The sequence below is a fragment of the Aristolochia californica genome, unplaced genomic scaffold, assembly GCF_029961685.1.
Source record: "Aristolochia californica isolate CCGP_79_NKW_82.1479 unplaced genomic scaffold, dmAriCali1.0.hap1 SCAF_14, whole genome shotgun sequence".
NCBI classification, from domain to species: domain Eukaryota; kingdom Viridiplantae; phylum Streptophyta; class Magnoliopsida; order Piperales; family Aristolochiaceae; genus Aristolochia; species Aristolochia californica.
Genome location: NW_027181815.1, coordinates 4,210,284 through 4,460,843, shown reverse-complemented (window position 1 = coordinate 4,460,843; position 250,560 = coordinate 4,210,284). Strand labels below are relative to the sequence as shown.

Here is a 250,560-nt window from a genome sequence, read left to right as displayed (position 1 = left end):
CAGCTCAAACTTGGCTCAGTTCAATTCGGTTTTATTTGGATCTTGAATTGAACTCGGTTCGAGATCCATATGAGGCTCATTTAAGTTAACGAGCCCTCCACCGAATCATGGTTTGATTTGAAAGCTTGCGAGTTGGTTCATTAACTTAACAAGGGCTCAGGAGGCGGGAGCTAGGAGCAGGAGTCGTCTTCGACTTCGACCCTTCAAGTTCGGTATTAAGTTATCAACTCTTCATCTTTCGTTTGGGCTTCTCGGGAATCAAGGGGAAGAGGGAAACGACGTTCGGCAAATGGCGATTGAGCGAAAATGGGGGAAATTTCATGTTTAAAATTTTCATTCTCCCTCTTTGATTTCCTACTCTCAATCTCAGTCTCTGATTTTTTCCTCTTCGATTTCTTCCTCTAAACTTCTTCCTCGCCGATGAAAGTGACGAAACAGAGGTAAGTTATTCTATTGTTAATCTTTTGGGTTTTTTTTCGTCGCCAACGTAACACAAATTTTTTTTTCATTTTTATCTTTTGTATTCCATTATTTATCTTCGATCGGATGAATGTCTCATGCTGTTTTAGGAACTTCTTCCTACTCATTTCCCAAAGGTAATGCCTCTCACCCTATTGTTGATTTTTATGTTTTTAAAACCAGAGGAAAAGAGGTTATGGACTTGATTTCTTAACCCTCCCCCTAAAGCTCTATTTATAGATTAATAAATTATTGTATTACAATAATACCCCTGAACTTTGGGTTTAGGGTTTAGGGTTTTAACCCTATAACTTTAACCTAATTACATCAATGTCATCTCTATGAGATTACCTTTTATTTACCATCCTACCATCATTTTATGTGGGCCTATGGGCTTTCTCCTTGATATGTGGGCCTTGAGCCCATCTTCTATATCTCTTGGATGTATGGGTCTTCCTTTATCTTATGGGTTTAAACCCATCTTCCAACATACTTGGATATGTAGGTATTCCTTGGTCGTGTGGGTTTGGGCCCTATCTTCCAACACTCCCCCTCAAGTTGGGGGTGAGAGAACATCATGAACTCCCGGGTGAGAGAACATCATGAACTCCCAACTTGCTGCAAATGGTATATAAATTTTTTTTGTATAAAATGGCAATCCTCCCATCTTCCAACATTCCTCCTCATGTTAGTACTCTCTTCCATGAGGCCCAACTGGCCAATTTAGGGGGGTATAACATAAATGTAATAATAAGTTCCTCCGTCATGGTATCCCAACCGTTGACATTTGATATTTTTGACGGAGTATTAAGTTTCTCCATCATGGAATCCCAACCATTAACATTTTATGTTTTTTACGGGGGTATTAAGTTCTTCCGTCATGGAATCCCAACCATTGATATTTGATATTTTTTACGGGGGTATTAAGTTCATCTGTCATGGAATCCTAAAAATCAATGCTCTGATACCATGTTGATTTTCAGAATTTCATGCATTTAGCTCATGGAGAGAAAAAAAAGACGCATTGGGAGAAAACCAGAGGAAGAAGAGGTTATGAACTTGATTTCCTAACCCTCCCCTTGAAGTTCTATTTATAGATTAATGAAACTACTGTATCACAATAATACCCCTGAACTTAGGGTTTAAGGTTTTAACCCGAGAACTTTAACTTAATTACATCAATATCATCTCTATGAGATTACCTTTTATTTACCATCCTACCATCATTTTGTGGGTCTATGTGCTTTCTCCTTGACCTGTGGGCCTTGAGCCCTTCTTCTATATCTCTTGGATGTATGGGTCATCCTTGGTCTTATAGGTTTGATCCCATCTTCCAACACACTTGGATATGTGGGTCCTTAGTCGTGTGGGCTTGGGCACTATCCTCCAACATCGTTCTATTGTGTTTGATAAAAGGGGTTTTAGTATTTGATTTTTAGCAACATGATGAGTAGTAGGGCTTCATCAGGCCTGGTATAAAAACCTCTCATGTTTCATCTGCTCTTAGTGCACATTTGCTTTGATGGGTTACTTTTCCGAGTCTTACATTTTTGTTCCTTTTGTACTTCTTTTTAAAGATCATGCTAGGCTTTTGGGATCTTCCTATGTGACACTTCAATATTGTTCACACTAAATAAGAAGCTCTTTCTGTGAGTGGAGGGAACATTTTGATTCATGGATTGGTCCTGCCTTATTTGTCATTGGCTTTCTGATTGTTGTGTATATTTTTCAATTATGCTTTAGTAGGTTTGAAAGATTGGGAAATCGAAAATAAAGTATTTAGTATCTCAGTTGATAATGCTGCATATAATGATGTTTGCATGAGAGTTTAAAAGAAGATTTTTCGAGAAAAAAAATTGGTTTGTGGTGGGAAGTTATTTCATGTGTGTTATTGTGCTTATATTCTGAACTTATTAGTCTAACATGGTCTTGTTCAAATTAAGGAACTCATTGAGAATGATTGTGAGAGTGTCAAATTCATAAATCTGTTTCAGGCTAAATTTCACGTTTTTTTTTTAAATTGTACAACAACTACAACTAGGTGGAAAGAGGTTGTTATTGATTGTCCAATTCGTTGAAACTCCACTTATGACATATTGTCTTCTGCATTAAAATTCAAATATGCATCCCCTAGATTGCAAGATAGATAACCAACTTATGATTGTTTGCCAAGTCTTGATGAATGGGAAAATGTTTAAATGGTACGTGAGATTCTACAAGTTTTTAATGTAGTCACTAGTATAATTTTTGGGAGTGACTACCCTACTTTTAATTTGTACCTTAGTGAGGTATTCAGGGTAAAATAAGTTTTGAATTTTTATTTTACAAATAAAAATATTTTCATTAGGACAATGTTTAGTAGAATGAAAGAGAAATTTGAGAAGTATTGGGGTAAATGCAATTTGTTGATGGTTGTTGCTTCAGTTTTGGATCCAAGGGTCAAATTAAGGTTAATCAAAATGTGTTTTCTAGAGATATATTATGAGGATGAAGTTACGATGAATATAAACTTAGTTCGACGGATGTTATATGAGATTTACAATGAATATGTATCCATATATAACGTGGAGATTAGTAATGAAGGGATTACTTCAAGTATTAGCTCTATGGGTGTTTCCACAAGTCTTATGTCATATTCTTCATCAAGTTTAGGTTTGTCAAAGTTAATGACTTGTGTGAAACAAGCAGTAGTAGTGAATTCACTAAGGTCAGAATTGGAAATTTATCTTGAGAAAGGTGTGTATATTTGTGAGGAAACTCTACAATATGATTTTGATGTGTTTAGAATGGTGGAAAGGGAATCATATGAAATTTTGGGTATCATTTAAGATGGCAGCAGACATCCTTATAATTCTCACATCCATAGTAGTTTCAGAGTCTATATTTAGTGTTGGCGGTAGAATAATAGACCCATATCGTTTTTCCTTAGCTCCAAATACAATTAAAGCTTTGATTTATGGCAGTGATTGGGTTCAAACTCTTCACAGGGTCAAGAAAAATCAAAAGACGAACTTTTTTTGAATAATTATTTATTATGATATTTTTAGTATATTTTTTAGTTTTATTTATTAAAATTTTGTGTTATGATTACAGTCTGAGAAAAAAATTGTGGAGAAAATGCTACTAATTACTTGATTTTTCATGTTTTTCTCATCTTAGTAATTTTAATATTTTTAACTACAATAAGTAATTTATAGTGGAAGAGTATTTTATTATTAGACAATAATAAATTTTATTCTTTTATTTTTGTCATAGGTGGAGATTTTGTTCATGCAAAGGGGACTTAGTATATTGTTTCCTTAGTACGACAAAAAAGAGTTAGAGTTTATAAATTTATACCGGGTGTAAAGTTTTTATTTGGGTGATTACAAATTGATATTGATATTTTAATAATATTTTTGTGTTTGATTATTGAATAAAGTTTATACAGTTTTTATGAATAATATTATGCAAAAAGTATAAATAATTGTATATATAATTTATTTGATATATATTTTATGTAAAATTTTAAATATAGGTAGAAGCTCTAACTCAAGCTCGAACTTAAACTCGAACTCAAACTTGGTTAAAATTATTAGTCCCAAATTCAATTATAATTTTAGGTCTTTAGGTGTCGAGTTGAGCCACAAGTAACTTGTTTTATATAACTTTTATGTTTTACCACAAGTAACATTTTTTTTCTGGTGTAACTGCTATAAATATCTCGCACCATAGCAAAGGAATAAAAGGGAAACGAAATTCGTCGTTCGCTGCGAGAGCTGAGACTTGCGAAAGAGAATGGAGTCTCGCCTGGCTTTTCAGATCTTCATCAGGTCTCCTTTTCCCGAGACACCATACCGCGCTTTCACGGTGAGTCCTTGCATCAACCTCCATCACCTCAAACTGGCCTTCTTCTTCCCTTTGGGTTTACCTTCCTGCACCCTAGATTCCTTCTTCTTCTCTCTAGCGGGCAAGCCATTACGTGACTCGTCTACCCTATTCAGTTCCGGAATTGGTCCTTTGTCGACCCTAATCCTCGAACCTAAACTCCTCGGTGGAGGCGGCGATGGTGGAGCAACCGGTGCCGAGTCTCGGGACTGTTATCTCAATATGTACGCCGAGAAGAAACCCGACAAGGTGGATCCTAATGAAACCCGCCTGTCCAAGTGGACTACCTGTGCCCTCACTTCGGAACCCCTTAACCCACCTTGCGTCCTCGACAAACTGGGCAATATCTTTAATAAGCAGCCGTTGGTGGAAGCCCTAATTGCCAAAAAGCTCCCCAAGGAGTTCGGTCACATTAAAGGCCTTAAGGACATGATCTCGATTCAGCTCGCCGTCATTCCTGGCAAAGAATCTGATGATAGTGTTAATTACGGTACCCGGTTCCATTGTCCAATCACTGGGTTGGAATTCAACGGGAAGTACAAGTTTTTCTCTTTGAAGGGATGCGGACATGTCTTGAGTGCCAAAGCATTGAAGGAGGTGAAATCATCCGCTTGCCTAGTTTGTCATCAGGAGTTCTCCGATTCGGATAAGATGGTGATTAATGGTGATACGGATGAAGTTGCTGCATTGAGTACTAAAATGGAGGAAGAGAGAGGAAAATTACGTGAGAAAAAAGAAAAGAAGTTGAAAAGTAGCCTCGCTGAAAGGATGGCTCTGAGCAGCGATAGGCGTAATGAGAAGAACGGGTTAACAGATGGGGCAGAAGCGGCCAGTGCAAAACGGTTTAAAGCAGCAGACATGGCTCCTGCAAATGCGACAAAAGCAGTGTATGCTTCGATTTTTACATCGTCAAAGAAATCGAATTTCAAAGAGACTTTTTCTTGCAGATCTCTTCCACTTGGCAGAAACTGAAGGAGAAGCAGGTTTACTGTAGGGAATTTCCTTTCTGGAAGGTTATTCAATGTTACATTGATTTGGTTGTAATGTAACCACTGTTAATATATTTCTCATGTTGTAAACATTGTTTCATCTAGTGGTCGTTCTTTAATGGTTCTATTCAATAATAATATTGTGTTTGTGCTTCTCAGGGTCAGATTGAACTCATTCAAAATCTATGGGTGCATTTGTTATTTGAGAATGCCCACATGCTTATGTGCCCATGTTTTTAATTGGAATGTAAACTGGTATTTTAAGAATGAATACCATTTGTGCCTCATGAATTGATCATAGATGCATAAGACTCAGTCTGGATCCTCCAATTTCTTGGAACTAAAGCCCACGTACTTCTGACTGCTTCAGATCATATGGAGTATTTGCTCTGAAACATAATTGTTTTAGAGTACTTGCTCAGAAACATAATTGTTTGAGCGTACTTTCTCTCCAACATAATTGTTGAGTGTATTTGCTCTCAGTTACACTTTTTTTTTTAAATATGCTTCCAGGTACACTTCATTGAACATCAAATATACACATTTGAGACTTGAGAGTACCTGCTCACAGTTACACTTCATTGAACATCAAATATAGTTGTTGCAAATGCTGGTATTGACAGAGATGGCTCTGGGTAAAATGTTTGCAGTTTATTATGGGTAATGAAACTACAGAATGTTTCTGAAAGATCACATCATAACATGTCTACTCTGAATCTTTCGGCTATTCAAAAACATGAAAGCACATGTTTTCTTTGTATTTTGCATAATGAGTTGTTTCTTCTTTCAATATGTGCCGTACAAGCTTACACGGTGCTGCTATAGTAAAACATTTTGAAAGCTTGTCAGTTATCCATAAGGAATATGTACTGGAGCATTTGGTTGAATTTGCTAAACACTTTTGACAGCATCAGTTGCATTTTTCTTCATGAAGAATACAAGTTTTTATGTTGCTAAACTCCCTCGCATTATAAGTATGCGCAAAGACATTTAAGAAAGTTCGTAAAATAACTTGTTTCTTTGTTTTTTTCTTTCTGGAATTGGTTATTCAAATGCAAACGGTTCACCTGTGGGAGTTGGATCCTAGACTTTACATTAGATTGGGCCATGTAGTCTTAGCATTCTTGAAGACAAAGCAGTTAGAGCCTAGGTGGCATCATGTGATAATACTGTGGAGTTTTTGGAGGTTGCTACTTGGTTTTGCATGTGCCAGGAATATACCCCTTCAAATTATAGTAATTGAAATTGAAACAATATATGCAGATTCAGGAATGATTTTGTCTGTGTTGTTTTCTGCTTATATATAAAGCATATTAACATTTTGCCAAGCTTAACTGCAAGGATGGGTTGATACAAAAAGTCATAAATGGTGTTAGAACCCACGGTGGATTTGTAAGGGCAAGCAACTAATTAATCTGTTTGGACTTGTAAAAGATGGTTGAGAAATTGTCTTCTAAGTTGTTATAAATTTATCTTATATTTAAAGTAATATCAGGTACTGAAACTCCTTGAGATTGGAGCTGAAATTTTTCGATGATCATCTCTTTCTCTAAGGCTTTATTTCCTTATATGCTTAGCACCGTAGTGACAAAGTGACTGCATCCTGTTAAGGGTAAGTCTTCTCAAAGAGTAATAAGAAGACAACTGTTCAAGTTTCATTTGCATGCTCTCTGGTTTTTTGTAAAGGTTTTGATGGATATCTTTGAAGTAGAAGTTTTTGCATATCAGATTCTCTCGCTGAAGAAAGTACCAGTAGTCAACACCTTGTAGGGCATGACTTGCCTCTCTACTTTGCATCTCTTTTCTCATCTCTCTTTTTGTTTTCATTCCCTCATTTCAAAAGAAAAAAAAACAGCAGCGGTGGCAAATTTCATAGATGCCAACATGCATAGTGCCAATGGCCTGAAGGGCAAAAGTGAGGTTCTAACATATAAGGTGTGATTGATGAATAGTAAAGCTCCTGGTTATCAAGATCCAGTGGACAGTCTGACCCAAGGCATTTGGGGATTGAGAGCACATACCACCAACCCCGTGAACCAGAGTAGCAGTTCCTGCGGAGGCTTTTTAGAAAGAATACAATTCCAATCCTATATATTCTCTTTTAAATCCACCATGGCTCAATCCAGGTACAGAGCTACAAGGTGATGAGACTTGCAATTGTGTCTAAGAACAGTCGTACAGCTGAAGAAGTCAGAATGGCCGTGAAATGCCATCAACACTTACATCCACTCTGGTGAGAGAAAGAAAATAGAAGTTAATGTTGTCTCATTATCAGGCAGGTGGAAAGACCTTTTTAAGTTATTACTGTTGTCACCAGTTGAATACACCATGGCCATATCCAGATACAGTAAAAGAAAATATAACTTTTTTCATCAGATCGAAGTGCAGCTCACTGGGGACTACTTCCTTGAGTTCTTACTAGCACAAGCCTAGAAAACAACTAATTAGCAAAATGCTGTAAAATATTTCTATTAAGCTTGCCTTCATATATCACACTATATTCGTCCTTATCTTTTTTTTTTATTATTAAATTAGCTTATAACAATGGCAGCATGAGAATTGTAGTATGAGGTCTTGGATTCAAGTCTCACCAGGGGATGGATTGTAGTGTGTACATGTAGTAAACATTCAAAAAAAAAAAAAAAAAAAAAAAACAGAAGAAAAAGAAGAAGAAGAAGAAGAAGAAGAAGAAGCTATAACATGAACATCTAATTCAGTTCTGGAAGCCACAGAGGCATCAAACCAAGGTTTACACTGAAAGGTAGCTGCAAGTACTAATGTCATTACGCTTTGTTTTTATCAATTTTGAGGTTTGTGAAAGATTTTGTGTGCTTAAGAATATTGAAGACAACCGGTTCGCTGCAAGAATCAGAATCTTCAAGTTTTGGAGGAGGGGAATTTGTAAATTTCAGGGTATGTCTTTTTTCACCTAGTAAAATCTTATGAAAATTTAATCTCAGCTGACAGTGGATTGAACAAGGACATCTTAATGACTGTTCATGCCTTAGTCTACATTGTTGCTCTTTTACTTCAAACTTGGCCTAAAATTCCCTCTGAAAGACATTTCTCATCCACATTGAAGATAAACATTTACCTGCTTTTTTTCTTTTTTACAAGCAATGAGAAGAACCTGCTTCTTTCCAATGAACCTTCTTGGTTCTTGCTACTACTTTTTTCTTTGTGCTCCTTTGCTTACCTATCTTTCCCCGCTTTATCGTAGTGCTGAGCTATATATGCTGGATAAAGAACCTCTGATGTTACATAGACATCCGTCTTACATTTCCTGTTGCCTATAGTGATGATGTAAGCGGCAGCTCTTCTTCTCTCGCATTACATTATATCGTGCATATTATCTTTTCTTTTTTTTTTAATCTCCAAAAGCCTATGATGGGAGAGTTTGTTCTATGAGATTCATCATTTTCACCGGGTAACAAAATTTGTATAAGAAGTCAATAAATATGAAAAGATAACAAGCTTCACTTTTTTTAATATTTATTCAACAGAAATCTTAGCTCCACTTATTTCAAGTCAAATTTATTATTTGCATAATATGTTAAAGTCGGGTTGGCAGTTTAATTTCCACTAGGGGCACTTGCTGCCCTTGTAGCCAGAGGGCCATAGGGATCTCCTTAAATTTCTCTGTTTTCCAGTTTTTCTACTCCACTTTAACCTGGATACTCCATCTGGATTGTGATGTGATCCTTGCTAGAATTTCCATTATTAAATGACAAAAGCTACTGTAAGAGGGTGGGGATTCATGTTGAAGTGTAATGCTTCCTTGTTGTAACTCCCATTAATAAGTAACAAAAGCTTGAGGGGGATGGGAGAGAGAGAGATCCATATTTGAAGTATAATTCTTGTAGTTGTACAGTAATCACTTGTTGTTTCTCGTTTTTTTTTTTAACATGCTCGTTTAATCCGGCAATTTGAGAAGGATACTAATAGAAATCACTTGCGTGCACAAGTTTCTTATAGAGGAAAAGTTAAAAAAGAAACAACATGAAAGATCTACAAAGAGAAACTTAACTGTGTCAGGAGGGTGGTTATTTTCTTCTTGGGTTTTGCACCTGTTTTCCATGTACAGTTTTTGTCAATTCTACAACTTCATCTACATTATTTTTGCAATTAAAAATACCTATCCTTTCACTTCGATTCATTCTCTTGCCACGAGTTGAACTGTCTCCAGTGAATCGGCATAATGCCCTTTCTTTTTGTGTTTGAAAGCACTGCCACTTGTCTTCTCCGGATGATCTGCTAGGTGCAAAACTAAGTAGTATTTTTGCTGCAATACTTTCACATGCTTCCTCTGAAAGGGGTTGTTTTTCCAAATTCTCATTCTCATTTCTGAAACTCTCCTCTTGATTTAATTCACCTCCTGTGAGGTTTTCAGGACTCTTTGTTTTTGAAGCATTTTTCTCATGTGTATTTGAATGTGATTCTCTCTTCAGAAGAGAATTGAAATCTGAAGTGGGTGGAGTTGGCCTGCTACCATGACTCCCTGAGAATGGGGGGTTACCTGGGACTTGATCCCCTTCAACCAGCTCACATACAGTGCCATATTTTCCTGAAAGTGGGTTGTTTCCTGGTGAAGCCAAGCCGTTACTAAAGAGATTGTCTGGGCTTTCTTTTATGAATTTACAGTGTAAAGGCAACTGAACTGAAACTCCAAGGATTGAAATGGATTTGGATGCATCTTGTGACAATCTGTCCAATATACTTGTACCATCTGCAACTTGCTTCGGTGTCTTTAGCTGCTTAAGAGTGAAAGAAATTTATAATTTCAGTCACTTGGCAGTACAAATAAAAAGGTCATTATTTTTTTTAAAATAGAAGGGGAGAGAGAGAGAGAGAGAGAGAGAGAGAGAGAGCGAGAGAAGTCATTACAAATGCACAGAATGTAAAAAGCCATGGAAAATCAAGCGAAAACTTGAGGAGTGCAGTGAGGTGATTACCTTAGGCGAGGCTTGGTGTGGCCATGCGGGGGGAGAGAAGTGCCTCTTGTTGCCATTCAACACATGCAAGATTATCTTTTCATATCAGTACTTCTTCAAGAAGAAACTCTTGATTCATTTAAAGAGAAGTGGTCCCCCATTTTGGTTTCATATCCAAATCAGGAGATTTTTCGTGAAACTTATCAGCATTATACTGAGGAAATTTAAAATAATAGATTTATGGTTTATAGAGAAAACTCTAGAGGAAACGGAGATGCCTCCAACTTTATGAAACTGAGACATAAACTGATCTATATCTAAGAAAGTGTTGTAAATAGTGTAAATTACCATGATTACTTCTTCTACAATTACTAAAAAAACATATAGAGATGAAAACAACAAAAGCAACATGATGATATAGGTCCAACCTGGGGTGATTGTGATAACTTTTCTGAAAGGGAGTCAATTGTGGTTTTGGATTGCTTGGAGGCAGAGTTGGGACCCAGTGAAGGTAGATTTTTCTGCTGGAAGTCTTGCAAAGGATCTGCTTCAAGATCATTTGCCACAGTCTGGTAATCTGATTCACTCATATATTCTTCTGGGAATCTTTCAAGATCGATTCTTTTCCTCAAGTTATTCTGGGAATTTGATAAATTCTTTCTTTCTACAGTTTTGAGAAAGAAAGAATTTTTCGTTTTGCTTCCAGTGAATTCATTACAGGCACATGGAGATTGTGTGTGAATAACAGGTGAATCTGCTTCACTCTCTTGAGCATTAAATTTAACCACCTCAGAGGATTTCCTTTCCAAAACAGGATTGTAATTCTGATTCTCATTACCGACACTCCAATAGTGAAACTGCTCCTGTAATTCCTTCATTGCTAATTTCTGGACATTGTACAGCTTGTGAAGTGCCTGAACCTGACACAGTGAACTGTCTGGTCAGAATATTAGATGATCCAAGCAGATTGCTGAAAAATAAAATGGAGGTACAGCATTCATTACAGATTTTGTTTGGTAACAATTTTCACCAAGGAAGCATCTCCTAGTTGATCCTACACAATATTACGTCCAACATTGAGCTGCAGAGCAAGATTTTTGCTACAGTAGAGGGAGGTGAGAAGATAGCTGAAGCCCCATTCCCCTCAGCACTAGATCTGTTTGTGGTCAGGACAGAAGTTTTTGAAACTCAATCTGGCAGGAAACATTTAGCACGTAATGTCTTTTAGGCAATTGTCCTTTTTCAACTACCATTTTTCTGTAGAGGCCTACAGCTTATGAACGAAATGTTGTATGCTTCGGATGAGCCAATGCAGATTGATGGGCATCAGACCTATGCCTGATTTATGATTTACTGAGCTGGTCTTGACTTGAATAAACATACTAGTGTAAATGCCAGCAATCGGAGAGTTCTGTGCTGCTACTGGAAAGGAACTAAAGAGTGTCTAGCAATTGCAGACCACTTTCAGCTATTCGTTGGAATTCTTAAAATAGTGATTTGCTGGAACTAGGCAAGACCATTGTGCCTTTAGAATGAAGGTTAGAACTACTTTTGTCTTTCACCTTCCAACCATAGCTGACCTGGACCCAGTGCTTGCTCATAACAAGAAGGAACAAGGAACATGAAACAGAAGGTACAGTTAGTCTTATTATGATATCAGTTTTTGGATTGGAAATAAGTACGATTCTCTAACAGGTCGGACCAGGCCTGCCATCTAGAGGCAAAACTCAAGAACTTAGAAAGTATTATTGAATCTAGACTGTCACTTTCATATGGTTAAAGTCCATTCTGTAATTACGTAGTACTAGCCAATAGCTGCTCATAGTAATGAGAAGAAATAACCCACGGGTTTACAATTAAAAGAGATGTTTGTAACTTATTTAAAAGAGATATCAAATTTACATGCGCAGGTTAAGTTCAAAATAGAAGTTTTATCAAGTTAACTAATTAAATTGGCGTGACTAGAAACTGTAGAGGCTGATCATACTAATTACAATAGACCTTCTTTGCAAAAATAATCAGTTGACAAGCAATCAAATACATTTTCATTCTAGTAATAATGACAAGTAAATAATAACAAATCCAGATAGGTAATAATAGCTGTTGTAGTTATAAATAAAAGTAATAATAGATGTTATAGTTATAATAAAGGGTAAGGAGGCTGAACTCAAAACTACCTTAAGGCTGGATGTATTTTACTTTTCACTTTTTAACAGCTTATGATATTCACTAGAAATCACTCCATTATGTCTATCTGTTTTGTCTTGTAAAAATCTAAACAATTAGTATTATCTGAAATGAACATCAACAATAGACCTCTAGAAAGAAAAAAGAATAAAATGAAGTTTAAAATTTTAAAAGCAAAGTTAACTATTAAATTAAAAAGCAGGTACAATTAACTAATACCATCTTAAATTGACATTCCTTATTCCTTTGTTACAATAAGATTCATATTAGTGGTGCTACTTGAAATAATAGTAAGGAGGTCGGAAAGAAGGAAGAAAAAGATTCCAAACCTGTTCCTTGAATAATTCCTCGTGTTGCATAACAATGTTTCTGATCTGATCGATATTTTCCCTTGAGAAATTTTGCAATATACTCTCAGAAGTAAAACCACCTGTGTTTTTGCCAGCTCTTTCCATGTCAGCAGTTTGTTGCGCCCAGAGACAGTAAACATGTTGGAGTCATCTCTGAAAATGAGATAGCCCACGGAGATTCGAAGCCTGAAATTTTTTTTGGAATACCAACAATTTAGGAAGATGCCGCGCGAACTAATCTGTAATCAAATACTCATGGAGTAAAACGGAAGGAGAGAAACATATCCTCAAGCTTCCAACTAAATCGACTATGTATCATCCGGGCTACAGCCTCTAAAACTATGAATATACAAGGTATTCCAAAAAAAGTAGAAGTAACGAACCCAATTTTCCAAGTAGCTCCATGACCTAACAAAGATGCACCAAAGCTCAAGAGAAGTCAGCAACCGCAAGTTTCTACTCAAAAATATCTTCCCCAGATGTTTTTTCTTTAATATCGGAACTTGAGCATTCAGCAACAATGAAAACCACGAAAAGAAAAACTCCTATATTTTCAATCGAGGCCCGCTCCAAAGTTAGCAGGATACTCATTAACCAAAGCGCCCGCCCAAATATGAAACTAATGATAGCTAGTAGACTGTAGCAAAATTAATGGGGATAGGACATAAAAATCACGGATAAATACGTAAGATAGCTCAAATGCACTTCTTTTTAAGATTCGGATGGTTCGTGCAGCGGAAGGAACCACAGACGACATGAATAGCTCACTGAAGAAAACTTCCTTCTCAAATGGGTTAGGAACAACAGAAAACTAAAACCAGAATAAAAAAAACAGAGATAAAGATTTGTAACGTGAGAAGAAATTTTCCATGGAGAATCATCGAAGCTAAAACAGAGATCAATCCTGTATTAATTTCAATCATGTACTTTCCGGATAAACAGTATTAAGCGAGACAGAAAGCAGTTATAATTTCAATGCAACAGATCATAATTATAATTACATGAAACATAGAGTTGCAGCGGTAAAAGCCAGAATCGTACCTTGCATCTTCGGCACAGAAGCATCTTCCACACAGAGAGACAAACGGACAAGAGAGACGATCAGCTGGATTGTCTGAGTTGTATCGAGGAATGTCACGTTTTTTCCATTTTAAAACGATATTACTCGAATTTTTATAATACCACAATGTTTAGTTACGAAGGAGGCCGACGTGGCCATTGGAAGATCAAAGACAGAGATTTGATTGGAGAAGAAAAAGTCCTTTTACGCCTGAGATATTTTCGGTAGAGGGGCCTCGGGTCCGACTCGAATTTGATTCGGTGGAGCGGGCAGGATTCGGTGTTGTTAACGGACAATCCTGCCTCGCACGCAGGGCAGAGTAATCTGCCTATATTCGAGCCGAATCTTGTCTCGAGCCTAAAATTGCTATCGAGCTCAAACCCAAAAATTTTAACCAACTTCGAGCCGAGTTCGAGCTTCAACATACTTTTAAAACTTTTCAAAAAAAATATATATAATAAATTATATATAAAATTATGCATACATTTTACATAAAATTGGGCATAACCTCTACTTAAATTTGAGCATAATCTATATATATAATACTTATATAAAATTCGGCATTGGGAATAATCAATATACATAATACCTACATAAACACTCTATAAATACTCCATAAAATTGTCTATACATTTCACAAACACTCCATGAAATTGTTTACACACTCCATACACTCCATAAAATAGTCTAAATACTCCATACATTGCATAACATTATGAATAAACTCCATACAATAACCAAACACAACAAAATTAAATGAAATATCACTATTAATTTACAATCACCCAAATAAAAATTATAAATCCTTTAAATAAAATCTTATTACTATTAGAGACTTACTAGAAAATTATAAAAAATATTTTAAATTTTTCTTAGGAAAGTTAAATGGACCTCTTATTGCCTCTTCTAAGGAAATAAATAAATAATAATTAATAATTAATCTAATGTATTACTATACTTATCGATAAATTTTTAATCAAATAAAATGTCAAACACAAAATTGTTATGAAAATTGCCTCATGCTAAAAGTATTATATCATCAACTGTCAAATACTTATTCAAAATTTTTCTATACGGTTTTCTAGCCCATCTTGGCAAGTAAATTTTACTTAGAAAATTATATGATTTTTTAACAAGAATTTATAATTAGAAAAATATTTTCAAAAAACATGAGGCACTAATGGTCCCTATATTTCTACTAAAAATGTCTTTTCAACATTTATTGAAAAAACCACGAATAGTCTCTAGAAACGTATTTCTATTAAAATATCTTTTCAATTTCTTCAAGAGCCATGAGGAAGGGACGAAAACTTTTTTTTTTCCTTGTCGTCGGCGAAGAAATCAGAGGAAGGGGAAGAAATCGGAGGTGATGTAGCAGCCGGCAAGGAGCTGTCGACGGCGACCAGAACGGCAGACGGGAGGGGCTCGGCGCTCCCAATCCCACGATTTGCCCTTTAACAAGCCAGCTCGCAAGCTTTCGAGTCGAACCTTAATTTGGTCGAGCTCGTCTCGTTAACTCAAATAAGCCGATTTCGGATCTCGAACTCGACTCGAGCTCGAGAGATACCAAATCGAACCAAGCCGGCTCGATTCAAAGCCACCCCTACACGTAGCTTGTCTAACCTTACTCGAATTTTGGTGAGTGACTCGGTTCCCGAGTCTGAGTTGGAAAACCATGGTTACTCTTAAAATTGGATATAATTGTGCATTAATGATACATTTATTAAAGCTGGGTTCATATAGACGAGACATAAATTGCATGGAACAAAGTAGAATTCTGAATTTGATATTATGTTAACACTAAATATCAATCCTGAAAACTTAATAATTATATGATTTATTTCTAATATTATTGCCATTTACAGTCAGGGTCGGACGAGTCACGTCTTCCCAAACTAAACAGAAATTGGAATAATTCAGAATTTCGACTATTCGTTTGTTTCGATCAAATCCGGTAACGGCCAAAACATTCCTTTAATTGTCTAAATCAAATGTCAGTTTATGCCCGTTTCGGTAAGACTCATTGTTATTGTAAAGAATCGAGGAAAAAGAAAAACCAAGGTGAATTCTTGTTGCATCTGTATTTATTTGCCGCTGAGTAAACGGCTCACCGGTGCCGGCTTCAACTCCCCATTCTGCCTAGTGCCGACATCTCGCCCGCTCACTTGTGAAAGGCGAACGGTTACGTGGCTAACCTCAAGCCTGGAATTTGCAAACCTGATACCGTATACTCCTGGTGAATATCGTGTCTTAACATCCTGTCCACAGAAATTCTTCGTAGACCTCCGAGAGGGTCCAAAATTTTGTCCTCGATCCATCAGGTAGGCCGTCGATCGACTCCACACATTGGATTCCAAAGAAACTGCCCCATAACCCCTTAATTGTGAACTCGTGGTAGTCCACAACGACGCTTTGGGGTGGGACCAAGAAGATACCGGCTACATGACATTATGTGACTAATCCTATTACAAAATGACACCTCTATCGCTTTCCTATCCCTAACGTTACGTAATCACTGAGTCACCGGGTTGACCTCAAAAGCTTTCGGCCTTGGTGCAATTTATACATTTGATTATGACAAATTACGATCGAATAAAAGCTTAACATTATTAAATCAGGTATGCATGAAAAAATAATAAGGATGATAGAAGCCACGATCTTGTCACTTGCACTTGCAAGTTGCATGGTTCATTTTATGTGCGTTTGTTTAACCCAACCAAGGGCTCTGTCTAACGTAATAGAGAAAGCTAAGGCGATAAGATTAACAGCTCTTCGAGTGTCAACTCCATAAAAATATTCTCGTTTCCGGTGTCGATAATGAGATGTGGACCATTTCCTGCTTTTCGTGACTTTTCGATTGCTTGTTCCAATTAGAAGAAGGCTCCATGAGGTCGCTGTGGATGGTTTGAGGATGCAATGTATGGGCCAACATTAAATTCCGTTGTACCATATCGTAAATTCCGTTGGATTGCGATCTTCGCCAGCCGAGACGCTCCAATTATGACTTAGCCAACGATTCACCGACGCAGCCCTCATCCATTGGAGACCAACCAAACGGGACCTACTACTAATGGTTTTCTTGCAGACCGTGTTCTCACATTATTGATGCTCAGAGTGAGAATCGTGTGAGACTCCTTTTTTTACGTCTTCCTAGAGACGGTCATTATGGATTTATTAGTACGTAATAAATTTGAACCTGTGACCTTATATAAAGAGGTTACTACTGACTAAGGCGGTTCCGGTTCAGACCGCAAGGCAGGTTGAAAAGATTGTCGCGAACTTCTCATATTAAAACAGTCTTACGGCAGTGAGCCTATTTTACATTTTCTTTTCTGTCGTCTTTAATTTTTCTCAATTTTATGCTTTTTCATTTTCCCCTTCCTCTCTCTCTCTCTCTTTCACACAGCCGTTTTGATTATTTGGTTTTTAAATATTGTCTGCGGCTTTTCTCGAAGCCTTCTTATGTTGACCTAAAAAGCCATTTCTGCTCGATACTTTCTTGCCTACGTTATAAACACAGCCCTAACCCTAGAGAGAACCTCTTTTCCTCTTGTTAAACGTCAGGGGATATCCCTGTGCTTCCAGGTCTGATCTCAAATCTTCCTTTCCTCTCTGGCATCCAGTTTTCTTCCGTCTTTGTTTCGGTTTTTGTTGTTTACGGATAAGATCTGTTCTTTTCCTTTGTTTTTTTTTTTTTTTCTCTTTTCGGGCGTGTTCGTTTTGATGCAGATCTGGTTGGTTTCGGCGCGGTGTTAGCAGATCTGGTCGTGGGTTGGATTATCTTTCGCTTATGTTTTGTTTCTACGATTACTGGTGAAGCTAGGGTTGAGATCACTCTGCTTGGCTTACGAAAATGTCGATTTTGCCTAAAGGGGATTCGATTCACATCAGGGAGGTATGGAATAGCAATCTTGAGGAGGAATTCTCTTTGATCCGCGAGATCGTGGACGATTACCCTTACATCGCGATGGACACCGAGTTTCCGGGCATTGTTCTTCGCCCTGTTGGGAGTTTCAAGTACAGCTCTGATTACCACTACCAGACCCTCAAGGCAAATGTAGATTTGCTGAAACTGATTCAGCTGGGGCTTACTTTCTCCGACGAGCAAGGGAACCTCCCTACCTGTGGGACCGACAAGTACTGTATCTGGCAGTTCAACTTTCGAGAGTTTAACGTGGGCGAGGACGTCTTCGCTAATGATTCCATCGAGCTCTTGCGTCAGTGCGGTATAGATTTCAAGAAAAACAATGAAGAGGGGATTGACGCAACCAGATTTGGAGAGCTTTTGATGTCTTCAGGGATTGTTTTGAATGACGGGGTCTACTGGGTAACTTTCCACAGCGGCTACGACTTTGGCTACTTGCTTAAACTTTTGACCTGCCAGAATCTCCCGGATACACAGGCCGTCTTCTTTGATCTGATCAAAATGTATTTCCCGATTGTGTACGATATAAAACATCTGATGAAGTTCTGCAACAGTCTTCATGGAGGACTGAACAAACTCGCGGAGCTGTTGGATGTGGAAAGAATTGGGATTTGCCACCAGGCTGGCTCCGATAGCCTGCTTACATCTTGTACATTCAGGAAATTGAAAGAGTCTTTCTTCAATGGCCAAACCGAGAGATATTCAGGTGTCTTGTATGGTTTAGGTGTTGAGAATGGACAGAATACTCATTGAGAATAAAAATTTGGAAGAAAAGAAGTGTTTGTTTCACTACATGTGGGTTTGAATTCCCCATCTGGCTATGTACACCTTTGGTAAAAAGTTCGTGTTGTAAGTTATGGATTTTCTCTTTGTTTGGTTTCTCTTTTTCCGAATTCTTCTTTGCAGATTCACAAGATAGCAGGTGTTCGCCGTCATAAGTTCGATGAAACTTAATATGGAGAGCTTCTTTAACACTTTTGAGTTGAGATTGCTGAAACAAAAGAATTTAGATGCTGAAAAGAAAATAAAAATGTAGAGCCGCTATAACACTTTTGAGTGGAAGTCATTCGCATCATCTAAATGGGTCCTATTTTGGAACGAAATAATTTTTTGTTTCTGCAAATTCCAATCCAGAAGATACAGCGTCATCGTTCTTATGAAATCTGAAGGTGCTTCAGTGTTTGCTTTTTATCGACGGACGTTTGTTGATGTTAATCAATAAAATATCTTTTAGAGACATTGCTTAGTTCTAGTATCCAGGGGGTCATGGTATTAGAGAACTACAAACTTGAGCACTGTTAGCTGTAAAATCTGGGTCATATTTGTCTCGAGCACGGGGTTTGATGAGCCTCTATAGTACTGCAAAACTATTGGGTGAACAGACTGAAACTGATTCATTTGATTGCTGTCAAGGTACGTTGTAATCTTTTTCCTTTTCCAATTTCTTTATTGTTTGTTTTGTTTAACTTGGTTTTTACTCTTTCCTGGGTTGTTTGCAGGCTTCGTGGATATGTTTCCCTTTCCTTCTATATTTTCTTGCTGAATTCCTTCTGCTAATTTTTTTTCTTTTATTGACTTTCAGAGTATTGCAAAGGGGTCTTTAATCTTGCTCGGCTAAGATATTAGTTCTTCATAGTGTTGTGCCTATGAGATGTAACAGCTTGAAATTTCTTACATGTTTGTTTTATATTGTTGTCTTTCCCCTTTTTTCCTTCTAGAAACGTGATCTACTGCAAGAAAAAAACCTGAAAAATTATTGTGTTGAGATTCTCTATTAGTTCGGTTAAATCGTTTATGGTATAAAAGAGCCAGTGTGGGTTTGATTCTTCCCAAACTCATATTATGATAGCTATTTCAATCTAATTTTATGTTGCTATGTGGGAAAGTTGGTTTGTAATTGTACTTGTCTGAGACTATAAGATGCAAATATTGTAACATGTTGATTAATGATGCTATGTGGGAAAGTTGGTCCATGATTAAACTTGTGTGAATTAGAGAATCTGGAGAATCTATTTGCCATTATGAGAGCTATGTCATTACTTGCATATTGGATTTCTCCATGTAACTGAAGCACAAACTGTTGGTTTTTGGTGTTTCATAAGTGGAGGGAATGTATATCAGTTGTGAAGTCTTGAAACACATTCTGTTGTTGATGGGCTACAAGGTATAGTAGAGGCTTTTTGTGAAACCCAGTTCTTTTGCTCACTTTGTCCGTATTACTTACCGGTTTCTTTCACCCTTAACTAAAACCTTAATTATATAGCTCATTGAGTTTTTCTTGGGAATCTGTACAAATTGCAGCTTTTCATGAGTATTAGCAATAGATAAGCAGGAAGTTTCTGAACTCTGCTGTTTCACAAAAAAAGTTCCATCATTGGTAGCAAAAAGTTCAGGAAGATGATGGCAGTTGCTAGAGGTGCTTCTCTACCTGTTCATTTACTCTGACCATAATCTGGAAATTTCTCAGCTTCTATGGGTTTCTTTTCCTTGTAGCAGGACATTATAGTGTTAACCAACGAATCTGGGGGCAGAGTGGGTGTGCGAAGATGATTTGATGTCTTTGAAGTTGCATAGTTAGTTGACTAGGGTGGTGTTATCTGTAGTGCACAAATGAAAATGATTTTAACTGAGGAAAAGTTGCCTCTCGAAAAAAAAAATTTATTTTTATTTTTTGTTATTGTTGTTATCATTATTATTATTTTTGTATGGACTCTATTCTCGAATTGTTTGGAGGGTGTGTGAGAAATGTCAGTTGCTAGATGTCTAGTTGGGATAAGCATATTGACAAAGCTGTTAGACTGGCTTCTTTTACTTATCAAAATGTTGATGATAAAGAAATGTTGAGTTTAATGTATAGCCAAACTAGAATAGACACAACTGGAACTGCATATATATACTGGAGAACTTTGAGAATAGCATGGAAGTACGACTGAGCAGGGTATTGACAAATGTTGATTTGTGGATCAATCAACACTGGAGGAAGAATTTTTACACAGATAAAAAAAAAAAAAAAAGAAAAAAAAAAAGAGGAAGCACAGATTGGAAAAACTCGACTGTTGAACAGTTTCAGCAACAGAGCTTATTAACAAGTGTTGTATGGAAGAAGAGCACGGGTTGCAGGGATACTAAACTCTCTTGTCACAGCTCTTGGTGTCAAGGGAGCTCATGTGGGTGTTGACTTGAGTTGGTTGATTGAGCATCTGGTGGGTGAGTAGAGGCATACCAGTTTGGGCTTGGTAAAATAATTTGATATTAATTGGGAAGTAGCCTCCTATTAACTTGGGCTAGCCATTGTGGCAGGTTCATGGCCTTATTTCAACCTGGTTTTAAAGTATATCCAAGTTTTTGTGTATTAGTTTGTTCCCCATGTTTCAAGCTGGGTTATTTGTATTGAACTGGATGCTAGGTGATGCTTAAGGGTCTGCTGTGTAAGCGGGACTATATGTGGGTATGGTTTAATTTTGGCACTGAGACTCTCTTAAGAGAGGAAATGGGGAGAGAATAAAAGAACTGTAGAATGCAAGAGTTCAGCGAACGGTAATGTTGTGCAAGTTTTTCTTTCATTGGAGAATGTTACTCATCCACTGACATGAAATAAAAAAGAGGAGTGAAGGACCGAGGAGGTGACATAATTTCTTTCCCACCTTTGTTCATTATAATAACTTTTAATAACTTCTCTTCATTATGTCAAACAATAGATTATTTTATAATATCAAACTTCTCTCTCTTAAGTTATTAGTCAGATATAGTATTGAAATCATGAAATTGTATAAATACAAAAATATAAAGTTTTATTATATAAGTTTACAATTCAGATTCAATGGTTTATTGAAACAATGGTTGGAAGTCTCCTACTATACAAAACACACTCACAAGATTTGTTCCAAACAGCTAATCCTAACCATCACAGACTTTCTTTCGCCGATGTTAGTCAACTTGAACTGAACATTAATTTATTTAATGAGTTCAACTGAATCCAATTCAATTAAGTTCAATCACTGATTGAAGAAAAGAAAAGAACGCATCAGGGGAAAGACTTAAAAATGGCCCTTCTGTTTACCAATGATGGAGAAGCTCCACTTACCTGGTCACTTTCTCCTCTGCCCTTAAGAGGGCAACCCCCTTCCCTTGTTCTGACAAACTTCAGCCGATCGTCTAACTAAATTTGATTCGAACGAGATAAAATAAATGAAAATGGTCGTAATAAATTTGACAAATTATAAATTAACTACGTGTCAAAAATATAACATCGAAAAGGTGAATTTAACAAACTTCACCAAATAGAACATCAAAGATGAGCTTGTAAATCCAATCCAAGTGAACCCGTCTCTTCTCAGACCGGGTCAGATCCGAGACAAATCTGCTAACATGCAAGTCATTTTACCAAGCCCGTAAACTTTTCCTTGGTCAACTCCAAAAGTTATTGGAGCAATTATGGAAATTCATATATTGGCATGAAATTGTTGTATATATGTATCCACAAATTGATTCAGATCGCGAGAGACTACACATCAAAAAGCGTCAAACTAAAACGGTCATCAGGCAAAAACGCAGTCCCCCCCATAATTTTTCTTACCCGTACTCAAATTTACTTGTAGCTTACTTGGTCAAATAGTATATCAGAAGGAAGAGGACAACAAACGATGTGACTAGCATGGCCATTCTTCGACTTGATTTGGTCTCAAACACCTGGAAAGTAATGAAAATTTTGGTTGAAAACAATGGCAGCAACAGAACAAAGAATTGTAGGATCCACCCTTACGGTTTGGCAGTAATCAGAGAAAAAAGCACCAAACTAAAGAGTGGGATAGTCTCCGGCCTACCATCTTGAATCGATCCATAGTTCCTGAAAGAATTCCTCTTGAAGCATCCATATCATTGCCCTTATTCGTTAGAAGCAAGTCAGTAAGAGATGACAAAGAAGATATCAAATCACACAACAAGACAGAATGATAAAGAATAGGAAAGCGCAGCTTTCATCAGGGAGCTTTAACAACACATACCATGCGGTCTAGAACACGATTGTGACTCTCAACTTCTTCATGTATATCACCTGTCAACTGTTCAAAAGCAGCCACCGGCATGGCCAAAAGCATAGTTGGTTTTCATCATAAATAAAATAGTAGGAGACGATCACAATTGGTAGTAAAAAAAATTCTGTTGGACAAATCTTATTTAATTTTTAAGGTGCAAATTTAATTAAAAAATGACAAGTCTGATCAATAGAAAGGCCACCATACGGACTCAAAGAATCGCCTCCAAGAAGTAACATCTCAGATAAACAAAGAAAACCTCAATGTCAATGATGCTTAAAAATAAAACTTCAATGTTTCCTATGCTTTCAAATTTCTGTTGCTTCTTTTTTAAGACAATAAATAAATCAAAAGGTGATATATGTAAAGCAGTTTGGATTTTAGGCTGTCAGTTGAGATGAAAGAATCACTTCTTAAGTAACCAATTAACAGCTTAGTGACAGAGAATCCCTACCCGTGCCACTACAGAAACATGGTAATACCAATATTGATATAAGCACAATTCATTCAAATTTTCTTATTGTTGAATTTCTGAAAAAGAGAAATACTTCACTAACTTGTTATAATTTGAGTACAATGAGTCTCAATTTATAAAAGAGGAAACAAGTAGAACCCAATTACGATTAAACTACTCTTGTCCCAGTTGCACCCACAGTTAAACACTAAAAGATAAGTCTTAGAATAATTAAATAAATGAACATAAATAAAAGACTAACATAACTAAAACGCCTTTAACTGAGACTCCACTGTGAGACTTCATCTTGTGAGACTCCTATAAAACTCCACCATATTAATTATGGCGTTGTGAGACTTCTTGCTGTGAGAATCATGTAAGACTCTTCAACACTCCCCCTCAAGTTGAAATTTATAATTTCAGCTTGCAATGAAAAAAAAATTTGGTCTTCAATCTTCATTGGTTAAAAATTTGTTCATAGATGTAAAACATTCATCTTTTATTTTCCCCTTTTCTTGAATATTTTTCTCACATAAAAATTACCATAACATGTGGAACAAAATACCTATTTCTTGTATTTCTCCCCTCAAGCTAAGGATAAAAAGGACATAGAGACCCAGCTTGGATAAAACACAATAAGGGAGAAGAAAATCACTCCTAGCCCTACGACAAAGCTCCATATACCATTCAAAACGGTCATAGTCTGAAACACACTCCACTCAATTTTAAAGGCGAAAAAACAACTCAACTTTATAGTACAAGAAAGAGACTACTCACTTTTAAGGGTAGCCCAAATACAAATCACTTTTTGGGTGAAAAATAAAAGACTTGACTTGAACTGAATGTTTGGCACACGCCTCTATGTTGTAGGTAGTGGGTCCCGACATTGCTCTGAAGTGATGAAAACATAAGATGATAAACTGATGAAATACTAGAGGAAAACAACTTTAATAGGAAGGAGGCAATTATGCAACACACATACTTCCAAACGAATCTAGAATGTGATTTTTTTTTTTTTTTTGAAAAAACTAGAAGAGACTATAACGATAGAAGTTAACAAATTTGACCAAATATAACTTTTGGGGGGTAACCACAATTTTCCGGAGTTGATGATGTGAAAGATACATAACCAATTAAAAAACGCAAAACTTGAAAATAACATCAAAGCAAGATATAGCATACCTTGAATGAGCACATCATGGAGTGATTGAATCTGACAAAAAATCTCTAATTAAAAGAGATATTTGGCTAAAAAACTAGGTTTCTAGAAGAAAAAGAAATTCAATTCATGTTAATGCATGGAGAGATAATAGGAGAGAAAATAGGAAAAAGAGATATTTTTAGCAAAACTGACTTTTGGCACTTTTGATATCTGTATCTTTCAAAATATAACTCAAAATCACAAACGGTTTGTTTATTAAGAAACTAGACTCAAAGAGCTTTAATTTGATACCTAATTTGACATAAAAAATTTTGTTCTTGAATCTTTTATGACCTTTTGATTTGCTTTGTTCTGTAGCTTGACTCTTGCCGACTCCAATACGAATATCTCCTTATACAAAGATCATATTGACAAGAAATTTGCTCCTTCTAAAACTAGACTTCGATACCTTTCATTCAGGTATAATGTTTCTTCACATAATATACTTCTTCTGAGAAAAAGAATCTGACATATTTTGGACTTTGGAATCTGGCCAAACTGAGTACTCTTTTTTCTTTGGCCAATATGACCATTGACCTCGCGAAATTGATATCTCCCTCTAAAAAATTCAGATTGAGAATTGATTTGATAAGGTAGAAAATAGTGTCACAAATCTTTCTTTTGACATGTAAATCTCTATATAAAGTCTCGTTCTTGATATTATAAAACGGCTAAAAAATTAAAGCTTTATGTTGCCGCTTGAACCTCTCTTGCTGCCTGACCTTTGCTGCTTCAAATATCGATTTATCTTTGTAGAAAACTCTGATTGCCGAAATTCTTTTTGATGTAGAAAATAGATTTACATATCTTTTCGTCAATATATAATTTGCAATATGAAAGCTTCAGTGTGCAAGTGCGAACGCCAAAGAATCCACAAGTATTATGATAGGAAATGAAGAAAAAAGGTAGAATACGAACCTAAACTACTGGAAATGATAAAATAGAAAAGGATCACATTATCTATGTGGGTTGATTGAGTCACAAAACCTGCTTTAATACTATGTTGAATTTGTTGAAAAGATAAAACTTCACTAACTTAATGTAATTTGAGTACAATGAGCCTCTATTTATAATAGAAGAACCAAGTAGAATCCAATTACAATTAAACTACCCTTGTCCTAGTTACACCCAAAGTTAAACACTAAAAGATAAGTCCTAGAGCAATTGAACAACTGAACATAAATAGAAGACTAACATAACTAAAACACCTTTAATTGAGACTCTTTTGTAAGACCTCATTTTATGAGAGTCCTGTAAAACTCCACTATATTAATTACGGTTCCGTGAGACTTCTTGTTGTGAAAGTCACATAAGACTCTTTCATACTTACTCTTCAACACTCCCCCCTGAAGCTGGAGTTTATAACTTCAGCTTGCAATGGAAATGATTCTTAGTCTTCAAGAAGAAATTCTTCATAATTTATTCCCTCTAACATTGATATTCTGGTCACATAATTTTTTTATTACCACAACATGTGAAACAAAATACCTCTTTCAAGTACTTCTTGTATTTTTTTTTTCAAGCAAAGATCGGTTGAGTTTAGGATCATTTACCAAGCTAGGGGAAAATAAAAAGTTGTATCCTTATTGCTTAACCGAGGCCAATAAACGAATCGAGCATCACCAGCGTAAAGTAAAAGACAAACAGAGCTCATGCTTTGACTGTTAGATCAGACAAAGATGAGACAAACTAACTACTACCTAGGCGGATTCAATAAGCAAAGTCTCCTTGACAATCATAAACATGATGTCGATAAAAAGGAAAAGAAATAAAGATCTTATGAAAAAACACAATGTTAACTGATTTTCATGCCTCGTTCTCCTTATTCAAGATCAGAAATGATTGATGCTGATTTAGAAGGTAGCTGAAGAATTAGTAAGAGTAAAATCAGTATTTTGAATCCTTACTCATTATCAATATTGACAAATGTCAGCAGCTATCATTTGGTCACATCTGACACTAATATATTCCCAATGTTCTCTTGACAGAGCATGGAACACATCAATATCATTTGGAAAGAAAAAAAGATACACATAGCCTGTAAAGAAAATAAAAGAAAACCTTTAGAACAGATTAGGCCAATCACCACAACTCCCCATCCAAAATTTGGCCAAGTAGACAACAATAGCCTCACTCTTAATTTTTTTCTTGTTCTTTTTTCAAAAAAGTATAAGTAAAAAGTGTTTGTCTGGAAGGGAAAATCACAATACAAAAGGGTGTTGCACTGATTTTGATGCAGTAAATAGTTTCTAAGGGATAAAGTGGTTCCTAATAGTGGGTAAGAAGTGTTTCTTCTCAAATGGTTAATGGAATTAAATAGTTTATGGGTTCTCAGATATGATCTTCTTCTCTCTTCTTTTTTTTTAAGGAACGGGATAACTATAATCCTACCATGCATGTTCAAGATATTTTCTCCAATTACAAGGGTTCTTTACCGCAGTCTGACAGCTCAACAGTCCCTTCCTAATATTCTTATTCCAACAAGTTTTTTTATACACTTCTTCAACAAGAATTCATAATTGTGAAGCTGGTTGGTTACCTACCCTTTACAGTTTTTCCATGTTCATGCATGGTGGAAATAGCTCAAGCACTGACACCAGAAAATCCCAATTAACACGAAAACATTGACTGTTGCTTAAATGAAGCTCCAATCCAAATCTTAGACCAGGGAAACATATCTTTAGATGATAGATAATAAGTAAAAAAATATATCCTCATGCATGCAGGTATGCAAGTTATCTAGATGCTTCAAATGTTGGAAGTAAAAAGTGAAGAAGATGACAAAGAAAGATAACCTTTCTTGCCAACATATTATTTGCCACAGTTAGCATTTGTAGAAGCGCTTACTCTTTTTAGTATAATGACTCTATCTTGCAGTCCATCCATTGCTCTATCATTATCAAGCTCATCAATCTCATGGGAGTAGGATGAGGTAGCCCTTATCCCTCCTTCTTCAATACCATCAAAAAGTGCAGCTCTATTGCCAAGGTACTCCCTGCACATGACAATGACTACCAAGTTAAGTAAGCAAATCGGATTAGATCAAATTAAGGAACAGTTATTACAACTTTTAGTTTTAATGACCTTTATCCGCAAGCATTCACGAGCTTAATTCAAAAGAAACTGGGAAAGACCATTAAGAATGAAAAACTAGTGCCCCTCAAGCGAATTCTTTGTTCCAGTATTTCATAGAAGAATCCAATACAGGAGAGTAATATTTTTGTTAGCTTGGATTAAGAGTGTAAGCACAAAAAGCAGCTAAAGTTAAATCAGTACAACTAAGTCCATTTTGGATATGAAAAAACAGTTACCATAAGGCTTACATGGTCTTATTTAAAATAGACTTATGCATAACTTGCAATAGTTTTGTTATCAACACCCCAATGTTTAGTTGTAGCTGAAACCTTTGCTGAGTTCAAGCAGGACCAATACTATTTATCATGTAGAATTTCATTAAAATTCTTCTCCCATTTTCTTCTCCTGAAAACGTTTTGAACGCAAATCCAATTTTCACATCAAAGGCATAAAGTTTTTTTCTCAACTTAAGCTCTCCACAACGGCAAAGGTATCTCAACCAAGACCAACATTTACCAGATAACTTCCTTGTCGACCCCTAAAACTTGAAAAGAAGGGACAATAAACTGCGCTCGCAAAAGAATTCTCTTATCCGATCTGAAGCCACATCTCCAAATCCCACTATTAACTTCAGACTCTCACCCACGATCTCAACGAAAAGAATCCACCAATACACTAATTCATCATGTTCAACACTATTTTTTTATGCACTACACAGATACTCATCCCAAAGACAGATCGGAAACCAAAATCGTCTGCATCTTGTTCACAATCCTAAGTAAATAATGCTTGGGCGAAAACTAAAAGATTATTCGGGAGACGGAAAAGGCACTGGCTACGTAGAGAAACCAGAAATGGGTACAAAAATAAAGGAAACAAGATCACCGTACGATCTATACGTACGAAAAGGAGAAAATGATGGTCCATGAACAAGTACACATATCTCACACACCTTCTGGCTGGGCTCTCGATTCCATGGCGGTTGCCGAGGAACGACATGAGACCGAGGTTCCCCTCCCCGAAGCTGATCGACACAAACTTCCCTTGCCATATTTCTCATTCGGGATCATATTAAAGAGACCACACGGACACGGGAATCGGATCGGAGCCTCCTGGAGCCGACAACCTGAATCCAGACGAGTCAAAAATTCCACGGATTGGCTCGGTTGAGTTCCGTTACGGATTTAGAACAGCCAAGGGCAGTCACACCTTTGAGAGTTGAAGCACTACAGTGACGCCAACCGTAGTCGAATGAGTTGACACAGTAGAGAAGAGCCAACTCCTAAGGGTCGTTTTGGCACTCAAAAAAAAAAAAAAAAAAAGAATTTTATCATTATTATTCCAAAACATCGTTAATAAGAATGACATAACGCCTTGTAACTAACAATTTTTTAAATAATAATGATTAAATTATCATTTTTTTATTTTTCTTTTAAAAAGGTAAAAATTAATATTGCACCATATAATATAGGAAAAAGGTGATCATTACTGCACCATATAATATAAGAAAAAGGTAAAGGAATGCACCCTTCCTCTTAGGAGCCGTGGCATGTGCATACTCGAGGCCTCTTCCCACATTGCTCTTGCATTTGAGCTGTCTAGGTGCTGCAAGCCAATTAATGGGCTGCTTAAATCTAATCAATTCAGGGGGGGTTAGTCCACAATAAAGTGAAAATGAAGTGAAAAATTGAATTGAAGTGAGATGAATTGCTTCCACTTCAACTGATGTTTGGGTATTAGTCCAGGGCAGTTGAAGTGGCTGGAAAACAGATTCCAGTGTTAGTGCTTGGAAAACAGATTTCAGTGTCTTTTTCTAAATAAATTATTATAGTTTATTATAAATTAAAACAATAATTACGTGTGACTACAATAAATTATATAAAATTAATAAAAAATTTAAAAATAACATAAGGAAATATAATAAATAAACATAATGCTTTAATTAATTATAACAATTGGATAGTTAAACCAATTAATGATTATAGTTTATTATAAATTAAACACAATAATTATGTGTGACATGAATAAATTATATAAAATTAATAAAAATTAAAAAATAACATAAGGGAATATAATAAATAAACCTAATGGTTTAATTAATTATAGCAATTGGATAATTAACCAATTAATGATTACAATTCATTATAAATTAATATACTAATTATGTGACTAGAATATATTATATAAAATTATTAAAAATTAAAAAATAGCATAAGGGAATATAATAAATAAACATAATCGTTTAATTAATTTTAGAAATTGGATAATTAACCAATTAATGATTACAGTTAATATAAAATCTGCAACAGGTTGGGAGGGAGAATTTTGATAGAGGGTGAACGAGTGGCTCTTTTGGGCTATGGAACAACAGTGCAAAATTGTTTGGTTGCGGCATCTCTTGTTAAACAACATGGTTTACAAATCACAGTTGCAGACGCACGTTTCTGCAAGCCATTAGATCAAGCTCTTGTTTGCAACTTAGCTAAATCACATGAGGTTTTGATTACTGTAGAAGAAGAAGGATCCGTTGGTGGGTTTGGTTCCCATGTTGTTCAGTTCATGGCTCTTGACGGACTTCTTGATGGTTCTGCAAAGGTAACATGCCCATATTCTTCCTATGCAATGCAATATTTCTCTTTGTACTTGATGTCTACTAACAATGTGGCTTCCCCATGCAGTGGAGACCATTGGTTTTACCTGATAAGTACATCGACCATGGATCACCGGGTGATCAGATGGCAGAGGCCGGCCTAACACCATCTAATATAGCTGCAACCGTGTTCAATATTTTGGGACAAACAAGAGAGGCCCTTGCAATCATGACCTAGGGAAAGAAAGAATACATGAGGCAAAAACCGCCCTCAAAAGTGTAAAATACAAGTTCAACAGGAAGATATCAAACTTTTTTTACTTTACTTATGATGTGTACAATTTAGTTGGCAATGAACCTTTGTTGAAGAAAGTTAATGCACCAAAACCATTTCACTCGATCCAATGCACAATGGGCTTTGAGTTTTCAAAATACCTTCTCCAAATTTCTAATATAAATTCTACAATCTTCATTGGTTTTATTTAATCCTCAAAGTAGATTGTGTATAAAAACCAAACATTTAACTAAAAACATGAATAAATACCCAAATTGACAGATACATCTGTAATGCCCCCTTGCAACCATCAGACAAATTTAATCTCTTCTCCACCACTGCGAGAGAGGGTGAATGAAATTTCTGTAATCCAGTCCCATCAAAACAAGACAGTTATAGAAATCCACTCGTAGGAAGTATTGGCCAGTGATTCAATTAAGAGTTGGTATCCCTCTGGAACAGGAGTTTGAACTTGCACACACTCCGCCAATGCAGGTACATCAGAATTGACATCCAGAAACTTAGCCAACAACAACAGCAAATGGAAATCAGAAATTCTTTTTACAAATGGAAGGCTTTTTGCACGGTCTAAGTGGGTCTTTAGTGCCCTCATGGTGACTGGATTTATTCAGTTCTCAATTGGAAAAGAGGGCCCTGCATCCAACATCAACATTGTGGGTGAAACATATTATGATAATGGACCTAAAGATAAGTAAGAGTGGAACCAGAAATGAAAGATCAGCTACCACTAGATTAAATATCCATCGTGGCATCCAGATTCCAGAAACCTGCCTCGTATAAAACTGGCCAACAGAATAATAAGCTTCCAAAGTTGTCTAACGTTTTAAAATTAGGCACAATCAAGATAAATTATGCACAAAAATTAAAATTAACTCAAACACAAAACTAAATTAGTTGAAAAAAAATTAGGGTTTCGGATTACCTTCTGAAATTTGGGGGAAATGTAAGCCCAATGGAAGAAATCGACGCCTAACTGTCGAAAATCGAAGAAGATCGAAGGAAATCGAAGGATATCGAAACTGGAATAGGTTAAATCAAAGGAAATCGGGGGAGGAGGAAAGAGAAGAGCGAGAATGAGAAGGAAGAGGGAGGCCGAGAGTGAAAAGAGATGGACGCCTAGAGGGAAAAGAGAGAGGGAGACGAGAGAGGTAGAGGGAAGAGAAAGGCTGAGAGAGAAAGAGACAAGAGAGGGAGATGGGGCAAAAACGAGAGATAACAAGAGAGAGGGAGCAGATACAGCAGAGGGAGCAGATAACGAAGACGAGCAGACGAGAGCCGAGCGAGAAGAGCAGAGCGAGCAGAGACAGCGAAAAAGAGAGAAGAAGTCGGGCAAAAAAAATCATCCAGAGACGAAGGCTGAGCGAGAGGAGAGGAGAAGAGAAAAGGAGCGTACGCTGTCGCTCGCGGTAACTGGATGACTTGAAAAAAAGGGTGGAAACAGATTTCCGTCAATTTTGCCTGAGGAGATGAAATGGTGTTATCTCACTTCAATTCAAGTCATTCTGGACTAACGCAATAAATGGGATAAACTACCAACCCCCCCCCCCCCCCCCGCGTCGTATGGACTCCCGTCTTCCAACCCAAACGATCCCAGAGGAGAAAATCTGAGCTCTGTCGAGATCGCTGCAGTTCTCTTCCGTTCCGTTCAAGAGCAGACGAATCGTTCCGTGATCAGGTGCAGGATCCTCCGCCGCTCTCCGATCATTAACCTACCGCTGTAAGTGATCTTCTGAAGTGAAGTCTGTCCAAGTTTCTCAATTTCGATAATTAGAACAAAGTCTCTTAAGATCATGGCTTCGATTTTTTTTCCAACTTCAATAGTGCTTTGACTTATGCAAGTCTTCAATTTCATCCCTCGTTGCCATAAAACTCGAAATGTACACCATTGTTCTTACTGGAGTGAGAATTATGCTTGGTTTTGGAACTATAAGTCTTGGTTTGCAACGTGTTAGAGAATCCAAAATTCTTGGCAAACCTAACAGAACCGGTAGGTTGCATTAACACTTTCATACCTCAGTTTTGCGGCTACGCATCGAAGGTTGAATTATTAATGATGCATTAAGAAGGTTACTTAATTCTTTAGAGTCTGTTAACCGGTAAGACCTTTCCATGCGAAGCTGGTTACGTGCGGACAACTTGCAGGTAAACTGACCACTAGTCACTAAATAAGTCTCCTTTGCACTCGTGAAAAAATTTAGAGCTCTTATGTTGAACGATCATTTTATGCTGTGGTATGTGTTGCTAAGAGGGTGTTTAGGGTGAGGACTATTTTCATTTTATGTGGTATGTATGCCATATTTTGGGTGTTGAGACGTGGAGCATCAGGGTATTATATTTGGTTTACATGAGTTACTTGACTGTTTTGCATCAAATTTAGTGCCAGTATGGTGTTTGTATGGTCTGTTGCTTTAATTTTTTCTTCAATGCTTGTATTTCACTGCACTTTTTTGCCGGACTGTTTCACATTTTCTGAAAATTTTAAAAGTTCTGGTGACGCTAAAATGGTCTCTGAAAAGATATTTTCCATGGTTTTGCATACCACCATCTAAAAGGCCTAAAAGTTTGGGCATCAGGCAAGCTTTTACAACTGACAATGCTGGCATTACTTTCTTGACTCGGAGGTTTTCATTCCAACTCACTTTAACAGAGCTCAGTTGATGACCTTGTAAGATTAACTCATTTATGGATTTAAGGAACTGTCACAGTCATTTCTCAGCTGTTTTGTAGTGATAGAGAATGATTGGAGTTGGGAAGATAAAGCAGTACACAAATGTCCTTGACAAACCCGTCAGCAGAGGAAAACAGGAGGTAGTACTTCCACTCTCTCTCTCTCTCTCTCTCTAAATTAATGGAGAAAACTCATACTGCCTTAGAAGTTCTTGTACTTTTTCTTTGAATTCATTCCCCGATCTGATGTTATAGATTTTTTCCCTTCAAGTGTGTTAGGAAGAAAGGATACGGTAGATGTTGAATGTAGTCTTTCCAAGTTTATACTCATAATTGGTTTTTTGTTTTAAATGCGTTCACATGATGACTTTTATGATCCCCTACTATAGTAAATGATTCAGAAATTCTATTGCACATGTTCTGAAGTCATCACAATGGAAATGGAAATGTACAGTTTCATGCTTGCCATATTTCATTGCAGGTTAGTTTGAGTGCATTTGCCTTCTTGTTTTCCGAGCTTGTGCAGTACAATCAGTCTCAGGTAGACAACATTGCTGAGTTGGAGCGCAGGTGTGAATTTGAGGCTTTCATTAACATTTAATTATGTCTATACAAGTTGCTATTTATTGTTTTTAATTGATCAAAGGCAAGATTTTTCAGTTTCATGAAGTTGTGTCATAATGAAGAGGCAATCTATGTTATTGAGATCAATATATGACTTTAATTTTAAAAATTCTATGTGCTATCCTCTCCTTCTCCTTGCCAATAGCTCAGAAAAGATGGAAGTAGGTGGTGCATTAGGTTATTCAAAGGCATTTAATGTCTAATTTTGAATTTCTGCATGGCAAGGTCCTTGCAACCTTCACGTTTGTTGGGTTAAGAAGTCTTATCTCTTCCGTGCCTTAGTTTTGTCATGCTAGTTAATTGATTGTGGTTGCTGGTATCCTGGAATATTTGATTTGATGCCACATGGAATGTGAGGAAGTTGTAACTCAGGTGCCTCTTGAAAGTTTTGAAATGTTCAATAAATGGTGTATTTTGTTTCTGAAAGACTTGGTCCTAGGAGGTGTGGCTGCTGCTTGAAACAAACACTTGAATCATTGACTGTCTAGTTGAGTATAAGAGCCATGATCTGTAGAAAAGGTGAAAGAGGTAGCTTTTCTATAGAACTTGCAAAGGATTCTTATTGCATTGGATCTTTCTGGTGATGACAAATTTGATTGGTAACCATGATCCTTAGAAATGATTTATTTATTTATTTTTTCATTTCCATATCATAATGGTGTCAAATATACACCAGTATTTCACATAATCATTTAGGGTGATTTGATACTTTGAAGTTGAAATTTGTTCTGGATACCTTACTGGAGACTGTCAGGTTTTCTACTGATAGTGATCAAAGTCAGCTAAATCCTTGCCTGTGGGTACCGTGATCACATCAAAGTCTTGGTTAGCAACTTTCTCGCTTTCACCATGGACCTAATTAGACATGTCCTGTCCATTTATTTTTAAAAAAATGCTTAGTGGGGGGTTTTGATTTTAGGAGGTTCAATCTTTCTTTCCTTCTTATGATTTAGAGAATTTCTTCCATTCAGATTTTTGTAAAGTAGGTAGATTGAAGAAGAATTAAAGAGAAAAGAGAAGAAATAAGAGGAATAATGAAGAAGAGAGGTTTGCAATGTGCAGCCTACTTGATAGGGGTCAGAAGTTGACCCCTGAATCTCTTTATTAATCTCACTTAAGTGATAAATTACAACTCAACAGAAATGTCCCTCATAATTGGACTTATACGCCAATGAATAGAAAGGTTTAAATCAACCAGAGAATGACAATTTAAACCACACCAACCATAGACCACCATTATCTGCACAGCCTTAACTACAGTATGACCGAACCACCCACATGTGAAATTACTGAAATACCTCTACTTCCAACAATTTTTTTATTTTTATTTCTCTTGTGGCATGGAATTTGTATCCTTTTGATAATTTATCATATGCAGTAGAGTTTAACTATATTGGAGATGGAGCAGGCTTGAAGATGCAGGCTATGCTGTTGGTGCAAGAGTTCTTGAACTTCTTTGTTACAGAGATAAGGTACTGTTTTTTAGAGAAGTTCCATTGAGTGATGACTTGTGTCCTTTTTTTTTTTGTACGTATAAAACAAGTCAGGCTGCCATAGGCCTATTTGACCTGTAATATGGGCCATGATTAATCTTATAAGTCTGCAGTTCGGTGCACAAATAGGCCCTGTGGTAAAACTTCATCCTATACTGATAAGCTTGAGCTTTTACAATAAGATTGGGTCCTTAAAGATGGATCTGTTGTGGTCAGTGATTCTTTAAGTATTATGCCGCAGGGAAATCGAAGAGAGACAAGAGTGCTGGGAATTTTATCCTTTGTGCACAGCACTGTCTGGAAAGTGCTATTTGGGAAGGTTATCAGTTCTTTTCTTTTGTTTGACAGAAACTCCCACCACAACTTAAGTTTTTGGTCAAATTTTCATATTTGTGGTAGAGGTGACTAAATTGAATTTCTGCTTTCAAATGCACTCATCAATTGGCTCTCTCACTTTACCAGACTGGACCTCTTGCTTGAATAAATTTCTCAAAGAAGCAAGAATTATCATGCTGAAAATTTTGCAAACAAGGAATTGAATGGATTGGACTTATGAATTAAAGGTTAACTCATAAAAGTTTTATAGTTAACTAATATGTTGTAATTCAAAATTACCTTGTTGCAGGCCACTTCTCTCTTTCAGTAAATTTCATCTATTTCTCAAAAAAGAACAAAAAAGGAAGTGTGAATCTTACTAGTGATCTCCTTCTGTTTTTTACCATAAAAAGTCCTGCTTTTATTTTCTTTAATCTGAATTGGATGCTTTTGCCTGGATCTAATTGCAACTAAGAAATTTGTCTTCCTGAAAATAGATGTTTTTGAAATGGCATGGATATTTACAACCACCTTTGAAATTGGAGCGAATAGATTAGAGAAGGCTGTGTTATGGTCCTGGGGTTAAGTACCTATGTCTTCCGCTCCTTATAGGCCGGTCTTTTGGGTAGTATTGGCTAGGTGCTTAACATTTGGTATCAGAGCTAGCGCTACGTCCCGACTTCGAATCCCGGCGCCCCCAAGGCGGATGCAGGTGGTCACGCGCCTGGACTAACCCGGGTTCGACCTGGCTCCGATTGCTCTGTTGTGGTAGCCTCCGCGGTCGTCGGCTCGGGGAAGGGTGGGGTACTGTTATGGTCCTGGGGTTAAGTACCTATGTCTTCTGCTCCTTATAGGCCGATTTTTTGAGTAGTATTGGCTAGGTGCTTAACAGGCTGACCTCTTTTTTTTTTTTTTGAAAAAGATGTATATATTAACAAAGAGAATTACAAAGAATTGAGGAATGAATCCCTTACAACAAGAGATTGAAGGGTTGCTCCTAACTTGGCTAACAAATAGAGAAGGCTGACCTAACAATAGAGTTTTAGCAAATGGTAGAACAAAATGATGGAATCATGGAGCTGGACCTGAACTAGTTTGGAAAAGGGTTGATGATGTCTAACAGAGTTAACTTCAGGTAGTAACAGTTGGAAAAAGTGGGCTTGAATCATGCAAAACTGAACGTTCATTAGGTGCATATTCTAAATCAAGTATATGTGTCTGGAGCCTTTTGGTACTGTTGGACTTCAATTCGTTGAAGCTATGTAATATTGAATTTTTTCAAATAATAATTTAACCGTCAATCTTTCATTTGCTGACTACATTCTTCATTTTTCAGCTCTTCTAAATCTTTGGATGCCAAATTTGAGCCCTATTTCTCATTTCCCTGAGTTCCCACTTTTGTCACTCTTAGGTGCGGTATCATGGATATATTTCCGAACACCAGCCTGTGAGTTGGATGATAACACAAAAAAAATGTTGTACTAATGCTTCAGCTTTCTTCTTTTTGCTGTTATGTTACGGCTGCAGTCCAAAATTGCAACATGTAGGGCTACAATTCCTCTTCATATACCTTGACAAGTGTTTGTTGCCATTGAAGCACAAAGCTTCAAGCTGGGCTTTGGTACTATATTTCAGTCTAGAAGCTAGAGTAAGGTTCTTTAATAGATTTACTAAAAGAAACAGTGAAGAAAAAGAAATAATATAAGCAAAGATTTTATGAAATCTGATTAATGTGACTATAAACCAAAGTTGAACTTTATGAACAAGCACACTTGCCACAAATGAAGCCATGCCTTTTCTTTTTTTCTTATAATTATGAGATAGATCTCCAAGGAACATGAGCAAAGAAAAACCTACAAAAAGATCAAGGAGAAAAACTAAAAGGGTGAAGGCCTGGAGAATAATAATATATTAATTCAGCTGTAAAGTTATTTGCGCAGGATGGTCAGATTCTCTCACAACAAGTTGTTGAAGATTCCATTTTTTTGCAATAGAGTCAGCCCAGTTGTTGGCTTTTTTAGGAGTGTGCCCCAAATTATTAATTTATGAGCTCCAGTATCTGAAATTTTGTCCAAGTACTGGTGGGCATGCTAAGGTGGGTGAACAATGAGTAACCCAGGTATAGAGAACCGTGATGCCCCTCTCCACTGTCTCCGAGAACTAATTGCTACATGTTTGAGACCACAAAATAGGCAAAGTTAGACCCTGACACCATTGTCCATGATAGTGCTCCCACCTTCCTCTAAGCTGGAGGAAGAAATGTGGAAGAGAAATAGGCAGACAGCAATGTCAGCCTAATTCCTAATGATTGCACCACAGTTGTAATGAACGAAATGGCCAGTGGATAGAAAGGAGGTCCATACACTCCTTCTCACTGCTACGCTTGTACTGTTGATTATCAATCTGCATCTCCCTTTAAATAGCTGGTCCATTGAATTTCAAGAGTGGGAAATCTTGGGAGGAAGATGGATTTTTCATGCTAGGGATCTAGGAGAGTGGTTGGACTCACCTTATCAAGTGGGCACATGATAGAGAAAGTACATGTTGAAATCCCCACACACGATCTAATTTCAATCTCTATTTCGAGTTGAAATGTAGTTGCTTTGCCACTTATGGCATGAACACTGATCTTTTGACTAAGCTTGGGCTTGAGTATGCTGATGGCTTTTGAGAGGCTTGAGGTGTGGCTAGCTATGAGATCTGGAGGAATCCCATCATCCTCATGCTATCTATGTTTTAAGCTGTTGATTTTCTTCTACTTGGCCAACTTTTAAGCCTCATCTCCAAGCCATTTAATCTGCAAAGGTTGATGTAGTTTGATCCTTCCGAATTGTGTGGCTCCTCTCCCCAACAGGTTTTCTGGTGGCTTCAATTCTAGAGGCAACAGAGTGTGTAGGGGAGGAAATAAATGAAATGGTTGGTGAGCCATCAGAAGTATATTTTGTCAAAGTTGTTCCATTAGCCAGATTGATGAGGTGCTTTGCCAGGTCTAAGGTGGCATGCTCAAATCTGTCAAGAATGGGCTGGTTTGGGCCTTTGGCTCTGTAGCCACCTGAGGAGATTTCTAGCATGGGGAAGAACTGGGTGGATCGGGCCTTTTGCTGAATTGTCACATGAAGGGGTTTTTAGTATGAGGGCTCCAAAAAAGTTTTTGGGAGCAGCTGATGAAGAGGAGGACCAAAGATATGTAGAAGGATGGAGACCATATGGGAGACCATTTGAGGAACATTTACATCATTAAAAGAAAGACTTGGTCTGATTAATCCTTTAGCAAGATATCATGAATTACATCAGCTAGCTAAGGAAAGGACTTGCTCATCATAGATCTTACTAATTTCAGACTTTCTCAAGATGAATGGATATGACTGAAAAGAAGATATAAGATTTACTGACTAGAGAATTTCTAAGCTTGAACTCTCCTACCAAAATACTTTTAACTGACTTGTAAAATAAAGTGCTACTAAAGGAGGATATTTACTGGCATCTCAAAAGTGGACAGATACTAAAAATACAATAATTTGACCTGCTTTCTTTTCCTTGAATGTGCCTATTCTTAGCATCTGTCTTCTATATGCTTTGCTTCAATTGTGTGGATTAGAATAAAGTTGATTGTGCGATTTAATGTTCTTGTATCTTTGATTTTTCTTTCATGGAGCTATTATGTTTGATCTTCCACATTTATCCATCTCTGGTCATTTCTTCTTTATTTTTTTTACTAGTAGGTGGCAGACTCACTTGAGAAAGGGACTGAACATGAAGATGAATACATGATCAGTGAGAAGGAACTTTTGGTGAACCGGTATACTTGAATTGCGTTACTGAAGTGCATTCTTCTTCTTCTGGTGGCTTCCAATGCATATCACCCTCATACAAATTAAGAAATTACAGCACTTTTTCATGTCGTGTACTGTCACTTGCTTTCTGGACTTTGATTTACCAACAGTGAACCCTATTTGGCATGTGTCGATAAACTTGTTGTTTATGAAGACTATGATAAAGATTCTAGTTTGCTAGATAGCAGTGGTACCACAGAAGTGAGTCTACCTGATTAGGCTAGGCAAGCCAAGAAAGCAACTATTCTATGCATACTCATTTCATATTTTTTTTGTGAGATATGTACTTAACTCTCCTAGACTACAGCCATCAATTTTTGCTATTTATGAAATACAACAATTACATACACAATCAGTGGAAAGCTACTTGAAAATCACGCCCATTGATGACTACTTGTCAGATTAATACGCACTTCTTTTCTTATTTGTATGCAGATTTATTTCTATACCAAAAGACATGGGTACATTTAATTGTGGGGCATTTGTGGCTGGGATTGTGAGGGTTAGTGTGACAAGTTATTGGTTGTCTTGCAATTGAATTCCAGTGCCTGCTGAAACTGAAACTTTTTCTTGATTGTTGTGAAGGGTGTGTTAGACAGTGCTGGTTTTCCTGCTGTTGTGACAGCTCATTTCGTGCCCATGGAGGGCCAGCAAAGACCTCGGACAACCATCTTGATTAAGTTTGCTGAAGAGGTTACATCTTTCTCTCTTTTTTCTCTATTTTGAAGCTTAATTAGAACTGCCTATTTATTTCTTTGTTAAATGTTTCCCAAACTTTTTGGAAATGATCCTCTTTCCTCTACATTTAGTGTCTTGAAGCTCTATAAAGCTTGAATGACATTCTTGACCTAGTTAGATGGGGAGGACAGAGGATAGCCAGATGGGCATTCAATTATGTTGTTCAGTGAACTTAAAGATGTAAAGAATCATGCTTGTACATACATAATACCTCATTGTTATCACATGCTTGATGTTTACTAGTTCAGTATTAACCATATGAAAACTGTTTATCTGGATATAATTAGACACTTGCATAAATAGTTAGAAATTTGTTATCTCTGAGTGCAGAGAATTTTGAGCCTACAAACCATTTTTTATGGATCCAGGACTTTGAGTTCTCATTCTTCTATGCCTTTCCATATTGCTACATCTATATTCTGCAACCCTCGTCTTTCTCTTTGTAGTCGTTTATGAAGGTAAATTGAGGTTTTAACGTGGTGCATATTTCAGGTGCTCCGCAGGGAAGCAAGGTTAGGTTGACGCTATAATAAAATAAGAGTTATTTGTAACCCTTAGCACCTTCTCATTTCTAGCAGGTGCTTTGTCTAATCTTGTTTCCATGCCACACAAACTGATGGAATGGAGTCTGTTTTACCTACTTCTCTTCATTGATGGTGAGAAATTTGAAATTCTAACTCGTGAAGCATTTCCTGCTTTGCTGTGAGGAAAGAAGTAATTCAACAATCTCATGAGATTGTTGAATTACTTCTTGCGAACCCAGTGACCAACAGATTTTAGTAGTGGTTATCAATGTGAGATTGTTGAATTACTTCTTTCGAACCCAGTGACCTACAGATTTTAGCAGTGGTTATCAATGTACTGTGCATTCACCATCTACCAGGGGTGGTTAAGTGCGAGGGCCTGTGTCCAGGCTTTGTATGTAGGTATTAGCTGTTATCTTAGTTGGTGTTTAAAAGTCAGTTTAATACAGTGGTTAATCAGACTGGAAGGGTGGACACTTATGCTTTGGTCGTAGGATGGAACCTGTGACTAAAGGTAAGGGAGGGGCTCTTCTTCGGGAAGCTTTCTAATATTTGTAAGAGACGTGGGTTTTCATTGTAACTGAGATTCCTAATGCCTATATTCTACCATCAATTGTCATCTGGAGAGACGACGACCTTGAATGGCATTTTCCGTTTAATACCCTATAAACGTTGAGAAGTACGACTGAATTTTTAGTTTGGGTTGTTTTCTTCTTGAGTTTGTGGTCTAAGAGCTACATTTATTCACAAGAATGTTATTTATTTTATTATGATTATGATAATATTATTATTTATATGCTATGAACAAAATTTTAAAATAAAAATAAAAATTCAATTAATTAGATAAAAATATATGAAAAATAAGAAAAAAATGAGTTTTAAATTATTTAATTAAAATTTTATGGTAAAATAAAAGATTGGTGTTGTACTTATGTTCTTACTTATTGATTGTGTTGAGAACAATGATAGCATTTTTTGACAATAACACCGTAAAGTAATTATTAGTTAAACTGAAATAAAACCATTAAAATTGTATTAAAGCCATTGTGTGGTCAGAGGGAATGAGAACCTATCGTGTTCACGTGAGAAGTTCTGCAACTTTAAATGTTCCTACTTCAGTTAATATTTTAACACTAAACATCATCCACAAAGGAGCGGAGATGGATCACAGCCATGTGAGAAGCTTAGGAGCTTCCTTCTTTTATGCCCAATGGATGGTATATTAAGAACCAGACATCATTTCAGTAACAATGGAGTGCACAAGATGCTGGGAATATGGTCAGATCATTTTCACAAAATGACAGGTTCTTCTATCTTGCACTAATTTGTTGACCCCATTGGTTAGGATTAAATTGCCAGTCAAATTGCTGGCACTGAACTTTTTCAGGTTGGGTCAGCATCCAGTGAAAACATATCTCCTTTAACACTCATGAAACTATTGGAAGATAAAAGAAAATCACTCTTGCGTTTAGAATTATTGAAATTCTTACTGATCAATATATTATAGATCTGGCATCTCTAATTGAGAGCCCAAAACATCCTTTTTTCTACATAAAATTAGTTTCTGAAACTAATTTTAATTCCTAAACATATTAACAATACAACTAAATCATATGTGTATGTTATTGTTGAATATAATTCATACATGTATGTACCAAGATTGATTAAAACTCACTAATCTTAGTCCAATTTATACTGAAGAGCTCTAGGCAGAGTTGCTATGTGGGGTAAATTTGGATTCATATATTTAAACCCGTTTGTTCTTCAAATCATCTTTCATTAAAATTGAGTAGTTTTAATGTTATGGTCGTCGCGTTTCCTAGAATTGTGCGAAGCCAAGCTAGTGGAGGTTAGCAACTGACAAGAAAACTATGGGTCATGTCTCAAAGTAAAGGTGCTTTGGAAATCCCAAGAAGCAATATTTTCTCCAGAGAGAAGCCCCTCCAGTCGTTCTCTAATTCCCTGTTTCTCATGTCCAGTTTCTTCTCCTTCTTGATATTTTTAACTCAAAAAGGCTCCACAGGCAGCTACTATATAAGCCCATCAGCGTCAGATAACAAGACAAACAGAGAAAATTTTGAGCCGCATTCCTGTTCAGTCTCCTTTTCTGTAGTGTAAGAGAGCTTTGAGTTTTGAGCTTCTTGGCGCCTATTTGGAAACTTTTGCTGCTCATCATGCCGGACACTCCTCCTCTTGCTGCGCTCAAACCAAATAGAACTATATCATGGTCGCCGGAGGCAGGGGGCTCTCTTGCCAGAAAGGTAAGCGGCCCTACATTCCTCTTCCGTCCATTTTCACAGATAAAAACATTCTAAGAACTGGTTCATCTTCAGTCATGTTGACATTCATTTGATATCCTGATCAATGAGGTCTTTGTTCGAAAACTACAGTTTTGATCGCTTACCATGACATTAGGTAGGAGCAGAATTCATAGGCACACTGATCCTCATGTTCGCTGGGATTGCAGCAGCAATTGTCAATCAGAAGAAACAAGGAACACTGACGCAACTGGGAGTAGCAGTCACAACTGGCCAAGCTGTGATGATAGTCATACTATCAACAGGTCACATTTCAGGGGCCCATGTCAACCCTGGTGTCACCATTGCCTTTGCTGCCCTCAACCACTTCCCATGGAGACAGGTAAACGAATCAATCTCCATAGCTACTGCTTCTTCCTAAATGGCTTGAGAATGACGAGAGAAACCATTCATTTTGCAGGTTCCCATTTACGTAGGAACACAGATTGTGGCCTCTATTTGTGCAAGCTTTGCCTTGAAAGCCATATTTGATCCTTTCATGGGGGGCGGATTAACTGTCCCTGCTGGGAGTTGCTTACAAGCCTTTGCCTTGGAGTTCATCATCTCTTTCAACTTGATGTTCGTTGTGACAGCAGTTGCAACTGATTCCAGAGCTGTGAGTCGCTTACCTCTGAAGGGCACTGCTTGACAATTACATCACAAGCTTGAACGAGTGGCTTATATCGTTTCCATTGTTTCAGGTGGGGGAGCTCGGAGGAATTGCAGTGGGGGCTACAGTCATGCTCAACATACTTATAGCAGGGTTTGCTGAAATACCTTCTTGGCCTTTCACCTTTCAATGAAATTCACCAGAGTAATCTCATGGCATCTTTCTTCACGGGTTTTACAGGGAAAGTAGTGGAGCTTCCATGAATCCAGTCAGAACTTTGGGGCCGGCTGTTGCTACAAACAACTATAAGGCCATCTGGGTTTACTTGACTGCCCCCATCTTAGGCACACTTTGTGGTGCTGGTGCCTATTCAGCTGTGAAGCTGCCTGAAGAGGAGTCGGTAGAAAGTCTCCGGAGTTTCAGAAGGGGTTGACGCACCCAGAGCAGTTCTCATCACAAAATAAACATTCTGAGTTGTGTATTAAAAATTGCAGCAGTCCCGCTAACAGCTTAACTAGATTCTGTTAGGAATTAGAAGTCTTAATTCAATACTAATGAAAGTCATAATAATCATAGAAGAAGAAATAATCAAGCATAAAAAACACAAGATTTATACATGTTCGACTCAAGGTGAAGCTAAATCTTGTCTTCTGCCGTTGTAATATTTCACTATGATGATGAAGTAGTTTACAAGAGAAATCACACACTCGTATTTTTCTCTAACCTCCGATAATAAACCCTAATAACGACGCTCCCAAAAAAAAAGTAAACTAGGGCAATCGCAATACAAGCGTGAAATTTTTAAATTACTCTTAATGAAACAACAATCAATAGTTCGTGGACCTTCTGGGGGTTCTACCTACTTTTCAACCCCCACGACGACATTACCGCGATCCACGTACACTGGATAAGGGGACCTGCACATGAGAGGTTTGTTTTGTTTGGTTTGGATTTACGATTATGTTCTTTAATTTAAATCAAGGACTTCACCAAATTCTGTTTTGTTTGATTTGGATTTACAATTATGTTCTTGTGTAAACTAGCATCCATTAGAGGGCAAGAGATGTGGGTGTTTATGGAAATGGCGACACCCGTGAGTATCCGCACTTCTTAGACTGCCCAAATAAATGAAAGAGACTGGTGGGAAGTGATGAAAGACCTTACAAAAGAGTTAGGATCGCACGAGGTCTTAATCGGTGCCTTTCAAATATAAGACACTTGTGTTCGTATTATGAAAAGGAATCCTATATTATCACATAAATAAGTCTTAATCAAGGGACAAATGCGCCTCGATGTAATAATGCTGGTTGATAAAGAGCTAACAATTACAAAATTGATAAGAAAGGGAATATTCATTATCGAACGTTTCGTTCGTCTATGGGCAATTTCTTATGCATCAAACCATTGGTATTTCATTGGCCCATAAGACAGAAAAACTATTGGAATGGAGACGAATATTGTCTTTTAGCCCTAAATAATGTGCTTAAGGAGAAGAGATTGATTAATCCTTAATCTTCTTCTTTTCTTCTGATGAAAGTGATGGGATTTCTCCCTAATTTCTTCTATTTTCTTCTTCAAGATTTTAGTTTTTACCACTTGCCAAAACTAATAAAATTGCTTACGAACTCAGGTTCATAAGAAATTGGTCTCAATGTAGAATGATCCTAAGGCCCCTCTTGCCAAACCACCATCAATCTAACCAAGGTTTGAGTTTAAATTAGAAGCTCAGATCATCTCTCTCTCTCTCTCTCTCTCACTGTGACAAAAAAAATGACCTATAGTTGTTCCTCTGTTATTCTTATAGATTGTTCTATTGTTAGTTTTTTTTAGATTAGCTCTGTTGTGAGTCTTCATGAATACAATAATAGAGGAATCTTCACTCCTCTGCATTTCAGCTACTTTATCAGCTGCAAAGGATTAATTACTGTAGTCAATAAAGCAAACGGACTTAGTCTACCCAAACCTTAGGTTAACAAACTGTCCTCTGCACTGTTAGGATAAGCCATTTCCACCAAACCATGTGTGAAACAAAATGTAGAATTCAAATCAAGGTAAAAATTGTGCAGACCTGGGATTTGTACTTAAAAGAAAAGTCATATATTCTCTATAAGCAGACAGTCTCAGAACAAAGTTGGATTTCAGATAAAAAGTACTGACGAGAAAAGAAAAAATCTGAATTCTGTAGTAAAGTTTCAATAGACCTGCAAGATGAAAAAGGCTCACACCAGGGGGTCACAAAAGTTCCAAGCTGCTCCCACTTAAAACTTAAGCTCTTATTATATCCTTGAAGGTAAAATATCATACAAGAAATTAAATTAAATTGACAGTAACTACCGTTTCACTTGCGACAGAGAACTCACATCAATTGAATGACTCCAGTTAATGAACATAATGAAGAGTGACTAAGATATTATCAGAAGCAAAAAATTAACATGAAGTCCAAAACAATCTGCCCTGGCCTTTGATTCGTAACCTTGCCCTATAAATCCAATCATAAGCAGCTATCCTTTGAACTTATCTATAAAAAATGTCCTTCCATATACCACAAGCATACTTATATATCCAGAACTTAGATTAGAGTCCCAGCCATTTCATCAGCAACTTTTTCAGCACAACAATAATTTTCTTCATTTGTTATTAATATGCAGTAGGTTGCTGAACTAAAGAAAACCAACCACAAGCAGAATTAAAAATTGTTCCAATTAAAAGAAATGCAAATTTACAAGACTGGTTTTTCCACCTTGCTTTGGCAATATTTTTCTGAGGGTGGGCATGTATTTTACAGACAGCAGTATCCAACTTCACTGAAAACTGACTGTCAAGCTTTCTGTTTGTTATAAGCGGTTCGGTATGCATGAAGAAATTTCAAACAAAAGGATAGGAACTCGCTGATAGGAAAGGAGAGAAAAACAAAGCAATGCCAACAGAAAAAAACAAATTATTTAAATAGTAAGGGTTTCTTACAAGATCAACTGATTGTACCAAAACTTCCAGTATCATGTTTCCTCTCTAGAAAGGAGGAAATACATAGAAAGATTAAACCATCAACACGCCATGAAAATGATCTGGAACTGCTTTTACACAGAAAATTTTCCAGATAGAAAGAACTAGTGATGCAATTAAGACACCCATTAAATCAGCAATAGCATCTTTAAAAGATGCACCTGAGGACTTCCACAACCCAATCTCATCACCCACTTCTTTTGCAGCACCAGCTGCTAGAGAGATCAAATTTCCAATCCAAATGCTCCATCGGCGAAGAAAAGGGTATCGAGATTGATTTGAGAGAGCTGCAGCAGAGACAGAGATGAAGAAGCAAAAAAGGATATGATAGAGCTTATCTAGGGCAAACCACTCGTCTCCGTGATCCATTGAGAGGAATTCTAATGTTACAAGGAAGCTGTTTGAATTTGCACTGATAAAGGAGGGAAAGGAAACAGATGCTCATTTTTGAATGTGGATGTTAATCCTTGAAAGGATGAATTGAAGAAGCACATCCATGGTCCACGCTGATAGGAAAATACTTTTCTACATCTGGTTCTGTCTGTCATCAGCATGACTGGTGACTGAAAGTAGATATGGGAAACAACATATTAAAATAGTACAAAAAATGACTTTGTGGACCAATCTGTCACCTTTTCTATCCAATAATGAATATATTTAAGGCTGAAAACATGGAATCCTGAAAAAAGAGTGGACTGGAAGTTTAGTAAGTAATTTGAGGGTGATTTCATAAGAATGACATGAAGAATATGATTGCAGAAAAGCAGTTCCATATGTCTTGACGATTTAGACTATGAATGTAGTTCCATATATATCCATAAGTTGGAATGCAGGATAATAAATTAAGTAAAAGTCCTCGAAATAAAGTGCAAAGTGGTATTTTCATAAATATATGAAAAACCCTGTTGAAAGTTCTGTCAATGGAATCTGTGGTATAGGGCTGGTGATCTAAGAGTGCTAGCATATTGTCAGGCACTATCTTAGTTAGTAGGTAATTATGTCTTTTATAAGGGTATTGACGTAATCTGGGAGTAAACGGGAGTAAACGTGGTTGAGTAAGACAGCCAAGAAAAAACCTACTATTTCTTTTGTTTACTACTGTGTCTTATTGCAAAAGCTCAAGCACAAGTTTTAACTAGCCTATCTTTTCTTTTTTCTTTATTAAACTCATATTCCCTCTGTTGAGCACTCTCTTCCCTCTCCATTGTAAACCTACAAAAGTTCCTAACACATGGCTCTACAAGAAAACATGTGTTAGTACATGTCTGAGAAAGCAAATCAGGGTAAATTTGCATTGGTCATACTAGGACTTGGTCCCTTGCAGTCATATTGGTTACGTTTGCACCCCTTCTAGTCAGTTCTCAAAGTATTTCTGGAATTCCAAGTCTATATATCTCTTTGTGATTGAATGGCGGAAACCTGTCTTCTCTGTCTTCTGCCTCTCCGCTGTGATGAGATGATGCATCTGTCTCCCCTTTCCTGCACATCTGCCAGAGGCATTGGTTTGGTTTAAATTGATCATATTTTTAGAATTTCCTCTGTTTTTTTTTCAGATTATCTCTTGATAGTTTATTACTTTATCACTAGAGATAGTGAGTTTGCATGTTATCACTCATCCCCAACCACCAAATCCACTCTATCTTCTGGAACCTTTAGCAGTCTTCTCCAAGTCATAGGAAAAATTCTTGTAAGATGGATCAAAAGAGGAAGTAATGAAGAGAAGTTCAGAAGTTTGTTATATTGATGCTCATTTTGTCTTTGAGTCTGTCCCCTGCTGTATCTAGTCCAATTGATAATACCCATTTACAACATGGTTTAGAAAGAAACACCATAATTCCTGGTTAAATCCCAGATCAAGCCAGAAGCTTTTGTTATAGATTCTCAACTCCTTTGAAATGCTCTCCGTAGGATTATGATCTGACATATTTCTTTGAGATTATTTTGGAAACATGCATATATCATTAACCAGGTAAGGTAAATCAAACAATCTTACTCCAAATTACATATCAAATAAGCAGGCAGCTAGGATTATGATCTGACATATTTTTTTGAGATTATTTTGGAAACATGCATATATCATTAACCAGGCAAGGTAAATCAAGCAATCTTACTCCAAATTACATATCAAATAAGCAGGCAGCATTTGATTTGTGTTTCCAACAAATATTGTAGGTATTTTCTCAAGCAACAGAAGATTTTAACATGAAGGATATATGCACCGTCTTCACCCAACTCCCAACCTAGGATTTTAAAACTGGGAATTTACTATTTTTCTACTATTACTAGACACTCCAGTTTATGAGAACAAAGTTCTTACAATGTCCATAATTCCGGGTCTGGAGGATTAAGCAATCTATTCGGAAGAAATTTAAGGTTTTACTCATATTCCAAAAGAGGATTAATGCGTTGCGCCAATACTACTTGTTTGATGTGTTGCGCCAATACTGGTTTGATAGCGTAGATATAAAGCTTTCCACACTCTTGCAGGATAGGATTAATAAGGACCCAAGCTCCCAACCAATTTTTTAATCTAATATATATAGAACATTTCTTGAGCTTCTTATAAAACTTCTTTCCATTATTTCTCTCACATAAATTTCCACGAAAATAAACTTATTAATTGCAGTTAAAATAATAACAAGAAAAGTAGAGGTTACTGACCTAGAAAGAAAGAATAACGTCAAACTTTGTTGAGGAAGACCATGGTGGAGAACATCGTGTTTTGAGAAGAATCCCAATGGAGAGGTCTGGTGTCAAGTGTGAACAGAGAAGCGCGGAAAATGAGGAGGATCTTCGAATTAGCAGGAGACGACCGGCTTTTAATAGTTAAAGGGATGGCATCAAATGAAGTTTGCCATATAACTTAGGGTATACTTGTCCAAATGAAAATACCAACCCCTTCCCCGAGAGTCCCACGACGAAAGATTTCCAAACGACGGCGGCAACGATCACCAGTTTTTCTGCGTCTGCGTCCGGGATCGTGCCGAACCCCCTAGCTCAGATCGAGTCTATGTGTTCCTTCAAATCCTTAACAGGATCCATGCCATGTAAGATTTTTTCGTTGCAGCGTTAGATCCGCTCTTCAGTCTCTAGCCTCCATGGTTATTCTTTCGTGCAGCTGTAGATCGGTGTCTCAGTCTCCCGCTTCCATGGACAGAAGATCAGGTAGGAGGTTTTTGCTCAATCTTGTTGCGTTTTTTTGTCTTCTTTTCTCTTTATGCGACGGGCTTTCCCCTCAGAACTGTTCAAGGAACAGTTTTTGGGTCGATTTCGAGTCCGATTTCGTCATGGTTCAGCACCAACTGCGGGGCACGATCCGTGTGATCGACGATTGCTCGTTTCGAGTATCGGAGTTCGACATGATCGAGGGAGACGACGTACACTGGTGGGGCGCACTAGGTGACGATTTTGAGAATTTGACGCTAGGCTTCGAAATCTCCGAGCAGAAACTGAATCGAACTTATAGAAACGATAGCTTTGTTGTCCGATTGAAGAAAAACCTTACGTGGGAGCAGATCAGAGTCGTCGGTGTGTGGGACAAACCTACTTATTCTGATTTTGGACATGTGATTCTTGCTGGTTTAGCAAATGAAACTTCTGATTTACTTCCGACTCCAAGCCCAGATTCTGCTCCCTCTCATGCACCCTCCTCTCAAAATTCCGCGGCTCTGAAAAAGCGAGTTCATGAACAACCCACAATATTCCGAAACTGCAAAGTTCTCTCACCTGAATACCGTCTCAGATGGACGTTTGACCCTAATCGCGAAGTTTTAGATATTGGACTTGAGGCTGTTGTTGCATCACTATATTACATGGCCTTCGGGTGGGCACAGCCTCTGTCTGCCGCCTCGCTTATGCTTCATGCAGATGTTTGTGTAACCGGATTCACAGAGGAAGGAATACCTTTTGCCGATGATTACTTTATTACAAAGTACAGCGAGTGCTTACTGAGCAAAGATGGGACAGTCCAAGGAGTATGCCCTGATACTATCTATGAAGGGTCTGATCCTGTTGGACTAGTGAACAACACAAGATTAGTTTATGGTCATAGAAAAGATGGGGTTTCTTTTGTTCGGTTTCAGAGACCCCTGGATACCATAGACCAGAAGTATGATGTTGTTGTGGACAAAAATGCTAACATGACAGTTATATGGGCTTTGGGGTTGATAAGGCCTCCAGATGCTCTTCGACCATATTATCTTCCCCAAAATCATGGAGGACCTCGGCAGGTGACTTATGGGCATTTGACTCTTAATGTCTCAGAAGTAGTGGATGAATGTGTGGGGCCTTTGGAGGCAAAGGAAACAGAAGATCAAGATATTATTTTTGCAGACGGGAAGACTGCACTGGTTGTTTTGGCAGAACCTGCATTGCATTATCCAGACCCTCCTAACCCTCCTAAAGTTCTATACATCAATAAGAAAGAGGCTCCAGTTTTGCGAGTCGAGAGGGGGGTCCCTGTGACATTTTCTGTTCAAGCCGGACATGATGTGGCACTTTACATTACTTCAGACCCAATTGGTGGGAATGCAACTTCCAGAAATGTATCTGAAACTATCTATGCAGGTGGACCAGAATCTGAAGGAGTTCCAGCCAGTCCGACGGAGTTGGTGTGGTTGCCTGATCGCAATACACCAGACCAAGTTTATTACCATTCTGTTTACAGCCAGAAAATGGGCTGGAAAGTTCAAGTCGTAGATGGAGGTCTCTCAGATATGTACAATAACAGTGTTGTTCTTGATGATCAGCAAGTTACTTTCTTTTGGACTTTGTCTGGTGATTCAATCTCAATTGCAGCTCGAGGTGAGAAAAAAAGTGGTTACCTTGCCATTGCATTTGGTGGTGGAATGGTAAATAGCTTTGCCTATGTGGGCTGGGTTGACAACACTGGCATGGGTCGTGTGAGCACTTACTGGATTGATGGACAGGATGCACTCAGTATTCATCCAACAGCCGAGAACCTTACACATGTAAGATGCAAGTCAGAAAATGGGATCATAACATTCGAGTTTTCCCGTTCCTTGGAGCCTTCTTGTAGAGGTGGGAATCCCCTTTGCAACAATAAGATTGATCCAACTACCTTTCTCAGGGTGGTATGGGCTATGGGTGCACAATGGTCAGAGGGTCATTTGAGCGAAAGAAATATGCATTCAGTCACAAGTGGTAGGCCCATCCGTGTGCTGCTAATGCGCGGCTCTGCTGAGGCAGAGCAAGATCTACGCCCAGTTCTTGCTGTTCATGGGTTCATGATGTTTGTGGCTTGGGGCATCCTGCTTCCAGGTGGAATATTGGCAGCCAGGTATTTAAAACATGTCAAAGGTGATTTGTGGTTCCAAACTCATGTTTATCTACAGTACTCAGGATTATCGATTGTCCTGCTTGGTGTCCTTTTTGCTGCTGCAGAGCTTCGTGGATTTTCAATCACCTCCACGCATGTAAAGTTTGGTACCATTGCTATAATATTGGTATGTATGCAGGCCATAAATGCATATATACGGCCTAAAAGACTGGCCCATGGGGAGGAGAGTTCCCCAAGGAGGGTGCTTTGGGAATATTTGCATGTTATTTCTGGGAGATGTGCCATTGCAGTGGGGATTGCAGCGCTATTTACTGGCATGAAACATTTAGGAGAAAGATATGGGGGTGAAAATGTCCGTGGACTGAACTGGGCTTTGATTGTATGGTTTGTGATGGGTGCATTTCTTGTTGCCTACTTGGAACACCAAGAAATAACACAAAAAAAGAGGGAAAGAGGCCTAGGAAAAGGGAATTGGGTGTTGGGAAACACTGAGGAAGATGACTCTGTTGATCTACTGCATCCTCACAGAGAACGAGGGTCTCAACCATCAGACCGGATGGAAGTGCAGCTTGAACCCCTGGGTGATAGATAAGTTCAATTTTACCATCTGCAGAAATTACAAAGTGATTTGACTTGACCTGTGTTGATCTTTTCCACATCTTGAGGATTTGGGTCCCATATGTGGTCCTTGAAAACTTCCTGGGAAGAGGAGTTTTTTTTGTCATAGCATTTATGAGGGAGAGTTTTGGTTTATTTACCTCCAAACAGGACAATTGTAACTTGTATACGATGTACATTTTTGGTATAGAAGGTTCCATTTTTTGGACTTGCAACTCAGCTGAGATTGTCTTTGGCTATAGTTGTTTCCCTTGACATGTGCCGTACTGCAGAAATTTCTAATAGGGTGGGTCGCTAATTGGCTCTGAAGCACCATGTGGTGTTATGTTCGTAAGTCCCTCATCCAAATGATGTTATTTTGATAATGTATACACTGAAGTTCCCATTATGAGATGGTTTTGTAGCTTACTAAATTTGTTGCTTATTGTCATATCAATTTTCTGAAATATACGGAACTGCACTTTTTTAATTCTTTATTTTGATATTGAATCATTGTCAAGAAGACTATGTCTCCATGGGTTCCTCACAATGTTAGCATCTTTGAGTATTTATATGTTTTTCATTCTACAACTTATCTTTTGTTCCGTCTTATATGTTAAATATGTGTTTTAGCTATATTCCTATCACATACTTGCTAGGACCTATTGCTACCATATATATGTATAGATTTGAGAAAGAAAGAAGACTAAAATACCCTTTCCAAGTAGTACATTGTTCAACACTCCTCCTCAAACTGGGTTATAAATATCTAGCCAAGATATAAACTTTATTGGCGAAAGAAGGGGTTCCCCTCCAATCCCTCATTGTAAGGTGGCCCTCCTCTTAGGTCTTTTTGTTTTCTAGGATTAATAAAAAAAACATTCTCAAAAAACAAAAAACAAAAATTAAACAAACAGACACAGGATCTTACCAAACCCAAACTATGGAGATTATTTTGTTTACTACTTTCTCACTCTTAGACAACTAGTCTGAGATGTGGAGTATACTCCCACAGAACAATGGAACTTTATACCCCCCAACAGAACACAAATATATGACTCCCTAAAATTTTATTCTTATCCGTTGATACAGTTGTATGTTGTACAGGTGTTGCAGTGTTGCATTTGACAGCCTCATAACAATGGGCAAGAGAGGTGATGCTCTGGTCCTCTGCACAGTAGTTTGTTGATACTTCTGCTGGTCTTGCTATGCCTGTAACAAAATTCTGTTTCTACTCTAGGCTGATTTTGTGGATGACTGTATGAGCTTAAAGATTGCCAGGCATGTCTGATAATGTGAATGTTGACCTGTAATTTTTAGACGTTTTTCAAGGAACCTATCTTCATGCACCATATCCAACTAATTTATCCTACAAACTCAATGTAATTGGATCATGTCATGTGAAAATTTTAATTCTCCTTTACTCAAATGGCCATGTTTGGGATTTTCTTAGTGTGAAGTCTTTGTTTTACTCACATAGGGGGGGTTAGTGCCCCAAACTGGATTCTTGAAGATCAAGTCATGTCCAACATGAAGATCATGTCATGTCATGTACATGAAAATCAGGTAAGAATTTGTGTTAGTGTTGACGCCTTCATGTACAGGAAAACAGTTTCCAGTGAATAGTGCCCACTAATTAGAAAAACATAAAAAATAAGAGAATCCCTAACCCTGTACAGTACACTTATAATTACAACATAATCCTTGAACCCTAAATTGGGTAAAACCATCATTATTACTACACGAGTAACTTATTTAATGTATAATTAAAATATATTAATATATTTATTAATTGAATTAGATATGTTATTGTGCATTAATACAGTAATTATGTGAAGCAATGAAATACGTACATGATTAATTATAATATAGTCTAAAAATAAATGTTTTAAGAGGAAAAATTGATTTAATCATAATTTTAATAAACTATATATTTGTACGTAATATTACCACTATTAAATCACTAATATAATACAATAAATAAAAAATAAATATAATGAATAAATAAAGAATTATTATATTAAAAACGAAATATGCGTAGTATTAATTGATAATATATTTCCAAAAAATTAAATTAATCAATTGATCAAATACATATTGTAATTATATTTTATTTATCAGACTTAAATATCTAGTTTAATATAGTAATAAAATTTAATAAATATAATATATAAATAAATATACAACTTTATTACTAATTTAATAGAGTTTTATTGTAATAAGCAGTTCGTGATTAGCATTAAAATCATCAAATTACAAGTTTAGTACATAAGAACAACACATGTTCAAATACAATAAAAGATACACTCATCAGTTATCATTCCACATGCAAGTCGCTATGTCATCTCGAAATTGTGCGGCTCTTGTGGATTCTAATGCACGCTGCCTCCGAAAGCTTGTTACTTGGGTATCCTCTTCCACAAGACCATCGCTATCATCGCTGTCTGTATCGTCCGTTGCACGTAATTGAACCCCATCACCTCCTCCACCAAACTCATCATCCGAATCATCATCTTCCAAATTAAATATATCATTGTAATCCTTTGTACGTATATAATTGTGCAATATGCAACAAGCAACGACAATTTTTGTCTGCACCTTAAAAGAAAATGGAGGAGCACCTTTCAATATTTGAAATCGAGCTTTTAAAGCACCAAAAGTTCTCTCAATAGTATTCCGCAAAGACGAGTGTCTTCGATTGAATAATTCTTTTTCATTCTTAGGAATATTATCTCCAAATTCTTGCAAATGATATCGAGTTCCTCGATATGGAGCCAAAAATCCTCGTACATTTGCATAACTAGCATCGACTAGATAATATTTACCTACAATACCAAATATTTTCTACATTAAATGATTAAAGATAAAATAGATAAAATATTACTGCATAAAATATATTATTTACCTTCAGGTACAAATAGTCTATTTCGGCGAGTCAATGCGTCCTTCAGTACACGAGAATCAGCTGCTGATCCCTCCCATCCAGCTAGTACATAAGTGAATTGCATGTCGAATGTACATGCTGCCATCACATTTTGTGAGAGATAACCCTTTCTGTTCCAGAACCTTGGTTGTTCTTCAAGCGGGATGTTTGCTTTGATATGCGTTCCATCAATAGCCCCAATACAATCCTAATTATATAAGCGGGACCATTAGTATTAACTAAATTTGTATAGTAATCTAAATAGAGGGCAAGTGATGTTACCTTGAAGTATGGATAAAACATTGAATTGTTTAAAATCTTCGAGTGTGTGCGTTCTGAAGGCTGTTTGATATAATCAGAATGAAATTTGAGGATAGCATCCAACACCTTGTTGAAATATTTACTTATGGACCAATTCGATCTATCAAACATCTCTGCTGTGACACTATATGCTTGTTGTTGACCAACAGTTAGGAGGAAATAGGCAAGTTGTTCTTCCACTGAGATGGTCTTTGTCGCTGATAAAAACCCTCTGGTATTAAGTATTGTTGCCAATTTGTGAAATACAGTTTGATTCATCCTGTAAACTTTTCGAAATTTAACAGGAGATTTATCTAAGGCCTTTTGCAAATACAACGGACCATTCATCCCATAAGAACGTGGTACACCTCTGTTACTAGGGCATAGATAGTATTTTACTATGACGACAATCATACATGCCAATCCAATCATAATTACATCCATATCTTCTTCTGTCATAATATCCATGAGAATCTGCAAATTTAAACTTCTAAATAGTCATAAACAAAAATAATAGCTAATCTTTAATCATAACCTATTTATCCAAACTCAATAATCATATTCACATCAATACTCATCCACCATATTATCCACATAATATATTAAGACAACAAACATATAAAATAGAAACTTTAACCGTACTGATAAGTCTAACAACGTTATAATTCAAACATCGTCTTTAATACATAACAATCTTCTCAAAAAAGATATTGTACTTAAAACGCATTACAATTACTTGTTTGCACAATAATTAAGCCACCTAACCCGCTCCGCCACTGTCATTTTTAAAAACAGGGTCCTCTTACCTGGCGTATTTATCCATTCAGGAGCGCCATACTTCAGTGCCTCTGACAGGTCCGGAATTTCCATGAGGGCATTGACCCAAGGTTCTTCGACATCGCGTTCCTTATACTCCATAACAGATTTCATAGCATCAGCGATCTTGCCAACTACATCAATTAATTGTCTATTGTCTTCAGTGGGCAATTCGCTTCTCTTTCTACGACGACGTGAAGATGGCCCTTTAGTTCCACAAGATTGATCCGCTGTCGAATCATTTCCACTATTGAATTGCGGTGGAGTTCCCATAACTATGTCAACATTGTCGAGCTCATCCATCGGGATAGGAGCCGACTCATCATGGATAATTTCATCACATAGATCTATAGGAGTTGTACTACCATTCCCTACGGCTATTGTGTTTCCGACTACAATAGCCAATTTGTCGTAAAGGGGGCAACCTTGTTGTCTATACTTCTCAGCCTCTTTATGCTCCTACAAGAATAAAACATCATTCTTAGTAATGCGAAACAATACAAACCGTTTTACAATATATCATGATTTATTGACCTTAATGTAGTCTTGCCATACAGAATGACATGCAGTAACTCGTTGTGTGGTTGCATCCCAACCGAACCCACTAGTGTTGAGACAGTTCGTTACCGTTTGGTATGTTTTCTTCCATGATCTTGTTCGATTCTTAAGCTGCTCAATAGTTTTTTTATTGACAGCGTCTTCATTGAACTTACTGACACATTCCGTATATACCTCGTGCTTCCAAACACCATTGGGCAACTTGTTCCCCATATATACCTGCTCGACTAAAAGATCGAGCATTTTGTTGTCTTCTTCAAAGCTCCAAAAGTCATATGGTCGACCACTTGGTTGTTTTCTTGCAGCCATTTTCAATCTAAATCCGAGATTGTCCTCATGGAAAAAACTTTATCAGACTACCATTACCCGTCACGAAACAAAAACCACAAATAAGAAAATACCACGTGGTGGATATTTATAACACCCGAATCTCCTCACCACATGGCAAAAACATTCCATAGCACTTCAAAATTTGTAAACAACATTCTAAAACATTTCAAAACTAATCAACTATTTCCACTTGAGATGCAAAACAATGCAAACACACACACACACACACACATCAAGTCCAAATTAACCGAACACCCCTGGTAGAGCCCCACATGACTTCACAGTCACTACGAACTGTACCTCGTCAGTGATGGGGGTCGGGTTTCGTTGGCTAATGGATGCCCGTGTAGGCGACTCAACCTTGTTTGAATTGGACTAAACACCGTAAACCGTAATTGAGAACCTTAAAAACCCTAGACCCTAAACCCTAACCCTAGACCCCATAGCTCCAAAACCTCCTAAACCCTAACCCTAGACCCCATAGCTCCAAAACCTCCTAAACCCTAACCCTAGACCCATAGCTCCAAAACCTCCTAAACCCTAACCCCATACCTCCAAAACCTCCTAAACCCTAACCCTAGACCCCATACCTCCCAAACCTACTAAAGCCTAACCCTAGACCCCATAACTCCAAAACCTCCTAAACCCTATACCCCAAACCCTAATTCCAGAAGTTAAACAAAAAACCCTAGATCTTAACAACCCTAAAAGCCCCAAACCCTAAACCCTAAACCCTATCACCCATTAAACCTTAGCTGAAAAAAATTGAAAAAAAAACCTAAACCCTAATTCCAGAACCTAAACCCTAACAATACCATAAATCCTTAACCCTAAAAAACTTAACCCCTAAATACAAAGCACCAGACCCTAAAAACACTAAACCCTAACCCTAATAAAAATTTTAGACCCTAATCTGTAACACTAAATCCCACAATTATGTACAAATAACCCCAAATTAGACACTGGAACTAAAATTAAATCAAATACAACACTCATTTAATCAGAAAAAATAATTACGGTTTAGTCATACCTTCTGAAATTTGGGGAAAATCGAAGCCGACGACTGAAATCAAAGCCGAACCGGGAAAATCGATGCTGAATCGAAGTGGAAATTTAGAAATCGAAGCCCAATGTCAAAATCGAAGAAAACCAAAACTGAATTAGGGGAAATCGCAGGAAATCGGAGGGAATTTTGGGGGAAAAGATATGAGCGAGAGGGAGAAGGGCGTGAGATGCCGCAAAGGGGAAAAGAGGGAGAAGAGACAGAGCGGGAGGCCGAGAGGGATAAGAGAGAGGGAGAAACGAGCGAGAGGTTCAGAGGGAGAACGAGCGAGAGAGGGGGAAGGGTGTCGGAAGGACGCTCGCAGCGAGAGACGGAGGTAGTAGAGAGGGAGACCGGAGAGAGACGGCGGAGACGAGAGAACGAGCAGAGAGCTCGGGCTTCACAGAGACGACAGAGGCTGCGGGAACGAGAGTCGCTGTGTGCGGGAATGAAACGATCGAAATGAAAAAAAAAACAGAGACGGTTGAGCCAGAGAGAGCCCGCGCGAGAGAATCAAGTGGATGATTCTCAAAATCGGGCGGAAAGCACTTTCCGCCCGTTACTCTTTACACATGAACTCTTGGTTCATGTATATTCATGTACATGACATGAATTTTGGCGTCCCCTAACGACATCAGGACATGAACTGCGTAATGCGCTTGAATATCATGTCCTGAGTCATGTGCACTAACCCCCCCATAGGTGTATAAACTGTAGAGCATCTTAATGTGTATAATCAATATCCAGGAAAATGGAGGTAAAGAATCAAATTGAAAAGGATGAAATGATGGATGGGCCAATATAGTGAGATTCCAATATCTTCCTGCCCTCCGGAATTGGATTCAATCTTGTGTCAAAAAGGAGTATCTTGTATTGGTAACGTTCTTAAAAGTGATTGTTTGTGTGCTTCCATGTCAAGTATGCCTAAAATAAACATATATTGATGTTCTTTGGGTTTACATCAAATATATACATGTTGATGCTTTTGTTGTGTTCGACCGAGTAGCCATAGGCTTGAAGAGCAATCTTGGTCTTTCGGGTGTAATGGAAAAATAGAATGTTTTGATATTGCACTTCTACTCAAACAGAAACGAAGAACCTTTCTTCAATCACAGGCAAATGCACACCCAAAAGACAAAGATTGCTCTTCAGATTTATATGGAAGCAGAAATCCAGCAAGTTTGTGCTTTAATTGGAATCTAACCTAGAAAGAATCGAAATTATTATGTCCTACGGTTTTTTAATCCATCTTAAACTCACTAGTTGAGATTGAAGATGCAAACACAGTCAATGTCGGCAAGGTGCTACAATGGCAAGGGTATACATCCCTGACTTCCTTCGGCTTTGGATGGAAAACCTTCATGGGTTTGCCTTCATAACGTCTCCACCCCTAACTCCTCCAAAAACCACCTCATGAAAGACCCTGCTTCTACTTTTCCAGTTTTGAAACCCAACACCCAATCAACAACGCCTGTCTTCAACTTGCACCCCTCTTGTGTCCTCCACCACCCCAAAAAATCAACAACCCTCCAGCTGCTTCATTTTCACCCTAACTGTCTGAAGCTTTACTTGATGGTTGTGTGTTACTTTCATCCTCCCTGATTGCCACCACCTATTGTTGTTCAGCCTCACCACGACAAGCAACTCTTTAGTAGCCGCTGGACTCACACTCAACCAGGATGCCAGTGTCAAGCATATCAAAGTTTGGACTCTTGATGATGTTGACCTCTCGTTCATGTTGAGCATGGTGGAGTCTGGTCCATACGCGAGCAGGACATGAAGGGCATTCATGATTTTAATTTGCCCTTTGGCGTAAGCTACAATCAAAGGAAAATTAAAATCTCCCTTGGTTCAATTTCATATTTTTTACTGCCTCTTCGTGGTGTGTCTTCGGGAAACAGAGAGCGGAAGAGAAAGGGCTTTTGACGCTGTTGCTGGAAATACAGCAACGCGGTACTCAGGTTGCCGCTGGAAGAACCAGGTTGTCACCGGAAGAGCGAAGTTGTCGCCGGAGGAGCAAGGTCGTCACTATTTCTGTCCAGAAACAACAACTTGGGACGTTGTCACTGTTTCTGTCCAGAAACAGCAGCTCTGTTTGGTCGACGCTGCAGAGAAGGGTCTCTACTGGCTATGTAAAAGGTGAAAAGAAAAGATACTGGTCCCACTTGTATTGTGATTCCTTTGATTGAAGAAATAAAAATCCTCTGCAACTCCCGTGGATGTAGGCAATTTGCCGAACCACGTAAAAATTTGTGTCGTGTGATTACCTATCTCTTTATTGTCATCGTTTTGTTGTAACAACTGGTATCAGAGCAGAGGTTCGGCTGAGGAAAAGATGGAGGAAGACGATTGGAATCAGTTGGATCAACAGGTTTTGGGGATTATTCGACTAACCCTGTCGAGGTCCGTTGCACACAACGTCGGTAAGGTGAAGACGACTATGGGTCTCTTAGAGGTCTTGTCAGGTATGTACGAAAAGCTTTCAGCGAATAACAAAGTTTATTTGATGAAAAAGTTATTCAATTTGAAGATGGTAGAAGGTACATCTGTTGCACAACATCTGAATGCTTTTAATACTATCACAAATCAATTGTCATCTGTTGAAATTGAATTTGATGATGAGATACGTGCACTGATACTATTGGCTTCATTGCCAAATAGTTGGGAAGCCATGAGAATGGCTATGAGTAATTTTGTCGGCAAATCAAAGTTGAAATATGATGATATTCGTGATTTGATTTTGGTTGAGGAGGTACGCAGGAGGGATTCAGGCGAGACTTCGGGTTCGAGTTCCGCATTGAATGTTGATTCTCGGGGGAGATCACATGACAGGAACTCAAACAGAAATAGATCAAAGTCAAAGTACAGGAGCAAGAGTAAGTCAAGGCCTGGTCAACAGGCAACTTGCTGGAACTGTGGCAAAGCTGGCTACTTGAAGAGAAACTGTAAAAGCCCTAAGAAAACGAAAATGATAGTGCAAATGCAGTAACTGAAGAAATACAAGATGCACTATTGCTTGCAGTTCACAGTCCAGTTGATGATTGGATATTGGACTCAGGGGCCTCATTCCATACATCCTACCATCAAGAGATAATGTAAAACTATGTTGCAGGTGACTCTGGGAAGGTATATCTGGCTGATGGAGAAGCCTTGAATGTGGTGGGGATGAGAGACATTGACATTGCACTCCCTAACAAGAACAAATGGACCTGGCAAAAGGTCAGGCACATTCCTGAATTGAAGAAGAACCTCGTTTCTGTTGGGCAGCTTGATGATTATGGCCATTCAGTGGTGTTCTCAGATAACACCTGGAAGGTCACCAAAGGAGCATTGGTACTGGCTCGGGGTAAGAAAATCGGTACACTCTATTCAACTACTGGTTTGATTAATACTATTGCTACTACCGTTGCAGAAAACACAACAGATTTATGGCATTGCAGGCTTGGCCATATGAGTCAGAGGGGTATGACAGAACTGTTGTCCAGAGGCAAGCTACCGGAACTGAAATCAGTTGATCTCAGTATGTGTGAGAGTTGCATTATGGGGAAACAGAAAAAGGTCAGTTTTTTAAAGGGTGGTAGAACACTGAAGAAAGAAAAACTGGACCTTGTGCACACAGATGAGTGGGGACCTTCCCCAGTGGCATCCCTTGGAGGTTCTCGTTACTATGTCACGTTCATTGATGATCATAGTAGGAAGGTATGGGTTTATTTTTTGAAGCATAAATCTGAGGTATTCAATGTGTTCAAAATTTGGAAGGCCATGGTTGAAACAGAGACAAACTTGAAACTGAAATTTTTGAGGTCTGATAATGGCGGTGAGTATATTGATGGCGGATTCAAATAATATTGTGCAACTCAAGGTATCAGAATGGAGAAGACCATTCCTGGGACACCACAGCAAAATGGAGTTGCTGAACGGATGAACAGAACCATCAATGAGCGTGCTAGAAGCTGAGGTTGCACGCTGGATTACCACCTACTTTCTGGGCAGATGCAGTCAGTACTGCAGTTTACTTGATCAACAGAGGACCATCAGTTCCGTTGGATTGTGGATTGCCAGAGGAGGCCTGGAGCGGGAAAGAGGTCAAATTTTCTCATCTTAAACTTTTTGGTTGTCTTTCTTATGTTCTTGTTGATTCTAATGCTCGTAGTAAACTTGAGGCCAAGTCAAGAAAATGTTATTTTATTGGCTATGGAGACGAGGCATTTGGTTATCGTTTCTGGGATGATTAGGGTCGAAAGATTATAAGAAGCAGGAATGTGATTTTCAATGAGAAGATTGTATACAAGGACAAGTCTAGTACAGTTGCTAAAGCAGCTCCTTAGGAGTCCGAGTTTGTGAGATTGGATGACCTACCAGAGGCCACAGTGCAGTGCAAAGATGCGAGTGACGGGGAGAGTGGGTCTAGTGCACCCACTCCTATTATTCCTCAGTCAGATCCAGAGTCGTCCACTCCTGTAGCTGTAGTTTGCAGGTCAGTTAGGACTATTCGGCCTCCACAACGTTTCTCACCTATTTTGAATTATATTCTACTGACAAATGGTGGAGAACCGCAGAGTTATGAAGAAACCTTGCAAGATGAAAATTCTAGCAAGTGGGAGTTGGAAATTACGGAAGAGATGGATTCCTTGTTAGAAAATCGGACATGGGAGTTGACTGAACTTCCACCAGGGAAGAAGGCATTACACAACAAGTGGGTGTACCGGGTGAAAACTGAGCATGATGGCAGTAAGAGGTACAAGGCTAGACTTGTTGTAAAGGGCTTTCAGCGGAAGCAGGGTATTGATTACTCTGAGATTTTCTCTCTTGTGGTGAAGATCACAACCATCAGGTTAGTACTGTCCATGGTTGCTACTGAAGATTTATTTCTTAAGTAATTAGATGTGAAAACAGCTTTTCTTCATGGAGACCTTGAAGAAAACATCTACATGCACCAACCTGAGGGGTTTGCAATACAAGGAAAGGAAGGTTCAGTTTGCAGATTGAAGAAGAGCTTGAATGGCCTGAAGCAAGCTCCCAGACAGTGGTACAAGAAATTTGACAGCTTTATGTCCAGTGTAGGTTACATCAGATGTCAGGCAGATCATTGTTGCTATGTTAGGTATTTTGACAATTCTTACATCATTCTGTTACTGTATGTGGATGACATGCTTATTGCAGGGGCTAGTATTGATGAGGTCAATAATCTGAAGAAGCAGATGTCAGAGCACTTTGCAATGAAGGATTTGGGAGCTGCGAAGGAAATCCTTGGTATGAGAATTGTCAGGGACAGAGTCAAAGGCACGTTGAGACTCTCGCAGGCTGAGTATGTAAAAAAGGTACTCAGCAGGTTCAATATGGATAAGGCCAAACCAGTTGGCACACCCTTGGGCAGTCACTTCAGACTCAGCAAGGATCAGTCACCTAAGTCAGAGGAGGAACTAGATTACATGAGTAAGGTTCCTTATGCCTCAGCTATTGGTTCACTTATGTATGCTATGGTTTGCACTAGACCGGATATTGCCCATGCAGTGGGAGTTGTGAGTAGATATATGAGTAACCAGGAAAACAACATTGGGAAGCTGTGAAGTGGATTATGAGGTACTTAAAAGGCTTCTCAGATACGTGCTTGTGTTTCTCAAGAAAGAGCTTAGAGGTGAGGGGCTATGTTGATGCTGATCTAGCTGGAGATATTGATAGCAGGAAAAGTACAATAGGGTTTGTTTACACTCTGGGTGGTATTGCAGTTTCATGGGGTTCAAATCTACAGAAAACAGTTTCTTTGTCTACCACAGAGGCTGAGTATATTGCAGTATCATAAGCTGCAAAGGAGATGATCTGGCTACAGGGCTTCTTGGAGGAATTGGGCAAGAAAAATTAGAAGGGGACTCTCTATAGCGATAGTCAGAGTGCCATATTCCTTGCCAAAAACCTAGCACTTCATTCCAGGACAAAACACATTCAGATCAGGTATCATTTTATACGATCATTGTTAGATGATGGACAGTTGGTACTTGAGAAAATTTGTGGAAGTAAGAACCCTGCTGATATGTTGACAAAGGGTGTTACACTTGAGAAACTGAAGTTGTGCGCAACTTCAGTTGGTCTTCTAGCATGAAGACAAGAGCAGTGAGTTGCAGAGGTAGTAGATATCATGTTTGAGGAAGAGGGTGATACAGTGGGTGTACCAGTCTCCAAGTGGGAGAATTATTGAGCACGGTGGAGTCTGGTCCATACGTGTGAGCAGGACATGAAGGGCATTCATGATTTTAATTTGCCCTTTGGCATAAACTACAATCAAAGGAAAATTAAAATCTCCCTTGGTTCGATTTAATATTTTTTACTTCCTCTTCGTGGTGTGTCTTCGGGAAACAGAGAGCGGAAGAGAAAGGGCTTTTGACGCTGTTGCTGGAAATACAACAATGCGGTACTTAGGTTGCCGCCGAAAGAACCAGGTTGTCGCCGGAAGAGCGAGGTTGTCGCCGAAAGAGCGAGGCCGTTGCCGGAGGAGCAAGGTCGTCACTGTTTCTGTCCAGAAATAGCAACTCGGGACGTCGTCACTGTTTCTGTCCAGAAACATCAGCTCTGTTTGGTTGACGCTGCAGAGAAGGGTCTCTGCTGGTCGACGCTGCAGAGAAGGGTCTCTGTTGGCTGTGTAAAAGGTGAAAAGAAAAGATACTGGTCCCACTTGTATTGTGATTCCTTTGATTGAAGAAATAAAAATCCTCTACAGCTCCCGTGGATGTAGGCAATTTGCCAAACCACGTAAAAAATTGTGTCGTGTGATTACCTGTCTCTTTATTGTCATCGTTTTGTCGTAACAGTTCAGGCAATGGATCTGCATCAAAGGCCTCTCGCCCGAACTCTGGCATGGTTCCACAATCACTACCATTGCCAATGTGATTAAACTTGATACTGAAGAGGGGTGAAACGATAGAATCCTAAAATTATCCTCAAAGAACCAAGTAAAGAAGAGAAAAGATGAACAATAGAAAGATAAGAAGGTGGCGCCACAAAATAGAAAGTGGAGGTGGTGCGACCTTCAAGAAACAAGGGGTGTGGGACATGAGGGTAAAAAGGTAAAAATGCCCCCTCAAGGAGCTGGACAAAGACAAGTCATACTTGTCTTTTCGTCATAAGATAAGATCTTACTAGATTAGAAAAGATTTATCCTTAATTGATGTAATTTTTTAATTTTTTATAATCTCTCCTAGATTGATGTAATCTTTTCAATTTCCATGAATCACTCCTAGATTGATGTAATTAGATAATCTTAATTGACTAAAGAGATTCACAACTAATGCAATGAAAAATGTACAAATAAGGGTGTTGGCTGAAAGAATAATCATTCAAACTTTTTCCAAAATCTTTCGTCTCTTTTTCCCCTCTCAAATTGGTGCCTTGGCACCTCTCCTCTCTTTTTTCTTCTTCTCTTTTCTCTTTTCCTTCTAACTCTCTCTTTATCTCTCTTCTTCTTCTTCTCTTCTCTCTTCTTCCTATCTCTATTACAATAACCCTTTAACATATTTTTTTCAACTCTTCCTTGTGCTTTTAAGAAAAGATAAGGACCTTCCACAAGTGGAGTTATTATCAAATTTACACAAAAAGACGATAGTCATGTCACTTTTGGAGATACTAGCTAAGGTACCATAAAAAGAATTGGCAAAACAAGTACCTCTAACTCATTTAATATCCGATATATATATTATGTTGAAGGGCTCATGTATGATTTATTTAAAGGGTTAATGCGTAATTTAATAAGTATAAGTCAACTTTGTGACAAAGGAAACAAGTTTCATTTAAAAAGACAATTGCAGAAAAACAAAAGTGATGAAATTTCGTAGAGGGGCAATAGGAAAAAAAATTATATATTGTAAATATCATTGATTTACCCTCTACTAGTGCTATTTGTTTGAGTGTTAGCATTGACGAATCCTGGTTATAAAACAAACGATTAGGAAATATAGGACTGGATTTGTTGAACAAATTAGCAAAGAAAAGTTTAGTGAGGGTACTACCAAACTAGAAAGTCTTGAGGGAAAAGCCTTGTGATACTTGCTAGCTTGGAAGCTACACAAGATATCATTTAAATCTACAAATATAGTCTCAATCACAAGAACACTTTGGCTAATTCACATAGATTTAGTTGAACCTACCTTAAGCTTAAATAGTAAGCGCAACCACACCTTAGTGGTTTTAGATGATTACTCAAGGTTCACATGGGTAGATTTTCTAGCAAAAGTTGATGTTTTTCTTGCCTTTGATGAACTATGTGGAAAAGTACCTAAAGAAAAAGGATGCGGCATAAACACAATTAGGAGTGATCAGGAGAATTTGAAAACTCATACTTCGAAGAATATTTCAATCACCTTAGATCCTTGAACTTCTCAACAAAATGGAGTTGTTGAGTGGAAAAATTGAACATTAATTAAAATGGCAAAGGTTATACTCCATGCATACGATTTGCCTCATAAATTTGGGTCAAGTTTGTAAATACGGTTTGCTACATTATAAATCAAGTAAGCATTAGGTGTGTGCTCAACAAAATTCCTTATGAGTTGTACAGGGTACCAAGAGTAAGCATTAGGCCCCTTCTCGCATTAACCCCCTTCTCAACCGAGTAAGCATTAAACTCTTTTCTCAATTGAGTGAGCATTAAGCTTATATCATGCTTAGAATTAATTTTTGCACATTGGAGGTAGGCATGATCGATCAGCCTGTATAGGCTTGATTGGTCATTCAGAACGCAGTCTAGTAGACTCTATAAAACATTATTGATCATCATACATAGGCATGATCATACAGAACATTGCCTAGTCAATTCTATTAAGCATGATTAATCAATCAATGAAGCATGATCGATCAATGAGTTTTGTAAAAAAATTGAAAAATTGTTGATTGATGTCTTGATTGATGATTAAGCTTAGGAAACTCAAAAATATAGTCATTATACATGGTTGGTCGATCAATACTTTTTATAGTTTTTTGAAAATGATAAAAAATATCTATTTTGGTTAGGAATCTTATAAATAGGCAGCCAAACTCGTTGAGGAGATATAATAGATCATTTATTGGCATACAAATGCATTTACAAAAGGTTTTTACACTTGAAATTCTAAATCTACCCTTTGAGACATAAAATGTTGAATCTACCCAAATCCTTCATTTTCTCTTAAATCTCTTGACTTTCCTTGTTGAATCAAAGCTCCACCACATACTCTATTCCTGAGCTCGATGGATTGGAAGGTTGGATCTCTTAGGAGAAAGTTGTCTCTCCTAAAAGAAAGTGTAAGCTTATCTTTTCTCTTTTGAATTCTCACTTTCTTTTGAAAAAAGTTTTCTAGGACCATAATCCAGAAGGGGAGTGTCCACTAGAACTATAATCTACTTGTAAAAAAATCTCTTGGGAGAGATTTAATTTGTGTAATTGGGAATTATACTTGGCTTAAAGAGGGTTGGAATATCTTTACATGTAAATTTCAACCAATAGAGCATATTAGATGAATTTTCCCGACCACGGGTTCTTGAGCGGTGATACCACTAGGGGAATATCGAAAACAAAAAAAAATTGATCTCCTTCAGGTGTGTACTTTCTCCCTTAAATATTTAATTAATTAATTTTGTTGCATATTAAGCACTCAATTTTTATTTCACATTTTCAATTCAACCAATAAAGATAGAAATAAAATGACCACAATTTTGGGTATTCACTTAAATCTTAATAAGCCACATGAGCCAAAACATACATCACAAAGTTCACATGAAATAGAAGTCTAGATACTCAAACATTAACTAATTATAGTGAAAACTCCATGAACCTCTCTCAGTGTACAAGAAAATCATTAGGAGGTGGTTTTGTAGGCTTTTTAAATTGTAATGAAAGAAAATCAAGAGTGAAAGAGAAGATAAATAGAATCTAGAATTCTAGAAGTCTGAATTTTAATATTTTGTTATTATTTGAAGGTATAAATGAAATTGACGATGCAATTCCCAATAGTATTAGCTTGATAGTATTTATTAATATAGGTGTAATGGTTGATAGTTAGGACGGCTCAAGGGTATTTCATTACCTATTCTGTTTACTCTAATACTTATTTTATTACCCATTTTGACTAAAATAGAAGAAAATATTAAATAATTCATTTTCACCTAATTACTCATGGAAAAATAGGTAAATAAAATGGACAAAAATTAGAAAAAAAATATATTCATAAAACAAAATTAATTAAAATTATGTATATATGAAATTAGAAAAAAATGGATTAGGCCATCGTATTTTTTCCCACATAACTATGTTTTTCTTCTAATCTTTGTAAGAGAGTGGTGAAAGGGAGGTGGGGTTTTCTCCAAAGCATTGATTTAATGATACAATTAAGCATGTAGAGAAAGTGCTTCCTTTTTTCTCTTGATTTAAACTTCACAAACCCATAAAGATAAATTAAAAAAAATTATTGCTTAAATTTGCTAAGTCGTAGAATGATAGTTAACAAGGAGGATGGAAGATTAGGTTACAGGGTTAGGGAGAGAATGTTGTGATTTTGTAAGCTTTCATATTACTAAATTAAAAATTGAAAAATTATCTTCAAATACTTTCTGATGATCGAATACATAATAACTATTAATGTTATGCACTTAGCCAATACTACCCAAAAGATCGGCCTGTTAGGAGCGGAAGACATAAGTACTTAACCCGTGTTAGGTCTGATACCAAATGTTATGCACCTAGCCAATACTACCCAAAAGACTGGCCTGTTAGGAGAAGAAGACATAGGTACTTAACCCCATGACCAGTGGGTTATGAGCCCATAACACATCCATATCCTTTTCATTTAATAAATGGTAAATGGGTCAACACAAAAAATTACCCAAAATTTTAATTGATAAATATTTTTATTTGATATCTATTTATAAGCAGACAAAATAGGTAGGTAATTAGGTAAATGCCACTCTATCTGTTTTAGGTTATAAACGTGTATTTAACTATTTATTACTTCGGTTATGAAATTTTTATTTTCTTTGGAGTTTGGATGTCTAATTTGATTTTGGAAATATATAAAATATATTAAAAGTATGTTTTATATCTCTTTTAAAAAAAATTACATTTTAAACACTAAAAATTGAAATTTTTATTTATGACATCATCCTCATTCGACCATGTTAAACCGGTTAAGTTTTTATAATAAGTGGGGGAGGTTCGACCATCTGCCAAACTATGGGAGGTCTCTCCCTTTGGTGTTGGCAACAAGCACACGATCTCCACCGTCCAGAGGGGCTTCTACCTCAGGATAGCCCCAAGTTTCACGCTCGGAGATTCGGCCGAGAGGGCAGAGGGGAGAGATAGGTGCGTCTGTAAAGACCAGTTGCGATTGTACTCCGAAGAAACGCCACAGCTGTAGAAGGCGATGGAGGACGAAGATGAATTCGGCGATCTCTACACAGATGTTCTTCGACCGCCATCTTCCGCCACTCCGCCTCACCGGCCTCCTCTATTTCTCTCTTCCTCTTCCACCTCGGCCTTACCCTCTGCCGGTTCTCTCTTCCAATCTCACGAAGACGATGGCGATGAGGACGACGATTTTCTTTCTAGCTCTGCTCCTGCGAGCGGTTACAAGCCCCCGTCCCAAACCCTAGCACCGCTGCCCAATCGCTTCGTGAAGGAGGATTCTGCCCGAGAGCGAAGACCCGATGTGTCTACTACCTCTCCTTATCGGAAAGAAACAAATTGGGACGGAAACGCGATATTTGACGCGAGGGAGCCTGAAACGGCAGAAGTGCCTGTTCGGAACGAGGACTTGGCCGGGGTTTCTGATGAGCGAGGTAGGGTTTTGGAATCTCGCGACGGGGAAGACAGGACTAGGGGTTTGGACGACATGGGGAGAGGCGAAATTCCGGAGGCCCAAGGCGAGAATGCGGTTCTTTCGGGGGAGAAGATGGGGATTAATGTTGGGGTAGGGGATTTGGATGCGGAGCTAGTGATCCCTGGCTTGTTCACTGATACATTTGTGTCCCTTCATGGTCCGGACGAAGTGAACTCGCATAGGGGGAACCAAAGTGTTGGTGTAGCGGCTGCGGCTGCGGCTGGGGATGATTCGGATAGTGATAGTGAGGACGATCTGCAGATTGTTCTGAATGATAATACAGCCTCAGTTGGAGCAGAGAGGAACGAAGGTGTGGGTATTGACGATGACGATGATGAAGACGGTGAAGATTTGGTGATTGTTGCAGACGATGGAGCTCTCCTCAGCCAGCCAATGGAGGACCGAGACTGGGGAGAGGAGTCTGCTCCAGCAGCAGCGGACGGGGAGAGGAAAGATGGGGCAGAGGTGGCAAAAATAAATGGAGGACAAGGCGGAGCTGTTGGTGCGAGGATTGGGTTTAGCAATCATGGGTATCATCCACATCATTCTCAGTTCAAGGTTAGTTTTGTGATATCTAAGAAAGACAAAAGAACGAACATTTGGTGTTGTTTATTGTCCCTTTCAGTTGGGAGCATAAGTTGTACCTTGTAATTTGCTTAATGTAAGTTTCTTTTGGCATATTGGAAGTCTTTTGGTTGCTTGTACTTACTCCGGAAATGTTCCAGGGCACGTATAATGTTCATACTCCGTTAAGATTTCTGTTTTTCATCGAGAATGTTGGGTAACAGACAATCGCGCTATGGGAACTCTGTACAAATATGCCCGGAAAGTGAGAACCTCTGAACTATTCACTCACCTGGACGTCCTTAAAAGGAGGGAGGGGTTTAATATTCTATAATGATGAGTAGAAGTTTCTTAATTCTAGCCTTAAATCTCAATAAATGCTGTCTGATCCAATCCTGGAGTAATATGGTTTCTAGTGTATAGCTTGAGATTTCAGTGACCATAAATCCGTGTGGAAGTCAAGTGCATGCAATGATACTATTGGATGTCGGTTGTAGTCCTCCCATTTAGAACTGCATCCATTTGTCTATTTCTTGTTTTTCTTTTGTAACTTATTATTTAGTTCTGCAAAAATAAATTTGTGAAAAAAAAAGAAAGTGAATGGAATAAGGAGGCCGAGTACCCTATCAAAAAATAAATTGTCGCTGTAACGTAACTTGGATTAGTGCATTTGAGATTTCTTATTTGGTGTGTTTATTTTTTTGGTTGATCCATATATTATGCCCCATGTTCATGATTTCCTATAGGTGACCTGTGAAGTCCATTATGTAGGTTAAAATGCTCCCCTTAGTCTTGGATTAGTGCATTTGAGATTTCTTATCTGGCGTGTTTTTTTTTTATTTTTTGGTTGATCAATATATTATGCCCCATGTTCATAATTTCCTATAGGTGACCTGTAAAGTCCATTATGTAGGTTAAAATACTCCCCTTAGTCTTTCTCATTGAGTAGATCAGAAAAAAAAAGTGATTTTAATGATTAAAAAGGTGTAACATTGGATTAAATGGAGCAATATCTTAGTTCCATATGAATGCTTCGATTCCTACACATAGAGTTCAGGAAATAAATCATAGCACTTGTAACCTGTCTATGGTTTTTACTAAAAAAATGTGCGATCTTATGTCATTGTATCTGTGAACAAGTATTGATGTCAGTGCTAAACATTGTTGAATATTGATGTACTTTCATTTCTTCTCCTAGACAGTATAATGTGTGTGCAAGTGCCTTTCAATTAACATTTCTTGGGTTTTTTAAGTTGCACTTTTCTATTTTATTGGTCAAGTGAATAGCTGTTGCTCACAAGGGCAGACCTTTTGGTTGAGGTATTTTTAAACTTTAGTTCTTTTCAGTAAATGTTAAATGTCTTGATTGGCATGTGCTCTTGTATGCAGTATGTGAGACCAGGGGCATCTGTTCCCCCCCCAGGGACTGTTGCAGCTAGTAATGGTGCCTCAGGACTGGTCCGTCCTCCTCTTACCATGGGCCCAGTGGCTGGTCGTGGGCGAGGTGATTGGAGACCAATGGGGATGAAAAGCATGCCTACGATGCAGAAAAGTTTTCAATATGGTTCATCTGTTTGGGCTAACAGTTCATCTGGGCGTCCTTTTGGTGGTGGAATGGAATTCACTCTGCCATCTCACAAGTAAGTTTAGTGTGTTTTCATGACATATCGAAGTGTTCTCTGACCTTCATTTTTCATTTTTTTGTGTGGTTTATTTAATCATAAAACTATACTTTAAAGCTTATGGAAAATTTCAACAATGTTGTGAAAACAGAACTTGCAATAACTGGTGAGGTGACTATGTCTGCTTGAATTCGGTTTGACTTGTTTTGACCAAGGTGAACTGGGGACAATGTTATATGACACCTTATTGAAAAAAAAGAGAGAAAATATCACAGTAAAACTTTTTGGATGGAGGAGAGGCGGAGCCCTTCCCCTTCCCTACTAGCAGAAAGGAAGGGGGAGGGCAGGGTAGAGGCCTCTTCTCCCTTGCCTCTTTGTTAGTAAACAGAGAAGCTGGGAGGAGGGACTAACATAGACCCTGGGGAGAAGGGAGGACTCTACTCCACCTCCCCCTTCTTTCTGCTCGCGAGGATGGTATCCCCTGGTGGAAAGAAGGGGGAGGGTGAGCCATCCCTCTTCCTTTCTTCTGGTGGGGGGTTGATGCTTACCTTCCACACCGGCTGAACGAAAGGGAAAGGGTGGGGTGGAACCCCCTCCCCGAACTCTCTGTTCCAAAACAGGAAGGTCAAGGAGGAGGGGTGCTCTGTCTGTCTTCCCCCCTCTTTCAGCTGATATGGAGGGCTTCCCCCAATTGTGTAGTTCAGAAGAGGGGGGGGGGGGGGGGGGGGGGGTGCTAGGGAACGATTTGGTCTGCAATTAAGAAAAGGCTTGAATAACATTGTTCCCTGTGAAACTGCAAAAAACTGGTCATGCCAGATGATCTTTCCCCCCTCCCCTATGTTTGTGCTCTATCAAACCCGTACAGGGGAGCCAGGTTTGGTTGCACCTGGTTCAACTGGCCAGTCTGGTCAGGGTTTGATAACATTGGTTTCACCTATAAATCCTCTCACATTTAAAACAAAACACCTTCCCTTGTGCACCTTCCTGAAAATAGAACTCATAGAGAAGCCTTTTAATATTTTGATGAAAGGACCAGATTATGTGGTCAGGAGAAGATACTTTTCTAGCTAAGAATGTGATGGGATCTCTACTGGGGTGGACAAGTTCGATACAGAAGTACTTGGGAGTATAGAATTGGAGAAGTTTTTGTTGGGTGGAGAGGATTCTAGCTTTCTCCACTTTGGTTCAAGTTAGGATGTTGAAAAGAAGCATATAACTGCTTTTATGAGTTTAAGCATTCTTAAGCTTGAAGTCTATGAGCATGAGAAAGTTTTCTCCAGGGAATTGTACAACATGCCAGGTACTTTAGAAGGCTTTTGTGACAGGAATTTCTGATTGGATTTCCAAGAGAATCTGAGCTGAAACAAACAAGGAAATCTTTTTGTATCAACATTCCAGTTGAATTTTGCTATTTGTGAATCCATTTAGTTGGGCTGTAGTCAAAGAACTAGAACGCATGTATGATCTGTGAAATTCATCATGGATTTTTTTTTTCAAATTTTGTGACACAAAGGAATTTACTCTGCAGATCTGTAAGGAGAAATGTACAAGAAGAGACACATTGCACTTAAAAGAAGAAGAAGAAGAAGAAGAAGAGATACCCAAAAACAAAAAACAAACTAATCTAAAGGAATAGAGCCGCAGCACCGTCGCAAGTGCTTCTGCAACTGTGATGCCAGTATTCAATGAGAGAACCAGAAATGTCCATGATTCTATTAAAAAACTTGCAGGCTTAGTCTACAACCTATCAGTGATGAGAACTAGGCTCATCAAGACACTGCCCCTTGTTCTTGCACATGCATCTTCAAATTGAATAATGAAATTTGCTTGGCTGGGTTGGAGCTGATCACATGTATCTTACATGCATGGTTGTCCTTGATAAGGTTCTTTCTACTAGATTTAATTTGTTATGATGCAAGTTAGTGGTTTGAAGTGGACCTATAGGGAAACTTGTGAAAACCTTCCTTTCGTCTTCTCTTTTACTTTTGTATCTATCAACATTCATGCATGTCCATATACATACAAATATGTATTGAAAGAGGTTCGTTAAGCAAACAAGTCTATTTCTTGCATTGCATATTGCATGACTTCACTTTTATGATCTACTTTTGTGGTTCTACACACACAAGTGCATGCACTATGCACACAACGTTTGATTCAAAAACCAAATACATTTAATAACACCTTTTGTTCTTTGAATCTTTTTTCAGGACAGTATTTGATGTCGACATTGATAGTTTTGAGGAGAAGCCATGGAAGTATCCTGGTGTAGATATATCAAACTATTTCAACTTTGGATTAGATGAGGACCACTGGAAGGAGTACTGCAAGCAGCTGGCAAGTTGCTGTAGTGTTATTGAAAAATCAAATCATGCCAAAACTAGTTACATTTCTTTCAACTTTGAGGCATTGTTTTTCATAAATCCGTTGACCTAATTATGGATTTGTGCAGGGCCAACTTCGTTTAGAAGCCACCATGCAAAGCAAAATTCGGGTTTATGAAAGCGGGCGATCTGAGCAAGTAATGAAGCTTTTGGGCATACAGGAGTTTGTTTGCTGATCTATTGCATTGAGTTTCACTCATTTGCTGGTTTGTGTGTCAGGATTACGATCCAGATTTACCCCCAGAACTCGCAGCTGCAACAGGTCTTCATGATGCTTCTGTTGATAATGCAAACCAGGGGAAGACAGAAGTTGGACAAGGTGATTTTATGGGACAGGGGAGGTCTACTACTCGCATCCGTCCACCTTTGGTATATCCTTTTTGTCTATGTATTGTTCATTCCAGTTTCCTTCTTTATTTGGGTGAATAATTTTACCAGCTGGTACTTTTACTCGTTGATGAGGAGCCATTCAAGTTCCATTTCTAGTTAGTTGAGACAATGGGAAAGAGGGAAAGATGTAAATTCGAACAGCCTCAGGCATAACTAATTTTTTGGTCAATACCTGATTCTTTCCGTTTATGCGGGCAGAAGTAATTGTTTCCCTTGATGCTCTCATGGGCCAATGCTTTTAGGTGATCTCTTCTTATCCAAGTTCATCTATTAGCAGGAATCGTTCTGATTCTGTCAGATTTCTTGCCTCTTTCCCTCCTATTGGTCAGTTTGGATCCTCCCCCAGTTGGATATAACAAGTTATATTTTTATGGGAGGTCATTAGTAATCCCAGGTCACCTGGTATTGATGGGGCAATTCGGGTCTTAATGGAGTTGTCAAGTTTGCTTTCTTGGGTCTTGTTGGTAGGTGTGATGTGGTTGACGCTAAAATTAGAGCTCTTATAAAAGGCATTCAGATATATGTTCAGCATTTTTTTGGCCTTCATCTAGTTGAAGGAGACTCTTTTATGGTCATCTTTTGGCTTTCTGATTCTTCTTTTCTTGCTCGGTGCCTTCAGCGTCATTATGATGACATAATTCAACTGTGCTTGAATATTACTGTAACATGTACTCATATTTTAAGATCAGCTTATCATTTGACTGGTGAATTAGCTAGATCAGTGGGGATTCTATTCCCCCTGGGGCTTGAGGTTTTTCCTTTTGCCCTCCTTTTGTTATATCTGTGCGCGTATCAATGAATCATTACCTTGGATGTTTTCCTTTCTGGGCATGTGAAGAGTTCTACTTGTCTGTTTGATCCTGGCTAATTATTCTTTTGCAGTGCTGGTTTGCTTACTTGTTGTTTTTGCCTGTTATGGGGCTGGCTTTTTTACTGGGACCTAATTTTCTTGTAATCTCTTTTTTTCTCCTTGATGCAATTCTCATTATTCTCAAGAAAAAAAGAATATTTGTTTCCCCTTCTGTAAACGTCATTTTTACTGTTTTTTGCTGATGAAATGTTTTCCTCGTCTTAATCAAATTCCTCACTTTTCTGTGACACACTTTTGTTTGTACCAGCCAACAGGGAGGGCAATACAGGTTGAGGGTGGGTATAGTGAACGTCTTCCATCCATTGATACAAGACCTCCTCGAAACCGTGATTCCGACTCAATCATAGAGGTAAAGGTACTGTTGTTAAAAAAATGTATCAATTTCTTCATCTATATGCTTCTCGGTCTCAACTCCACCAAAGAGAAAAAAGCATATCGAGTCAGCATATTGCTTAAGCCTTTTCTGTGGTCTTTAGGATCCTTAGTTCGTGATTGATCTGGAACTGGATCCTACTTATTCATATTTGGACCGGACCTAGATTCCTGCCTTAAATAGTTCACAGCCCTATTGCTCAAACACCCCTCCCCACTTCCCCTCAGTGCATATGTCTATCCAGCCAATCATGTGCTATAAATTGCTGACAACTTACCTATTGAAGGAATTTGTTTGTACAGATTATTTGCCAAGATACTATAAATGATGATGCCGTCACGTCTAATGGTACATCTGAGCCAGAGAATGAGACCCAAGTAGAAGAATCCAAAGGAAGCGATGAAATTGAAGAAGATGAATGTGGGAGCTGCCTCCCCTCAACATATGACAATAGGAAGAGGGAAAAGATGGAAAGTAGAACACCTGATATGGGTCGTGGTCGTGATGACGTAATTGCTGGTGGTGGGCTACCTTCCTGCCCATCTGAGGCACCTGTTTCATGTAATCATATTTCTGATAGCCAAGGTCAGGTGTACACTAGTGGAGAATCTGGCCCATCCCTGGGAGGAAGGTACTTCATAGTTATGACAACAGCATACAAATTGGATTCATTGCTTGCATAAAATCTTCATTTTTTTACTACTCGTCTCTATTTTGTTTCAGTGGCTGGTAGTGCAGTAGCTTGAATTTATCTGTACTAATTTCATCCTGCAACAAACAGGTTGCCACAAGAGGCACCGGCAGTGAAGTTCTCTGAGGCAAGTGGTGATAATGCATGTGATGTCAAATCACACCACTGTTCTCACATGATCAAGGCTGATATTGAACAAAATGAAAAATCTAAAGTTGACTTTGAGGGAAAGCAAGTACCAGAAGGGTCATCCCCTGAAGAAGTAGAGGCTGTCAAGGAACTAAGTCTAGAACGGAGAGATGATGTTCCTGACGATCAGCTTGCTTTAGCTGATAGTACAGAGTATGAAGGAGATGAAGTTGCATCAGATTTGAGAGTCCCAGGTGAGACCCAGGAAGAGAGTAGCTTGGATCATTCAAAGAAACAAACACTAAGTTCTCGAGTTGAATCTGCAACTCAACAGATTGAGAATGGGGATCAAATGAGGCCAGCTCATAGTGATAGTAGCAAGGCAAGATCTGGGAGTAGCAGGGATTATCAGAGAAGAAAAGAAGGTGGAGAAGATGAAGTTGTTCAAGGTGGACGATCAAGATGCGTCGGAGAGGCAAGAAGGGTCCAAGATGGAGATGAGCCAATTTATCGAAGGAGAGTTGATTATGGTCGAGATGGGAGACAAGAGGCGGAAAGAAACCACTTGGTCCTGAGAGGGAGGGATGACACTGTGCTCTCTTATCTGCATAGAGACTGGGATTCAAGTTTGGGTCATTACTCACGAGTCAAAGGAGAGGGACTTGAACGACAGAAGGAAAGGGACAGTTCAGTGGGAACTTGGCAAAGGAGGGATGAGGATGTGCAACGGAGAAGGACAAAAGATGAAGAGATCATCAAGAGGCGTGACCGTGTAGAGGAAACAGGATCAAGGCATCGGAGTCGTGTTCGTGAAAGTGAAAGGACTGAAAAGGATGACCATGTCTTCTCTCGGAAACGTGTAGAGGATGGGGATTGGCGAGGCCGATATGAGAAAGAAATCAGATCAACCAAGCAAAGGGAGCGGGAAGACATTGCAATGGGTCGGCATGAAAGTTTAGATGACTCGCATCTTAAAAAAAGGAAGGAGGATGGTCCACAGAAAAGAGGAGTTGACAAAGAAGAAATGTTGCATGGATATAGAGCAAGGGAAGAGACAAGGAAAAGAGAAAGAGATGATTTAGTGGACTCCAGAAGGAGGGATGACCCAGCAAGGCAGAGAGATAAGCCTGATGAACATCATCAATCTGTGAGACACAGAGAAGAAAATTGGCGGCAGAGGGAGAGGGAAGACCGGCAAAGGGTAAAACAAGTAGTTGAAGAAAACAAGTGGGTTGGGAGTGGGAGGACTAAAGATGAGTCAAAGGGATTAGGCTCTGAAAAGGATTATTCACATAGAGACAAAAGGCGGCATATAGAGCTGCCAAAGAGACGAGAAAGATTAGAAGAAGATATTTCTTTACAACATAGGGGCCGTGAGGATGTTTACCCTCGTGATAATCCGTATAATTATGAGGAGAAAAATTCAAGACATGATAGGTCAACTGGTCAGAATGATCGTCTTGTAGGGCCATATAAGGAAAAACGCAAAGAGAATCCAAGGAAGATCAAAGAGTCTGAAGTGAGTGATCAAAATGTTGTAGGGCATGGCAGGAGACAGCATGATGACCATGGTACCCACAAAAACGAGAAGGTATGAGGGATTTTTCTTTTTACCAAAAGTTACTAAAGCTCAAAAGCAGCTAACTTTCCATGTATGGAATCTGTTGTAGTGGATTGTCATGTTCACAAGGTAGACAGGAGGTGTCTATATTGTTTATATCCTGTGGCAAGGGAACCAAAGGTTCTTCCCTGTGTGTCAAGTGTTCACAAAGCTACTAAGGTTAGAAATAAAGTTGAGGGATGAGGCTGGAATTTGAGTAACCCAGCCACTCCTGTATCAACTCTAAAAAGTTCTTCATGTTCAAAAAGTTGTTAAGTTCAACAGAAAGTAGTCGTAGAGTAGAGAAAAGATAAACAAGATTGCCGCCACAGTAATTAAAGAAAACAATTGTATTACCTCAAGAGAGACCCAAATTACAAGAGATCCCCTATATTTGTAGACTCTAAATTTGGGTTTTGTATTCAAAATTCAACTAAAATTTTGCTGAATTTACATCATCATAGGACATTCTTAGAATTAAACTTTTTTGTGGCGTTTAAGCTTAACTTTGTGTTGGAATTGCTGAGATATGGAAAGGAATTCCTCAAGAAGTTAACAAGGAGACCTAATTAACCTTAGATTAATTAATTTTGGATATTTTAATTATAAATGACTACTGTTACTTACCAACTAATGACTTTTCCTAAATTAAAAAGCCTCCAAATGGGGGGATTTTTGACAAACAAAGAAACTAGTAAAAGTGGACATTTGCTAAAAATTAATGAAAATAAGATACTTTCTAAAATCAGGCTGTTGGAATTTCAGTTATTTTCTTTCCTGTCCTTCTTCTTCATACTCTCAAATATTTTGCATGACATTGTCTTTTCTCATATGCTTCAGCAATTTTTTTACATTTTTTTAAATAGGCAATTTCTTCTACATTTAACCCATGCACTACCACAGTTTGTTAGCTATGTACAAAAAAGTTCATCTTTATTTGAGATTTATTAAAAATGATGGGTAATATGAGTAAATGAACTTTTGATGTGCCAACTATTTGCTTGATGCAACTGGTGAATCTTAGAAGGTTGGCCCAGTTTTAGATTTGTCCTTTCTTATGTCTTTTTTATCATTTAATTTCTTAATTTACTTTTATGTTAAAGTAATTTAAGTAAGGTTAAAAAATAGAGGAACTAATAATTTGTTATATAGAACCTAGGGGGTGATGGAAAAGGATTTAGTTCACAATGTAGGTGGACATTAGTTGTGAGGTTTGTAGATAAACAACTAATCAACAGAGTTACCTCTCCATAGCAATAATTGTTATTGAGAAATTGTTTGTGTTGTTCAGGTTTCCATGAGAAGCACTAGTGTTCAAGAAAGCAATATAGTTTCACCATCAGATCCCATTGATTCTCAGGACTATGTTCCCTCCAGATCATCTACTGCCACAGTTTCTAAGAAAGGCCATCATCATCATCATCATCATCATGAGCAGACACAGCACCCTTCTAGAAAACGTGAAGAAGATGGTACAAATGATGAGGTCCAGCACAGCTCCCAAAGGGGTCGCACCAAATTGGAACGTTGGACAAGCCAGAAAGAGAGAGATATAAACCCTAATTCCAATTCCCATAGTTCTTCTGTTGCTAAGTCAGCTAAGGAGAGTGGCAACATTGATGGTAGATTCATAGGTACTGAACAACCAGTTGAGAGGGATGAGACAGCTGCTGCTGTTAACAATGAAAAGAATGGAGATTTGAATAAGGATTCTGATGTGGGACACTCATCTGAGAACAAAAAGGTTGATTTAGATAAAGTTGATGATGATCGGCACATGGATGCTGTTGCAAAACTGAAGAAACGAAGTGAACGATTTAAGCTTCCTATGCCTAGTGAAAAAGACTCATCTACAAATAGAAGGGTGGAGAATGAAGCAGTGGCATCCCAGAGTGAGAATCCTACCACTCTGGAGATCAAACAAGAACGACCAACCCGGAAGCGTAGGTGGGTCGCTAGCTGAGTTTCAATGGTGGTGATCTTGTATGAATTTTTTTTTGGGCATTTTGAAATCATCGGTGCTCATGCAGTTGCCATCAGTCCCATACGGGTCCCGTCTGTTTTCTGCATTCCAGCATGCATATGCAGATAGTGGACTTGGGAATTTCACCGAGCACTCAAAGATCCCCCCCAGAACCCACAGCTATCCTTGTTTCTTTCAGTCCCACTTGCTTCCAGCCAATTATGTTATCTCTGTTTCCTGTTTTAGTGAATGTCTGTACAATGCAGTGTAACATTAAACTGGTCCTTTGCAGTGACCTAAAAAAGAAATTTCAGCTTTAGGAAGCAGACGCAATATTACACATAATTGCAGGGTTGCGGCGGGCATGAAAATTTCCTCAAGAGGTGCGCAGTTCAGCAGATAGCCATTGTTGCCATGGGTGTAAGGCCATGGGTGTAAGGTGGGTTAGCTGAAGAAACGAAGCTTATGGCGGAAGATTGGCTCCTGGACAGTGCAGCACTGCAAGCATAGAGTGATGGGTTATTGGGGTCTTGATTGTAAATGCAGCAAGGTGTCGGAATTTTTTGTTCTTTGACCTTTACTATATGACGCATCATGGGGACAATCCCCCACAAGACCAAAGGAATAATTTGTTAAGCGAAATGGAAGGAAAGCATCAGGGGAAATTAACTACAGTTTGATGTTTTTAGCAGTACAGTTAGGGACTGTGAAAATGTACGAGATTTATGCCTCATCTTCCCCTAAAAAGATGAATATTGATAATTCCATCGGCTATCAAATAATACTATCAAGATTTCCTTTTATTGTTTTTTTAATCTTATTTCAATAAATTGATCATAATAAAAATTCAAATCAATATCACCCATGAATGCAAGAAATACGAAATAAATATGAAGCAAAAAATCAAGTTTTAAATCATATATATGTAAGAGAAAAAGTATGAACACGGTAATACTAGATTAATTATTTTTGTTGTTTAAGCATGTCAAAGGTAACATAACCTATTATAATCGATTGCAATTCGTATTTTTTACATACTGCAGTAAAGTCCGGTTTCATCTTTCCTGGCATACTACCCTGCCGGAGAGTCTCCCTACTGTAAGTCTGCAAGCAAGAAGCCGAAGGTAAGTTCAGGTAAGTTCTCTTCTAGCCCGGGAGATTCAATTATGTATTCATTTTTTTTTATTCTCTCCACTTTGACCAAATAACTCTGCGTAGGCTCGAATCAGGAGTCAGCTAGATTGCCTCATTTCTTAGCAACAAATTTCTTAGAGGTTCACTTCCATCTTCTGGAAGATGCTTTGAAAGAGTTTAGCGTGAAAAGAAAGAAGAGGGGAATTTGAATATAATTAGTTCGTTTGGTTTCCCTACTAACGTGGTTTGAGACGAATGTAGTTACTTATGCGATCAATTGCGATGAATAAGTTAAATGAAACGAACAGGGTGGAAATGAAGTGCTTCAATCGTTGTAACCGAACGGTGCATCGAAGTAGTTGCAATTGTTTAGTTATTTTTCTCCTTTCTGTTTCAGGAGAATATCAGAATTAAATATTTCACGGTAGTTTTTTCCTTGATATCATTCTTGTGGTCACATAAATAGCATTTTTGGGCTTCTACGAGCAGGAATAGTTATACTGATCTGTAGGTGGGACGTGGAAAAATTCGGATTTCTTATTTCCATAGTTACCAAATTAGCGTTTGTGGATTATAAAACTAGAACTGTGCAATCTCTTACTGTCGTATGTGACTGGGCGTAGGACATAAAAAATGTATTCATGTGCAAACATACGAGAATCCTTGCTCTTCCAGCCGTATAGTGAATATACCCATTTTACACAATGATTTTGGAGGGAAAGTATTGAATGTTTGGTCTCTGTCATTTCGAGCTGATCATGTCATTTAAACAGGGCATTTTTCCCTGACTTATGTGAAAGAATGAATGATCTTTGGTCTAACCGGGAAGTAGGAACCAAACTGTAACATTAGTGCATTTTTCTTTAACTACCATATGAAGTGCTTCCTGCTTTTGACCTCTGAAGAGGGTAAAAACTTGGAATTGACCTTTAAAAAAAAAACCTTTTTTGCATGGAGTCTGAAAAAGGCTGGTAGAGCAGACACTCATAGAAAGTTGGGTAGGACTACTTTAGGAAGTTGTTCATGTGGTATATTTATGCTACTAAGAATATGTTCTTCTTGTGGATTTAGCCTTTAGCTCAATGCCCACATGGGGGTTTCTTAAGTCTCATTGGTTGTCGGGTATCACGGATAGTTTTGTGCAAATCTTTTTTCTTTTTCAAGCACAAGTTCTTCTTGCCAAAGTAAGCCAGGGCATTCGAAAATAATTTATGTCTTGTGATTGGTGATGACCATGAGAGAACATACATTTTGCCTCCCATTTTTGGAATTAATAAGGATCAAATGTGGTGTATTTGAAGAACTTTGGACGTAAAGAAAAAATTATATCTATAACACAATTGTTACGATATGTTAAAATGTATATTCAATGTAATTTATATTTATAATTGTTGTATAATTTGGGATATGTATATAGGGTTATTTGATTAGGCTTAATGGGATGAGGGGGTATTGTCTTGGGCCCATGGGCCATTTTGTAACAGGAAAACCTAAAGGATATATACTTAATGAAAGGGGGAAAATCTCCAACGGACAGAATTCTGGATTTCGTCGTGTGTTTCGTTTCGCTGTGAAACCAGAGAGCTACGCTCTCTCTTGTGGATGTTTGGACTGTTCCGTCAGTCCCTTGATCTTGTTTTGTCAACAATAAGTCCTAAAAATAACCAGCAAGTATACTGTTGTGCGGTGCAACTTTTTTGTGGATACACAATATTTTTTTATAATTTTGATTCAAAAAATTCTTTATTATATCTTTATACTGCTAATGCTGATGAAAACCTTTTGCTTGCCCTATCATTCCCAGGTGTCCTTATGAAAATAAGAAAGAAATTTACACTCTTCTTTTCTCTCTTTTGTAGGTATGAGTAGTCTGGTCAAGAGACTCCGTACAAGATCTGAGCGGAAACCCTTATATAACGACGATGAATTTGATGACGATTTAGAACTTGTACATGGAGGAAGAGGAACTGGTCAGACTAAAACTGAGCAGATCAGTAGGGCAGATGCGGTAATACTTTTTTTTTTTAAATTGTGTGTATGTGCTTTCTAAATTGTTGTTCAATGATGTTAATTCTCTCATTTCTTTTTGATAACTGTAAGAAATTTTATAAGAGAACAGGGACAGTACGTGGCTAGATCAAGATAGAAATGCTTTTTTTTTTCTCCAAAAATTAGAATTATAGAAAAGTAATGAAAAATTCCAAAAAAAAAAATAAAACCAACTAGCTTAAACTATGTAAGTAATTTACAACTAGAATAAATTTGTTTGCTATATTTTCTTCTTTTGGTAAATAATGATTTTTTTACTATAATGCTTTTTTGCGTCGTGAAGTTCTTGGTTCCATTTATTTGTATGTAGTGAATAGTATTACATATTTCTCATTTTAATCTTCTTATTTCAAAATTTTATCATTATGTCCTTGGAAGCTTATATATATATATAATGTGTCTAGTATTCCAAGACCTTTTGCTTAAATATTGTTGTTGTTGCTTCCTTGTTTCATTGAACTTTCGTACCACAAGAAACATTGGTCAAATGTGTTGGAAGATAGACCCAAGGCCACATGACCAAGGAAGGCCCAAAAGATGGGCCCAAGCACATAAGAAGTAGGACCCACCATAATTACTACAAGCTGACATCCTTATCACATAAATTGGAAGATCAAGAAGGACTCACAAAGGCATCTTTATCTTATGGTCACGTCTTAGAAGAGTTCTAGTTTGAGTTATGTTTATCTTTTATCTATATTGAGTTATTTAATTATGTTAGGATTTATCTTTAAGTGTTAGAGTTTGGGTGTAATTGGGACAAAAGAAGTTTTATTGTAATTGGACTCTACTACTTTCCTCTATTATAAATAGAGGTTCATGTACTCTAATTATAATAAGTTAATGAAGTCAATGAATTATTTCTCTTTTCTATAAATTCAACATGGTTCGGAGTAGGTTCTGTGAGTTGACTTGGCCAACCCACAAAGATAATGAGATCTTTTTCTCTAAACCCTAAATCCTAAGTCTAGGTTTGTAGTTTTTTTTTTCCAGTCCCTACACCTGTAGTTTGCTTTGCATTTTTCACCTCTATTCTAAGCTTTTCATATTGTAAATTATATATTGATGGAAAGATTTTTGAGTCTACTTTCCAACGAAAAACGATTTTTTCCAATCGGAGTTATCTATAGAGAGATATCGATATTTGAATGAGCAAAAGTCAGATTGCAAAAAGGTTCGAGCAGCAACAACTAACTTCCTCTTCTGAGGTATTTTATGCTATCAAGAACTAGACTTTATATGGAGAAATATATATCCAAAGAAAGATTTGTAAGTATATTCTTTTACCTATTAAACCAATTTTTGATATGAGTTATCTACAAAGAGAAATTGATATTTGAAGAAGCAAAGGTCAAATTGCAAAAGATGTTCGAGCAGCAACAGAAAGCTTCAACTTTCGAGGTATTTTATGCTATCAAGAAAGAGACTTTATATGGAGAATTATATATCAAAATAAAGATATGTAAGTCTATTTTCTTACCTATTCAACCAATTCTCAGTATGATTTTTATATAAGGAGATATTGATCTTGGAAGAGTCAATGGTCATTCTGGAAAAAAAAGGAGACAATACTTAGTTCGGCCAGATCACAGAGACCGAAATCTATCATATTATTTATCTTCCGATAATTATATTTTATGAAGAGAAGTTATACTTGGACGAAAGGTATTTAAGTCTAGTTTCAGATGAAAAAAAAATTCATGTCAATCTGATCTATATTTAAAGATATATTCGCATTGAAAGAATAAAAAATCATGCTGGTATTCTGTTGCATTGAAAAATCCGAATTTAAGCCCATTGTTTTGCTTCACTTTTTGAGTTGATATATCACGAAAATATCTTACTTCTCCCTGGTTTGAGGGCTTATCTATACATCTCTGTTATTTGGGCTTATGACTACATTTATAATATTTGGTTCAAGCTGGGATAACTGGCATTACCTCTCAGCTTGAGGGGGAGAAGTAGAAGAAGTACAAGGAAGAGGTATTTTATTCCATATGTATTGGATAAGTTTTATGTGACCAAGATATTCAAGAAAGGGGGAGCACAAAAGATGAAGCTGATATATCTAAGAAAAAATATTTATATCGGATTATGATTATTTCATGGGTCTTTCTACAAGGTTTATTATTTTGGTTCGTGTTATATGTGTTGGAAGATGGTTGTGTTACATTATAGCTGTTGCTATTATGTCTATTTAGATGAGACATTATTATTAAAGAAAAAGTGATCTCAGTACCTTTTCTCATACCATAATTTATTTGACTCTCAAAAATATCATGGTTGAGACACCATGAGAGTCAGTGCCCCGGATTGGGACACCATGATAAATTTAACTCTAAAAAATATCACGATTGGGATACCATGAGAGTCGGTGTCCAGATTGGGACACCATTATAAATAAACCTAGTACCCCCCTATAATGGCTTTTATTACTCCTACCACTTGAGAGTCGTTGTCCTGTGGAGGGACACTGTGGTGGATACTTCAGCGCAATGCCGATGGACACACTACCTACAGAAGAAAGAGTGTGGCATACATCCAGCATTAAGACTGAAGTATGGATCAATGTCTTATCGGCTAGGAGTATTTTTACTTTCACTTATATTATGCCAGCAGGGCCTCATGGAAGGACGCAACAGCGTGAGGGGGAGTGTTGGAAGATGAAGATATATTGGAAGATGTTCCATTTTATACAAAAAGATTCCATACATCATTTGCAGCAAGCTGGGAGTTCATGTTGTTCCCCAACTTAAGGGGGAGTGTTGGAAGATAGGCCCAAGGCCACATGACCAAGGAAGGCCCACATATCTAAGAGTATTATAAGATGGGCCACACGACCAAGGAAGGCCCACAAGATGGGCCCAAGCACATAAGAAGTAGGACCTACCATGATTACCACAAGCTGACATCCTTATCACATAAGTTGGAAGATCAAGAAATACTCACAAAGATATCTTTATCTTATGGTCACGTCCTAAAAGAGTTCTAGTTTGAGTTATGTTTGTCTTTATCTATATTGAGTTATTTAATTATGTTTATCTTTAAGTGTTAGAGTTTGGGTGTAATTGGGACAAAGGTAGTTTTATTGTAATTGGACTCTACTACCTTCTTCTGTTATAAATAGAGGTTCATGTACTCTGATTATAATAAGTTAATGAAGTCAGTGAAGTATTTCTCTTTTCCAAAAATTCAACAAAATGATTTTTTTTAAGAATAAATTCGTTTCACTTGTTTATTAGTACATTTTCAGTGATAACTACTTCTGGTTCACCCCTTGTTTACCATCTCTTGTCCTGTTTGAAAATCTTTATTCATCTGCTGTTACATCATCATTCTGAAACTTTAACATAACACTTTTCATTGATGCAGAAAGATGGCCTATGTCAAGCATGTGGAGAATCTGGGAGTCTTCTCAGTTGTGAAACATGCACGTATGCGTACCATATGAAGTGTTTATTGCCACCCTTAAAAGTTCCTCCTGTTGGTAGTTGGAGTTGCCCTGAATGTGTAGGTCCCCTGATGCTGCTACTGTTTGAGTTTTTTTAACTTTGTTTATTTTACATCCCTTTTTGTTTATCTTCAATGTATACTCAGTATGTTCAAAAGTGACATATAATTGCTCTAGGCTTACTCAAAAGAGTTGCTCATGATTTTGTCTGATTTACATTTATCGCCTTTTTTTTTTTTTTTTTTGTTGTATGTAATGTATTTCTCTCACTGGTTGGGAGACCTTTTCTTGTCACAGGTTAGTCCCCTGAATGAAATTGATAAAATCTTGGATTGTGAAATGAGGCCTACTGGAGCTGATGAGAATGAAGCCTCAAAGCTTGGCTCTAAACAAAAATTTGTTAAACAATATCTTGTCAAATGGAAGGGGCTGTCATATCTTCATTGCACATGGTAGTTGCAACTTCCGTGCCCCCTCCTCTCTCTTTCCTTCTCCCTCTCTCTTTCTCTGTGTATGTGTGTTTTGTGCCTGTGTGGGTGCGTGTCTAGAAACCATTTAGACACTTCTGTTTAACCTTCAAAACTTCAGTGTTTTTTTTTTTTTTTTTAAACTTCAGTGATGCTTCATAGTCTTTATAACCTTTCTTTGATTGATATTTCTATTGTTTGCTAGGTAAAGAAATAAACAAGATTGATAAAAGTTGATTTCCTTTATTAAGTTCCCTGTATATTGTTCTTCTCCATTACAAGCTTTATATTTGAGCATCCCTAGCAGAGTCCTATTGCTCCTTGATTTGGCATTTGGTACATAATTGTTTTACCTGTTTATTAATTTTTCAGGGTGCCAGAGAAGAAGTTTCTAAAGGCATTCAAGGCAAATCCACGTCTCAGGTCTAAAGTGAACAATTTTCATAAGCAAATGGATTCAACTAGTAGCTCTGGAGATGACTGGGTCTCAATTAGGCCTGAATGGACAACAGTGGATCGAATTATAGCCACCAGGTTAAGATATTATGTTAAGAGTTGTGTTTATTGCTTATAGTTAAGCTTCGATGACCTATAGGTTGTTGAAATGCAGTCTTTTTGTTCCTTGGAGAGAAGGGAGGTATTTTTGCTTGAAGGAACCTCTGTTTTTTTGCATAAAAAAGTAAAATGCTCTCTTTTAAGGCAGCCATAGTGTTTTTCAATGTTCATACTTGACGGAGACATCCTTTATTTCTTTTCAGCACTCTTGAAGCTTGGGGTGCTTGGATTTATTATCCAGACCTTTGTTAACTTTGAACTGATGCATGCTATTTTTGAATGACCTTAGTGAAATTTTTTAATTTTTTAAAATCAGTTACATACAGGATACTTCATACCCATTTGAGATTTGACCCAAGACCCCACATTAATAAACTTCACATGTGACTGTTGAGCCATCTGACAAATTTGAATATTTTAGTTTGTCTTTAATTTGAATGTTTGCTGACCATGTACCTTCTATCTTATGAGCCTTTTTGATCTCTTGTATTTGTATATCAAGAGAATCATATGAAACCTGTCATGTCTTTGTCTTTGCATAAGGAGAGTAGTTTAGATGTTGGTGATTACAAGTATAAGATATCTTTGCAGGAGTGGCGATGATGAGTGAGAGTATCTTGTCAAATGGAAAGACCTCTCATATGATGAGTGTTACTGGGAAGTTAAGTCAGATATTTCTGCTTTTCAACCTCAGATTGATAGATTTAATGAAATTCAATCTAGAGCCCGGAAATCTTCCAGACAGAAGAACTTCATTCGTGATGGGAAAGAGTCAAAACAAAAGCACAAGGAATTTCAACACTATGACCACAGCCCAAAATTTCTATCTGGAGGTATATGTATTTTGTTTATGACTGTTTTCACTTGTTGAAGGTTTTGTGGATATTTTCAAATGGTTGTTAGCCTGTTTAGAGAACCCCTTCCAAGGTGCCAGGATTGATTTCTTTCTCCCAGAATCCTTTGAACAAAGGGTTCCCAAAAAGTGTGTTGTCGATGTTTAACCTTCAGAACTATTTAGTGAGCAAGGCGGCATTTGTATCTGTGATTTTCCGGATCATCAGTCCTCCTCAGGCCTTTGGCCAACAGATATGCTTTCACCTTACTAAATGATGCTTGAACCGTCAGAAGCACCCTTCTATAAGAAGCTCCTCATAAGTTCCTAAATGGAAATGGTCGTGCTTACTGGACAATGAAGAAGTAAGAGATAATAGGCGGGAATTCCAACTAGGCTAGATTGAATTAGAGTTAACCTTCCAGCTTTTGATATCAACCTCTGATGGGGACATCTCTCGTGTGCCACAAATTACACAAGTCTATACTCGGAGACACCAGACTATGACAAGACCCACCATATTGTGGTTGGGGAGTGAAGCGTTTAGAACAGATTAATTGTTATTTTATTTTGTATTACCCTTAGAAGTAATTATTTTATTTGGTTAGAGGTATTTTGGTCTTTAGGGGCAATTTTACTATCAGGGGTATTTTGGTCATTTTGAAATGTTTTAGGGTTTCAGGTAGCTATTTAAACCCATTACGCGTGTAATTGAGTATTATTGATTGAATTAAGACTTTTCTTCCTCTCCCGCTGATTTTCTACTTCCTTTCTTCTTCTTCTTCTTTATTTTCTCCAAACCTTTTCGTTGCAACAATCCCACGCTCATACCGCATCAAATTTGGTATCAGAGCCGAAGAATCCTTTGGCACGCAGCTCCTTGTCTCGGCAACCAACACCGAAGCCTGTTGCGTCTCCGGGAACTCTTCGGGATAGATCGCCGAACCTCCATGTATGGGAAATCTCCCTCTTCTTTCCCTTTTCTTCTTTCCGTTGCCGATGTCCCCTTTCTCCGTCGTTGATGATACCCAGAACCTTCCAGTCGTCGTCGTGCAAAAGAAAAAAAACCTCTTGGCTGCCTCTGACGAGTTCGCTGCCACTATCACTAGAAGCCGCCGCCGTTGCCATTGCCATCACAGGAAACTTCTCTCCTCTCCAGCACATCCCTTCTCCCCTTGCTATTGAGCTTCTGATTAAACAAAAGCTCGGGAAGGAGAAACACCCACATGTGCAAATTTCGCACATGTGAGTGAAATTTAGTGATGCACGTGCAACAAAAAAGAGTTTAAAAAAAACTGACTGCTTGTTGTTCAACTCCAGCTCACTGCCTATTTTACATTTGATGACTCAGCTAGTTCCAAATCGACCTACAAGGTGATGTCATTCCTACTCCTTGGTATTTCACCGTTTGTCTTATTTTGTGCTGGTAGTTAGCTTTTTCATTATTAGGGTCCACTTGAGTTGAATTTGACCTCAAGACCCGTGAAAAAAAAAACTCATTCAAGTAATTGTAGCATCTGTGTGATCAGTCTTTAGTATTAATTTTAGTGCCTGGGATGTGCGTTAACTCAGCCCAAGGAGTTTTACGATTGGCGTCAGACTGCTATCTTTCCACTTACATCAAGTATAGAGATAAGGGCTGCAAGGTCATCATTGATAGCGGTAGTTGCATCAATGCCATTTCATCTCGCACCGTTGCCGACCTCGGCCTAAAGACAGTTCCACATCCCAGGCTCTATCGAGTTTCGTGGGTCGATGACACTTCCATTTCAGTCGAGGGTAGGGGTCTGGTCCCCATTCAATTCCTCAAATACAAGAAAGACATTTGGTGTGATGTAATTACTATGGATGTGGGTCACATCATCTTGGGCTGACCTTGGTTGTATGACCGAGATGCTACCATTTATGGGCGTTCAAATATTTGCTCCTTGTTTAATGGAAAAATCATCCACCTCAAACCCATTGCCTACCACCCCCAATCCATTGGTCAAACCGGAGTTGTTAATTGGAGCTTAGGAAACCTCCTTTGGTGCTTCGTAGGAGACTACCACCGTACTTGGGATCTGGTTCTCTCAATAGCACAATTTGCTTATAATCACTCAGTCAACAGGTCCATTAGCATGAGCCCATTCCAGGTTGGCCACGGTTATCAGCTTATGAAACCATTAGATCTCATACCTGTATCACCTCATGCTAGGGTTTCGGATTCCTCTACATAATTTGCACTTTGAATTGTATACTTGCATGTTGAAATCGCTAAACGACTCCAAACAAGTAATTCCCAATACAAACTTCAGGCGATATGCATAAACATCATAAACAATTTAAAGTGGGTGACTATGTCGTGATTCGGATTAGGATTTCTCAATATGAGACTTCACTCAAGAACCAGCATTACCACCAGCACGTCAGCCTGTGCAAGGTGATATAGATTGTGCTCCCACACTTAATGCCCCTCCATCATCGTTCGATCCTTCTCTAGATCTTCCTTAGGTCAGTTATTTACATTTAAATATTCCTATCACAAATCCCAAGGGTGTTCAGTTCTGAACATGACATCCTATCACTAAATTTGTTTCCTTTGAAAATTTGCCCTATAGATTTCATAATTTTGCGTCTTCCTTATTCTCTTGTGTTGTTTCTAACACATATGAGGAAGCTAAAGGTGTGGGTGTATGCAATAGAAGAGGAGATGCAGGTTCTCTAGTCTAGAGCTGCATGGAATTTGTGTGAGGCTCCACCTGGTGTGACTACTGTGGGATGTAGATGGTTATTTACCATAAAGTATAATGCTGATGGGATGATTCACAAATAGAAGACCAGTTTAGTGGCAGAAGGATATACCTAGATATATGTGGTAGACTACTTTGACATTGTCTCACCAATGGATAGGAGTTATGCACATTTTAATATTTGCTGCTGTCAATTGTGGCTGGACTTTATATTAGTTAGATATTAAAAGTTTATTTCTTTACGGCGACTTTCAAGAAGTGGTTTTGTTACTCAAGGGGGGGGGGGGGGGGGGGGGGGGGTGGGGAAGGGGAATCTATAGGTTGAGGCTATTTATGATCAGAAGTAGAGTCCACGAGCTTGGTTTCAAAAATTCAGTGAGGTTGTAATTGAGCTTTGGTTTTAAATGAAGTCAATTAGACCATCCAGTCTTTGTGCGCAATAGGCTGTCAAGTGTTGTAATATTGATTATTTATGTGGATGGCATTGTCATCTTAGGCAGTGACACAACTGTAATTGGCAAAACCAAAGTAACAATGCTTTCAGACCAAAAATTTGGGTGGACTGAAATATTTTTTGAGGATTGAAGTGGCTCACAACAAAGAGAGTATTGTATTCTCTAAAAAGTATATTACCGATTTTTTTATGCAAACAGGATTGCCTGGAGCAAAACTAAGATAGATATGAGCATTGATTTATGTGATGAAGGGAGCCCAAAGTTAAAAGAATAAGTGGAGTATTGCAGGCTCGTCTTGATATAGCCTATGCCATTGGAGTTATTAGTTAGTTTATGGAGGAACCAAGGAAAGTTCATCATGAAGTAATTGTTGGAATCTTAAAATATCTTATAGGAGCTTCAAGGAAAGGTTCAAGTTTTTGTCCATAACTGGCTATTCTGATGTTGACTATGTTGGTTTTAGAGTGGACAGAAGATCCACAACAGGAGCTTGTATGTTTGAAGGTGGCAACTTGGTGACTTGGAAGAGCAAGAAATAGACAATGGTGGCCCGATCTAGTGTTGAAGCAAAGTATAGAGCAATGGCCTATTGTTTGTGAATTGATGTGGCTTAAAGGACTTATGAAGCCCAAATGTTTTATGACAATAAAGCAACAATCTTCATTGTAAGTAACCCAATCTTCAATGGGAAAATCAAAGACATAGAGGTTGATTGCCATTTTAAAAGACAAGTATAGTTGTCTAGAAAGATTTCTACCCCTTACGTAAGGTCTTCCGAACAATGGGAAGATGTCTTCAACTAGCCTTCACCTAGAAATGAGTTCCTTCTGTCATGTACCAAGATGAGCTTATTAGACATATATGCTCTAGCTCGAGGGGGAGTGTTGAGCAATGAGAGGTTAAGAAAAGGCAGTTCTGTAAATTCTGATTTAGTTAATTCTGTATTTTGTTTTGTGTTAAATCAAGGTTAGTTTAGGTAGATGACATTAAGTGGTCTTATTCACTTTGTGTAGAAGGCTATTTATGACTTCTATGATAACTGTGTACTTAAGATGGATGAGGGTCAATTAATATCGTAGTCCAGCGACTAAAGAAACTGACGCAGGTTCATTTCCTGCTTCACTGTCTCAACTTGTTCTCTTCAAGGTATAAAATCTCAATTCTACATTAAAAAAAAAAAAAAACAAGAAGAGGAATGGTAAGTGTCCAAACTTGTCTGTTGTTGATCTCTAAACTTCTTTAAATAGACACCTTCAATAGAAGTCTCAGTAGCAAAAGGAAATGCTAAAATATTCAGAAACAGAGAGTAAATTGAAAACATAAAGGCTCAAAGAAAAAATGAAACTGAAAGCTATCTGATTTTGATTCCCTAACAAATGATTGTTAGAAGTAGGAAATCCCTCTAGATCATGCACCATCTTCTTTATGATCTGTTAGGGAAGCCCCTCTAGAATATGCAGCATCTCCTCTGATTGTGTTCTCTTGATTGTCTTGGACTTGAATACTCGGCCACATGGAGTTATGGAGTAGTGTCTCTATATGATCAAATGAGTGCACCATGATAGGAAGGAGTTACACTACTTGTTACAGATTGAGGGTCTCATTTTGATGAGTACGAAGAAAAAACCCAGGATGCTGAGAGAAAGAGAGAAGTCAAAGAATTTGAGAGAGGGGGGGGGGAGACGGAGAGCAGAATAGTAATCAAATAAGACGCAGTTACAATGGACAAAATTACCTATCACTAACTAAGTTAACAGTAGGGGCAAAATAGTACTCTGATAAAGAAATACAGAGACTAAACAAATAACACAACCTTACCTCTGTTTGTTCAGCTTAATGTTCCAACACTAATCATCGTTGCTCTCTTGACTATCATATGGAGGCATGCGCCTAGAAGTGCGAACTCTATTTCTGATTCCCTAGCTACGATTGGTGCCTCCTGTAGGCACCTTTTTGTGGTCATCACTTTACCAATTAACTAGGCCTTTTTTTGTTTTCTTTTGTCTTCCTAATCATGGCAATTGACTCTTCTCTTTGGAAACTTTGAATTCTACCCGTGTGATGTATGGAATCTCTTCCTCATTTGTTCTATGGAAAGAAGGAATTCCTAATGACATAGAAACAATATACCAATCACAAAATGTAGTCTACAACTCTCAATACTTATATCCCTTCTTTATCTTGAAGAGATACAGTGTGTCAGAGTTAGGTGGTTCCGTCCACCACTGATGGGTTAGGTACTTGGCTTTCCACACTTAACAGACCGGTCTTTTGGGTTGTATTGGCTAGGCGTTTGACTTGGTATTAGAGCTGGGCATGACGTTCCGCGTTAGAATTCCAGGTGAAGCGGTAGGGAACGGGAACGGGAACGGGAATGGTGGGTGTCAGGGTTAGGTGGTTCCGTCTACCACTGATGGGTTAGGTACTTGGCTTTCCGCATTTAATAGACCGGTTTTTTGGGTTGTATTGGCTAAGGGTTTGACATGGTATAAGAGTTGGGCACCATGTTCCGCGTTCGAATCCCGGGTGAAGTGGTAGGGAATGGGAATGGTGGATGTCAGAGCTAGGTGGTTCCGTCCACCACTGATGGGTTAGGTACTTGGCTTTCCGCACTTAACAGATCAGTCTTTTGGGTTGTATTGGCTATGCGTTTGACATTGTCAGAGCTAGGTGGTTCTGTCCACCACTAATGGGTTAGGTACTTGGCTTTTCGCATTTAACAGACCGGTCTTTTGGGTTGTATTGGTTAGGCGTTTGACATGGTATAAGAGCTGGGCACCATGTTCCGCGTTCGAATCTCGGGTGAAGCGGTAGGGAACGGGAACGGTGGATGTCAGAGCTAGGTGGTTCCATCCACCACTGATGGGTTAGGTACTTGGCTTTCCGCACTTAACAGACCGGTCTTTTGGGTTGTATTGGCTAGGCGTTTGACATGGTATCAGAGCTGGGCACCACGTTCCGCATTCGAATCCCCGCGGAAGCGGTAGGGAACGGGAACGGTGGGTGTCAGAGCTAGGTGGTTCCGTCCACCTAGGTGGTTTCGTCCATCACTGATGGGTTAGGTACTTGGTTTTCCGCACTTAACAGACCGGTCTTTTGGGTTGTATAGGCTAGGCGTTTAACACAATGTCCTCTATGTCTATGAAATTAAAGGACAGATATTTCTACAGGCTTGAACTTGAGAAAGATGTTTGAGATGTAGGCTTAGCTAGTCTAGGCTTCATGTGCTAGATAGTGACCAATCTTGGCTGCTAAAGGGTCACCATAAAGGTGACTCCAGTTATGACAATTAGAAATTTGACCTGAAATCAACAAGCCCATATGCTTTCCTACATTGACAACTTATATTAGGTTGTATAAGGCAATAGTCGTGAGAGAAAAACTAGGTAAGATACTTGTTGAGTGGGAAAAAGTTTCACATTGAAAAATAAGGAGAAATTTAATTGGTTATAAGGTTGAGCAATAGGTCTCCTAAGTGGTTAGTCATTTTGGGATAAAATTGGGCTCAATCCAAAAATCTAACATGGTGTTAGAGCAAGTTTTATGTTTGGGCTAAGGCCCAGTTTGTGTTCCTCGAGTTATCAGTGTTGTGGGCTCCATAAGGCAGGAGTCTGTGTTGTGGGCTCCATGAAGGAGTCTATGTGCCCTATTAGAAGGTTTGTGCCTACCTTTCAGGCCTGTTATGTGTTAGTCTAGATGTGGGGGGAGTGTTGAGTGGGAAAATGTCCCATATTGAAAAATGAGAAGAAAAATTAATGAGTTATAAGGTTGAGCAATAGGTCCCCTAAGTGGTTAGTCATTCTAGGATAGAACCAGACTTAACCCAAAAATTCAACAATATTGTTTAAAACCTTACAGATATATTGATAAGTTACCAATTCCTATGAGAGGCCATAATTCACAGTTTGAACTTGATCTGTAGGAAGAGTTGGATGATATTATAAGGTATGGTTCAAAGGAACTGTTTGTTGATGAGAGTGATGAGGCTGGAAAGGCTCGCCAAATCCACTATGATGATACTGCAATTGATAGGTAAGATGCGTGCTATTTGTGTCTCATTTGATCTTTTTGGTTGAGGTAGTGAAAAAAGAGAAAAAAAAAAAAAGTCTCTGGCTTTGTAAAATCTCATTTCTTTCAAGATTTGTAATTTTCTTTTCTTTTTTTAATTTTTTTTTCAATCAAAGAGGGTCTTAATGATCTTAATGATAGTTTCAAAACAAAAGGGTCTTACATTATGAATTGCTAGAATTTGTTGAAAGTATCCACAAATCTGGTATTATTTTTGTTTTAATTTTGAATTTTTTACTTCCTAATAGATTGCTTGATCGGGGTCAAGTAGGCAATGAAGAAGCTTCAAATGATGATGAAGCGGAGGATGGTTTTCTAAAGGCTTTTAAGGTGATGGTCTCTTTCATCACTTTAAGTGTCGTTATTTCTTAGCATGTAATATAGTAGATTGATGCATTACTCTATTAAGAGGAAAATGACCCTGTAGGTTTCTCAATGAAATGATCAGTTGCCATTCAGGAAACAACCTACTGATTGGGAATCTTGTGATAGCCTAACAAATCAGAACATGTTGGTGAACTCAATTGTAATCAGTTAAATATGTTGAGTCTCTTATGTTTGTAGTTTGCCTTTTTTATATGCTCTCTCCAAAGTTGTTCTGTCTAGTACTGGCACAGATGTATGTTTTTCAAAATGTTTGAAGGAGGAATTGCTCCTTCAGCAAGATCTGAAATGTATGCCATCTATGAAGTGTTGAATAGTAATTAACTTTTATTCGATATTAAAACTTCTTATCTTTAAAAAAAAAGAACATAGGAGTAGCTGCAACAAGGTGTTTTCAGTCAGCTCCCTCTTTCACAAACAAATGAGCCATGAAGATAACTGATAATGGTATTCTTCTTTGTATAGTTTCAACATGAAAAGGCATGTGGGGGCTTAAAAAGGAAAATTCCAAAGATATCATTTTGTGCCCTTGTTTATGCTTAGTTTCACTTCTGCCTTGCTTAAAAATTAGGAACTTGTACATTTGCAGGTGGCAAATTTTGAATATATAGATGAAGTAGAGGCTGAGGCGGTGGCGGCGGCTGCTGCTGCTGCTGCTGAAGAAGAGGAGGCAAAGAAACAGTCCGTTGCTACTAGACCTAATGCAGAAAGAGCAGCTTACTGGGAGGAGTTGTTGAGGCATGGATACGATTTGCATCACATTGAAGAAGCATCTTCTCTTGGCAAGCGGAGACGGAATCAAAAGCAGGTGTATTTCATTTTACTCTTCTTTTGGTTAAAGTCTTCGATCCATGTGGGTTTTACTGGAGTCTTCCACATTAAACCAGATTTTCATTCTATTCTGATTTTTAGATAAGGTATTCTGGTCTGGTTCATTTGGAAATTGCAGTCTGTTCTTACCAATTCACTGAGGAGTTCAGTTTGAACAACCATTCAAAATATATTTATTCTCTTGGTCTAATTGTCTGAGCTGTAAACAAAAACTTAGACTTAGAGCTTGTAAAGGAAAATGATTGTTGAAAGGGAAAAAGTTCCACATTAAAAAATGAGAAGAAAAGAAAATGGATTATAAAGTTGAGTAATAGGTCTCCTAAGTGGCTAGTCATTTTGGTATGGAACCGGACTCAACCCTGAGCTTAACGGTGGTATCAAAGCAGGTTGTATGTGTGATCCAAGGCCCAGTTTGTGCTCCCCAAGTTATTTGTGTATTGTGGTCATCATGAGGTAGGATTCTGCATGTAGTGGGCTCCATGAAATAGGATTCTATGTGTTGTAGGCTTCATAATTAGGAATCTGTGTGCCCCGTTGGAGTGTTTGTGCCTATGTCTTAGGCCCATTATGTGTAAACCTGGATGTGAGGGGGTGTCGAGTGATGAAAGATCCTACATTGAAAAATGAGAAGTAATGGGTTATAAGGTTGAGTAATGGGCCTCCCGAGTGGCTAGTCATTTTGGGATGAAACTGGGCTCAACCTAAAACCCAACAATACACTTTGATGATGAGAGGAGTGGTGATTTAGTTCAATCATGCAAGGAGAATGAAACAGGATAGTGATTATTTTTCGGTTTCTTCCAGCCTACTTGCTTATTTATATAAGGTGTCTTCATTCTTCAATGGTAGGTGATGGTCAGTTTTCCATATATATTTTTCCATTCCCTGTGTTCAGAAAAGGATTTTATGCTCTTGCTGAAACCCCTTGTTTTAATGTAGAAAATTGGTCTTTTATATTTCCTTGACAATGATTTCAGAAGATGCATATTATGTTTTATGACTTTCTCAGGTTGTGTCTGCTGAGGAAGACGATCTTGTTGGTTTGAAAGATGTCAGCTCAGAAGATGGCAAAGCTGACTGGATTGATGCTGACATACTGTCATCAGGCAATGCTTCAGGGAGGAAAACCCAAGTTTCCAGAAAGAGAGGCAGAGGTATCATTTTCCCCATCTTCGTTGGCCTAAACTTGAGAAAGACGGGATATCCTTATGCCATATCAAATTTTGCAGCTGATAATGGTGAATCAGTTCCTTTGATGGAAGGAGAAGGGAAGTCATTTAAAGTTCTCAGATTCAATAATCAGCAAAGAGCTCAATTTGTCATACTCTTGATGAGGTTTTTCACTTGGTCTTTATCTTTCATTGCATCTCACCTCTCTCTCTCTCTCTCTCTCTCTCTCTCTCTCCCCTTTGTTGTAGTATTCTGGATTGGCCTCTGAATTTCAGGATGATTAATCGTTGTGTTGTCCTTGAACTTAGTAATTATGTCTTGTTTCCTGTGTAACCATGCCAATTCTTGAAAAAAATTAAATCCTCATGAAAATTGTACTCGGGAGGATGTCATTCTGCTGCTTATTCTGGAAGAGAAAGAAAATGATTACAATTTTTTTTTTTTTTTAAGTATTCTGTTAAACTATGTACTAGATACGGCATGAGAGTACTTTTACGCCAGAGTTAGTTAATATCTAGAGTGTTTGACCCTTTTAACCCCATTTTATTAGGTATAAGTTTGGAACTTATATTAATAAAAGCCTAAAGGGTGGATCTGGTGTAAAATCTACTTGATGGTCCCACTCATTCTTTCTCCTTTCTATTAATGTGTCTCTACTAAAAAAATTCTCCTTCTCTTCTCTTTCTATCTCTTCTGCATCACTTCACATTACCAAATCCTAACGAGCAATTTCTCTTCTTTGTGCTAGTCGTTTAGAGGTGAAACCCTAAGATTTCAGAACTGGTATAAATTTTTTAATATTATCTATTGAAGATCTGAAGTTACAAAGTTATTGTAGAGCAGCAAAAGGACAATAGACCATCGCATCTTTTCATTAACTACCTAGATTAGGGTATGAAAATTTACCTGTCTCTAATAGATCAACTTACAAGATAACGACCTTATTACCCTCTTAACTAAGCCCACTAATTACACAAAGTAAAATGACTAAGTTTCTCTTCAATTAGGGAGCTCTAACATAGAATCCTAATTACAAGTTTGCCCTTATTCTGTACTCTCAACACCTCCTTCAAGCTGAAGTATAGATAGATATCATCCATTCTTAGCCTGTTTCACGTAATTGTAAACTTCTCCTTTGGAAGAGCCTTGGTAAATAGATTTCAAAGTTGCTGAGATGACTGCAAATAGGGAGTTTCAATTTTGATTGATACAATCCACCTCTATAAAATATTAGTAGTTATATATATATATATATATATATATATATATATATAGCAACCTAATTATCATAAAATATCTTTATAAGCTTTTCAGTCTGAAAACCAAACTCAGCAATAAGAGTTTTCACCCACAACAGCTCACATGCAATGTATCCCATAATGCAGTATTCGACTTTTGCACTTGACCTAGCTACAACATTTTATATCTTTGTTTTCCCAAAGAACTAGATTGCCAGCCAAAAAGGTTTAATATCCACTAGTTGACCTTCTATCAAGTTTAGGTCTCGCATGATCCATATCTGAGTACCCAAGTATGTCAATATGCTCATGAGCTACATAGTGCAATCCTCTACCTGGAGAACCCTTGAGACACTTCAAAATATGCACTTCTGCATCATAATAAACTCATCTAGGTTCTTCTATGAACTGGCCATCAACTCCAACTACAAAAGATATGTTTGAGAAGTGTGGCAGAGATCTGGAACTAACTATATTTCTACCACAGATGACTTAAGAATAAAAAAAAGATAAGAGAATAAGAGGGAAGAAAAATTTAAATGACACCTGTTTTGATTCATTGAAGAGTTGAAGATCTGAAGCCAAAAAGTTATCATAGAGCAGCAAAAGGAGAATAGACCATCACCTCTTTTTATTAACTACCCAGATTAGGGTCTAAAAATCGACCCGTCTCTGATGGATCAACTTACAAGATAATGACCTTCTTACCCTTTAACTAAGACCACTGATTATACAAGGTAAAGTGACTAAGTTACTCTTCAAGTAGGGAGCTCTAATACAGAATTCTAACTACAAGTTTGCCCTTATTTACTCTCAACATCAATAATATTTAACTTGACATATGTAATGAAAAAGTGCTAAAGACATATTCTTGCATGGTTTTGCAATTGAGTTTGTTTGACAAATTGCAAGGATTTGTATGTTTTCCCAGTGGTATGATAAAAAAAGAAAGAAAGCTTTCCCCTAGAAGTAGATTTACATGTGAACTCTAGGGATTAAATTTACCATGATGATTTGTTTTTATCCAGGAGTTTAAGTATTTGGTTCAGAACTCCCACTTCTCATCCTTCATGGTGTTAGTATATCTCACTATTGATGTTGTTTTGCAGATTTGGTTTTGGAAATTATGATTGGTGTGACTTCGTTTCTCAGATGAAGCAAAAAACACCAGAAGAGATTAATGCGTAAGCTTTAAATATCTATTAAATTTGAATCTGAAATATAGTTTATTCTTAATCTCTTTACACTAAATTCATTCTTTTGCTTGTTATGGTTTTAGAGATTAATATGATTGTATGGTATGGGTTTCGTGAGTGTTTCTTTATGATTATAAACTCAATGTTGATGAACTTGATACTAACCTTCATTAAGTTTCTTAGTAAAAATAGAACTGTATATGGAGGAAATAACCCTTTGTATTGAGATGAAATGTGACATGCAGATTTCTGCACAGAATCAGTTTCGGGTCCTGAATTTTTATTGTAGAGTTTGATGGATGTAGTCTCCTTCTTCCTGGTGGGCTTAGACCCATTATTAATGATTTATCAAGGTTGACCTATTGGTTTCCATGACAATTAGTATTTTTAGTTTGTTTTTGATTGTTTGTTAGAAATCTTAGCCATTTCTGCTCTTATCTATACTAAATATTTATTCTGCAACAGTGTTTACACACTTTAGTGTTCATTCTGAACTGCTGTACTGTTGTTATACTGCAAAAAATTGTCCACAGTTGGATTTATTTTTGTTTTCATTTTCTCTCTTTCTTTTCGAATGGTGTATATATAATATAATGCTTGACTTATGATTAATTATTTAGTATTTACTGATTTGACTTGTTTTATATTGCTTTCTTCTGTGAAAAATTTAAACCATTAGTAAATCATGTTCTCTATTTCTTCTTGTAGGTATGGCTTCCTTATGATGAATCATGTTATGGAAGAAGTAAATGATGATCCATGCTTTTCAGGTGATTTCTCTATATATAATAGAATTCCTTGTCATTGTTTTCCTTTTGTTAAATTTCCAACTAAAATTATTTTATTTTGTTATAATTTCAATAGCTGGTGTGCCAAAAGAAGGTCTAAGAGTTGTGGATGTTCATATTAGAAATGCTACCTTGCCATTGATAAGGGAAAAGGTATGATATTTGTTATATTCTAAGTTTTTCAGATTTTTCCTCACGTTTGCTTTCTCTGAATTATGGTAAGTGTATGCCTTGAAATGTCAGGTTCTCTTATATACATTTGATTATCTAAAGTTCTAAAAATCTCATGTCTGTTTCCACTAAAGTTTTTACTTTTAAGTAATCTCTCATTAACTGGTCAAAGTTTCACATCCTTCTTTGGTATGTTGCTGTTTTAGTTGTAATTATTTTAACGTACTATTTTTTTAAAATAGTGAGTTAACACTCTTATTATACACCTAGTCAAGCATAGGCTGTGTAGAAATTAGGTAATAACTAAACCTAAACCTTAGTCCTCTCTTTGTTTCTCTTTCTTTCTCAATGGCGTAGGGATGCAAAGCAGAGTTTTCAAGGGAAGACAAGGGAAAAGAAAAAAAGAAAAAAAAATCAAGCTGACTATAGATTGCTGTCCAAAGGTTATAAAAGATGACAGAACCCTTGGCAACGACTGCTTTGGGTTTAAGAAAGGAGAGAAAAATGGATGGGTCAAGGGGATGAACCAACCTTTAGAGATCCTCAGTTAAAAGAAAAAAAAGAAAAGCCAACTGCAACAATTTGATTTTTGTTGGATACCAAGTTTGGAAAGGGGTTGAAATCCAAAAAAGTTGAATGACTGAAACATTAGAAAGTTTCTTCAAGGATTGGGTAAACTCTATGAAACTTGCTTTCTGATGTCAAAATAAATAAAAAATCATCTTCCCCATGTCTAGAGTGGCTTATATCAGAGTTTTCTGACTCAAGAGTCCAAAACTGACTCGGGGTACGAATTTCCTAGTGGGATTGAGACTTCGTGTCTGGTGGCCAGATTTAGGGTGAGTTGGAGGTGCTTCATTCAGAATCGAAGGGTCGAGTCTAACCCCACAACCAATCTGCCCCTCCAGATCTGCATGACCTGGTCGAGTTGTGGGTCAACTTGGTGTGTTGGAAAAAGTAAATTTAACAACTTGGTGTTTTGGAAAAAGTAAATAAAAACAATCCACGTAACCTGGTAGACCTGTGTAGAATAAGAGTCCAAGTGCAACACTAATTTGGATGTGACTAACTCAAAACCATTAAAACAGGAAACTAAAGTTCTACAGTAAATAAAAACAATCCTAGTGCCACATGGGTCGGTCAAAATATCATGCCCTTACGTCTCATTACATTCAACATTATAGTAAACTAAAAATTGTTCCTATAATCAATTTGCACCTGAAAAAGTAGTTGAGTAACAAAGAGTAGTAATCAAAAATTAAAAAGGCTCTAGTGTGGAAGTTTATTTTCCAAGGCATTTCTTTAACTAATATAGGGAGGGTTAAAAAACTGACACACAAGAGGAGAGGACATTTGGAGTTGTCTGCTTTTGGATGTCTGCAACATCTAGAACTGATGACAACTGTCTATTTGTCATAGGTGGCACTTCTTGCAGAAAAACCTGGAATGCATCTGTTTGAAGATGATATTGTTTGTCGGTATCCGGCTTTGAGAGGTGGGAGAGTTTGGAAGGAAGAGCATGACAAAGCATTACTATGTGCACTGTTAAGGTATGTGTAGGCCTGAAAGCTACATAAATGAATATTCATTTTCTTTACAACACATATCAAGGATACAGTTATCAGGTGTGCCTGTATTTAGAAACTCTTGACTGGTCATTTATATAATGTCTCGATGAATGAATGGTGCCTTTCTAGATAAACTATTGCTTGGTAATTTTTTGGTTGGATGTCTATGCTGTCCAACCAGTACAGTAATTAGAATGGTCATGAAGGAACTCTTCAAATGTCATGTCCTTGATAGTGCGATAACAGAAGAACATTCTGGATGTGCTGTGGCATAGATGGCTTGTAAATGTTCCTGCTCTAAAAATTTTGGTGCCTTTTCATACTATTTTATCAACTTCCAGTTATTATTGTTTTCTTTTCTAGGTATTAGCCTGTGGAATACCACTGAAGATAAGAGGCACATTGAATAAATACTGCATGTAGTTAAGAAGTGTATTTCCTTTGTTAAGCCTTCATTATTCTAGTTCTCAATATTTCCTATATGATGCTAATTTTGATTGGCTTGAATCTAGACATGGATATGGAAAATGGCAGTCCATTCTTGAAGACAAGGAATTTGGATTCCTAGATATTATTCGGGTTGAACAAAAACTCTATTCCACGAATGATGTTGGTGCTCAAATTCATGATGGTACGAATTATGGATATGGTCAGAATGGTGTTGCACAGGGTTCCATGTATCAGGAGTCATCTGTTATGTATAGTTTTAGTAGAGATGCACAGAGAAAGTTGGTGGAGTATATTAAGAAGAGAGTATATCTTTTGGAGAAGGGACTGAATGCAGAATATGCAAAAATATACTTTGTGAGTGATCTGAAATCTACTTTCTGATTTGTATGTCTAACATAGTAACAATTGCTGGTTATTGCCAACATTCAAATGATACTTTTTTTCACATGTATGCACATATTTTGTGTCTATCATTTTTGTATATCTATTTTGGCCTAATTTCAAGAGATCGTTAACATTGCCCTGCACCTCTCTGTCACTTGGAACCTCACTCCAAGATCTGCTAATGGGAAGCCGACTCACTAGCGAGGGAAGGGACCTTGCTAACTGATCTCGTCATTAGAAGCTGATCCATTTTCATGGTCCCTTGTTTCGAACAGCATTGTTACCACCAGTTAATGTATATTGTGTTTTAGCTTTTGATTATCATTCTTTTTTAATCTCTAGTCTCCCAGGCTTGTTGGGGAGCTAGCTTGTACTCCCCTTAGTCTTCAATAAAATCTCTCATTTCAACTCTTCAAAAAAAATTTGGAGTCAATCAAATTTTTTCAGAAGCTTCAGAATTTTGCAATGTTTGATTCATCTTGGTTCCGTTAGTTTTCTTTTTGAATAATGGTGATCTTTAATTAAAATGTGGTGCAAAAATATTGACATGGACAAGAGAATCAAACAATTTCTGTGCTGCACCTTAAGCCCATGAGGCTTCAGAACTAGAACTGCATCTGCATTCTCAACTGTTTTGAACTCATGGATAAATGCAGGCTGAACTTGAAGCAAATGATCGCGTGCATGAAGAACCAGATGTTGAGCCAAAGGTTCCTGATATAGCTAGTCCTGCCTCCTCCGAGATTGAACTAGAAATAAATGAGCCATCATCTCCTTTGGATGATATTGGTATGTTTGTCTTTTTCTCTTAACTTTCAGAATTATTAGATTGTCAAGACTTCTCATTCTTTTATTGTCTATCAGTTCATGGAAAGTTGGCTTTAGGTCAATCTCAAAATCACTAAACTAAGTAGGAAGCCTCTTCCTAAGCAATAAGCATGAGATATTTCTATTCTTAAATCAATGTGAGACTCTTCCTAATATTCTTCCTCATACGTGGGCACTCTTTATTGGTCCTAGAGGTGGACAGTTTTGGTGGAGGCCCACATAGAAGTGCTTATTTTGATACCATGTCAAAGTTGGTCTAGCTCAAGCTAGTGACCTCTTCCCTAGTAATGAGCATGGGATCTTTCTAATCCAGGATTCATGCGGGACTAGTCTTGATCAGTCCCTCCCATGTGAACACTCTTTATGGCTCCTACAGGTGGATAAATTTGGATAGAGACTCATGTGCAATTGCTTGCTCTAATACCATGTTCAAGTGGGCTAGAGGTGAATCCCAAAATGGCTAGCTCAAGTTAGGTGGTTTCTTCCTTAAGTAATGAACATGTAATCTTTCTAATCTTGGATCCATGTGCAACTATTCTTAATATCTCCTTCACAAGCGGATCATCTTTATGATTTCTACTGTTATATAATTTTGGGTGGAGGGCCATGTGCAAGTGTTGCTTTGATACTGTGTTTTGGAGTCAATCTTAAACTGATTAGCCCGAATTTGGTGGCCCATTTCCTAGAATTAAGCATATGATCTTTCTAAACTTGGGTCTATATGAAAGTGTTCTAAATAGTTAACATTCTTTACAAAAAATTTAGAAATTCTAAGCCTGTTTCTTTCTACTTTCTGTTCTTCTGTTTTCAGTTTCTCTTTCTCCCTTTTTTTATGTGATAGCCACCAAGTCAGATGCTGAGACACCATTCAAGTGAAACTTCTTGCATGTTAGTATGAGTGGACTAGCAATCATTAAGCTATCATTAAAAAAAAAAAAAAGGTTTTCACACAACAAAGTAACATGGTTTTCCTACTTGCTGAGTCGACTCGCGACTCAGGCAAGTCAGATCAGATTTTGAATTGGGCGAGTTGAGTCGTTGGGAGGGACTCGACTCTTCTGTTCGTGCCGAATCCCTTCTGACTCACCCTGAGTTCGGTCACTGGATTGGCGAGTCCAAATCCGACTTGCATTTTCATGTGTCCGAGTGGGGTCCCGAGTCCAAGTCAGAAAACCCTGCAACATGTCAGTTTTTTTACGTTGTATCTAATTGGAACAACTTTTATTTTTTTGCTCGACTCCAAAGGTTACCTTAATTCTTGTTGAAGCATCTGAATTTTGTTTTGGCAATCTGTTAAATTAGGTGGTTCTGAGTTGATGAGTATTTCTTGGTAATGTTTATATATCAAGCTGTTGAGAACCCCTACCTAAAGGGATAAAAACAGACAAGAAAAGGAAAGAATTGCTTGAGAAACACAATTTGATTTAACTGCAGGTGGTGGTTATACCAGAGATTGCATGATTCTCGTTCACTAAGAACCAAAATCCTCTTGAGCTGATAGGGTGTTGTGTGCAGCTGTAGATGAAGATTCTTCTGTTACCAACTCTATCTGTGGAGAGATAGCCAAACTTTATAATAAGGTAGCTTCCAAGTCTCAAAGTCACTTTTGACTATCTTAGAGCACCTACATGCAGCCAACTAAACTGGCTCTTTGCTACTTGCAGATGAGCAACTTGATAGCTGATAACATCAAAGACTCTGTTCGGGCACATGCTGGCAATGAGCTAGCAGCTTGTCGGTTGGGAAAGAACATATTTGCACTTGACGGAATTAATGAAGATGTTAAACGGATTCTCAGTGTACAGCAGGAGACTTCCGTAAGCGTTGAAGAGCTCAATCTAAATCAGCCTGCACAGTGCGCTGGAGGCTTAGTGTTTGCAGAAGTTCCTACTTTGTTGAATAGTGATAGTGGACCTAAAACTGAGCCAGTCACACGTTCCCCCACAAATTCACTATTCTCCAATAGTGGACGCAAAGGAGCAAATGGAGGCAAATGCCATTGTTTTGGATGACTGAGTATGCTCAATTACTAGGACCGTTGAAACAATGGAAAGCCCCAAAAGTCATGTTGTTTTCCGTTGCATGCATTGCCGTATGGATTCAGTCCCCTTTAAACCGTTTGCAATTCATATCCTTTCCTACGGATTCTTTCTCGTAAAGCTGGTCTGGATGGATAAAAAATATTTCTTTTCGATTCCATTCGGGAACAATGAAAGAAAAAAAAGTCGCTTTGGTTTTGTTATTATTAATGAAAAAGGCTTGCTTCTGTTTACTCTTTCTCACTGTTAGAAAAGAGGATTTGTTTAGTATTTTATTCGGTTTATCCAATCTTGTTATGATTTTATTGAAGAAGATGATTTTGATCCTGTCGTTGTAGGCGAAATTGGCAGTGTGAGCAGGAAGGACCCTGGAAAGGAAACTTAATTTGAGACTCTTAACAAAATTGATTCTTTCCGAAACTACGATGGAATCACCGCGTTAAAATTATAATTTCACCGAAGAGATTTAGCGAGGTGCGACTATAAAAGCTTCAAAGAACAGCAGTTTTCAGAAAATTTCCTCCTGCAACCTATAAGCAATGGTATTAGAAAACATCAAAGAGCAGTTTCTGCTGATAATGATAAGAAACAGCATAAAGTTACGTGTTAGAGCTGATGGCATCAATGATTCCTCACTGAAACTAAACTCAGCACCAACATCCCAAGACAGAAACCAAGTTGATCGAATTTGCTGATTGTCAGCTAGGAACAGCAACAGGGACTGACTTCTTGGCAGCAACGTCCGCCACTTTTAGCAATGGTGAATCGATTATGTCTGCTTCAGTGGATGCCGGTGCTGGAGGCTGAGCAGGCGGCAATAATTCCGGTGGAATCAAGCACAGTAGCCCCCTGGCTCTGCAGGTAGAATCGCATAAGCAGTATTCGCGTCATTTTTTGGTCGCCGATACATAAGGAATGTATCGGCCAAATGGAATAGCGGCGTTTCGGTAATTTTATCGGGCTATCTGGTTCGATGACGGGTCGTAGATACTATAAATAGAGGTTTTATGTCCTCTTTTTTTCTCAACTCATTAGTTTAAGAATGAGGCATCGGTTGCAGAGAGAAGGAAGGTTTCTAAGGGTGGTTGCCCCTCTCTTCTGCGCCGAGTCGATGATTAGCAAATTCCATCCAAGTCCGAACTTCAACAGCCCTTCTTTCTTTCTCTCTCTCTCTCTCTTTCTCTGAATGTTACAATGGGCAGTGATGAGCAACTAGCATTTTATGCTTTTGATTTCAGACACGATAAGCCTCTCTTTCTGCTGTTCTTAACTTGATGGCATGGCAACTTGGAAGGCCTGGCTGTTCTCAGGCAACCGTTGCAGCCATAGCAGAAGGGCGTCGCTAAAATGTCTGAGAAAAGGCGAAGCTGAGCCTGGTTTCATAATTTTTTTCATTTTTGTTTGGTTTTAGGAGAGCTAGGTAGAGAAGATCAGATTTAAACTGATTTTAGGTTTTATCGCCAAATAGCCAGCGAAGCAAAGCTGGTCGGGAATTTGTTTCATCTTCTTCTTTTCTTGCTTTTGTTGATGATGGCTTTAGGGTTTTGGTTTTTAACGTCACTGAACAGAAATGGCTAAAGATTGTCTGGCTTTCTGGTTCGACTTTTGCTTGGGGGGCTTCTGGTCCCTAAGGTTGCAAAAATGTACGAGAAGCTAAACCAAAGAAATTATCGACGGATGATGTAGCAACTAGGTTGCAGGCTGGAAGGTGGACTCTGTTGATGAACAAATAACGATTTTCTACTGTAATTTTAAGGCCAGTATTATTATCTTAAATGAAAGGAATTCAATGTGAGCTTTTTAATGGGATTTTTTGACAATCAGGGTCAATATCAGAAAATTGAGTTGAGCTAATATCTGATTGCAATCTGTGTTTAAATTTTATTGCCTCTCATATGAAAGTTAATCTATTAGTGTATCTGTGTTATGAAACCCTAGGAGAAAAAAGTGCAAATGAAAAACTCTTGTTTTGGTGCCTCATTATGAGTGAATTTTTTCACCCTAATCCCTCTTGCCCCAAAAAATCAAAAGAAAGATGGGAAATAAATTCCTTCTGTAACAATCGGAAACAATAGAAATGAAGAAGGTAATTTTATTTTCAAGTGACAGCACAAATGGTTCCATAATATCCTTCTTATATAATGCAGCTTTCCTACTCTGTTTGCTTTAGATAGAGACACAAACACATTTTTTTATTGCAAGACAAACACCACGCCCAGAGAGAACAGCTTAAACATAACCACTTTCCTCCCTTCTCTTTCTTCAATACATACAGTCACATAACACCTTAATATGACTTCAGGTTACTAGGATTCTGGGGCCAGACACTATGGGTATTTCAAACTTTATCTGCCCAGAATGGATTTGATCCACCAGATGCCCTTGGTGTCCTGAGGGGTCTCTTCGCTATCTGGTGGAGGGTCTGCTTGAGGGGTTTTGTGGAGTTTCTTCACGTCGTAGCCTTCATCTATTGCTCTCTGCACCAGTTCATTGTAGATTTCTTCGTCTAGATGGGTCTGTCTGCACAAGACCTGATAAAAAGTATATGTTAAAACTTGAAAAGCTTCGTCTGGTAAATTATTCTCGAAAAGTTAGTAAAGTAAGCAGCAAAAATAAAGCACAATCATGAACAGGAAAAAGTTCTGTGGCTTGATTAAATATCTCAATTCTTATCCTGTCTGCTAGGCTAATTCTAATTGAGGATAGCGAAACAAATAAAAAAAAGACACAGCTGTGGACCGCTCTGTTAAGCATGTTTGCCCCCCCCCCATTACCGCAACTGCTACCCTCTTCTGTCATCATGCAACAGACAGTTGGAAAGGCCCAGAAAATTCTAACATACACAGTTTCTACAGTGTATTCGCCATCTACCTATCCTTGATTCTTCTCCTTCTTCGTCTTCCCAAGTTCCTTCTAGGTTCTGAGAAAAGACCTAAAGAGTGCAAAACCTAAAATCTACCACACAACATATCACTGTTCTCTGAGAAAAAATCACAAACAGGCGGCACATAAAAAAATGCCATTGAATAATGAATATATTAAACTTAGAAAACACTCAAACTCGAAAGGACTAATCAAACGATAATATTGTATAAAGAAAACAGAAAGCCCCCGTGAAGCATGGGCAGAAGCAGAGAAGACATTTGACGCTTACCCATAGATACTTCCTACTGGGCTGCCCAATCAGCGCATACTGATAATCTTCGTCAATGAACAAAACCCAGTAATCTCCCACAACGGGGATTAGAGGAAAGAAAGGTGGCAAATAAAACTTCACTTTCAATTTCGCTTCGTCGCTCTTGGGGTCCGCCTTATAAGCTGAGCCTTGGATGTAACCCCTCTTCCCGTCCGTCCACGTTTCGTTGAGAACGTGCACTGTCCCGTCTTCGTTGAGGTTGTAGGTGGCTCTAGTGTTGACGCCATTTTTGGGCTGAAACAGAGAAGGAAAAGAAGCAATTTCGTACCATCGTCCCATGTACCGTTGCAGGTCCAGGCCTTTGACGACTTCCATTTCCTTGGGTGCCATTTTCTTTCGTGTTGTTTGTGCTATGGAGAGGGGAAGGTGGGGAATTTATCAGAGCTCGCAGATGTGAACTTCTGCCTTGGGAGGGAGAAGGAACCAGGAAGACGAGCAGACGAGGCGGTGAATCGGTGATATTGACACCGTACATTTGATAAGGTACAGCGTGGAGGTTCATGGGTCCCTTGAGAATCTGGTAGAGGATTCTAGATGGTATTTGGGTAGGCTGAGGAAGCACCCGAGGAAATTGAAATGTGAAATCCTTGGATTGTAGCAACCGGCCTTCTCTCATTAGCAATTCAGCACCTTCCCTTCTCCCTCAATCAATTCTCAGAATAAATGGAAACACCATTTCAATCGAATTACTCGATAGTGATATTATAGAAATTCATTGCAAGGAAAAGTATCAGTTGTTTGGATTAGAGAGGAGCAACCTGACAAATGAACACTATGCTTTAAAGGCACAACCTTGTATGGCAAGCAATTCGAGTCTATCCTCTGTAAACAGTCGGTCTGTATCCCTGGCGTAGAGACAAGTGGATTGTCTATAGTTGCTTATGAAAAAGAACCTATATTCATCTACCTTGTCTTCTTTATCTCATCTCCTCTTTCTCCCCATGAAATGGTAAAAGAGAGAAAAAAAAAATTCTCCATGCACTAACAGATGAAAATAATACAACCGGGAAACCAATTCCTCAAAAATGAGTCAAAATCTAGATGGGCTAGAGTGGTTTGGATTGGGCCGGAGGACACAATGGGCTAGCGTACCTTTGGTTGTTCATACGGGCATCTCTTCCCGTCCTTACCCAACGAGTCTGACATCTGACCAGGTGTCTGCAGTATTTTCAAATATCAACGGCTATATTTCCGAAGAGAGCACGCTCTCATGGAGATCATCCAAGAAACACTGTCCCAAAGTTCAACTATTCTTTCTGGTGTACGGGATAAATCTAGACAGACACAACCAACAAAGGTTATGCAGCCTTACCGAAAAAAAAAGAATGCGAACGAGATTAATTTCGGCGTTTTTTTTGTTCACGGACCTGTTTCCAAAAATCTGCAGTTACGTTGACAGGAATGCAGCTCCAAATGGATCAACTTTCGATATTGCCAAAGGAAAAAATAAAAAAATGCTAAAAAATTGTTGGAGTTTTCTTTGTTTAGACTGGACGAGTGGATATTTTGGTTTCGCTCGTGAGCTCGGTTTCTGGGTGATGCTGTACAGCTTTCTGCTTTTGCCTCATCTTCAACGGAAAACGACATGACCTGAATCAGTTCATCAGGATTCGTATCCTACTTCTTCGCATTATTCTTTAACCCAGACACGGATTAAGCTACGAACTAAAATAATCTAGCTTTGATTGCAGATTCTTTCAAATGGAGGTTGTTTTGTATTTTAGTCTCTGAAACTGCCACCGCTATTGTTTGGAAATGCGTTTTATGAAAAGTCACATGTGTTCTTCAAGTGATCGCTTACTGTAACGGACAAAAAGATGAGATTCATCGTCGGTCTACTCTTTCGGTGTCAAGCTTTCAAAACGTTGGGCACCCTGTAATGAACAAAAACCTGCGAAGGCACGATAATCTTTTAGTCTGTAAGCGACACAGAAAGTTTAGAAGAAAAATGGCTCCGAGTTCTCTGTTTTTGTTTTTCTTCTTCTTTCTTGTCTCCCCTATCTTGGCAGTAAAGAATCCAACTATATCGTCTGGTCTCAACACCTTTCCGACGGGAGTTCATCAGTCTCTAGTCCGTAATGGATTCAACAAAACAAAACCAAAGATACCGTATGAGACCCACTACTTCCCTCAGCTCCGAGACCACTTTACATTCCGCCCTCAGAGCTCAAAAATCTTCTATCAGAAGTACCTCATCAACTCAACTTACTGGGATAGTGGATCTCACCGCAGAGCTCCCATCTTCATCTACACGGGCAATGAAGGGGACATTGAATGGTTTGCTGCTAACACCGGTTTCATGCTCGACATCGCACCCAAGTTTCATGCCTTGGTCGTTTTTATTGAAGTAACGTGAAGTTTACGACTTTCTTAAAAAAATGTTTTTCTCTTCGATATTCTTTGTTTACAGCTTAGTTTTCATTAGCAGAAACACAGGGCTCGGAAATAAGCTACCATAACAGGATGCTCACTGCGAGAGTTAAACCTATCTAGATTTCCCGGTTCTTGGTGTTTTAACTGTTCCTTTTGTCTGCCTGAATATTGCAGCATAGATTCTATGGTGAATCACTGCCGTTTGGCGAGGAGTCTTACAAGTCCGCGAAGAACTTGGGCTACCTGAACTCTCAACAGGCTCTTGCGGATTTTGCTGTTCTTATCAGGAGTTTGAAACAGAACATATCGGCTGAAGCGTCTCCAGTTGTGGTTTTTGGTGGTTCTTACGGAGGGAGTAAGTTTACACTATCGCCAGTTCAAACGTTCAATTTCTCTGTTTGTTGTAGCTGAAGCTTTGATGGTCCCAATTGGGAAGATTTGGATCAGTCGATACCTGTTGAGTCTTCTTGCGTAGCTAATCGAGAATATTTATCTGTTTATTAATTCCTATAGCATTTGTTGCTCCTCTGCCAGAAGTTTGTTCAGACATTTGAACAGTTTCAGTATCAGTGAAGTTATGTTCAATTGTACACGTCTCAATTTCATTTACAGTCCCTTTTTTCACTTTCATTTAGATGTTGTTCTCTTTGTGGTGAGATGCAGGTAACTGCAACTGAATGCCCTCTGAACAAGAATACTTATTCTATCCAAACTTGTTTTTAAAATTTTTGTGATAAATTTCATGTACTACTCTTTCCTTTTTTAGTAAACATTTTCTCTTTTAATAATTCGATATATTGTCAACATGTTAGTGCTTGCTGCCTGGTTCAGACTAAAATACCCTCATATTGCTATTGGAGCTTTGGCATCTTCAGCACCTATTCTGCAATTCGATGAGATAACTCCTTGGACCAGCTTCTATGATGCAGTCTCCAAAGACTTCAAGGTAATTTGAGAAGAAATCGAAATATGAGAAAATTGTTAGTTGTTTCTATAACATACGTTGGTATTTTTTATTCTCTTTCTTCTACACCTTTCTTTATATTTTCTTTCGATCCATTTGTTGAAGTTGATGAAATTTAAGAGAGCTATCTGCAGGATGCAAGCCCGAATTGTTTTAATGTAATCAAAGGGAGCTGGGACGAGCTTCAAGCGGTGACAGCTCAGACTGATGGATTGGTAGAACTTAGCAGAGCTTTTAGGACTTGCAAGTAAGGTTCAAAGTCTCAAATCTCTCTTTTCTGGCTATGTAGTTCTTTAGAATTTTAGTCTGGCTTTCAGAAGCCTTAAAAGTAGTCAGATCATCAAAGACAGTCTCTAAAATTTTTTAAATCCTTTGAGAGAAAGCAAAATTAATACATCTGAGTCCAAACAGATTCTTTTACGAAATCTTATTGATGATTGATTCCCATCATGTATAGTTATTGGTCGTGACAGAATCACATAACAACTTCTCTTGCTTGCAGGAGCCTTCAGTCTGTGTACTCAGCTCGAAATTGGTTGTGGTCAGCTTTTGTTTATACGGCGATGGTAGATTACCCTACAAAAGCAAAGTTCATGATGCCCTTGCCTGCTTACCCTATCCAAGAGGTATGACTATGCTTTTATTTTGAAATGACACTTTGGTTAATGTTGTTTGAATACGATTGAATTGCTTGATGAATCTGAATGTAGCAGAAATTTGAAAGCTAGAAATATGGAATTGGCCTTTACAAACCAAGGTTTCAAAGTTAGATGATCTAAAGTTGATGAGCAGGAACTTTTCTAATTTTTAATTATTTTAAAGAATGAACTGCAACTCCTGCAGGGAAGTTCAAGAGAATGTAAGTCCTGTAAAAATTGAGAGCCAAGCCATACCCAGAAAAGACACTTTTATTTCATGGACTGCTGAACAGCTATTCAGTATACACTAAGATTGAAGATGGCTTAAGTGGAAACTAGCTCTGGACTGCTATTTACTAGATGCATTCCAGAAAAGGTGAAGGCAAAATTCTGAAAGAAACAAGAAGCCTGGCCATTGTGGATCAGGTGTTGGGTGGTGAACATGTTAAGGTCAGTGCAAGCAAAACCAGGAAATACAAATTTAGAAATAAACATAGAGGAGAACAAGTGAGAGTAGCACCATCAGATGAGAAAATAACAGAAAGTTGTTTGAGATGGTATTGGCACATTCATAAATTGTGCACCAGAGAAAAGGATCTTGTGGATGTCAATGGTAACCTAAATGATAGGAAGAGATGAAAATGGTATGTTGAATGTGGCAAAAAAGAACTTGATAACAATGGAATTAGCATACAACAAAATTGAATGGGGAACTTAATAGATTGGGCAAGATTCTAAAAATGACAATTATGATGTTGGATCTATTCATCTAAGTTTCCAGGGTTGTTTTTTAGTCAAATTGCCTCCTTTAAGGAGGAACACTTGGAGAGCCTAATAGCATTTTTATGGGAATATGTTCTTAAAATGTTGACCAAGAAAATTTTGTACTTAGATAGACTCGGGCTTATCACTTTCTTAAAAATTGAATTTGCCTAATTAGGTGTTAAATTTATGGAGATGTCTTAAATGTTAGTTATCTCCAGCATAAAATTCCAAATTTTCAAATTTTAGAACATACTCTCTGACATAACTGTAGTTGAAAATTATGCAGTTTGCTTTAATCATTCATAAAAAAAACATCTCTCTCTCTCTCTCTCTCTCTCTCTCTCTCTTTCTTTCTGTTTCTTATCTTTTTTCCTTTCTGCTGTCAAGATGTGCAAGATCATTGACGAATCATCTCCTGAGGTCAACAACCTTACTAAGGTATTTTCAGCTGCAAGTTTGTATTACAACTTCTCTCAATCTGAAAAATGCTTTAACATAGAAGATGGAACCAGTGGACATGGCCTCGAGGGTTGGGATTGGCAGGTCAGTGTCTTTTTTTTTTTTTTTTTTTTTTTTTTTCTTCTTTGCCTCTGGAGAGGTTAGGATCTTATCATACCAAAGAGTGCAATGTTTAGAGGACTATTTTAATTATAATTTCTTAGTATGTGTTTTAGGGGTAAATATGTTTTTGCAGGCATGCACAGAGATGATAATGCCAATGAGTTGCTCTCATGAAAGTATGTTCCCCACTTCAACTTTTGATTACAAGTATTTTGCAAAAGATTGCATGAGAAGATATGGTGTAAAGCCCAGACCACATTGGATTACAACTGAATTTGGTGGCAATGTAAGTAACCTGCTTATTCCAAAATGGCACTGATGAACAAGGCATTTGAGCTGTCTTCAAGCCTCCTCACTTAATTAATCATGTACTTTCTGATGTGGTGATGTTTTTTTCAGAGGATTAGGCAAGTACTGAAGAAGTTTGGAAGCAACATCATCTTCTCCAATGGTTTGAGGGACCCTTGGAGTAGAGGAAGGTAATAAAACTTCCTTGCAATTTGTAATTCAAGAGCGTTGATAGGTCACACAAACACAGACTTTTGTATGGTAAGTGACAGCTAGTGATGCCAAAGAAGCCTATTTCAAATATCATTCAATATCTCTATCGTTGTTTAGTTGAAGGTTTTAGATTAGGGGGATCAGATGATAACAAGCAAAAAGTCTTATAATTTCAGCCTGATTTAACCCACTCATTTGAGAATGTGAGTATATGATAGCTTTTTCTGATATTCTTTATATATTTGTAGACCTTTGTTCCTCTTTACTGTCTCTAGATAAAAATTTCTTTTATTTTGTAGCAATATGATTGAATCTTAAATTGAAATTAGCTTTCTTAACTATTTCACATAGGATATGAAATGAAAATACTATGTCCTTACTTCGTTAGATTCCTACCAGTTCATAAATAGCTAGAAATTGAAAGACGAGAAAAGAAAAAAGAGTTGCATGAGTAGTGTATTTTGACATGAGTTGCACCAAACTGCATCATGAAAATCCTTAATAGGATAGAAAGAATGATATTTTGTAGTCCATTGTTGGAGAGGAATTTAGCCATGTAAACCTTGACTAATATTCATGTTGGACTAAATTGCAGTGTCTTGAGGAGTATATCTCCTAGTATCGTGGCACTCGTCACAGAGAAAGGTCAGTCGAAAATAAAAATTTTACCTCATTCCCTTTAAATGAAAAACAGTGGAAGCTAAAGTAGTGAGTTGTTTCTCTGATAGGTGCTCACCACCTTGACTTGCGGCATGCTACAAAAGAAGACCCAAATTGGCTTATTAAACAGAGACAGCAAGAGGTAGAGATCATCCAAAGATGGATAGACGAATATAATATGGATTTTGAATGAGATTAATTTATGCATCAAAAGTCTGCAGCAATTAGATCATGTGAATGGGATTTGATTTGGTGAATACAAGGGTTCTCTTCTTTTGCCTTAATTTTGACATAGAGATATTAGGAAAACGACTTCCACTATTTTTGCAAAAACATTCGACTTTGTTTTGTTTTATTGAACTCTCACAATATAAGTTGCAATATTTATTGTTTTTTTGTTTGCACTTGGAACGAAACTATCAAGAAGAAACAAACAATAAATAAATAAATAAATAAATAAATAAAAGTTTTATTTTTGTACTTCAAACAACATTACCAAGAAATAGCAAAAACAAAAGTATAATAATATTTATCATTTTTTTGTTTGCACTTAAAACGAGAGTACCAAGAAGAAACAAAAAAAATACATTAATAATTATTGTTTTTCTGTTTGTATTTGGAGAGAAAGTACCAACAAAAGCAAAAACCAAAGTACAACTTTGTTTTGCCTACGCAATGCAAAGGGTAATATTTATTATTTTTTTTAACACTTACAATGAAAGTACCAAGAAGAAGCTATATATATATATATATATGATAATATTTATGGTTTTTTTTTTGCACTTAGAGAGAAAGTACCAATAGAAAGTAAATAAAAAATATAACTTCGTTTTGTTTTATTAAGCTCTCACGATGCACTAGGTATTTTTTTTATTTTTGCACTTGAAACGAAAATACCAAGAAGAAGTAAAAAAATATCAATATTTATTGTTTTTCGTTTTGCACTTGGAGAGAAAGTTTCAACAAAAGCAAAAACAAAAAAGTACGACTTTGTTTTGTTTTATCAAGCTCTCACAATGCATTGGGTAATATTTATTATTTTTCTTTTTGCACTTGGAACGAAAGTACCAAGAAGAAGCAATATATATATATATATATATATATACCGATATTTATTGGTTTTCTTATTACACTTAGAGTAAAAATACCAACAAAAGCAAAAAAAAAAAGTACATCTTTGTTTTGCTTTATTAATCTCTGGCAATGAAAGGGCAATATTTATTATTTTTGTGTTTATATTTGGAATGAAAGTACCAAGAAGAAGCAAAAAATAAATAAAAGTACGATAATATTTATTGATTTTCTATTTGCATTTGGAATGAAATAACCAACATACGACTTTGTTTTGCTTTATTAAGATCTTGTAATGCAAGGGGCAATATTTATTATTTTTCTTTTTCACTTTGAACGAAAATACCAAAAGGAAGAAAAAATGATAATATTTACTATTTTTATTTTTTCTCTTGGGGAGAAAGTACTAACATAAGCAAAAAAAAAAGTACAACTTTGTTTTGCTTTATTAAATTCTCACAATGTCATGGGCAATATTTATTATTTTTCAGTTTGCACTTGGAATGAAAGTACCAAGAAGATGCAAAAAAAAAAAAAATACAATAATATTTATTATTTTTCTTTTTGCACTTGGAGAGAAATAACCAATAGAAGCAAAAAAAGTACGACTTTGTTTTGTTTTATTAAACTCTAGCATTGCAAGAGACAATATTTATTATTTTTCTTTTTGGACTTGGAATGAAAGTACCAAGAATAAGCAAAAAAAAAAAAAAAAAAAGACAATTTTTATTGGCAAGAAGATGCAAAAAAAAAAAATATACCCATTTTTATTGGTTTTCTTTTTGCACTTGGAACGAAAGAACCAAGAAGAAGCAAAAAAAATCTAACATTTTTTTTCTTTATGCGCATGGAGAGAAAAAACGAATAAAATATAAAAAAGTACGATTTTTTTTTGCTTTATTAAGCTCTCAGAATGCAAAGAGCAATATTTATTATTTTTTTGTTTGCACTTGGAATGAAAATACCAAGAAAAAATAAAAATAAAAATAAAAAATACAACTCTGTTTTGCTTTATTAAGTTCTCACAATGCAATGGAGCATATTTATTATTTTTCTTTTTGCACTTACAACTTTGTTTTGCTTTATTAAGTTCTCACAATGCAATGGAGCATATTTATTATTTTTCTTTTTGCACTTGGAATGAAAGTACCAAGTAGAAGCAAAAAAAAGTACGATAATATTTTATTGTTTTTATTTTTGCACCTAGAACGAAAGTACTGAGAAGAAGCAAAAAAAAAAAAAAAAGGTATGATAATATTTATTAATTTTCTTTTTAAACTTGGAGAGAAAGTATCAATAGATGAAAAAACAAATACGATTTTATTTTGCTTTATTAAGTTCTCGCAATGCAAGAGGCAATATTTATTATTTATTATTTTTTTACACTTGGAGATAAAGTACAAACAGAGGAAAAAAAAGATACAATTTGTTTCGTTTTATTGAACTCTGACAATGCAAGGGGTAATATATATTTTTTGCACTTGTAATGAAAGTACAAAAAATAAGCAAAATAAATAAATAAATACCTTATTCCCTTTTAATGAAAAATAGTGGAAGCTAAACTAGTGAGTTGTTTAGGTGTGCATCACCTTGACTTGCGTCATGCTACAAAAAAAGACCCAAATTGGCTTATTAAACAGATACAAGAAGAGGTAAAAATCATTCAAAGATGAATAAATGAATATAATATGGATTTTGAAAGTGATTAATTGATGCATCCAAAGTCTGCATGGGATTTGATTCGGTGAATACAATGGTTCCATTTTTTTTTACTTTATTATGAAAGAGAAATATTTGCAGTTGTTTTTTCCTCCTCTTTGTCTACTCATCGGTTCCAAACCTCACAGCGATTGAACTCACCAATTTATATTGTTGGATTCTTCTCCTATGAATAGTAATGTTTAAAGTTGAATAAGATCACAATGCTCCCTTCTAATGTGAATGGAGTAGCTCCAATGACACAATTAAGATTTTCTTATCCCTCATCATGTTGGTTCTACTTTAGTTGGATGCCCCTGGGTATATAGATAATTATTTCATATTAAAGAAAATGATCTCATTTCAGCTCTGTCTTCTGTCTAAGAAGGTAATAAGAAGAAAGAATCCTGATTAATTTCCGGGGAAAAAAAAGAAAAAAAAAAGGAAGATCGGGTTCGGATCCACGCGGATTTTGATTGGACCCACGTCGTTTTTCCAGCCGTGTATCACTCGTGGTGGTGTGTGTCTTCTGCCACCGGCGTCGGTGGCGCTTTAATGGTTGCATCTTTTATTTTATTCAACTGCCAACATCACAGACATAAGAACCCTGTTGCTAAAGTCAAATAACTGAGTGATTCGACTGTCATCAATTCCAGCTTAATGTTTATCTTCATGGAATGTTGCGAAGTAAGCAATAATTAAAACAGGGTTCCTTTGTTGGATCCTGATTTGAATCCACCCTCCTTCAAGAACTTGAGCCATTTCGCCTTCATTCAGTGGAGAGAGAGAAACTAGAGTCAGAGAGTCAGAGGCTGGAGGAAGGAGCGTTTCATGGTTTTGCTTAAATGGGTGTGTGATTTTTGTTGTTCAAAGATCAGATCTAGGACCGAGAGGCAGAGATTGGGAAAGAAATGTCATCTTCTCGTCGTGCAGGACTGTTTCTCAGGTGTTGCTTGGTGGTGTTCGCCGTCGCGTCAGCTCTATACGTATCGGGGCCGGCTTTGTTTTCGAAATTCAAGAAAGGATTTAGATTTGACGGTAGCGCTCCTTCGTGTGGACCTTGTGTGTGTGACTGCCCTGCTCCGTTGTCTCTGCTCACTATAGCACCTGGTATTTTATCTGTTTCATTTTTTTCCTTTACCTTGCTCCCATGTGTTTTACGGAGGAACTTATTTGAGGAGTGCGTATCTCTGTTTCATTTCATAATTTGATGTTTGATTTGATTGGCTAACGGGTTTCTAGTTTCCTTATATAATGGATTTGTAGTACGGCCAATGGGAGTAAAATTGTGGTGATTCGTTGAATTCTCCTCGTCTCCTTCTTTTCCTTTTTCATTCTATCTGCTTTCTTTATTTGATTTTGTTATGTTCTCAGATAAGCTGGATTTGACTAAACATTAATATAACCTTTTGCTAATGTTTATTGTCTGTTCTCTATTTACAAAACTCTACACAATTTTATTGGAGTTGTCCGGGATAAATGTTCAAGAAACTGGGGGTCCTATTTCCGGTTAAGATTTAAATTTCCCTCTCCATATTGTCCTAGAATTTTGATTTAGATCTGTCCACAGTTTGTGAAAATTGTTTGGTATTTTGGGATTTCTCCAACTTCTAACTTGCTGTGCTATGATGTTGTTAAGCATTTTTCAGTGGACAACACTTCTTAGTTTTCTGTAAATGATCATTCTTCTGAAAGCATCCTCTTGCAGCTAAGCTAATTATATTAACTCAGAGTTGTGTAGATTTCAACGTATTATTCACAATTCCTGAAAGAGAACCCCAGTTTTAGTTGTGTGAAATATAAACTTGATATTAGCAATTGCCAGAAAGGGAATGTCCATTTTTGGTTGAGTGACATATTGTTTTGATATAAAATTATCACAGTTCTATATAAAATTTATGTTATGTGATTTTCTTTTCTTGTTGGTTTGGGGGGTAAAAGTTGTATGCGTTGTGGTTTAACCTTTGTGTGTATGTTAACATGTATACATGGTTAATCACTCTTACCTTTTCTCTCTATCTGTGTTAATTTTATTCTTTACTACAATCTTTGCAAAAATATTTCTGCTTCTTAAATTTGTTACAGTATCCCTGGATTCATGTGGGAGATTGCTTCCCTTCTTCATGATAATTATAGATAACACTCTGTCATACTTAATAAAAAGATCTGGTTCATCATTGTATTAGACCCTGAAAGATGATAATTAATGTGGTACAAAAAGCTAAGATCAGCGCAAATTCTAAAGTTGTGTCAATAGGCCATGTATTTCATTAAGAATATTGGGATAAATTGGCAGAAGTATTAGTACAAGGCTCGGCATAAAAGTAAAGCATGTAATTCCCAATTGATGTGGTGTTTACTGTTAGCGTGGGGAGTAGGAGGGGGTGAAACTGAAGAGAAAAAAATTAATTGCACCAGTTCAATTGGTTTACAACTTATTCTGCTTGTGTTGTCTCTGACATTCATCTTGTACCTGTTTTTGAATTAAGAACTCTGTCTGTTAGCTAGCCAGAAATTTTATCATCAAACAGGTAAGATGTCAAAATAAGCCACTTCTAATTAAATCTGCTGAGTTTGGTCATACAAGAAAATGGGAGTGCACTCGTGTATTATTTATTGAAAAGTTGAACAAAAAAACAATTTTAAAATCTTAATACTTACTGATCACTTGTTAGTGATTCTATTGATTGAACTATATGATTATACCAATAAGACAGAAAAGTAAACTAATTTTTTTATCTAATAACTATTATCTATTGTATTTATAATACAAATAGGGAGCAGGGGGGACTCTGTAGAAATTGGTGGTTGAACTCGGTATTGTTTTTGACAATGATTCAGAGCACTGACACAGGTTAAGTCAATCATTTCCAGTGGACTCCTACTGGAAATACCAGTGGAAGTAAAAACTCTTCTGTAATCTGAGAAGGGGCTTTCCTAATTTTATGTTTTCTATCTAATTATGATGCAAATTCTGTTATATTAGAAATTTGAGATCTTCTTCGGAGATGGGGTTTACAATGCTCCTGGAAGGTTTCGATTGCTTCTGCTCCCACGATGAAAATATTCTCTTGTTTGGTGCTTGGAAATGGTGCATTCATCACACTTTGAGCAATTTCAACAAATTCAACTGTGGCAATCGGAAGGCATTTTATAATTGCAGAGGGACCATTTCACACGAAACTTCTCTTGCTGGAGCAGGAGGAGACATATCTGAAATGGAAACATAAACTCTGGATAAATTAAATATATTTTGAAATTTAAAAATAACTAGCCTCCTCCTATAAGTTACTAAAGCTGTTTTGGAAACCTAAAAGCTTCCAGCAGTCATTAAGAATTCCAGCCTTAATATTATAGTGAACTGCTTCACTAACAGTACAAATTCTAATTTAAGGGAACCACTATGATCCATTAATGTGCTGAAATTGCTCCTCCCTTGTTTTTTTTTTTAAAAGGACAAGGAAAAAAAACAAGGGAGGAGAAATTTCAGCACATTAATGGACCTATGTATATTTCAAAGACTTTTTAAGTGGAGTAACTATGGCTGTTGCCGGAATTCTATTATTTTTTCAAAGCCATTTTATTTCACAGTTTTTTCTAACTTTGCTATTTTGGTTCTTCATTACTTTTGCAGGTTTGGTCAACCTCTCCATTGCAGGTTAGATATTACTCTTATGCTACTCTGTAAAGATTATCTGTGTAAGTTTTGTGTTGCTACTAGAAAACTGAAAAAAGGTAAAACTTATAATCACAAAATGTTACCATACATCATTCAAGGTAGGATTGGGGGAAGATATACTTTAAAAAGTCTAAATGGTGTTCTCATGGAGTTTAGGTATGTTTTTTATTGTAAGAGTTGTTTTTAAGAAAAAAAGAGATGTATTACCATGCTAAATCTTCTTGGTTTAAAGGAAGTTTTTTTTTTTTTAGTTTATGTTATGGCATTTTACATTGCAACTAGCTCTTTAAGGTAATTGCTATCAGATCCTAATTTGTTTCCTATACCTGATTTCCCATGGCTGACCTGTTTGGGATAATTATTACCATTTAGATGAAATAAACCATTGTGAATTTTCTTATTTCAATATCAATGCATGCTTCAAAACATTTTATTGAGATCTTCTAATTGATTGCAAAGAAATGGTCCTACCTTCTTTTGTAACGGCGTAGCTATATTTAGATAATCTAGTCAACAAAATTTCCACATGCTTGGAATCTAGGGAGACTCTTCAAGCAACCGTAGTCATAATGACAATGTTGTAACATATATTGGAGAAGATGGCACTTCTGTAAATGTTACAACTTGTTACAAACTGTTGAATCCAGATGCCTCCATCCGTTAGCAGGACCTTTTTTTATCTGGATTTGATTCCCTACTCCATGCCTTGTTCATGTAATTACCTCTGACTAAACATTCCAATTATGGACCCTCTCTAATTCTTTTAATCAATGACCTATAAAATAATTGGTCTTTCTTTCTCTTAACTATTCATTGACTACATTGAATGAGCAACCTTGTAGAAGGGATTCAAGGATACCCTTCACCATATTAGTTATACATAATACTTACCAGAAAGAGTATCCAAAAAAAGTTGCTTCAACATACTGTGAATTGTTCATTTCTGAGGAAGTCGTAAGGTAAACTTAGTTGTAAACAGGCAAAACAAGACCTAGCTAAAGTGATTTATAGGGAGTTAAGAGGTCTTTATTCTTAAGCTTGATATATATTTCTTCTGTGAAGAAGCAGGTGAGGTTACTAGTTAAAACACTGTCTAGGAGTAGAAACCGTAAGGAAAGTTTTCATTAATGAGAAGAAAAAAGAACTTGACTCTCTCGTTTGGGAGTTGTTAGGGAGCTGAGTAAAGTAGTTGGTGAAGGCTGAGAAGAGTTCAAGAATTAGTTTGCACAGGTTTCCATTCTTACAAATTTATTGCTGTGCTTTCTGATGGAGACTTGACAACTATTTGCTGTCCAGAAATATCCTATTTAATGCTATTATGACTTTTGAACATACTCAATTCTTTGCTCCAAAATTTTCAAAAATAAAAAATAAAAATAATCTTTGCTCCGCCTCTAGAGTTTAACTTGGTTTATATTCTGAATTGGAACTGCGTTTGCCTTTTGACTGCCTAGCCAACTTTCAAACTGTCAACAAGTTTCAGTTGCATGTTACAGACTAAAGTTACTTCCATGGTACAACCACTGTGCAGTTCTCTACAGAATAGCGTTACTTGCAAGGTACAATAGTACTGAAAATGGCCGTAGGTTCACAAATAAAATGAAGCTACCTGTAAAAAAACCAAAGAACTGGAATTGCTTGATCTTCTTGCTTCTTTGTTTTCTTGGTGTCGAGTCTGATGCCCACTCTGACGAGTTGTTTGGTGACAGATTGTGAAAAGAATGATCCTGACCTCAATGAGGAGATGGGAAAGCAGTTTGTTGATCTTTTAACTGAAGAGCTGAAACTGCAGGAGACTGTTGCAGAAGGGAACAGTCGTCACGTGAATCTCACGTTTGTTGAAGCAAGAAGGATAGCATCTGAATACCAAAAGGAGGCTGAGAAATGTAATGCAGCAACAGAGATTTGCGAGGAGGCAAGGGAGCGAGCCGAGGCACTCTTAATTGGGGAGAGGAAGGTGACGGCACTATGGGAGCGACGGGCCCGGCAACTGGGCTGGGAGTGAAATCGATCTATGGTGTTTCTAGAATCAGCAGTTTTTCCCAGTTCAGGCAGCTATAGAGATTGGTGATCTCAGATGAATTATTGCGAGCAAGCCTGCTTCATCCATCCGCAATCTTGCTTTTAGGAAACTAGATTATGTGTTGTTAACTGGCGTATATCATCCCCACGAAGCTGTGCTAAATTATATGGCTAGTTGAGGAAAATCACTCAATAGTTCCAAACATCTGGCTCATCATAATTTTACTTTTACTTTTTCATGAAGTGTGTATTCTCTAATGTTTCCAAACATCTGAATCCAAAGATATTCCAGATTGGTCAATTATTGATTAAAATTTGAAGTAGGTCACAAGGGTTTCATCACACATCCACTTAGCTTTCATAGATGATAAATTTTAAGAAGACAACAATTAGTATCAAATATTTTTGTGTTAGGTCTCAAACAGATATGGGGTGGTGGCGCAGTTGGCTAGCGCGTAGGTCTCATAGCAAAAGAGTGATCCTGAGGTCGAGAGTTCGAGCCTCTCTCACCCCAAACAATTTTTTATTCTCAAAATAATATGAAAACAATTTTCTTTATAATGTATCTCTCGTATATAAGCCCGTCTAGCTCAGTTGGTAGAGCGCAAGGCTCTTAACCTTGTGGTCGTGGGTTCGAGCCCCACGGTGGGCGGTTATTTTTTTTGCTGGAACCAGCATTATTGTTTCGTCGGATTATCCATGACCATCCTAAACTGAAAGGCAGGAACAGCTTTGACGTCTTCCAGAATGATTAAACTCGAGCCAGACTATGAATCCTAGCAAAGTTCAAAGCTTCGTAGAAAAGATTTCGAGGAACTCAACGGCTTTCTTCGTCTTAATGCAGGTGTTACCTCTCAAGTTGCTATTTACCACCATCTTCGTTATGCTGATCGTATTCGTCGATAATATTTCATGATAATGCGTTTACAAATAAATGTTAACAATAATCTTTCAATTGCTTCACGTCTTTCTTACAAGTTTCTCTCACAAATCCTTTGGAGTTTCACAGCATGCATTAGATAGCTAGTAGGAGCAATATTAGTCTTTTTGCTCGTAGGAGATCCCAGATAACAAACCCCATGCAGTACAAAAAATAAAGACGAATGAACGGTGACATTGGTGAAGCTCCACTCTTAACCTTTAAAGACTACAGACAGGCGAGGAAGTAGCGAGTAAACGCCTGTTCATCTTGTTTCAGCAAACCAATCCTCACGTCAATGCCTCCGGTATCATTTGGACTCTGCATCAAATATGCCACCTGCGGAAGAGGTGGTGATAACGGATAAGCATAGGCGGCACTCCCATGACCAAAATCTACAGTATGAAACGGCATTCTGGTCCAATCGGAGACCATGGTTAGCTCTGGTATTGGAGGAAGAGCTCTTTGTGGGGAGTCCAATGCCTTCAGATAAGCTTTCACATAACGCTCTGTGATGAATCCCTTGGCTTCCTTTATCTTCTCCACTATAGTTTCAAGACTCTCTTCCTCTAGTTCCCCAGCTGCGGAGGACACAGACGAAAGTACATAAGCATTGCCACTAAACAGTTTCGGAAGTGGGGGGTTCATCTTGCTCCTTGTGTCCACAGCAAATTGCAGACATACCCGTCTGTCCTTCCTCAATCCCATTGCCTTGGTCCTCGCCTGTCAAGGTATGGAACAAACATGTATATGCATTTTTGTAGGAAATGAGATACAGTAACATAAGAACTGATAAGCAAATTCATTCTTCATTGAACAGGGAAAAACAAGAAAGAAGGAACCTTTACTTGTCTGACTATTTGATGCAGTCATGCAACAATTTAAATCTATTTATACACAAGCATAGGCATCACATGCTTATGAAAGATGTTTATTTCATGAAAGCTCTTACTGGTAAGACTTCAGGGCTGCAGCAGCTAAAGTGTTGGTTTTGAAGAGATGTTTCCAACCTAAAGCTTGATTCATGAGTTTTCTAATCCTGGATTTGTAAAGGTTAATTGCTTGGCTTTGAGGTTTCTGTTGCCCAGATTGTCGGGGACATTTATGTTTCAGCAAACAAGGTTTCGTAAAAGGCTCAGGAAAGACTCGCACAAAAAAGGTAGGAGATTTTCTTGAGCAGGTAAAGGGACCTTCCAATGAGTATAGCTTTGAAGAACTTGACACTGCGAGCATGGGTATCAAGTATCAGTGTCCGACGTACAAACGTCTGTGCTTCAGCACATGAAGATACATCTATGGAAATAACCAATTCGGGAGACTTCTTATTATGTATGAGAGCTAGCTGCCAACATGGCTCTTCTCAACAGGATAAAATATGGATGAGTTTAACGAGCTTCAACACAAGAAAGTTTCAAGGCTTAGAACAACTGTCTCGATGATTATGATCAGCTTGCAGCTTCTATTTTTTAGTAGAACAAAAGAAAACAAACACACAAAACGTAACTGTTTGATGAAGTGATAAAATTGTTTTCTGGAGACCCCCATCTCTACTGGTTGGATAATCGTGTTGTTTAAAGTCTACGAGTAGGCAGTTTCAAAATCGAATGTTTGTTGCAGGTTCATGGAGAGGGTATTACGGATGACTCGACCAACAGCCATAAAGTTTCAGTTTAAGCAAGGGGGATAGGAAACAATTTCTTTTTTAATCTTTTAAGAGCATGAGTTTGGAGATAGAAGGTACATTAACGTTGTCTGATTTATGTCTTTAAGAAATATATTTCTTATCAAGTCTCCCTAACTTCTTCAGTAATATCATGCTCACGCGTTTTGCAGGGCTGAACATTTACAGAGAGAGAGAGAGGAGTCATTTACAGGGTGATGAACATTACCTTCCACAGGTGGGCTGCCACAACTTCAAAGGAGGAACATGCCCTGACATTCTTGCCACGGATAACTTTTATTTTCAAATTCTCTATCATTTGGCCAGTTAAATGGAAGGTCTTCAGAACATAACCCTCCTGGTTTGCACTTCCTATCTCAGAGAACTTACAACTTCCAAGATCTCGACCTGCACTTACAGATGTGGTGGAAGCTGCTTGTTCAATTAGCTGGTGAAGATGATCAAATGCAACCACCCTTGTCCCATCAGCTCCTTCACCAGATTTATCTGCCGAGTACTGGTTTTGGGTTGACTCTACCAACAATCTGCCTCTGTCATGAACCGGATTGAATGACCCTAATCCAGCGGTTTCCCTTTGAGCTGTTGAAGAAGCCCATGCAGTCAGAAATTCTAGGGTTGCAAGTCCATCAAATAGAGAGTGGCTTATGCCCAGACCCAGTGAATACCCTCCACAACCAAATTTTGTCACCTGCAATAATAAGATCAAACCAAGGTCATTAACTATTTCAAACAATTATTACGCTGCTGCTATGAATAGACTGACGCTAGTCTGATCTAACCTGAGCTGTTACCAGAGGCATATCGGAGAAGTTGCCAGAGAAAAAGGGCTTGTAGACCAGGCCTTCGTAGAACTTGTTATAGTGTGAGAGATCTCCAAGCTCTGAAAGTTTCACCTTGGTATCTGCCTGCACTAAAACTGCACCAGAGTTGTTACAGAAAAGGTCAAGTTTTCCACTATGTGCGTTTAAAATGAGCTTTCCTGCAGCTGGGTACCAGACGGACAATGCCCCTTCCAGACCCATTTTCAAGGATGTAAAAAGAGACTCAATTGACAGGTTTTCGTGAACACGAGAAGATTTATAGAATAAGACCAGATACATGAGTGTTGGGCACTTCCTGTCTAGGTTGGAGAGACTGAGAAAGTGGATTCGAGAAGGGAGAGGTTTGGGGTAAACTGACAGTGTTTTCTTGCAGGAGATCTTGCGATGATCTTCATTCTGAGTGGCCATGGATTTTTTCTCTGATGCGCTCTGAGAATGGCAGAGTCAGTGTTCAAATAAGGGAGGCCTGAGATTCCTGCAAGAACAAAGCTTCCTCTAACCTATGGTGTTTTTATATTTCTCATGATAAGGGAAATGATTTGTTGTGTCCTGCATGGCACTATTATTAATTTGTTATGACTAATTCAAGTTACCAGGCATGCTTTTAACCTAGCTTCTTGTGATCATTAATTCTAGTATGCTTGCTCTTATCAATTGTAAATTTCACTGCGTAATTAGTCTTTGCAAGCAGTTTGGATGGTAATTTTTTTCTCTCATGGGTGGGAAACAGCAATGGCCAGAGCTTGAATAGGAAAACCATTATGCTAGAGTAATGGACAAGGAAAACCTGCTTATTATTATTCATCTCCTGGCTACTGACTCCTAACAAAAAGAGAAAACCTCCTGAGCCGCTTCAAGGTCCTGACTGTACTTCACCTAGAAGTTTGAACTGGTTGTTGAAGGGTTACAGCCATACCAGCACCACAATAAGGCCAAAATGTGCTACAAAAAACCAAAAGAATACCCATGACTTCGATTCATTCATTATACCCAGTACCAAGACAGTACCAAAGCCGCCTTCAGAAACTAAACTTCTTGCAAATGACTAAAATTCTCATCTGGGTCCAAGACCAATCACCGTGATTGAAAGTCTTGTTGAGAGAAATTTGTTCTTTTAGGGCATGAAAGGTTGCTTGATGGATGAAAGAGTTGGGGAGCCCCACTGACGAGCTGCTTTTTGAAGCATAAGAAGACAACTCTTTGTTGGTTTGTAAGAATGCATGCGTGCAGGTCAAGCCGGTGATTGTTTTGTTGTCTCCTCTTTCCCAACATCTGCCTTCATTTCAGGGACTGCTTAATCTTTTCTCCTTTTTCTCTTTTCTCACCAGCTTTTTGGTAAACAATTCAGTGGGTTTGGAGGGGTGTCATGTAAAGAAGCTCCAGGGAATGGATTCCCTCTTCTAAAATGTTTTTTTTCTAAGCTAAGCTGCTTTTGGAGAGAAACAGATGCTGCAATTTACACGAGAGGTTTTGTACCGCTTTGTTTTGATAAATGCAGGATCATTCATCACATGAATTCAACAAAGTGGACCTATTGCTTTAGTTATTAGTTAAAAAAATGAAAGTGTTCACTCTTTTTCTCTACGCGGCTTCTGATTTTAGTATTTGGAACCAGGACAAAGGATTGTGTGATCTAGACTGCTGAGTCTTCAGGACCAATGATCTGGGTCGATGCTCCATTGGCCGTACAAAACTTAACTAAAGAAGATGTCTCTGGCTTGTGATTTTTTCTTGATTCTGGACCAGAGCTTTATTCCGAAAGCTTTTGGGTTCGAGAAGAAGAAAGGCAAAGCAGACGAAGGGGGAGGGAAATGAAAAAGAGAAAGGAAGTTGAGGCCTTGAAGCCGACCTGAAAGCTGAAACTGCATGGAGGAAGACAAGAATGTGAAAGATTCGTGAAAACCATGGAGCTGCTGAGTCTTTTGGACATAGTTCATAACAGTAACTCTCTGGAGTCAAATGTTTTGATTAGAAACCGCAATGCAGAATCTGGTGAAGAAAAGAGAAAGAGTTACTCGATGAATTTGAAATTTTCCAGAAATTTGTTTTTGGGGCCAAAGAATAGAAGCGGCAAAGTGACTTAAAAAAAACTGAGAAACTCTTTTTCTTAATAGGAAACTCATCTCCAGGAAGTCCGGAAAAGGAAACTGAAAGAAACAAAGAGAAATGCTATCGAATCCCACCAGAACATAAGAAATACTTCCGAAAATATGTTAACTCTTTACAGTTAACCGCAGATGGAGTGACTGCCGCAACGATCGTTACTGTTTCATGAAGAAAAAATTTGCATTCGGAAGAGATTAAGATCCATCTGCTGTTAGCTATCATTTGTATGGGAGATCCATGCAACTTAATGGTGAGAGAAAATTAAAAATAAAAACTGTACTTGTTGAGAGTGGGATTTGAACCCACGCCCTTTCGGACCAGAACCTTAATCTGGCGCCTTAGACCAACTCGGCCATCTCAACGTCATTGAAAAGCATAGACTCATTTAACTATTTTTTGTTTGTTTGTTATGATGGTTCTACTTAAATTTTGATGGTCCAGACCCAAAGACTGTAAGGGTAATACGTAAGAACGCGATGGGATTTAAGAGAAACTTCCAACTCATCACATGTCTCACAACTCCTTCGTATTACACTCAGCTGAGTCAATCCGGATTCCAACTCAGGGTCCAACTACCTCGACTAAGTTTAAGTTGGGTTTCTAAACTGAAAGGGCCACTCATCTGGGTTTCTAATTTTTTTTTCATGAGTGCCAATCAAATCCAGTTCGAAGAAATGTGTACTGACTTGTTTTTCAAATAAAATCTAAAAGTGTAATTTACACTGCACTTTTTAAATTTTCTTTTGCGACAACGAGATCTCATCTGATAAATCCACTTCCCTGTCATTTCAAGCTTCCGCTAAGCGAAATGAATATCATCCTCACTGTTCACATAATACAACATTTTTTTATTTTTTTTTAACTTTAAAATCCAATGAAGAAAGCAAATTTTATGAACACCTTCCCCCTTCATGTCAAACAGGCCTTAACAGTTCTGAAAAGCCACACAGCAGACAACCATATTACAAACTACTAACTGCAAGGAAGATGGTGAACCACTACTTTGAACAGAACTCCGGCAGTCTCACAAGGTAAGGGGGGAGACTGGAGCTGAAAAAGAACTAAGCCTGCAGGTAAATTAGTTGCTACCCAAAGCCATGTAGCCGAAAAGTAGAGTTCAGCAAGCATCTAGATCTCGACATGGAGGAGGTTTTGGCTCTCCAAGCAAAGTAGTGTTCCCTCCAACAGGTCCACTCTTTATGCGCTGCGGATTCTGAGTGCCAACCTGCAACAAGAATGCGATTCATTGTTTTATATGTCAACTTATTAATCGAAATAAACGGATCCACCAGACAGCATACTCACCGGAGGAGCCTCTCCCCTTCTCAACATCTCAACGATTTCAATCACTCGCTTGGGTGTCACATCCTCCTGAGTTTTGAACCAAGACAACAGATTAGTCTCTGTGATCAGTTCCAAGATGGGTACTAAAAGGGTAGCAGGATAAGTTTAGACTAGACAACGATCATTGAGAACCCACATAATAATTGTATGTATATCCTTCAGAACCTTTGGAATAGTCAGCAACTGTTATCATTGGGGCATTCACACAGCATCCCTGCACACATTCATGTCAGAAAAGAAATAAAGAATAAAGTGGAAAAGCAGATTGACAATTCCTTAAGATGATTTACTGATCCATTTTGGACTTGGTTCCTAATGCTTTTCAGTCATTAAATACAGAAAGAAGGAAAAAAAATATTTGGAAAACACTGTTATGCTTTTGAATAAAATTCAGTATCTAGTTTTGCTGCTTTCGTTGACATTATTGCAGCTGAATTAATTCTGATTTTTTTTGTGAAATTCAACTGAAATGAAGTGCTATATCAGGGTATTGTTTCCATTGGACATGTAACCAGCAGTATACCCAAGGATATGAGGCTCATTTTGTCAGCCTAATACATCCTTGAAAGGGGCTCAAACACCCTCAACAAAATTACAACACCCATGGTATTGTCCCTCCCTTGCTCAACTTCACACATTTCAAAGCACTGGGAGATTTGTCAAAAATTCAGGGGTTTTATATTGAAATGAAACACAGCTCTTCTAAGAATTTAAGAAACTCTCACATAAAATGATAAATTTAGGGGAAAAAAAAAAGCTTACCATGCATTCCATTTCCCCAACAGAAAACATCCCATCTTTGGTTACTTCTGCAAGAAAATATTACAAGTAGGTCAAAGATTTGAAGTTTAAACAACAACTCTTTTTTCATTTTTTATTTTTCTATGCATAAAGACATTTTCTCAAGCCTGAAAGAGAGGAAACATACGAAGGAGGAGGAAGGAGAGGAGCTCAATTAAAATAATTTACGATTATGCAAATTGCATGCTACTCAACGAATAAGCCTACACAAAGTTCATGTCCACAAGCACATGATCTGTTAAAACCAGTAATAACATCTCCCGCAAACATTTCCACCCTAAACATATCAAACTAATCACTCCTTGTCTAGAAAGGTAAAATCTGAAATGAAATCTGTGCTAGAAGGAAGTTGGGCATTACCGCAACTGGTGGAAATTACTTCCATTAGAACTTTACTAGGAAACAGATTCTCATACTATACTCACTGATCATGTTCAGACATAGCATCAGTGATAACAGGCATGCCAATTCCTTGAACTGCAAGCATGGATTGCATGTGGAAAAGACAAAAAGCAAAATCATCATCATAAATATGATAAGACAGGATCAACGACCATTAACATTCCTCCAAGTGAGTTGTCTGTTATTAGCGGCCAGCAGTAATAATGAAGAATCAATGGTATCACATTTTGTTTTAGCAATGTTGATTACACACGCAAACTACGCCTAATATCACCAATGAAACTTGAATTCAAAATCCCCCCACCCCAAGCCACAGATTCAATCGGCATACCACATGGTTTTTTACCAAGAAGATGTAATTTGAAGGGAAGACATTGTTCAGTCATGCCAGTAACATGGTTGCCAGAAGCATATGATCGCAAATACTTTGCAGAATAACTGGTTTTGACTGGCATTTGAATGCACTCTACTGAGATCAAGTTACTATGTAATCTATTTTAGTATGCAAGCTCTTTATAAATTTTGACAGTACAGCAGAACTCACCATTCCGTTTCACTCCCAGGTGTTTCAGTAAGGCGTCTTCAATTTCACGTGAGCCACGTATCATACATGGCGTTGTCCCACAAACCAATAGGTGGTATTTACCAACCTGCATAACCATAGAAGACTTAACAGTAAGTACTATCATATTTGACAAGAACACATTATTTATTTTTGCTTTTTTATTTATAAGACATAGTACTTATGCTAAAAGGGTCAAAAAATTCTTTTTTTTTTCTTTTTATAATGCACAAAAGGTTTCAAACTGAAATAAGAAGGCAACTTAAAAGTAATGAGAATCACCTTTGTTCTGTTGAACATTGAATAAAATGTGGCCACTTCGTATACACGAATTGGAGCAACTTCTATAATTTTAGCCACCTGGAACACCCAGGGCAGAATATAAGCATGCAAGTGGCGTTACTCTGTCTCAAAAAAACTTTAGAAAACAAGAATCAGGCTAGCTCCTAGCGAAGGCTTAACACTTCAAGACTTTGTTCAAGGCCTGAAGCTCGAGCAAAGGACATGCAGAAAATAAAACATTATTTTTTACTTGGAGACTCACATGCACCTAGAGCTTCATAAAAGAAAGTATAGCTAACTAGCATACATCATTTTAGCAAAAACTCCCATAAATTTAGATGAAGGTAATTTCAGGAGAGTAATTTTAAAGATAGTAGTAACAAGATATCAAACTGTAGACAGTTGATCGTGTAATAAACTTACAGCATTCATTGCAGAAACAGTTAACCATCCTCCCTGCTGTTGCTGTGCAAGATCCAGTAGAGGGATAACAGAAGATTGCTTGTAGTTGGATGGATAGTGAGATAATATCTCCTTGACCTAAATACAGATATATTTTACTATTACTTTGCAACTTTGACTGAAAAAAAGGAAATAAATAACAGTCTAAATAAAACTAATGCAGAAAATAATAGAGAACTTAAAATAACTTATTAAATCAAAACTATACAAGGAAATTTTATTCAACTCTCATTTAGCTTTATCATCTGCATGATAAAAAAAAAAAAGGTATATCATTGACAGGTTAAAAAAAAAGTATATGACAGATATAATTTTCAGACTACTTCGATATCTTTATATTCCTTCCAGTTGCTTATTATTTCAGTGCCAAAAAGTTCCATTACAAATATGGGCCTCTTCGCTAGCTTCTAGTTTCAGGTATTCGGATTCAAGTCTGTGCTAGGATTTGGGGTGTAGTGTGCATAATCAATAGTCAGAGAAAAAACAAAGGTTTCATTACAAGTCACAAGTACTATGATCCAATACTGTCTCACCATAGAAAATACACACTTGGTCCAACCAGACCTGCACTATCTCCAAATACCTATGGCCGTCGAATTAATTTTCATCAATTTATTTGACCTCAATAGCACTAAAAGTTTGCAGATACTAATGATCTTTAATCGTTCCGCAATACCACCAAAACTTAACTTATAGCTAATCGTTCGTAAATGCCAGTAGTTGAAGTCATACGAAATTCTGCAATGCAACTCAAAACTGCTGGATGAATATCGAATTCAAATAAGCCCTGTCCAGGACATCGCATCTTATTCGAATCATTACGCCAGTAGTCATTGTACAAGAAGATGCTCAAAGCACCTCAACCATAATGAGGCCATGCAGCTAAAAAATTCACTTCTTTTCCACGTTCTAAAGCATAATTTTTTCTGTTAAAATTTCCACTTAGACTGGAATCGGATCCAACATCCCAGTTCCGCCAGCAAAGGGAAGTAAAGCCAAAATTTGACAGACACTAAGTAAAAAAATACTCACACTTTCCATATTGGCATCATTAAAATCCCACGGAATGTCTGGATTGTTATCGGGCGTGTCAATGTGCTGCGAAATTCATCCAATTTCAAGAAAGAAGACAAGCTGACGATCAGAACAAACCAACAACCCCCCCTCCTCAAAAGAAAAAAAAAAAAAAAAAGAATGGAGTAGTAAAAGTGAGAAGAAAAAAAAAACTGACTCACATAATTTAGCGCGGTGGAGAAGGAACGAGACGCTAAAGATTTAACCTGTAACACGATAGAGAAAAATCAGACAAAAACAAAGGCAATGAGAGCGATTGAGGGGGAGTGGGCGTCGTTGACGAACCTGAGATGGCGCGAATAACTGACGGATCTCAAGGAGGCGTTTGCTGAGGCGACAGACGGACAGAGAGAACATCGTCACTGGCGCCTAGAGAGAAGGGTCGCAGAGGGCAGTCGGGGCTTGGGACTCGGGAGTACGCAGGCCTCGAGAGCGAAGTATTCACCAAAAGCCCACCAACATGGGATAACGTGCCCGTATCTCTAATCAGACTAAACTAAAAAAGCTATTTGAGTAGAGAACAATGGCTAGAGCTGTTTCTATTACATTGAAAATATAAAATGATAAAAACAAATTATCAAAGCAAGCACCAGTGGTCTAGTGGTAGAATAGTACCCTGCCACGGTACAGACCCGGGTTCGATTCCCGGCTGGTGCAATAATTGTTTTGTTTTCGTAGAAAAAGAATTTTGGCAATTGAATTTATAATCTTTATATTTGTATTTAAAAGAAACAAATACTTGAATTAATTCAACAGTCTTCGTTATATATTAAAGGGATATTTACCAAAATATCGGATTTGAAAATCTTATTTACCAACATATCCAATTCCAACACTTATTTTCCAAACTACGGATTTTAAAGTTTGAAATCCATGTGTCTCGGTCTAAGTTGCCACGTCATCGAAACTTGTCCACCGTCGCACAGTCTACTTTGAAAGGCGCCAATTCCGCATCTCCTGCGTCGCCGGCGGTGCGGTTTCTTGGATTCCTCAACCAGGAGCCACCGGAATCCGATCCCGATCCTATCGACTTCAACGACAGCAATATTGTCTGGTGCGGCCACCCTCTCCGATTTGTCCTCTTCGCCTCCGCAATCCTGTTCCTCCACTTCCACCTCCACTCCCGGCTCCCGACAGCAATAAGTTCGGTCTAACCGCCGCGCCCTCATGCAGAGGAAGCCCGCACTCAACCCACGCTGTTTTCCGCCACCGCTGCGCGGACCATCCCGCCCGTGGCGATCCCGCGCTCTGGTTGGGTGTCTGACGATTTATGCACCAGTTACCAGAGTAGAAGGCTTACCAGTAAAGGTGGTGGCAACGAGCTCATAGTAGCGGCCGACATTGACGTTTACGAAGCTTACGAGCCTATCTTTGGAAACCTCTTCGTCTTGATCGTCGGACTGGGCTCCATTCTCTAGCTCTATGAACTCGAAGTAGACCATGTTGGGCAGCAGGGTATACGCCACGTCTGAAGGCTTCGATAAAGGCTTCAAGTTCACCCCGAAGTAGCATTCGGAGGATGCGTACATGGTGCAGGTAATGGCAGTTTTCCGTCGGTGTAGAATTCAAGAGCCGGGATGTACTGCGACATGGATCCCATCACTACCACCTCGACATAATTGGCCCTGGGCCACAGTTGCCCCAGTATCCCCTTCCAGCACCCACGATCGCAGATGGCCTCAATCTCATCGGCGAGATCGGGATTTTGGGAGGCCAAGTAGTCGGACATGGCAGAGCAGCAGCTGGGATCGATGATGAAGTCTAGCTGTGCGGATCGAATGTCATAGCAGAAGCGGGTCCAGTTGCGTTCGAGGAAAGTAATAGCCCTGAGAATAGCGGACGCAAAGACGACCCCAAGAACCTGCTTTCGGTGAACGAGGCCTGCGAGAAGCTGGCAGTACATGCTCCGGCGACCGTCCATGCAGAGGATAGCCTGGTCGGGGCTGGTAAAGTTGTTGAAGGGGTCCCTGAAACGACACTTCAAGTGCTTACTCTTGTACTAGCTGGAGAGGATCGGGCGAGCCGGCAGCCCCGAGGGCGTCGACATTTCTGCTTTCGCAAAGTAGAGATACATGGCTTTCCCCTCGTCCAGGCCAGGTACGTACCTGGAAATTTTCAGAAAATTAAAAGGAAATCAAACTTTGTCCCAATAACAAAATTAAATTTTTTTTCTTTGGTCCCTCATATTATATCCATACTTTCTCAAATGAGGTTCAAAGGAGTTCATATATCATATTTGAAATTCTCACTTTTTTATTTAAAAAAGATATTACGGCCGTGCAGATCCATTAAATCTTTTTGTAGTATTTTAATTGCTACAGTAAATGCATTTCTGTTTCATTCAGATTTTAACCGATGAAATTGTTTGTTTTGCAAAGATTATTGATTATACATGTTATGTATTATTTTTTTAAAACCATGATAGAACATCGGATGCAGTGTTTGCTTGTGTTGCTTCGTCCTGCTCATTAAGAGTCGGACGGTGACACTCTCATGAAATTGGATTCATTTAAGTCTCTCTTTCTGGGCTTCAAAACCATGACCAAGTGCTCTGGCTAAGGATGCATCTGCTTCTGCTACTTGAATCCCTGAGATTGGTTTATTAACTACTAGAAGAGCTTAAGAAACCAGCCTAAGCAAATGTGGTTCAGAATTATGAAATTTCTGAGACTGATATTTAAAGAGAGACACAGAGAGACAGAGAGTATACCAACTAAGTAATTAAATACACGGCTGGGGGAAAACAAACGAATAAAGCAGAGAATACAAGATGTTACAATCTCCTTTGAATTTCACTAGGAGTGGTGTTCATCCCAATAATGGATGTCAGTTTGTGTCACTTCAAATACAAGTACCCAGAGGATATATATCACACCCTATGTCCCCATCCATTACAGCTTCCTCTCGCTCCTGCAGAACATATATCACACTTTAGACTACTCCAGAAATACAGATGCGAATATCACCCTGTTTACTTTCATTCTCAAGGACTAGTTTTATGATATGTACATCAATACTCCTTAAAACCATATATTAACTAGAATGAAGGTGGAAAACTCTTTTTTCCAACTAGATATCAGAGGCCTGCCAGTATCTACATTGTCCAGTAAGTAAAAGCACAAAAATGGAATTCAGAGGACATCCCAATGTTTTCATATCTTTTACCACTAGAAAAGCTGACTATTAAAAAAAAAGTAATAATAATAAATCAATAAAAAGCAGCAACTTTGCACAATTGCAAATACAGAAAACATAATAGAAATGAAACTAAATCTAGTAGAACGAAGATGACATAGGACAGAAAGTTTAAATCTTATTTCCTCATTCTGAATGCCTTGTAGGAGACCAAAGACTATCTGAGAGCAATCAATCTTATATGAATTGCATAAATGAAATCCTCCCAAAAGTTTCAGACATTATATACTAAGAAATCATGTTCTAAACTAAGAATATGCAAAACAAAGAAGAGAAGTGACTATACCCGCTTGATCAGGGCACTCATTAGATCATCATAAGGTGCAAAATTGCTATTAGGAATGAAACCTCCTTGCAACTTGGCCTGCTCTGACAGGTATTCCTCCTTCAGCTTCACCTGTCTCTCATTTGTTGACTTCCCGATCTCAAAATTCTGCATCTGAAATGAGCTACTACCAATAGATTGGCACATCAAACTCATATCCACCTTTCTATTAGGCATTCCATTGTTTTGTACCATATTTGGGGCACGTCTGCCCATAACACTATGATGAGGCAATAAATTATTTGAGGGAGGATGGAAGAGAATATGATCATCCAACTTCTGTTTCGGAGCATAGCAGATATTATTCCCAACACTGTTACTTATGCTTCCAAAGTTTGATATCTTTGTTGTATCCCTTGCAGATGATGAATCATGTAGAGTGGCTCCTACAACATTTCTGGTGGAGGCATCGAAAGGGCCGATCTCCATATGTGAGCTCATAGATGAAACACCCTCTGTTACATTCCCACTGCAAAAATTATCATTACTAAAAGGTGAACTACCCCTGGGCAAAGAGTTTGAAGAAAACCCACTTAAAGAGACAGCATTTTGCCATGTGTCATCAAGTCTTCCATGATCAGGCAATTGGGTAACTCCACCACCGATATCAAATGATTCTGGATTTAATTGGCCCACTCTAACAGAATTTTGGTTACTTAATCCTCCATTAAATGTTGACTGCTGAGACCCTTGAACAATCAAGGAATTATTTGACATACTAAGAACAGAATTTCCAAAATCACCAGTTGTCATTCCTGTTTCACTGAAGCCACCAATTCCCAAGATTTGCTGCTGCCCAATAGGAAAAACAGTTGAATCATCAATCGAAGAAGACAATTTGTTTTGTTGCAGTTGGTCCAGATCTAAAGAATGAGGCATCCCTTGTAGTAAATTCCCTTGTTGGTTACCAGGAAGAGGAACCTGCTGGAGCTTTCCTAGATCATTCATTGAGTTCACTGCACTGTGAGGCCTGCCCAGCTGGATCATTCCAGATGAAGAAATCCCACGCAAGCCCAAATTAGCAGGAGTGTTTAACCTCCCAGCAATCCCACCAGCTTGAAAGGATGCAAGAGTAGGTTTTGGCAGTGAACTTGGTCCAGTAAATGTATGAAAGTCTCCAAGTCCATCAAATGAACCCATAGGCAAATAGAAGTCTTTGCCACCCAAAGCAGCGGTCATGTTAGCTTGTTGGCTTGCAACACAACTTATCCTTTTCAGGTACATCCTATATTTCTACAATAAAATTAAAAAGAAAAAAGAAAAACATTGGAGCACCATTAATTGCACATAATTTATGGTAGAATGGCAACTAAATACACAATTTTTAAGAATCAGACTTGTGCTAGGAATTCCCTCATCAATAACATGTTCCACCAGACTCAAAATGGAAAGTCAAGAAAATATCCAGTGCATGATTCATTTTCTGGATGAGTAATCTGGGATGTTGAATGGCAATCCCATCAGAATAATACTTCAAAACCTCCAACAGAACCTCGATCACCTAATTGATAATTAGTCATATAATTCCTTAAGCAAGCATGACATACTCTTTAAGTAAATATGTCTCAAGCTTGGATTTTCATTCAAAACCATTAAAGAGAATAAAAAAAATTTAATAGACAAACCATCAAAAACTCTAAATTGACATAAACATCTTCCTGGTGATTTTTTGAAACCACAGATGGACATCAGAGGTGCAGTTGTGAGTCACAAATCCTTTTTTTTGTCTTAACCTACGCAAAAAAATTACAGAAAAAAAAAAAAGAAAAAGAAAAACTCTCGAAAGATGGCAGCTTTGAATGGCCTTCAAGTTGTTATCTTCAGTACCAAAAAAGAAAAAGGGCCTTCAAGTTTTTCCGAGGTTCTAACAGAATGCTAATATTTTTTTCTTTTTAGATGCTTAAAAGGCAGGTACACATTTAAAGAACACTAATATTACTGATAGCCAATATAACTTAGTGTAAGTTATTACCTGGAGATGGCTGGCAACATTTTCCCTCGTAAGCCTTTCAACATTCATTAGATCAAGAATCCTTTTAGGAACAGCCTCTGCATAAAAAGCCGCAGAAATTGATGCAATGAGAACAGGCATACTAACATTAATGCAAAGAATCAGAGACAAGTCAACCAAGTGGTGCATGGAGAAGGCCCACGATCACCAACTGGAAGGTGCAACTGTAGATGGGTCGTAGTCCAAAACTCTCAACATTTTGGGCATCCCAGTCTTTCTATTCTACCCATTCCCAAGAGAATAAAAGATCCTCTGCTGAAATTTTGGACCACAACCAACTTATTACGATCCTTTAAATTTATTGTTCCATATAGGTGACTCCAATGCAGCTTCCACTTAGAACTCCATACGGTGGATATCTAGTTGAACAAGTAGCACTTACTGTCAATTCCTAACTGATTAACGGCAGCAACAAACTTTCGATGAAGCTCCACTGACCAAACAACACGTGGCTTCTTTTGGCTTGCTGGGTCTTCATTAGCATTCCCGTTCTCTTCACAGTCATCATCATCCTCCTCCTCATTTTGATCTTTCCTTTTCCTGTTCAGTTTTCCATTTGGATCAGTGGCACCGGTTGCAGAAATAGCTCTTCCAGTTTCACCTGCCCCTTGTTGACCCTTCTCACCATCTTCTCCATGACCAGCATTATTCTGATCTTTGGAGTCTGATTTTCTTCTCCGCACCACATGCTGCCAGATATTCTTCAGCTCCTCAATCCTCACAGGCTTTAGCAAGTAGTCACATGCACCATGAGTTATGCCCTTCATCACAGCTTTGGTATCACTATTTGCAGAGAGCACTGAAAAAGAAAAGAAAATAATTAATACAATACCCTGAGTCATGATCAAATTAACATCACTCATATAGCGCATTTTTAAAGGAAGCTTTAGATGTATACCACTACAGAAAACAAAGAAATGAGGAGAAAACTCAAAACTGAACCACTAATTCAAGCAAAAGATAGTGGGATAAGAAAGAGAGGCAGAACATGTGAGCAGTGTTATATGTCCACTTATCCAAGATAAGTACCAGGTAATCATTTTTTTTCTCCTGTGAGAAGTTTAATGAGAAAAGTAAAACTAAACATAATTTGTTATGACTACGCAATATAAAAACTACAAAAAAATAAAACAAAAATTTAGGAGAAAGAAGCTCAAACAACAACAACAACAACAAAAAGTTCATTTAGAACAGCACATAGCATATATAATTTTTGCCTGCTCGTTTTACCTGCTCAGAAACAGTTTGACCACCGGCTGAGTAATGACCAGTCGAGATCTTCTAGTGATCACTTTTTTTTTTTTTGTTCTTTTAATATTAATATGATTAAAAAAAAAAGATCACTCGGCTTTGCAAATATACTAACTGATCCAAAATCCACCAAATGTAAGTCATTTAGTTTCTCTATATCAGTCCGGAACAGATTACAAGAGTAAGGTTTTATCCACACTTCTCTTGACAATCATTACGAATCAGGAAACACATGGAGGAAGATAAAATCAAATTTACTTCCTTCCACATGTAAGCATGAAGTACCCACGCCATTGTTCCACATTTTTCTTTAGATGAGTGAAATTTGCAAGCAGAAAAGAAATTTAAGCACTCACTAATGACAGGTAAGTCCATTTCGAGCCCAACGAGCTCTAGAAGTTTAAATCCATCCATGTCCGGCATATGTACATCACTGATAACGAGATCAAACTTGTCAGTCTTCTCTCTCAACTTCTTGAGGGCCATAACAGCCTGATTGGTTGTCGTCACTGCAAAAATGAAACAAATTAATCCAAGTCAAACCAAATCGCATTCACTGTTTACCGCGAGCATATGCAAACAACTGTGACTAAAGGAAAAGAAAAAGGGAAGAAATTAAATGCAAACAAATCAAGCAACAATGGAGAAAATAAATTTCAGAATAATTATGAAAAATTAATACCTTACAAAGAGAAGGAAAAGGATTGAACAACCCATCGATAGAGAATTTGATTTGGTCAACGGATATCAGCAGAAAAAAAAAAAAAAAAAGATAAAGCAGAAAGAGAGATTTTGTAGGAAAAAGTTGTCTCTTAGCAAAAGTATTTTTTTCTTCAACTTGCTACCGGTTTTTTTATAAAAAAAAAAATATATATATCATCCAAAAACATCATTTACTGTCTACTAAATAAAAACAAAAAAACAAAAATTGCCAATGCAAAACTTGGAAAATCAACCTCAAATCAAACATCCATACCAAAGACACGAGTTTTTCAAAAACCAAATTTTGGTTTAAAAAACTTTATACTAGCCGCGAACTCTCGAAAGTAACTTTACTTTTCAAATACCATGGTAATCACATTTTCGGAGCAAGCTCTCCAACAGCTTCAAACAAGTCGGATCATCGTCAACGGCCAGAACCCGCATACCAACAGGAAAGTTATCTCTGGATCCATCTTCTACTGTCATACTGCCACCCCAGATCAGTACTCACAAAACCCAAAAAACTTCTCTTCTTCTGCTTCTTCTTCTTCTTCCAATCTTCCAATCCCACAAACAGTTAAGAGTTGAACCCAATAGCCAGAAGGCACCTCCGAGCGCAAAACAGGAGCCTGGAAGAATTTGATGATAAAACTAGAACGTAATCATAGAAAGATGGGTAGGGAATGTCTGATGCAGAAGAGGAGAGGAGCAACGGAGAAAGCAATACAACTTTTAACTACACAAATCGAAATGGTAACTTTTTCCTTTTTGTATTTCTTTCGAGAATTATCAGCGTAAGAAGAAATTACAGAAAGCTGGGATCTAGGGAGCTATTATACCTATAAAGAGCATACCTATGCTTTGTGCCTTGATTTTTGTATTATTTCGTAATTTCATTAACCTACGCACCCTTTAAAAAATATATAATATAATATAATATATATATATTTGGGCAGCTCTGCCATTTCCATAATGGGTTCCCAGAAAGTGCTTTCGAGGGGTACATGAAAAGGTGGTCTGCTCCTGGGCTTCCACTCTAATAAGCCCAGTGTAGATCGCAATTTAGTTTCCACGTGTTTTGCGCATCAATCAAAATAAAACAAGAATTTAATCGCCGTAATCATCTCTCTCTTATGATTAAGGTAAAAAACGATTTGAATGGGTCGAGGGCCACAGGGGGGGGAGGGAGGTGGGGGTGTCCTGTACCAGGTTCCTGTGGGACAGCTCATTGGAAACCAGAGGTTCTCTCCCCTAAGCCAAAAGTCCAAAATAATAATTTACGGTGACAGAAAGAAAGTCAATATCGCCGAATCATATGCGAGCCCAAAAAAGGACAATCATTCAATAACAGGACAAACAAACAGCCAGAATTTATTAAAAAAATAAAATTTTAAAACGACAGGGCATTTTCGTCACGCCGTAAAAGCTCTCCCCGCTTTAACTAATTCAAGTACGTTGTTTACTCGAGTATTTTCTCGCCTTGAAAAGGCTAATAATGACGCCCTCATTTTTTTGCCTTACCCGTGCTTCCTGAAAACAGTCCAGGTTCTTTACCGTAATTATGTTAAAACCCTGAGGTTAATGTCTTTGCCGCCACGTTTTCTATCGAGTCTTTTTGACATATGGCGGGGGGGGCCCACTACCTGAGGTGGGGACAGAGGGCAGAAAGGGAGTATATTCGTTTCGGCTTTTAGCGGGAGGAGTGAAGCGGGCCCGCCTTCAGTTTTGTCCTGAAAAGCGGGGCTTACACGCCTACGCGTGCTCCGGGGCTCATGTGGAGTGCATCAAACGGTGGACCTTCTGAGTTCTAACCATCAATTATTCGGACGCGTTCGCTTTATTGTGAGACGCGTCTCACTCCCAGAGGCCGAGTTCGAGTTCAGAGATCAGCCGTACGAAGTAGTACAGAGGAGCAGAGCTTGTCCTTTCGCGGGTGCCGGCTTCAGAGTGGTCCCATGGCACATGCACCTTTCAACCACGATGCGTGCGGTGTGGCGTACCCTGACCATGAGTTATTTTTAGGTATCTGTTATACCTTTTTGACCTGTGTAACAATCTGTTACCCGGAAGGGGTACCCCTCCCTACTTGATTGCCAACAGCTATCCTCCAATAGGCTCACACACAAATAATGCAAATAATTCATTAGACAAAGTTTAATTAATGTCTTGCCACACCTGAGCAATGAAAAAGTGCATCATTCAAAGTTGCATTTGTGGGGGCACCATGGAAAGTGAGTGGATTGGCACAATGAAGCTTTCAATCCTTTTCCTCCCTTTGGGTCCTGAAACCCCATCGAAAGTAAACAAAAGCCTCCTGTATCTCCAAAGAGAATATTCCCCGTTTTTCTAGTGGGAAGTTGATTAAGGAGTTAAAAGAAAATTGAAGGATTCCAAATGTTCCCCGAAAGCTTTGATGTTGACTTGGTGGTGCTTATTGATAATCCTCAAGAGGCCGTTTTCTTTGACTGCTTGCATTGTACGTGCGTTAATGAGAGTGACATACGACGCACCATTGTTCCTGCTTGCGTTCACATCTATCACTTTCATCACTAGCTTGCACGTTGTGCTGTGCATGGAAGCTACGCAACATCAATTATTGAAATATCAGTTTTATTTCTATAATCTTCACCTTTATGTTTCCATCTTCCTCAAAGCTTCGGTAACAACCCTGGCAGGAAATTACAGTGGGAGCTTGTGAGGAAGAACCTTCACATATAACTGGAAGAACGAAGCATAACCCGTTTACTTGTATATTCCTCTACCACTAAGTACATTAATACATTTCTCACCAAATTTATAACACTGATCATGTACAAACGACTTCCACAGAACCACAAAAAAAAAAAAAAAAAAAACTAATGGCTGGCAACCTCCACAAACAACTTTCTATTCTGTCATTTACTCAAGCTGGATTCGTTGGGACTGAATCAACTTGGAGCAACCTTTCGTATTTGATTCAACACATGATTCGCGTCTAAAGAAAATTTTCCATGAAAAGGCCAGACTTTTGAATTGTAATTATTGCTTCCAAGCAGCTTCTCTGCTAGAGGAACTGAAACCAGAGCGCTCTCTCTCTCTCTCTCTCTCTCACAAGAATCTCAAGCATTTGTTTTGTTTTGTTTCCGAGAGGCTGAAGTTGGGTTCCAGGGTGTGCTGCTTTGCTTCTTTGACAAGGGAGAGTTTCTCCATTTCGAGGACGAATATTCTTAGATGCTTGATATATTCTGGGTACGTCTCCAAGTTGCAGTGGCCACCACCTTTGATCCACAAAGGGTCGTATTTTTCCTTGGACAGCTCCCACAGCCGTTTTCCGTGTGAGAAATTGACTATATCATCGCTGGTTCCCTGAAACAGATGGAATCCCATCGGTCGTCCATAACATAAATTGGAATTTTTCAGTTTCGAAGGAAACTCTTCAGTCGATGAAACATTATACCTTCTCCTTGTTTTTAATTATGAAACACACACACACAAAAGATGGATAGAACGAAGAAGGTAACGAATAGAACAATAAATCTCAAATTTTGGTGTTAAAGAAGGGAGCAAATTTGGAGGCAAAATGGGTCTCATCGTCAGACCGACAGCCCATTTTTTTTTCTTCCTCATCCTTCTAGTTCAATTTGATGATAATCCTACAACAGATTTCTTATATTTTGATGAAAGGATCAAGCTAAAATTAATTTTTTTTTATGATCTCAGCATTGATTTCCCTTTTAACTTGGACTCAGAGAAGACATGGTTCAACCCAGTCCAATTATCGGTAGGACTGTTATACCCTATGGTGTCAAAATAACATCCAAAATAAAACTACATTTTTTTGTAATATTTCAGAAGTAGACAAACTATTTAAAGACTACACAGAAAGATGCTGGAATGATACTAATGGTATGCGTCTCAGATTGAGACGTAATGGAAGATCCTAATTTAGTCTGAACCCAGAAGGAGACAACTAGTAGGTGTTTCAAGTTCATAAGAGCCAAGAGCTATGAACCAAACTTTTGAAATGTTCATCTCAGGGGTTGCCAACCAAAAGATGGCTGAAGGTAGATGGTTATGTAAAGAGGGATTAGACGGTGAAGAGGGAGTAACCTGCATAGGAATTTGAAGATCTTTCAGAAAAAAGAGTCTTGATACATGAGATTTTAAAGTGCTTCAGAGTTCAGACTTCAATTTCTCAACCAATAAAATGAGTCGTCAAACTAGTGGAGTGTAACTGCCCTGTCAATGAAAGAAACTTGGGAAATGGACTGAGTGCAATCTTGTCCATGCATAGATTTGAGAGAGAACAGATACTCGTGCAACTCTTAACAATTTGTCCCAGTGGCAGTGCCTAGGGAATGGATAACAGAAACGAATTGTATAATTTCTTTCAAAATGCAGATTGGACAGTTTATACACAAAGCTTGATTTTGGAAAATTTTACATCACACAAATCTAGGAGCAGATAATCGGGAGACTGTCAACATGACCCAAAGTGAGTACGGATGTCAAGCAGAGCTTAATCTTAAAGCCTTCATTTGGTGCTTGCACCCATGAGAAAGAGACATCTCCAATTGGGTAAATTGGACAAAGTCAAAGAAGCTCAAGTGTCCAATGCTGGAGTCAGTTGACAAATGTGGTAGACATCAGATGTAATAGCTACCTCTAAGACATCCTTTTTATAATAGCTACCTCTTGCCAAATATCAAACATTTATTATGTTTTGCTTCTGTGATGCTGAGATTTGATGGTAGGGTTTGCTTAACTTGTTTCACTACTGAAAGTTTCTCCATAGCATGTAAAAACTTGCACAAGTGCTTGATGTATTCAGGATAAGTTTCTAAGTTGCAGTGACCCCCACCCTTTATCCATAGAGGGTCATATTTTTCCTAGGACAATTCCCACAATCGTTTCCCATGAGAGAAATCAACAATATCATTGTCAGTCCCCAGCAATGATCAGTTAAATCATTCACACAGTCTGCAACACAACACAAAGAATAAGAAGTCACTTAGCTCAGGACCCATCAGATTTATTCCATGCAAGACCAATAAGATCAAGGCTGCCATTATTGGAGGCATTGCAGTAAGGTACTTTTTAAGTAGTAACAAGATTGATAGAGAGAGAGAGAGAGAGAGAGAGAGAGAGAGAGAGAGAGGGAAAAGTTATGAATTAGAGGGAATGTTAGTTGCAGCAAGGCGATATGAGGACAGTAGCTGAAAACAACTCAAAGCACTTTATCATACTGGAGAAACAAGTCATCATGAGTTAGGATAGAAATAGCAAGACAGGTATCATTCCTGACGATCCCCCAGCAATAGACACTAGTCAGAAGAATAAAAGAAAGGAGATAATCCTTTTCTGTGGCAAACGTATGACTCGTGAAAAAAAATATATGAAAATGAATTATACGGGTCAGTGATTGATAGAATGTCAAGACTGACATGAAATGGAATGATGAGATAAAGCAGTTTTTTTCAAATGCCACATGTTGGACTGACCAGATTCGAATGATGAGGGACATAATCTATCATCCTCAAGCCAAACTAAGCCGCAGGCATAATGTTGTTGAGTGGGGGCTTTTTTCCCACATCAGCAACCTGCTGAGTAGAGATGTTCCAAGGTATTCGATGAAAGATGTGGTTTGTGCCTTATTGTGCCTTATGGCCTTTAATTCTGAGAAAAGGGATGTGGTTTGTGCCTTAAGGCCTTTAATTCTGAGAAAAGGGATAGATGATAGATGTAAAAAAACAGTAGGTTTGGCAATTCCCAGAGGCAAGAATTATAGTAAAGAATCAAGAAATGCAGAAGGAGAAACAAGAGGGATCCACGAAGCGAAAACAAGACGGGAAGAGGGCCAAGGAGATAAGCTCTCACCAACATTAGATCAGGCCAATGAGAAATTACTTTTTCAAAATAAAGACGTTACTGAACCAGTAGCTTGCAATTAAAGTTATAAGATAGTGGGTTTAGCATTTCTGAAGGTAAGAACTGTATTATAGAAAAAGATAGCAGCAGGAGAAACAAGAAGGACACCATTGGCCACCAACCAAGAAAAGAAGAAGACACCCAGTTTAGGAAGGGGGACATGCTGTCCATTAACCACAAGAAATGGGTAAAGGAAAAAGTCCTGTTGAGTTTGTAAGGTTAAAACTCCAACATAGTTTAAGATAGAAACTTCAAATTACTCAGACTTTTTCCTAACGGTCACTCCTTCCATTCACTATCCTCAGTTTCCCCAAGAAATTTCTCGGTAGTCTTCCCAAAGTTCTATGACTCCAAGTCCTCTTAAGTAATGATAGCCTTGAACCGAGAAATCAACTTTCAATGTTTTAAGAGTCTTGTTAATCGGGTGTCTTGAATCCGATTACCCGACCCGACCCGACCCGGTTCGGATCCGCGTTGGGACCTGATTAAGAAGTTAAATCGGGAGCTCTGATTTGGGGTTTTTTGAGGAGAGGTCGAGACGACGAGTTTCTGAGGGATTCTCTGCGCAGAGAAAGAGGGGTTCGTCAAAGGAGAAATTGGAACTCGATTTTGTATGCTTGAAGCCGCAAAGCTTCACCCCTTTCCAATTTTAGTGGATTCTCATTTCCTCCCGTGGAGTAAGCTGTCGCCGAACCACGTAAGATCATTCCCTTTGTACTGTTTGAGTTGATTTACTGATTTTGCATCTATTTCGTATTTCTTTCTTTGATTATATACTTCGTGGTTAGTTATTCTCGGTTTATTGTGCTCGGATTTGTGTCTTCGTTATAACAATTGGTATCAGAGCGAGGTTTTCCGGCGACGGCGCCGGATTTCCGTTTGTGGGAAGAGAGCTCTCTGTCCCGAGCTTCCGTTTGGTGGTTTTCTGGAAGTGCCGAAAGGAGAAGAAAAAAAACAATTTTGGGGGCACTGTTTGTGGTTTCTAGAAGTGCCGAGGAGAAGAAAGAAAAAAAAAAATTTGGGGGGGCACTGTTCGGTGTTGAATTCTGGAAGTGAAAAGAGAGATATTCTGTTTATCAGAGAGGTCTAGAGAGAAGATTTAAACATCTGAGCATTTTTTTGTGATCGAGGGTATTTTGGTAATTATGACTATGAAGTATACATTAGAGAAATTTGATGGGCAGATGAGTTTCAATTTGTGGCGCGTGAAGATGCGTGCCTTGTTAGTACAACAAGGATTCCACAAAGCATTGAATGGAAATGATAAGTTTCCAGCTACGATGTCAGAAGAACCCAAGGAGGATCTTGACATCAAAGCTCTTAGTTCCATTCAGTTGTGTTTGGCCAATGAGGTTTTGCGGGAAGTTACAGATGAGATGACAACAGCTGGTTTGTGGCTGAAGTTGGAGAGTATTTATATGACAAAATCTCTCACGAACAAGCTGTATTTGAAGCAACACTTTTACACTCTTCGGATGAAGGAAGGTACATCTCTCAAAGAACATCTTAATGAGTTCAATAAGATTGTTATGAATTTGAGAAATATAGATGTTACCATTGAAGATGAGGATCAAGCACTGATTGTGCTGCGCTCTTTACCCTCATCCTATGAGCACTTTGTTACGACTATGCTCCATGGGCACGATACCATCTCTATGGAGGATGTCAAGGCATCTTTATACTCTAACGAGTTGAGGAAAAAGGTATCTATCAATGGGAGCGAGGAGCAAGTAGATGGTCTGTTTGTTCAAGGGCGAACGAAGGAGAAAGATTCTGGAGGCAGTGGCCGTTCTAGGCCGAAGTCAAAGGGGAAATGGGGTCAGTGCTATTATTGTCATCAACCAGGTCATTTTGCAAGAGATTGTCCAAAACTCAAAGAGAAGGAGAAAAGAGAAGAAAAGGAAGAGGTTGCTGGGGTTGCTGAAGATCATTCTGATGGTTCAGAATATGTTCTCACAGTTGAGTGTTGCACACTTACAGGATGAGTGGATACTTGATTCGGGCCGCTCCTACCACATGTGTCCTATCAAGGATTTTTTCTGCGACATATCAGTCGGTAGATGGTGGTACAGTTTTGATGAGGATTTTTTGCTTTGTAAAACTGTTTGGGATTAGAACAGTTCAGATCAAGATGTATGGCGGTATAGTGAGAATTTTGTAAGAAGTTTGGCATATACCAGTTTTGTTTTTTCTCTAGGTTCTCTTGTTTCCCTTGGTTGCAGATATACAGCTGAAGGTGGAGTTTTTTGGAGGTCTATATGGGTACACTGGTTGTTATGAAAGGGAAAAAGGTTGGTAACCTTTTATGTGCTTCAGGGCAATACAGTCATAGGTACTATAGCAGGTTCCTTATTTTCAGATTCAGATATTGACACGACTCGTCTGTCGAATATTTGGTTAGGGCATATCAATGAGCAGGTGGAGTTTGAGGGTGATGAGTATGGCTACGCAGACATGGTTGCTTATGCATTACCTGTGGCAGAGACCGTTCAGTTTCCAGAGCCCTCTAACTACAGTGAAGCTGTCACAGGTAGTGATGCTGCTCAATTCATACTTTCAGGTTCTACACTCAAGTTCAAGCACGGTTTGGACTTTCGTTTGGCGTTCGCAGTACCTGAGGAGGATACCCTAAGAGGCAAGGTGGAGAAGGCGATAGACAGGTTCAGTTTTTCAAAGAGGAGCGAATTCAAGCCAAGGTGGACATTTGTTAATCGGGTGTCTTGAATCCGATTACCCGATCCGACCCGGTTCGGATCCACGTCGGGACCCAATTAAGAAGTTAAATTGGGAGCTCTGATTTGGGGTTTTTTGAGGAGAGGTCGAGACGACAAGTTTCTGAGAGATTCTTTGCACAGAGAAAGAGGGGTTCGTCGAAGGATAAATCAGACCTCGATTTTGTATGCTTGAAGCCGCAAAGCTTCACCCCTTTCCGATTTTAGTGGATTCTCGTTTCCTCCTGTGGAGTAGGCTGTCGCCGAACCACGTAAGATCGTTCCCTTTGTGCTGTTTGAGTTGATTTACTGATTTTGCATCTATTTCGTATTTCTCTCTTTGATTATATACTTCGTGGTTAGTTATTCTCGGTTTATTGTGCTCGGATTTGTGTCTTCGTTATAACAAGTCTCAACTCCATAAATGTGGACGAGTCCCAAACTCATGAACCCAGACCAATTTCTTCAATCTAATAGGAAAGAAAATGATGGAAGTCAAGAATATCAGAATGATTTTTTTCTAATGCAAAATCTTCATAAGAAAAGAGCCACACTGTTAAAACAATTTAGATGCCAATTATAAATCAAACTAGAAATAAATTATCAAAGACTTACATGTATAACAAGAACTGGACAAGTCACTTGTCGTATCTTATCAATATTCTGCAGATAAAATCGAGAGTTTTCTCAACAAACAAACAAGTAATATACATAAAAATAAAACCAGAAGATTGTGCAGACTGAACTTACTTTATAGATGTCAAACCAGAAGGTCATTTTAACAGGGTACAACACCCGTATGCCAGAAAGAATAGCACTATGGAGAACAACAGCTCTTAGCCTCTGTAAACGAGAAGCCAAATGTACTGTGGGTCCGCTGCCAACAGATTGTCCATATAGAATCACATCCTCCTGTCTTATCCCATACTCTTTCTTCAAACAGTTGTAGACTGCTTCTATGTCGTAATATGTGTTTAATTCTGATGGCTATTGAGTAATTGGCACAATAGGATCTAATTAGTAACGGGTGACAGAAAAAGAAGATTCTCTCTCTTATTGGTTTCCATCACAATAGAATTTTGAACCAAAAAATAGAAATCCACAAAGGGTTGGTTCCAAGTCTTGCTCACCTTACCAGTGGAGGCTCCATAACCTGAATAATCGTAACTGCAGAAGAACAGAGGAATCTAATTAATACAAAGGGAAACCACCATCCAACACCATTTTTTTGGAAAACACTAGCATGTGACTTGGAGCCAAATATTCTTCATTGGATTAAACACATCATGTAAAAGTGTTCCAGACACAGAAAAGGGGACGCAATCAGCTTGAATAGAACGGCGTAAAACCAAAAGCAGAATTCATCTCAAAATTACCAACTCCACACCATGAAATCAGAAAGAGTTTTCAAAGTAAAATCTCAATTAAACCAATAAGCTCCCCATGCAACGATTAGCAAATACCACAAAAAAGGCAAACAAAAGCAAAAGAGGTTACTGTGCCAGACTGCATCAAATTTAAAGAGTTGATGATCAATACTAAGAGGACCAGAAGACCGTTTGATGAGGACCTTGAAAGGCAACATATGATAGATATCCTGCAGAGCGGACACAGGAAAACCATCTCATATCCGGTTACCAGCTGCAGTAAATACTTTTTCAAAAGATAATAAAAATGAAGAATAAACCTCCAATATCTGTACAAATTCCTTCAATTTCAACCGATTCTGAAGAGAGGGAAAAATGAAATGAAGAAGAAACGATCAATACACCCGACAAAACGAAAAAGGAAATTAAAAACACTAAACTTAATAAATGAAGAAGAAGCCATAAAACGGCACAGAATTTTTTTTTTTTTTTAAAATGTCTTAAAACGAACCCCAATAAATCCTTCCAACAAATTAAACACAAAAGGAAATTCGTAGTTGAAAGCACAAGGAATAACCAAACAAATCTCAATGCCACCTCATAATATTAACTCTAAGATGGGCCCTGAGCTCGACAAAGAGCTCTTGCATCTGTCCCAAATCCGCAGCATTGCCATGCGAGTACAAGAGCGTGAATCTGGCAACGGGGTGCCTCCAGAAGGTAGCAACAATCTTGTTCCCTCCTTTGGTGTCAAGTACACGGGCGTCCATGTTCTTGTCAGCTGAAACACCGGAGAAGAGATACTTGCCATCTTCGTCTCTGTGAACGTCATACGTGGGTGGGTCTGGCGGAAAGAATGCAAATTTTGAAGCAACCGTCGAAGTAACGTTGCCCATTAAAAATCAAGGCCCTGGTCTCTCTTCTTTCATTTCATTAACAACGATTTCCTTTCCGGTCGTCGAAGGAAGAACCAGAATATTGTCGTTTAGAAAGAGAAAGAAGAGGGAGGGAGGGAGGGAGGGAGGCAGAGAGGAGAAGGGGAGGGGGGCAGGGAAATGGATCCGATCTAAGTGGCGAAGGTGATGATGTGGAGGGAAAGAAGCAGGGGACCGAATCTCGGAAGCAGCTATGGACGGCTTAGATTCGGTCAAAGGCAGCCTGCCATTCTACAGATTGGGAGTCGGAGTCAGAGTCAGAGTTAGTCAGTCAGAATCGGACATCCGTCATTTTCTTTCTTTGCTATGCTCATCTCCATCCCTGTGGTCGCCCAATCCGATCAAATTTAGCTGCCTGTCTGCTTCTCTTTACAATGCTCCCTTGGCAAGTCGGTCCAGAAACGGTAGACTACTTTGAATAAGATCTTATTAATAATTCCCAGAAAAACAGAGGTGTACTGCATGTGTGAAGATTCCAACAAGTCTTCTCTCCTGAAAAAGCCAAAATGATTTTCTCGATTCCAGTGAGTTTCAGTACTCTGGGTACCCAACTGGAAGTCCCTGCCATGTTTCAATTTTTTGTTTCCGATACGTCTGTGTCTTTAATACTGTTTAATGCTGTTTGTCGTCGGACACTGAGGGCAGAGTCCATCGTCTTCTGCTTCCTCAAATCTTATGAACAACGTGTAGTTGTAGGTCTTTAATGTAAGCCACCATTGTTCTTTGTCAAGCATCGATAGGTTCAAGTAAATTTTTAATTGTTCTGATCGTTTGTGATTTAATAATGCAGAGATTGAACACATGATATAGACAAAAGAATAGAAAATGAACCTAACACCAAATGCAATTTGATAATTGTAATTCATCCATCCAACCGAATTTGACCCATTGTTTCCTTTTAGAGCCGTCTTGGCGAAGATCCTGATGCCATCTCATACTGAAAAGCGGCTGCTATTTGGACATCAAAACCTTAGTCATGGTATACAACCTCAATTATTTAAAGAGAAAAAAAGACAAAGCTTGGGTCAATGTCCATCCCTTTATTGGCCGTCCTGATATTGAATGATACTCTATCATTAGAGAAAATTCCTAATGATTCTCACAACTGCTTTAAAGATGGATGACTCCCATGAATCCTCAAACCTTACCACAAAAAGGGCTTTGGTGAAAGAGCCTTTGACTCAGAAAAACCCTTTACAAAAGTAAACAAAACCTTCCTATTCTCCTTCTCTGTCCTTCCCTCCATCCCAGCAAAGAGAGCTTTTATCTTTCAAAATCCGGATTCTGCCTACAAGTCAACATTAGAGAAAGAATTAACACATTTAAAGAGTAAAGTTGAGGTACCTCTCTTTTTGAATTGAAATGTTTCTTGGGTTCCTATCTGCTTTGTCTTGCTTAATAATGGCTTCTTGTACATCCTATTCTAATCACTTAATTCTAGGCTCTCTTTTGGGGGTGGGGAGTGCATTCCTAGGTGATTGATTAATTCAATGTTGCAATCATCAAAGATAAAGAAGAGGTAACATTCTCACGGACACCAAAGCAATGTTCACATGGTGATGTTGGCCCTTTCTCTTTCAATAAAGGCAAAGTAGGATTGTAAAGCCAAAAACCAAAGAAGGCAATATAAGCTTCTAGTGACCTTTGTAAGTAAAGAGAATGAATTAGTACAAAGAGTTGGGGAGTCTCTCACTCACCGCTCATTGCACTATAGAGCATTGAATTCAGGCTCTTGAGTGTTTGAACAGATCAGCTCATTGAAGACTAGATCTTTTGGTGCCTCAATGTAGACCATTGGAGGATAAACCTCTATAAGATTGGTAAATTAGATTGAGAAGATGGAAGTAGACCAAAACCGGATTGACCTCACTGAATCTGCTTAGTTTCACTAGTAAACAAGTTACCTAGCTCATCAACCAGATCCTTTATGCATGGGAATGTAACTTCTAATTTGGCATTGAGTAAGGTAGATTGGGTGCAGGTGGGGAAGGGCGGAGAGGTAATGATGGGAAAATCAGCTGAAGAGATATAAATCACTACAGTTTTGTATTCCTTAGTGTAAAGAAGTACAACTCAAAATGTGTCTTAAGAAGACGGGTCATTACGTATTTGAAAAAAATAGTTGTTCTTCTTCTACTCTACTGTTGGTTCCTCCCACATATGTCATTTGTATTTGATCAAGTCTTACATAATATGAAATTGTATTTTTTCTATAAATATATAATTTATAATATGAAAAATGTAGTATGGATGTACGAAGGCCAAGAAAAATAGATATTGGGACACAAAAATATCAATGAGGAAGAAAAAGAAGTTTACAAACATGAACTACTAAAGAGAAATAATAAAAGGATTGCACTATCTCTGCATTCGACTAAGTCAACTCACAAAACCTACTCTGTTATCATTTGAATTTGGGTCTAAGGTCTATCCCAACTTTGGAAGTCCCTTTTCAAACTAAAAAAATCTAAAATCTTTGTATTCACTAATTCATGTGGGACTATTCTTTAACACTCCCCTTCACATGTAGGCTTTTTTTTTGGCTCTACAAGGGAATAGCTTCGGTGGAAGCCCACGCATTATCTGCTCTGATACCATATTAAATGTTTTAAAAAGATAAATAATTCAATGACTTATTATAATTTGAGTACATTAGGTCTCAACTAATAAGAGGAAATACAAAGAATCATAATGAAATTAAGTTACTCAAGTCCCAATTACATCCAAAATAGAATTCATAATCATAATCAAAGTAAACAATTGCCCTAGAATAATAAACAACTCTTAACAAAGTAGAAATATGAAATTGCTAAGCTTCTTCCTTGGTTGTAATTCCTGAGTCACCTTTCCAAGAGAGTCATGTAAGACTCTTCCATATTTATGCTTCAACAAAAGTTATTTCTAACTGAGTCTCTTTGTACTTTATAAAGGTTATACAATCAAGTTGAGTAAAGGATCATAGTCTAGTATTAGAATCATTGGGGGATACAATCGAGTTGGGAGTTGAAAGTTTATATTTATGATTTTTTGGATCCTCAAGTTAAGTTGTCACTTGTGCGAGTAAAAAAAAAAATGGACTAAATAATTCGAGTCGTAGAAAAAGACTTGGCTCTTTTGTGCCGACCAAACAAATACTTAGTCATGACTACACTAAATTTATGCATTAGAAATTATTGAAATATCTAGATAATTATATATAAAACATTATATACCATAATGAAGATTTCCCCCTAGTTTAGTTATTTTTTGAAAAAAAAATGGTTGGGTTGCATTGTAGAAAGATATGGGCAACTCGATAATGGATGATTTTCGGGAATCCTGAGTCCACCTCATAGCTTTGGTGAACAAGTCAGTGTGAAACATAAATGGAATAAATCAAAGTCTCAACAAGCAATTCTTCAAAGATTGGTTGCGCCTAGTTTCCAAAGGATAAATGCAAACTTTGAACGGTAAAAGAAAATGAGTCAGGGGACACTAGGACAAAGGGACCAAAACAATGTATTTAAGCATAAATAGAGATGCCAGGGTAGCTTATTACAATCAAGAAGAAAGAGAACCAGACCTTTTTATCTGAAAATAATCACTGTCATTGGAGAATTTCCCACTTTCCCCATTCATTTGAAGTTGTCAATCACCAAATAGAGATTTAGTTAGTCTCAAGTTTTTTATACATGTGAAAGAACAATGAAATTCCTAGAAGAAATCATGTCAAACTGAAAATTTAACATCATTTACCTTGTATAGAGACTCCTCTTTGCATATTTATCTTCTTCGTGACAGATCGGCCATCATCATACCCAATCTACGACGTCCCCAAGTATGAGTTTGTAGATACGGTAGATCCATCATAGTTCACACTAGCATTATATCGTGCATTTGAGTCCATCAAGTCCATGAAGAAGATTATCCCGTTAGGAGCTCCCACACTATTGATGGTCTGGTTCTCAAGTTGCCATGTCTAGCTATATAGAGGCAGACCTATGATGATCTTCTCAGGGGGATGCCAATTTTGATCCACGAGTTGATGTCATAGTCGGTGTTGATATTACTGTGAGGATCGTAAAGTGCAACATGGGCTCCAGTGATGGATGTATTCTAGGAACCATGGTAGTCAAAACACATAGCGTTAACCCAATTGATGTAGTCCCTGATGTCCTCACCAGGATAGGTCTGGTGCACGTCCTACTTGAAGAAGCTGAATGCAAAGTAGACAGTTGCAATAACTAAGAGTGGGGGCTTCATTGTGGCCAAGGCCTCTGATTCTATTGAGGCTCGCCATTGCTTGAACTACAATCCAACATTGTCCATGTCTTGCTGTTTTGAGGGAATTCCTAGTCAAGGTCCAGGCCATCGGGTTGTACTTTCGGGCCACAACGATCGCCGAAAGATGAAGGTTGATTGGGTTTTGGGGTCCCTATCCATTTGAGAGAATGTACCAGGAGCAGTATTGCCATCGGCTATGGAGAGTGAGGCCTTAGCAGGAGATTGTGACTATGTAACGTGTCAGTGGAATTGAGGAGACCCTTATCGTCGTCATACCCGATCACCACCTTGTTGGAGGTCGGATTCAGCTGAACAAAGCATAGTGGACATGAGTGAGGAGGGTCAAATCGATGCTGGATGCAAGAAAGCTCCATGACCTCCATGAAAGCCAGTATTCACCTTTAATTCCCTTTGGATCTGGAGGCGGAGCAGACGGACTCAACCCTGGCCAACTAGGAGCTGGAGCCTTAATGGGTTCAATTGTGAGGACCAATAAGTAGATGACGTGAAGAAGCTGGTGAGAAGGATCATTTTCATGGAGGCCATCGATACAACTGCAGGTTGTCTGCTTCTCTTACATTGACACATGTAAATACTTGTAAAAAAATGACATTGGGTGTCATGTTTGAAAAAAAACTCAACTCAATTCAGTTTGTACTTGATATCATTTTGTACTTAAACTTGGAATAAACTCGTTAAGTAATTGAGCTCGAGGTTTTCTAAGTTTAGCTTATGGACTAATCAATATTTTTTTTATTTATGAAAATACCTTTTACCATAATTACTCTCATCAGTTCCCTCTTTAGTTGCCAATCAACCCGTTTGGGTCCCTTAATATCATATGTTATTATTTGCCAATAGAATAAACGTTATTGATGGAGAGGTTTGCTCTTTTTATTAGGTTTATTAAACTGGCTATTGTATATTAGTATACTTTATTACAAAGTTTAAACTTCTTTGCAAAAATATGCAGTTCAATGGTACTATGCTAATCACTAAATTCTCTTTGTTCATTTTTATCATTTTTATTTTGTAATCTTAAATGTATGTTAAACTTGAACTTAGCTCGAGTTTGACTTTGAATTCATAGTTTTCAAGCTCGAACTCGAATTCAATTTAAGATTTGATGTTGAGCTTGAATTTGAAGTTTTAAGGTCAAACCAAGTTCAAACCTACAAATTTCTACCTTATTGAGTTCATTCATTTTCCTAGGATATCCTCTATTTGACTTTTTCAATGGTTCTCCTCTATTTGACTTTTTTATTTTTTATCTCTGCCCATTTCTAATCTACGAAGAATGCAATGTGTACTCATTGATTGACTCAAGTTTAGTAGCTCTTAAGTTGCCTTGTGTCACCTTATTTCTCTCCTTTGCCAAGTCGCATTGTTGGATAGAACCAATTTTTAACTAATTATAATTAAATTTATAATTTGAGTATCCAATTTATCTTCAATTTGACATGATTGTGAGTCTTTGACCATTAATCAAAGCCTGAACACCCATTTTCATGTCTGCAGTTATATTTTTTAAACACTCCACTTCAATCATAAATTCTTAGTTTATTTGCTAAAACTTATGTAATATTATTGAGGTTGCAAAATGCATGTTGAAGTACCTTGAATAAATTACTATAAATGTAATGGCATACAAAAACATTTTTTTAATTGATTTTGATCTTAAACTCAAGTGTAAGTTTGATTTACATTTCAACTTTGAAATATAAAATTTATTTACATGAAACTGTCTCTCATTTTGTTGGATGTTTCAAATATTTTCATCATAACATTTTTGACTTATGCCAAATAAAGAAGTTTATATTTTGTGGGAAAATTTTCAATTTTTTTGTTAGAGAAATTTTAGTTTTGTCGACAAAACTATTATTTTTGCCAGTGAAAGTAGAATATTCGCTAGTAGACAATGAATATTAAAAGAAATTTTAAAAACTTTTGCACTTTGGAATTTTATAAAAACTTTTTTTTGTTTGCAAAGAAAATTGAAATTCTACCAGCAAAAGTTTAACATTTTTTTATCGCGAAGGTAAATAATTAGTAAATAGTTAATAAATATTTAATAAAATTTTAATTAATGATAAATTTATTTATTACTAATTAATTAATCAGTAGAAAAATAAATTATTAATTAATTAATCACTAGTAATGAAAATTAATCACTATGTAACGTTACTTTTACACCCCCTAAGTGAGACACCTGAGCGAGAACCTGCTTAACAATTTTACACTCTTGGTCAGGTGGGCTCAGTCTGGAGTGAGTGGCTAATCCCTGCATAACGAACCCGGGTCAGATCTGCAAGATCGATAAGGAACCAGAGGAAACCAGGCCATCCTATGGGCGGTGTTTCTCTTCTCTTGCTTTAGCGGTCTGCTTACGTTAACCAGATAAAGAACGCATGTCCGCACTCCGCGTATTTTAAAGAGCGCCACCCGTCGTAGTTTCGTAGTTTCGGTTGAGTGCCCGATGCACATGAACTCATTTATTTCACTTCTCCTCCAAGCAACAAGTCCTATATTCTCTTCAATTTTGATTATTAATGGTAGATTGGTAGACCTGTAGTCTGCAAAAACTAGAACAAGATATCGTCGATCGGAGGGGACGGGAGGGGAACAGAGAAGGGGGAAAAAGAAAAGAAGTAGAAGAAGTGGTCCTCTCTTCGATCCATGGACTCGCCAAGCTCCTGGGATGCCTTGCGAAAACAGGTATGAAATACTACGGAATTTGGTGTTCTTTTCAGGCCGCCATATAAGAAATCGACGACAGAGTTACTTCAAATTTTGATCTGTTTATATAACGTTCGATCCGTTGTTTTTTTAATGTTTCTTCGATGTTGGGTTCGATCAGAGGAAATTAATTGTACATGTTATGAATTTTTCCCAACGTATCTATTTGGGACCTGTTTTGTCGGCTTCTTGCAGAATGGTTTAAGGCTGTTCGTAATTTTGGTGCTTACATGCTCCGTGATTATTTTTTGAGTTTTGCATTCCTTAACTGCATATGATTTTCATGAGTTCCTTTTTCTACGGAGATTGGATAATTCCATCGGTTTGAGTTACTTGTTCTATATATTTCTGGCAATTTGCCGAGTGGTTATATCTTTAGTTGAATTCCTTAAATTTTTACAAATGAGAGGCATTTGTCCTTATGCTTTTTAGTCCTCAACCCTTATGGATGGATTAGTAGACGAGGATACAATGTAGATGATGTGGTGCAAAAGTGGAAACACTTGAATGAAAAGTGTGTTTGTCATGAATGTATAAGCAACGCATATTATGCTGATAATTGGTAAGGGCACAATTCATGCCATAACATCCATAAGAACTATTTCTAGCGAGAGTTTATCCTGGTAGAGAGGATCGATGAGCCGTATGTCTTTTATCAGGTGCATACTCTCATGCCCTACTGATTTACCCACTTCAATAAGAGGAAAATTGGAGCATAAAGAGCTGAAAGCCACTTAGTGAAGACTTTCTTCTGCCTCCAACAGCACTAATATCTTATTTTGTCCTTCCTGCTAAATTTCTTCTATCTTCTTCTTCAGCCTACAGAACAGCCCAACTCTGCTCAATCCAGACTTCTGTTTTGATTTTTCCTTCTAGAAACTGCTGTCATCATCACAACCTTTTCTGTCTTACTACCTCACCCTTTGTCTTTTCTGTCAGTAATTAAGCCTAATTTGACCTGATCTCTTCAATAGTCATGCATGTACTAATATTTTTCTTGATATATTTTGAGTACAACTAAACTTTGCTCTCCAAATTACGCAAAGAAAGGATAGTTCGTCAAATGGTTGTTTTTACTCAGACTCGGCATGACAATTAAATGTGACAGATATAGTCTGCAAAAAGTGGCTGGTTGCATGGTAAGAGTTTTCTCTTGTGTGAACATGATGAACTTAGCAAGTTGAGTTTTGGTGGGCATCATTTGTTGATTCAAACAAGTGTTTGCTTATGAGGAGTTATAGGTTCCTGTCTTAGATACTGCTTAGGTTTCCATCTTTTGGTTTGTTATTGATTAACTTTCCATATTTTGGTTTGTTATTATTTTGAGAAAGGTGTTCTTAAATGGAATGATGATGAACAAAGGTAGAGGTGCCATTATAACTCGTATTACATTTCTACTATTTCCAGTTGGTAACAACAAAATTACTAAAGATTGGGAGGATATGAAGTTAGGAACGGAGATTAACAATGGCATTACCTGTTTTGACTACTAATTTTGCTCAGTGTGCTTCTTATGTAGGGAACTAAATTAAGGACAACCTTGGGAATGTATTCTATCTGTCTATAAGTCAGTGCATTTATTTGTTATATATGCACAATCTCTTGAGTATATCATTAGTTAGACAGTTTCTTGCCAAAGATTATTGAGGTGCAGAGGGATCTGATTGAAACTTCTGTTACACTTTTACCCAATCTGATTGGTATTAGTTATCATTAAAGAAATAATTTGTACTGTAATGTTATTGAACTAAGATATGGATAGGGAGAAGAAATAAGTGAAAGGGAGTCTGAGGTGGTAAAAACAACTTTTTTTGGCATCTAAGTTACTTCACAGTTGCATATTACTGTTAGTTCTTGGAAGACTAGATTCTTCATGTAATGTTATTAATTTTGAGAAGAATACCAGTTTAAATGTCAAGACAAAGATTGGTGTAATGAATGTTAATGTTATGTGGAAGTCTTTCTAGAAGTCTTCCTGTGTCACCATTTTCATCCAGCATTGAATGTAGATAAGAATAGGCCGAGATAGTGCTTGAAGAAGGGGCATAGCTGTATGCTTCTCTTGGCAGCCATCTTCTTAGGAGATAACATTTTTTTTGGTGTGATTGGGAGTATCTCAACAAATGATTGTCTTATCTCAGTTGATTCTGACCCTCCTATTTGCAGGCAAGGAACCTAGAGGCACAACTGGATGACCGTATGAACTTATACCGCAGATTAGTAGCTGCAAATTCTGATGGTTCAGAAAATGATCTTGAAACTGGTATTGATCATCTACTGACTCAACTCCAGCAAGTAATAGCACAGATGCAAGCTTGGGTTTCTTCAGGAGGATCAGAGATCTTTTCACATACTTTGACTCGGCATCAAGAAATTTTACAAGATCTTACGCAGGTAATCTTGTTCTCTCACTTGTTATTAAAACCTGAAGGTGTAGGATTGATATCTCTGTCTTGATATGCATGATGCTTGGTTTCAATTTCCAAATACAATCACAAGAAATATCTTCTATAAGAGGCAAAAGAAAATTTTCTGGAATTAATAAATGTGGTACGATGATGCTGATTAGCCCATTCTTTAATATGGCAAAGTGTAGGAATTTTATCGCCTTCGCTCCAGCCAAAAAGCCAAACAGGAGCATGCATTACTTCTTCAAGATTATAGGGGGTTTAATCATACTAAAGCAGATCTAGAAGCAAATGGTGATTATGAAAGACAAGCACTGCTTAAGGAACAAGCATCTTTAAGCCGAAATACAGGACAGGTATTTTGAAGCAAAAGGTTATTTTATTTTAAATTTTGTATATTGGGGCAGCTTGACTATGATTTCCTTTTTAAGTTTCCTTGCATTGCGATCATCTGAGTACTTTTAATGACCTTAACGATATTTGTGTGCTTATGTTTTGGGTGATAATTAGGATGTGTTATATGTAATACTAATTTTATTGTTCATGCAAATGGGCCTGACAAATAAAAAAAAATGAAAATTTTCTATCATCATCTTTTTATCTGGTGAGTGGAAAATCCTGGTGACCAGCAAATCGTTGCTTGCATATTTTGTTTTGAAAATTCTATTGAGCTGACCTAGGTGGACAAATTTCTTTATTTTCATCTTCATCGTTACATGTGTGAGTGCTTTTTTTGGGGAAAGAATTGCTTATATATTTTAATTTACTTAAATCAAACACACCGCAGTAGCAGGTACTCAAGAACTAGGAGATGTGATCATGTTATTTGCATGAACCAATACAGAAAAAATTATTATTACTGATTAAAAAAATTCTCTTCACCATGCAATGCAAGTTAAGGGGTGGTCTAGTTGCAAAAAGACATCATCCTTCTATTCAATACCAATCAAATAAGAGTTATTGAACACCCTTTGGAATTTTATAGTTGATGATCAACCTTGATGATCCAGCTCAACAAACTTTAACCAATTGTTAATATTTATACCCTGCTCATGAAGCTATTGTTGTTGACCATTGGGACCTTTTTTTATTTAGATTTGAGTTGATAACAGCTTTTTTTTTTTTTTTTTGGAATGGCCGGGTGACCTGGAGTTATGAATGACTTGTATTTGAAGTCAAAGTTTGAAATTATTAAAGTATCTTTATTACTGATCTGAGCTTTACTTGCTGGAGAAATAGGACATCAATTAGGACATAGTGTAAACCTGGATGCTGAACTATAAACTTTTGAGTAGTTGTTTTTGGGGATGGGACCTAGCCTTAACTAAGTTGTGTGTGCATTTGCTTGAATTCATCAGACAAATCAGGGTTTAGTCTAACATGTCCTCCAGCTTTGGTTTAAGAAATGCACTAGAAGCTCTTGGAAATGAAGCAACATTGTGATTTTTTCAATTCCTTAGGGATTCTAGTGGATGGTATTTGGATTCTATTCTCTCTTCCAATGGCATTTTCTGGTGCATTGAATCCTAAGATATAAATCTTCAATTCAAGATAAACTCTGAACTACAATTGCTGCAGAATGAACATGTATTTCTACTCAGAGGGGATGTTGATGGCTGTGTTGGTGTTTTCTATATATTTTTGTTCTAGCTTCTTTGCTAATGCACTGATATGAAAAGATTAATCTTCTCAATAACTGTTTCATAGATTATAATATTTTTCAGATCTTTGTGATGACTCTCTCTACATTGCACTACTAAATTATCACTTCAAAAATGAGTCATGATGTCTTGATATTTTCTAATGATATAATTTCGTGTTTATGATGAGAGTTTTCACTGTGGATATTGTTATGATGCAGTTTTTAACTGAAAAAATGAGTCACTATGTCTTGATATTTTCTAATATTATAATTCCGTGTTTATGATGAGAGTATTCAATGTGGATATTGTTATGATGCAATTTTTTAACTGAAAAAATGAGTCACAATGTCTTGATATTTTCTAATATTATAATTCCGTGTTTATGATGAGAGTATTCACTGTGGATATTGTTATGATGCAGTTTTTACATTGATCTCTTGCTCTATAAAATATACAGATTTCTGCACAATTTATCCATTGCTGTAGTTAAACAAAGTCCACCACTTCTCATCATTTAGCATTTTGCAACATCAGATTGATAGTGTGATATCCCATGCTCAAGCCACACTTGGAGCACTTGTTCTTCAACGCTCAACTTTCAGTGGGATTGGCTCAAAGATAACCAATGTTAGCAGCCGCCTACCATCGGTATGTTAGCTTTTCTGTCTAAAATATTGACCTATTGAGCAATCATAGTGTTTCTGGTCATCTGCACAACTTTGTGGAATAAGCAACATAATGAACAACCTGCTTAATTGTGCAGGTAAATAACATCCTTTCTGCCATCAAGAGGAAAAAATCTATGGATACCATTATCTTGTCCCTTGTTGCAGCTGTGTGCACATTCCTAATTCTGATTTACTGGTTGTCCAAGTAAGGAGGTATGATGTTAGACATATTGTGATAATTTCCATTTCAAACAAAAATATATCTTGTGGTAATTCTTCTTTTTCTCATCTCCTGTGGATTGTTGTCCTAGTACACTCGTGTTGGCTAGAAGTTCAAGTTCACTTTTTTTTTCATGTTATCCTGCAGAATCCCTCTCTGAGTCTTAATTCTGTTATTTTACACAATTCTGTCTCAAAGTAAGGTTCTTCCCCATGTTGGCTTCTCTTGATTTGTCGTTTAGTGTGCTTGCTTGTTTTCTTTTCAGTTGTTCTTTCATATGTCTCCGCTTTTGAGCGGCTCTCTATGCTTACTTGTTAGGAAGCTTGTCATTGTAGACCTAACAGGTACACTTGAGTCATATCCAACTGGTACACTGGTTGTATCCTACATGTTTTCCTCAATTTTGTGCTAAGCCTTGCAATAGTGCAAGGTCTGGGTGTAATCAGAGCTAGAAATTGCTGGTGAAAGAGAGAGGCCATGTCATTTCACTGGGCACCATCAGAGCTAGAAACTGCTAGTAAAAAAGACTGGTCCTCTCGATTTTTAATCAGTGCTCTTAGGTGTCTAAAAATCTACTAGATTCCCTTTACCGTGAGCTATGTCAACCGAAAGCTAGGAGTTGGTAAATTCATGTTGTCCCCCTGCTATGGGGAATTCACTGTCATGATCATATTAACTTGGTCTCCTACGATGATGTCTGTGGGGACTTCTTTATTTTCTTACCTAGTACTATTCTAGGGTAGTATTCACCAATATGCAATAGTTTTTATGCAGCTTTAAGTTGACTCAGGGCAGTGGGCAGCCGTGGCACATCAGATGGCTGTGTTTTACCCAATTACTCAAGCTTTTCTTTGTTCACATATGCATGAGGCTTTCCGAGTAATTGAAGTCTCCCTGTTTAGCTTTCTCTTGTCATGTAATAATTCCATTGGGGGTTGACTGTTAACAATGCCTTCTTTCAGGTAGAATACACGATGAATGAGTGAAGATTGGAAGACATTAAAGGTCGGTCTGATGCCTCACATCTGGCACGGGAAGTATGTTTTGGTTTGGCAATCCAATCATGGAAGTGCATCGTGTGGCTGCTACAAAGACTAGAAAGACTAGAAGAATGTGCAATGATGGGTTTGAAGTTGATCCTATACCTGAAGAAAATGAGGTAAGAGCAGTGGATATGTGATAAAGAAAAATAGTGAGCAGTTGTGGACAAGTGGTTTGAACAAATTGTAAACATACAGTTTGCTTATTGCTGATGCAAAAGTGTGATTAGACAAGGTAAGTGCGGTGATCTGAATCATTGCGATTTCTCTCCTGCTGTCCTAGTCAAAGTTTTCTTGATACCATTTCAAAATAACCTAGAAATTCAGTCTACCTGCAGCTCTGATCGTGATTACTCCATTATTTCTCATTTTGAGGCTTAATGGCGGTGGGGCATCCTTCCATATGTAGTCTTGTAGCGCAGACTAGGTCCAAAACACTCTTCTATTATTAGTGCAGCCCTGTCCGAGTGAGTGAGAGAGAGAGAGACTCTTCTATTATTAGTGCAGCCCTGTCCGAGTGAGAGTGAGAGAGAGAGAGACTCTTCTATTATTAGTGCAGCCCTGTCCGAGTGAGAGAGAGAGAAATATCGGTGATGATGGTGACCAAGGTAGAGAGGATCTAATGTTCACTATTTGGAAGGTTCATTTCAAGTTTCCATCAGCTATGATGTCTTCTTTGGAAGCCTTCTAATTTGGCTGCAGTGCCCGACACGATCAATGAACAGCAAGCAAAAAAGATCATCCACTTTTAAGATATGATGGAATTGGAGTAGACAAGCGAGTGACGATAGAATACGAGATGTATGAGTGAGTACGTGACAAACGAATAGCCAAACAAACGGAGGAAGAGCACTCGTATCCAACCATGTCAGGCGATGATGTACCCCCTTCTCCTCTCCTTGAGTAACAATAATTAAGGGGAAATATTTATCCATCCCAGTCTTATTCTCAGAGAAGTTACCATGTTTGTAAAGGAGTTCTCCAATTTGTAGGATCCACAACAGTGCAGTTTTGAGACTTTCGGTACTGGAGCAGACAAGTACCATGTAAGCTCCACGACGATGGCCTCGCACTGCAATTCTGTGCCTCACCCACCACCCACAGTAGTATCAAGCAGCCGTTGTGTTGCTGTGCGCTTGGCAGATGGTCGAATAGGAATTTCATCCAACTGTTGGCTCTCATCTGATCATACACAGGTGGAGAGCCATTTGAGTTGAGGATGATCAATAATGGCGGTGGCACTTCCCGGTTCTGTATCCCACAAAATCAGCACTAGCAGAAACTTTTCAACGCACGTGCACTCATAATCACCAATTTATGTTACTAAACAAAGATTTGTCATATCATAAGTGGGAAGGTAACCAGATTTGTCAAAGCAACGAAGCAGATTTGGATTGGCAAGTCATAAGTGCACTTCATTTTACGATAGACAGCCAAAGGGAGGGGTCTGTAAATGGAATCCCCCAAAAAAATTCATCCCAATCCATTTCGCCAGTTCTACAGCTTTACGAGAGCATTTACTGGTAGCGATACGAGAAGCCATAAAATCTCGGAGCCACATTTGGAAGGACAGAAGGGAAGCAAAAGGAGCAACAGAAGAAATAAGAGAGAGTTTCCTTAGCCCCCATCAATCTCTATCTTCCTCCTGAGTGCTAAAGAGTAATGAAGGATGTTCGAAATAGACATCCAATGTGGGTGTACTGCGAAGTCAAGGAGTTTTGGGGGCGATGAGAGAGTACAAAAAAGGCAAAGGAAAGGGGCTCAGAGGTTTCCTTGTACACATCCGCCCCATTCGTGTCTTTTGCTACTTCAAAAAGGGTCTTCGAGTTTACTATTATAAGCACATGTAACTGTAAAACAGGACATTCTTCCATACTTGGAAGATTAGCATTTATGTGCCATCACTCCTCACCAAGTATATAATCTCTCTCTCAATTGCTTTCAAAATCAACTTAGTACAAAGATCTGCACACATCGACAACTTAACTTCATTTCTTTTTCATTCGTTCTCTTTCGGATGGAATCACTTCGTACAGACCCAAGTTTCTCCGTCACCTCCAGCATCTCCAATGATGCCGAGGACAAAATGAAAGAGAAGGCTAGAGATGATTTAAAGCAAGCCGGAGCAGAACCCAGTTTGGTCTTGGATCTGAGCCTTTCTGGCAAGGACTGCGATCCTGAGTCCATGCTGGAACTCAACCTCATCGATCGATTCAAAGAGGGTACATCGCAACAGCCATCCTCGCCGGAGGCCCGACCTGCTACCGCCACTCCCAGAACCACAGAAACCGAGCCCCGAGTCTTCTCCTGCAACTACTGCCAGAGAAAATTCTTCAGTTCTCAAGCTCTGGGCGGCCACCAGAACGCACACAAGCGGGAGCGGACCCTAGCCAAGCGGGGGCAAAGAGTGGCCGCCTTTGATCACTATCCCTACATGCACCCCCGCTACCCCGCTAGCATGTCTTCTCTGCCGCTCCATGGCATTCACGCATCACAACCAATCCTAAGCGAGCACAAAGGGTTTCAGAGACCCCCCTTCTACTCTTCCCTACCGCCGTCGGGTCTCCCTTACGGCCACCACGGCTGGTGTCGCCCCTGGATAAATCAACAGCCGACCATTGGCAGACTCGGCGAGGATATCTCCGGAAGCAGAAGTGGCACCGCCAGGTTCGATGGCTCGTTTGGATTCCGCAACTTCTGCGTCCCCCCGGCAGCCGTCGCCGACGAACCGGTTGGTGGGTTTTGGGTGGGTGGTAGCAGATTGAAGGGTAACCAACAAGAAGAAGTGAAAAAGCTTGACTTGTCCCTCAAGCTCTAATCTCTGGGTTTCTTCTTCAGTTGTTCTTCAAGTTGTTCTTTTTCTTTCTTTTGCCTTTTGTTTAATATTTGAAAGACTATTAGTTGGTGTCCTGTTAGTCTCGATAAGAAAGTGAACAGTGTAAAAAGAGGAGAAGAGTTATTTCTTCATTTTCTCAGTTGCTAACTTTAGATTCAAATACAATTATTATTATTATTCTCTTCTTAGTCTATGATTCTCAGTGTGTTTTTCCCTCCCTTTTTCTTTCTTGGATTGGTTGGCTTCACTACCATCTACTCGACATTTTCAAACTCTGTCCAAATTTAGCAGAGAAACAGAAGCACGAAACCCGACTGATAATTTCCATTTTTTCCAACCCAAAATGGCAGTAATGGAGGAATGCATAAAAGACAGCGTGGCTTTAAGAATTAAGAAGGTGTTGTAAGAATCCCAAGGGATATGGTTCACGGGCAGGAAACTGGAGAAACAAAAAAAGAAAAAAGAAAAAATCAGATTCAGGACGTTCATCTTGTCAGTGGAGCCGTTGGACAGGGACTCTTCATACTTTTATATGAACGAGAGAGGATTCTGTCCAGGGAATTATTGTCCGGACTGGGGAGATTTTCCATTTCTGGGTTGGTCTGATATGGTAAGGGCTTCTTTCCAGGGCCGAACTGAATGCAGGTTATAAAGATGTGGAGATCCTCTGAGAAGATCAATCAAAATCCGAATTTAAATTGTATCTCCTCTCGAAAGTCCAAACATAGCATGTAACTGATGCAGAGATTAAATGGGGAATCGAATGCAAGAACAAGAACAAGAACAAGTACATGTTTTGTGCAATTAGGGGAAGAAAGATTGAAGTGGATCCTCTGCCTCATTTGAGAAAGAATAAATAAGCCATCATATGACTAGTCTTGAGGTGGCTCCCAAGGATCTGGTTGTGGATTTAGTAAGATTATCTTTTAAGATTTCCTCTCTTGGAAGGATGCAAGTGTCAAGTAGCTTCTCTCCATTCTTTATGATATTTCTCTCACCCCCTAGTAACCAAACAACTTAAAAAGATTGGGTTCATGTATTAAATATTACTAAGATTTCAATTTTATAGGACCCCACACGGACCTTTTTCTTTCTTTTTTGTTCCCACCAATGCCAGATAATCCCTTAGAATATTCCCAACTGCTCCAATAAATTTCCATATTATGGAAATTTACTCTAGGCCAACAAAGTGTAACATAACACTTTGGTGGAGAATTGAACAATTTATTATAGGAGTTTTGAGTTTATCATCCACATATCATGATGATACACTCTCGAGGAAGTGTATGGCTCAAATATTGTCTAGTGCAGATGTACCCAAGCTTACTAATGCATGGGTTATCGAGCTGAAAGTACAGTAGTCAAGACTGGAGATCCTCCACCACATCCTCTTTTTGAGGATAATTTACCCTTATAATTTTATATCTATTGTCTGTAGACAAAAGACCTTTTGGGTGAGGTCGAGGTAGTAGTCAGATGGAGGTACAGGTAGAGGAAGAGTTTGAGACAATCGTGACAAGACGTGTTATTTTGTGATAAGGTTGGCCATGTTTATATATAATGTTAGGAACAAATTGGTAAGCAAGTTTAGGCAAATAGTAGTAATCCTAAAAATTATGTTGAGAAAAATAACATTGTCAATGAGTTGTTTAAACTTATAGAATTGTGGAAAGGTAATTCCACTAGCCTCCCTAGTACCTCTGATTCCTCCATCATGGCAAATACATCATTTATTCCATCTAAGTACAATAGCTTTTCATGTTGCTCCTTCTAGTACTTGGATTCTTGACTCAGTGCCTCAACTCATATGATAGGTAATAAATCAATGTTTTCTTCTTTTAATGATTCTTCTTCTATTGGACTAGTTATTTTTGTTGATTAGTCATAGTCTCCTATTGAAGGTGAAGATATTATTTGTGCTTATCTGGCTATTTCGGTGTCTTATGTTTATTATGTTCCACTTTAGTATAATTTTGTTATCTATAACTAAATTCACATCTCAATTATGATACTTAATTATTTTTTTGGTCCTATTGTGACTTTTAGGATCTATAGTCAAAGAAGACGTTTGATACAAGATATGAGGGGGATGACCTCTATTAATTTGGTGGATGTATGGGAGCACACCATATGATGTTGGCCAATTCGACTTCCGCAAACGATTGATATCCTCGACCAGGGCATCCATCTGCAAAGAAAATGCATCACCCTTTTTCCATATTTTTTAGTTTATGTAAAAACTCTGCATGTGGATCTTTTAAGTTGGAGAAACATTGTTGCTCTTCATATTCCATCAAAGGTGATAAACAGAGTTCATCTTCCTTTTTTTTGGTTCATTTTAATGTATGAGATCCACATCCGATTCCTAGTATTTGTAGATGTCATTATTTTGTGACGTTTATTGATGACTTTAGTATGGTTTTATAGGTCTATTTGTTAAAAGACAAAATTATAGTATTAGATGTTTTTGTTCATTTTCACAAAGAAGTACAAGTACTATTTGGTGTTCCTATCCAGGTTGGTTCATTGATAATAGTTTAGAATGTATCAATTCTTGTTTTGTACATTATTGTTCTCTACATAGTATTATTAAATAGACATCTAGTGTGTATATCCTTCAACAAAATAGAGTTGCTGAAAGAAAAAACAAACACTTGCTTGAGAAGAAAACATGTACAACTACAAATTCTAGGAGGAAGCTCAAACAAACGAGAGTGAGGTAAACGACCTTTAAACAAAATTTATCCATTCAAAACAGAAGAAAAAACTCGATTATCAGATCACTCACAATTAATATAATTTCACCCCAATACAAATTTTATATGAAAAAGTAAAGAACGAAGTTGATGTCCCTTCAAATAAATTGTCTCTATGTGCGATTAAATGTGTTCTCTTGAAATATAATTGTACTCAAAAGGGATATCATTGTTATGATCCTTAGCTCAGAAGTTCTATGTTTTTGCTAATGTTACATTTTGAGTGGGTTCTGGTTTATGCATCTTCTTCTAATTCCTTTCTTGGTTATGCTCCTCTATGTGTGATCTTGTCGGTTTGTGTCTTTAGATATTTTTTCTTGTCAAATGGAGTTTGTTATGGTTTCATCCTCTAGTATTGATCTACAGGTGAGCTTGTCTCTTAATACTACTTTACCAGTAGCTCCTCCCTCTGTGCCCGTTCCAATGTCTACTCCTTTGGCAACAAATCTAGTCAATCTGACTTCTCGGTAATGATCTTCATCTTCCTATTGTTTTCTGTAAAACTACTTGTTCTAAACCTAGTACGTTATCCTATGTTCAATTTGTTACTTTTTCTTGTTTGTCTCTTTCTTCTCATTTTTTGTATTTTTTTATCAATTGTTTATGTGCCCAAGTTTGTGGAGGAGGTCATGCAACATCCCTAGTGGAAGTGTTTAATGGGTGATGAAATGGATATTTTGCTTTCTTAGGGCAGTTGAAAGATGTATGACTTAATTGTTGGTGGTGTTGTGTTGATGATGTATAAATCTCATGGAAATCTTGATATTTTAAGTTTTTTCAATGTGAATTACACTGGTTAAAAATTAGATAGGTGCTCTATTAGTGGATTTTGCATATTTACTTGGAGGTAATTTGGTAAAATAATAGTAACTCAATCTAATATCAATGTAGAATACAGAGCAATGGTTCATACAGCCTGTGAACTTACAGTTTGACACTCAAACAACTATTAGAGGTCCGATGAAAATAGGGTTTGACACTCATACAATAATTTTTATTATAGACAATCGCACAATCCATGAAAAAATAAAACATATTAGAGATTCTACATTATGTGGCAAGGTTTTTACTTTACGTAGAACAACTAGGTGAAATTTTTACGAAAGCCTTAAATAAAAGAGTTTCTTTACTTATTAACAGGCTAAGACTATTTGACATTTATAGTACAACTTGAGGGAGAGTGTTAATGAAGTATGTACCTTATAAGTAGGGGTATTTATGTGCTTATTAACCCACAAAATCAAATAAAAATGCTTGAGAATGGCATATTAGCTTCCCCTTCCGAACTTCTCTCCCTGGTTAGAAACCATACTAGTGCCATGTATCAGGTATAACTACATAATCCAGAGTTGTCCTCTGTTGTCATGAGCACTTTTGCAGCCAGAGTGGAAGAAGAAAGCATACAAGAACCAGACGAAGTTTGCCCATATATGCTACCAACATAAACTGTTACCAAGGCCAACGGGCATACCATATAAGCAGTAATAAGCTGCAGCATTAAACATCCATCTGATCCTCAAAAGTCTTGGGTTGGGTACCTGTTTATTAAACACTTTCACTTTGAAACAACTAAAACATTTTTACTGCATCTAACAGGTGACATGAATGCACAGATGAAGAAAGCCAAAAAGTTGGATTACTGACTGGCACATATCTTCCATGCGATCGGAGTGCAGTGGAATTATGCTTAAGATACTGAGCTGCAACATGCTAGGCTTTTCTTTTATGGTAAAGAACTGTGCCTGAACTCAAAGAAGAAGCAAAAGCTTAACCGTCTCGCACATTTTTCTCTCACCAAGTTCACCAATGTGAAGGTACTAAAACAAAGTTGACCACTTGGTTAATGAGGTATGTCAATCAAAACTATACATCTTTTTCCTTTTCTTCTTTTGTGTTGAGCAAAACGCTGCACAAATGAAGATAAGAAACCAAAACCAAACAACATTTTTCACCGGCCAGGTTCTCGATATCATCTGTTGACTCATTAATCAATACCCAGGCCCCGACTATCATCTCTGAGAAAAGTTCAGGACATGAGGTTTAGGCCTTAGTGGAAATGCTCATCACCAAATACTGACAATCGCTCAAGTAGAGTACATTAAGGTTGAGTCAACTTTTCATGTTGCCATACTTTTAGGTTTCAGCATTAACCTAAAACCCAAATTTTGTAACAGGAATTCCTTCTTCTGAGAAAACAATATTACACAGAAGAGATGATGGCAGCTCAAGAAGTCACAGAAAGAAGAGGTGACCCAGAAGACAAACATACATACACCCAACAGCATGCTAGGGATCAGCCTAGTACTGATATTAAAGCCAAGTTGACATGACAAATAAAACTGAACACATGAGCTGGAGTTTCTCAACTTTGATCAATCAAAACACACAATGATCTGTGTAAAACATATGACGAGCCCAACAAAGAGTTGAAAACAAAGAACTTTCCAATTCCAAACAAAAAACCCGATGCAGACGAACACGGGGACACGACCTTCAAGCAAGTCCACAATTCCGCTTCAGCATACCTAGTTGGCTTTAAGCATATTTCCTACAACAGTGTAGATGAATTTTCACTGCAGCCATAGAATTTTCAACAAAATTTTGTCTTGCCACGAGATTTTAGTAGACTGAAAATCAGGCCCACTCAAAAGATATTTCCAACAGATAAATGCAGAAAATAGTCAGCATATGAAACAGGAATACACAACAAGCCCTTAACGGTAATGGAACATGACAGATCCATACAGACGACACCCTGCAGACAAATATCTCTCCCTGGCTCAAACCAGGCAAATGTCATTAATCAGGCAGGACTAAGGAAATTCAAGGAGTAGTTCTCCTTTCTCAGAAGCATCCTCTGATACAAGAGTAGAAGATGAAAACAAGGAGAACAAGAAGAACTTTGCACATACGTGCTCCTCACGTTGACAGTTAGTAAAGCTGACAAGATACTGTATAAGAATTAATACGATGGAGCATTAATTGGCATCGATGAGGTGATATAGAATTCATCCATCTAATCCTCATAGTGTTGCATGTTAATGGAATCCTTCGCTCAGAAATAGCTAAGACACTGTTACTGCATCTAACAGTGACAGGACCGTGCATAGGAAGAAAGCCATGAGGTTACAATACCAACTGGCAAATATCTTCCAGGCTATCCAAACAGATTTGTCTTTTCTTTTATGGTGAAGGACTTGGCCTGCACTTAAAGAGGAGGCAAGCTTAACAGTCAGCTAGTTGAGTTATAAGTTACAGAGGCAAGAATTAAAACCATATTATCCTTTTTTTTCTCTTTGTTTGAACAGTCTAATGAATATGGATGGAAAATGTGGCCTGTTCATGGGATCTGAACAAATCCTCATAAATTTAAGAAGAAAATTTATGAACCAATAAATGAAAAGGAATATCACATGTTCTGCCTAAGTTAAGAATATACATTGGCCAAATCTTCTGTTTCCCATCTGTCAAGTCCATCCAAATGCACAAATACCAGAAAGTTCATTTTTAGGGGATTATAAAAATGTTGTGGCAACCCACATACAGGACATTTGAATGCATTAACAATATTTACCAATATAAAACCATTTATTACAATCATGTGCGGTAACAAAAAAGGGATTTCAGAAAAGACAAGAAAAGGTTAATTTGAATCTCCTCCTGAAAGAGATTACCAAGCCGGTAGGCATGAGAAAAGTAGTTTATAAGTGGGAAGCACAGCATAGATTCAATGAAACATTTGCTGGAGTTAAGATTTGAGATTGCAAAATACAAAATGGATGATGTTGTTTTCTTCCTGTGGGGAGAGAATCATGTTCTCCTCAGGTACTCATTCATGCACTTCAATAGCCTGACTTCGATAGCAGATTGATGTCTCAGTACAATTTCTTTTGGTTGGAGACACCTATCCTGTAGATTTAGTTACTTGATTCTTTGTTTTCTTCTCTGAAGTATTTTTTTTGTTTTTTCTTTTCTTTGCCTTTTATTGTTTTGTCTCCTTTTCTCAATAATGTCCTCATCATTTTAAAAAACATATCCACCTTTTTCCATAAACTAAAATAAGCAGTCATACCTCCTTTTTTTTCTTTTTTTTCTTTTAAGAGTATTCTTCCATAACTATGTGCCAGCCACTCACAGTTCAAACCAACAGTGCAACACGAGCTACACTAAACTCTCTCAAATCTCAAGATCCACTTAAATGAAACTATCACTGCAAGTATTTAAGCTCGATGCTTATAAAAGTCAACTGAAATGTCTTCCCTTTTTAGGGACAAAAACCCAGGAAAAGTAGATGTGTTGGGGGACCCACCATAATACCTATTTATAAGATGGATAGTAGCAAAAGAACCTTCTTAAACTAATTAAAATATTCTCCACTGTGTCTGTATCTTAAATCTCAAACGATGAGAACATGACGATCATTCAATTAAAATTCTGTCTTTTAAAAGCAAAAATATTATTAAGGAGGGGATATACAAAGAAATTCCTGTCTTGAAAGCAAAATTATATGAAAGGCAAGACAGAAAGTAAAATGAACCAAATTGATTGTTTCCTAAAATCATGAGTAAACATTATCCAAGAGCGAAGGAGGTGAGGGAATTGTGGGCCATTGACTATCTTTCTATGTTAGTGTCTAGTAAAAGCTATCTACAATTGGTTATCTGTTTAAGGGGCATTCAGGTCCTAATTTATTGTGGTTTTGCCAAATCCCAAGGCAAGTGTGTACATCTCCTTTCACTTGCATAGTGTACAGAACAGATGGCTTGGAAGCTCTATTTACTGCACCCTTTTAAAAAGGTAAAGGGTCACCTTCTTAGCCTCTGGATATTTCATCTTTCTTTCACAATCCCTTTCTCTTTTGCTTAAAATTCTACCCAGTTAATCTTAGTTTAGTCAGTTCTACAGCTTTTCTTCCTTTTTCATATTCTTTCTTCATTTGCGACACAAACAGTATAGTCCTGTCTCGAAACACCTCATTTGATTTACAAGAAGTATTACATGTTAAGCCTAAAAGATAATTACTACACAAAACTACTTCAATTAAAGCTCACTTTTGTTAATGGAGATCTTTCCAAATAAGGGCAAGGTTAGTCTCTTCTTTTTGTTGAAAGCAGTTAGAGTCCTGACTTTGGAAACCAATACTACTGACATGTTTTTCAGTATAAAAAAAAACCAGTAAAGCACTTGCCAAACCTACTTTTATACTTTTTATTGAAAAATTACTGGTTGTGATATTGCTATGAGCTATTTTTAACAGCATCAATCGTGACCACCTTGTTCGTTTCATCTTTTATCAAGGAATGCAAAATAAAAGTTTGAAGAAGAGTGGATTTCTACATTGTATCAAATTATGACTGTGTTGCTTAATTCAATCATGAATGTTAATTCCTCACCAGGAGCTCCATATCTAAGCATACAGACAGCCCCAGCCAAAACCACAGGAACACAAACAAGACATGGACATAAAAAGAGAAAATAAATAAGAGGTTGATAAAGAGAAAATAAACTTCCTACAAAAAACTCTTCAAAGACACCGATATTACAGAAGGGGTCTTGGTCACATTTATTGTTTTTTAACATATCAATGTGCCAAAAAATATATCTTTTGATAGAGACATTTTTAGCAAAATTTGTAAAAGCAGGACCTAGATTTGATTGCCAAACTCCATTGCCCAGCTGATGGGCTTCCAGAAAAGGCCCGTGCTAGGCAGGCTTACTGACTAAGCCCGGTAGACCAGATTATAGATTTTGAGGCTTTATGAGCCCAGTCTTGGACAGCCTCAAGCAAAGGGGAATAATAAGTGAGAAAGGGCTTAAACCTGCATATTTAAAAGTGAAACTCAAGCTGTTTATGCACCAAGTCTTAGGAATGAGGTCCTGTCATAGGAAACTCAAATTGACAACAGAAAGTGATCATTAAGGTGGCATCATTTACGTAACACTACAACAGAAAATCCACTCATAAAGGTCCTACTGTTGCATAGTTCTGTATCAACCAATCAAATCTCTACCAGATCCATCAGCAACTGAAATGATACATCTGATACACCGATCGTAATGCCAATAAAGGTCAACCATGTACACAAAAGTTCCGATATGACTTAATTAGGTTAAAATGGCATGAACATGTTGGATGGTTTACAATAGAAGGAACTTGAAGTTCTCAAAGAATTTGGGTCATTTGTACCAGCGAAAACCATACATACCAATAAAAGTAAGTTCTTTCCTTTACTAACTGCTGGAAGTCTTTTTATGGCTAGTTTAACAAGTCCAGGTTGCCTTTTAGTTAGTACGGTCCTGGAAAATTATTATGTGAGTTACTGAAGTGAGCAAGCTTGAGGCTGAGTTTTAACAGAAAATTAAAATATAAGAGGTCACCTGATATAGGCTTTAAAGATAATAGCAGTAACTGTGATTGAAAGAGAACTAATGAAATTTCAGAGCACTTTTAGCTTAGATTTTATTGTCTTGCTCTCTGTCTGTAGTTTTATGTGCTGTATTCATTGACGGTCCAACTCTAGATTCTAGACTCTTTTGCAAGACCATAATCTTTTCAAAAACACTATCTGCCTGCTTTTAATAGATATACTGTGGACCTGGTTTACAGATAAAAGGTCCCACACATTCAAACCAGGAGACTTTGGTTTCTATACTTTTGTTTGCCTAAAGCCTAGGGGCACACAGTCAGGTAAATTTTAGAATCCAACCAGACCTGGCCCAAAAGGGAATGAGGTAAGGGGAAACAACCACACAGGTTTGGGGTGCAGACAGGTTCTCCTGACCCCCAAGCACAGATCTTATTACAATGTTATCCTTTATGCATAAAAAAATCTGTTTAGAGAAACAAGAGATTCTCTACTCTAACAAGAGCATTCAGGAACAAAATTGCTAGAAAACATTAAATGACCCCTAAGCCTTTCTCTTATTATGTTACTATATTATCAATTTTATATGTTTTATATACTTTTCAATTTTTTACAATTTTCGAAGGTTATGTCAAAGATAGAATGGGCCATGCACCTACATGACGATGGGTCGAAGAAGTGGGGACAGTTGGGAAGTAGGGAAACAGGGAGGGGGTGGGATACGATTTCTAACTATGTTAGAGGCATTGCAGGGACGAGTTTTAGGGTTGGGTTCATGGAGCGGGTTGGGATTTCCAGAAACCTGCCCCAAACCCAACCTGTGTGCAGCTCTACCAAAGCCATCAGTTTTAGACGCATTTGGGGATGGAAATCTGTCTTTCATGCAACCATTGCTTGTGAAGCGCGGGATAGAAAGCAACAAAATTTAAGTAAAGGTCGCCAACCACTCAATACCATACAAAATAAGGGAATAAGATGGGGCCGACAAGGTGGCAACAACCGAAAATAGAAGCATTTGGGAATGGAAAACTGTTTTTCATGCTACTTTTGCTTGTGGAGTGAGGAATAGAAAGCGATTTCAGCAATGCCAACCACTAAATATCATTCAAAATAAAAGAATACAGATGGGACCCTCAAGGTAGCAATGGCGACAAGCAGTGGCAACCACTTACAAAAGGAATACTGACAGCAGTATATTGGAGAAATTCCAAATTGCAGATTTGAATCAAAGATGGATGATGGATATTGAACAGTTAAAGGCAGCAAAGGAAGTCATTCTAGAGCATAAGAAGCAAAAATATATGCATACATATACATTACACACACACACACACACCACAAAGTTTTGTATCACAACACATGAAGTTAACCCTAAGCTAAGTATACTTAAGGTAGAAATTCATTCCCTTCTTAAAAGATATTTATCAAATACCCATTTTCAGTTCATTGAAGAACACAAAATTGCAACCTTCAGTCACTAATTTAAAGTTCAAAAGCTGACTATAAAGGACTAAATAAAAGTGTTAAAAGACTATGAGCTATAAAGGAATAAACTGTCAAGTCTTGCGTACTCATGTTTAGCACAACGGATAGGTTACCAATTTAGTGTGAGAGCAGTCCTAATTTGCATGATAAAATCCTGGAAGTGCCAACCTATAGAAAGGGCTACTTATCATAGGACTTGACACAAAGGTGAAAAAGGCCATCTGATAAAAAATATGAACTTCAATATAGCGTACCCTTATGGGTGTCGACATGGAAGCATCATAGATTATTATGCATTTGCAAACCCCAACATATAGGCAACAAGTTAGACAATTCTTGTGTAAAGATTAAGGGCCAAGTTTCCCATATTCCACCTGCTCTAAACCTTTTTTTTTGCATAGGTTAGGGGCTAAAATCATAAGGAAAATTCCTCACATCCTCTGGACTTGTATTACTCTTTTGTTCAAGAAAAAAAATCTGTACATTTATTATTGACTGCTCATTTGAAACACGTTTTAAGCATCTAAAGAGCTCCGTTCGGTTCAATTGGTTTTTAGGTTTCAGTTACCTCTCTCCATCATCCTGATTTTATAAATCATTTTCTATAACCAGGCAAATGCCTGTTCACCTAATATGGGATCTCGAACTCCCCAAGTGAGACTATATAAGACTACTATTGATGAAAAAGTGTGCACAATAAAAAAATTTGCAATCATGGACTCCTAAATAAGGAAACCTGTAGATAGAGATGCTTTCTTACACTTAGTATTAGATCTATCAAACTCTCCACTAACCTCTTTACATTGGCAAGGTGAATCCCCAATGCCATCAAGTTTGCACAAGTTGGAACATTCTCCTCAATGAATGCATGCATATTAAAAAGGAAAAAGAGAGAACAAGGTGGAGGTTGGGGGGAGAGACATTTTTGGAAGGGAAATAAGTACAGAGATTCAACCAATAAATCAAGCAACCACCCAAACAGACATATTAGATTTTGACACCTACAATTCTTGGTAGCTTGCCCTTGTTACTTGCTTCCCTGAATATGGCTATCTTTCCCACCATATTCTTCACATTAAACCAGTCAATTAGTTCAATTGGACTCATCATCATCAGAACCTCACGCCATGTTAGAGTGAGCTACAAGATTTTTTTCTCCCTTTTTAGCAATATTGTTAAAATCGAACTGGCTATCCAACCGAATGGATAGCTGATTTTGGTCCAACCCAATTAGACCAGGTTCAACCACTGGTTGAACCATAATGGGATGTCATTCAAAAAAAAAATTAAATATGGGATGCTGCCTAAATGATATGATATCTGGTAGCTATTTATCACCTTTTAACACAAAGCATCAGAGTAGCAGATCGGTCAGGCATATACCAAGACTTTTATCTGGTCACCACTTCAATTCTTCTCATCAGTATTGCTATTTTACTAAGGTTTTGTCAAACCAGAAAGGTCCAAGCTATCCAGTTCATGATCGAACCATTTGACCCAGCTGGTTCCGATAGTTATGGGTTAAAAGCAGTTTTTCTCTGTTTAGAAGCAGATAGGACTGGGTTCCGGTTCAATCGGGTTGAACCGGCCAGCCCAGTTCAGTTCTGACAACACTGATTTTTAGAGTGATTATTTGCAAACTCCACTGTAAAGCCAGCTACTCAAACCAATAGAAGTACATGAGCATTCCAATTTAATTATATGCTCCTTAAGAAGTTTCAATAGGTTGTGAAATTAATCAGACGTTGAGGAATTTTTTATCCATTTAATTTAGTCTTAAACATAAAACTTCTATACCACAGTCTGTAGATATCTGAGTTCGTCTTTCTTAAAAAAACATTATAAGGAAATAGAACACTCTTTTGGTGACAGTAGCCAAGGTCAAAATATCACACAAATATGCACTCTCTTACTTATAACTGTCTTATGTAAGTCAACAGTATGCTTGTATGGCATGACTGAAATGGTTTTCATTCCAAATTTCAATTTGTTCCATTTTAGAAACAGTTACTGCCTGTCATTTGTTGCTGCTCAAACCAAAGAAGCAGAAAAAATTACTTCACTACAACAAAGATCTATCATTTCACCATCTAAAATATGAGAACTTTCTTGCAAATATCGCCTGGATGCAGATATAAGAGAAAAAATCATGGATGAAGGGAAAACTTTGGAAGAGAGACAAAAATAGAGGCACTATCAGATGGGTTAATCCAAAATCCATCTATTTCTCAATGAAAGATTTGACATTTCCCATCCAACGAATAAGCTCAGTCTTATCCTTGTTTGTCACATACTCATGCAAGAAAACAGCAAGTTCACCATTCAACCCTCGCTCCTCCAGGAACTCCCGCATAGCTTCCTGAAGCTCATCGTCCATTTCTCTGCAATCAATCAAACAACTGTTACTCAAAGAACCCATGCAGCATCTCAACTTAATCCAATTTTCAAAACCTTAAGGCCGCACCAATAACATGGTGCACTATATGCGGATGACTAATCATCCACACGTAGCCTACAAGATTAGAATGAACCGTCTCACTGGAACCCTTTGAGCTTAATTAATAATTCGTGAAAGCCAATAGCTGAACGAGTAAAGGTGAAGAAGGGCAGCGAAAATAAGTTCATTATACAGAAACTGGAAACAACTACTAGCATATCGCTCAGTTCAGGGAGCAACGGTAAGCGGTCTTACACAAAATCAGGCCCCACGTAAGGCCTGGCACGTAAATGACGGCTCTTCAGCATGAAAACCTTCTGAATTTCCAAACTATCTGGCCAGGCGGAGCAAATGAACTGTAAAACTCCACCATCTTCCCCTTTGACCACATCAACTATCAAGCTAATGTGAAGTCGGACATCGTTGCTTTCGCCGGATTTTGATGCAGGCACCGCTCCATCAAACATTGTTACCTCAACTTTGATATCCTCCTCCGCTCCATATTTACGCCTCAGTCTGAACCACTGCTCGCCGGGGCAGTCTTCGATGACGAACGAGTTGAATTCTTTCTCGGGCTTCAACCAACAAAGTCAGTGCTACGTTTTCAAACTTTTCGAATAAAGAAAAAAGAAACAAAGTAGAAGGCATTTGAATAAAATCAGAGTCTACCTGTTTGGGAGGGGCGTAGTCGTATTGGTATTGTATCTCCGTTCGGAGGATTCTGAGGATATTAGACTCAAATGCAGATTTTCGCGTTTCAGCAGTGTAATTCCTCGAATGGTTTATAAGAAGAGGAGAAGGGTTTGCCGAGGGGACCAGAATTTTAGGAGAAAGGAGTGAGAGCATTCTTCGTGCGCGTTGGAAGAAGCAAACCATGGCTCCTCCTTCTGTGCTGCTCTGATCTCTATAGCTCTCCAAAATCCTATAGTACACCCTTCCTGTGCTCCTCTCCAGCCTGCGCCACGATCTCGTTCCGGGTTGCCAGGGGTTTAAGGAGGGCTTTTGCTATTGACCGAAAGAGGAAAATGGCGGCACCGATTGTCTACTACATACGAGGAAGTGTATTCAGTCTATATCACTTAATTGGATGCACAATGTAACATAATTTTATTTAATATTTATTTAAAAAATGAAATACTAAATGACAGTTAATATGGAGGGCCATGTGCTTAGAGAGTGTTGACCATTCCAAGTTGTTCGCTGAACTCTGGAGTGTGGACCCGGACCCTAGAATGGCCTAAGACATATAGAATTTAAAAAAGAAAAACTGAAGTAAAACGAACGAAATCTGATATCATTAGCAATTCTGTTATTACCACTCACCATTTATTATTCACCAACGGTAAAATTGGTCAGAGGGCCCGGTTCGTGGGGGTAAGTTTAAAACTTGAAAAGTTAGAAAGAAATGGAATAAATACGGTGGAGACCTGTGGGGAGATGAATACGCAATAAATGCCAACACGTGCCATGTCCGTAATTTTTGGTCGGAACGGGGTCATTAACGAACTGCGGAGATACATTACTGATCAGATCTGTATAAAAAGCCAGGTAGGGATTCTTCAGAGACGTTGCGGCGCTTTCCGCCGCCGGTGGAACCGAAGGAAAGCTTCCGATTGAGACACGCAAGGGAAAAATTTCGTCCCCAAAACATTTAATTCAGTTGCCAGTAATTCTATTCTCTTCTTCGAATTTCATCTCTCCGCAGAATCACTCTCTTCTTGAAGATTAAAGAAGGAAGTATTCTTCTGTCTGGTCTTCGGGAAAAAAAAAAACAAAAAATGTTCAGAGCTTTCTCCTCGAAGCGCAAAACCGGAACGGTCCCTGTTTATCTCAACGTCTACGATCTCACTCCGATCAACGGTTACGCTTACTGGCTCGGCCTCGGCATCTACCACTCTGGCGTCCAAGGTCAGGTTTTGGTTTTCGTTTCTCAAGTTTATTTCTGTGCAGTGTTCGTTTCGATCCGGAAGTGTTCGAATTGAGCAACTTCTGACTCCGTACATCCAGATCTTTCGAATTAGGTTTTACTGTTTTGTGCGTTTTTGGTTTTTCTATTTCCTGGTTTGCAGTTCATGACGTGGAGTACGCATTCGGCGCGCACGAGTATCCGACGACGGGGATCTTCGAGGGAGAGCCCAGGCAATGCCCTGGATTTACGTTCCGGAAGTCGATCTTGATCGGGCGGACGGATCTCGGCCCTAGGGAGGTTAGAGCTTTCATGGAGAAGCTGGCGGAGGAATACACCGGGAATACGTACCATCTCATCACCAAGAACTGTAACCATTTCTGCAACGACGCTTGCCTGAAACTCGCCGGAAAGTCTATCCCCCGCTGGGTGAATCGCCTCGCCAAAATTGGTATGATTTCGGGATCTCTCTTAGTCTCTCTTGTCCCAAGTGTCGCTACCAGGACCATTAGCTATCTTTACTTCCGGCCTCGGATTCGGTTAGATGCGCGAGTAATAAGACGCCCACTAGACGCTGCTCGCCGTACTGGCAGGTGGCAAATGTTGCAGTTCACACGCATCGGGGAGCAGCGTTCTGTATTCTGCTCTGGCCAGATTCTTCAAGCCTTCAATATGTGCGAAAATTCGCAGGAGGCGCGCACGTGTGCACCACATTGAATCCTTTGTACAGCAACGGCTCATGGCTGTCATTCATGGAGTATGAACTGGGCGGTTCAGATCGAACTGTCATTCATTCAATTGTTTTGTGGAAGTCTCACGTGTGGTGCCGCTGAGCTGCAGCTGGAATGAGATTACTTTTTCTTTTCAGCTTTTTTTTTTCTTTATCTTAAACGCATTCTTTGATAAGTTTTTTCCGAAATTGGGACAGGTTTGTTCTGCAACTGCGTTCTTCCGATCGGTCTTCACGTTGCGGGAGTGAGACACAGAGCCGACGCACGAATCTGTGAAGGAGAGAAGAGGAAACTTAGAAGCAACTCGAATAGGTTCGTTTCTTCTTCTTCATCCACATTTTCTACGACGACGACGACGAATACTACAGCTACAATTACTACCACTTCCGCTTCCGGATCGTCATCTTCTACGAAATCGAGCAGAAGTAGACATAAGCGTTCGCCTTCTCCACACCTTGTTTCGTCGACGCAGAGAAGCTCAAACGGAGTCTGACTTGGCTCACCGAAAGCAAAGAACTCCGGTACGAAAGCCGCTCCTGGGAAACGTTGTTTATGAATCTTCTTTTCTTTCCTTTTCTTTGTCTAATCTTAAATCTCCAATTTCCCTTTCTCCTAATTTTGAAAAATGCTAACTGCTGCCGATGAGGAAACGGTGCAGCGTTCCTGTACATTTTCGGAAACAGAATTTCCAGTGTAGCCAGATGATTAGAGGTGATAATGACAAGATTCGTACCTTTTGTGTCTCTTTCTGATTGTTTTTGGTCCAGTGAGAATCATGCGTGATAACTAAAGTCTGATGTACTATAGTGAGTCTATTATTTATTCATTTGAAGAGATGACGAGTTTGCGTCCTGGTCTTGGTCTTACCCGTGAAGTCTCAAATTTTGAAAACGATGGGGCGATCAGTTGGAGTAGGAAGACTGTCATTCTTGTGAGGAAGACTGCATGTGATGCCTTGCCTTCTTCGGATAATAACTCTTCTGCTTTTTCTGAACGGTGGTTTTTGTGTTCCGTTGGATCCACGATTTTTCTGAATAAGAAAAGAAAGAATATGACTATGATTTATACCGATCCAGTGACGCCAAAACATCGTATCACTTTCATTTGGAATACTACGAAGTGTCCAAAGAAAGGTCTAGATTATTAGTGGGAAGAAGAAGAAACGCAGAAAACGGCGGGTCCCTCTAAATTGATTCAAGGGTTTTGGGTTTTAAAAGGTTGATCGTAGTAGAGGGGAACTAGTGGATTCTAGTCAACTAAATCTCTGATGTAGTCTCGAATATTATCTCAGAACGCCTTCGACTGTGGCCGCGGGTGTTACGGAGTTCCTGCATGAACTGTTGGCAAAGTTCTTCTCTCTCCTTCCGCTCTCTATTTTTCAAAATCTTCGGGTATGCGATTTCGTCACCGATTTGCCAATGTCTGCTCCAAGATGGGTTTAAATATCTTATCCTAATATCCCATCTCCACTCCCCCCACTGTAATTGATTCAGGGCAAGTGAGACATGCTGTCCATAACCGCCTAGCGTCAAACTATGGTTCACTGTCAGAGTCACTCTTTTTATCCCGCGGCTGTAAATCTCTTATCCTAAGCCTATCGTGTTCCATTACTAGATCTCCCATGAGGGCGCGGGTCAGTGAGCCCTCCTGAAATAAAATGTCTTTGGGATGTCCCCATCACCATCCAGCAAGCCTCATATGATTCGGTTCACAGTTAAATCTAGTCATCATATAGTTAATTTATTTTAATGCTTCATTGGTCAGTCGAGCTGGATCATCTTGACTAACATTGGTTTATTCTTTTGAGTAGGGTCTCTTTTTTTTTTTTTTTCCGAATAACAACAAATAATAAAACAATTCCTACAAGGGTTAAAAGAAATTATGTTAGAAGATCCTGCTTGAGAGTGCTCTGCAATTATGAAAAGTTTACAGTCTAGCCCAGTTGAACTGAAAGAATATGGCAAAAGGAAAATACAAGGAGAGAGAACCAATTATTGAGGGATAGTATCTTCGACTTTCTCGTTGGATTGATTAAAATCTTTTGCTCGAAGTCTGACACGCCTCCCTCTGATGTATCGGTACGTTACAGGGGGATACTTTTTGACCAGTTTTTCATACTTATCATCCATACCCAATTTTTGGAACACATCTCCCACCATTTTTACAACGGAATTGTCTGGCTTGACTCCTAGCTCCTCCATGTCTGCAAATATCTGCAGGGATACAGCCGCTTCACTTAGTTATTCATGATCGCAAGAACCGAACATGTTTATCCATTAGCCACAAATGACTCCAACATCATGTAGATGATGGGCATAATTTGCTCCAGAACAAAATAAAAGCAAAAAGTGGCAAAATATAGTGGTAAAACAGGTCACATGAAATGAAAGGGCAAACAAAGCAAGTTGCTGTCATGCCCCAATAAAACATGATAGGCAATAGGAAAGCTGAATCCAGCAAGCTGTCCAGAAAGCATGAATCTAAGCTCAAATTATTTGAAAGTAGTCAAACTTATGAATAGAGGTTTTGTTCAGCCAGAATTTTGATTCATTCAATGAATAACAATGTGTAACTTTAACTGTGTTTTACAAATGGATATTGGTAACCTCACCCTTCAAAAAAGTGGATATAGGTAAAAATACAACTTGCAGAAAAATGATGCATGATAATGGAGTTCACTGGGACCAGAATATGGTTGTGCATTTGCATTCTGCATTATCTAAATATTTCTATGCAATCGGTAAATAAATTTTACAGAAGGAGAAGTAAATAGTTTCTCGACACCCCCAAATTTTATGTAATCACTAACAAACTGAAAATTAAATAATCACTCAAGTTATATAAGAAACAGTAGACAGACTTGATAGGTTCAAATAGAGAATAATTGAATACATCCAACCTTTTAGATAATGCTTATCTGATAAACTATTATAAAAAAAAAAGCTACAGGTAATTTCGTCTTTGTAAAAACAGACATGTAAAATATGTGATGAAAATCACCTAGTTATAATCACACCTCGTGTTGCATTTACCAATGGAAGTAACAACCCCTTTTTCCCCCTTTCTTCTTTTTGCTTTTTTTAATAGAAGAAAACATGATGAGGATGAAAAGAATATACCTCGAACATCTTCTCGTGCATACCCTTGCTATAATGAATTGAAATCATTTTAGTATAGAAATCACGGGGCAAGTTCTCCAAGTACTCAGAAAATAGTTTCATCCAAAGTTCCTCAGCTTCTTCTAATCTCCCATCTTCCGCAAGAGCATTTAACAAAGTAAAATGGGTTCCCATGGTTTTTCCTTGTCCTTTGCTTAACATCCACTTTATAACCTACAAAGTTTCAACTGTGACTGAATACAAGAAAGTGGTGGATTATAAAGAAAGTGATACTAATCAACATGTGTAATTACTTGAATTATCCTTTTCCATTCCTTTTCATTCTCTAGTGTCTTCAGAGCTTTTTTGACTGTGATCAAAGGGAACTCTAACTCCCAAGCAACAAAAGAATCAAGGGCTCCAAATACTTCCTCTTTCACGTTCGATAACCCTTTAATCTACAGAGACAATAAAAATGAAGTTATTAATAAAGAATGGGAAAGAGGGAGCAGAGGTACATGAAACCCTTTTTTTTTTTTTTTACATGGTGAGAATTTCATTAGATGATATAACTACACAAATATGTGGTTATAGTCAGTGCAGTGAATCATATACAGAATATAACTGTACTATGGAAAGTATATCTTGTTAAATGTGACATTCACTAAAGCCATGCAAAACCAACAAAGGATCTGTATTCTATGCTTTATCAAGTTCTGTTTTTTTTTTTTCGGCCATAGAGTTATAAGTGTTTACCTGGATGCATAGTTTCAAAGCATATGAGACTTCAAAATTAGATTGAACCCTGAAGAGGACGAGCACTAAGTTTGAGTTCAACCCAGTCCAAACTGGTTCAGCTGAAGTTTAGAATGGGGTTGGCATTCATTGCTAGGAAAAAAAATTAAAATGAGGCACAGAATTTCCAGGCCTCACTCAACAAGAGGGAAGGTGTTCCCAACAAGAAGAGATTGGAGGGAAACACCATCTTTAACTTGCAAATCTGATACACAATTAGCAGATGTTGGAATGGTTCCTTGACACTTGACAACCCCATTTAGGAGAACCTGAAAGGTATTCTGTTTTTTTTTTAATTCAAACTGGTCCACTGGGCTTGTCGTGTCAGATTCTTTTATTTTTCTGTTTCAATTGTTTCTACATATTATTTAGGGTTGGACTGAACCAAGGTTGGTTCTAGTCCACCTGGTCAACCAACTTTCAGTCACACTAAACTAGTAATAATAGTTGGTCTGAACCAAGGTGGCTGCTTTCTAATTTATCCAGGATGCATATTCTTTTTCAATTGAGAAAGGCTGATAGTTTCAAAGCTCAAGTCACTTATGAGTAACTGTTTCACTTTTAGTTATAAATATCCAGTAAAGCACCCATTGAACTCCAGAAATGTTGTTTTTTGTTGTAGTGGTGAACATGATCAGGTGCCCTGATTGCCATTACCTCACTTCATCCTGTAGCTCAAAAAATTGGTCCTGCTCTTTTGCTTTTCTTCTTTATGCATAGGATAGACACTCACCATCAAGTTAAATTTTTATCGATGAACTAGTAATATTTTATTTCTGTTTGTAGTAAAAATTTAAACAACAACAATTATCAAGATCGCAAATTTCAAGAAGAAAAACTTAAGTGTTAAGTGAATAACAATTAGAAATGCCTAATAAGCTAAAAACATGATAGAATGTGACAGCAAAGCATGATCAGAAAAAAACAAAGAAAGGACGTACACATTGGACAAATTTTTGTGACTTTGCAATGGTGCCTATTTTCTTTTGGGATTTCCATACACGGGGATACCTTGGTCTGGGCCCTTTTGCTGCACAGCTCTGAGATTAAAATAAGAACTTGATACATAAATAATGGAACCAAACTGACATTATTACGAAACATAAAAATTGGTCTGTTTAAAAACAACGAGATAATCTAGATTATTCATTGCTTAATTGCAAAACTGTGTTTATCAGTCATTTCTAACATGATGATTTACACATTCAAACTAGAGATACTTAATGAAAACTTACCTTGTGAATTTCCTAACTAAAAGCTAACTGATGATTGCATAAAAAAAGTGAATGATAGTATAACTGGTGACCCCTTGGTAACATACCACACAAGTGTTCAACTTCACTGAAAGTCTTATTAACTCTGAACTTCTTGGTATAAAGGTAGGAGCACACCCAAAACTGAGCATCCTGAGAAAAACATGTGTCCAGGAATAAATTTAACTGGACTGTAGATGCAATTACAAACACTCATGCTTAGCAATACAAATCAAGATAAAGAGAAGAAAAGCTTTAGAAACAAATGCAACCTCACATTTCTTGGATGAACGGATGTTGAACAAGAGCTTGATGGAAACTATACATGGCATATGAATACAATAACTATTTCACTAATGTCCATGAAAATAAAGATATTTTTTCTCCAGATCTCTTTCTTCCTTTCTTTCTCTGTTTCTTATTGAAATGAGACAATACTGAAGTTAGAGAAATTATTACGAGCAAGGCAAGTCTCATAGTGGAAGGTGTGTAGCAATTATAATAATAATAATTATTATTATTATTATTATGACAAAGAAATAGTGATTATTGTGTTACCCCCTCTTTTGCAAGAGAGTGTTAAATGATCAGTTTATCCAGAAAAAAAAATCAGCTCCGCACATTACTCCACCTAACATCGCAGTTTTACAAGAACACTATGTTTGTGATTACTAGCTCTCAAGCCAAGTTTCCAGTCTTTCTCAAACTAGATAATCACATAGCTTGAATCTTTGCGCCATTTCCATTGCTACAATTTCACCATAAAAAGAATATTGCCTTCTATATTGAGTAAAAAGAAGAAAGTGAACTTCGCAAAGATGAAACAGAATAAAGAGCTCCTGAGAAGATGCTACTCCAGTGCCACTTGATAAATCACATAACAAAGAAAACCAAGTGAAATTAATGAACTCGCCCAAATCAATCATCATCCAACTACAGTGCCTGAAAATTGAATTTCCTCTCTTTCTAAAGTCGAGTTTGTATCTTAATGGAGTGGTACAGTCTTTTTCTCATTTGAACCTCTTTACAAAACTAAAAGCTAATAGTGTTATACAATTCTACAATTAGGACAGACATCACTCTGACTCTTGGTGCACCCTTCACCTGACACACCTAGTCAACAACTCATACTAACCATGAGTTCTACATTCATATATTTAATAGAATATAATCTATAAAACAGCAGCAATTGATAGAATAGTTATCTGGATTATCTAGTACTGAAAGCATTAAGAAAATGAAATTGAAGTAGTAGTAAGAATGATGAAGAAAGAAGACTAGCACGAGGGTTTATGAAATGTAGACAGAAAACCAAGAGAAACCTTCAACCCTTACAACTTAACCCCTTTTTTAGTCCAACGCTGAACGAAAACATGAAACGCAGATTTTCTTCAGACGCTAAATAACAAACTGAAAACAGTAAACATTACTCCTAACAGCTCTTTTGTGCAGAAACACACGACACAAGTTAAAAACACATATATAAAGGTCCAAGAAATAAAAGAGGGGCTTTTGAAAAAGAATATCGAAAGAAATTCAACACACTTACAATTTATTAATTCGACTCATTAAAAACTGCGAAAACTGTGTTCTCCTCCTAAACAGAAACATTCAGATAACAAACATATTACTTTGAAAGAGACACTCAAACCTCTTTGATTGTTTTAGAAAAAACTCCGTCTAGAGCCTGCTTCAAATTCTTTCAACTTCGAAACATTCAGAGCATCAGATCTGCTCACTTTTCATTCTACGTTTTGAGTAAAATTTGGCTCGTTCCCCACGGCTAGGGTCGGGAAGAAAGACGAAAAGCGCAAGGCAACAATGTTTCGACTTTCAAAAACTGTAGTCGTCCAATCGATGTTTCGATTTTGGGCATGGGCTTGTGGCTAACGAAAAGAGAGAGCGCATGACGTGTACAGTTAAAAGGTTCTTTACACCATCTTTAATATCATTCTTCTTAAATTTGTTGAATGTTTGGAAGCTGGGCCTCGATTTAAAATTTGTCGAGTAACGAACCGGCCCAACTCTATCCTCACATGAACCGGTTGAACCGGTTTTTATACAAACGAAAGAGGGCGAATGATCCCTTTCACCTCGATTCCCCACTTCTATCTGCCAGCGATTCCATTTTCTGTCTCTCTCAAAATCTCTAGAAGTTTCGAGGGGTTTGGATTTACGAAATCCAATCTCGACTCCCCACTGCTTTCTGCCAGCGATTTCCAGTTTCAGTCTCTCTCAAAATCACAAAAAGTTCGAGGGGTTTTGAATTTACGAATCCCCAGTTGAACTTTCCACATCAAAAGCATCAACAAGGTACTGGATCTTTGAAAATTTTCATCTCTGCGGAGGAAAATATTTCTTTTTTGAAAATCTGGAAATGGATAGGAACATTTGTGTTTTGTTCTTCAGTTTTAATACTTTCCCACTAAGGTTGCACAGAATGAGAAACAAAAAAACTGGAGAGTTTTTTCTAGACAGCAACTCGGAGAGTAAAGAAAAGTAACTACAGTTCTAAATTATAAATTTTCTGTTCAGAGTGAAATTCAGGAAGAGAAGGGGAGAAACTTTTTTAGGCTACGTCTCTTTCAAACTTTGCCCTACCTCCTTCATCGACGAGCGACCTTCTTCTCGTTCTCGATTCCCTCCGTTGCCCACAAATCCTCACCGGACATTCAGGTACCTTTCTTTCTCTCTCGACCCTTCGTGAAACTGATTAAGCTCTTTACGGGTACCTCTCTCTCTCGATCGATCGATCGATCGAATTGCGTCTTGCTGCTCTGCTTCACCTCTCCCTCCCAGCCTCATCTCTTGCTGTTGGCTTTGGGATTACTGTTTTCTTGTCAGCCATCTCCTTCTTCTTTTAGACAGCTATAAAAATAATGGTAATTTTATTTGTGAGTGAGACATATGTTTCATTTCTTCATTTTTTCTGCAAAACCCGTTCTACTTGTTCTCTGTCACTGCATCACAGTCAACAAGAGCATGCTTGTGTAGGTGCAAAAGATGTAATTAACTCTCTCTGCATTTCTCCTGAAACAATAAGGGGTCTTGGATGAAATAATGTTGTGAGGTTGACAATAGAGTTAGTTTAGTACTATGGTTGGAATTATCTGCATGTTATTGAAGCAGCGTCAAGGATGTGGATGTGATTCCTATATGATGCAGTAGTATTATTTATTTTCCAATGATAATTTGTAGATGTTATTAAAAGTGCTGTATTTGTATTCATTAGAGTATCCAACCATACTTACAGGCATTTAATCTGGTCTTTTTTCTCATTTTCCAAATCCTTTCATTTTTCTTTTTTTTTTCTTTTTTGGATAGCAGTCTGTCCACAGCTTGTAGTTGTAACGTTGATCTAAATTACAAGTGAGGGACAGAGGGTATGTGTAGCATTCTAGATGTATTACTATATTCATTCATGTCGTCCATTATGCAGTGCTGCTGAGCAGCTCATTTGATGTACTAATTGTTCTGTAAGTTTTAACTGCTAAAGTCTTGCAACTAAGGTTGCAGATGACCTCTTCAAATGTTTACAATTAAACATTCAGCAATGTGTAATAGATTCTTTTGGTGCTATGTGGTTTTCTATGTTTGTTTTCTATTGTCTTTAGTTGTTTTTTCAATAGAAGGTAGTTGGAACAGATTGACTAATAAGAGATTATTGAATCGGACAGTGACCATTTCTTTGTCACCTATCTTCTTTGGGAGAGTTAATTGGCTTGATCATGAATTTCAAAAATCACCAATAAAGATGTATGGTTAGAAGACCAAGCAATATTGTTGATGATGGTGATGAGTGATCAACCTAGCCCATTAATTTTCTGTAAATATTTCCTTGCTTAATGGTTGAAATTTTTGGGGAGTCTTACTAAATTGTTTTTTTATCTTGCTGTTATGTGATGAATCACGTATTTGCATTCTTTGGCAAGTAATATTTGAGATCAGTTTGTGAGTCTTCATGTAATTTTATTTTGTTCGTGAAGTTGGTAATTGGGGTGTAAACATTTGGCTGCTCATGTTGTTGGGGCATGAATTTTTTATGTTCTTGAGAAAATGCTCATAAGTGCATTATCATTGCAGTAATGATTGATTAGTTTCCACTAAAGGTAAAGGTTGGCTATGCTCTGATGCTTTACTAACTGATTTTGATCTCATGACTTCTCTATGTAGTTCTTTGCTCTATGATGCTCTGAGAACTTTTGCATTGCTTTTTCATATAATTGCTATGGATCTAGATGCTATATGCTGGCCCCTAGTCATGTTGCTGATAGGTCTGGGCTGGGGAAAACTAGGATCTGTGACTTAACATTTAACACAGTGCACATATAAAAGCTTTGATCACCATATGTTTGGTGTTGTGATTATAACAATTGGAAGCTAGTTAACAAGTTTGAGATAATTGGAACTTTTTATTTTTCTCATTGTTTTCCTTTCTACTTTCATATGTAATCTAAATGATAGAGTCAATGTTTTTCTCTGTTCCTTGATTGTCTCTACTCACCCAAAGAAGGGAAAAGCAATGTCATTTCTCTTTTTTTTACCTCATTGTCTTTGGTTTTTACTTTCCATTCTTTTCTCCTACTTTCTGTCAAATTAAAGAGGGTCTAAATGCCCAACTGACATGGTATATTATTGGTAATGAATATTCTGATGCCCACTGAATAGAAAGTGGTGCTTGGATATAGGTGCGAAGAAGAGAAGAACTGAAAGGATTTCAAATTGGAGGAGAAAAGGGAAGACCTGCAAGTTGGAGGTGTCAACCAATTGAATGGCAGAAAAATTGGCCCCTGAGAAGCGCCACAGCTTCATCCATGGCGGTAAAGCTAACTTCAGTTATCTAATCTTCAGATAAAATTGGATAAATTTTCCACTTTTTTCCCTCATCAATAAGGTTCTATATGTTATTTGGTGGTATTTGTTCCAGGGCAGATGGTTTTTGAATGGGATCAGACACTAGAAGAGGTGAACATGTATATCACACTTCCCTCCGATGTCCCAACGAAGATGTTCTGTTGCAAGATTCAATCTAAACATCTCGAAGTTGGAATTAAAGGAAATCCGCCATATCTCAATGTCAGAAATTTTGTGACAGATTCTTGTGTTTTAAGTTTTTGCTGTCTTAGAGCTGTTACTTATTTACTATTTTGTGATCTCAGCATGATCTTGCCTGCCCAGTTAAAACTGATTCTTCCTTCTGGACCTTAGGTATTTCTTGCTTAATTTTTTTATTTCTATTTTGTTGCAAGAAATTACATGTAAATTTATTTGTGTTTTTCTTTGAATGTTGATTACTCTCTCTTTCTCTCTCTCTCATGCACTGACACACAAACACCCACAGGCCAATCCATAAAAGACCTTAACATTAGAAAGCCCCTCACATGGCTATGTAGTCAAGAGCCCAATTCACAAAATTTTGAGTTATAGAGCTCAGGAAAACATAGATGCAATGTCTATTGCTAGTTGCTCCTTCCCCTTCCCCATTTAGTTTTCACTTCTTTGTGTCTTTGCTTCTATTAGTTTCCTTGTATGTCTTCCATCAGGACTTTTCTTCTTAATGAATCCTCTCTTGTCATTGTCATAAAAAATAAAAAATGAAGAAGTGAATGATGTTTTTCTACCGAAGACTAATGCAAGTTTTATCCCTGATACATATACGTCCTTGTCAGAGGATGGGACAATGCACATTACCTTGCAGAAGAGGGACAAGGGGCTGACATGGTCTTCACCTATCTTGGGTCAAGGTCAGCTTGATCCATATGAAGCAGATCTTGAGCAAAAGCGCCTTATGCTTCAGAGATTCCAAGAAGAGGTAGCCCATGGTCTTCACCTACTTGCGTAGTTGTTTGTTTATGTCTCTGTTTTGTGCTTTTAGGTCTTATGTATTTACAGCAGTTAGATCTTGTCTTTTGTTTTTTCTTCAAATAGGTCTTGTCAGTGGGTTGGGCCTTTGGCTCAATGACCACATAGGGGGGTTTCTATTCTGAAGTCTTGATTTTAAGTCTAGTGTGTGTGTGTGTGTGTGTGTGTGTGTGTGTGTGTGTGTTCCGTGCTATCAAAGTTCCAAATAAAAAAAAAAAAAAAAAAAAAAAAAGGTTTTTCTTTTGTTGCTGTGGAATTGGAGTTTTCTTTTATCCATTAGAAAAAATTGAAAAAAAAGGTCTTTTCTTTTGTTTCTGTTGCATTTGAATTTTCTTTTATCCCCTAGAAAACTTGTCCTAGGTACCATTTGACAGGGTTGCCACCTTTCATTCACATTGCTAGTTTTGGTGAATAAGAATATTACCTGTGAAATAGTGATTGGGGGGATGTCATTCCAAATACATTGACATGAGTTGCATGGATCTCCTTTCGTTACCACATCCATCCATTATATCTATCGCAATCTTTATTTCTCTTTTTGGTTCAACCAACAAAGACATCAATCTCCTAGCAGGTATGCCAACCCTGCCTACTTTGGACATACAAAAGAAAACAAATTAGCATAGTAATGCATTTTGCATGGCTAGGTAGAAGCTAATGCTTCTTAATGGGTTGTGTACTAACTAAAATGTAGTTGATTAGTGTTTTTATTTGCTTGATTACAATTCAGCTCATGTTCAGAGCCTGGTGTTTGTGAACTTCGATTAGCAGTGATCGAATTAGTAAGTTTTTGAGAAATTTGTTTCCAATACAAAATCAATCATAGGCTTACCTATTGTGAAACTCTTTACAACTATCTAGCATCCTTTTGTTGAAGGTAGATAAATCTAGTGTCATTGGCCTTTATCTGTTAGGCCTAACAATGGAGTCAGCTTAGAGATCTAGACAACAGTGATCAGCAGTAGGGGGGGAGGACGTTGTATCTCTGTGATAATCGATTGATGAAGCCAACTCACATTGTTTAATTTGATTGCAGAACCCTGGCTTCGACTTTTCACAGGCACAATTCACTGGAAACTGCCCCGATCCCAGGACATTTATGGGTGGAATACGCACTGATTGACAATTAGACCCATCATTGGCTTCGATTTGTGTCTAGTCTTGTGTAATGTTCCCATCAGGTGTCAGGCATCTGTAACTATTTTTTGAATGTGCTTCCTGCAACTTCATATTCATGGTGTCGCTGACCAAAAAGTTCCAGTAGTGCCGTCAGTTTCAGGTAATGCATGTGTGACTTGTATGTAACGGGTCCCTAAGTAATAGTAAGAGTGACTTGTTTTAAAATGAAACGTGGTTGGTTCATATACGTTTGAAACGCGAAATGGTCTAGCCGCCGGCCGACGGCGCTAGATAATGTCTTAAGACGCGTACGAAATGCCGGGAGACTTCATTAAGAAAAGAGGTGCTACTAACTTCGGGTCAAAGTCCAAAGTCTGCACCTGACCCCTGTTAACCTGTTATTATAATCTTTTAAATACTCCAAATTAACCTTCAAATTATTTTAATGTTTGATACATGTTTCTTGATTAACGTATCCCTAAGTACATGATTACTGGTTAAATTAGTTTTATATTTGGGAGGATAAAACAATGTTGACGTGTTTCGACGCCGAAATTTAACAAAATCTCTTATTCTCACCCACGAGTGTTCCTTCGTACGAAAAAGAGACGTTCATCCGTAGACGCGGAGGAGAACCAGACTGGAGGAGACCCACCTCACATGCTATCGCTCCTCACTTGTCGGCAACTGTTTCCTTCTCTTCTCTCTTCGTCTTCTCGGAGAAATCAATTCAGAAACTGACGAGTCTCAGTTATGTGATTGGGGAGATTGAGTTTCTAGCCAAGCGAACCGCAATCACCAAACCTTTATGAACGGAAAGAAGAATGAGATTGAGAAACAAAAAGAATGGATTTGTTTTTCTATTTCAATATATTTTGATCTTTACAACGGGGTCAATCCAAGATGGCAACAAATAATTCTGTTTTGAATATTACTGAGTTCCATGTCCCGAAACGAATGAGTTAAGTCAGGCAAAGATAAAGAAAATGGTGACGAATGTTGTCGAAGGTGAACGGGAAGAACAATCCAGAAGCGAAATCAATTTCTCCGCGCGTGAATGAGCAAAGAAAACCCGCCGGTGCTCTGCAATTCGTCGTCCTCCGAGCTCGTCCACTCCATCACCGACGAGCTGCCGGCGGATGATACTGATGAAGACGAAGAAGAGGATCTGGTCTTCAGTAAACTCTTGTTGTTACTCTTCTTCTTCATTTTCTTCTCCCTCTCCCATGGTCGGCACAAGGGAATTACCTTGTTGGCGTCGCATTTCTCCTCCCAATTCTCCCCATCTTCCCCCTCCTCCTCGAATCGAAGCATGAACACAGCGTACTTGTTCTCATACGAATTATTGTCGAACAGCCAATTGTAAACGTCCCACGACACCTGAATCTGCACCCCGTCGAATTCAATCCTCTCGTTCCCGCGGAATTTCCACTTCAATCTCTTCACCTGCAGCACCTTCTTCCGGTCGATGAAGAAAGTCAGGCTCGGGTCCTCGCAGGTGTGGCAGTTGATGGAAACTTCGTGGGTCACGCCTCCGAATCTCGCCTTGGTCGTGTGCACCTTGTCAGCGAACACTTGTTCCTGCCGGAGGACCAACCGCGCTGCCCTCGTTCCGGTGTAAGCGTCCTCGCGGGAGTAACGGTCTTCGGCAATAAGGGTCGTCTCGCCGTCGACGCTCACGGCGAAGAAGAAGCCCGAGACTGGCTCAGGTCCGGAGAGAAACTTGGCGCGGCCGAGGTCCCAGGAGAACTGCACGCGGATCTTATTCTCTAGAAGGAACACCTTGGAGCCATGCTTCTTCCAGAAGAACCACGGCTTGATGGGGAGATGGTAAGTAACAAGGTGGTCGTCAAGGTGGAGATCCGCCCGGAGAGAGTGGCCGACGAGGGTCCGCGACCATGTCAGGGCAGCGACGCCGTGAGGGGTGTTGTAGAAGCAGGTGGTGAGATTGGGAAGTCCACGGTCGCCGCCATGGCCCCGGAAGCAAGAAGGCACGGCGGCAGGCATTTTGGGCTTCTTCTTGCTTCCCTTTTTCGTCTGTGACAGAAAGAGAGAAAAGAAGAAAGGGTTTTAAAGGGGAGAGATAGAAGAAGGAAGGAGAAGGGAGAAAAAGAGAAAAGGGTGAGTCGGAAAGCGGAGTCTGTAAAGCTCTGTCTTTCAGCTGCTGCTAAGAAACTCAAAGAGGAGAGTGAGGGAAGAGATAATAGAAGAAAGAAAGAGAATAGAGAAAGAGAGAAGGGTGAGTTGGAAAGAGGAGTCTGTGAAGCTGTCTTTCAGTTGCTGCTAAGAAACTCAAAAGGAGGAGAGTGGTGAATTTGTATTTGTAAGACTTTCCAATCCAGTTTGGGAAGAAATGTGTTCAGCTCCAGCTAAGCTCGTTTCAGAAGACTTTTTTTTCTTTCAACTTTCTTCCAAATAATTTAAAACGATTGGAGAAGCCAGTCGAGTTCAGGAGTGACCACCCAAATCTGGTCGACATTTCAAACATGATTCTAGGCCATAAAAGAAAAAAGAAAAAAGAAAAAAGAAAAAAGGAAACAAGTTGGTTTGTGTTGATTCAATGGATTCATGGGTGCTGCGGTTTCTAAATTTGCTGGTTAGATTCAGTGTCTCTTGAAAGAAAAAGAGAAGGAATCCATAAACAGCAGTAAAATTATTACAAACAAGAATCATAAGAATCTCGTTTGTTAATCAAAGATGAAAACAGAGAAGTGGAAAAACTTTTTTCCTTTGGTGTGTGAATGGAATCCCAACTGTGGAAGTAATTTGTTTCGGGAACGGCAAAAAACGGAAGAGAAACGTCACTAGTGGGTTTTTTTTTTCCACTTGAGTCAAATTTTTGCACGACTCGGTTGGTCAAAAGCAAAATACTTAGACTCGGCCAAGCGCCCACATGTTGGGAGTTTGGACTCGTGTGCTTGCCCAAGAGACCCGTTCCACAAAGCGGGCTTGTGGCGGGCCCACCCCGCCAAACATAAAAAAAGGAAAAACTGAACAAAGGTTCCGGTCAGAAACGCTGCACTCACCCTTGCTCGAACTAAAAGAGGTTTTTGGTGATCAATTATTTGGCTGAATACGACCAAGCAACTATCATAGCTACTTTTGGCCCTCCAACCATGGTCTCATCTACTCTTTACCTACTTTAGACCCTTCGTTGTTGGCCCCTTTTATCTGAAGATACTGAGCAGAAGTCGTGAGATTTCATCTGGATCTTTCTATTTGAATTGGAGACTCTTCCGACTGGAGTTCAATTCCTAACTTGCATGGATGAGAAATTCCAAGATTTGTATAAAATTATAAATAGAGTTTATTTTGATAGAGAATGGGTCTTCTGGTCGGAGGATGAGTTTGATGAAGACGGGACTCTGCTACTTGGGGAGCAAGAGAGATATTACAAACGATTAGTAAAGATTTGAATCATCAAATTTGTAAACTAATAGTGCAAATATCACTAAAATAAAGAATGGCTCAATCCTATGATGACCTGGGCTTTAAAACTAACACTAAATTAATACAATTTAAAAGTGAAATATCAAAGAGGAGTAGGTTGCATTGAAGGATGTCCGATAGCATCGAAGGCTGCTCAAGGGTGGACCTTTGCTTTGATACCAAATTTGACATGGGATGAGCATCGTGAGTGTGATGTGGTGCTGCTTTGTGAGGGAAAAAAGAGAAAGTAGAAGGAGAGAAGAGAAAGAAAAAGAAGAGAAGAGACGTAAAGAATTGAGAGTAGGGGAGGGAAGAAAATAAAACCATTGGTAGAAAATTTTAAACTTCATTGAACGCCTTGATTTCCAAACATCATTGGTTTAAATAGAGACCCAAAACCCTAGGGATATTTTAAAATAACCAAAATACCCCTATGGCAAAAATACCCTTGAACAAATAAAATAATTAATTTTAAGGACAATACAAAAATATAAATATATAAAATAACAACTAATCTATCCTAAATGCCTCCGGTGTTTTTGAATATAGACTTGTGTAAGGCCAAAACTGCCAAAGGTAATGAAAAAATACTGTAGTGAGTGAAAACTTGAATTTCATAAGTCAGACTCTAATTAGGCATTTAGTTTAAGACGTTGCTGGTTTGTTCTCTTTAGAAGTATGGCTAGCAACTTCAAAAGTTTGTCACAAACTCGGATATTTGTACCATCTTGAACTCTGGTACCACCTATCTGCTGGGCCCAGCTCTTATTAGTGCTTACATCCCTCTCTCTCTCTCCGAGTCAACACGCTTAGGTTCTAGAGGAGTTGGTTATGAAAAAAAAAATCAGATATACAGTTCATTCTGAATATCACTTAAAGACGAGGTTCAGAGAGAAACGTGCGATTGTAGAACTGGTAGCAATTGCTATTCATGACCTTAGCTTTGCCTTTAATTTCTCCACTAAAAGAAAGAAAAATATGTTATTGTAAGTACATACTTCTGTTTCTTTTCCTTCATCTGTTTTATGGTAAGAAACTGTTTAAATTTTATTATTTGTTGTAAGCCATTTTTTCATCAGTAAAACAAATGACATTCTTATCTGACTGCATTAGCATAATACAAATAATAAAAGTGCAAGCTAGCAGTTGATGGATGCATTACATACCCAATTTTGTGTAACATTGAAGCAAGCTAAATGATTTCTCTGCTCGAGCTACTTCTCCTGGTGTGAACTGTCGTGTATGAAATGTTACAGTAACACGCAAAGCCAAATTAGAAAGCTCTGAACTTAATTGCTTTAACAAGGTTGCATATTGGGTGAAACAAAGAAGGTAGAGCATTTGGAATTTAGTCTGTTGTATACTTTGAAGTGATCAAATCGAAACAATTTGTAGTTGTCAAAAGCAAGCACAAATAACAAATAAGAATGGGCACAACATTTAATCTGCATCTATACTGCTATAAATTATGCCTTTTTTTTCTCAACCTTCCCTTTCAACCAGCAACGAAATAGGATACTTCCAGCCACATGCTCCTTGAGTTCCTCACGACAGTTTGTAAAATCCTGTTCAATGGAAAGTTTAGATGAAACTACTGTTATGTTTTCCAAGAGACAGACAGAGAGAGAGAGAGAGAGAGAGAGAGAGTTGCTAACATTACCTTCTCATATGCATTATACAAAAGGAAATCCAAGAAAAAACCAATAATGTTCCATCTAGCCTTGCTTCCCTCGCATCCACTCGACGAAGTTGTCTAAAATCAGGGGCCAAGCATGGTCACTATCGTAGTTGCTTAGATCTGGAAAGCTTATCTGTATTGAAGAAAATATTTAATGAACGAGGAAGTGGAGCTTGACCAATTTAAAAATTCTTGGATAAAAAAGACATGAGAGAAGAAAGCTAAGAGGAAGAAGTCAAAAGGGTGGAATCACATCATACCTCTTGGCAAAACCGAAGGAAGTTCATCCACTGGTCCAAATTTATCACCTTGTAGTCATTTTGATTCTGCCAAATTACCAACATATAAGCAGTCTGTTTACCATGACATATGATGCACAATCACATTTAATGAAATAGCTAACCATTCTACAGGGACCACTGGGATCTCAAAATAAACAGGTCTAGATATAAAAATAATAAAGGCATCCTTCTCGTAGGAACAAGTGTCAAAATTACAGCCCATATTTGGTGGCCAAACAAATACGTCTTAGGATGCGCCTTAAAGCAGATAAAATTTATTAAAACCGCCCATATAGTTCTTTCCGATGGACTGAGAAAATCGTAGATAAAAACTGTTTGAAATTCTCTGCCACCAAGGAGGCTTAAGGCCTTACGTATGACATCCTATCCTCCTTAGCTCCTTATTTCTAGTTTTGATGACAGGTTTAATACCACTGACAATATTATCTCAACTGAAGGTTCTACCCCATTTTTAGTAAGTGATACTGACACATGCTCCATCAGAAACTTCAGAGAATTTTCTATGCAGAAAGTGAATAGCTATGAGGGGAAAAAGGAAATCCTCCTTAGTGTATAATGCACTTTACATAGACCTCTTTGAAGAACATCTGTTAACTAGATTAAACTATTTAAGTAGTTTGAAGTCACTTGGCAGAAGGAAGATTTTAGGATTAGAAGTACACACGTGATGGATTAAACAGGGAACACGCCCTACCCCAACTCCCCAAGGGCTTCCTTTTATGTGGATATTTGGGGAAAAGAAAGTGTTTAGCCATAAAACTAAATGACTGAAATTAAATTAAACAAACTATCTTAAAACAATGACAATTTTGGAAAGAAAGTTTGAATGGGCCATGGGTCATCACGGAGATGGGTAGGGGATAGAAGCATGGGGTGGGGAAGTTTGAAAAGAGTTCAGGAACGGAGTTTGATTTCCAACTCAATCAAGGGTTTTCATAAGGACAGCTTTCAAGGTTGGGCTCATTGAACAAGGTTAGGATTGCAAAAACCTGCCCAAGCCCAACCCATGTGGACCACTAAATAGGATGTGTCAGAAACACATGAAATTTTAACAACAGAAGTAAAGTCTTCTTCTTAAGTTACCTTCAGAAACTCGGTAAGTGAATCAACCTGGGAACAGTAACGAGCCCCTAGAACAAGATCCAACAATACACAGATACTCTCGATATCTATGCTCTTCTGCTTCTCCTCTGACAAAACAATACAAAAAAATATCATATGTGTATCGTCTAAACCTCACAATAAAAGTAGCTACTTGAAAATGGCTATACCTGTCAAACAGTATCGAAATGCATAAGAATAAAACTCCAAGAAATTTTGTGGCCTTTCAACCTTGAATGATTTCAAGCGCATCATCACAATAAACTCCTGAGTTGAACTACCAAAAAATATTTATATTCACCAATAAGTTTTTCAAAATAAAAAAAGTACCTCTTTTTCCAGATCAGACAAAGCTTTTTTCAGTTTGCTGATGGTATCAGCTCGAAGTGCTTTAAGGCCCCTTCTCCACTCTTCCTATCGTAGTGAAACCAGATTTTAGACTTGGAATCAACATCAAAATAAGCTGAGGATTGTTTCTCCGCTACTTAGGATTTGTCAAAAATGAAAGATAATAGGTACCTGGGTAAAGTAACCCTGTCTTTCTGCTTTCATTTTCCTGATCCAAATTTGATGAGCTAGTAATAAGCAGAAAAAAGATAACGTATTAAAGTTGTTGAGAAAAGTTATACCAAATTACATTATTACCAGGCCAGCATAAGGATTCTGACATCAGTATGATCCACTCCAAGATCAGAACACAGTATCTCAATTCCTTCTGGACTGCTCATAGAAGGGGGAAAAAAGTCAGAATCTCTTGATTTTTTCAACTTTTTTTCTAGAAAAAGAAAAAAATATTGCAAATCCATCTTGCTAAGCTTCCCAAAACTAACAACTCCAGTCAAGTATTTTGAAGTACGTGCTAATTTATGGTATTATGTGATTTACTGAGTACTAATTAATTAGCCATTGCAGTGTTCAAACTGTTTGCAATTGCTAAAAATATCATGCAGGAGCTGCCATCATAAGTGACAAGAAATATTTACATAAGGTATAGGGGGACAAGCAAAAATAGCCAGCATCACTCACTCTACAGTTGAAGTTGATTAATTTCAACAGTTTGCAGCCCATTTTTGTGTTTTTAAATAGTCCACTTGCACCCATTTCCCCACCCAACCCTCATAATCCATCAATTTATAGCTGCAATGGCTCTGGAAAGATTGAATTCTATGACAGTAAGTTCCAAGCACAAACTTCATTTAGAATTTGGAGACGTGTACAACTTACAAATGGACAACAATCTCTTACCCTAATATGGATAAGGTGTTCAAAACTCGTTACTTACTCAATCAGGCCCGAGGACTTATCAGCATATGAATTGAAAAACTGGTCAATACGTTCCAACTCTTTGATAATAGCTTTACTTGAGGCTGAACAAAATAAAAACAAATATGCATGAAAAAGAAACTGATGTCACCATTGTGGTAAAATAGGTCATTCACAAACAAAATGGAACACGTGAATTTGTATAAAAAAGAAAAAGAAACCTCATCTTTGTATATCAGACTAAAACCAGATTAACAAAAACCCTCATAAGAAATCACAGAAACAATGAAAAAATCAACAAATATTTCATTTTTAATTAGGGTAACAAGTTTACCATATTTAAATGGCCAAGAGCTTACATACTTTAGACAAATAAGACCCTACCAATTTTAAGCTAACAGGATTACAGACTCATATGACAGATAATGCAGAATAACCATGTACTATTAATGATATTTTTTCTTTAAATGACAGCATGCATAGTGAAAGTTAAAAACTTCATGATAGAGAGACAGGAGAGAGAGGAGTTGATTGCAATGCCATTCTTAAAAGCTTTTCAGAGCAAATGACCATCGTCAAGGGTAAATTAGCCATTCTATGTTGTTCAACTTTAGGGCTTCAGTTCCTTCGGTCAGATTCAAAATGTGAGTAATTTTCAAATTATAATAAATATGGAAATGACATTTAAAAAAGTAAAAAAAAAACTAAAAAGCTGTAGAGCCAGAAACAACATGTTAATCTAGTTCTGAAAACCAGAAAAAGAAATGTAAATTAAACTCCACAAAGAATACATCATAAACTCATTTCATAAACACGGGATTAAGCTGCTGCATCTATAACCAGCTATCACTAACAACATCAAATGGTAGATCAGAAGTTCCAAGACCACTACCAAAAGGGGATACTGATGGTTAAGGTCTTTACACTTTGAGTCAAAGAGGTAAAGTTTTTTTCTGATATGGATACAAAAAGAAATGGAAGAAGAGAATGATTTTGCCCTTAGCCTTGCTGATGACAGACCAAATCAAAAAGCACCTTCAATTTAGCAGGCTGAGGGACATTAAAAGCACAATGGACTAGCAGCATGGATGCTTAAAGTGTACTCTTAATCAATATTATTAAAAATGAGATCCAGAATTAAATTTTCATCAAATTGGTCTGTGTGCTGGACCATTCAATTGAACGAAGCATCCCCACACAATTTTGTAGCATTGTTCCCCACCATGGAATAACTCAAAAACTTTTTGCAACTGGTACATAACTGATACCACACGGATAAATCCTGATAACTCTACCAAGCAAAAACACTCAAGCCCCTGCTGCCAAATCTCCATCAGAACAGTTTTGTGAGACATTATATATCAATCTTGAACAAGCTTCTTTGGGGCAATATTTAGACACAGAACCATGGGAACAGAAGATAGGCATAAGAGGAAGGCTGGTTAAAATCATGACACCAAACCTCTAGATATGCTCATAGATGAAACAGGGAATACATACAACATGCCAAAAGCAGCACTCCAAACCCAGCAATTGTTCTCTAAATGGTGAAAGTAGACAAAGTCCAATTTCAAACATCTCTAAGACTTGAAGTAATAGTATCAGAATGACATCAGCCTGACAGGTCCTCTAGTTCTTATCTAAGATGTGGTAGAAAATTACCTCATATCGAAATTCATGTTCAAATTAAGGGCCCAAGGAACTCAGTTACATCCTCAAAGTTACTATTCATCAAGTAAAAAGTCAAAATACAAGGTAAAAGAAGTTCTAGATGTCTATTTGCACATTTCTTCAAAAACAAAACAAGAAGTTCCAGATGTTAAAAAACTTCTAAAACTACATTGGCAATATCCTTTCTCGTGGCAAGCTCGGACAGGTAACTTCACTTTAATATCCAGGCTAATGGGCTCACTGATAAACTGGCCAAGGAAAGGGTTGATCGACAATCTCTCGTTTGTTCTGATCAACCCCCCCTTGTAGTCCACTTGCTTGTTTTTGTGGCCTCTGGCCTTTAATGAAACTGACTTTTGCAAGGGTCCCTGTTAGTGTAAGGATTCAGTAAAATTTACCAAATTACTTAAAGTAATATTAAAGAAAAATGATACGGGCAAAAAGTCAACCACACCAAATAACTCAATCAACCATTTTTCAAACCAAATAACTCAATTAACCAGATATGCAGGCCACTAGTTTTATAGATTCAAACTGTCCCTATGTAAAAAAAAAGGGGAAAAAATCATAAATACTTGCAAAATGTCAGGTATGTTGAATCAAACATCATCTGATTATATGTTTAATTAAATTTTTTGTAAGACCCATATTTTACAATGCTTTTTAACAATTTTAAAGTTTCCTTTATGACTTCAACTGTTTATTTGACCGTTTACCACAACTAGTTGGACAAATTTATGGGTCACTTAACACCCCTCACCCATATAAAACACATGGGTTATGCCATAGAAGGATAGGTCTAAGCCTAGGGTAACCGAAATGGGTGACAAAGTGATGCTTATGCATTAAGGAGGGAAGTAGCAGGCAACATAAATCTACATCTATGGCAATAGATTTGTACTTTTTTTGTTTATTTGAAAATAAACTTCTTATATGCCATGCTTTTTCCCGTTTTCAACATTAAGGAAAAGCTAAAAAATATGAAAATTCTTAGCTTTCTAACAAGGAAGCTCTTGCATGCAGTAAAAAATCACCCTTCCACACTCGTAGAAAACAAGAATAATTGCCTAAGAGCTTCGAGCTCAGCTGAAGTAGAATCAGTAATTCCAATGAGACCTGAGTAGGAGGCTAAGATGAGACCTGGTGAGTTCCTAAAAACTCCAATCCCGGAGGGGCTGGGATTGCCCAAAGAGAAACCATCAAAATTGAGCTTGAGGACAATCTGGGCAGGATGTTGCCACCAAGGGGGGATGGGAAGGGGAGGCTAAGCAGAAGACTTAGAACCAGCTACTCCACATTGGGCCTCCACTAACATCCTCAAACAAATCTAGAGATTTTAGCTGTGTAATGATATGAGATGAGACCTTGTCAACAACAGTTAGCCAAGAGGAAGAGGACTGCTGGAAACATCTCTGATTATGGTCACACCAGATATACCAAGAGATGAAAGCTAGACAGTCTCTTGTAAGAATTTCCCCTTAAAAGATAGCACTCCATGCAAAGAATTTGATATTAGGAAGGCCAGAAAGAGACCAGGCAGACGCTGCAGTACAGTTAGAAACATCACTCACTGCTAGGAGGCTATAGCAAGAAGCGGTGGAGAAAGCACCATCGGCAGCAGGACACCATATAAGCCTGTCTAAACTAACATGAGAACCTTCTAAAACAATCAACAATCACTGACACAAGCATCTAAACCAAAATATTCAGCTACAGCAATCTTAAACTGGAGCTCACACTTCGCAACTTACATGAGCTCCACAACTTCCTCAAGAATCCCCACTGTGTAGAGTCTAAAGTTTTTCATTATTCACAATACACTATCGTTGAGCATCTCACTTTCTAAATCGACATAAATACTAGTATGTCAAGGATCCCGCCGACCACCATCATTAAAACAGAAGCACCCATTCAACTATAAATTGATGACGATCTTTGCAACGCTTAAATAAGGTCGGTATTGCGATTCTCCCTACTGACCAGCTGTCTAGAATACCTACGGCTGAAAGACTTTATAGAATACGAGTCCACCAGAAAAATCACAAACGCTGGTAAAGCAGTTTGGACAATTAACAGTTAGAAACAGGACGGACACATGTTTCGAGTGGCTTGACGACATACAGCAGGCAAGGAAGGTCCGTGCATTGATAGGTTCCACAAGAACTGCCTGAGCTTTCAATTAGTGGAATCTTACGTTTATATCCATTTCTGACGCTCTTCATTTACAAACTTTACCACCATTAGTCTCATCATACAAGAATTGAAATTTTTGGTATCGAATATGCAAGCTAGTCCAAATAGCGGTTTCATAACAAAAAGAGCAAGAAAATAGAAAATATCCAGCAAAATTCATAATAATTCAATCAAAGGAAAGCATCAGATGAACAAATTTCGAGAGAGTAATCACCGGAACGAAACAGATCAACAGTGGGAGTATTAACAGAAGCAGCGGGATTCTGTGGTCCGGTTTTACGAGTAGAAGAGCGACGCATCTTGGTAAATTAGAGGCTATAGAAGGAAGCAAACCAGAGAAACCCTCGATCGGAATTGCGAGCGAGAGAGACCAAAAGAGTTTAACCGAGGTTGTTTTCTTCGTCCTGCTTAAATAGGAGGTGGAGAAAATGGAATTCGCTCCCTTATCATTTTCAAAAATTCTTTTAACTTCCTCTAAAATAATTTTTTTAATAGAAAAAGAAAACCCTTTTTTTTATTAGTAGAGCATTCTTACCACCTACCCCTGAAAAATAGTTACAATCAAGCCCTCAATTGTGAAAATTTTACTATGAGTGGTCCAAATCACTCTAAATGGATCTTTTAACTCCATATTTTTTACTATGAGTTTTGAGTTTTATTCAATTGACTCAAACTTGGTTCTATTGGGGAGTGGACTTAATGGAACCAAATTTTTTGCTAGTATCTAAGGGCAACTGAGCCACACCAAACAAGATAATCATAATTTGACAAAGTTCCATCAATACTAAGTTCTATTTGTTCTTAATCCCTTGTTTTGAAATTTTAAAAAATACAGAGATATTTGGAATGAATAACTTTAAAAAAATCAAAGTTTTAACAATTAGTAAACCCTAGTTTTTATGGACACACTTCTTATGAACTTGCACCTACATCTAGCTGGTATTTTGTTAGCACAATGTGGCTTAGTGTGACTGTTTTGTTATTTGGATGGGTAGCCTACAAATTCATAGCTATTGATACAATGGAAGAAATAAATAATGTTTTCATTATTTTTATATTATTATATTTTAATTTTATGCAAGAGACTATGTTCTTCATACCCTTTAATACAATGTCGGACTAGAATTTTTTGTACTTTTGTGAACTATAAGTATCTGAGAAGATAGTAGTTTGGGAATGCATAACATAATAGTCCACTACAGAGTAATATAGATTAAAGGGAGGGGCAAGGACATACATTAAGATAAATCTCTAAGAAAAACAGAAGAAGTTGTAAAATAAACTCAATTTGCCTTCAAGCTTCATTATGAGGGGGAGTTAACTTTACAAAAATTAATTAAAGCAGTGTCTTGAATTGCCAAAGTCCAAAGAGTTTGACTATGCAGGAAAAAGTTGACCATATTGAACTAGAAAAAGTGATAAAAGGAGTCCCCCTAAAAAAATAATTTTTACATTAGAAAGGAATAAACCGTATTATGCAAGCAAAAGAACTTCTAAGGCATAAAAGAAGTTGTTCCCATGTCAGGAATTAACCATATGTACCATACTCAAGCAAGCAAAAAACCCAGAAAGAGTCGATTACTGCCAAAGGAGTCGACCCCATGCTACAACAATTCAGATTGCCCAAATATCATACCTAGATATAGATGTTGTAGGTTTCCAAAATGTGTGACCTACCACCATGTTCAACAACAAAAAAAAGATTTGATGCATACTTTTATATGATAATGTTTTCTTTTCTATTTTCCCCAAACCTGTCCAACTTAACAAAATAATATTAAGATGGGGATCATTATCTTTCTGGTTTTGTTTCATAAATGAATTGCTATTTGAACATATATTTGAAGTTCATGTAAACCATAACAGGTCCCTTTTACTCAAAACCGATTATCAATGTATTTTGGAAGTTTCACCATTTTGCATATCCAATTCTCTTCGTAGCTTATTTGTTTTAGCATTTGCTTTGTGTTCATCAAATATCATACACTGGGGGATTTATTATATGATTTATTCTCTATTTCTTGCTCATTTTCGCTATCAACTATGGAATCATTGAGTGTCATGATCATAGCCTTTGCCTATGTATTTTTTGAGGAGTACATTATAGGGAACATTTTGAGAAAAATTTGAGTATGAATTCAACTATTATTTACAATATGGTTCTAGAATCTAAAAATAGATTTCAAAGAATTCATCAATTAATCGAATGTGGAGAAAACTATTACTCTTTCCTAGAATGCTTCCCAATAGGATGATCGACATAAGATGATTTTTGGATGTGACTACCCTTTCTCCCCGCATTGGCTGTTTTTCGATCGCCTTTTCATGTGATGACATGTTACAAACCTTATGACTCAACTGTTAACTTGGCCACCGACTTAGCCAACTAGAGCTTGGCCATGTTATGAAGGATAGTTAGAAGAGTGAGCACATGTTCCAATTTCAAAGTGGGCCCAAGATGAAGAGTAGAAGTAGGAGATAAATCGGCTCGCATCTTTTTAATTAGAGTAGAGTTTTATGTTTAATAGGAGATTGATTTTGTAAGGCAATGGAAGAGGAAACTCTCCCAAGCCATGTGAGATTAGTAGTAATGTATAGAAGAAGCTAAAATTTGTGGGTTAATACTTAGCCCCATAAAGCCAATTGATGTAAAGTGCTAGCTACTCGAGCACTATAAATTCGCAGGTTTTTTAGCACTGAAATTAATCTATGAAAACAAAACCCTTGCCGACTTAAACGAGAACCCAAGGTGTCTTGATCGATGATTTAAAAGAATCTTAGGTGGTTCACCCTTAATCAAATGGTTTTTATCTTTCTCTTAATAGGCTCAACCCTTAGCAAAGGTAAGCCTACTTGGTTTTCTATCCCTTTGTCCTTATTTTGCTTTAGTCTTTCAGAGTGTCTTGGAAAGTAGCTCTAGTAGAGGCTACATTAATGGAGTGATCTCTTTCTCTTCGTGAAAACTATCATTTTAGTTAAGCAAAGGTTCTCGAGGTTAATTTAGGTATATATCCAAGTATTAATGTCTTGTTTTTAGAGTCCTTGATAAAAGTGATTTAGTTTATTCTCAAGTGAGTGAAACTTGCCTAAGGGGGGGTTAGTCAACTTGAAGGACAGATAATCTTCAACCGCATAACGCCCTTCAACACTTGAAGTTGTTAATGGAGCGCAGATAAAGCTTCATCTCGATGCAGGGGATGAAGGGGTCCTTCATCTCCACGGTTTAATTTCGATCATCTGGAAGAAGGCCTTGTTTGATCTTCTTTGAGTTGAAGGACAGGCGACGCTGGCTTTTTCCCCTCTCTCTGCTCGCACCCCCCCCCCCCCCCCCCCTCGCGCGTCGTCATTTCTCATTTTTCCTTTCTCTCTCCCGCACTCCTTCTCTCGTCTCCCTGCGCCCCCAATGAGACTGTTGCCATAAAATCGATCGGATTTTCGTCTCCGGCCACCGTCTCAATTCCCTCTCGTCTCCGGCCTCATCTCCCAGTCTTCTCTAGGCCTCGCCCTCTCTCTCGCACCCCCTCTCTCATGCACATTAAAAAGTGTCCACAAGTGTGAGTCTCACAAAAGAGAATTATAAGCTAATCAAGAAAGAGAATTATAAGCTAATCAAGAAAGTCCTAGTTAAGTACATTGTATAAAGATTTGGATGAGTGAAGCATATACAAGGACTTGTAGGTTGAAGGAGTTTTTATCTTTTTGGTAAGCCTCTTGCATGACTGAGTATAATTGTACATATTCTCTAGAGTTAAAAGTCTATAAAAGAGCAGAAAAATCCCATAAAAAGAGTCATTTTCCCCTTGTCAACAAGTCTATGTTTCTTAGTCTAAGAGTTGGAGTTGAATTAGGAAAGTATGTAAGATAAGACATGGAGTTAAATTAGGAAAGTATCTCAGAGAAGACTTAACAACTATTTTCTAAGTGTCTTTCTAATTCAGTATTCTTCTGACTTTCCCAAATAGTTCCCCATGTTTTAATTTCCAGTCTAGGAATCCAAGAAAAACTCATTTCTTGATTTCCAAAGCTAAAGTAGTAACACTTTTTTTAGTTGGTCTTCAAAAGTGGCGCCAACTCTAGGACGAAATTGATTTTTGTTAATAAGTCAGATTAAGGTGTCTAAGATGAGTTTCATGCAAAACATATCTCATAGGTACATGCACAAGATGGCACCAAGAACTAAAGGTGTGTGGATGATGGTAGATTTCTTAAACTATCCCTATAATAATAATCACTAATTTCAATAAAAATCACTTTCAATAGGACATGAACATCAGAGAAACGAGTGAGCAATTAAGACTACATACTATTAGCAACAAGAAAAGTTTATATTTGGCAGATCATGTGACATTTCCTCTTGGAATGAAGTTGAGAACAACCTCTACCATATATTTATGTACAACTAAAGCCCATAAATAGGCTCCAATCATATCTAAATCATCTATACATTTGAATAGGTTCTCGTTCAAAACTCCACTAAAATTTACAAATAAAATATTGGTAAAAATAATTAAACATATGTACATGAATAATATCCCAAGTCCTCTATCCTCTCAACTAGGGCCTTGAACTCTTTGATGAGTGTGGTCATTTTTAGTTTGGACTCACTCCCAACAAGCCTCTTTAGTGTCAGAGATTCCAAACCATACTTTCATGGCTATAGTGTCTTCCCTCACTTGTTGCTTTAATTAATTGTTGAAAACTTCTCCTCCTCACTATGAAGCTTCAAGGCAAATTGAGCTTATTGTTACAAATTCTTACCCGTTTTTAGAGATTCATTTAAATCTTTGTTTCTCCCTTTTTAGTCTATGTTACTTTGTAGTAGAATACTATATTATGCATTCCAAAATACCATATTTGTAGATAGATACGATTCATAAGAGTATGATAGATTCTAGTTTGACATTGTCTTAAAGGGTATCAAGAACATAATCTACTATATAAAGTAGAACTATAATAATACTCTAAATAAAGAGAATAATGTTTATTTCTCTTGTTCTAGCCAAACACCAAGTCATTGTCTATGAAATTATAGGGTACCTACCCAAAAAAGCAAATATTCACACCGAGTCATATTATCTCACTGTGGACTTAGAATAATAATTTTTGTACCACTTGTAATGCCATTATGTACAAATAAATATACAATTTCTATGGTACTATGTAGTGGAATACTATGTTATACACTATCGAACATCTACGTTATCAGATAGTTGGGTTAAAGAAAGAAGAGTCAAATTGAAATGATAATGTCGAAACAAAACTAGGGGCAAAATTATCAATTTGGCAAACCGTAAATTTGACATCAAATAGTCGATAATTGGTAAATTTTTTATATAAAACAAATACTTAATTGTTCATTATTCTGACAACCTATATCTAAAGTCCAAGTTCTAAACTAGTTCATATATGACCATTAGGAGTAATGAAATTCCAACTAGATTAAAAGATGGTAGCCACTTAAACTTAAATTTTAATGATTGTCAAAACTTTGACATTTTAAAAATTCCTAATCCTTTTAAAATAATTGAATATCAAGTTTTTTGAAATTTCAAACCAAGTGGAAATATTAGTCGTGTTTTGAGTATTGAAATGTGGCCTCATTTGAAAAGGACAAAGAACCATTTCATCCCAAAATTGAAATGGTTAATGAAATCATTTCACAACATTCACATTTGAGAGGCTTATACAAACGACCTTTAGTGAAATGGAAAAAAATGAATATTTAGTCTTAAGATTTTTGTCTTTCAATTTTTTCTCTTCTACTTTTTAAAATTCTTCAAAGATTCATCTTTTTGCATTCAAATTTTAGTGTTAACTTTTTTTCTTCATTATAGCATTTTCTAAAATTTGTGAATGTGAGCAACCATAATTGATTCTAAAGAGTTCAAATGGTGTTCCTGCTATAATGTGCATATAAGAACATGTATGATCTATTTGTTTTTTGGAAAGAATTATTAGATTCTTGTGCATGTAAAAAAACATTTATTTTTCAAAGACAATCAATACACACCTTGAATTAACCATTGCTTCATTTCAAGGACTATTTAATATCATTTAAGTGTGTGGTGAGTGAAGACGCAACAGGCAAAGAATTACATCTATTTGGACTTTACATAAAAAGGAGTATGGACCCAAATCCGTCTAACTTATGTACACCTAATTTTTAATTAAGTTAAAAAGTAAATATTTTTTTTGAATTTTTGAAAAATAGAAATATTTTACTAAGTTGTTGTAAATTAAGTACAATGAGCCTCTATTTATAATAGATGAAACAAGTAGAATCCAATTACAATTAAACTAATATTGTCCTAGTTACACCCGAAGTCAAACACTAAAAGATAAGTCCTAGAATAATTAAATAATTAAACATAAATAGAAGACTAATATAACTAAAACACATTTATCTAAGACTCTTCTGTGAGACCTCTTTCCGTAAGACTTTAGTTAGAGTCCACCGTATCAATTCCAGCCCTTCAACAATCCGCCTCAGGTTGAATCTATTACTCCAACATACAAGGAAAAAAAATTATTGGTCTTCAATCTTTTTTTGCTAAAAAAAATCTTCATAGATGCAAAATCTACATCTTTTGTTCTCCCCCTTTCTTGAATATTTTGCTCACATAAAAATTACCACAATATGTGGAACAAAATACATCTTTATTGTAAAATACCTTATTATTCTAATTCTCCCTCTCAAGTTGGGGATAAAAAAGATACTCCTACCCAAACAACAAAGCTCCATAAGCCCAGTCAAAACTGTCATTGTTTGAAACACACTTAGCTCAAATTTCAAATGTAGAAAAACGGCCCAATTTTAGGCACAAAAAAAACTACTCACTTTTTAAGGGCACCTCAAACAAAAATCACCTCTTGGGTAAAATACAAAAGACTTGGCTCGAGCTGAATACTGTATACACTCCTATACTATTTAGGTGGAGGGTTCAGGCATTACTCTAAAGTGATGAAAACAAAAAATGATAAATTGAAGAAGTACTAGAGAAAAACAATTTTAATCAAAAGGAGACTACTATACAACACTCATACTTCCAAATGAATCTAGAATGTGATCTTTTTTTTTTTCTTTTCGAAAAAAATAGGGGAGATTGTGATGTTAAAACTGTAAAAATAACTTTAACAAACTAGTTAGACCAAGTATAACCTCAAAGAAAATTTTTAGGGATAAGTATAATTTTTGGAGATGATGATGCAAAAGATACACAATCAAGTAACAAAACACAAAAATTGAAAACAACATCCAAGCAGGATATCACATACATTGAACAAGCGCCTAATTGAGTGATTAAGCCTAACCAACACTCTCTGATTGGAAGAGAAATTTGTCTTAAAAACTAGGACCATAGAAGAAAATGAAACTCAATCCACATAAATGCATGAAAAGATAATAGGAGAAAAAAAAAAGGAAAAGGAGAGATTTTTGGCATAACTAACCTTAGGTACTTCTGATATCGATATCTCTCAAATATAGTTCAGAATCACAAACTGATTATTGGTCAAGAAATTAGACTCAAAGATATTTAATTTGATATAAAAAACATCGTTCTTGAATCTATTACGACTATTTGATTTGGTTTGGTTTGTTGCATGACCCTTGACGACTCCAATAAGAATATCTCCCTACATATAGATCAAATCGATATAAAGTTACTTCTTATGAAACTACACTACTAAATATTTCATTAAGGTACAATATTTCTTCATGAAATATATTTCTTTTGAGAGAGAGAATCTAATAGATTTTGGATTCTGGAGTCTGGTTGAGTTGAGTACTATTTTTTTTTGGCCAGCATGACCATTGACTCTTCCGATATTGATATATCCCTCTAGATAACTTAGATTGAAAATTGGTTTCATAGGTTAGATAATATACTTACTGGTCTTTCTTTTCACATATAACTTTCCATAAAAAGTTTCATTCTTGATGGCATAAATTGCTAGAAAATTAAAGTTTTTTGCTACTACTTGAACCTCTTTTTTTTGTCTGACCTATGTTACTTCAAATATTTATTTCTCTATTTCTCTTTCCAAGGATATTTCTGTCAACATATAATTGAAATATGGATAGTTCACTATTGAGGTGCTAATGTAAATGGAACAATGGGTACAATGATAGAAAAAAAAAGAAAAAGTAGAATACAAACATAAACTACTAAGATGATAAATCAGGAAAGGATAATATTATCTCTGTGAGTTGACTAAGTCAACTCATAGAACCTGCTTTAATACCATGTTGAATTTCTGGAAAAGATAAATACTTCACTAACTTGTTGTAAATTGAGTACAATGAGTTTCTATTTATAATAGAGAAAACAAAAAGAATTTAATTACAATTAAACTACCCTTGTGCCAATCACACTCAAGTCAAACACGAAAAGATAAGTCGTATAACAATTGAAAAACTAAATATAAATAGAAGATTAACATAACTAAAATACTTTTAACTGAGACTCTTCTATAAGACCTCCTCCCATCAGACTCCTCTTAGACTCCTCCATATCAATTCTGGCACTACAAGATTTTTGGCTATGAGAGTCATGCAAGACTCTTCCATACCAGTTCTTGAACAATTAAAATTTTTGCATACTCTTTATATTTTTATTGTCTCATGCATTCATGATTGATATTTATTTTATATTTTTATATTTTTATTATTTTAATAATAAAATAAAAAACAATGACATTATTGTAAAATACAAAGAAGGGAGATTTTTATAAACAAAGATTTTTAAAGAGAAAAAATTAGGTGTAGCCAAGGTTAATAGCCTTCCTCAAGCATTCTTATATATGAAGGTTATAGAGTTGCAAGCCAATGGAAGCTACAAATTTCCAACATTGCATGATATATTTCTAGTTTAATTATCTTTCAAGGAAAAGGGCCCAACTTGGTAAAAAAATTATTTTTCTTTTTTAGCTGCTTAATAGTGAAATATTTTAAATTTAATAATGTGTGTGACCATGAACTTATAAATTAACTACTAAGTTTAAGGGTTATTTTGAAATCATGCCCTTGATTTATCCCACATTTTATATTTTCTTTGAGACCCATGTCTTGATAGTTTGCTTATTTTTTTCAATCATAATCGATCTTACCTATTTGCTTAATTATTTTGTGGGTTATTTTTAAATAAGGCTCTATTAACCAGTGTATTTTTCTTATGAATATTTAGATAAATATTAAGTAGAGAGTATTTAAAATTAAATTCACAAATAAACATTAATCCACCTAAATGAGGACACTAATAGAACTCAATAAGTGTCGATTAAAATTTAAAATCATAGTTAATAGATGCATTTTTTTTTTTTTTTGTGAAACTGTGTCCTCGTTTGGACCAAGCAAGTTTTATGGTTTCATGTCCATCTCCCTAGAGCTGGTCTGAAACCCTAGTCCTATAAAGATTATGAGAACCATCTTCAACACTCCAGGCCCATATCATCCAAGAAGAGTTATATCATAAAAAATTGTTTCTATTCCGTTACTCATACCCACTCAACCGAGTTAACACAAAACCCGGTCGAGTCACAAACAAACGCAGACGAGTATCAATGATCATCCTCGCCCAAGACCTATAAAAAACTCTTAATCAACATATATATATATATATATATATATATATATATATATATATATATATATTACGAAAGATGATCAACATGTAAAGGAATCGATTGTCGAGAAGAGCAGATGTAGACGTAGGGATCATCTGCGCCAACACAATCCGGAAAACCCTCCTTCGATGTGGTAAGGAATCTGCTTCTCTTAAAAAATACCGACCAGTTTGACATGGCAGAGAAGAGGATCGATGGAAACAAATAGAGCTCCATTTCCATCCACCAAAAGAAAACCCAGAAAAGACAACGACACATGAAACGATAGATGACAAGAACACAGAACGTATATAATAGCTTCTGAATTATCTACTCCAGTTGCGCACCCTCAACAAAAACAAGTCAAGCTAAGGATACACACCATCATCGTTGGACCAAGCCTGTTGTTTCCTCTCCTCTGCGTTCGGAGCCAAATTTAATACCAGAACCCATGTGATCTACCTAGAAACTATTCTTCCAACCATGCGTCGACGTTGATCGATTATTACGACCCATGATTATTATTATCTAATCTCTTTGCACTTAGTTAGGTGTGTGGATGCATTGAACCAAGCTCAAACTGTGATTAGTACTCCGACAAAGCCTCTCCAGTGCATGTAAGCTTGTGAGACGAGGCACCCATTTTCTTTATTCCTTAACTTTCAAGTAATATTTTACTCTTTATGCTGTGATTCAAGGGAGTTTTTGGTGATCAGCTTTGTGAGCGTGCATGTCCAGCCATGGACGAAGAAGATTCCTGAGAACTCAATAATGGAGAACATTTGCTGATCTCTAATAAAACAATGTTTTGACCTTTCTTATAGAGCTGCTCCTGCTCCACAACCCATGTTATGCCATTCTATTCTATTCTTTATCTTTCTCCTGCTTCTGCTTCACCAATTCTTGCAGACCATCCACCATCCCAGGGAAGGTATGCAGCAGTTTGGAGAGAGGCTGCAACCTCCATTGGCACTCTCAGTACTTCAATCCGCTGCACTTGCTGACAGCAGATGTCGTTGCTGACCCAGTAGGGCTTTCAAGGCCACCAACCAACAATAATCATCTGATGGGGTCGGGTCCTCTGTTGTCCTTTCTGATTTGGGAAGGATCATTTCAGGACAAGGCATGCCCTCCCCTAAAGTAACTAAAGCAAGATCCAACATACAAAAAACAGATAAGGAGAAGGTGGAAAGTGATTTGGCTTTTAGCGAGGTTGGGGCCCCATGAAATTATTAATATCAAAGATTAGATTTTGCAGCATTTTTTTTGTAATTTTTTTTTCTGATGCATTTGGAAGCTTATGATAACAGCCAAAGATGTTTGAATATTAGATTCTTCTTGCCATGATTGGCTTTGACTGCTTTCTTTAAGGGTGATCTCATCTTGCACTGTGTAACCATTGAATTCAGGTGATTTTTCCGTTTGAGGGACGGATCATCCCATCTGTTTCTGTTGCATGTAAACCCCATTCGTCCATAAGCATTTGATGGAAACAGAAGAGCAGTAAGTTTCTATCGGGGAAAGATTATGCACAACTAATGCTGTAAATCAAGTTTATAATCGCATTTCACGTTGATAGCTTATAAAAGCTTGTCATTTTTCATCAGTCATGAATCTGGTCATCTTATCTCTGGTTTCACCAAATCCAAATTACTCATTAGTAGAAAAACCGCAGCAAACTCGTAACTTGGTCGAGTAGACTTAGTTTTGAGATGGGGCAAGTCCGATTCAGGGGTCAAACTCTCCCACTGTGAACACCCCTTAATTTGCCTCAAATCAAGTTTTTAGACCAAGGAAAAATTAACCCAATTTCAAACATCAAGTGAGAAACCTCTTGGTACAGTGAAAAGAAGAAAATAGATAATGATATTTGGCTGGCAATCATGAAGACAAGACTGATTGGATTAAGCATCATTGTTCACACAGGAGTTTATTTACCTTATCTTCTGATGCACAAAGAGAAGATGTAAAGAGAGAGAGAAGGAGAGTTATAAACCCTGGAGACTATAACAAAAAAAAGAATCGAGTTATCAAGCACCAACCTTATCATTGTGATATTGAGACTCAGCTCCCTTTATTTGTACAAATAACCATTTCTGCGAGTCCTCATCTTGATGTAAAAGCCTTGAGTATTCTTTCTTCTTGCCTTGTTACACTGCCCAAAGTTATTGTTTTCCCCCCTCTCCAAAGCAGTACAGGAGAATATAATAGTAAAAAGCGGAGAGAAGAGACGAAGGTAAATTCAGAGAGAAGGAGCTTTTATTATAAGGTAAAAAACATTGATCGGTGGCATGTCCCTTCATGCTTCATGCTGTTTGTGTCAAAAGACGACTACTGAGCTCTCAAGTGACTGGGAATTTCAAGACCATTTGGCTCCTTCATCTGGTTCAAATGTCCCTTTCTTACTTGTAGAGGACAAACCAAAGAAATGGTTATTTCTCCTCTATTTCTACATCAAGCAGCCACCACACACTGCTCTTACTTCTCTCCAACTTAAATTAAGTAGGAATTTTACCCTTTAGCAGCACCCTTTAGGGCATGGCAGGGTCAGTATCCCTTCACTTTCATGCTGCCCAACCAATACTCTTTATCAATATCAATATCTACCACTGGAAATCTCTCAATCAGTCCATCTCCATTTACATTTCAACCGCCACCTATTAGTGACTTTTAAACAATTACAAAGGGGACATGGATTTCCCCCTTCTGCAACATGAAAAAGCAGCTTGTCATTTTCTACTCTGGCAGTGGAAGTTGTGGAAAAAACGGATCATTGGTCCAATAGATTTTGTTTACCACATGGGTGTGAGCATCGATACACTCAGCATCTAAAATCTAAGAGCTGATGATTGGGAAGCAATTTCGTTTGTAAATTATTTTTGTCAGGAAGAATTGACAAGACAATCATTTTATATTGTGAATGGAGAGGATTGACAAGCAAGTAAGTATTAATTTTCTCAATCAAGATTCATCCTTATAATAAATAAATTCCCCTGTTTATTGATGTCATTTGGCTCAATTGGGGCCTTAATGCAGCTTCTGTGGTAGAACATTGGGAGTTTGATAAATGTTCTTGTTCAATCCATCCATGTCCAGATCAATTGAAAGAGATGAGAAGTTTTGGACAGAGTGAAGAGGTAGATAAAGATGAGATAGAGGGATAACGTTTGTGGGTCAAAGAACAGCTTTTGGACAGTCAAAGCCCCCACCATGCACGGAAGAGAGGTAGAGCCAGATAATAAAAAGGGCAGGCAGTGGATGAGAGAAGATGACTTTTTGAGCAGAGAACAGATTCATGGCCATCATTAATCATCATTTTCAAATCTGCCAACAACACCAAGTGATATTGAATAGCATGTGAAGTCACATGCCTTCCATATATCCAAACAAAAAAGAGAAGAGCCAAACTTACCCACCATCAATGCCCTCAATGACGCCCCTGTTATTTCATCAACAGCAGCAGTTCCATGGCCATCTTCTCAACACCCACCAAAAGAAAAGAAAAAAAGCCCCCTTTCAAAACCAAAAAGGTCAGTTGAAAGCTAGTGGGAATTGAACCTTCCAATTCCTTGCTTTTTACACCAATTTCATGTTACAGTGTTCACTTCTAGTGGCATAACGGAAGAGTGTAGTATCTCTATTCTAGTATTTCACCTCATAAGGAGGGCAGCTCTCACTGTACATACAACATCATCTCATAGGCCACTTGGAAAGACATGAAGTTGGACATGACCTTAAAGTGCTACAATGGAGATGGCTCTGGTTTTGGCCGAGTGAAACAAAAATAAGAGAAAAAATAAATGGGTTACATTAGAATTTGAAGATTGTCTAAAGGGCATGCGGCCGTAGCTCCAAGCACCCAGAATAGTCCAGCAGCTCCTCTATCATCTGTTGGATATGGTCATCTTCTTCGATGGGACTGTACTGCTGCTGTTGGTGGCTAGTGGTGTTCTCCATTTGAACTTTCATCACCCAATTGGCCTCCCCTGACCTCACATTCGACTCGTCAGATTCCGGACAGCTTCGACTGTCATTAACTTCCCTTTTGATCTCCTTAGATGCCGGTCGAGCTAGTTGCAGAGAAGCCAAGTGGCAGCGATGCAGTTTCGCTGTCAGAGCAGCTGACAAGAACTTGGTAGAAGACAAAGAGACATTGGGGTTGTAGGGGAAGTTGGTTCTCGCCCTTGGTCCGCACATTAGTCTTGCTGCTTCATCGTAGGCTCTGGCAGCATCCTCTGCTGTCTCAAATGTACCAAGCCAAATTCTTGTTTTCCTGCGTATAAGCACAAAACATTGTTCAGTTCCGCGCTCGGACAACCCAAAATGAAGCGATTTGCCGAGGATAAAAATGACCAGTTGCATGCTTTAACAAGTCTAAACTAATCCATCTGTTTGAATTAGTAATGAATTATTCAATCTCAACCGAACTAAAGTTGAGCGCAAATCTAGAATCGAATTAGACAAATAAGAGAGCAAGATAAAGCTTCAAGCAAATGAAACAGAGCAGGAACCAGCAATTGCATAACAGAGGCTGCTCCGTAACAAAAATTCGAAGCTTCCAAATTGTTCATTGATCGTTAGACTAACTCGATTGGATAAAGAGCATACAATAAGGGGTGGCGGATCTCAGAAACCCAGGAGCCCCAATGCCTCTGTCGGACGCCTCGATATCTCTGCTGCGGCCTGGCCATGTTAATTGAGCTAATTGGAGCTTAACAGAAACGGGGATTGCTAGAGGCAGAAAAGTAGAGGAGGGGTTACCCTTTCCTTTTCCCTGATTGAATTTGGGTGTGTGGTGAAAGGGAGGTGGTGAGAGGGGGATGCAGGGGTTTTTGTAGTGGTTTCTTCCCGGGCTGGAGGCTTCCTTTGTCCCACTGGCAGCCATTTTAGGTGTGTGGGTCCTACAGACTTTGGTCTTTCTTCCTCCCTTTTCCATTTCTTTATTCACACAAGTCTCTCAAATCATGTGCCAGGCTCATGGTTTACTCTGTATATGGACAACAACAGCCTCGCCAACAATCCTTCTGAGTTCAATGAAATAACAAATTTCGAACTGTTCTTTTTAAAAAGATCTCAGCTGTAAGTTCAACCATTTAGAGCCACTGATATGGTAAAATCAAACAAGAACTGATCTCTTTGGGTTTTTTTCTCATGTTGCCATTAGTGCAGGAGAAGAATTTAAATGCTAGAACACCCATGTTCATAACTTCCAACTATTTAAAAGAACTTCAGGGACACAATCAGAACCACTCAATGCAAAAACTAAGATAAAAAAGATCTGATTCAAGCATTCGTTGCAGCTGAAATGGGGCAAATTTAGTGGAAAATTAAGACAACCCATTTTCAGATTAGGTTTTTAATGAAGCTATTTGGTCTCCTAATCAAGTAAAGGAAAATGCACTGTTCAAAAAGAAAGGAAGGAGGAAGAGAGAGTGAGAGAGAGAGACAGAGAGAAACTGAGGTCAGTCATACAAACTTAAATATGATTTTTACTTTGGTAGTAATGTTGGTGGGGCCTTGTTCATGTCATGGTAGCTATGGAGAGAGCAATTAAGCCAAGCATCTGTCGTCTTCTAGGGGAGAGGACACAGGAGAGAGTCTTATGTTTTGGAAGTTGTTGATAACCCCACTGCTCAGCCACGTGAGATAACCGCGTTTTGGAGTTTTAAATAAGGACAAACGATATAAAAAAAGAACCATGATCTCCGCTGCTACTCCTGCCTCGAAATTCCTCCTTGCTGCCTTCTCTCTCTGTCTGACGCCATCAAACGGACACAGAAATACAGAATCCTACTCTTTTTTTTCCTACATTCATCCATTGAATGGCAAGAACCAAGAAAAAAGGGCAACTGGGACCCCTGTGTATGATCCCATACGCTCAGTACATTGATGGCTGCTTAGCTACGAGGGGATTGAGGAACAGGGGGGACCGGCAAGGATGACAAGATGGGGTCCAAGGAGTTGCCGTTTTGATGTTTTAAAACCAAACCACCTGTTAAATATCCAACAATCTGATAGTTCTTCACCATTATGAGCTGGGGATTTGGATTTTGGACCTTCCATCACACAAAAACCTTCTGGTAGTAGGTGCCACTGTTCCTGTGTTATTCACCATCATGAGCCAGTGGATTCACCACTTTGCTGATGTTGCCGGAGAGCGAAAGGGTGATTGAAAGCTTCTACATGTACCCTGCCAGTTCTGGTCTCATCTGTCATGCGTAGGTCTGAAGTCTGAACCGTGAAAATACGTCGAAGTTTGAATGAAAATGACTAATAAAACGCGTAAGAGGAGGAAAAAGAAAGACTTAAAAGCCATACAAGATGGAACTCGATGCTTCATGACCATGTTGAAGCAAGTCCTAATCAAAAATTCCGTTGAAGGGATGGATATCTCACGCCAGATTTCTCTTAAGCAAATAATCAAACAACATAGATGCCAAAAGGCAAAAGTCCAAAAGAAAAGAAGAAAAAGAAGCGGGAAAAAACCGTGACCGTTGTTGCTTACCGTGTGAGCAATGTTACATTTTTTTTTATTTTTTCTTTTCTATCTTCTGCTCCATATGGTTTACAGCTAACAAAGGAATTTAGAGGGAAAAGGGCATGTGAAAATGTCAAAGGATGAGGTGAAGAGTGGGACCCGAACAACGCGTGATAGGGACAAACAAGTAACATGGGTGATGATAGCTGTCTCCTCGCTCGACCCTCGAAGCATGGAGACCCGGTCTGAGTCATGCTCGTCACTGGGCAATCTGAAAAGGATGTTGGCTGACTCCCATACCAGCAGAAACCTTTTTATATTCACCACTTATGAGAGCCCCTTCAATGCTGTTTCAGCACTGGAATAGTTATCCATTTTGAGCCAACAGGTGAGGGCTGCGTCACTGTTGCATGTTTTATGCTTCAATCCAAGTATAAACTAGTATTGGCTTTCTGCATGGATCATACTGCATCGAAAAGAGAAAATCAGTCACCATAAATGGCTGAGCCAGTAGTTCCTCCTTGTAGTAATACGAAAATTGAGAAAAGATACAGTTTGATGGAAGAACTAATACTAAAAATGTGATGCATCTTCTCCCTTCCGCAACAACAGAACAATTCCCCCATTGCTTTGGCCACTCACAGGAAATGGGTTTTGGCCAAACAGAAAAATTCCCCAATCACTTTGGTCACTCACAGGATTGAGTGGAAATGGGTTTTGGCCAAACAGAATATTTCCCCAATCGCTGACCTCTGCGGAATTACGGCGAACAGGTAAAACGCGGTTTTGTAAGAAGGAAAAAGTGAAAGACTAGGAACAGAGGAAGCTGAAATTTCTTCTCGTTTACATCCAAAGTCTGCGCACCACAACATTTACAGTTGTATAAATTTGAAATAGCGAAAACCAGAAACGAGTCGTTGAAGCCTCTCCTGGCGTCATGGCACAAGGGAAGGAATTTGAGCAAGCTTAGTGGGTTTGCAACCGAGGTGACATCTCTTAATGTGACCTCTGCGGAATTATGGATAACAGTTAAAACGCGGTTTGATCAAAAGGGAAGGCAAGAATATAAATGGTGAAGTTGAGTTGTCTTGTTGTGAAGATCCGCAGTCCATGGGATCCTGTTAGATCCCCAGCTTGTTCTTCCCGAATTTTGAACTTTGGAAGAAAAAGACGATGGCGACAGGCTTTCGTCGTTTAGATTTGAAGGATTGCGATGGGTGCATTAACGTCCGTCGCCCGTAGCACTTTGGGACTCCGTTCTGGATTCCTTCAAAACAGTCCGAGACATATCATTTCAAATAGGAATGGGCATTTGGATACCGGTCCTACTCTCGAACTTTCGAAGCAATTGAGTGTAGTGAGTCGCATAAGAGTCCGACTCTCGTGCCCGCGTCCCATCCGAGTTGCTCTCGCATCGTGTCCGCATCGAGCCTGAGTCGCACACACATCCTGTCCGAGTAGCCCCCGTGTCTCGACTGTGTCCTATCCGAGTCGCACCCGCATCGCCCCCGAGTTCAGTTCAAGTCGCCCCCAAGTCCTGTTCGAGTCACTCCCGCGTCCAGCCACATGACCCATGGGCTTTCTCACAAGCACCATGTTGGGCCTGCTTCGAGTAGCCCCCGTGTCCCGACTGTGTCCTATCCGAGTCGCACCCGCATCGCCTCCGAGTCCAGTTCAAGTCCCCCCAAGTCCTGTCCGAGTCACTCCCGCGTCCCGCCACATGACCCGTGGGCTTACTCACAAGCACCATGTTGGGCCTGCTACGATTGCTTTGGAATTGTTACAACCAATACAAACGCCCTACTTACTATCAACATTTAAAAGGGTGGGTTTATGTAATTTATAAAAAAAATTAAAATGAGGGATACAAGACTACTTTAAATGTATCATAAAAATCAAATTTTAAATCATTCATTCAATTTTGATAATAAAAATGAAAATTATGCTCACTTTAACTTATACGGCTTAAGTTCATTTTTTTTTTAATAATTATAATTTCATAAGGTTTTTTAATTATCTATTCTTCCTTTGAACATTTTTAATTAAAATTTATTATAAAAAATAAATGAATTTTAGTATATTCAATTTATATAGTCTTATTCTATAAAAAGTTAAAATAGATGGAAAAATAATCTCTTATCCAATAAAAAAATAAATCAAGAAGCAATAAACCCATTTAATAAAAATATAAAATTTATTAAAAATATTATTTGTAATATTTTATTTTCTTACCAGGCCACAAAGTGTTGTCTGATATTGGACCTCAAGAGCCCACCTTGCTAAACACTCGAGTATATTGACGATAGACGTATCTCCGCCGTCCAACTTGAAGTCGCACAATCAATTGTCTCGCTCGTGTAAACTGGCTTCTATAAATAAATAAACGCGGGTAGGAGAGAAAGGTTTGCTCGCTGGTTAGGGTTTCCTGCCCCTTCTTCGCCGATCTCAGCGAAAATGGTATCTCTCTCCCTCTCCACCGTTTGCTCATCTTCTTTTGTTTTACGTTTAATCTGAGTAATGTTAATGCGTTCTACAGCCGTCACACAAGACATTCATAATCAAGAAGAAGCTGGCGAAGAAGATGAGGCAGAACAGGCCCATCCCGCACTGGATCCGCATGAGGACCGACAACACCATCAGGTTTTTTGCTTCGCTTATCTCCTGACCGGGGTTTCGCGTTGTCTTTTCTGATTTTCTTTTCAATTATTCAACTCACGGAAGCCAATTTCTACTGTTTTGTTCTCAGGTATAATGCTAAGCGCAGGCACTGGCGCCGCACGAAGTTAGGGTTTTGAGTCCGATGTAGGGCTTTCATTTTGTTCTATTTCTTACTTGGTTTGAAGCATGTACTAAGACTTGAATGACTCGAGAATTTGAGGCTCTGATTTTTGTATTAGTTCTAATACAGTAAGTTATTCACAATTGAATCATGTTAATTGACTGAATTAATCTTGACTTATTTTCTCCCCGCACTGTTAATACTTGGTACTGGCGTATCTTCCGTACCAGCTGGCTGTTGGAATGGGAAATCTTACTAATTAGATGTTCGCTCAACTTCTGTCATCAATTTAGTTTTTTCTGCTGTTATATTTGCTTGGACTGGTTTGTTGTTTCAGTAACCATCACTTGTCTTTTACTTCTTAAAACCGTCAACGCTCTTCATGGCACCGCTGGTTAAAATTTCTCGCCAGTTGCCTGGCATGTCGTGTTTTAGCATATTCTATGAACTTACAATGCTTTTCATTGGGCTGTGGTTGTCCCCTAAATAGGGCTGCTCTAATTTGCATTCTTACTCGTTTTTTTCTTTTCTACTTATTTCTGAATTCTTATCTTTGTTATTTGCTTCCAGTAGACAGCCATTTAACATCTTATGTTTCAGAATTAGTTTCAAAGCCAATTCAATGAATTTTCAAATATATTATGCTCAGCGCCTCTTGTAAGTGTTCGTTTTCCTGTAAATATATGATCTGTCGCTAAATTATTAGCAGAGTGACTTGGTCAAATGGTAGCTATGAACTCAAGGCCTCCCGCTTACTAAACGGTTGCTCCAACCACTAACAGAGCTATGAAAGCTTTACAAAATAACATTTTAATTTCAATTACTTATCAGTTGTTTATCGTTTCAAGATGGATACAATCATGCAAAGCCTAGGTGAATTGCAGGCCTGGTGTTATTTGTTTAATCAAATCCCTTATTCAATAAAAGAGAATGAGACGGGCAGCAGATGAAGGAAGTAGAGTCACGGAGTACAGTCAAATTTCAATTGGGTTATCAAACCGAGTCAGACATGCATGAATATGGTAAATCAGAATATCACTTTTAAGTGAAATCAACAGTAGGATGGGATGAAATCGTGAGAGAAACGGATGTATGTCTATCGAACTTCCAAGTAACTGAGTGCAGTGTCCCATCCTGAGTCATAATGAGTAATTTTGTGGTTCAAGTGTCCCATCCTGAGCCTGAGTCATAATGAGTAATTTTGTGGTTCAAGTGTCCCATCCTGAGTCATAATGAGTAATTTTGTGGTTATTGTGTATATTTATTAAATCTTCCGCGATAAACTTGAATTGAATTTAAAAATTAAATTGAAGTAAACTTCAATTCATTTTTGGGTGTTAGTATAGATGAGTTCAAACGGCTGAAAAATAATTCATTTTTGGGTGTTAGTGTAGACAAGTTCGAATGGCTGAAAAATATATTTGCCCTAAATGAAAAGTATGATATAAATAAGAGAATTAGTAATTTTTTATAATATATTAAATAGAACATATATTTAAATATATAATTAACCAAAATAAACGTATAGTTCATAATATATTAATATCCTAATTAATGAAAAAATATATTATATTACTTAATGATTATATTTTATTATAAATTAAAATAATAATTATGTGTGAGTAGAATAAATTATATAAAATTAATAAAAAAATTAAAAAATAACATAAGAGAATATAATAAATAAACCAAATGGTTTAATTAATTATAACAATTGGATAATTAAACCAATTAATTATTACAATTTATTATAAATTAAATAAATTATTTAAAATAAATAAAATTTTAAAAATAACATAAACGAATATAATAAATAAATAAATAATTTTGTAATGACATAAGATATTTTTTAACATTAAAACTCACTATTTTAATACAAAATAAAAAATACATAATAAATAAATAAATAAATTAATTTATCAATAACATAATATATTTATTTATGTATTATTAATTAATAATATATTAACACAAAATGTAAATCCAGTGGTTTAAAGTTTATTATAATTAAACTAATTCATGATTAAAGTTTATTATAAATTAATATACTAATTACGTGTTATTAGAATAAATTTTAAAAAAGTGAAAAAAAATAAAAAATAACAAGTCGTCGAAGAGCCCTACCGCGAAAGAGACCTTCAATTTTGGATTTCCCATGCAGCTCTGAGACCTTTGAAACCACCGCGAAATTCTTTTACGGTGTGAAGATCGACCTCACGGCAATAAATGTCCCTCCGTTACTCTACGCCGATGAGGTTCCTGTCTCAATGCGTTCTCTGAAGCATCATAGACTCGGTAAGAACCCTAAAATGCCACAAATTGTTGATGCCGATGGCAGAAACCCTAGGCATTGTACAGTGAGAAAGACGGGATGAATGAAGTTGGGGCGAACGGAGAAAGCAGAGAGCAAAAACGAGAGATGACGAGAGAAAGCAGAGAGAGTAAAGACGAGAGGAACAAATGGGGCCAAAAAAAATCGTCGGGAGACGAAAGCCGAGGGAGGGGAGAGGAGAATAGCGAATGAGGATAATTTTTTCCTTTCAGGTCGGGGGAAGAAGCACGAGGAAAGTGGATGATTCTCAAAATAGGTAGGAATCAGCTTTCCCCTATTTTTGCGTGAGCAAATGACCCCCCCCCCCCCCCAAATGTAGACGACATGCGCAAGTGACTTGGGCCCAACGTCGCTTCTAAGTTGCCCCGCGTTGCAACCGTGTCGCCCCCACGTCCTGCCACATGACCCATGGGCTTAATCACATGCAACATGTTGGGCCTACTCCAATTGCTTATGAATCGGTTTTAAGAAATTTATAAAAAATAAAAACTTTTTTTTATTTTAGATAAATAAATCTATTAGCAGAAAACCATTTATTCATGGTATTTACAATATTGTCATCATCATCTTATCTTTATTATTATTTTTATTTAATAAAAATATAAATACTTGAAAATACATCAACATGAATGTATAAGATAATAATTAAATATATCATAAAAATCAAATTTAAATCACTCAATTCAATTTTGATAGTAAAAATAAAAATTATGTTCACTTTAACATGTGCGCCATTTTCACCAATAGAGATAGAGGAAGAGGAGGAAGACCTTTCTCCTTTGAATTTTTTAATTATTTTTTATTAGAATAAATAATTGAATTTAGTATATTCAATTTATTTATTTTTATTCTATAAAAAGTTAAAATAGATGGAAAAATCCAAAAATAATAATAATAGAAAAATAAAGCGAGAAGCAATAAACCCATTTAATAAAAATTATTAAAGAGAGTTTTAATATATAAGTTATTGAAAAAATATATTGGTAATATTTTATTTTCTTACTCATTAGCTCAAGAGCCCACCTTGCTAAACCCTCGAGTATATACGCTATATGCTGGGATTTGACGATAGACGTATCTCCACCGTCCAAACTGAAGTCGCGCACAATCAATTGTCTCGCTCGTGTAAACTTGCTTCTATAAAATGATAAACGCGCGTTCGAGAGTAGGGTTTGCTTTCTGGTTAGGGTTTTCTGCCCCTTTTCGCCCATCTCAGCGAAAATGGTATCTCTCGCTCTCCACAGCTTACTCATCTTTTTTCGTTTTACGTTTAATATGAGTAACGTTAATTTGTTCTACAGCCGTCACACAAGACATTCATAATCAAGAAGAAGCTGGCGAAGAAGATGAGGCAGAACAGGCCCATCCCTCACTGGATTCGCATGAGGACCGACAACACCATCAGGTTTTTTGCTTCGCTTATCTCTTGACCCGGATTTCGCGTTGTTTTTTCTGACTTTCTTTCCAATTATTCAACTCACGGAAGCCAATTTCTACTGTTTTATTTTCAGGTATAATGCTAAGCGCAGGCACTGGCGCCGCACGAAGTTAGGGTTTTGAGTCCGATGTAGGGCTTTCATTTTGTTCTATTTCTTACTTGGTTTGAAGCATGTAAGACTTGAATGACTCGAGAATTTGAGGCTCTGATTTTCGTATTAGTTCTAATACAGTAAGTTATTCACAATTGAATCATATTAAATGATTGAATTAGCTTTGACTTATTTTCTCCCCGCCCTGTTAATACTTAGTACTAGCGTATGTTCCGTTCCAGCTGGCTGTTGGAATGGAAAATCCTACTATTTAGCGTCTTCAATTTAAATGTTCACACAACTTCATTCATCAATTTAATTTATTCTGCTGTTATATTTGCTTGGACTGGTTTGTTGTTTCAGTTTGGTTCATCATTACTTGTCTACATTACCCTATCAGTATGCCGTTCTACTTCTGACTACTCGTTTTTTCTACTTATTTCTGAATTCTTATCTTTGTTATTTGCTTCCAGTAGACAGCCATTTAACATCTTATGTTTCAGAATTAGTTTCAGAGCCAATTCAATGAATTCTCAAAAAGTATTATGCTCAGCGCCTCTTGTAAGTGTTCGTTTTCCTGTATATATATAATCTGTCGCTAAATTATTAGCAGAGAGACATGGTCAAACTTCGTGGGGTGGGCGACGAGGAGCTCCGTTTCTCCTGTTCTATCATTTACTACTTCTATGGTTGGCTGTGTTAGATTCTTTGCTCACAATTTTCATTTACCTTTGCTGCCCCATTTGTTTTTTGCGAGTAGCACAATTGAGTGATCAATTAAAAAACCTTGTGGATTCTCTCATTCTGTTCAATGGAAGAAAGAAGTAAAAACCGACAGAATAGTCATTATTCATTCAAGAGCGTCGAATCATTTCTGAGCATCATTAGAGGCTCTGATCGGTTGCCCTTTGGCTGTCGAACCTCTACTCGTGTAACCTCTCTTTCATATACTGCTGTGGATTTTTGAGTTCTTCCTCGCAATGCGAATTGTGTTGTTCTGTAGTGACGTTAGTTTTGAAGTTACTGATCTTAGACATGATTTATTGTATTCAATCCATGATAAACATTTGGAAGCAAATATTCGTGTTAATTTGTTGGTGTCGGTCTTTTTGTTTCGTATCTAAGAGAAAGATGGCACGGACATGATGTTGCTTTTTAACACAGTTCTTTGTCATTACACCTCCTCCCTGTTTGGGGTGCCTTTGCTTCCACTTTCACTCTAATATTGCCGTTTCGATGTGATTTCTGCTTGTAACGCTTGCCTCTCATCATCAATAGATATTTATTGTAATGTTAACGTAATGTCTTATCTTTGAAAAGCTTGTCTACTTTAAAGAGAGCTTTGATTTTAGGGGTTGTGGAGTACTGGCACAAGTCCGGTGAGTGGACTTCAAATGCAGCTAGCTTTCATGATTGTATACGGCTTGCAACTATGCGATCAGTAATCGACAAACAAATTGTTGAAAGAGTGTGTAAGTCTGTTATTCCTCTAGTATAACGTTGTGGTATTTGACAATACCAGTCAACCAATTTTGTTTTCTGTAACCGTGGTGGATCGGGAAAAATAGGCCGTCCAGGTGTCTTTTTAGTTTTCCTCCTGCACCAATGAGTGGGACCCTGTCCCCCCCTCGTGTGAGAGAAAGGGGTGAGGCCCCAGTCAGTGCTTTCACACGATGGAAAGTGAAGGTGAAGTAGTTCATTCATGTGTACTTGCTCTCGTGTACAACGAGTGAAAGTGAATTCCGACCTTAAACTTAGTTCATTCATTCACTTTCAGTTAGTTGCTCGACGCTCTTTGCTTCCACCTCTCTCTTGACTTTCTCTTACTGTCTTTACCCTCATTTCACTTGTCTATCGCTCTCTGCTGTCTCATCGTCACAGCCTCTTCTCAGCTCTTTCCCCTCTCGTCGACTGACCCTTTCTTCCCCTTCATCTCGCTCGAACCCTTTCCCTTTATCAAAGTCTTTTTTTTTTTTTTTTGATAAATTAATTAAACCATATCCCCTTTCTAAGATATTTATTTGTTTATTATATTCATTATTGTTAATATTATATTAAATTACTAACTTAAAAGTGATAACTAAGATATTATTAAACAAAGAATTTGATCAAGTATCTAGATATTATTATAAAAATAAATATTTTTGTTTGAGTTTTCTATATTTTATAATGAATTAAATATATAATTTAATTTTAAATCATAATTATAGTATTAATTTAGACTAACCTATAATCTATGTTAATTTATTAATGAGGTATCCTACTTTATTAGTAATATGTTAATACATTTTAATATTATATTAAATTAGTCATTATAAAAGTAACTATGGTTGTTTAAATTTATTATTAATTTATGTATATTATAAAAAGTAATCCATTCTTTTGTTTCCTCTATTTTTTTTTATTTTGGATACTAACACAAGAAGAAAGTACTTTACATAGGGGGGGTTAGTCAACAAATTGGAAATTTGATCTTCATCTTCATCTTCATCTTATGCATCTACATGATCTTCATCTTCGAAATAGGTGTTAGTGTGGACAAGTTCATATTCAAAATAAGGTGTTAGTGTGGACAAGTTCATCTTCATCTTCATCTTTAAAATTTAAAACTATTGATTTTATTAATTATAAAAATAAGTTAATTAAACCAAGTGTTTGAGTTAACTATATTTTAATTACCACTATTAAATCACTAATACAATAGAGTAAATAAAAAATAAATATGATTAATGAATAAAAAAATATTATATTAATAACATAAGATAGATTTTTTACATGGTATTACCATCATTTATCGTTCCACATGGAAGTCGATATGGCATCTCGAAATTGTGCGGCTCTTATAGATTCTAATACACTCTACCTCCGAAAGCATGTTACTTAGCTACCCACATCCTCAAAACCATCGCAATCGTCGCTGTCTGTATACATTTTACATAAAATTGGATATGACCTTTACATAAAATTATGCATAACCTATATATATATAATACATGTATAAGATTGGGCATAACCTCTTCTTAAAATTGAGTATAATTTATGTATATAATACCTGTATAAAATTCGGCATAACCTCTACTTAAAATTGGGCATAATCAATATATATAATACCTGCATAATCCATAAACACTCCATAAAATTGTCTATACATTCCATAAACACTCCATGGAATTGTTTATATACACTCCATACACTGCATAACATTATAAATAAACTCCATACAATAATTAAACACAACAAAATTAAATGAAATATCACTATCGATTTACAATTGCCCAAATAAAAACTATAAATCCATTATAAATTTACAAACTATAATTGTTTCTCTTCATGCTAGTTGTTCCTCGCCCATTTCCCCCCTATGAACTGATCTCCAAATCTTCCCTTTGATTGATCTTTCTATTGTAGAGGAGGCAATTCCTTCAATACTACAACTGTTACATCATCCGCATTGCCCTGACATGCAAGTAAGAACATCCAGAATAAATCCGTGATTATGGTAAAAACAAGGGTTAATTCTTTACTAGTTTACTTTTAACAATCTAAAAATTCTGAATAGGGATATAAATATTGCCCTGATGAGACATTCTCAAGCAAGCCTCCGGACTCAAAAGTCTCCTACTCCAAAAAAATAAGATTGGAAAACAAAATCTTAGAACAATGGTTGAAATGGCATTGGTCAACAAGTTCTCAACAATATCAAAAGTAGGATATATCAATCACAAGTAGCTGTCTATGAGGCAAATCAAATACAACACTAAATTAATATAAAAAATAAAGTTTAGACTTACCTTATGAAATTTGAGAAAAATCAAAGCTGAAGGGTTAAATCGAAACCACAAAAAAAAGAAAATATCATGTGGCGGATATGTATAACACCTGAATCTCCTCACCACATGGCAAAAACATTTCATAGCACTTCAAAAATCCTCAACAACATTCTAAAACATTTCAAAATTAATTAAACTATTTTCAATACTGCATATACACTAAACAATGAGAAAACACACACATCAAGTCTAAATTCACCGAACACCCCTGGTAGAGCCCCATATAACTTCGTAGTCACTACGAACTATACCTCGTCAGTGATGGGGGTCGGGTTTCGTTGGCTAATGGACGCCCGTGTAGGCGACTCAACCTTGTTTGCATTGGACTAAAAACCCCCTAATAAAACCTAAACCATAAACCATCAAACCCTATCACCTACTAAACTCTAAACCCTAAACACTAATTCCATAACACAGTACCCTAAACTTTAGACCCTAAACCCTAAACCCTACACCATAATTCCAGACCCTAAACCCAAAAAACCCTACAGCTTAAAAACACAAAACCCCCCCAAAACCTTAAAAACCCTATCACCTACTAAACTCTAAACCCTAAACACTAATTCCATAACTTAATACATTAAAAGCCCTAAACCCTAAACCCTAAACCCTACACCCTAATTCCAAACCCTAAACCCAAAAAACTTATAGCTTAAAAACACAAAACTCCCAAAACCTTAAAAACCCTAAACCTCCTAAACCTTAAAAGCCTTAATCCCTAAAATACCCTAAATCCTTAACCATAAACCCTAAACCTTAATTATTGGACCCTTAAATATCGAGCAGCAAACCCTAAAAATAATCCATACACGAATCAAGAATTTAGACTATAAACCGTAACCCTAAATCCCAAAATAATGCACAAATAACCCCCAATTACACACTAAAAATAAATTTAAATAAAATAAAACACTAATTTAAAGAAAAAAAATTAAGGTTTAGGCATACCTTCTGAAATTTAGGGAAATCCGAAGCCGAAGGGTGAAATTGATACCTAATCGAAGTAGATATTAAGCAATCGATGCCCAAATGTCCAAAATCGAAGAAAATTAAAATGAAAATGGGGAAATCGAACGAAATCGGAAGGCATATTCGGGAGAAAGGAGACTAGCCAGAGAGAGAAGGGAGTGGGAGGCCGAAAGGGAGAAGAGAGGGAAAAGACAGAGAAGAAAGGGAGGTCGGGAGGGAATAGAGAGAGAGAAGTGAGAGAGAGTGAGTCCGAGAGAAGAGAGGGAGTCACAAATACGAGAGAGGGGGTACGAGAGAGAGGGCGAGGCCGAGAGAAGACCGAGAGATGAGGCCGGAGGCCAGAGGGAACTGAGACGGTGGCCGGAGACGAAGGACGAGATCGATTTTGGTAGCAGCAACGTCGGGGGTGCAGGGAGACGAGAGAGGGAGTGCGGGAGAGAGGAAGAAAAAATGAGAAATGGCGACGCGCGATGGGGGGGTGCCAGGAGAGAGAGGGGAAAAATCGAGCGTCGCCCGTCCTTCAATTCAAAGAAGATCAAGCAAGGTCTTCTTCCACATGATCAAAATTAAACCGTGGAGATGAAGGACCCCTTCATCCCTTGCATCGAGATGAAGCTTCAACTGCGCTCCACTAACGACTTCAAGTGTTAAAGGGCGTTATGCGGTTGAAGATCATCTCGTCCTTCAAGTTGACTAACCCCCCCCCCATAATTCACTTTTAATAATTCATTGATTTTCACTTACACTTCACTTTGTCATCTTTTCAAATGCACTAATCATGGTTGTACTTGTGAGAGGCAGCCACTTTACAGGCTTCTAGACACGGTATGAATCTTCTTTTAGTTTGTAATATTTCCAAAGGGAAAGTTTTTGGTATGTATTACCACTGCTCAAAACATGGCCTCCTCCTCCAAATGGGTCTATGAACTGAAGACCTCCCGCTTACTAAACGGCTGCTCCAACCACTAACTGAGCTATGAAAGCTTTACAAAATAATATGTCAATTTCAATTACTTGTCAGTTGTTTATCGTTTCACTTACTTTTTGAGTACACATTGTTTTTCTTTTCCGAGATGTCGGGGTTTAAGTTTAAACAACTCTACTGGAAACTGGAACTGAATTCTTTCTTTAGAAACTAGAATCTTGGCAAAACTCACTCTTGTTGGTTATTGTACTGTTTCCACAGAAAGCCTAAAAATGGATCGATACTTCCGCCCCATCCAAAGTTGACAGAATTTGCTTTGTTTTGTTGCTTATGCGAAGTTCCCTGTAATCGTACGTGGCACTGTTTCTGGTATTTCCGCGGTAAACTGGGTCTGTTTTCATGAAGAGATCCTCTTCTTCAGATGGAAGAATTTATGGAAAAATAGAACCAACGAGAGAGAAACAAGGAGAGGAAGCCAGTTTACTCAGAAAGCTTTGAAGATTTTTATGGTAAAAATATGGAGAGGAAGCAACTATTTGCTCCCTTTCCACTTTCCACAATCCACGCCTAATCCTTCCCTTCAAAATAGGAGCCACGTCAAGAAAATGTTTGGACGAGGATTAACCAGTTCTTAGGATAAAAGGGAGAGCGGCTCTTAGGTTTCCCCATCATCTTTGGGGCGGCTTTCACTAGCCAACCAGAAGCCTAACTCTTGAACAAGAAAGGAACGAGCCAGTCACATATAATGTTGCGCTACTGAAGATCAAACCCTCTCTTTCTGAATTTCCACAATCTTGTCCGTCACTTTTGACATCGTCGTCTCTCTTCTGTGCTTGAGATGGATCCAAATCCAGCAGCTAGCTTGGAAGATATTAAGAATGAGAATGTCGACCTGGTAGGATATAATTCCTTCTCGTTTCTCTTCTTCTTCTTATTTCGTTTCCTTTAGTTGGTGAGTTTTTGTTTCTGATCAAATGCTTTTGTCTTCTTTGATTTCTCATCTATTTATGGCATTTGATACAGGAACGGATTCCTATAGAGGAAGTATTTGAGCAGCTGAAATGTACCAGGGAAGGATTGAGCAGTGAAGAAGGGGACGAAAGGTTGAAAGTCTTTGGCCCGAACAAGCTGGAGGAGAAGAAGGAGAGCAAATTTCTCAAGTTCTTGGGCTTCATGTGGAATCCTTTGTCCTGGGTCATGGAAGTTGCTGCTTTGATGGCCATAGGTCTAGCCAATGGCGGGGTAGTTTTCTTTGCCAAATCCTTCTCATTGTCTCCTTAATTTCTTCGTGTTAGGACCTAAAACTAACTATCTTAGCTCATGATTCCAACGATCTCCCTCGAGCTAAGTTCATTCAAGTAAAAGTAAACTTTACTTGAACTAAGAAACCAACTTAGCTCATGGCTTCTATTAACCTTCCTTAGCTAAGATTAAGGTTGTCTTCTCTAATTCAGGGCAAGCCACCCGATTACCCAGATTTCATTGGTATCGTTGTCCTGCTGATCATCAACTCTACCATCAGTTTCATCGAAGAGAACAATGCAGGCAACGCAGCTGCCGCTCTTATGGCGGGTCTTGCCCCCAAAACAAAGGTCCTCCGAGACGGTCGTTGGAAAGAGCACGATGCTGGCATTCTGGTTCCCGGAGATGTTATCAGCATCAAACTTGGTGACATTGTTCCGGCAGACGCTCGGCTACTCGACGGAGACCCTCTCAAGATCGACCAGTCCGCGTTAACAGGCGAGTCTCTCCCTGTAACTAGGCACCCCGGTGATGAGGTCTTCTCTGGTTCTACCTGCAAACAAGGTGAAATCGAGGCCGTCGTCATTGCCACCGGCGTCCACACCTTCTTCGGCAAGGCGGCCCACCTTGTTGATAGCACTAACCAAGTTGGACACTTCCAGAAGGTCAGTTACATGCACCATTAACAGCAAAATTTATTGATTAGTTCCTTAGCATGGTTAAACTTTTAGCGAAAACTGATTAGATGTTCTGGTTTTTCTGTTCTTGCTTGTAGGTTCTCACGGCCATCGGCAACTTCTGCATATGTTCCATCGCCTTGGGAATGCTTGTGGAGATCATTGTCATGTACCCGATTCAACACAGGAAATACAGGGATGGAATTGACAACTTGTTGGTGTTGCTCATTGGAGGAATCCCCATTGCCATGCCCACAGTGCTCTCAGTCACCATGGCTATTGGGTCTCACCGATTGTCACAGCAAGGTGCCATTACCAAGAGGATGACTGCAATCGAGGAGATGGCAGGAATGGATGTGTTGTGCAGTGACAAAACAGGGACCCTTACCCTTAACAAGCTTACCGTGGACAAGAATCTTATCGAGGTTTTCACCAAGGGCATGGAGAAGGATATGGTGGTTCTGTTGTCAGCCAGAGCTTCCAGGGTCGAGAACCAAGACGCCATAGATGCTTCCATTGTGGGAATGTTGGCTGATCCTAAGGAGGTGAGACATCGAAATTTGCAATTTCTTGATTGAACCAACCAATTGACAATTACCAATAACCTTGGTTGGATATATTTTACAGGCTCGAGCAGGAATTCAAGAGATGCACTTTCTTCCCTTCAATCCAGTTGATAAGCGCACTGCCATCACCTATATCGACTCCGACGGTTCTTGGTATCGTGTCAGCAAAGGTGCACCAGAACAGGTGAATGCATGTTTTGCCGATTCGCTTCTTTCTCCTGTGTTATGTTTGGTACTAGTTAATGAAATCAGCAACTGGTTCGTTGATCATTGTTAGATTGTTGAGCTGTGCAACCTCAAGGATGAAGCCAAGAATAAGGTTCACGCAATCATCGACAAGTTTGCAGACAGGGGGTTGAGGTCTTTGGGTGTGGCTATGCAGGCGGTGCCGGAAGCAACCAAGGAGAGTCCCGGAGGGCCATGGCAATTCGTGGGTCTTCTGCCCCTCTTCGACCCTCCCAGGCATGATAGTGCAGAAACCATCCGTCGAGCCCTCCACCTGGGTGTCAACGTCAAGATGATCACAGGTGACCAGTTGGCAATTGCAAAGGAGACCGGACGCCGCCTCGGCATGGGCTCCAACATGTACCCTTCTTCGTCCCTCCTCGGCCAGAGCAAGGACGAATCCATCGCTAGCCTCCCCGTTGACGAGCTCATCGAGAAGGCCGACGGCTTCGCCGGAGTCTTCCCGGAGCACAAGTACGAGATCGTGAAAAAACTCCAGGAGAGAAAGCACATCTGCGGCATGACCGGGGACGGTGTCAACGACGCCCCTGCACTCAAGCGCGCTGACATTGGTATTGCTGTCGACGACGCCACCGACGCTGCTAGGGGCGCCTCGGACATCGTCTTGACGGAGCCTGGGCTGAGCGTAATTGTGAGCGCCGTCCTCACAAGCAGGGCCATTTTCCAGAGGATGAAGAACTATACCATATACGCCGTGTCCATCACCATTAGGATCGTCTTGGGTTTCATGCTTATTGCTCTCGTCTGGAAGTTCGACTTCTCGCCTTTCATGGTCCTCATCATTGCCATTCTCAACGACGGCACGATAATGACCATCTCCAAGGACAGGGTGAAGCCTTCCCCGATGCCCGACTCATGGAAGCTCAAGGAGATCTTTGCCACCGGAATCATCCTCGGTGCCTACCTCGCTTTCATGACTGTTCTATTCTTCTGGGCAGTTCACGATTCCGACTTCTTCACCGTAAGTACCCATTAGCATTGATTTTCTTCCAGAAAGGAGAACCGATAGAACCGACAATACATTACAAAGTAATTGTTTATCTGGTTCGTAATTGTCGTGCAGCATGCATTTGGAGTAAGATCACTGAGAGAGAGTCCTCACGAGATGATGGCGGTGTTGTATCTTCAAGTGAGCATAATAAGTCAAGCGCTGATCTTTGTGACCCGATCTCGGAGCTGGTCGTTCATAGAACGCCCGGGACTGTTGCTGCTCGGTGCTTTCCTGATTGCCCAACTGATTGCCACTCTTATCGCCGTCTACGCCCACTGGGAGTTCGCGAAGATGAAGGGTGTTGGGTGGGGATGGGCTGGAGTCATCTGGCTCTTCACCATCGTCACCTACATCCCACTCGATATCCTCAAATTCCTCATTCGATACGGACTCAGCGGCAAGGCTTGGAATAATCTCCTCCAAAATAAGACAGCATTCACGACCAAGAAAGATTATGGAAGAGAAGAGAGGGAGGCTCAATGGGCTCACGCACAACGGACTCTCCATGGACTGCAACCACCGGGACAATCTTTGCTCTTCAATGACAACAACAGCTTCCTGGAGCTCTCTGAAATTGCAGAGCAAGCTAAAAGACGTGCAGAGGTTGCAAGGTAGAGAAAGTTTTGTCCCACTGATACTCGCGTATTTTCCATATTTACCAGAATTTTGGGAATTACAAATTAAGAACCTCTTAAAGTCTGTACAGAATACGATCGATCAACACAACAGAAGTAAAAGATTTTATTTTTGTGGTTGCAGGCTTAGAGAGCTTCATACTCTAAAAGGGCACGTGGAGTCGGTGGTGAAACTCAAGGGGCTTGACATCGAGAACATCCAGCAACACTACACTGTCTAAGAATAGAAATTGAAGATTGATGGTGATGGTGAATCGGTGATGGTGGGAAAGAGGAGAAAAATGAATTTTTTTTTTTTCATTATGAGGCTTATTTTTTCTTTATTAAGTTAAATTGTAGACCAATTTTTTTATTTTTTTTAGCTCTGTGGCTATGGACTCTCACCATTAAATTAGGCTTTCTCTGTTGATTTAGACAAAGTTTTCAACAATTTCTCAATGCACCTTCAACATTTAACTCTATAAAAACTCTTCATTTTTCAAACACAAACCAACAGACTTTTGGGACTTTTTGCAATTTTCACATGGTTTTCAATTCAATTAGGAGCGAAGACGAAGACGAAGACGTATCCTCATATACCTATTGCTTCTAAATTGTTTTTTTTTTTAAACTCTATAAATCTCATAAAAAGTTTCATGAAGACAAAAAGAGAATAAAAATAAAAATAAAAATAAAATGTGATAGAAAAAATTGAACAAAACCAACGAGAAATGAAATTAACAAATGGTATTCATACGAAGAATTAAGGTATTTAGTCGGTTATAATTGAAAATAACCTAAGGCCAGGTAATAGGGTCAAATTAAAATAAAATAAAATAATTTTTTTACTAATTGATATTCACATAAATTTATCTTATTTGTTTACCATTTATTAAACCAAATAGAAATAAGATACAGTTTTTTTTACACCTGAATACCTAATTTTTATGTATATTTGAGATACTTTATGACTTGTTTTAAGGATTTTGCAAGATTTTTTATGATTATAAAATACATTAGTGTTTTAGGTTTTCCGTATATTATTTTTATGATTTTTATAAATTTCTAAATAATTTTTATAATTTTACCATTTGACAAATAAATAATACAAGTAATTAGATAAAATAGTGTGATAATTAGAACGTTTATACACTATTTACAAGTTGAAACTTCCCATATATTTTTTTTGAACTGACTTATTACTAACGAGTTTCAGTTAGGAATTAGGATGGACGATAAATACTTCTGCGATACTCAAGTCTATACGTCCGGACTCCCAAGAGTTCCTGCTATGTTTCAGCAAAGGAGAGCTCTGGGATGGCGCATTCTGTATTTCTTGCTAGTAGCACTTTCTCAATCGCATTTATCCTTGAGAGAAATTAGTTCTAGGTTCAGCTACGTCCGAACCGATGCACTAACTCATGCTAATTAGATTTAAAGATACAAACGAATCACACTATCTTGGATCTGCATCCACGATTTGCAACGCTTCCAATATTTTACAAAAAGAGCAGATCATCACAGACAATAGACACCCCCGCCGTTGAGAATTGAGAGATCATGCTTTCCGGAAAATAACCCGCCTTTCGCGCTTGTACTCGACTTCATCTCTTGCGTGCATGGCCAGTAGAGCTCTCCTCACCTGCCAGAAAGAACAAGACATCGATTCATATAATGATCACCAATAGCGAGTCAAATATCAAAAAAAAAAGGAAAAAGGTCGGGGTCTCAAGTGATCGCGTACTATTGATTCATTCATCCCCATTCTGGTGAGCTCATCAATCAAGCGCCTCTCTGATATATGGCTCCCAATTCCCATTCTTCTCCTTATATGTGCTTCTGCTTGCTGTTTTTACATAATACCATTATTAGTAGACAGAACCTCTGTAGCATATCACTATCAGGGAACTCAAACGACCAACCTGTATCTCAGATCTCAGTTCTGGAGTCACATTTATCTGTTGGTTGATTCCGCTTTTTGCAGCATCCATGGTGGAGACTTTGAAGAGCCTAATTGCTTCTGTCACATGCTCAGCTGTTACCTCCATGGATCTGTGTTCAATCAATCCCCATCGCAATACAACTTAGGTCTCCATACAAAGGTATTATCACATTTCCGAAAGAGATAAAATCCAATGCTGTATACTTTGATCAAAGAAGAGACTTTACTACACTATCAATGTGACAATGAATAGCTTAGACCCTGAAGCATACAGTTTTACTTACAATGTCATCTTTGCAAGCGACTCACTTAACCGTATGATTGCTTCGAGCTGCCTCACTGTGATTGGTATGACAGCAGATTCACCTGTTTCATGAGCCTGAACCCTCATTCTCTGCAAAACAAAGTCTTGGGTTCAGAGCCAAATAACTTTCCTAATCTCAGAGGAACTACAAGGACTACCAAAAAAATTGGGACATGATATAGATCAACATTGCGAACCAATGCATCTAGATAAAACTCAAAAGAAAAACAAATCGTACATTAGTGAACAAAACATAATGAGATCAAATCTTCAAATACATGTACACACCTCTCGGATATTCACATAATTCTCCTGTAGCATGGTTGCAGCAGAATCAGATAACTTAGGCTGGTAGGTGGCGCGGCAATATTCTATGTATCTGCAGAAGAGAAAGAAGCAGAAAAAAGAATGCATTAGTAATTTTATCTTTGAAGTATTCACGAGCAGCTCCTACCGAACTGGTTATTTGATTACCTTTTGAGCCAATTCTCCCCATCAGATGCAGCGGTTTCCTTGGAAACAGCACCAGCACTGGCATGAACTTTTATAATATGACTTGCAATGAGCTGGGAGATAACACATTCTTCAGTTAAAAAACAGGTCAAACTTGGCAGATCTCAGAAAGTAAGATAAATTAATACTGAGTACTCTATTTGCATTTGCAGCAACTCTTACTGCATCCAAAAACCTGCAGATCTAGTTATTTGTCATCAAAAGACTAGGACGACCGCTTGTTACTTTTTTGAATCCCTCTTGACGGCTCAATTAGCTCAAAAGAATCTATCATCTAAATAGAGTTGGCTCAGACAAGCACATGTAAACAGACCCTATCGTCTAAATCCGTTTCACCCAATTGAACAACCAAAGGTAGAGCTTGCTGTTATCATGAGGACATCTAAATTATCACATGAAAAAACAAATGCTTCAATTGCCTTCATAATTAGTAGAATTTTACACTAAGCAACACAGACACGGTAAAATTTTATGATATGAAATATCCATCTAATATAAGGATATGTAAACAGAAGATGCTCCAGTCAGCCAAGAGCTAAAATACCTTATCCTGACTGTACATTCTGATATCCTTAACAATGAATATTAGATCAAATCGAGAAAGAATGGTGGTCTGCAAATCAATGTTGTCCTGAGCAGTCTGAAAATAAAAACTTTTTATTTTAGTACAGATACTTGAGTGCAAGAAAAGAAAAGAAAAAGTGATGAATAGTGCACGCAGAAATTACTTTCAAGTCATCATAACGTCCAGATGGAGGGTTAGCAGCTGCAAGAACAGAGGTTCTAGAATTGAGAACAGTTGTTATTCCTGCTTTGGCAATTGATATTGTTTGTTGCTCCATGGCTTCATGTATGGCAACTCTAGATACAGAGAATGCATAAAACGCCGTGAATAATAGTTTAGGAATCAAGAATGATATTGGTCCAAAAATTTCTATCTACTACCATTCTCAAAAATTACAAAAAAAAAAAAAAAAGAGCTAGACGATCCCATCGAATGAAGCTTTCCACATCCAGAGTACCACTCCTGGCACACCTACACAATGTAGTGGCACTAAAAGCTGACAAATTACTTAGAACTCTCTCCTCAAAGAACATTCATTACTGTAAAAAAGAGTTGAAAACTGAAAACAAAGGAGCAAAGCATAAGGTTCCACAAGTTTCTATCGAGCATACCTGTCCTCCACCCTCATCTTGTCAAACTCATCAATGCAAACAACTCCTCCATCTGCCAAAACCATGGCACCTCCCTCCAGGTAAAATTCACGCTGAAATTATAGCAAAAGTATAAGTTGCAAATACCCTACCATAAGCAAATGATTCCACTTCACTGAAATGCAGACACACAACTTATGGATGAAATTTATCCAAACTATACCGAGCTTGCATCACGAATCACAGAAGCAGTAAGTCCAGCAGCAGATGACCCTTTTCCTGAAGTATAAACGGCTACTGGAGCAGTCTTCTCGACAAACTTGAGGAACTTCAAAACAAAAGAAAATTGTGAGAAAATAAACTCTGACATGTTTGAAAATCAAGATAATAAATCCCAGTCTAAGAAACACATTTAAATAAAGCTAGTGACCTCAACAAGTTGGAACTATGTTCCAACCGTGTTATGATGACACATTCAAAGTTGCACAAGGACCTAAAAACATCATATACATAAAAAAAAGTTGACCCAATATTAATAATTTTTAGAGCCACAATGGTCTGTCACAACAAAAGCCAGTATTTGTTCACCGAACAGAACAAGTGACTGAAGGTAACTAAGGTAATCTTGTTATCTTGCTACAGTACATCTTCATCATCACAAAAGATTCAAGATAGTTGTGGGATAGGAATGTAAGATGAGTGCACCAAAATGAGGAACCCACTGTACGTCTACCCGAAACAGAGCCAGGCTGAATTTTGCAAAACCTGCCCTTCAATAAAACCAGCTTTTTATGCACATTAATAAAAAAATTCATATTAATATTACTAAGAGATGCCCCAGTTAATTTATAAGGATCTTTATTTTGTTAGTGAGAGTTAATAACTACTCAAGTTTATTATGAACTACTCGAGCAAATGATACAAAATATGGACTGAAGTAGGTGAAGTGGTTTCTTGAGTCATGGTGTGGTGGTACAAGTTTGGGAGGAAGCCCTGTCACGAGGACATGCAAAGTTTTATGCTGCCATGCAGAAACAGATTCATGCAGAAAACATAGATCTTGCACATGTCCTCAGTCATCTTATTAGGAATTACAAGTTATTCAGGAATCAGTTATATAAAGTTTAAAGGCATCTTATCAAACACATGGCTAGGTTCCATACAATTTTGTGAACTGAACCCTCTGGCTTATGTAAGACCTAATCTAGCAAGACAGAACCGAGTAATTATCCAGCAGATAATTTTAGCTAATCATCTAAATCTGCTGTTTTTTTTTCCATTAGGTACTTATTTCCTGTCCAATGAACAAGTTGGGTAATTCCTTCAGAAATTAGATAATTCCACTGGGAAGAACAGAAGTAACCTGTGATTTCGCAGTAGAGGGGTCACCAAGAAGTAACACATTTATATCTCCTCTTAATCGTACGCCATCTGGTAACCTCTGGAAATAGATATGAAAGCTCATTATCCAATAACATGAAATTTCTCCAGACCATTTTAGTAGATTTTGCAAGGCTTGGGAATTCGCTCCCCTTGTACCGAAAGCAAGATGAATCGGAAGCTGCCTTAGCCACTGCAAATCTGAAATCAGGCTCTCTTTTTTGTTTAGCGGAAGAGTTCAGAAATACCTTTCTTGATCCACCAAATAAAAGGCAGGCCACAGCTTTCTTAACATCATTATGTCCATATATTGAAGGAGCAATCATGGAGCAGATCTTCTCATACACATTTTGGCTTCGAGCAAAATCTTTAAATCCTTCTTCCTACAGAAAGATAAAGATAAGCATTATTACAGAATAAATATCTACTTCGCTATATTTCTCATATTCAATCATGTTAGCAGATACTGAATCAACATCCTATACACATTTTTCTAGATATTTGACCACCTGAGAGGTGAACAGTGGAATCATCACGAGTTTGTCTTATGTCCACATTCCCACTTGTAACTCCTAGACAGAGATTTAAGTACTGTACCTCCTCCACAGTGAAGGCAGAGGGCCCAAAGGTAGTGTCGTCATGAATTTTTTCAATTCCCACAACCCTTATGTAAGGCTGTCGGACTGCAACTGCTCCTTTCTGCCTGCAAGAATCCAATTTAGTTTAAAACTGAGTGCCCAAAGCATAAATAATACAATAAATACATATTGTGTACAGAAAACAGTAACATTTAAACTTGAGACAGTGTTCTGATATAGGATCTTACGTGGTAGAAGAATTTGCTGCTTGGAAGATACTATAAATACCCATAACAGTGAGCCTCGTACCAGGTGGGACCGTTTGCACTAGGTGCCTGTCCACAGAGAGCAGAATGTTCCTCGGGAGCTCTCCAGTAGGAACGTCCTTTAAGGAAAAGAAAGACGATAGTCGTTTTACTACTTGAGAAGTTTCAATTGAGCCATCTATCATACTAAAATTCTACTAACTGCACGCCATTTGTCCATAAGGTGAAGGCAGGTCTGTTTGACCCCAGTAAAATGAAAAGAAACATAATGGACTTTTGCCAAACGAAACGACTTATTGTGCACAAATTAGTGGAAGGATCTTAGCTAGTCATAACATTGGCCAATGACCACAGTGTAATAGACTACTTGGTTTTTTTCACACCTCCAACCTAAGTTGCTTCAGCTTTTACCTCAGGGTTTTCTTGCAATTTGAGTGTCTGCTGATCTACATATTTGCTTCTATCGGGGACCACGATCCATGGATCAATGGGGCAGGGTTCTTCTCCAGCCTGCACGATAAGGAGTAAAGTGTAGAAAAATTCAAGTTGGAAAATGGGAGAAGATATATATTGCTGCATTCAACTACCTGAGCAACATGATCGCAAGACCGGGGGACGATGGCCCCACCAAACCCTGGGCGACAGGGAACCATCCTAACATTCTTACAATTCTTGCACAGTAAAGTCACATATGTCGCCTTTGCTTTGGTTCTTGAAGCAGCAATTGTAATTCCAGATACTTTGACCAGTTTCGAGATGTAATCGGCCTGGAAATCCAACACCGAAATGTGCCCAATAATGAATTCTAAACTATGAGAAAGTGAACGTAGAAGAAGAGAGCAAACAACAACGATAAACAACTGACCCCAAGCAACCTCAACGAGATGGAATCCTCCTTCGAAGAGAGTAACACCTGAACCTCTCCAGTTATAGGTTCCTCCATCTCACCTGTTTCTGTTGCGACTTTCGATCTCAAACTAGCAAGCACTTCGGCAGTGGCAGTTTCAAACTGAAAAAAGCGTATACATTAATTGAAATAACTTTAACACACTCGCAACAGGCAACGCAAATAATTGCCTAGAAATATGTACCAATGGCAAGTAATCAGAAGGAGCTCGACGGATCTTCTCGGAGAGTTCAGGATCGAATGCTTCAAGGTCTTCAATGTCAACAAGTAGGAACTTTGGATTGTGGACCAGGCCCTCCCTAATGAACATCAACATAGGGTGAGATTTGGATCCGTCGATGCAGTTAAATTAATTGCTGACGAAAATAACAATAGAAGTTAGTAATGCTTACTAGGTTTACCTGTAAGGCAGATCTCCATTTTCCGACTGGAAAGCACGAATGAACTCTTTGAACTTTCGGAGAGCTGCGTGAGGGGTAAGAGAGGAGTGGTTGGGATCGGCCCCCCCACGCGGAAACTGAGCCTGATCGCTGTAAAACACCTGCCCTTCGTCCCAACCAGACATGGTTTCCAATCTGGGTTCCCTTCCTCTGAAACAAAATCCGAGACAGAAAGACGCAAGGAGGAGGCGATGCTGATACACCTCGCAGGTCGTTGTTAACTAAGAAGAAGATTTGGCGGGAACTTTTGGCGGGAACATTGATATTGCACGTGGGACTGAGTGCAAACGTTTTGCCGCGAAGCTTGAAGTTCTCATCGTGAATGCGCGTTTATAATAAATCAAATAAAAAATCCGCATTTGTTAAACAAAAAGCTACTTATGCTTCATTTTATTTTTTTATGAAAATAAAAATAATGAAATAAAATAACAACTACTGAACTCAAATA

General features: G+C 37.9%; 32 protein-coding genes and 4 non-coding genes across 55 annotated transcripts; 20 read left to right on the top strand and 16 right to left on the bottom strand.

The window, feature by feature from the left end:
* The first annotated feature begins 4,198 nt into the window (after positions 1–4,198).
* On the top strand, positions 4,199–5,518 carry LOC137950390 (uncharacterized). Its single transcript, XM_068796833.1, has one exon. It carries the CDS (start codon positions 4,237–4,239, stop codon positions 5,296–5,298), a length of 1,062 nt encoding a protein of 353 aa, XP_068652934.1. The 5' UTR covers positions 4,199–4,236; the 3' UTR covers positions 5,299–5,518.
* Positions 5,519–9,254: 3,736 nt separating this feature from the next.
* LOC137950527 (uncharacterized) lies at positions 9,255–13,913 on the bottom strand. 3 transcript variants are annotated; one of them, XM_068797048.1, is made up of 5 exons: positions 13,825–13,913; positions 12,763–12,969; positions 10,675–11,166; positions 10,268–10,312; positions 9,255–10,069 (listed from the first exon to the last, which is right to left on the bottom strand). In XM_068797048.1, the coding sequence occupies exons 2-5, from the start codon at positions 12,886–12,888 to the stop codon at positions 9,359–9,361; spliced, it is 1,374 nt and encodes a 457-aa protein (XP_068653149.1). In that variant the 5' UTR covers positions 12,889–12,969; positions 13,825–13,913; the 3' UTR covers positions 9,255–9,358. The 3 variants fall into 3 exon arrangements, with proteins under 3 accessions (XP_068653149.1, XP_068653151.1, XP_068653150.1); XM_068797050.1 differs by having other exon boundaries at positions 9,255–10,066; XM_068797049.1 differs by lacking the exon at positions 13,825–13,913 and adding an exon at positions 13,167–13,185.
* A 3,359-nt stretch (positions 13,914–17,272) lies between these two features.
* LOC137950063 (probable CCR4-associated factor 1 homolog 6) lies at positions 17,273–18,661 on the top strand. Its single transcript, XM_068796419.1, has 2 exons — positions 17,273–17,428; positions 17,573–18,661. Exon 2 carries the CDS (start codon positions 17,697–17,699, stop codon positions 18,519–18,521), a length of 825 nt encoding a protein of 274 aa, XP_068652520.1. The 5' UTR covers positions 17,273–17,428; positions 17,573–17,696; the 3' UTR covers positions 18,522–18,661.
* Positions 18,662–22,063: 3,402 nt separating this feature from the next.
* On the bottom strand, positions 22,064–28,563 carry LOC137949669 (bet1-like SNARE 1-1). Its single transcript, XM_068795795.1, has 5 exons — positions 28,484–28,563; positions 27,304–27,451; positions 22,772–22,828; positions 22,592–22,651; positions 22,064–22,457 (listed from the first exon to the last, which is right to left on the bottom strand). Exons 1-5 carry the CDS (start codon positions 28,528–28,530, stop codon positions 22,368–22,370), a joined length of 402 nt encoding a protein of 133 aa, XP_068651896.1. The 5' UTR covers positions 28,531–28,563; the 3' UTR covers positions 22,064–22,367.
* Positions 28,564–31,978: 3,415 nt separating this feature from the next.
* On the top strand, positions 31,979–41,252 carry LOC137949667 (uncharacterized). Of its 5 annotated transcripts, none has more exons than XM_068795793.1 (10): positions 31,979–32,133; positions 32,969–33,037; positions 33,144–33,224; positions 33,565–33,653; positions 35,116–35,179; positions 35,442–35,519; positions 39,238–39,314; positions 39,784–39,850; positions 39,934–40,041; positions 40,579–41,252. In XM_068795793.1, exons 3-10 carry the CDS (start codon positions 33,153–33,155, stop codon positions 40,606–40,608), a joined length of 585 nt encoding a protein of 194 aa, XP_068651894.1. In that variant the 5' UTR covers positions 31,979–32,133; positions 32,969–33,037; positions 33,144–33,152; the 3' UTR covers positions 40,609–41,252. The 5 variants fall into 5 exon arrangements, with proteins under 5 accessions (XP_068651894.1, XP_068651893.1, XP_068651891.1 ...); XM_068795792.1 differs by having other exon boundaries at positions 33,133–33,224; XM_068795790.1 differs by lacking the exon at positions 32,969–33,037.
* A 1,515-nt stretch (positions 41,253–42,767) lies between these two features.
* On the top strand, positions 42,768–44,056 carry LOC137949663 (aquaporin NIP6-1-like). The gene is made up of 5 exons (XM_068795783.1): positions 42,768–42,871; positions 43,026–43,250; positions 43,329–43,523; positions 43,609–43,670; positions 43,758–44,056. The coding sequence occupies exons 1-5, from the start codon at positions 42,785–42,787 to the stop codon at positions 43,948–43,950; spliced, it is 762 nt and encodes a 253-aa protein (XP_068651884.1). The 5' UTR covers positions 42,768–42,784; the 3' UTR covers positions 43,951–44,056.
* A 2,385-nt stretch (positions 44,057–46,441) lies between these two features.
* LOC137949664 (uncharacterized) lies at positions 46,442–49,412 on the bottom strand. Of its 3 annotated transcripts, XM_068795787.1 has the most exons (3): positions 49,182–49,412; positions 47,940–48,007; positions 46,442–47,083 (listed from the first exon to the last, which is right to left on the bottom strand). In XM_068795787.1, exon 3 carries the CDS (start codon positions 46,887–46,889, stop codon positions 46,554–46,556), a length of 336 nt encoding a protein of 111 aa, XP_068651888.1. In that variant the 5' UTR covers positions 46,890–47,083; positions 47,940–48,007; positions 49,182–49,412; the 3' UTR covers positions 46,442–46,553. The 3 variants fall into 3 exon arrangements, with proteins under 3 accessions (XP_068651888.1, XP_068651886.1, XP_068651887.1); XM_068795785.1 differs by lacking the exon at positions 47,940–48,007 and having other exon boundaries at positions 46,442–47,199; XM_068795786.1 differs by lacking the exon at positions 47,940–48,007.
* A 17-nt stretch (positions 49,413–49,429) lies between these two features.
* LOC137949662 (cytochrome b561, DM13 and DOMON domain-containing protein At5g54830-like) lies at positions 49,430–53,795 on the top strand. Of its 2 annotated transcripts, none has more exons than XR_011111882.1 (2): positions 49,430–52,767; positions 53,524–53,795. XR_011111882.1 is itself a non-coding variant. In XM_068795782.1 (2 exons), the coding sequence occupies exon 2, from the start codon at positions 49,808–49,810 to the stop codon at positions 52,409–52,411; it is 2,604 nt and encodes an 867-aa protein (XP_068651883.1). In that variant the 5' UTR covers positions 49,430–49,685; positions 49,760–49,807; the 3' UTR covers positions 52,412–52,883. The 2 variants fall into 2 exon arrangements, 1 of the variants encoding a protein (XP_068651883.1); XM_068795782.1 differs by lacking the exon at positions 53,524–53,795 and having other exon boundaries at positions 49,430–49,685; positions 49,760–52,883.
* A 15,852-nt stretch (positions 53,796–69,647) lies between these two features.
* Positions 69,648–81,535, top strand: LOC137949725 (FIP1[V]-like protein). Of its 2 annotated transcripts, none has more exons than XM_068795881.1 (9): positions 69,648–70,783; positions 72,179–72,429; positions 74,622–74,748; positions 74,864–74,932; positions 75,015–75,164; positions 76,304–76,405; positions 76,732–77,060; positions 77,211–78,840; positions 80,141–81,535. In XM_068795881.1, exons 1-9 carry the CDS (start codon positions 69,770–69,772, stop codon positions 80,810–80,812), a joined length of 4,344 nt encoding a protein of 1,447 aa, XP_068651982.1. In that variant the 5' UTR covers positions 69,648–69,769; the 3' UTR covers positions 80,813–81,535. The 2 variants fall into 2 exon arrangements, with proteins under 2 accessions (XP_068651982.1, XP_068651981.1); XM_068795880.1 differs by having other exon boundaries at positions 76,304–76,411.
* A 2,272-nt stretch (positions 81,536–83,807) lies between these two features.
* On the top strand, positions 83,808–88,487 carry LOC137950263 (CHD3-type chromatin-remodeling factor PICKLE-like). The gene is made up of 4 exons (XM_068796650.1): positions 83,808–83,954; positions 87,368–87,505; positions 87,744–87,898; positions 88,286–88,487. The coding sequence occupies exons 1-4, from the start codon at positions 83,808–83,810 to the stop codon at positions 88,485–88,487; spliced, it is 642 nt and encodes a 213-aa protein (XP_068652751.1).
* On the top strand, positions 87,486–107,811 carry LOC137950220 (CHD3-type chromatin-remodeling factor PICKLE-like). The gene is made up of 16 exons (XM_068796606.1): positions 87,486–87,505; positions 88,286–88,447; positions 89,060–89,301; positions 96,410–96,519; positions 96,804–96,885; positions 97,529–97,747; positions 98,780–98,924; positions 99,000–99,105; positions 101,288–101,362; positions 102,083–102,144; positions 102,239–102,315; positions 103,753–103,883; positions 104,414–104,705; positions 105,392–105,524; positions 107,079–107,143; positions 107,228–107,811. Exons 3-16 carry the CDS (start codon positions 89,068–89,070, stop codon positions 107,573–107,575), a joined length of 2,079 nt encoding a protein of 692 aa, XP_068652707.1. The 5' UTR covers positions 87,486–87,505; positions 88,286–88,447; positions 89,060–89,067; the 3' UTR covers positions 107,576–107,811.
* Positions 107,812–109,674: 1,863 nt separating this feature from the next.
* Positions 109,675–111,248, bottom strand: LOC137950740 (temperature-induced lipocalin-1-like). The gene is made up of 2 exons (XM_068797348.1): positions 110,757–111,248; positions 109,675–110,133 (listed from the first exon to the last, which is right to left on the bottom strand). The coding sequence occupies exons 1-2, from the start codon at positions 111,126–111,128 to the stop codon at positions 109,948–109,950; spliced, it is 558 nt and encodes a 185-aa protein (XP_068653449.1). The 5' UTR covers positions 111,129–111,248; the 3' UTR covers positions 109,675–109,947.
* Positions 111,249–112,551: 1,303 nt separating this feature from the next.
* Positions 112,552–117,554, top strand: LOC137950383 (uncharacterized). Its single transcript, XM_068796826.1, has 10 exons — positions 112,552–113,145; positions 113,346–113,526; positions 113,984–114,117; positions 114,270–114,382; positions 114,638–114,761; positions 115,926–116,081; positions 116,233–116,385; positions 116,499–116,578; positions 117,196–117,245; positions 117,329–117,554. The coding sequence occupies exons 1-10, from the start codon at positions 112,678–112,680 to the stop codon at positions 117,451–117,453; spliced, it is 1,584 nt and encodes a 527-aa protein (XP_068652927.1). The 5' UTR covers positions 112,552–112,677; the 3' UTR covers positions 117,454–117,554.
* A 2,890-nt stretch (positions 117,555–120,444) lies between these two features.
* Positions 120,445–125,973, top strand: LOC137950525 (uncharacterized). 2 transcript variants are annotated; one of them, XM_068797044.1, is made up of 4 exons: positions 120,445–120,878; positions 120,963–121,139; positions 123,664–123,687; positions 125,418–125,973. In XM_068797044.1, the coding sequence occupies exons 1-4, from the start codon at positions 120,875–120,877 to the stop codon at positions 125,711–125,713; spliced, it is 501 nt and encodes a 166-aa protein (XP_068653145.1). In that variant the 5' UTR covers positions 120,445–120,874; the 3' UTR covers positions 125,714–125,973. The 2 variants fall into 2 exon arrangements, with proteins under 2 accessions (XP_068653145.1, XP_068653144.1); XM_068797043.1 differs by having other exon boundaries at positions 120,445–121,139.
* Positions 125,974–126,159: 186 nt separating this feature from the next.
* Positions 126,160–126,244, top strand: TRNAM-CAU (transfer RNA methionine (anticodon CAU)). Its single transcript is given in 2 exon segments — positions 126,160–126,197; positions 126,209–126,244. It is a non-coding gene; the product is annotated as a tRNA-Met (tRNA).
* Positions 126,245–126,309: 65 nt separating this feature from the next.
* TRNAK-CUU (transfer RNA lysine (anticodon CUU)) lies at positions 126,310–126,382 on the top strand. The gene has a single exon. It is a non-coding gene; the product is annotated as a tRNA-Lys (tRNA).
* A 416-nt stretch (positions 126,383–126,798) lies between these two features.
* Positions 126,799–129,559, bottom strand: LOC137949490 (brassinosteroid-related acyltransferase 1). Its single transcript, XM_068795535.1, has 3 exons — positions 129,110–129,559; positions 128,539–129,018; positions 126,799–127,372 (listed from the first exon to the last, which is right to left on the bottom strand). The coding sequence occupies exons 1-3, from the start codon at positions 129,557–129,559 to the stop codon at positions 126,878–126,880; spliced, it is 1,425 nt and encodes a 474-aa protein (XP_068651636.1). The 3' UTR covers positions 126,799–126,877.
* A 1,979-nt stretch (positions 129,560–131,538) lies between these two features.
* TRNAL-AAG (transfer RNA leucine (anticodon AAG)) lies at positions 131,539–131,619 on the bottom strand. The gene has a single exon. It is a non-coding gene; the product is annotated as a tRNA-Leu (tRNA).
* Positions 131,620–132,021: 402 nt separating this feature from the next.
* On the bottom strand, positions 132,022–136,640 carry LOC137950496 (NADH dehydrogenase [ubiquinone] flavoprotein 2, mitochondrial-like). The gene is made up of 10 exons (XM_068796987.1): positions 136,470–136,640; positions 136,346–136,390; positions 136,143–136,208; positions 135,072–135,188; positions 134,649–134,726; positions 134,349–134,454; positions 133,364–133,410; positions 132,738–132,815; positions 132,563–132,628; positions 132,022–132,482 (listed from the first exon to the last, which is right to left on the bottom strand). Exons 1-10 carry the CDS (start codon positions 136,539–136,541, stop codon positions 132,375–132,377), a joined length of 783 nt encoding a protein of 260 aa, XP_068653088.1. The 5' UTR covers positions 136,542–136,640; the 3' UTR covers positions 132,022–132,374.
* Positions 136,641–136,770: 130 nt separating this feature from the next.
* On the top strand, positions 136,771–136,841 carry TRNAG-GCC (transfer RNA glycine (anticodon GCC)). The gene has a single exon. It is a non-coding gene; the product is annotated as a tRNA-Gly (tRNA).
* Positions 136,842–137,452: 611 nt separating this feature from the next.
* Positions 137,453–138,105, bottom strand: LOC137950262 (putative indole-3-acetic acid-amido synthetase GH3.9). Its single transcript, XM_068796649.1, has 2 exons — positions 137,712–138,105; positions 137,453–137,652 (listed from the first exon to the last, which is right to left on the bottom strand). The coding sequence occupies exons 1-2, from the start codon at positions 138,103–138,105 to the stop codon at positions 137,453–137,455; spliced, it is 594 nt and encodes a 197-aa protein (XP_068652750.1).
* A 687-nt stretch (positions 138,106–138,792) lies between these two features.
* Positions 138,793–144,399, bottom strand: LOC137949811 (two-component response regulator ORR23-like). Of its 3 annotated transcripts, none has more exons than XM_068795999.1 (6): positions 144,034–144,399; positions 143,323–143,475; positions 142,098–142,514; positions 141,677–141,753; positions 139,666–140,937; positions 138,793–139,094 (listed from the first exon to the last, which is right to left on the bottom strand). In XM_068795999.1, exons 1-6 carry the CDS (start codon positions 144,152–144,154, stop codon positions 139,026–139,028), a joined length of 2,109 nt encoding a protein of 702 aa, XP_068652100.1. In that variant the 5' UTR covers positions 144,155–144,399; the 3' UTR covers positions 138,793–139,025. The 3 variants fall into 3 exon arrangements, with proteins under 3 accessions (XP_068652100.1, XP_068652101.1, XP_068652102.1); XM_068796000.1 differs by having other exon boundaries at positions 144,046–144,399; XM_068796001.1 differs by having other exon boundaries at positions 144,023–144,041.
* Positions 144,400–146,412: 2,013 nt separating this feature from the next.
* Positions 146,413–154,650, bottom strand: LOC137949724 (uncharacterized). Its single transcript, XM_068795879.1, has 5 exons — positions 154,251–154,650; positions 153,417–153,453; positions 153,037–153,273; positions 152,902–152,949; positions 146,413–147,013 (listed from the first exon to the last, which is right to left on the bottom strand). Exons 1-5 carry the CDS (start codon positions 154,547–154,549, stop codon positions 146,756–146,758), a joined length of 879 nt encoding a protein of 292 aa, XP_068651980.1. The 5' UTR covers positions 154,550–154,650; the 3' UTR covers positions 146,413–146,755.
* Positions 154,651–161,222: 6,572 nt separating this feature from the next.
* LOC137950332 (Golgi SNAP receptor complex member 1-1) lies at positions 161,223–167,805 on the top strand. Its single transcript, XM_068796737.1, has 6 exons — positions 161,223–161,566; positions 163,754–163,981; positions 164,184–164,351; positions 166,173–166,286; positions 166,402–166,519; positions 167,489–167,805. The coding sequence occupies exons 1-5, from the start codon at positions 161,528–161,530 to the stop codon at positions 166,513–166,515; spliced, it is 663 nt and encodes a 220-aa protein (XP_068652838.1). The 5' UTR covers positions 161,223–161,527; the 3' UTR covers positions 166,516–166,519; positions 167,489–167,805.
* Positions 167,806–169,583: 1,778 nt separating this feature from the next.
* Positions 169,584–170,384, top strand: LOC137950258 (zinc finger protein 1-like). The gene has a single exon (XM_068796643.1). The coding sequence runs from the start codon at positions 169,584–169,586 to the stop codon at positions 170,382–170,384; it is 801 nt and encodes a 266-aa protein (XP_068652744.1).
* A 12,829-nt stretch (positions 170,385–183,213) lies between these two features.
* LOC137950798 (uncharacterized protein At2g39795, mitochondrial-like) lies at positions 183,214–184,440 on the bottom strand. Its single transcript, XM_068797423.1, has 3 exons — positions 184,115–184,440; positions 183,701–184,020; positions 183,214–183,389 (listed from the first exon to the last, which is right to left on the bottom strand). The coding sequence occupies exons 1-3, from the start codon at positions 184,319–184,321 to the stop codon at positions 183,230–183,232; spliced, it is 687 nt and encodes a 228-aa protein (XP_068653524.1). The 5' UTR covers positions 184,322–184,440; the 3' UTR covers positions 183,214–183,229.
* A 568-nt stretch (positions 184,441–185,008) lies between these two features.
* On the top strand, positions 185,009–186,933 carry LOC137949552 (deSI-like protein At4g17486). Its single transcript, XM_068795620.1, has 3 exons — positions 185,009–185,353; positions 185,515–185,802; positions 186,280–186,933. Exons 1-3 carry the CDS (start codon positions 185,224–185,226, stop codon positions 186,573–186,575), a joined length of 714 nt encoding a protein of 237 aa, XP_068651721.1. The 5' UTR covers positions 185,009–185,223; the 3' UTR covers positions 186,576–186,933.
* A 1,028-nt stretch (positions 186,934–187,961) lies between these two features.
* On the bottom strand, positions 187,962–193,104 carry LOC137950647 (pentatricopeptide repeat-containing protein At4g21190). 2 transcript variants are annotated; one of them, XM_068797227.1, is made up of 6 exons: positions 192,968–193,104; positions 191,297–191,381; positions 190,917–191,015; positions 189,495–189,638; positions 189,202–189,414; positions 187,962–188,295 (listed from the first exon to the last, which is right to left on the bottom strand). In XM_068797227.1, exons 2-6 carry the CDS (start codon positions 191,378–191,380, stop codon positions 188,074–188,076), a joined length of 762 nt encoding a protein of 253 aa, XP_068653328.1. In that variant the 5' UTR covers position 191,381; positions 192,968–193,104; the 3' UTR covers positions 187,962–188,073. The 2 variants fall into 2 exon arrangements, with proteins under 2 accessions (XP_068653328.1, XP_068653326.1); XM_068797225.1 differs by having other exon boundaries at positions 192,880–193,103.
* A 225-nt stretch (positions 193,105–193,329) lies between these two features.
* LOC137949553 (uncharacterized) lies at positions 193,330–198,439 on the top strand. 5 transcript variants are annotated; one of them, XM_068795623.1, is made up of 7 exons: positions 193,330–193,541; positions 193,764–193,904; positions 195,917–196,048; positions 196,156–196,304; positions 196,388–196,436; positions 196,898–197,040; positions 198,127–198,439. In XM_068795623.1, exons 3-7 carry the CDS (start codon positions 196,000–196,002, stop codon positions 198,211–198,213), a joined length of 477 nt encoding a protein of 158 aa, XP_068651724.1. In that variant the 5' UTR covers positions 193,330–193,541; positions 193,764–193,904; positions 195,917–195,999; the 3' UTR covers positions 198,214–198,439. The 5 variants fall into 5 exon arrangements, with proteins under 5 accessions (XP_068651724.1, XP_068651723.1, XP_068651726.1 ...); XM_068795622.1 differs by having other exon boundaries at positions 195,897–196,048; XM_068795625.1 differs by lacking the exon at positions 193,764–193,904.
* A 630-nt stretch (positions 198,440–199,069) lies between these two features.
* Positions 199,070–200,583, bottom strand: LOC137950601 (uncharacterized). The gene has a single exon (XM_068797162.1). It carries the CDS (start codon positions 200,214–200,216, stop codon positions 199,248–199,250), a length of 969 nt encoding a protein of 322 aa, XP_068653263.1. The 5' UTR covers positions 200,217–200,583; the 3' UTR covers positions 199,070–199,247.
* Positions 200,584–202,932: 2,349 nt separating this feature from the next.
* Positions 202,933–210,239, bottom strand: LOC137950560 (uncharacterized). Its single transcript, XM_068797102.1, has 10 exons — positions 210,061–210,239; positions 206,002–206,086; positions 205,365–205,439; positions 205,239–205,275; positions 205,050–205,133; positions 204,890–204,950; positions 204,702–204,808; positions 203,577–203,642; positions 203,299–203,449; positions 202,933–203,203 (listed from the first exon to the last, which is right to left on the bottom strand). The coding sequence occupies exons 1-9, from the start codon at positions 210,143–210,145 to the stop codon at positions 203,354–203,356; spliced, it is 696 nt and encodes a 231-aa protein (XP_068653203.1). The 5' UTR covers positions 210,146–210,239; the 3' UTR covers positions 202,933–203,203; positions 203,299–203,353.
* A 12,517-nt stretch (positions 210,240–222,756) lies between these two features.
* Positions 222,757–224,239, bottom strand: LOC137950457 (ethylene-responsive transcription factor ERF003-like). Its single transcript, XM_068796934.1, has 2 exons — positions 224,058–224,239; positions 222,757–223,722 (listed from the first exon to the last, which is right to left on the bottom strand). The coding sequence occupies exons 1-2, from the start codon at positions 224,138–224,140 to the stop codon at positions 223,278–223,280; spliced, it is 528 nt and encodes a 175-aa protein (XP_068653035.1). The 5' UTR covers positions 224,141–224,239; the 3' UTR covers positions 222,757–223,277.
* A 4,089-nt stretch (positions 224,240–228,328) lies between these two features.
* LOC137950482 (large ribosomal subunit protein eL39) lies at positions 228,329–228,994 on the top strand. The gene is made up of 3 exons (XM_068796966.1): positions 228,329–228,384; positions 228,464–228,567; positions 228,674–228,994. The coding sequence occupies exons 1-3, from the start codon at positions 228,382–228,384 to the stop codon at positions 228,720–228,722; spliced, it is 156 nt and encodes a 51-aa protein (XP_068653067.1). The 5' UTR covers positions 228,329–228,381; the 3' UTR covers positions 228,723–228,994.
* A 3,224-nt stretch (positions 228,995–232,218) lies between these two features.
* On the top strand, positions 232,219–232,759 carry LOC137950216 (large ribosomal subunit protein eL39). The gene is made up of 3 exons (XM_068796604.1): positions 232,219–232,262; positions 232,340–232,443; positions 232,550–232,759. The coding sequence occupies exons 1-3, from the start codon at positions 232,260–232,262 to the stop codon at positions 232,596–232,598; spliced, it is 156 nt and encodes a 51-aa protein (XP_068652705.1). The 5' UTR covers positions 232,219–232,259; the 3' UTR covers positions 232,599–232,759.
* A 5,077-nt stretch (positions 232,760–237,836) lies between these two features.
* On the top strand, positions 237,837–242,869 carry LOC137949608 (plasma membrane ATPase-like). Of its 2 annotated transcripts, XM_068795704.1 has the most exons (9): positions 237,837–237,844; positions 239,153–239,186; positions 239,315–239,533; positions 239,746–240,198; positions 240,309–240,755; positions 240,838–240,960; positions 241,054–241,983; positions 242,086–242,624; positions 242,773–242,869. In XM_068795704.1, exons 1-9 carry the CDS (start codon positions 237,837–237,839, stop codon positions 242,867–242,869), a joined length of 2,850 nt encoding a protein of 949 aa, XP_068651805.1. The 2 variants fall into 2 exon arrangements, with proteins under 2 accessions (XP_068651805.1, XP_068651804.1); XM_068795703.1 differs by lacking the exon at positions 237,837–237,844 and having other exon boundaries at positions 239,130–239,186.
* A 1,170-nt stretch (positions 242,870–244,039) lies between these two features.
* Positions 244,040–250,288, bottom strand: LOC137950402 (DNA replication licensing factor MCM5). Its single transcript, XM_068796848.1, has 19 exons — positions 250,074–250,288; positions 249,857–249,971; positions 249,631–249,774; positions 249,353–249,532; positions 249,177–249,275; positions 248,748–248,884; positions 248,519–248,624; positions 248,170–248,304; positions 247,905–247,982; positions 246,765–246,869; positions 246,563–246,654; positions 246,115–246,247; positions 245,931–246,026; positions 245,348–245,439; positions 245,162–245,252; positions 244,854–244,963; positions 244,550–244,679; positions 244,372–244,473; positions 244,040–244,269 (listed from the first exon to the last, which is right to left on the bottom strand). Exons 1-19 carry the CDS (start codon positions 250,235–250,237, stop codon positions 244,186–244,188), a joined length of 2,193 nt encoding a protein of 730 aa, XP_068652949.1. The 5' UTR covers positions 250,238–250,288; the 3' UTR covers positions 244,040–244,185.
* Between the last annotated feature and the right edge of the window lie 272 nt (positions 250,289–250,560).

Coding starts and splice junctions, on each gene's coding strand:
- LOC137950390 (XM_068796833.1), top strand. CDS start 4,237: ATGGAGTCTCGCCTGGCTTTTCAGATCTTCATCAGGTCTCCTTTTCCC.
- LOC137950527 (XM_068797048.1), bottom strand. CDS start 12,888: ATGGAAAGAGCTGGCAAAAACACAGGTGGTTTTACTTCTGAGAGTATA. Junction 10,313..10,674: donor AGTTATCACAATCACCCCAG/GTTGGACCTATA, acceptor AATGGCAACAAG/AGGCACTTCTCTCCCCCCGC. Junction 10,070..10,267: donor CACACCAAGCCTCGCCTAAG/GTAATCACCTCA, acceptor TTCACTCTTAAG/CAGCTAAAGACACCGAAGCA.
- LOC137950063 (XM_068796419.1), top strand. CDS start 17,697: ATGTCGATTTTGCCTAAAGGGGATTCGATTCACATCAGGGAGGTATGG.
- LOC137949669 (XM_068795795.1), bottom strand. CDS start 28,530: ATGTCGTTCCTCGGCAACCGCCATGGAATCGAGAGCCCAGCCAGAAG. Junction 27,452..28,483: donor ATCGAGAGCCCAGCCAGAAG/GTGTGTGAGATA, acceptor TGTCATGTGCAG/GGAGTACCTTGGCAATAGAG. Junction 22,652..22,771: donor ATCGTGTTCTAGACCGCATG/GTATGTGTTGTT, acceptor CTAACGAATAAG/GGCAATGATATGGATGCTTC.
- LOC137949667 (XM_068795790.1), top strand. CDS start 33,153: ATGATTGGAGTTGGGAAGATAAAGCAGTACACAAATGTCCTTGACAAA. Junction 33,654..35,115: donor ATTGCTGAGTTGGAGCGCAG/GTGTGAATTTGA, acceptor GAGATGGAGCAG/GCTTGAAGATGCAGGCTATG. Junction 35,520..39,237: donor GGAAAGTGCTATTTGGGAAG/GTTATCAGTTCT, acceptor TTTTACTAGTAG/GTGGCAGACTCACTTGAGAA.
- LOC137949663 (XM_068795783.1), top strand. CDS start 42,785: ATGCCGGACACTCCTCCTCTTGCTGCGCTCAAACCAAATAGAACTATA. Junction 42,872..43,025: donor GGGGCTCTCTTGCCAGAAAG/GTAAGCGGCCCT, acceptor CCATGACATTAG/GTAGGAGCAGAATTCATAGG. Junction 43,671..43,757: donor CTCAACATACTTATAGCAGG/GTTTGCTGAAAT, acceptor CGGGTTTTACAG/GGAAAGTAGTGGAGCTTCCA.
- LOC137949664 (XM_068795787.1), bottom strand. CDS start 46,889: ATGGATCACGGAGACGAGTGGTTTGCCCTAGATAAGCTCTATCATATC.
- LOC137949662 (XM_068795782.1), top strand. CDS start 49,808: ATGGTTCAGCACCAACTGCGGGGCACGATCCGTGTGATCGACGATTGC.
- LOC137949725 (XM_068795880.1), top strand. CDS start 69,770: ATGGAGGACGAAGATGAATTCGGCGATCTCTACACAGATGTTCTTCGA. Junction 70,784..72,178: donor CACATCATTCTCAGTTCAAG/GTTAGTTTTGTG, acceptor TCTTGTATGCAG/TATGTGAGACCAGGGGCATC. Junction 74,933..75,014: donor AAAGCGGGCGATCTGAGCAA/GTAATGAAGCTT, acceptor TTTGTGTGTCAG/GATTACGATCCAGATTTACC.
- LOC137950263 (XM_068796650.1), top strand. CDS start 83,808: ATGAGTAGTCTGGTCAAGAGACTCCGTACAAGATCTGAGCGGAAACCC. Junction 83,955..87,367: donor AGATCAGTAGGGCAGATGCG/GTAATACTTTTT, acceptor TCATTGATGCAG/AAAGATGGCCTATGTCAAGC. Junction 87,899..88,285: donor TCATATCTTCATTGCACATG/GTAGTTGCAACT, acceptor TTAATTTTTCAG/GGTGCCAGAGAAGAAGTTTC.
- LOC137950220 (XM_068796606.1), top strand. CDS start 89,068: ATGATGAGTGAGAGTATCTTGTCAAATGGAAAGACCTCTCATATGATG. Junction 96,520..96,803: donor GATGATACTGCAATTGATAG/GTAAGATGCGTG, acceptor ACTTCCTAATAG/ATTGCTTGATCGGGGTCAAG. Junction 102,145..102,238: donor TGATGATCCATGCTTTTCAG/GTGATTTCTCTA, acceptor TAATTTCAATAG/CTGGTGTGCCAAAAGAAGGT.
- LOC137950740 (XM_068797348.1), bottom strand. CDS start 111,128: ATGGCACCCAAGGAAATGGAAGTCGTCAAAGGCCTGGACCTGCAACGG. Junction 110,134..110,756: donor CCAGTAGGAAGTATCTATGG/GTAAGCGTCAAA, acceptor ACTTTTTATCAG/GTCTTGTGCAGACAGACCCA.
- LOC137950383 (XM_068796826.1), top strand. CDS start 112,678: ATGAACAAAAACCTGCGAAGGCACGATAATCTTTTAGTCTGTAAGCGA. Junction 114,118..114,269: donor CAGTCTCCAAAGACTTCAAG/GTAATTTGAGAA, acceptor AGCTATCTGCAG/GATGCAAGCCCGAATTGTTT. Junction 114,383..114,637: donor AGAGCTTTTAGGACTTGCAA/GTAAGGTTCAAA, acceptor TCTTGCTTGCAG/GAGCCTTCAGTCTGTGTACT.
- LOC137950525 (XM_068797043.1), top strand. CDS start 120,941: ATGTCATCTTCTCGTCGTGCAGGACTGTTTCTCAGGTGTTGCTTGGTG. Junction 121,140..123,663: donor TCTGCTCACTATAGCACCTG/GTATTTTATCTG, acceptor TTACTTTTGCAG/GTTTGGTCAACCTCTCCATT. Junction 123,688..125,417: donor GGTCAACCTCTCCATTGCAG/GTTAGATATTAC, acceptor GTTTGGTGACAG/ATTGTGAAAAGAATGATCCT.
- LOC137949490 (XM_068795535.1), bottom strand. CDS start 129,559: ATGGCCACTCAGAATGAAGATCATCGCAAGATCTCCTGCAAGAAAACA. Junction 129,019..129,109: donor TGCCTCTGGTAACAGCTCAG/GTTAGATCAGAC, acceptor TTATTATTGCAG/GTGACAAAATTTGGTTGTGG. Junction 127,373..128,538: donor TGGCAGCCCACCTGTGGAAG/GTAATGTTCATC, acceptor ATACCTTGACAG/GCGAGGACCAAGGCAATGGG.
- LOC137950496 (XM_068796987.1), bottom strand. CDS start 136,541: ATGTTCTCTCTGTCCGTCTGTCGCCTCAGCAAACGCCTCCTTGAGATC. Junction 134,727..135,071: donor CTGTTTCTGCAATGAATGCT/GTAAGTTTATTA, acceptor TGGGTGTTCCAG/GTGGCTAAAATTATAGAAGT. Junction 132,629..132,737: donor GATATACATACAATTATTAT/GTGGGTTCTCAA, acceptor TTCAAAACTCAG/GAGGATGTGACACCCAAGCG.
- LOC137950262 (XM_068796649.1), bottom strand. CDS start 138,105: ATGGACGGTCGCCGGAGCATGTACTGCCAGCTTCTCGCAGGCCTCGTT. Junction 137,653..137,711: donor ACTGCCATTACCTGCACCAT/GTACGCATCCTC, acceptor CGAAGCCTTCAG/ACGTGGCGTATACCCTGCTG.
- LOC137949811 (XM_068795999.1), bottom strand. CDS start 144,154: ATGACAGTAGAAGATGGATCCAGAGATAACTTTCCTGTTGGTATGCGG. Junction 143,476..144,033: donor CCGAAAATGTGATTACCATG/GTATTTGAAAAG, acceptor TCATTTTTGCAG/TGACGACAACCAATCAGGCT. Junction 142,515..143,322: donor AATGGACTTACCTGTCATTA/GTGAGTGCTTAA, acceptor TTTCTTTTTCAG/TGCTCTCTGCAAATAGTGAT.
- LOC137949724 (XM_068795879.1), bottom strand. CDS start 154,549: ATGGGCAACGTTACTTCGACGGTTGCTTCAAAATTTGCATTCTTTCCG. Junction 153,274..153,416: donor ATGGAGCCTCCACTGGTAAG/GTGAGCAAGACT, acceptor ATTACTCAATAG/CCATCAGAATTAAACACATA. Junction 152,950..153,036: donor TCTGGTTTGACATCTATAAA/GTAAGTTCAGTC, acceptor TTTTATCTGCAG/AATATTGATAAGATACGACA.
- LOC137950332 (XM_068796737.1), top strand. CDS start 161,528: ATGGACTCGCCAAGCTCCTGGGATGCCTTGCGAAAACAG. Junction 161,567..163,753: donor GGGATGCCTTGCGAAAACAG/GTATGAAATACT, acceptor TCCTATTTGCAG/GCAAGGAACCTAGAGGCACA. Junction 164,352..166,172: donor TAAGCCGAAATACAGGACAG/GTATTTTGAAGC, acceptor TTGCAACATCAG/ATTGATAGTGTGATATCCCA.
- LOC137950258 (XM_068796643.1), top strand. CDS start 169,584: ATGGAATCACTTCGTACAGACCCAAGTTTCTCCGTCACCTCCAGCATC.
- LOC137950798 (XM_068797423.1), bottom strand. CDS start 184,321: ATGGTTTGCTTCTTCCAACGCGCACGAAGAATGCTCTCACTCCTTTCT. Junction 184,021..184,114: donor ACTACGCCCCTCCCAAACAG/GTAGACTCTGAT, acceptor TGTTGGTTGAAG/CCCGAGAAAGAATTCAACTC. Junction 183,390..183,700: donor TACGTGGGGCCTGATTTTGT/GTAAGACCGCTT, acceptor GATTGATTGCAG/AGAAATGGACGATGAGCTTC.
- LOC137949552 (XM_068795620.1), top strand. CDS start 185,224: ATGTTCAGAGCTTTCTCCTCGAAGCGCAAAACCGGAACGGTCCCTGTT. Junction 185,354..185,514: donor CTACCACTCTGGCGTCCAAG/GTCAGGTTTTGG, acceptor CCTGGTTTGCAG/TTCATGACGTGGAGTACGCA. Junction 185,803..186,279: donor GAATCGCCTCGCCAAAATTG/GTATGATTTCGG, acceptor AAATTGGGACAG/GTTTGTTCTGCAACTGCGTT.
- LOC137950647 (XM_068797227.1), bottom strand. CDS start 191,380: ATGCTCAGTTTTGGGTGTGCTCCTACCTTTATACCAAGAAGTTCAGAG. Junction 189,639..190,916: donor CACAAAAATTTGTCCAATGT/GTACGTCCTTTC, acceptor TTGTCTCTGTAG/ATTAAAGGGTTATCGAACGT. Junction 188,296..189,201: donor TGCACGAGAAGATGTTCGAG/GTATATTCTTTT, acceptor GTATCCCTGCAG/ATATTTGCAGACATGGAGGA.
- LOC137949553 (XM_068795625.1), top strand. CDS start 196,000: ATGGCAGAAAAATTGGCCCCTGAGAAGCGCCACAGCTTCATCCATGGC. Junction 196,305..196,387: donor GAAATCCGCCATATCTCAAT/GTCAGAAATTTT, acceptor TTGTGATCTCAG/CATGATCTTGCCTGCCCAGT. Junction 196,437..196,897: donor TTCTTCCTTCTGGACCTTAG/GTATTTCTTGCT, acceptor CGTCCTTGTCAG/AGGATGGGACAATGCACATT.
- LOC137950601 (XM_068797162.1), bottom strand. CDS start 200,216: ATGCCTGCCGCCGTGCCTTCTTGCTTCCGGGGCCATGGCGGCGACCGT.
- LOC137950560 (XM_068797102.1), bottom strand. CDS start 210,145: ATGCGTCGCTCTTCTACTCGTAAAACCGGACCACAGAATCCCGCTGCT. Junction 205,276..205,364: donor AGAATCCTTATGCTGGCCTG/GTAATAATGTAA, acceptor AATTTGGATCAG/GAAAATGAAAGCAGAAAGAC. Junction 205,134..205,238: donor GACAGGGTTACTTTACCCAG/GTACCTATTATC, acceptor TCACTACGATAG/GAAGAGTGGAGAAGGGGCCT.
- LOC137950457 (XM_068796934.1), bottom strand. CDS start 224,140: ATGGCCAGGCCGCAGCAGAGATATCGAGGCGTCCGACAGAGGCATTGG. Junction 223,723..224,057: donor GAGATCCGCCACCCCTTATT/GTATGCTCTTTA, acceptor GCTTATACGCAG/GAAAACAAGAATTTGGCTTG.
- LOC137950482 (XM_068796966.1), top strand. Junction 228,568..228,673: donor AGGACCGACAACACCATCAG/GTTTTTTGCTTC, acceptor TTTTGTTCTCAG/GTATAATGCTAAGCGCAGGC.
- LOC137950216 (XM_068796604.1), top strand. Junction 232,444..232,549: donor AGGACCGACAACACCATCAG/GTTTTTTGCTTC, acceptor TTTTATTTTCAG/GTATAATGCTAAGCGCAGGC.
- LOC137949608 (XM_068795703.1), top strand. CDS start 239,130: ATGGATCCAAATCCAGCAGCTAGCTTGGAAGATATTAAGAATGAGAAT. Junction 240,199..240,308: donor AAGTTGGACACTTCCAGAAG/GTCAGTTACATG, acceptor TCTTGCTTGTAG/GTTCTCACGGCCATCGGCAA. Junction 240,961..241,053: donor GCAAAGGTGCACCAGAACAG/GTGAATGCATGT, acceptor GATCATTGTTAG/ATTGTTGAGCTGTGCAACCT.
- LOC137950402 (XM_068796848.1), bottom strand. CDS start 250,237: ATGTCTGGTTGGGACGAAGGGCAGGTGTTTTACAGCGATCAGGCTCAG. Junction 244,964..245,161: donor ATTATGTGAATATCCGAGAG/GTGTGTACATGT, acceptor TTTGTTTTGCAG/AGAATGAGGGTTCAGGCTCA. Junction 244,680..244,853: donor TCGCTTGCAAAGATGACATT/GTAAGTAAAACT, acceptor GATTGAACACAG/ATCCATGGAGGTAACAGCTG.